The 281402-nt window shown below is 53.5% G+C and overlaps 3 protein-coding genes across 6 annotated transcripts in view; 1 reads left to right on the top strand and 2 right to left on the bottom strand.

Annotated features, from left to right (window-relative positions):
• Positions 1-10133, bottom strand: part of CXCR2 (C-X-C motif chemokine receptor 2) — a gene marked incomplete at its 5' end in the record, with an annotated part of 11099 nt that extends 966 nt beyond the window's left edge. Inside the window, 3 exons of the mRNA XM_082840713.1 lie at positions 1-208; positions 8221-8303; positions 10090-10133. The exon at positions 1-208 is cut by the window's left edge and continues 966 nt beyond it. Coding sequence (XP_082696839.1) covers positions 1-208; positions 8221-8303; positions 10090-10133 — 335 coding nt within the window. The remainder of the gene's footprint in view (positions 209-8220; positions 8304-10089) is intronic.
• A 3824-nt stretch (positions 10134-13957) lies between these two features.
• On the bottom strand, positions 13958-32240 carry RUFY4 (RUN and FYVE domain containing 4; the record flags this gene model as incomplete). Its single annotated transcript, XM_082841929.1, has 11 exons — positions 13958-14060; positions 14631-14741; positions 20287-20433; positions 26324-26430; positions 27155-27802; positions 28970-29039; positions 29513-29656; positions 30181-30287; positions 30629-30754; positions 31970-32076; positions 32195-32240. The coding sequence occupies 11 exons, from the start codon at positions 32238-32240 to the stop codon at positions 13958-13960; spliced, it is 1716 nt and encodes a 571-aa protein (XP_082698055.1).
• Positions 32241-89611: 57371 nt separating this feature from the next.
• TNS1 (tensin 1) lies at positions 89612-263653 on the top strand. Of its 4 annotated transcripts, none has more exons than XM_082840656.1 (31): positions 89612-89649; positions 148430-148471; positions 161137-161178; positions 161958-162008; positions 168003-168052; positions 170520-170691; positions 173028-173078; positions 174217-174339; positions 174715-174779; positions 176343-176426; positions 179402-179514; positions 179941-180001; positions 180229-180304; positions 180898-181027; positions 182318-182383; positions 183511-183627; positions 214525-216078; positions 227459-227655; positions 228580-228655; positions 232184-232276; positions 241467-241665; positions 245072-246138; positions 248821-248907; positions 249625-249756; positions 250165-250257; positions 251193-251270; positions 253096-253167; positions 253420-253588; positions 254558-254626; positions 255118-255150; positions 258788-263653. In XM_082840656.1, the coding sequence occupies exons 6-31, from the start codon at positions 170524-170526 to the stop codon at positions 258930-258932; spliced, it is 5118 nt and encodes a 1705-aa protein (XP_082696782.1). In that variant the 5' UTR covers positions 89612-89649; positions 148430-148471; positions 161137-161178; positions 161958-162008; positions 168003-168052; positions 170520-170523; the 3' UTR covers positions 258933-263653. The 4 variants fall into 4 exon arrangements, with proteins under 4 accessions (XP_082696782.1, XP_082696780.1, XP_082696779.1 ...); XM_082840654.1 differs by lacking the exon at positions 89612-89649 and adding an exon at positions 125299-125338; XM_082840653.1 differs by lacking the exons at positions 89612-89649; positions 148430-148471; positions 161137-161178; positions 232184-232276 and having other exon boundaries at positions 161963-162008.
• Positions 263654-281402: the final 17749 nt, after the last annotated feature.

Below are 281402 nucleotides of genomic sequence, written 5' to 3'. Positions count from 1 at the left end.
CAGACAGGCAAGGTCAGGGCAAAGAGCAGGTCAGCCATGGCCAGGTTCAGCAGGTAGACATCGGTGACGGAGCGGCCCACCCGGCTGTATAAGATGACCAGCATCACCAGGGAGTTTCCCAGGAGGCTCAGCAGGAAGACCAGGGCATAGATGACGACCACGGCATACTTGTTGATAACCAGAGATTCCGGCTGGCATGGGGCAGAGTCTGGTAGAATAGAGGGCAGGTCAGTGTTGTAACTGTAATTACCAAAATCTTCGTCACTGTAGTTTTCCCAGTTAAATCCTTCCATATTTGAAGTAAACTTAATTTCCGGCCTAGAGAAGAGAGACGAGGGTTACCGCACAATACATCTCCCCAGATTCTAGTCTGTCTGCTCACAACATTTAGATAGGATTCTTTGTGTTAGCTTGTATATTACATGGAAGTAACTTTCACTTCAAGGAATGGCCGGAGCACTAAGGTTTTGGAGACATATTTAGTAAAAAATGATACATTTCACAAAAAGTGTCTAGTTCCCTTCAACATCAGAGAGACGTTCCTATCGCTTTCCATAACACTGCTATCACCCAAACCATTGTTGAAACGTCCCCTTGGATAATCCCTACAGAACATGTCTCGGATCCTCGGTGGTGGGCATCTCTGACTATTGAGGCTGATTTTAATGTCAGAAACATGAGGTACCACCCAGTTCTCCATCTGGGGGACTAAGCAGGCAATCCAATTGTGTTAGATCCCTAGGAAAAGATCATCAAGGCTTGACTATAAACCTAAGAGATGAGTCCCTTTGTCCAACTTTCTGAAAGGTGTTTTAAAAGAAGTGTTCTGGAAAAACAGTCTGAGTGATAGCAGCGTGGAGTTTCAGGATGCTCGAGCTAAGAGAAAGTTGACTCCACTAGTACAGCCCAGCATTTTTCTGCTGAGATGCGTGGGGCCTGCTCTGGGCATACTGATGTAGTTTGAAAAAAATATATTAAAAATCATAAGCAGGTGGCTGACTGATTCTCCACATGGGTGGAAATGTAACAGATTATCTTGGGAGCTCTGAACAGGCATATTCTGCCATGTAGGGGTGAGCAGAGAAAGGCAGTACGTTCCCAGCCTAAGGAAGAGGGGCAGCAGGCAGCAGAGAAGGCAGGTGGAGACACACGATCCTTGTTTTGGTGGCTTTTGAGTCCTGCTGGGGACCCTTCCTGCCTTGCTAGTGAGTGCCTTCTTCCAGACCTGACTCTCCAGCACACCTAGCTAACCTCTGTGGGCTCTGCCCTTGTTATGGGGGTAGCAGAGAGCCTTCTTTTGGGGGAAGCTGCAGCCACCCTGAAAGATTAACCCAGTTTGCAAAGAGGAAGTAAAGTGACCAGCTACTGAATTAGCTTCCTTTTGAACCACAAAATACATCAGCATCATACCATTTCTTTATAACAAGATATGGCCATCCTGTTACCCTATGCCAGTCTGTAGCCCACCTCAACATGGAACCCAGTGTTAAAGTGAAGAACATAAAGTAAAAAGGCTCAGGACCTACCTCACACTCACTAGCATGATCATAATTTAAAAAGAAGGACTATGACGATGGTGATGAGGATGTGAAGAAGTTGAACCCCTCATACATTGCTGGTGGGAATGTAAAATGGTGCAGTTGCTTTGGAAAACGGTTTGGCAGTTGTTAAGAAAGCTAAATGTAGAGTTACCATACGACCCAGTGATTCCACTCCTAGTATACCCAAGAGAATAGAACACATACGTCTGCACAAAAACTTATACGTGAATATTCTTAGCAGCATGCAGCGAAAAAGTGGAAGTAATCCAAATGTCCATCAGCTGATACACAGACAAGCAAATTGTGGCATACACATACAAGGGAACATTATTCAATCATAAAAATTAATGAACGGCTTCCCTGGTGGCACAGTGGTTGAGAGTCCACCTGCTGATGTAGGGGACGCGGGTTCGTGCCCCAGTCCCGGAAGATCCCACATGCCATGAAGCGGCTGGGCCCGTGAGCCATGGCCACTGAGCCTGCACGTCCGGAGCCTGTGCTCCACAATGGGAGAGGCCACAGCAGTGAGAGGCCCGCGTACCGCCAAAAAAAAAAAAAAAAAAAAAAAAAAATTAATGAAGTACTGATACAGGCTACAACATGGATGAACCTTGAAAACATTATTCTAAGTGAAAAAAGCCAGACAAAAAAGGCTTCATACTGTATGATTCCATGTATGCGAAATGTCCAGAAGAGGCAAATTGTTAGAGACAAAAAGTAGATTAGTGGTTGCCAGGGGCTGGGGGCGGGGGAGTGTTACTGAGTACAGGGTTTCTTTTTGGGGTGATGAAAGTGCTCTGGAATTAGACAGTGGCAATGATTATGTAATTTTGTGAATATAGATCTTCCTCAACTTATGATGGGGTGATGTCCCAGTAAACCTATCATAAGTTGAAAATATCCTAAGTCGAAAATGCTTTTAATACACCTAACCTACTGAACATCATAGAGTAGCCTAGCTTACCTTGTATGTGCTCAGAACACTTACATTAGCCTACAGTTGTGCAAAATCATCTAATACAAAACCTATTTTACAATAAAGTGTGGAATACCTCAAGTAATTTATTGAATACTATACTGAAAGTGAAAAATAGAATGGTTGCTTGTATGGGTAAAGAATGGCTGTAAGTGTATCGGTTGTTTATCCTCATGATTGCATGGCCGCTGCCCAGCATCATGAGAAAGTATCCTATTGTACATTGCTAGCCTGGGAAAAGATCAAAATTCAAAATTCGAAGTACAGCTTCTAGCTAAGGCGTATCACTTTTGCACCATCATAAAGTTGAAAAATTTTAAGTTGAACCCTTGTAAATTGGGGACCATCTGTATACAAAACCTCACTGAATTGTATACTGTAAATTGGTGACTTTTTTTTCTAAAAAATTTTTTATTGAAGTATAGTTGATTTACAATGTTGTGTTAGTTTCAGGTGCACAGCAAAGTGACTCAGTTACACATACACATTACATTCTCCTTCAGATTCTTTTCCATTATAGGTTATCACAAGACACTGAATATAGTTCCCCATGCTATGCAATAGGTCCCTGTTGTTTATCCATTCTACACACAGTAGTGTGTATCCGTTAATCCCAAACTCCTAATCCATCCCTTTCCCCTCCATTTCCCCTTTGGTAACCATAAATTTGTTTTCAATGTCTGTGAGTCTCTTTCTGTTTTCTAAATAAGTTCATTTGTATCATTTTTTTAGATTCCACATATAAGTGATATCATGATATTTGTCTTTCTCTGTCTGACTTACTTCACTTAGTACGATAATTTCTAGGTCCATCCATGTTGCTGCAAATGACATTTTTTCATTCTTTTTTATGGATGAGTAGTATTCCTCTGTGTGTGTGTGTGTGTGTGTGTGTGTGTGTATGCACATAAGATGACTTTTATAGTATGTGAATTATATCTCAATTAAAAAAGATTAATCAAAGATATATAGGCTTGCAAAGGAAACACAAATATTAAAACAACAATATCATCATCATCATCAACAACAACAAAGGTCCTAGGAAGCTTTTCTCTTTAGCAGAAGAAACTGTTACTGTCAATCATACATAGCAAAAAAAGCTAAGTGAGGTTAGGGAAACTGGAGAAACAATGCCCCTTTTCCCTAGAGTGAGAGAATTCTTAGCCTTCACCTTCCTGAGAAGGTATTTCTCCCCTAAGTGATGGGAGCCAGATAAATTGCCTTCTCAGCACACGGGTACCACAGATAGAGCAGATTAGATCAGTCTGTGAACCTAAACGATGTGATGATAAGGATGGGGCCCAGTCTGGCCAGGAGGCAGGGACGGTAGTGAGAGAGGTGGATAGTACAGCTGGCTCAGCCAGTGGTGCTGACAAAACCTGCGTGAAATCACTGACTCTGCAGCCCCAAGGTCAAGAGCAAGTTTGCTCAGAAGCCCAGGGTAATGTCTAATGAAGTCACAAGGTGGGTCACTTCCGGGAGCAGATGATCAGAGATGTTCTTAAGGGAACCCATGACCTAAGAGAAGACCACCTTTGCGAGTGGTTACAGAGCATGATGGGTGCAGAGAGCTTGTGCCCTTAGAGAGGAGAACCCCACATTTACAAGCATTGGCCGCGAGAAGGCAGAGCTGCAGCAGCCGCAGAAGCTGCCTCTCAGAAGAAGCAGCAACAGCGAAGCATGTTTCACAGACAAGTCCTCATTCTGGATAATCCAGCGCTCGGCTGTGCCGGAGCTGGGCCGGAGGTGTGCGGGCGAACTCCCGCTCCCAGACGTGAAGGCTCAGCTTCAGGGTGCAGAGGGAGACCATGCAAGTTAGGACAGAAGGTAGAGAACTCAGAAACGGGAACCAGGCCAGGGCAATGACCTCCAGCCACTGGAGGGTGAGGGAGGGGAATGTTTCGTTGTTGTTTGTTTGGTTTTTAATTTACCAGTCTCTGGTGAGGATGTTTTGATGTTAAAGGGAGAAACTAAGGGAAGGGAGATACACATCTGAGACCCACTTTGTGCCTCACAGGTACATGGTCTCGTTCGGCAGTTATAAATAGACAGTCACAGCAAGGCTCAGAAACCAGCCTGTGGTCACAGAGTCTCTTAGTGCCGCAGCCCGGATTCCAACTAGGTGTGAATGGCTTCACACGCTATTTTCAGTCTACAGATATACTTCTCACAAAAAAAAAAGAAAAAAAAAAAATCACAGCTCATGTAACAAATATAGCTGTAAGCTAAGTTCTTGAGATATCATGAAGTTAACCTGGCTCTGGTTCGCTCCCATTGTTTGATGTTTTGTGCATTGCTTTCTTTGCTATTCCTTAGACCCAGAACGAGAGAAACAGCCCTTACAGGAATCAGAAACCAAATGCCCTTGAACTGACTGGCCCCTGCTGACCACCCAGTCATGTTCTCGGTAACCGAGCAGGAGATCCCCTCAGTGAATGAAACTCCCAGCCCCTTAATGACTCATGATAGTTCAAAAACTCATGGAAAGGATGATTCTAATTTACTTCATGAAAATGCTACATTGACAAAAGCCCAAACATTTAAGGCAATCTTTTTAACAACGGCAACACAATAATAACAACAACAAATTCAAGGTTATTTGTATACAATTCCAGGGTCCTTTCTCTCTAGAAATATAATCCACACATATTTACATTTAATATAGGGGAAGAGGGCCTCAGTAGTATCTGGATCTTCCTCTGACCCAATCCTAGCCAAGGCAGGGAGAGCCGGCTGGGTCCGCAAGAGAAGGCGGTGGGCAGCCAGTTGCCCTAGGTGCTTGTTGGACAGAGGTGTAGGGAAGAGGGGCAGAACCTCTCCCTTTGGGGATAGGGAGGCCTAGAGAAAGAATGGAGAGACTGAGGAGTGTGGGGATAAATGGAGGGGATAAATGGAGGCTGGGTGTCAAGGGGGGACAGAGAACAGAGACATTCTGGAAGGGTGTTCCAAGACTTACCAGGATTCTGGGCTTGTCACCTGTGGGACACCTCCAGGAATGCAGATGTGCCTGACACAAAGGGCGGCGGTGGTGAGAACACAGTGGAGGAAGTGAGTGGTGGATTAGATTGCTCAACTCTGGGGTGGAGCCCCTGAGGGTGTGGGATGCCTTTGATAGCTTGAATAATTAATTCCCAGGTCAACTCTTTGATAACTAGTAGTCATTTTATTAACTGGCAGAGTTCACACTGGGAAGGGGCCTGTGGGGTTTTCTAGCCAATCTTTCCATTTCACAGATGAGGAAACTGAGGCCCACCCAAAGGAAGTAGTTGGCCCAGGACGGCACGGATTTCTCTTATCTTTGCCCTGAGCTCAGCAGCCCCTGGCTCTTTCAGCCACCCTGTCTGACTCTCCCCACAATCCAGCTGTCTCGGGCACCCCACGCTTACAACCCAGCAGCACTACTGCTCTTAAACATCTTTCCCATCTCAAAGGGGAACAGCTCTTTAAGGCAACAGAAACGGAACTAGCTTCTGGTGCATCTGGTGGCTTTCTTCCCTGGACTTAATGCCTCTTGTCTCCACCCCATTCACCCTGGGCATCCTTAAAGCCTCACAGATTCCTTCTCCATGCCACACCCCTTTGAGAACTCCCATCCCCAAATGGGGGCCCGGTTCCACCTCACCTGGTCTTTCACCTCCCTCCCCAACCATCTGCTCTGACCGCATGCCTTTCTTAGGGCATTGCTATTTTTTCTTAGCTTGTCCACTTGGAATTGGATCTGCAGTAGCTACTACCTTTGGAACCAAGACCATCTAATTTGGAAAGAAAGCCATTTGGTAAAAGTTAAAATCCCACCCAAGTTCAAATACATTTTTGAAAACAGTGTTGAGTGACACCAAGAATATATTTTGTCACATTTGCTGTTGATAATAATTGAAAGGATAAATCCAGGCACAGCAGTGAACACTAATTCACTGCTCCCTCCTAAGCCCCCACCCCAGTGATTGATGCCTCAGTCCCCTCCACTACTCCTTACCCTGACCTGTTGCTCCATGCATCCCAGGGCCCACACAGTGCTCAAAGCCTGTGGCAAACTCATCTAAGCTGCCTACCCCTAGGAAAGAGCCTTTGAGTCTAGCTATTTAGCAAACGTTCTTTGTCACCTTTCTCTTTTCCATGGTGGAGAACACAGTGACTCCTTGCCAGGTGATGCTAAACCCAGGCAAAGGCCCAGGACACACAGAGAGAGGCCATGAGAACAGCAGTTAAGAACTCTGCTAGCCTAGCAACTCTGGGCAAGCGACTTTTCCTTTCTGAGTCTCAGTTTACTCATCTGTAAAATGAGGCCAATGATAGAATCTAACTAACTGGGTTGTGCTGAGGATGAAATGGGGGATTACCTGTAAAGACCTTAAGACACATATAAAGCACGATGTTAGCATTTATTGTTGTGATTATTATTACTGAAATAATTAACTAAGCATGGGTTCTCTCCCACTACATCCCCAAGCAAGAGAAAGCATCGGGTCTGCTTTCGGGGCTGACTTCCAGGTACATCTTAATTTGCTTTAACCTGACTAGCAATAGTCACATGAGCTCTAACGTTGAGTGCCTGCTAAGGCCTAGCTTCCAGGGAAAGTGCTTTTCAGAATCTGTATCATTTAATCCTCACAACAACCCCATGGAGTGTGCACTTCCTGAATGAGGAAACTAAGACTCCGGAGTTAGGCAACTTACCTAGAGTGACGCAGATGAACTGACTTTTAAGCAGTTTTTGAGACTTTTTTTTTTTTTTAATCTGACTTCAAATCTGCTATTGTGTCCACTGCTGTGTGGGGCTGAGCTCCACTAAGTACTTCTCTGTCCCAGACAACTGGGTGTGCAAAGGACAGCCCAGATTTGACATTTCCTAACCATCCTACTTCTTGATTTTCATTAGATTGATTTCATTTCCACTGAGCCCACAGCAGGCCTACCAATGGTGGGGTGAATACAGAACCGGCATCCAGTCCTGGTTCTGCTGTTAATGGTCAGGGTGAGCTTGGGCAGGTCATTTCTCTCTGTGCCTCAATGTGGTCCCCTGGAAAATGAGATTAGCCACATGTGGCTACTTAAATTTAATATGTTTGTAAATGCACTTCATATTTATATTTAAAGGGCATTATACTGTGCACTTAAAAAATTTATTTATTTTTGGCTGCGTTGGGTCTTCGTTGCTGCACGCAGGCTTTCTCTAGTTGTGGCTAGCGGGGGCTACTCTTCGTTGTTGTGTGCAGGCTTCTCAATGTGATGGCTTCTCTTGTTGCAGAGCTCAGGCTCTAGGCACGTGAGCTTCAGTAGTTGTGGCATGCAGGTTCAGTAGTTGTGGCACACGGGCTTAGTTGCTCTGCAGCATGTGGGATCTTCCTGGACCAGGGCTCGAACCCGTGTCCCCTGCATTGGCAGGCAGATTCTTAACCACTGCACCACCACGGAAGTCCCTTAAATTTAAATTGATTAAAATAAAATAAAAATTTAGTTTCTCATTTTAAGTGCTCAATAGCTACATGTGACTAGTGGCTACCATATTGGACAGTGCAGATACAGGACATTTCCATTACTGTAGAAAGTTCATTTGTACCGTGCTGTCTTGGTGCAGACTTATTTTGTTCCTGCAATTCACCACTTCAGTTCTCAGGGGACTCAAAGGAGGAGACTGAAGTTTCCAAATTCCTTCTATCAGAAATAGTCCCCAGCAGCCCGAAGACCGAACTGCTCACCTACCTGTTGTTGCTGCTACAGCTGCTGTGTTATTGGAGTGGCCACTGATGCCTCCTCTGTGACTCAGGGCTTGAGAGCTGTCACACCTGTTGGACAGGAAAAAAGCAAAGCAGCCTTTACATGGAAAGTTCTGACCCAGGGCTGCTGAGGGGGAAATCCAGGAGGCCCACCAGGGGAGGTGTTCCTGCAGAGGAGCAACGAGGTCTGTTCTGGGACTCTGACTGAAGGCCAAGCCTCCTCCTGGCAATTGTGTAATGAGAGCTGGGAATTTTCATGCCTTCTTGTCTAATGGCTTCTGCAAGAGTCTGCCAGTCTGAAGGTGGAGGTTTACCTAGTTGACCTCTGTCTCGTTTTCAACGTACACTTCCTTCTTTACAAGGGAGATGCAGGCAACCCCAGCCCCCAGCTGACACGTAAGCCTGAATTTGTGTGTACCCTTTCTTCCTTCCTTCTAGGAGCAGCGTGAGAAGTATCCTTCCTTCTCTTTCGGTCCTGCACCTGGCTGTGGGACCCCACTGCACCTCACGTCCTTGAAGGTCGTGCCTTGTGCACCCTCTGCTTCTCAACCACCTCTTTCCCTGAACTTGCCTATGTCTTTCTCTCCCTTCCTCTGTTCTAGAACTCCTTTAGCGACCACTCCCCCTGGGCCCTCCATTTCACAGGCAAGCTTCTTGAAAAAGCAGTGAGCAGTTGCCTTTTCCACTTTGCCAACTTCTTGTTCCCTGTTCAACCCACTGTAACCAGCTTCCTGCCCACTGTACTGAGGAAACAGCTTTTGCCAATGTTCCCAGTGACCTAGGGTTGCTAAATCCAGTAAACTCTTTTCTTAAATAAAGCTGTTTTAATATTATAAAAATAAACTGTGAATATTGTAAAGAAAGCAGGTGGTAAAAAGCATATAAATTAAAATGTGATTCTCTTCCATCCTTCTGTTCACCTGTATCTTGTGAATATTTTTCCAGACTTCCCCCATGCACATACAAACATGTTTTTTCCTTCTTTAATAAAATACTATTTAACTAGTTATATTGTTCTGCACTTTAACAATGTATCACGTACCTATTTCACATCAGTACATATAGATCCATCTTACTCTTTTCAGTGATGACATAATGGCCCATGGCAAGGACATACCTGACTTATTTGATAATTACCTTATAGATGAATATTTAGGTTCTCACTATGAACATTTTTGGATATTGGTCTTTGGAAACTTGTACGAGTGTTTCAGTAGCTTAAGTATAATTTTGCTGGGTCATAACTGTGCATGTTGATAAATACTACTCATTGCACTTCAAAAAGACTGTTGCAGTGTATTCTCCTATTACCAGTTTATGAAAGGGCCTGTTACCCTGTCTACTCATACTGTCTCATACTTGTCAATCATGGTAAAATACCTTCTCCCAGCCTGCAGTATGCTTTTTAACTGTATTTACGGTGCAATGGATACTGTTCAAGCCTTATCTTATTTGATCTCTGAACCATTTAACCCCACTGATCCCATTGTTTTCTTATTGCTCAGAGAACTTCTCTTGGTCTTATTTGTTACTTTTTTTCTCAATTCATTCCTCAAATAGGCATGTTCCTCAGAGTCTGCCTTGGTCCTCTTCTCTACCTGTTCTCCCTAGACTAGTCCTCCTGCCTCCTTGGCTTCAGCCCCAACCCAGTATGTGCCAGTGTCTCCTACACCTATAGTTCCCAGCTTCTCTTCTAAGCTTCTCTTTAAGCTCAAATTCTTACATTTAATCACTTCCTGAATCTCCCCTGAGGTCCCACAGATGCTGCAAACTCACCATGTAGAAAACCGGTCTCACGGAATTCCCTGACACGGGTGCCCCTCCTCCTTAACCCAGAAACAGGCGTGCCCCTCACGCTTGCCTTGCTCTTCCTCTCCACGAACGCCATCTCCTTAACATCTCTCTTGATTATCTCTTCCTTACCGTCTTCACTGATGGTGTTAGGTTCTGCTTTATTTTCTCTTGCCTAAACTACTGCGTTTGTCATGGGATGGCTGTGATTTCAGAGCTAGACTGTCTGTGTTAGGATCCCAGCAATGTCAGTGGTTGTAGACCTCAGGCAAGTTATTTCATCTCACGGGACTCAGTTTCATCATCTGTAAAATGGGGATAATGGGAGCACCCACTGCATAGAATTGTCATGTGGATTAAATGAGTCTATATCTATAAAGCAGTTAGCATGGTGCTTGGCACTGTTGGTGGCTGCTGCTACTTCTATTACCAACACTACCAGACCACTATTTTCCCAAATGCTCTCTGTGTCAAGTCTTTCCTCCCTCAATCCATCCCCCACTCTCTACCAGAACCATCTTCCTAAAATGGGAATTTGAGGGAATTACCTGGTAGTCCAGTGGTTAAGACTCGGCGCTTTCACTGTGGTGGGCCTGGGTTCCCTGATTGGGGAAATAAGATCCCACAAGCCGCATGGTGTGGCCAAAAAAAAAAAAAAAGTGAATTTGATCACCCTCTTTCCCTCTTGCAACCCTTCAAAGACTCCCGTTGCCCTCAGGCAGAGTCAAATTCCTGCTGTGGCACCTGGCGCCCCTGCATCTGACCCTGTGTGCTTCTCCAGCCTTATTTCAGGCCATGCCCTCTTGTATCCTTAACTCTGGCCACAGGGAACGACCTGCAGCTCCCCCTCAGAGCTGTTCTGGTTGCGCTTGGGCCTTGGCACTCATTTCCCTTTTCCTCATCCCCACCCTCTTGGGCCGGCCAGCTCTCTCTGCTGTCCAGTTCAGCCCAGGCGTCACCTCCATGCATTGCCGCCCCCCTCCGTGCTCCTCTGCGTCCCCCGGGCTTGCCTCTACAATGGCGCCAATTTCGGGGACTTACAATCATCAGTTTGGCTGCTTCCTCCTCCTTGATGTGAGGTTCTTGAAAGCAGGGATTTCATATATATAGATAGAGATAGAGATATAGATATGAAATTTTCGTCTCCCCAAACCAGACACACACAGTGTTTGGCAAACCCTAGGTGCTTGATATCATTTTGTTGAGCACTGAATGAACTGACAAAGTGAGGAAACCAATGTACGTTAGTTCATCCGAGTGACATCTAATTTAAAGAAATAATTATGTCGCCCATATTTCCCAGGGCACCCCCAGCTTGTGAGCACAAATGAAGGCACATCAACAGCCATAACCCAGATTGCACTGTTTCAGACCCCGTGTGTTCATGCAGGGCTTACCCCCCCTGTAGAATGCGCCCCAGGAATTTGGGAGAGTCTGTTGGAGGTGTCCCCCAGGTGCTCCTCTGGTACTTCTGGGCTAGACGTGTGCTCTGGACTCACCACTGGGGAACTGGTGCCCTTTCAGTGCCACGCTCTGGGATAGTCTATGGTGAGCCTTGTGGAACCTTCTGCCGGAGGGTCCCCAGAGTCTAATGAGCTTCCCAATATCTTTGTGGAGCTTCTGTGCTCTCCATTGGACCTGGTGGGGACTCCTTGGGGGGCAGTGTTGAGCTAGAGGCTGGTCTTCAGCATTGCCCTTCCATCCCTCCCAAACAGGGGGTGAAGGTCAAGCTCCCCCATTCCTGGCCCCTGATTTCCTCCTGAGTTCTTGTCCAGGAGCATCTTGCTACCTCGTAGAACATAGGCTTCAGCTAGGTCCCCTCTCCCCCATCAGTTCCTCAGGTAAGTCTGAACTCCATGCTGGAGTTCCTATTAGAATATGATGTATTCTGCAGTAATAAGAACCTGCCCTAATAAAAGTGTCTGAGCAAGTCGAACCTCCAGAAAGGGGCCGCTGTCCTTTAGGGCAGGGGTGATTCTATTGCCTTGATTGCTCCGGGAGCCCCAGCTCTGCCCCTTACTCCCGCCATCCCTGCCCCCCACCTCCTCACTGCCTTTGATAAGGAGAAGTTCTCACCAGCTCTCCAGGGCAGGAACTGCTGTTACAAAACTCTTCCTCTTGAGATGGTAATGGGATGCAACTTTGGGCGGCCTACCCCAAGGGGCGGTGCATGGGCTCTGGTCAGATTGACAGGGTTGCCCAACCGCTGCAGAGGCTTTGGCAGAGGCTTTGGCAGTCTGCGTGAGGCAGAGGGGACAGAGATAGCATGCATGCCTCTTGGGGACCACAAAGTCTGCCCTGGAGCCCAGCTAGGGCAGCTAATCACCTTGTCATACAGTGGGGCCCACACTTCTTCTGAAACAGCGTTGTCAATAGCACCACAACTGGGTGACCACTGAATGATCATAATTCGTGTAAGACTTCTTGGGCAGTCGGGGGATATGATCTTGTACCATGGAGCTAAACGAGTCCTCATCAACTGTCTTTAATATTAAAGTCTAGCTGAGTAAGCACTGCATAGAGAGTTACCTAGATCAGCCCCTTCTTCTGGGTGCTCACAACTTGGGACCCATCAAGTCAGCATAGTGGTTGGAAGGGAAGGGCAGACAGGCTCAAGCCTCCCCTCCTGCCCACCAAACCAGACACCCTGGGGAGTAACTGGGACTCCCACACTCCCTTGGTGGGAAGGTACAACGTACAATCTCTTTGGGAAATAACTCAGCCATTTCTTTTTTTCTTTTTTTTTTTTTTTGTGGTACGCGGGCCTCTCACTGTTGTGGCCTCTCCCGCTGCGGAGCACAGCCTCCGGAAGCGCAGGCTCAGAGGCCATGGCTCACGGGCCCAGCCGCTCCACGGCATGTGGGATCTTCCCAGACCAGGGCACGAACCCGTGTCCCCTGCATCGGCAGGCAGACTCCCAACCGCTGCGCCATCAGGGAAGCCCTCAGCCATTTCTTAAAAGTTAAACATACACCTACCATACCACCTCGCCATTTCATTTCCTAGGCATTTACTCAAGAGGAATAAAGGTATATGTCTATACAAAGATTTGTACACAGGTGAAGATGGGAAACTTATTTGTAATAGCCTGGAATTAGAAACAATCCAAGTATCAACAACAGGTGAATGTGTAAATAAATTGGGATATATCCATGCAGTGGAATACTACTCAACAGTAAAAAGGAACTTGATATATGCTACAACACGGATGATAAAATAATTATGCCAAGTGAAAGAGGGCAGATAATAAGGAGTATATACTGTATGATTCCATTTATACAAAATTCTAGAAAATGCAAACTAGTCTCTAATGACAGAAAGCAAGTAAGTGGTTACCCGGGGATGGGGAGAGGTGGGGGGAGGGAGAGATGACAAAGGGCACAAGGAAACGGGGCTGATGGGTGTGTCTATTATTTTGAATATGGTGATGGCTTCAGGGTGTATATTAAAGGCAAAACTCATCAGACTGTACTCATCAGGTTTATGTGAAGTGTATTATACATTAATAGTACCTAAAGAAAGCTGTTAAGAATGAAAGCAGACCTCCGAAGGAGACTGCAGACAGGAAGCTCCCGTGTATCATGAAGGATGGGCTGGCTGAGAAGGGAGTGCAGAGGAGAAACGTCAGGGCCACCGGGCCTTATTCTTGGACAAGGACTTTGAGCCTGCAGGGACTTTAGAGAGGGTGGTGCCCACTCCCTCACGTTATGGAAAAAGCCTGACAGCTTTGCCAAAGTCACCCAGTGGGAGATGCAGGGTTAGAACCTCTTTCCTGACTGCCAGACCGGCTCCTTCCATCCTCCACACCACGGTCTGTCCACTCAAGTGCTGTCCACGTTAGATGGCCAACTTCTAGAAAGCAGGACTGGTCAGACAAGAGGGCTGGGAAGGGCCGAGGGGACGGCCAATCAGATGGGGTGGGTGGGTCTCAGTCAGAGGACTTGGGCTTCTCTCCTCTGGGAGCAGGGTGGGCAGTGGCACTCCTTCTTCTTAAAATCCACAGAGCAGGCATGGCAAACCAGGCCTCCGCAGAGCCTGGGGAGCAGAAGCGGAAGAGTGGGTATGTGTGGGTGCGTATGGGGGAGGGGGTCATGGGGTTCGAGCATCTTTGTGTCCACCTGTGTGTTTCCCATCTCCCAGCAGAATAGCCCTGGGTCTGTTTCAGGAGGCCTTCCCTTTCCTAAAAGGGGTCCCAATGCCCCACCCCTCCAGGGTCCTCTAACTCCAAATGGCAGGTTCTCCTGACAGCCCACTTTCCTCTCTCTTGCTGTTTGTCCTGCCACTGTGTTTCCAGGGCAAGGTGAGGGAAGCAGATTCCTCTGTACAGGAAATCTCTTCCCAGATGAGATTAGTTGATCGATTAATCAGTCTATTTGTGGAAGGGTTACCCATCCCATTTTCCAGATGCCATTCCTTGTCTGCCCCCTTTCCACTGTTCTTGTTCATGTCTCTGCAGTGTCGGGTAAAATGAGTAGCCAGCTTTAAGTGGCCTTTCATAAATGCCTATTTCCTGTGTCCCTCCCTTCCCTGGAGTGGGCAGCGGGCTGTGGGCTGGTGGAAACTGGGTTGTCCCAGAGGAAGGATTCTGTACCCCCCCCCCATTACCTGCACAGGTACCGCCGAGACAGCCGACCAAAGATCTTGTTACAGACAACACAGCATCCAGGGGCCAAGGAAGAGAGATGCTGGACCTTCTGCCACAGGTTATCCTTCTCTCTGATGGGTGGGTGGAGGTGAACACACACACACACACACACACACAAGACAGAAATACGGAAATGCGCAGATGGAGAGATGGAGAGGGACAGAAAGAGATACACAGAAACAAAGAAGAGAGAGACAGAGAGGGAGTCACACAGAGATACACACATAAAGAGACCAAAAGAGATGAGAGACAGTGGAGCAGAAAGAGACACAGAAATGGAGAGGGAGACAAAGAGGGACGGAGAGACAGGCACTCAGAGAGAAAAAAAGGAAGTCAGGGAGTTGGAGGAGACAGAGACACACAGAGAAGCAGACAGGGAGATCAATGTAGAGGGAGAGAGAAAGACACAGGGGAAAAGATGCAGAGACAGACAGGGACAGAGACACAGACAGAGAGGGAGACAAATATGGAGAAAGATGGAGAGACCAAGAAAGAGACATAGTGATGGAGAAAGACATGTAACATATGTAGTTACATATGTTTATGCTCCTGCAAAACTATCCTGTTTTTTTAAAGAATGTTTAGGAATATGGGTTGTTCAACATTTTTATCAAAATGACATACACACGTACGATTTAAAAATCGAACAGTATGGAAGGACTTATATCAAAAGGCAATAGATATACCTCCTTCCCATACTCAGTAGCAAACCACTTCCTACATGCTTTAGCTTTTTCTCCTTGATATTATTTCCATATTTAAGTAATATGCTCATATTCCTCCTCCGTGATTTATCAAGAAAGAACATCTTCCATAGAGCTCCTTGATATCACAAGGAGCACACCCTTAATTAACTTCCTAAGAAGGGCAGTGTGCGAGGTGAATTTTATGTGAACTGTCTATCTGAAAAAATGTCTTTCCTCTGTCACCTCCCCACTTGCTTCCTAGTTTGGCTGGATATAGAATTCTAGGGCAAAAGCCGGCTTTTCTCAGAACTTGAAAGCATTACACCATCAAGTCTTAACATTTGAGGATATGGGTTATTTATTACCATCCTAACTCCTCCTCCTTCCTCCCAGTGCAGTTATATCCCCATTTTTGGTTCCTCTATTGGTTACTGTTGGAATTTTACAGAATATACTCACACATTTATTTCTCACTCATTCATTGACTATAGATAGCATCATACGACTGCCGTTCTGTACTACGATGGTGCCAGCATCCCTGCTCTTCAGCTTCCTCCTTCTCAACCTCCTAACTTATCTATTCCTGCAACATCCAATGTGGTACCCACTAGCCACATGTGGCTGTTTAGATGTATATTTAACTTTTTATTTTATTAATTTTTAAATTTAATGATTCTTTAAATTCTACAGTACTTTACAATTTTCAAAAGTTTCACACACATGATTTCATGTAATCCCATAATAACCCCCTTTAAAAAAAATCCCCTACCCCTATATTGTCCCTTCCCCCTTTCCTTTCCCCACTGGTAACCACTAGTTTGTTCTCTGTATCTGTTAGTCTGCTTCTTTTTGTTTAATTCACTAGTTTGTTGTATTTTTTAGATTCCACATATAAGTGATATCAGGTATATATTTAACTTAATTAAAGTTAAATAAAGTTAAAACTTCAGTTGCACCAGCCATTGAGGTACTCAATCGCTACGTGGGACTAGTAGCTACCATATTGGACAGGGCAAAATCAGGACATCTCCATCTTCACAGAAATTCCTGTTGGATTCTGTTCTATACTTAATATTGTTTAGGTTAATAACATTAAGGTTAATAACATTAATAACATAAGGTTAATAAGGTTAATAACATTAATAACATTTAGGTTTGTTCTATAATTATGATTGTTTTCTGTGCTTTGTCTTTAGGTTGATTCCAATACTGAAAAAACTCAATGAATAGTATTTACATTATCAGACAATATGTAAGCATATTGCATCAACTGAAGCTAAGATGTAACATTTCCCTTCTTGGAAATTTTCTGTTTTTCTAGGACTTTCTAATTGCCTTTCTTTGCTCTTTGCATGACTTGCCTTTAACATAGCCTAATCCCCCACGCCCCTAATTCTTCATCATATCAGATATTCTTCTAATGTTCTTCTCCCCTGAGACCTCCCTCCTGGGCCCTCAATACTTCTGCTATAACCCGAACTGACTGCTTCCTGGGCTTGCTGCCCCCTTGTCATCTTGGGAATTCCCTTTTCTTCTCTCATGAGCTAGAGCTACTATTCCCTGAATTCTGCCTCTTCTCCATTCTTGGATTATTTCCTTGTTTTCTTGGAGCACATCCTTAATTAACTTCCTAAGAAAGGCTGTGTGGGAGGTGAATTTTATGTGACCTGTCTATCTGAAAAAATGTCTTTCCTCTATCACCTCCCCACTTGCTTCCTAGTTTGGCTAGATATAGAATTCTAGGGCAAAAGCTAGTTTTTCTCAGAACTTGAAAGGATTACACCATTGAGTCTTAACATTTGTTGGGTTCTACTCCTTTTATAAGTGGACCTGTCTTTTAGGATATTCTCCTTATCTTTGTTTTACTGAAATTTCACAATGATGTATCTAGATGTAGTTTACCACCCACCCCTCTCCTTTATTGTGCTGGTCACTCAGTGAAATCTTTAAATCTGAAGATCTATGTCCATCAGAGTTGGGAAAGTGTCTCATATTTCTATCTGATAATCACCTCCTTTTTATTCTTTTCTTTTTTGGAATTCCTGTCAGTTGGAGAAGATATTAGAACTCTTAGATTGATTCTCTATGTCTCTATTTCTCTCACGTCTTCATTTATCTGTGCTTTTATTCTACTTTCTGAGAAACTGTGTCATCTTTATCTTCTAATCCTAATGAATTAAAAATAATTTCAGTGATCATATTTTTTTTTTTTTTTTTTTTTTTTAGTGATCATGTTTTTAATTGTCAAGAATGCTTCTCATCTTTTGATGGTCGCTTTTCACAGCATCATGGAAGATGGATCATTTTTGTTTGTTTGTTTATCTTTGTCACTCCCCTTTATTTTCTAGCCTCTCTTCAAATGTCTGGGGATCCTTGGTTGTAATTTCATGTTTAAGAAAGAGGCGATCGTGGGCTTCCCTGGTGGCGCAGTGGTTGAGAGTCCGTCTGCCGATGCAGGGGACACAGGTTCGTGCCCCGGTCCGGGAAGATCCCACATGCCACGGGCTGGGCCCGTGAGCCATGGCCGCTGAGCCTGCGCGTCCAGAGCCTGTGCTCCGCAACGGGAGAGGCCACAATGGCGAGAGGCTCGCGTACCGCGAAAGGAAAAAAAAAAAAAAAAAAAGAAAGAGGCAATAAAAGCTGCTAGAGCTCCAGGGAGTAGAAGGGGATGATTGGAGGGATTGGGTAGCGAGCTAGCTGCCACTCCAGACTCTCAAATGCCAGAACGCTCTGCTCTTTTATATGGGGCTTTCTTCAGAGAAAGACTTTTTAGTTATTTGCCTGGGTGATAGGCCCCTCACTGTTAGATGTTCTGCAGTGGAGGAGGCAGGCAGAAAGCACGGGTTGTACACTGCTCTTTCTAATGACTATCAGTTAATTTTCCTGATTTCTGCCCCTCATCTCACTTCTGCCATCTGTGTTCTTGGTGTCTCTGGGCCCTGAAGTTCTAACTTGGGCTAAATCCAGTATCCACTTTTCCATGTGTTTTCTGGCTTCTGGAAATTAGCTGAAATCTCTCATTTGTGGTTGGCTCCTTCACCTTTCTCTCTGTTTATGTTTTATTCTTTTACAGTCATTTTAGTGAGATCTCAGCATGGAGACTGGATGATGTGTGGTCAGTCTACCATCTTGACACAGAAGTCAACCTTCATGCTCCATCTTTTTTGTTTTGCTAAGGCCATATCTTCCACAACGCTTCTGGGAGGAACATTGTGTTATGTGGTTTGGGGCCTTGTGATGAATTTCTTTAGCACTAGGAAAAACATTTGTCTCTCCGGATGAACTGGTATTGCTCCTTTGAATGGACAGTGAAACTTTCTGTGTTTCCCTTTTCCATCCTGCTATCAAGATGTTCAGAGCTAAGTTCTAACCCTAAAACTTCAGGAGTATATATTTTTCATCTTTCATTAAATCTTCTGTTTTTCTTTAACTATATATGTGTGTGTGTGTGTGTGTGTGTGTCTGTATGTGTGTACGCATGGACATATACACAATATATATGTCTTATTGTTAGCTACCTTAAATTCTTTTGTGAGATATATAGCTAATTTTTTATTAGCTTCTTCCCGGTTGACAGCTCCTTAAATTTAAATTAAATTTAAATTAAATTCCTTAAATTCTTTCTTCTTTCCAGGCTGATCTCTCCCTTTTCTCATCTTTAATCACTTGGATTTTGTGCAAGAGGATTTAGTCCTAGATGATCCCTCAGTAACCTTCTGATTCTAATGGGACCTGAGTTCAATGGTCTCCTACTTCCTGAAGGAGGTGAAAGTTCAATGGTCTCCTACTTCCTGAAGGAGGTGAATTATCTCCTCACTAGACTGAAGGGTAGAAAGCAGGTTTTACACATTTTATCCATCCTGCAGTGAACTTAGTAGTTTAGGATTAATCCTGGTGAGCTCATCCTCTGGAACCCAGGACAGCTGACCCAAGATGGGCCACAGGCCCAGTAGTCTGAGGAAGTCCAGTAGGCAGGCAGGTGTAGGACATGCGATTATTTCTCGGTTAACCCATGGGCTCCTTTCCCTTCTCCTAACCTTGGTTGGTGTGTGTGTATGTGGGGGTTGGAGGGTAGCTTGCTTTAGAGGCAGAGGACTCTATGCAACTTATATGCTGTGTGTCCTTGGTGGCCAAGCCAGCCTCTCTGGCCCTCGGTTTTCTCACCTATAACATGGGAATAGGGACTTCCCTGGTGGTGCAGTGGTTAAGAATCCGCCTGCCAATGCAGGGAACACGGGTTCGAGCCCTGGTCCAGGAAGATCCCACACGCCGCAGAGCAACTAAGCCCGTGCGTCACAACTGTTGAAGCCCGCGTGCCACAACTACTGAAGCCCGAGCGCCTAGAGCTCATGCTCCGCAACAAGAGAAGCCACCTGAATGAGAAGCCTGTGCACCATGATGAAGGGTAGCCCCCGCTCGCCGCAAATAGAGGAAGCCCGCACTCAGCAACGAAGACCCAATGCAGCCAAAAATAAATAAATAAATAAAAGAAAAGAAACGACATGAAGGAAACTTAAATGCATATTCCTAAGTGAAAGAAGCCAATGTGATGCTGCGGAGCAACTAAGCCCGTGTGCCACAACCACTGAGCCTGCGCTCTGGAGCCCGCGAGCCACAACTATTGAGCCCACGTGCTGCAACTATTGAAGCCTGTGTGCCTAGGGCCCGTGCTCTACAACAAGAGAAACCACAGCAATGAGAAGCCCGCGCACTGCAACGAAGAGTAGCCCCTGCTCATCACAAATAAAGAAAGCCTGTGTGCAGCAACGAAGACCCAATGTAGCCAAAAATAAATAAATTTATATAAAAAAAAACAAAACAAAGAAGGGAATAACAGCAGGGGATGGCTGAAAGCAGAAAATGAGTTAGTACATACAAAAGGTCCAGAGCTGCTGTACCACGCCCCCCGTCCCCAGTGTCCCACCCTTACTGAATCAGCTCCAGCACCCGCCTCTTCATGGCCCGGACCAGGTCCCGCTGCCCGCCAAGCTCCTCCTCATACATGGCACCCTTCCTTTCAGCCTCCTGTTGCTTGTGCTCCAGCTCCGCCTGCAGCCGGGCCCTCTCTTCCTGACACCTGGGCGCAGAAGGAAGACTGAGTTGTGAAGGGAAAAGCGCAGCATGTGTGTCTGAGCTGGGCTGGGCCTCTGCCTGACAGGGAGCCCCACCAGGGAAGCTGGTGATGCCCCCTGCAGCTGAAGTGAGCACACACACACGCACACCACACACCATACATTCACAACACAGCACACACACACCACACCCAGCACACATTCACAACACATACAGGCACACACACCACACTAGACACCACGCACGCACACCACACATATGACACAGCACACACACTACACACACCACAACATATACCACATACCACACACACACCACACACACATCATAACACACATCACACACACATGTACAAAACACATACCCACCCACCCCCTCCACACGCACACCACAGTGAACCAGGCACTGTGTGGCCTGACACCTATAGATTGTCTCTTCATCAACCGTTCAGAGCAGTGAAAACAGGGCCTCGCCTTGCCTGTTCCGTTAGAGGGCACAAGCCAACATTTTCATTTGTTTTCCTTCTTTTTCTTTTTTTTTTTAAACATTTCCATTTTAAAATGTAATTTCTGGAAGGCATGTTCACAATCCTGGCAGCTCTCTGGGGGGAAGTGGGTGTCTGGGAACCCAGGCCAGACAGGCTGTGTCTGCCGAAAACATTTGTGGTGTTTGGGGAAAAGGAGTAAGTGGTGTACGATTTGAAGTGACTTTTTGGCTTTAAAATATTTTGAAAAATTTCATTACATTGTCTTTTCAATTTAAAAAAGTCATCTTAACCTATGGCTTTCTTAAATTTCCATTTCAGCTTGGGCTTGGAAACTCTTCAGCTCTATTCTTGCCTCTTGCTTTTGTCTTTAGTGGCTTCCTAGAAGGTTCCAAGAAATGTAATGGACTGGAAATAAAAAGGTCCCAACCCCAGGTCCCAGGCTCTTACTCCGTGGCTCAGATGGGCGGGTGTTGCAACGGCCGTGCCCATCCTGTGATCTCTGGATGCTCTCTCTTTCTTGCGCTTGCGCGCGCGCGGGTGTATGTGTGTGTGTGTGTGTTTGTGTGTGTGTACCCGTGCCCCTGGCTGAGTGTGTTTGAGGGGAAGAGGCTTGACAAGGAATTGAGTTATAATTTAAAAAATTCAGCCATGTAGTATGCTGCAGGGAGGAAAGCTGAGCGGGCCATGAAATCAAACCGACACAGCTAGCCACCAAAATTCCCAAAAGGCCAGTTCCCGCAGCCTTAGGGAGAAGTGACTTTTAACGGACATTCTAGTCTTCAGCCTCTTCATTTCTTAGTATTAGGATTTCATTTTCCTAAGCTAGTTTACTTGCCCAGTGATCCCAGGGTCTCTGGTGTGGCCAGGCCCTAATGTGACCACTGAGGTTAGTGTGTTTCTTTGTGATAGACCAGTAAGATAATTGTGTGACAGTGACAAAGGAGGGGCCAAGATGCAGAGTTGAGGGGATGCTCAGGAGGTCTTCTTAGACAAGGCGACATTTAAGCAGATCTGAAAGACGAGGAGGTAGTCGTGTAAAGCCAGCCAAGGGCACATGCGAAGTTCTGCAAGTTGGCAAGAACATGGCTTGTTTGAGGAAATGAAAGAAGGGCTAGTGACACTGTAGTTCCGTGAATGGCAGGGCTGGGGAGGCAGGAGGCAAGGTGGGAGGTAGGCAGGGTCCCTCAGGGGCCCCAGAAGGAGTGGAGTTTGATCACAGGGCAAAGGAAGCCATTGAAGCATTTTAAGTATTTAAAGTATTTATGGGGGTGACAGACACTCCTAGGGCAGGAGAGGACATGGAAGGAATTAAAGTCTACTGAGTACCTACTAGGTGCCCGGCACTGAGCTTAGTGCTTTATAGCCTTGTTTCATTGAATTTTCACAAATTTATGGGACAGGTGATATGATCATCATTTCACAGGAAAGAAAACAGAGCTTCAGAGAGGGAGGAACACTTGCCCAGGGTCACACAGCTTGATAAGTGAGGGGAGCAAAAATCTGAATGCAGGCCTGTCCAGCTCTAATCTCTTCTTGCCTCCCCACACCTGCATCCACGCAGGGCCCTGATCACCGGTGGTTTGTGGCACCAGGGCTGAGTGGGTAGCAGGTAGGAGAGAGGGGTGGATACTTATGGTCCTGTGGCATGCCTCCAAGGAGCTCAATGCTGCCACCCAAGGTGGGGGCAAGATTTGATGTTTGCCTAATTCCCCAACTGAGGACCTTCCACTTGTACCTGTCCTAATCTCTTTTGCTTTGAGGTCTAACCCAGAGGGCAGAGGAAACCCATTTGCTTGGAAAGATGGTCTCACAGATCATGTGAGCTGGAAGAGATCCAACCATCTCCTTTTGCAAATCAGGGACCTCAGGCCGAAGAGGGAAGGTCAGTGTCCTGGCGCCCCACAGCCAGACAGCTGGGGAGTGGGTATCAGAAGCCCAAGTGTATTTTTTTTTTTTTTTTTTTTTTTTTGGTATGCGGGCCTCTCACTGTCGTGGCCTCTCCCGTTGCAGAGCACAGGCTCCGGACGCGCAGGCTCAGCGGCCATGGCTCACGGGCCCAGCCGCTCCGTGGCATGTGGGATCCTCCCGGACCGGGGCACGAACCCGTGTCCCCTGCATCGGCAGGCGGACTCTCAACCACTGCGCCACCAGGGAAGCCCCCCAAGTGTATTTTTATAGCCCCCAGCTGGTCTGCTCTGGGGCCTGCTGTGTCTCACCTTTGTGTCTAGCCTGGGGCTCTGCACCCCTGCCCACCTTAAGTCTATTCTCCACACCACAGCCAGAGGAGTCCTTCAGAAACCCAAGTCAGACTACGAGAGCCCTCTGCTTCTCCAGCACGTGGGACCCTCTGCTCCAGCCACAGGCCTGCTTGTCCCCAAGCTCATGTCTCCTGGGCCTTTGCATCTGCCGGTCCCCGCTGCACTCCTCTCGAGATACCTGCATGGTTCAGCTCTTCCTGCGGTTGGGATTTCTGTTCAAATGTCACCTCCTCAGACAGGGCTTCCCTGACTCCAATTCTAGATGATTCTCCTGTCCCTCTCTCTCTCTCTAGTCCCCACAGGGCCCATGACCACCTGACAGCGTATTTCCATTTGTTGATCTATTGTCTGTCTCCCTACATCTCCCTAGGTGTGTGAGCGCAGACACTGCCTGTTCTGTTCCCTTCTGTCCCCCCACGTGGCCATAGCAGAGGCACAGTAAATACTGTTCATTAACCGCCTGGGCCCCCGTGTCCTTCTCTTCGCTGGTGGTGAGGTACCGTCACCAGCTCGAAGCCCACGGCCACTTTCCCAGGGGTGAGGGGTTTGTCTAAGTTCCCTGGATCCCAAGAGGCAGGGGACGCATTCTTGTCCAGGCCTCAGGGGCTTCTGTAACTTACTACCGCATTCCGATGACTCTCTGGTGGGTCCCCCGGCCCAGCCTCTCTCCCCAACTCCACACTCAGCCGCCCACCCAAGGATCCACTTAGAGTCTAACAGGGGTCTTGAACTTAGCAGGCTCCTAACCCAATGCCTGAGCCTTCCCTGCCGACCTGCTCTGCTACACGGTGACTCTAGTTCTCCAGCCGGTCAGGCCGAAGACTGGGAGTCATTCTTGACTTCCTTCTTTCTCTCACACCCCACACCCATCCCTCGGGAAGCCCGACCTCATGCTGGATCCAGGATCCAGCGGCTCCTTCACGCCTCCAGTGCATCCCAGCTCCCCTTCGTCATCAGTCTCCTCGCTTCCACCCCTGCTAGCCTACAGACCAGCTCCACGGAGCAGCAGGCCTGAGTCCTTGAAGCACATGTCAGCCCAGAATAGGCACATCCACACAGACAGAAGGCAGATTAGCAGTTGCCTAGGGCTGGAGGGCTGGGGAGAGATGGGCAGTGACTGCTAATGAGTACAGGGTTTCTCTCTGGGGTGATAAAAATATTCTAAAATTGATGGTGGTGATGGACGCACAACTTGGTGAATACACTAAAAACCACTGAATTGTTTTTTCAAAGCAGAGAAACATATTTTTAACACGCAGACAGTCACATCATGTCCCTCCTCTGCTCAGGACTCTCAGTGGTTCAAAGTGAAGTCAAAGCCAAGGTCCTTTTGATGACCTGCTAGGGTCTCCTGTTACCCACCTGACGTTTTCCTACAGCCCTCCCCTCCTTCACTCCATTGGGGCCACAGTGGCGTCCTTGATGCCATGCCCATTCCCACGGCAGAGCCTTTGCCCTTGCTGTTCCCTCTGCCTGGAACATTCCTTGACCACATAGCCAATGGCTCAGACCTCAGTTCCTTCAGGTCTTGACTCAAATGTCACCTTTCCAGGGAGGCCCCCTTGGCCATGCCACCTCATCTAAAATGTCACCCCTGACACTTCCCATTCCCCTTCCCTGCTTTATCTTTTTCTTCTTAGAACTTATCCCAACCTGCATGCTATGCATTTTACTTGCTTGTATTTGTCATCTGCCTCCCCCACTGGCATGTAAGCTCCAAAAGGGCAGGCATTTTATCTGTTTTGTCCATGAGAGTATTTTCAGCACATAGAACAGGTCTGGCTCCGAGTGTCTGTGGAATGACCGAATGATGGATGGGATGATGGGGGCAGGGCAGGAGTCTGTGAAACAAGGGCTCCCCCAGCCTCAGGGAGCAGCCTGGGGCTGGGCAGTCTCCCTGGAGCCTCCTGGCTTCTCCCTCCAGCCTGCTTTGATTCCTAGAGATGGCCTTGAGTGGGCAAGGCCCCCGCACTCACTTAGGGCCTGAATCATGGGATTCTTTGCTGACCAAACCACAGGACTCAGCTGAGAGTCTGGTGGGAGGAGTCCCGGGGGGCCTTTTGGGGTTGGTTCCTGGGCCCCCGGGCCTCTCGCAGCCTATTAAGCAGCCAGTAGACAGCTCTGTGATTCAGTCTGAATCACAGCTATGCAGGCTTCCCTGGGGGTCAGGGCAGGTGTCAGTCAAGTGGGAGAGACCAGGCAGGCGGGCAGACTGAGGCCCATGGAGACCAAGGGAGAGACACACAGAGAGACTGAGTCAGACCAAGGAAGATCTTTGCATGGTGTCATAATTTCTTTAAAACTAAATTACGGCAAAGAAACTGAGACACTGAGAGACTGAGGGGGAACGCAGAGACAAAACATGCACTTTGGACCCTTGAGGTGAAGGTGATGGTGGGAGGATGAAGATGCCAGATGCTGAGAGAGGCTGAGGGGAGAGACAGGAGACTGACACACCGGCACTGGGGATACTGGCTGACGGGGCAGCTTGTAGGCCCGCTGGTTCTGGAGACAGTTGTAGGGTCTGGATCTCAGCTCCTCCACTAACTAGCTGATGTGGGGTGAGTTAGGCGGGTCTTTGAGCCTTAGCCGCCTCATCTATAAAGTGGGGGTCCTTGGAGGACCGATCTCCTGAGATTGTTACCAGGAAGCACCTGGAACAGTGCCAGGGACATAGTAAGTGCTCAGTGATGATAGTTATGATTGCTGTAACCAAGAGGGTGAAAGAGCGACCGTACAATAGGGAACAGGAAAATAAGAGGCAAAGAGGGAGACTGAGAGAGATAGTGGGGCAGGAGTGTGGTGGGAGAGGGAGGCTGTGTGGACGGAAAAGAGAGAGGGGAGCCCAGAAGAGGCAGCAGAAGGGCGCAAAGGGGAGTGTGGGAGGGAAGGGAGGGATGGGACGCATAGACCTCTCCTGGGGCTACTGAGGGAGGCCAGCGACGGAGGGGGCTGGCAAAGGGGAGGGGAGGGGAGGGGGGCAGGAGCACCCTAAGGGTGGGAACAATTTCCTGTATGTACGGCATGCCAGAGCTGTGCCCGCACAGGGCCTGGTGCAACGCTTGCTGGCATGACGGTGAATGTGAGCCTCCTGCCCCCCTGGCCTCCTGGCTCCCATGCCCCGTGGCACTGGTGGTTGCCTAGGTTACCTGTTGAGCTGTTCCTGCAGTGCCTTCAGCTCCCCTTCCTGCTTCTTCAGCAGCTGTTCCTGGTGCTGGGCCTGCTCCTTGGTTTTCTGGAGCCCATGTCTGAGACTCTGAGCGCAGGGAGAGAGTAAAAGGAGGGGAAACGGAAGCTGAAGGAGGAGCGCAGAGACCCCAGCCCGGGGCCTGACCTGACAAACACCCCCGTGAGACCCCAGGCCATGTGAAACAGCCCTTGGGTGGAGAGCAGGACTGGGGACAGCGCTGGGAGCTGTGGTGCTTGGCTCTGCCCCTGGGTGAGCCTGGAGCCACCATTTCTTCCTTCGTTAAAGGATGGAAGTTACAGACCTCAAGGATCTGGAAGACTCAGGCGAGGGAGGATGCTGAAGGAATGCTTGAAAACAATTTGGGTGACCTTGAAGGGAAACATCTACAGGAGCAATTAGGTAGGGCCTGCAATAGCAGAGCCTAGATATTGGGAAGAAACCTGCCAATAATGAGGGCTATGGAAATTGAGAACAAGCAACTGCCCTGAAGAACTGTTCGGAAGGGATTACAAACTCAGATGCCTACAGGGGCTGGGCAGGATGAACAAAGTGGGCCTGGTGTGAGGCAATAGGGAGAGGTGGGTATTGTGGTAAACTGAAGAATGCGTGTTCTTCATGTGATGAACTGGAGAACTTCCAAAAGGCATCCTCAGATCATAATGATCCTGTGTGGCCCAATGCAAATTGGTCTGTGGGCTGGAATGGCCCTGGGCCATCCTTGAAGACACCCACCTGTGGGCTAGGTTAGAGATGGGGAGCAGAGACAGGTACAGAGCTCAACTGCTCTCACCTTGACCACATCCTGCAAGGCCATCTCTGCTTGTTCCTCTCTCCTGGTTGCACTGGTCACTCCTATTTGCTCTTGGGGCTTCTCCGTGGTGGAGCCTTCCTTTGTTTCCAGGCCCTGAAGGACCCAGAACTCCCTGGGGCTGCTGGGCACTTTCCCGCCCTGACGGCTCCCTGACACTGCATCCCTTATCATCTCTTTGGGGCTGGAGGCCAGCAGCCTATGGGTATGACTCCTCTCTGCTTCCCCTTCATAAGTCCCATCTATTGTTCTCTGGCCCTCTGCACTCAGCAAAACCCGCCTGCCCTCAGTATCTGTCCCTATCACCTCCTTCAGAGTCCCTTTGGCCCCCTTGCCCTGTCCCTGGATGCTAGGTGTTGAGTTCTCCAGGCACATCCCCGTCCTTGGAGCTCCTTTCTCCTGGTTTTGCTGAAGCTCCTCCCCCTCTAGTTCCCACATGCTCTGGGGAGGCCCAAGCCTCCTGGGATCTTCTTTCTTCTTTTCCAAAATGAGGGGTTGATGCTTGGGTTGCTGGGACCTGGGGAGTCCAGCCAACCTGTCTTCCCTGGGTGCATCTCGCAGGGAACTGGCTTGCCTGGTATGTGGCTCCTCTGGGTGGCCTCCTGTGGGGTCTCCATATGTGGGTGAGATCTGCAGAGAAGCCGCAAACCCGTCATCCCTCTCAGCACCAATTCACCAACCTGGTTCCTGGGAGAGGCCACAGCCCTAATCCAGTGGGTTTGCTAGATATATGGATTTCTGGTCCTCCCACTGGAAATACTGATTCAGCAGATCTGGGGGAGGGCCCAGGAATCTGAGTGTTGAAAAACACCCCAGGTGACCTGAGGCCCAGGCTTTGATCTGAGCAGAGTGCTTCTCAACGCCCTTTCCTTCCTCACCTCTTGCTGGAATCCTTCTCCCTCCTTTACCTCCATCTTCTGCATCGATCTGATTTCCCCTTAGTTCTTCCCACCACTCTCCTCTGATCTTCCCCCCTGAACTTGACTTCTCTGTGTCTCCATTTTCTGGTCTGTAAAATGGGAATAATAATACCTCCTTATAGGGTTGTGGTAAAAGCTTAAATAGACCGACAGCCCCTAAAAATCATCTCTGTCAAGAAGCCTCTTCTGTTCCCCCACGTTCCTGGGCGTGTCTGGTCACTACACTTAACTTGTGTTGCGGTGTGTTCCTTTAGGGTCTGTCTCCCCAGCAGACCTGGAACTCCTTTAGGTCAGAGACTGAGTCACAGTATCTGCACCTGGGGCCTGGAAGCTGGTGGGGGTGCAAAGCAAGCTTGTGGAAAGATGATAACCACAGGCTACCGCTTACTGGCCACGGAGCAGGAGCCTTGCTCTGTGCGGCACCTGGGCTGTCTCAGTGCGACCTCACGATCCCCCCGTGAGGCAGGACAAGTTATGCGCCCAAGGACCCTGGTTAGTAAGGCATGGAGCTGGGATATCAACCAGGTAATCTGGCTCTTCAATCGCTCCCTGAATTGAACTGGGATGTTTGCAAATTGTCCAGCAGAGGTTGTCTCCCTGGGCTGTTTCCTGGAAGCTTCTGGTCGCCCTCCCCAGCTTTCCCTCCTCCCAGGGGCCCCAGTGGCGCCTGCAGGTGCTGCCAGCGGTTCCCTTCTCTCCCTGACATCCTCACCACCTTACGAATATAAGCCTTGGCTTCTGTGGCTCCCTAGCCCCAGATCCACATGTTGGCCTCTCCCTCTCTGTCCAGCTGTGTCAGGGCTCAGTTATTTCTCAACCTGGGGGTCCCAACAGAGATAGAGAAGAGGCAACTAGGCTGAAGGTTGGGAAGAGGCACCTCCTTAGGGGAATCTTTGATCTTTCTGGGTCTTCTTCCCGGGGTCCAGTTGGAATTGGAGCAGCGGGACCTGAAAGTGAAAGAAGCGGGGGGACCCTGGACCTCTCTCCAGCAGTGGTCTTGGTCCTCAGATGCAGGATACCCCATCTTTCCAACCACCCATTCATCCCACCACCCATCCCACTTTCCTGCCCTTCCACCCTCATGCATGCATCCTTCTCTCCATCCACCCACGCATCCTACCCTCCATCCATTCTTCCATTCCGTTTCAACATCTCAACATCCATTCATCCTTCTAACCGTCGACCCCAACCACCCAACAACTCTTTAATGAGTGTGTTCTCTGTGCAGCACCATGGGACATCCTAAGATGGCACTGGGAAAACAGAAGGCTAGGGAGGTGGAGAATCGGGAGTCAGGGAGTAAGAAGAGAGGGAGGAAAAGATGGGGCTGGGGGTTGAGGGCTTGGGGTTAGTTTTGTGGGGTGGTAGTAATGGGAGCAGGCATTGAAAAGAAGCTTCCCTCCACGCTGCCCCCACTCACTCTGAGAACATGGGCCAGGCTCCATCCAAGTCTGGCCGTTGCAGGTCCAAGTCGAAGGTCACCTCGTTGAGAGCATAGAGGGAATCCAGGATGTCTTCCTGGAGTTCAGGGCACAGCAGAGGGCTCCGGGGGCCATACCACTCCCTGTGTTAACAGGGAGCAGCCCCCTTGGCCTTTGGCTCTGGTGCTATTGCCACCCCCAACCTCAGAGAATCTACCTCCACTCACACCACAGTGGGATGGTTCCCCAGACAGGGTGGTCCTTGGGGACCAGGAGGCCGAGCATCATGGTGCTACCAGGACTGGGGCTCTAACCTCCCCTCTGCCCTTTCTTCCTCGGCTTTCCCTTTATGACCCTTATTTTAGTCATCTTTATTTTGTGTGTGTGGTACGCAGGCCTCTCACTGCTGTGGCCTCTCCCGTTGCAGAGCACAGGCTCCGGACGCGCAGGCTCAGCGGCCATGGCTCACGGGCCCAGCCACTCTGCGGCATGTGGGATCCTCCCGGACCGGGGCACGAACCCGTGTCCCCTGCATCAGGACTCTCAACCACTGCGCCACCAGGGAAGCCCTATTTTAGTCATCTTTGATATCAAACAACCCTTCTAGGGGTAAAGAGGAATCTTCCCGAAGGAGGGCCACGGGCTCGGATGGTATCAGTGGCCCCACCTGGTTAGCTCTGGGTTCAGGAGGCAGAGCTGCAGGGACTCGGCCAGCTGTCCGTGGGCGAGACAGAAGCGGATGAAGGCTCGGCCTTTTCCCAGAGGGGTCTTCAACTGCACAGCACACGGGACAAGTGGGGGGATGGTGGTATTAGGACAGAGGGAACGCAGTCAGCACAGAGGGAGAAAAGCTAGAATGAGTGGTGCATGAGAAAGGGTGTCCTGGGACTTGAGGCTGTGGGAGGAAAGGGGGTGACCGGAGGGGTGTGAGGGCAGGGCTAACGACAGGTGAGGACCAGGTGAGGGGGGCTATGGTCAGTGGAGCTGGGATGAATGAGAAAGGAGCCTCGGGCAGGCCGGTGTCCCCTCCGGCCACCGAGCCATCCTCGTCATGGACCTGGGGGCAGGACCCCATCACATCGAGGCCAGCCCCCCTGCCACCTGGCCCTGGATACCTTGTCCTGTGAGTGGACAAAGTGGACTGGCTCCATGTCGCCCCGCTGCCGCCACAGGGCTGTGCAGAGGAAGTCCCAGTAATCCTTCCGAGGCCTCAGGAAGCTCTTCTGCTCTTTCTGGTCAAACTGGGAGCGAGATGAGGGAAAGGAAAGTGTGGAAATGTTTCCTCCCAGAACAGTCTGCGTTCCAGCACGCTGAGCAGTATAGCGGAAAGGGCTCGTGCAGACAGGCCCACTTCAGGTCCTGGTCTGCCCCTGCTGGCTGTGTAACCGGCAGCAAGCTGCTTGACCTCTTTGAGCTTTCAGTGTTCTCATTCATTCATTCATTCCAGAAATACTTATTGAGCACTTACTATGTGCTGGGCCCTGTTTTAAGCCCTGAGGATACAACAATGAACAAACGGAATAAGCAAAACATATAGTATGTTAGATTGCGCTGACTGATAAGGAAAAAAATAAAGTGGAGAAAGGGAGTGGAAAGTGCACGGTGTGTGCATGCACGTGTGAGATGTGTGTGCGGTGTGTGAGTGTGTGGTGTGTATGTGTGGTGTGTGTGTTAAAAAATGTAGATTAAGGTGTCTAGAGAAAGCCTCACTGAGGAGGCTCTGTTCAAGTCCAGATCTGAAGGAAACGAGAAAAGGTTCCATCCAAATTTCTGGGTGAAGAGCTTTCCAGGCAGAGGGAATAGCAAGTGCAAAGGCCCTGAGGTAGGTGCTTTTCTGCTTTAGGAAGATCAAGGAGGCCAGTGTGACTGGAGTGCGGCACATGAGGGTCAGACTGGCAGGAGACCACACAGGCACACAACATATACCACACACACACACACCTCACACACATGCACACTCACACCACACATGTACATGCACATTGTCAGAGAAGTAGGAAGAGTGTGTGTGTGTGGGGGGATGGGCTGGTCATCAAGCACCTCAGTGGGTTAGAAGGAAAATTAAACAAGATGGGCATGTAAAGGGCTTAGCTGGGCACATAATATGTGCTCAATAAAAGCTAGTGATAGTGATGACTGGGGCTCTAACCAGAAGCGAGGAAGGCCAGCCCGAGGACACCTGTGCCTCTGAAACTTTTGTCTTTAGACAGCCCCACCTGACCCAGCCCCCCCTAACCCTGCCCCAGCCTTGTCCCACCTCACTTCCCAGGCTACAGTGACAGCCTCCAAGGGTGAGGTTAGATGTCAGGAAGGGTTTGCCGATTGACAGAGATGAGGTAGTGCGTGGTAATGAAGAGAGGCAGTGGCTCTTCCCTCAGGATCTGGGAAAGCCCATTCGGTTATTGGTTACTGGGACCTGGAGAGATGGGAGAGTGGGGGGGAGGGGAGGGCCCTACCTGCAGCACTTGCTCCAGGCAGCCACAGAGTCTGTGCAGTTCAGCACTGGTGTCTGTCACCGGCTGCTGCCCACCCCCATAGCCCTGGAGGATGGCAGAGATGACAGCTGTGGGGAGGATGGTGGACATCAGACCTCAGACGGTGAGGGCTCTGAAGGAAAGGCTCTCAAGACCCCTCACCTCTCCCCCAATTCGGCCCCAGAAACTCTCTCAGCACACACTCACCCTTCAGGTCACTGGTCATCTTGAAGACAGCCCCTTCTTCTGCCATGAGTATTTGAAAATGACGTGATTCCTTGTGGGTCTAGAGGCCAAGAACGAGCTTCTGGCTTCAGCTGCCCAGCTCTCTCCTTCTACAAAGGAAGAATCACAGCCAAGAGAAACAATGTGACGTCTCTAGGGTCACACAGCGAGTTCACTGGTAGGAGAAGACCCAGCTCTTTCTTGTAAGGCAGGGCGGGAGGATGATGGTGTGGTCCCCACCTATGGAGCCGTTCCTGGGTGCCAGGCCCTGTGTCCTGTGCCTGACATCCTTGTATTATTCAGTCCCCATAATAACCCTGGGAGGTTATTGACTCCATTTTATACAAAGAGAGGGGGGCTTAGAGAGGGTAAGTGTTTTTTCCAATGTCACAAAGTTCTAAGTGGTGAAGCTAGAATTGGAACTCAGGTCCCTGTGCCTGCAGGGCTCATGCTCTCAACCCCGACGGGCTGTGAGCAGCCCTGCGAGTGCTCATGTGTGTAAGCCATGTGGACGCTGGGCTGAGGGGCTGTCACTCCCTCCCCCACAAGGGGACTTGCCAGAGCGGCCATCAGCCCTGGGACACACATTCATCCTTCCCTGGGCCCCAGCTGCATGGAAAATGCGTGTTTCCTGAGGAAAAGGAGGCAGAAGCAAGGCAAAGCCCCAGAGCCGGGCCTGAGCCAGGATGCTGGGGGTGTGTAGGGAACAGGGTTTTAATCCCACTGCTCTCCCCCCAGTGAATCTCAGCCTGTTCCCCCCACAGCGGGTCCCAGGGCTCAGAGAGGAATACTGTGGTCCCGGAGGGCCCGTGGGCTTGTTCTGAGAGCCGGAAGTAAAGACAGGCATGGAGTGGGAGACCCAGGTGTCCTGCCTCCTATGCTGTGGTGGCTGGAATTTGCGAGTGAGTGGGAGTGAAGGAGCGCTAGGACACAGAGGAGGGGAAGGGAGAAGGAAAGGAAGGTAAACGAGGGAGGGTGGGTGGGGAATGGCGTTCAGGGAGCACAGTGCTGGGAGTCAAGAGACCCGGTTCTCCATCCTGGCCCTGCTGCTGGCTCATTGTGAGACCTGGGGCACATCCTTCGCCTTTCTTGGGCCTGGATTTCCCCATCTGTAGACCAAGGGGTTGGACTGAGGGTCTCTGCCGCTCCTTTTAGCTCAGATGATCTATGAACTCCACAGACACCTAGATGGACCTCCTCTCCTTCTTCACCTCTACCCAGGATTCCTCTGCCCTTGCTCCTGGCCGCCCCCAGACCCAGGGGTCTCCTTGCTACTCACCTGGGAAGGCCTGGCTGGTTGGGGCATGGAAAGCAGAGCACTGCTCTGCACAGCCTTTTCCAGAGTTTGCTGCCTGGGAAGTGACTCACGCCCAGCCCAGCAGCCTGGAGGAGGGGGAAATCTTGCTCAGAGCAGGAGTGGAACACTGTGGGGCAGAAGTGGCAGAGGCAGGCTGGAGGGCACCGGGGCAGAATGGTGAGACGGGGGATGGTTCCTCTTAGGCAGACCTGGGGTGGGTTCGCTTGTTGGCCAAACACAGACTGGGACCCAGACTCACCGAGGAGGTGGTGGCAATTGTGGCTCTGCGAGTTCTCTCCCCTTCTCATCACGGTCACTTGCTCTTGTCTTTCTTCCTTATCGCCACCAGGTGGCACAAAGAGGCTATGAGGCTGCCCCACCTTTACTGTCACTTGGTTGGAGTGCGGTGCAGGTGTGGAGGGGAGGACAAGGGTCCCACCTCATGTCTCCCTCCTCCGCCCCATCTCTTCTGAGGGGTCCCGGTGAGTGCTGATCACCAGTGCCATCCCCCCAGTTCTGGGGCTCACCGCTGAAAGTGAAAGCACTGGTGAGATGCTCTGTGCAGGAAGGGGCCCGGTGGCTTGCCCAGGCGGACTGTGGCCCTCCCACCCTGGCTGTGCTTTGTCGCCTTGAGGCTGGGGTCTTTCCACTGTTGGTTCCCAGGGGCTAGTATTGGGGGCAGAGAACAGAGGAGCGGGCATCTGCGAGGACTACCCGTTTCACAACCCCCCAGGAACCGCATGTAAACACTGGAGCACGCGGTACCCAAGCCTGGCTCTGTCCTACCACGGGGACTGCCTGCCCGTCTGTCTCTCCTTCTCTGGGACTTGGTCTCCCGCGTGCAGAGGCTGCGTCCCCCCTCTCTGTGCCCCGTGTCCCCGTCTCTCCCTCATTATCTCTCCTTATCTGCTTCCTGCCTCTCCCGTCGCGTCCGCTGGCGCGCTCTCTCTCTCTCTGCCGGTCCGCCGCCTCGGTCGGTCCCGAGACCCCGCGCCGCCCCTCCCCGCGCCACCGCGCCCCTCCTCACTGGCTGCGTCCGGGCGTCCGCGCCCGTGTCACCGCCCCTTGGCGGGCTCCGTGCTCCCCCGCTTCCTGGAGCTGCGGGCCAAGGAGGCTCCGGGAGGGGACGGGCTGGGGGTGTCGCCGTCCCTCTCCCGACGTCGCAGGCTCCCTAGGCCGAGCGGACGCCAGGGCGAGGGGCTGGCTGGCGCCCCGGCCGGATGGGTTGCACCGTGAGCTTGGTGTGCTGCGAGGCGCTGGAGCCCGGGCCTCCCTGCAGCCCCCAGCCCCCGCGGAGCCCCCCGGCCCCCGCGCCGCCCAAGTGCCGGGAGCCCCGGGGCTCGGGCCACGCAGAGAGCAGGCGGCTACTGCTTCAGGTAGGGCGCCGCGCGGGGTGGGTGGCGGGCAGAGCCCGGCTCACCTGAGAGGGAAAGAGCCCCGCTGGGAAAGCACCGGACAGCGGTCGGGGGGCTCTGGAGCCAAGACCAGGTGAAGGGGCAGCGAGTTAGGCCGAGGTCTCACCTGGCTGTCTTGTGCCCTTGGGAGAAGGGTGATGTAGGACCTGACTCTTAAAAGCACAAATAGTTCAGGTGAGGTTTTAGGAGCCACCCAAGAGGGGCAGGGCTGGGCTTGCTGGGAAAGGCACTGAAAAGAGTGAATTTCCCCCGACCTGGTCCAGGAGTTGACTGTGTGTCCCACAGGTAGCTGGGGCTATTGCTTCTGACCAGGGCTCTGTAGCCAGGAGGGAGGGGACCTTCTGAGTCAAGGAGGGCCCCGTTAGAGCCAGGACTGACCTGAAGCTGGTGGGGGAGCTAGGCCCTCACCGCTGCATTCTCTGTTCTGGGTAAGTCTTGGAGCCTTGCGAGTGGAAAGCTGATGCAAAGGGGTGGGAATAAGCCGGTGCAAGGAGGCAGGTGTTTGTTCCGGATGAGGCACCTGTCTGTGAACCAGCACACCTGGTTTACGTGTGGGCATTGGATTTCTCCAAGGAGGAGGAGTGGAGGGGATATTTGGGGTTACCAGGGACTAGGCAACACTGCTCTAGGCTCCCTGCGTAATCCCAACCTACCTTTCTGTTTGGGGGCTGTGAAGGCTGCAGCCTCCTAAGATTTGTTTGCTGTGTGGGGTTTGGATTATGCTGGAGTCTTACCTCCCTCCCCCTGGGGCTCACAGGGTTTGGGCAACTCAAAATGTATGGTGTGGCCACAGCCCCTTGCCCTTATCCCTGCGGCAGCCAGTGAAACCAAGTATGTGTGTGCACGTGTGCGTGGGTGTGCACACGCGTGTGTGTGTGTGTGTGTGTGTGTGTGCGCGCGCACCAAAGTGACCCCCTCCACCCCACTTGACTGGGTGTCCCTCCAGGTCATAGATTTGGCATATTCGTGGTTGTACTCCACAGTGCCAGGAATAGGGCTACACTTATAAAGCGAACTCTGTCCTTCCCAAGCTCTAGCTCCGGTCCTCACCACGATGACTGGCCACGGTGAGGGACAGGCTTGGTGGGGTTGTTGACTGAGTCCTCACAGTGGCTGGTGGCCCAGAGATGATCCTGTTGGAGACTTGAGCTTAGCTTTGGGCCCTGGGGGAAGGGTGAGGCCCTGGGTGTGTCAGCTGGGCATCCCAGACTACCGCCTCTTGGTCCCGGCAAAGGGACAGAGAGTGAAGGTGACATGGCGGAACTCTCGGACTTTAGGGCCGTCCCCAGGGGTCATCAGGACTCCTCACCTGCCTCAGAGCCTCATGAACCCTCCTCTGACCTTGAAAGGTTTCAGGGGGAGGTGAGTTCACAGTCTCCCTCCCTTATCTGTTCCTATCTCAGACCCTTCCTGACTTTACTCTCTGTTGGGGGATCTCTGGACTCCCCATCTCCCTACCTTCTCCGCGCTGCATGTGGCCAGCAGTGGGGTGGGTGCCAGGGGGGCCAGCTGAGGGTGGGCAGGGACAGGGACAGGCAGGCAGGGCTGAGATGGAGGAAAGAGCCAGGGGCACTGGAGGTGGGAGATCAAGGAGCGGGGAGAAGGTGGAGGCGGGCCCGGTGCCTGCGTGGGCTTGTGACGGCCACAGGGACGGGCATGGGGACGAGTGTCTGTCTGCATTCGGATGAGCTGGTTTTCTGAGCAGCCTCTTGAGAGACCCTGGCGCTTACGCATGACTCAGCCCGCCTTTAGCTGCAGGATGAAACTCTGTCTCAGTCCCCGCTCGTGCCCACGTCTCCTCTGGCTACCGCTCCAGCAGGGGACGCTGTTGGTGGTGCTTCCTCCCGTCGCCAGGGCCCCGTTCACACCGCACCTCTCAGGAGACTTCAGGCACCCTGAAAAGGGCAGTCAGGCTGCCTATCACCTCACCACAGGTGGTGTTTTACCATGTTCTTGTGGTGGATAAACATCTCTCGGGCTCTCAGCCTCCCTCAGGAGTTAGGGCTTAGAAGCTACTCGAGCATCTGGGCTCCCAGCCAGGGCACACTCCTACTGACAGTCCTGCCCCTGAAACGCCACCATTCCTGCCACACACCCTTCCATCCCCCATTCCGTAGGCCAGACTTCTCTCCTTGGGCCACAGCCTGTGCTCACATCACCTGTCTCCACCCGCAGCCTCACCCCTCCTCTCTCCCCGCTGGCAAGCCCCCTTCCTACCAGGCCATCCTGTCCTCTTGCCCCTGCACGCTGTCCCCACTCATCCCCCTAAGCAGCCTGTCCTCTTCTCAGACCACAATGCCCTCCTCGCTCTGGTGGCCTCTCTGTCCCCCCAGACCTAATTGCCCGCACCTCTCTCCTCCCCTGGCTGGAATCTGTGGCCTGTTCCTCCTCTTGGCTTTGAGGAAGATTGCCCGCCTTGGCTCCCATGCCTCGGAGCCTCAGTTCCAGATTATTGGAGCCTGCAGATAGAGGCCTTGCACGCTTCAGGTGGCCTCTTCAGGGTCCCATGACTGCCCTACAGTCCGAGCCCTCCCTTGGTCCCACATAGCAGCCTGCCAGCCTCAGGAGAAGGGAAGGTGGGGCTTGGCATCCGTCCTGAGCATTCCCGCCAAGCCTTCTCTGACCTGGGCGCCAAGGGGCCTGGAGGGCATCTCCAGGTGCCAGCCTCGCCTCCTTGCTCTCTGCCGCATCCCAAGACAGGTGGGTGCTTGTCGGAAGGTGGTGGGTGCAGAGGTGAGGAGAGACTCCGGGCTCCCTCTGCCTCCTCTCTCTGAAAGCCAACTCCTGGGGTCAGTTCATCCGGCTTCTCAATAGCCCAGAGCCCTACTGAGTTTTAGGAGATCCCCAGGGGTAAAGGTCCTGCAGCCTCCCCTGCATTCCTGTCATGGGGTCCTACATCTATAATGGAAGTTCTGGGGTCTAATCTAACTCCCTGTACTCTGGGTTGAATTACTTCCTCTTTCTCTTTCTCTAGTTATATATAGTCATAGACCCCAGAGCTAAAGGATCTTGGTGAGTGGTTCTGAACCTTGAAAGGTCACAGATTCCTTTGAGAATCTGATGAAAGCTATGGATTCTCCTGCCAGGGAAATGTGCATGGGCTTGTGCACACACAGATACACACACAGACACACGTGCACACACAATATCATACACTCAGCCACTGCAGAAATGCACACACACAGTATCATAACCCCCCTCAAGCCCACCCAGCGTCCTGATCCTTAAAACCCTGCCTTTCACAAATGAGCACACTGAGGCCCAGGGAGGGGAAATGACTATGGCCCAGGGCCACGCGAGTGGGTAGCAGAGCCAGGACCATAACTCAAGTGTCCTGACCTTGCACAAGTGGGAGTTTTGCTCCCAGACTGCCTATAAGATAGGCAGGCCTGGCCATTCATTCATTCAACAAACTTTTTTTTTCTTTTAGTTTTAGGGTGTTCATTACCTCAGTGTGTAATAGAATTTACTTCACTGTAAGTTTATGTATTTCTTAAATTTATTTTTATTGAATAAATTGTGTAAGGTGAAGGTATACAACGTGTTGATTTGATGCATTTATATATTGTGATGTGATTCCCACTGTAGTGTTAGCTGACACCTCTATCATGTCACATAATTATCACTTGTTTTTTGTGTTGGGAACAATGAAGATCTAGTCTCTTAGTCCATGAGCATTTCTGAGCACCTGCTGTGAACCAGGCACGGAGCTGGGAGCTGAAGCCAGAGCAGGAAGGCAGGCAGCCCCTGTTCTTGGCTTCAGACTGGGTGTCAGTCCAGGGCGAGAGATAGAACCGAGTGCAAACAAGTAGTTGCACAAGCGCATTATTGGAAACAGTGCGATGGAGAAGCCAAGGATGTAATGGGTGCTACCAGAGGGATCGCAGTTAGATCGGGAAGGTGGAAGAAGTGGCATTTAAACAAGGAGCCAAAGTGCTGGTAGAAGTTAGTGAGGAGAAGTGTTCTAGGTGGTGGGAACGGCACACGCGAAGGTCCTGAGACGGAGAAGAGTTGGGACCTCCTAGGGAATTTTACAAAGGCTTTCTCTGGCCGGTACCCCATGAGCACTGCCGTCCACGTGGTGTGTGTGTGTGTGTGGATTGGAAGGGGTGAGAGGCAAAGCAGAGAGACCTGGGAAGGTGGTTGCAGTCATCTGGGGGAGAGATGATGATGGTTTGGGTTAGAGAGGTGATGGGTCATGGGGACGGCTTGCTGTGGAGTGAGGCCAGGACTGATTCTGCAGGAGAAGGGACAGGACATGGAGATGGCTTGGAGGTGGGGTGAGAGGGAGCGGGGGTGGGGGTGAGGTGAAGATGACTCCCTTCATCTTCCAAAGATGGTAGCTGGTAAGGCTTCATTGGGCATTCCTCCATTTTAGTTTAGTGAAGTGTTTCATAAATACAGAAAAGTGCCCAAACTTTCCACAAACTTAACACCCCCCCGTGTCCATGTGACCAGCATCAGTCAAGACACAGAGCATCGCCCACACCCAGAAGTCCCCCTTCCTGTCCCCTTCTGGGTACTACTTCTCCTCTGAGGGTTATTCATTATCCTGACTTCTACCAGCATAGATCTGCCTGCTGCAGAACTTATAAATGGAGCACATGTGTTCTTTTGTGCCTGACTTCTTCTGATCAACATTATGGTTGAGAATTTCATCCATATTCTTGCGTTTGGCTGTAGATCATTCCTTCTCACTGCTGCCTAGTGTTCCACTGTTTGAAGCTACCACTTCTGCTATTGACAGGCATTTGGGTCGTTTCCAGTTCAGGACTACTGCGCATAGCACTGCCATGAACATTTTCATGCATGTCTTTTGGCGATCCTGTGTTCTAATTTCTGTTAGGTAGACTTTTCCATCTATTTTGATGCGTGTCTCTAGAAGACTCCAGCATCCCAAGAATCCGAGGCATCATTCTACAAAGGGAGCACTTCAGCGTCTTGACAACGTGGATGGGAGACATCCTGGGGAAGGGGAGAAGATTCTCTAGCTCCCTAACATGTCCCTTTGTGGTGACTCTTCTCATCTTGCCACCCACCCCCTGGCCACATGGGGCTCAGGTGTGGGAGGGGAAGGAGGAAAAAGCCCTAGAGGTCTGCGCTGGATTAGGGGCGGGTGGGAGTCAGCTCACCACCTCTCTCAGCTTCACCCACTCTCTGGGGGCAGGCCCGGGTCCCTGGTGGGTCAGGAGTGCCCGAGGTTGAGGATGGGGCCACGCCCTCTAGTCCTTCTCTCTTTCCCGAGGGCAGGAAGCCAGCCATTGCCTCCTTGTTTGATGTACGAACTTGCCGAGAGCCCCTGGCACCAGGACGGAGTGCGGCGCCAAGGGCAGGCACGCCAAGGCGGCCCTGGAGGGGCAGCAGCCTGTGAGTGGGGAGCAGAGGCCGCCATGTGCAGAGAAGCCAAGTGGTGGGGAGTGAAGGAGACCCGGGTGGCGCTGAGGGTCCAGGTCTTCTTGCTGACTGTCCCAGATCTGATCCCTAAGTTGACCCCTTCCCCATCAAGAGACCCCAGCCCTGGTGCTTCAGGCCAGACCCTCTGTCTCCCAGCCTGAGTAGCCCTAGGGCCCAGGGCAGGAAGCTGGGTCTCCAAACCCATCCGAGGAGTAGGGGATGGAAGGGCCACAGCTTTAGTGTTCCTTCCTGGCCAAGAAGAGGAGAGTTGGGGTGCTTCTGGTAATGTGTGTTCACAAGCCTGTCTCCCCCTAAGTCTGTGAGCCAGTGTTTTCAGGCCAGAGTCAAGGTTTAGTGAATTTGGTATCTCAGGACGTGTAGCTCAGTAAGGGTTGCTCCGTGGATGAATGGGTGGATGGCGAGGGTGGGGCAGGTAAAGATGCCAGAGAACCCAGGTGGAGGCCAGGCACAGGGGACAGCGATGGGCAGGTGTGGCCTGCTGCTTTTCTGCCTGGGAAGCTGTGGTATCCCCTGGGTCTTAGGGCTCCTCTGGGCACCACCTGGGTGGGTGCAGGTGTGGGGATGGGAACTGAGATAAGACCACCTGGGTCAAGCTCAGGCATGATTAGAGGTAAAATAGGAATGTCTACAGTATTGGAAGAGGTCAACTGACAGCAGGCGTTTTGGAGATTTGAAGAGAGTAGGAAGGGAGATAAGACTCTGGTGGTGGACTGGGACCCGGCAGTGGGCGGCTGTCACAAGTAGGCCAGTTGGGGGGGTGGGGCTGTCTTCTGATCTCAGCTCAAGCTTTCGCCTCTGCCCAGCTCCTCTTGGCATTCCTGTCAGTACCCGCTTCTCAGGAACTTCTAGGGGTCCCCATCAAAGCCCATTCACCCCCTCTTCCTGCCACAGCTGAAACCGCAGTTGTCAAGAGTGGCCACATGGGTCCTTAGACCCCATCCTCAGAGGCTTCTGGCAAAGCTTTGGTCTGTGGGCCCTTGTGCCCATGTGTGCCATGTTGGTCCTGTAGCCAGTGGAAGCTTCCCAGTTCTCATTTGTCTGCTCACCTCTCAGCCCATCTGCCTTTCCACCCACCTGCTTCTCGCTCCCTCCACCATCTTCTCTTTTCCATCCACCCTTCATCCTTCTCTCCATCACCTTTCCTCTCTCCCACTCACCCACCCTCTGCCATGTCCTGGGTGCATACACTGGTCTTTCCCAGTGAGTCCTCACCCTGTGGTGGGAGGCCTCGTGGTGTGGGCGCAGGTGAGGGGCAGACATCCAAACACATCATCCTGAGACAACATGTAGGCAGGCCTGTGCAAGCTGTCACCTGGTTCTAGGGCGGGGAGTGGCTCTTCTGCCAGCGGCAGTCTGGAAAGCCCTCCCAGAGGACGTGACATTTTGACCTGGGTCCTACAAGGTGACACAGAAGGGAGCCAAGGCCATTTTTTGTCAGGCCCAGGGGGTGTGGAAGTGTGCATGCCCTCAGGGAGCTGGAGTAGAGGGTGGGAGAGGAGAGTGAGAAAAAAAAGAGTGGATCAGCATGGGAAAGGCCTTGAATGCCAAGCTAAAGAGTTTGGATTTTAGACTTTACGGGCCATGGAGAACCTCTGGAAGTCTCAGGTTTGGGGGGAATCTGCATTTTAAACTATCCCTGGCACAGGGTGGAGGATGGATGACGGGTGGGTGTGGGGTGATTAGAGCTAGCAGATGGGTCATTCTCACATGGCTGTGGCTGGACCAAATGGGGATGTGTGTGTGTGTGTGTGTGTGTGTGTGTGTGTGTGTGTGACGGGGTGCCCCCTGGAAGCTGCTTCCCTTTCCTCATCCCTGACTTCACCTCCACCCACCCCGTCATCCCCTAACCAACAGCCCCAAGAACTCGGGTCCGGCAGGCCAGGAGTTAAGCCGCGAGGTCACCCAGGGGAGGTCTGTCCCTGGCTCTCTGCCTTGTCTCTTGGCTCAGTTTCACCTGCTGCCCAGCCCAGACGTCACTCCCTCGGAGGCTGGGCAGGGGACAGGCCTGGCTTTGTTGGGACCCTGAGACCCGGGCTGGGCCTGCTGTGTCTGCCCTGCAGAGGCTGGAGGACGAGGAATGGGGGAGGCGGGAAGGGATGGCGATTCCTGGGACCTGGGGCTGTGAGGAGCCTGGCTGCAGAGTTCCTTGGCTGCCGCGGGCACACCTTGGTCACGTGCCAGTTGGGGGTGCTTGGCCAAGGGTGGCAAGAGGTGGGTGGGGTCGGAAAGTGCTCCAGGGCCGCCTTCTCCTTCCTCTTCTGCTTGTTTTGCTCCTATAGCTCAGCCCGCCCCTGCCCTGGGGAGGTGAGGCAGTCTTGCCTGTAGGATCAGCATTCTTTGAGGGCCAGAGCTGGCTCTCCTCCTGGTCTCCTCTGTCTCATTTCGGCCTTCTTTCTTTCCTTAAATCTCTCTCACGCTCTAACTCTGTTTCTTTCTATATCTGGCTTGCCCATTCCTTAGGAGTTTCAAATCCCTTTTCCAGCCTCTTTCTCCCCCCCTGAGGCAGGAGGGAGGGTTGGATGGATGGCCTCTCTCTTACACAGGAGGCAGTGTGGAGTAGTGGTTACATAAGTGGCCTTCTTGGTTAAACTGAATTCAGCTTTGGGCTTTGCCCCTTCAGGGCTGTGCATCGCTGAGCCTATTATGCAACCTCTCTGTGCCTTGGTTCCCTCTGCTGCCCTTAAAAACACTTAGAACATCATGGGGCCTATGGATAGCATTTTATAAAGAACAGCTCTTGGTGTTGGTGTCGTTATGGTTATTGAGTGATTGTCATTAGTCCAAGTCCTCTGAGAAACAAGATGGGATTAAATGTGTAAAGATTTTATTAAGGGAAATGCGTGAGTGGAAGGAAGGAGCTGGGGAAGGCTGGGAGAGCCTTCAGATGGCAATGTGAGTCTGACCCCGGGTGAAGGGGAGACAGAGGGAGCCAGAATGCGATGGAAGGGCCCTAGACCTCCGGGCCCTCTCAGGAGAGTTCAGCAAAGCAGACAGGCAATCCAGGAACCAAAGTTGGCAGACAGGTCTCCTCGCCCCCAGGAGCAGGTCTGCCTTAGAATCAGTGGTGGGGAGCAGCCCGAGGAGGCGCGGCCTCCGCAAGTGTGGATTTCAGTGCACAGCTGGGGCCCCGCTCCTGCCGCAGGAGGTCTGCACGGTGCATTCTAGTGGCCGCCACAGGCGAACTCAGAGGAGGACAGGGCCTTTGGTCCTGGGGTCTGAGGTGGGTTGGGAGGGGTGGAGGGGGGTGACCCAAGGATCTGGAAGGAGGCAGCAGCCGGGGCCCCAGGCTGTCATGCTCCCCCTGGGCAGCCTCCTCACTCGGGGCCTGGCTTCAGGCTGGGTCCTGGCTGTTGAGTTAATATCGTTTAGCTTAGTCGAGTTGACGGTGTGGTGGTCCCGCTTGGAGCAGAGGGCTGACTGCACCCGGCCTTTGACTCTGCTCTCTGTTCCCCTCCCCATCTTCCCTTCCTGCTTGAGGTACCTCAGTGCTGAGGGGGAAACTGAAGCACAGGCACGCTGGGCCAGTGAGCGTTCTGGGTAGGGGCATTCGGGAATCTTAACCCCTGGACAGAGCCGTCCACCTCAAAGTTCATCCTAGGAGAGGCCGGGCAGCTCGATACTACCCCTGATGCTAACCTTGGGTGTCCTCTGGGACTGGCCCGGCTGGCTGGAGTGCGGGGCAGGGGCTCAGAGAGCCGAGCCAAGCTGTGACACCATTAGGGGAATGAAGTTGGAGTGGAAGCAAGTGTTTCTGGGCACTGAGCTGAGGCTGTCTGCGGGCGGTCGGACCAGGCCCAGCCCGGTCAGACTGTCCGCCCCCCCGCTCAGCTCCCCACCTCTGCAGACTGCACTGAGATGCGTGAGCCACCCGGACGGCCTCTTGATCCCCAGCCACTCAATATGCTAAGCAGGGCTAATTTATTCCCTTGCTTCTTCATGGAATTGCAGCAAAGCCAGCAGGGGCTGAGTGTGTTGGAGGTAACCGGCTGGGGGGAGAGCAGTTCTCCATGGTTCTCCTGCAAGACCCCTGGGCTCCCTGTGTGACTCAGCACCGCCTCTCCCAAGGCTGGCCCTGTCGTGAAGGGAGCAGGAGCTTGGGGACAGGCAGCTGATGAGTCCTTGCTTACTGCTGCCTAGCTGGGGGCCCTGGGCAAACTAATAGTGTCTCTGAGCCTCAGCTTCCTCGCCTGTGAAATGGGCACAATAGAGCCCACCTTGCCAGGCTGTTGGAAAGAGTATATGCCAAGCTGTGGGACGCAGTGGGCAGGTGGCACTGTTCCAGCCCGTCCACACTCTGGTCTTGTTGGTACCTCTTTCCCTCTTTTTTCACCCTCTGCAGTCTGGACTCCTGAATCCTGAGGTCAGCTGGCGATGGGTGTGCTAGGAAGAGGCTGTTCTCAGAGCTCTGCTCTGGGGTTCAGGGATTGGGGGTGAGGGGTGGGACAGATACCAATAAAATGAGGGAGGGCTTGTAGCAGAAAAGTGTGGAACCGGGGGTGGGACTGATCTGGTTGCAAGTCTGGGCTCTGCCACTGACTAACTTTGTGAGCCTCAGTTTTCTCATCTGGGAAATGGGAATGATAACACCTGCTCGCGGGGTTAGGGAGAGGATTAAGTTGGCTGATGTAGGTAAAGTTCCCAGCACTTAGCAGGCCCTCAGTAAACGTCAGTTTCCTTCTCCTCCTGGAAGGGGCCTTCGTAGTCATTTGGTTGACCCCTTCACTAGCTGGCTTGGCCAAGGGCCTCACCTCTGAGCCTCTTTCAGAAAGAGGGAGAGGGACGGGGAGAGCCCTGGGCTTAGGGTGTCTGACTTGGCAGACAGGTCAGAGGTCATTTAGCAATAATGATAATAAATGTCCTTAAAACGAGCCTCACACGATGCTCACAACAACCCTGAAAAGTGATGTGAGCAGCCATTATCACCCTATTTCACAGATGGGGAGGTTGAGGCCCAGGGAGTGACTTGTGCATGGTCTCATTACTGTAAGTGCAGAGCTGGGATGCGAGCCAGGTCTTCGGGTTCCTGGCTCTCTGCACTTGGCCCGCCTCCTGCCTCTTACCCATTCTCTTTCTGCTGAGCAAGACAGTCTCCCTCAACTGTACCAGGGTTGGGGCTCCTCTTGTTCTCAGTGGTCTCTTGGGAGAAAGAAGTCATTGTCTTGTTTGACCAGGCGGTCCTCCTGCGACACCCCCTTCCTGGCCTGGCCTTCAGCCTTGAAGGCATCCACCTTCCCCCCTGCCAGACCCGAGGCAGTGTCGGGAACGGGTAGGGGTTCATCTACCTTCTTTGGGACTGGGGTGGGGTTAGTCCTGTTGCCCCGCTCATTCAGGCTGCCTCTCCCTCAGTTGCCTCTAGCAGCACCTGAGCAGCACCTGACTGCCCCCTCCAGGAAGCCACTTCTCGCTCTAGCTTTCTCCTTACCCACTGAGCACAGGAGCCCCGTGCCCCACCCCTGCTTCCCCTTCCCCCTAAGCTCTCCAGCAGCCTCTGTGGCTGTGAGAACAGCCCCCATCTTGCTTCCCAGACCCACTGACCAGGAATTTCCAGCTCTGGGGTCTCCCCTCTCCTCCTCCCCTCCTCCCCCTTTTATCTCCCCCTCTGGGAGCCAGAGGCCCTTTGTGAAGTTCTTTGTGTGGATTTGAACTCCCAAGGCTGGGCAGGGTGACAAAGGGACACCCCTCTCCCCTCTCCATTGTCCCATCTCTTCTCAGGAGGCCGTGTATGTATGTGTGTGTGTGTATGCGTGTACACGTGCGTGTGTCATGTCCCAGCTTGGCCTCTTTTATACGGGCGGTAGGCAGGGAGAATCTTGAAAGGATTCAGGGATGCAGAGGAGTCTTGGGGCCCCTACACCAAGGCTGAGAGGCCCTCGTGGGAGAAAGGAGACTGGGTGCCTTTGAGGAGGGGGGTATCGGGCTTGGGAGTGATTCTCTGGCCCTGGGAGTGGGTGCTGTCACCCCTCCCCGCCCCTGGCTCTCTCTCTGGGTCTGTCATTCTGTCTGTCTGTTTCTCTTTCCTTTCCCTCCCTTGCTCCTTCTCTCTCTGCACAGCTCGCTATCTCCATCACGTCCCTCATTCTCACCCTGGCATCTGCCTTCCTTGGCACTGCCCCCCTCACCAAGGAGAGACCAGACAGGTATTCCTCCCTGCCCCTCGATGCCAGTTCCAGGGAGGCCCTGTCGCCTGCTGCCTTCCCAGTATTCTAGCCTCTTCTTGACTTCTGTCCCCAACTCAGCCCTCCTGGCCCTGACTCCCTGCCCTGGACCCCCACTCTTCCTGCCCCCCTCGATCTACAGGGTGCTTCCTCCCAGGGGTGCTATTTCCACAGCCTTAGCTGTGGCTCCCCTTCACCCCGGCCAGCACGATGACCCCACAGTCTAGAATAACACTGAGTGGCTGGCTGCCCTCTGGGGCCTGGCTAAAAATAGACCCATGCGTGATGTGCTTTCAAGGCAGTCTGGGGCAGAGGCAGGGTCCAGCCCACAGGTCCTTCATGGTCTCCTTGGGGGACATATTCCACTGGGGCCCTGGGGCCTCCCCACCACCCTGCTGTGGCCAGAAGCTTGATTGGAGGGCCTCGGGCCCCAACGATACCTGGCAGGAACTTTCTGGTGCTGATGGGTGACACGTGGGCAGAAAGGGGTGAGCTGAGTGCCAAGATCAAACGAGGATTCCTAGCTGGTAAGTGTCGATGGTTAGGACTTGAATCCAAGCCCAGGCTGGCAGACTGGAGGCAGAGTCACTCCAGCCGTCGCTGGTTTTGTTGCATGCAGGTTGAGTGAAGATGAGTTCTCACTCCCAGCTTCGCACTTCTCTCCCTTTAGACTCTGAGCAATGGCTCAGGCTCTCCAAGCATCAGCTTTCCTACCTGAACGATGGGGCCACTGCTAGGCGCATAGCTGCTGGGCCAGTGGTTGACAGGACTCCCGGGGGACGTCCATAAGCTCACCAAGCTGGCAGCCTCCGTCGTTTTCCAGCCTCAGCTGTGGAACCTCTGTCTCCTCCTGGTCCTTTGGATCTCCCCCTGTGTCTGGGTCTCCATGTCCTCTCTGGTCTCCAGATGACTCCCATCATGGACTTGGGGTCTGCAGAGCTCCTTGGAGAGGAGAGTCTGACCTCTGCCACGGTGTGCAGAGTGGGTGAAGAGGCGAGTACAGGCTGGGTGCCCCGCGTGGGCCTCCATCTGGGTTCTGTGCTTTTAAATTCCCGGGAGCTTTCTTACTGCTGCTCTCTGAATATTCTTTTTATTTTATTACAGGCTGTTCTTGTTTCATGGATGCATTTTCTTCTCTGATCTCTCTGAGGATATTACTAACTTTTTCTCAAAGTCTTCTTCCCACTGAATTTCACTTACTTTCTTCAAGTTGCTGTTGGTCTCCATTGCTTCTCCGCTAAGCTTTCCTCAGATGCCTGGGAGCCTGGGTTTTCCACTTATGTTTTAAGCGGAACATTAAAGGGTGGATTCTTTGCGCTGGGGGTGGGGATGGACCAGCTGAGGGCTTCGCTGGCTCTCAGGTGTCCAGCTGGGCTGCTGTATCAGGGAAACTGCTGTCAATATCTTTGGGTCTCTCCTCTTGGGCTTGCCGGATCTCCAGAGAAGTTTTCACTTTTCTGCCTCGGGGCAGGTAGGGGCCCGACAGCCTCATATTCAGTAAACACTCACTTGACCCCCTCTTTTCTATTAGTACTCATGCCCTCAACCGCCTGGTGGCCCTGGGGCCAGAGCCCGCTGTCTTACCCTTTCCAGGGAATAAATCTCCTGTCTTCTGGTAGGGGTCAGGGAGAGGATCTGGAAATCTAACCACTTCTTCAGTGTCCTACCAATCCTGGTTCAGGTTCACATTCACTGCCGCCGCTCACCCCCCACCAAGGTATTCCAATGCCACGGATCCTGAGCCTTGGAGGGGTTCTGCGTTGGAGAATCTGGTGGCTTCCTGGCTTTCCCGCAGCCAGCTCAGGGTTTAGGTTTCTCAGGCTCACAGTTCCCACACATCCATCTGCTCTCCAACTCCCAGAATCTTGACATTGTTGTCAGGGGTGATAATCAAAATATTTAACAGGAGATCCTAGGGACTGTGCTGAGAGGCTGGAGAGGGTCCTGAGGCCCCTTATGAGACAAGAAGTAGCCTTTTTGGGTCCAGGCGAGGGGCTAGAGCATTGGGACGGCGGGTGTGCAGTAACTGCTTACCCACTGGACCAGAAGTATTTTAGTTCTTAACAACCGCAGTGGTTGTGCTGTGCCGAGCATCGCTCCTGTAGTCTCCTCTCCCTCTTTTTGGTTCTTTTTTTGACCCTCCAGGCTTTATGCTTTCCTTAAAACAACAACAACTTTCCTGTTGCTTTAGAGGAGTTTCAAGAGGGAACATGTAAAACGTGTGTGTTCAATCAGCCAACTTCCCCGGAAGTATCCACTTGGCTCCTTTGGGCTGGGGCCTCCTTTACCTGCCGTGGAGTGAGGCTGGCAGGAATGCTGTGACTGGTGAGGAGGGCTGCAAGATGCAGCCTTTTCTCGACCCAGATGCAGGGGATCCTCCACTCCCTTCCTCCTAAATCAGCTCTCTTAGCTATGGCCTTGAGGCCATTGATGGGATGTGAGGTGTGAAGCCACCAGCAGGTGTGAAAAGAGCAGCAGAAGGGCTGGAGGTCAGACATTAGGAAGCACTTCCCGGCAGCCAGAGCTGTGAAGCCAGAGAACAGGATGATCTGGGGAGGCTCTGAAGTCTCCCTTCTGGAAGAACTTTAAGCCAGGAGGGCCCTTGGTTGACCTGGGCTGGAGGGGATCTCCGGGAAGGCAGGGGGCTGACCGGTACGATCCCCGTGGGCCTTGCTGCCTGACCTGCCCCCATGACTGTTGATCTTTTGATTTCCCTTTGCTGCCGCCCTTCCTGTTTTCATCAGTAGAAAGCTTCTCTCCATGGGACGCACGGTCCCCCCTTCTGTGGGGTTCAGGGATAAGCCCCTTGTGGAAGAGGAAGTTTGGGGTGTGAGGGGCAGAGATATAAGGAGGTCTGGGGATCTAGAAAGAGACTTAAGGGTAGGGCGAGGCCCCAGGAGGGCCCCCTCCCTGGGGCCCAAGGCTGGAGGGGGAGGGGCCTCCTTCAAGGAGATGGGGGTCTCAAGGAGGAAGACTGGGGTGGTTCTTACCTCCAGGGCAGCCCTGCACTGACATCTCCTTATAGTCAAGCAGGGCATAGACAAAGAATTCCCTGTAAAGTAACCTCATTTGCATCCTCTTCTGCATCCAATTTGCAAGCTATTTGGGGTCCAAAATGGCCAGAAGTTTCCATTGGCACCTGTGTTTCTTTCTCCAGGGGTACTCAGCTCTACCCGCTTCCACTCCTTCCTGTCCTGGTCCCCCACTCCTCATCGACAGAGTCCCCGCCCTGGACCTTTGGCTCCAGGACCCTCACCTTGTCCTGTAGGGGCGTGTTGTACGTGTGTCCATGTATGCTGTACACAGTCCCTCTCTTTCCAGCCTCATGTTTGCTTCCTTCCTTTGGCCCCTTAAACAAAATACAGCCCATTTCTAACCAGGGCCCAGCCCTTTCTTACGAACTTTCAGCCACAATAATGGGGTTCCATCAGCCTTTCCCTAAGAGGGCTCCGCCCTGCCCTCCAAGCTGCTTCACCACTCCCACCACCTCTATCCCCATCCTCAGCCTCTGCACACTTTCCTCTGCCTCCCAGAGACAGAAACTTAACAAAGGGGACAATCTGGGGTTAGACAGAACCAGGTGTGAGTGGCCTAGGTGAGGCCTGGTTGAGGAAGATGTTTCTGGTGGATGAAGGGTAGATGTCTGCATGGGAAGTGTTCCCCTACCCCAGGGATCTAAGATGGCCACGGATGACGGGAATGGGTTTTGGTTTTGGCAAGAGAATCCATACAGAAGGTGCTGGACTGAGTAACGCTGGAGATTTGGGGACCGGGGTGGGGCAGGGCCGGCCTGTTTTCCTGCTAAAGTGAACAGGAACTTCTAATACTGAGGTATTATGCTAAGTCATAGGAAGTTGAAGACTCAGACGTGACTTGGGGTTTAGAAGAGGAGAGTGGGGGAATAGTAGGGTGAGAACAGAGGCCTCTCTGGCACTGTGGTGCCTTATTGGAAGTTCTGCCTGTTGTCTAACTTGAGTATTTCATGCTTAGTCCTGACAGTTTCCTCCTGATTATCCTCAGTGGGGGCGGGAAGCTCAGGAACTCACCGCTGTGCTTTCTTTTCTGTCTCCCCTGCTCGAGAGGCATCCTTCAGTTCCTCCCTCTTCCTGAGTTCCAGCCTCTTCTGGGCTTATGTGCCCCCATTCCACCTCTCTCCTGGCCTGCTTCCAACATCTTCCTAACAATGCTGTTCTGGCTTCATCCTGCTGGGACTCCTGGCTCCTCTTCCTCGGGCTTCCATTCCCCGGATGGCAGTGTGAACTGTGTGTTCCAGACAGGGTGCTCTTGCCCAGGGCTCTGGCGGAGAGCATCTGTCTGGAGGGGGTGGGGTGTGTAGTATGCAGCTAGGAGACCCAGGAAGGGTTTCGGGGTGGGTGAATTTGCTTTTACAGTCACCCCAGCGTGCCCCTCCCGGACCCGGGTTCTGAGATATTTGTCCAGTAGCTCCAAAGAATGCCTGGATGAGTTGGGTCCAGTGCCAGGCATTTTCACGTTTAATTTAATCCTCACAGCTACCCATGAGGTTAGGATCCTTGTCTCCATTTTATAGAAGAGGAAATAGGCTCAGAATAGAGAAATCATCTCTTCAAGGTCACATAGCTGGTAGGTGCCAGGGCCAGGATTCGGACCTTGGTCTCTGCTGGTTTTTACCTCAGTCTTTCTCTTTGGGAGGTGAGAGTGAGGACGATGGAGGTGACGCTTCCCATACGTGTCCCCTGGCACGCTCTCAACTGCACTGGGAAGAAAAGCAAATGCAACACTGCCTGTTCCCCAGATGAGGACACTGGGGCTCCCAGGGGGGCTGTGCCCCAAGCCTAGTCTGGGGTGCCTCCTCCTACCCTTGGGTCCGAGTCCTTACCCCTCACGGCTTCATGACTCTGTTCGTCCATCCACAGGGCTGCGATGGGGCGGGGGAGGCTGCATCCGTAAACTCATTCTCTCTGGTCTGACTGGGGCCAGGCCTGCCCCTGCTCTATCCAGAAGCTCCCGGACAGAGTGAGAATAGGACATGCCAGAAGCCAGGTTCAAGTGGATCACAGAGGGGGTCTGGGACCCTTTTAGGAGGGGGAAGAGGAAACTGCGTTGTACCATTCAGGTCACGGGAGCAAATGGAAATCTGCAGCCCCAGGAGAGCCTCCAGCCTTGACCTGAAGGGATGCAGGGATTCTACCCACATCTGAGGCAGGGTCCAGCCCGGGTGCACTGACGTGCTGGCTCTCCTGGCTTCTGTGGAGTGGTGAAGGATTCACATCTGGGGGTGCTCGAGGTCCTCCCAAGAGCTTGTTCGGGGCCTGCCCCCCTGGACCAGCTGTGGCCTTCTCCTAGTCAGGAAGCAAGTGCCCTGAGAGCCTTAGCCCAGATCTGGCTTCTGACTACAGGGGCTGCAGCTGGGCCCTTGAGGGTCTCAGCTCAGACTCTGCTCTGTGTCCTCCCCTTCAGTGGTCTGAGTCTGGGCTGGCGGGAGTCCCTGGAGCCCCAGGCCCTGCTTGCTTCCGGAACCTGTAGATGAGGCCGTGTCACCTTGTTTCGTGCCTCGGTTTTCCTGGCAGCCTGACTGGTGACACACCATGCTTCCTCTCCTCTTTCTTTATTCCTGTCCTCCCCCCACTCCCCTGATGCTGGCCCTCCCCTCGCACTGCTCTTTGTGAGATGGTCGGAGCTCTCCACCTTCCTCTTGTCTTCTTGTCTCCCGACTTCCTTCGCCCTCTGTTTGCTGGTCCCCTCTCCACTCACACCGGCTTTCTCTCACTTCTCTGGTCATTGGCAGTCCCAGCCCCACTGCCTTTTCCATCTTGGATGTCTCTCTTGAAAGCTCGGTTTCCCCACTCGTGTCCTCACGTCCATCGTGGGGTCCACCTGGGATCTGTCTCGGTGGCCTGGCTCCTCCTGGCCCTCCTTCCTTCTCACAGCTCCCTGGACGTCTGCAGGGCGCGGACTGAGGGCCCTGGGATGAGTGGGGACTGGACAGTTCTGGGGTCTCATTTCCTGGCCTCTCTCCCATTTCCTCACTTTGCAGAAACAGTGTAGGGGGTGGGCCCAGGAGAGGAGCCCAGTGTGATGTCGTGGCTGGAGAGGGGTGAGGGGCGCCAGGGAGCAGGATAGAGGAAGGTTGTCAGGTGAGAATAGGGGGGTAGGAGGGATCTGCTTATCTGTCTGTATCTACCTCCGTTTGCCTCTCTCTTTGATGCCTCTTGCTGTCCGCCAGTCACTGTCACTATCTTTGCCTTTTTGGGTCATCTTGGTTCTTCGGACTGGGGGCTTTAACCCAGCTCCTCTCCTCGGGTACCTTCCACACCCAGCTGCCCTCTCTGTCCAGTTCAGGGGCAGTCAGTGGGCTGCTTTCCCAGGACGGGGAGGGGGCTGTGTGGGACAGGGTGGGGGTGGGGTGGACGGTAATTGTATCAGCTGGTTCTGATGCAATTGGGCTTCCCAGACTGGACCTTCCCCTGCCCCTCCTTCCCCCCTCTCCTCCTGCCCTCTCCATTCATCTCACTCCCTCTCCTGGTTCCATCAGAATAAATTAGACAGTCCCTGCTTTAATCTCATTGCGGGAGCCTGGGCTCAGACCCAGCAGCCCAGCTCCTCGGTCTGCAGTCTCCATGCTAGGCCCTGCAATGAACACCCCAGGGGCAGAGGGATGACCAGGATGACTGCAGGCCTCTGTTCTCACTTCTCCACCCCTAGATGCTATGGCTTGCCCGGAAAGGCAGCCCAGGCCTCGGGCTCCCCAGTGGGTCAATACCCACCATCGCTCCAGGTCTGTCCCCACCCTTCCCCCACCCATTTATCATGTCAGCTGCTGGGTGGTGATGGAAGTCATTTGGAAAGGGGCCCAGAGGACCCAGGATTTTCAGCCTGTAGAATAGAGAGGGGTGGAGGTGGGGTGGGGATGGGGGCTTGAATAATGAGCTGCCAGTGTCTGAAGGCATTTATTGTGCAGAGAGAGTGACCAAGTCGTTCTTCCCCAGGCAAGGCAGCCTAAGAGGAAATGGTCTGGAATTTGAGAGCAGGGATGGGGGTTAGATATCAAGAGGAACTTCCTGCCTGTGACGGGTCAGAGACCTGAGTTAGTAGTGGTAAAGGGGAGAAAGAGAACTTATGGGCTCACCTCCTCGGAATATCTATAAGAGGGGAAACAGTTCCTCTCCTCTCCCTCCTCTCCCGCCTCGGCCGTGTTGTGCTGTGGAAGAGCAAAGAGCCAGGAATGGAGGGCTTTGATCCATTCTGGTTCTGCCACTTTTTGGCTGTGTGACTCCTGGCAAGTCAGCTTTTTGCCTCTCTGGGCCTCAGTGTCCTCCTGTGTCAATTGTGTGCTGTCAGGGTGGGGGGCAGGGGGAGGCACGGGGTCTCTTTCAAGTTTAACTGGAACCGGTACCGGACGTTTGGGAGCAGAATAAGGAGGTGGTCCCTCATCAGGGGTGGAGTAGGGATGCGTAGAGATCCCACTGTCCTGGTGCAGTAGCTGTAAGAATCTGGAAGATGACACTGCCCAGTGGCCGAAGTCCAGGGCTGCGGCAGGGACTCTGGATTTAGAAGCAGGAATGGCCTGCCTTTCTTCTTTCTTGTGTTCATGCAGTCAACCTACCAGTCCAAGTAACTCACGTTTATCGACTCTGCACCCAGCACCATACTGAGTGCTGAGTGCTGAGTGCTGGGAGCTGGGTGCTGGGTGCTGAGTGCTGAGTGCTGAGTGCTGGGTGCTGGGAGCTGGGTGCTGGGACTGCAACCATGAATGACTGCCAGGATCCTCTGGGAGCCGACAGTCTGGGGGGGAGGGGGTGAAACAGTGAGGAAGTGAGCAAATCTATCAATAAGTGCTATGTGCTCTGAAGACATGAACTTACTGGTGTCACACAGACTGGGAGCTGGCGCGTTGGAAGGACTTTAGTTAGTGGGGTAATCTGAGAAGGTGACATTGGAGCCCATATGAGATGGGACCCCCAGCTCTGGAGGGACCCCAGTTCTGTTGCTGTGTGCGAGTCCTCGACCTTGAATGTGGTTGGGTAGTTTAACCATGAGTGGGGCTGGTGAAATCCGTCCCTGGTGGCAGTGTTGAGGCTCTGGGGACGCCAGTCTTTGAGGTGAGACCCAAGCCGGAGCCCCCTGGGGGCCGCCGGAGGAATTGCTGTGGCTGGGAGGGTGGTGAAATCAACTCTAGCTGTGGGCAAGCACGTGGGCCTGCCGGAGCTGGCCCCATCTGACGGAGGAGGAAGGCTGGGGGCCTCCAGGGAGGCGGCTTGTGCATCTCTCTTGGTGTGAAAGCAAGACCCAGAGCCTCCGATCAGATGCCCAAGCCATTCTTCCTTCACAGGAGCCGCCTTTGTCTCGCCACAGACAAAACCAGCCGGGGGCACTGTGGCCCTGGGGACATGGGACAGAGGCGAATCTGTGCTTACCCTGTCCCCAGGGAGCTGGTGGCTGTGACCTGCTCTCTTGTTTCCCTGACACCTTCTCTGGATGCCTCTGGGAAGTTTCCCGTTCTTCTCCCACTTCTCAGGGGTGGTGGGGAGCAGGGGGGGATGGGGGGGGCGCGGAGCAGCCCCCTTTCTGTGAATGTGGCCTCCATCCTACCTGGCTCTAGAGTCTGGAATCTCCTCCCTGGCCTGGACTCAGAATCCGGGTCTCTGGGCTGTGTGAACAAGAGTGGGGTTTGGAGAAGAAATTCCTTCTCCTTCCAGCCGTGGCCAGGCCGACATCCAGCCCTGCTTAGCAGTCTGGACTCTAGCTGAGGAGGCAGAGGGAGGAAGGGCCGGGGTCCCAGGGGTGACAGGGAGACAGGCCTGGGGGTCTGTGGGAGCCTGGACCGGGCAGGGGAGACAAAGCGTCCCCAGAGGATTGGTTAACCCTCCGAGGACGGCGGCCAGCTTTTCACAAGCTCCACTGGGGAGGCCGAGGTGAGGAGCTGGGGGTCTGTTGTCAGGTACCCACATGGGGGCTGCAGAGAGGTTGGGGTCTGACGTGAGGCTCCTGTGACAGAGCAGACCCTGCCCAGACTCATCCCTATCCGTGGTCCCCTATGTGTGAACATCTGCGTCTGATCCACTCTGTGAAATCCTGCATCTCTGACCCTGACGCCTGGGGGCCTGGAAGGAGAGATGGGGGATGGGATGCATGCAAGAACCTACCAGATGCAGTTTCTGGTGCTTTGAGTGCTTTGAGGAAAAAGAAACTGAAATTGAAAGACGAACTTCTGAGATTGGACCCCCTCCCCACCTTCACAAAAGTTGAAAGAGGAAGCATGGGGATCCTTGCCAAAGCCTTCCAGGAGGTTCTGGGGACCTGCAGCTGCTCTCTTCAGGGTTCTGATCTCCTCTGGTGATGAAAACAGAACAGAGGACGTGTGACTTCCCATGAGGCACCAAACTCCCGAGATCACGTTTCCGCGTCCTGCCTTGGGGGCAGGATTTCGTTCAGGAGCCGCAACGCTGGGCACGAAGCTCTGTGGAGGTGTGGTGGGACCAAGGGCTGGGAGGAGGGAGCTGGGGAGAAGCCCAGGCAGTGCTGGGCCTGGCTTCCTGTCTCTGTCAGCTACGGGCTCTTCCCTTCCTCTCTGGAGGGTCACTGGCTTAAGGACACCTCCTGCTGGCCGGTAGATGAAATGAAGGCCCCTCGGCCCTTCTGAGCCCTTTTATCGGGATCTCCTTGTAGGGAAGGGCTGAACCTAGAAATCACTTCCTTCTCTTTCCTCCCATCTGCTCTTCCTTCCTTCTGTTTGATGAGTGCCTTTCATGTTCTTGGCGCTGAGAAGTCTTAAGAATCCTCTTAGAGAAATTCACCTTGTCCTTCTCTCTTACTCTAGGCAGGTCCACACTTCAGCCCACGGTAGGAACTTCCTTCTGTTTGAAAAATTCAACCAGTGATTCCTTTTGAGTAAACTTTGTTCCACGTGCTGTGGATTAAGCCCAGTTTCCTCACATCTCACAACGCAGCCATTTCCTCTGGCGCCAGGGTGGGGAGGCTGTGAAGATTGCAGGCCCCCCCAAAGAGGAGGAAGGGCCCCTCTGCAGGCCTGGCACGGACTTCAGCAGTGCCAGGCATTTCACTGGAGGTCATGGGCAAGAGCAAAGGCAGGGCCTGCTAGGGAGGGGCTCGCGTATTACCTCTCCGCCTACTTCCGTGACGCCCCCTCCCGCTTTCATCCGGGGCCTAAGTGGTGGTGTGTACCGGAAGACAACGAGGGACCCTTTTTTTGGGCGCTGTTGAGGGCTGAGGGGCCCAGTGTCTGTCTTTCCTTGTCTCTCTAGCCACGCACCAGCAGGGCCCCCTTCCCTCCTCCCTCACTGTGTTCCTGCCAACCTCCCCCAAAGCGCTGCACCTCACTGCCTTGTCTCATGGTGGGGAGATGAACTGGGGAGGGGGGAGGGCCTGAGAAGTCCCATCGGGTGGGGGGAGCTTGGAGGCAGGAGTAAGCTTGCTGAGAAACTCTGCATGTCGGGAAGGAGACCTTGCCTGGAGCCCCTGCAATGCTGGCTCTGTGTCCCCAACCTTCCCTGAGGAAGAAGGACAGCATTGTCTCCCTGAGGACAGAGAGACAGCATTGCCAGGAAAAACAGCCCCGGTACAGTGCCCAGGGAAGCCCAGGCCCGGGAGTGCAGGCAGCGGTGGGAGGCGGCGCGTGGGGGTTGGGAGCGCCCTGGCTGGGCTCCAGTGGTCTGTTGCTGTGGAGGAGGCCCTGGCAGGGTCCTGCTCGCAGCAGCCGCAGCTCTCCCGCCCTTTTTCTTTCTGGGCTTGGCTGGCTGGCTCCCCTCCCAGTTTCTCTGCAGGGACAGAACCAGGGGCAGAGCTCACAGCCGCCTCTTTCCACCTCCCCGAAGTCTGTCTGTGGGTCTCCCTCTGCCTTTGTCTCTCTGCGTCTTCTCTCCCTCTCTCCAGAGTCCAGCGCCTCCTCTCACCTATCTCTTCCTCCCCCTCCCTGGTTCCAGGGTCACAGTATGGTGACCCCCAAACAATTTTCCTGAGAGGCCCCCAACCCCTGTTCACATCCTCTGAGCACAGCAGAGGCAGAGAAGGGTCCCTGTTCTCCAGTGGCGGCCATGGGGCAGGACGTGATGGGATGTGGCACACCCTGAACCCGGAGTGGGAGGTTCAGCCATAGCTGTGGGGGGCGCAGCCAGCTCTCACCAGTCTGAGTTGGTTCAGCCTCTTAGGCAGGGGCCCTTCCAGCTTATGGGGGCGTTTGGATGCTCAGAGCTCCCTCCTGTAGTTGGCTGGAGAGAGAGCCAGGCAGAGGAGTCGAGGTGTGGCCAGGGTCAGAGGTTGGTGAGTTGGGACAGCCCGTCCAGGTTGTGTTCTGTGTCCTGACGTGCATGCCAGGCCCACGGATGTTTCAGCTTCAGTCATGGAAGCCGGAGGTCTCCGTTTAAGTTAATCACATTATGCTCTGGGGAGCAATGTGGAAATTAGAGTGAGGTCTGGAGGGAATCGGCACACACAGAGGCACACACACGCACACTCACACACTCACTGCAGCTTGGAGCACAATGCTGCCGCCACCGCCGCTGCGCCTTCCCCGCAGGTGGTCGCCTGGCGCCTGGCACCGCCTCTGCTCTGCCGCTCAGCCTCTCCTGCGAACCTCTCCCCGAGCCTCCTCCGAAGTTGCCGGGGTGCCTGCGCCCGCCCCCGCCCCCCCGCCACCCCCCCGCCCCCACAGCCCGTGTCACAACGAGGGGAGGAGAGAGGCAGCAGCTGGAGGAAGTCCCCGAGGGTGGAAGCGCCCTGTAGCGCCCGCGTCTCCCGCCGGGGCTTCCGGGGGAGATGGAGCCACGTCGGGGCCGCGCCTCGGGGGCCCCGTCGAGCGCCTCCCGCTAGAGGGGCCGGGACACTCGGACTGCTCCTGCGGGGCTGAGCATCGGGGAGACCACGGGGCGGGTCTCTCGCCTTCCGCCTCACCACCTCCCCGGAGCAGCCGGTCCTGCTTCCGACCCTTGCGCCCGGGGCGCGCACGTCGGGGTTAAACATGACTCAGATGAGCTGGTGCTTCTCCTGCGTGATTCGATGGAGCAAGTACCTCTTCTCCTGCTTCCTGCCCCTGCGCTTCTGCCTCCGCAGACAGGTAAACTCACCTGGCATCTGCCCCACCCCTCCCCGACAGGCACTCTCCTCCCTCGGTCACCTAGGCGCCAGGTTTATCACCCTCTCGCTGCCCTCAGGGACACCCATCTTGACCGCTGTCAGCGTGGCTTTCATGAGAGTTTAGGGACTCCTGGGGGAGCCCCCACTCATGCATGGATCCACAAGGGGGAGTGGCTGCCTCACCGCCAGGGCACAGCATCTTGGAAGTCTGAAGGATAACACTGGAGTCTGTGCGAGGGCGCTGGAGAGCTGGGCACAGAAGAACATTTCTGGGGGCTTTAAGCGTCCCTCTCAAGTTTCTGTGGGAAGGGAGGGCAAGTTCCTGGAAATGTCTCTTTTTTCCCCCGGGTGGGTTCAGAGGATTCAGAGTTAAGGCTGAGATGTAACAGAGTGAGATGGAAATGAAGCTGGTGGACGTCAGGAGGGATTTCCTATCTCTTCAGGGGGATGGGGGAGACCAGGGAACCGGACATGGAAAGGACGGGGGCTGGGGTAGTAGCTGGCTTAGTGAGGGAGGAGGGGTCTGGTGGGATCCCCAGTGCTGTGGATGGGCGTGTCATGGTTGAGCATCTTTCTCCCAGAGAAGATCCTTGACAGTGCCTTCAGGGTGTGCGAGCTTGTGTGTGTGGAGGGGGGAGGTTAGGGAGAGAGAGGAGGTGGGTCATAGCTGGCCAGCAGAGTAGGGAACTGGTAAAACTGCAGGTAACCTTAAATCCTCCCCTGGAGGCACAGAGAGAATTCCAAGAGCATGACCTCGAGCCCCCAGAAGACTCCAGTGAGGGGAAGGATTTCAGGGACTGGGGGGTCTGGCTTTCTGATCCATTCTCCATTCCGCAGGGAAACCAGAAGGGCCCCTGTCACATGGGGGAAGGGGGCTCGGTGGCACCCAGGCTGAGAGCCAGCTGTAGAGCTTGTTTGCCTGGCTTTGAATTCTGGCTCTGCCGTGTGCTAGCTGTGGACCTTGGGCAGGTCGCTTACTCTGCCGGTGCCTGTTTTCAAGCATGTAGAATGGGGATTATAAAGATACCTGTATCACTGGGTTACTGTGAGGATAAATGCAGTAGGACATTTGAAGTGGTTGCCAAGTGCTTTCTCTGTATTAGATACTCAATAAAAATTAGGAACCTTTTCTTTATTCTTGTTGTGACTTTCCATGGGGCTCTCCCTCCTTGTAGACCTTCAGGCAGGCCAGAGATGGGGTACGGGGGAATGGAGGGATTTCTCCCAGTATCCATTCTTCCATCACATGGATAGGAAGGATTTTTCCACTCCATAAGAAGCTTGACTGTTCAGCGCCTCCTCCCAGGTGCTGCCTCTGGGACTCAGTTTCCCTCACTGCCACTCCACAGTGGCAGTCACCCAAGGTGTGCTTTGAAATCTTCTAGCAAAATGCATTGTCTCCAGTGATTGGCTGAGAGACAGGTGCTGCGGCTGTGGACCGGAGGGCCAGAGCCCCATCGACGTTCTTGTGGGCTCTGAGTTCAGATGCTGCGGAGTCCGGGTTTTCAGATTTGGGAAAAGGCAGCCTGCAGCAGGAATGGCCAGCCGAGACCAGGTCAGTCGGACCCCAGTCCACTTGGCGATTCCCGCTCCTCATTTGCAGAGGTTGAGGATGACATAACTCCTCCTGGGCTAGGATTTGAGCTGGGGGCTGGGTGATCAGCTGCAGCTACCTCCCTCCAGCCTTTGAGGGCCTGAGTCAGGCAGGAAATTAGAGCTGGGGAAGGTATCAAGATCACCAAGTCGAGCTCTGGGAAGGATTTTATTAAACATTGTTGCGACTGGGCCCAGACACTGTCCCCAACCAGGGTGCTGATGGAGGGGAGGCAGGAGAAGGGAGTGTGAGTGATGTTCCCTCCTGGGTCAGCTGGAAACTGAGCCCATACAGGGCCTGGTTGGAAGCTCACTTTCTATCTTAGGGAGCATTCCGATTTCTGAAGTGCAAGGGGGAGACCTCCATCGTATACCGGAGGGGTAGTGGGCGTAGGGGCAAGGGTCTGGACCTCCCCTGGCCCATAGGGTACCTTGATGGGCATTAGGATGAACGTGCCTTGGGCCAGGCTTGGTGAGTAGAGCATGGATGAGTCTTCAGCCCCCACTCACCCCTTGGCTACACCCCTGTTCAATGACCATCCTGCCCAGTGGTACATGGAGGCTCTGCTAGGGCTCCAAGCCCCCCAGAACTCAAAGGCTGAGCGTGTATGGGGGTGGGAGCAGGGAGAGGCAGCATGGCTTATCTGAACAGAAGCCCTGTGGCCAGACCCTGTCCTCGCCCAGATCTCAGGCCCCAGGGCTTGCTAGGACTGTGGGTTTTCTCTTCTGGTTGGCTCTTCTAGAGCCACTAGGGAGCCGGTTGGTCTCATTCTGACCCAGGTGGCAGTGCTGTCCTCGGCTTCCCTCTATGTGTCTCCCTTCCCCCTGCCCCCTCTCCCCTGCCCCAAGCCAGACCTGGGCCTGAGCAGTTGACGTTCTTCTCGGAGCTGCAGCCCTTGAATGAGGAGTGGGGAGGACAGCTAACACATCACCTCAACATAGGACCATAGCCCTAGTCTCTGGGTGATGGTATTGCTAGAGGAGCAGCAGGAAAATGTTCGATCCCCACGGGATGTGGAATCAGACACCCCAGATTCCGCTCTCACGCATCCTACCTGTGTGATGCCGAGCAAGGTGCCGAACCTCTTTGCGCCTCAGTTTCCACATCTGTAAAATGAGAGCTGGTAGGAGGCTTAAGTACGATACCACAATTAAGTGTCTGGTTAGTTAGTATTGATCTTTCCGCGCGCAGGGGACAGAGGGACAGAGCCCGAAGGAGCCATGCCGTTGCCGAGGGCTTTGTTGTCAGGTCCTGTGCTGCTGGGATCTGCATTTGGACGCTGATGGGGAATCCCAGCACCAGCTCTGCACCTGCCTACTTGGTAGGAGGCCCCTGCGGCTGGCTGCGATGGAGGCTGTGGTGTGTGCAGCCCCCGTGTGAAGGCAGCGGGCTGCAAGGTTGGCAGGAGAAAGGTGAGAGCATGACTCTGGTCCTACAGTGACTGGACAGCTGGGTGCTTGCGTACAATCTGGGGCCCGGGAGCCACAGCTCTGTGACCTCAGGCTGGTCCCACCCCGTCCCTCCACTGCAGTGTTGCCATCTCTTAGATGAGGGGGCTGATTAGGTGAGAGGTGCCCCAAAGCCCCAACCCTCCTGGCAGACTTGTTTAATTGAATCCGGCAGAATGATTTAAAAAAAAGAAAAAGCCGACGTTTAAAATTTTGCATTTTTCATATTTTATATAAAAGATTTTATAAGATAATGTAGATTTGGGGCTTCTCTTGACAGGTCAAAATATTTGACAGTGTGGGCTTATGTTGCTGACACAGCAGCAGCTGTCCCCGAGGAGTGGGATCCCCTTTAGCTGGGCCTGCCCTCTCCAGGTCCCCAGAGACTCGTTGCCCGCTACCTTCATTTAACTTCTGTCAGGCCCCTGAAGGATCTGACTGTGACCCCTGGAAAGGCTCCAGGTCTTTCCAGCTCTGATGTTCTGTGACCTTCAGATTCTGTGACCAGTGGTGACAGAGGAAAGACTTGCTGCCATGTTAGGAGATGGGCTGACGGCAGGAAGAACTTGGTGATGGACAAGTGTGGAAGGATAGGAAGAATGGATTGGAGGGAGCGGGGGCCGGAAATCTGTGGCCTCACAGGAGGTGGAGCTGGAAGGGACCTTCGAGACCATCAGCTTGGTCATTTCGCAGGTGCGGAAACTGAGGCTGAAAGAGGGGAGTGCCAAGCACAGGCTTACGAGGCCTGTTAGCTGCGTTCCTGCCCTCACTCACTTGTCCCTCAGCTCGGCCCACCTCCGGGCCCAGCGCCAGCCCCAGAGCCTGCGGTCCTGGCTGTTTCTTCAACTGACTGCTGAGCCGGGGACTGGAGGGCAGTGGGCAGCGAGCAGGAAGGCTCTGCGTGCAGAGGGGAGAGTGGAGTTAAACGCCAGCTGCTGCAGAAATGGCCAGGGCAGTGGGTGGCGTGGCTCAGGCTGGGGGGCTGCTGCTGAGGCAGGTACCCGGTGTCTGCGACCCTGGTCCAGGCATGGGGATCCCAGGATGGGTGATACCGCTTCAGCCTCTGGAGAGTCTGCGTCCTGAGAGAGCTCAGAGGCCAGGGAGTGGCAGGAAGAGATGGTGTTGAAGAGAGGTGGGTATTACAGGCATTTGCAGAGGTGCGCAGGCGAGGTATGCCCAGTGCCCTTTCAGCGCCCTTTCTGGCCCACTCTGGCCCCAGAGGAAGGTTTGGGAAGGGGTAGTAGATGGTAAAAGTAGGAAAATATGTTAGGACCCATTGATTGGTAGAGTGATTCATTGCTTCTTCAACCATGTCTGGCACCTGCTGTATGCCAGGCTCTGGGGATACAAAACACAGGACATGTCCTTGCCCAAGGAACTCTCCCTGTCTGTGTGTTGCGGGGGGAGGGGACACAAGCTGTGAAGGATGAATAATGGGTAACAAGTCTGAAATAGGGTCATTACATAGAGTTGGAGACACTTCAGGTGGCAGAGTTGAACATTCAACAGGGAAGATGGTGGTTGGGTACCAGGAAGGACTTCCTGACAGTGAGAGGTTAAGATACAGGAGAGACACCCATGGTCTTGGAAAAGGGGAATTCTGGGCGCAGGGTTCCTCTGAGGGGACCCCCAGCACTAGGGTTCTCCACTCCTGTTTTCAGTCCCGGCTGAAGGGACTGGGGAGGGAGCTGGCCTGGGGGCTGCAGGGCCCCCTTGGGTTGCATGGGAAGCCAGACAAGTTGGTGTTGCTGTGACTTGGTCTTTGGTCTTGTTGTCTAGCATTTCTGGGAAGCAGCAAGGTGATTTCTCAGAACTCCCAAGATAGCTGCCAGCAGGCACATCTTCTAGTGACGCTGGCGGCAAAGGGTGGGAGCGGGCGGAGGAGGTGGGGGGGAGTGGGCCCCGGGACGGCAGGGCTGAGCTGGCTGAGCCCTTGAAGTTGCTGGGAGGCTGGCAGGGCTGGTGATGGTGGCTAGGGGTGGCCTCAGGGGCTCCCAGAGAGGCCCCCTGAAAACCACACTTCCTTGACTGCCCTGGGCTTCAACCAGTGGAGAGAGGGAAGGTTGGCAGGAGCGTCCATCTGTGGACATGCCCAGCGGTGGCAGCAGGGCCAGCTACATGTGGGACACTGGTCCATTTCAGTGTTGGCTAAACTGTCAGTTGAGCCCTGGCAGGCTTGAGAGGGGATATCCAGAGGCATTGTGGTTCTGGAAAGGGATGCAGGGTAGGGCCAGAATCTTTCATTGCCCCACAGCTCTGCAGAAGGACCTAGAGTGATGTGTGAAGGGCCCTGATTCCTCACCTTGTCGTTTTCATCAGAACAAAGACTCTTAACTCAAGTGACCGCTCCAGGGGGGACCAGAATTAGACAGCTTGCTTTAGTGTCCTCCCCTGACTTCTCAGAACCACCAAGTAATAGTGTCCCTTGTGCAGTGCACAACCTTTACATCCACATGTGGCAGCCTTTTCCCAGACAAAGTGTGAATGTTTCCCTCTCATTCTGGGGTTTCCTAGGTAGATGTCCTGACTGGACTATGGGCTGGGAGCCAGTACACCTGTCTGGGCAGGTCCTCTTGAGGGGAGAGGCTGGTTGTAGAGACTGTACCCTGGGGTGGCACCATGTGTGGGGCTGACAGAGTGGTGAGGGCAGGCTCTTGGGTGCGTGGGGGAGAGAGGCAGGGGATATATAACCCTTTTTCCATGTGGCCCAGGGCATCTACCCCATGCTGGTGTGTGTGCATAGGAGCTCAAGCAAGAGGACTTTCTTGCCAAGTTACTCAATCCAAGAAAATGGTCTCAGAGTGCCTCCTCTGGGTGGGGCCCTGTCCTTGGCACTCGGCACTCGTGTGTTTCTGTGAGCTGGACTGTGTGTCCTGGTGTGTGTGTCTACGGGGGTGTGTGTGTGTGGGGTGTGGGTGGGGCTGAGCCCTCTTTCCCTCCCCAGAAGGCTCCAAAAAATAGAAAATAGAGCGGGGTGATTCACCAGCCCCACCCACTCTTACTTGGTCCAGCTGCGGCCACAGCTCAAAGAGGAAAGTTTCTGGGAGGAAGGTAGAGGGGGGAGTAGAGACAATGGGGGCCGGGGGCCGATTTTGCTGGCTTCCCCTGCGGTGCGCCCTGGGAATACATTTGGATACCCCTCTTCTTCCCCCCACCCCAGACCCCAAACTTCTGGCCCTGGGCTAAGGTGAGGGGGAGGGAAGGGAAGGGCTGGCGGGGGCGGGTGGGGGGACAGTGTAGGGGGAGAAGTAGGCACGTGGAATGGTGGGAGGTGAAAACTGGGCCCAGGGAGGGGGAGCAGGGGCGGTGGAGGAGGAAGTGGGGAAATGCAAACCAAATGTTGGCCCGGGGCAGTCAAGAAAAACAGACTCTCGTGGGAGCCTGGAGGGGGCTCCTTTTAGGAAGGGCAGGAAGGGCTGGGACAGATGTTTGGAGAAAAGAAAGAAAGAAGGGGGAAAAAAAGTAAGAAAAAAGTTGGAATGCAATCCACAGCCCTGGGGGCAGGGCCGTTCTCCAGCGGCCTCAGGCCAGGCTTCTCTTGAGTAAAGCATGGAGTGGGCTCTGAGCTTGCCGAATGGGCACCAGGGTGCCCTGGGCACTGACCTAGCTAAGTGAGTGCTAGTGACTTTGTGTTCCGAGGGCAGGAGGGCATGCGTGTGTCCTTGGAGATGGGATGGGGCTGAGGAACCCCAGCTCAAGCGGACTGTGCTGTCCCATGTCTGTCCGTCCCTCCATCAGTGGTCTGGGGGTGGAGGTCTGCAGTGAGTAGAGGAGACTCCAGGCCTGGCAGTGTCAGATCCAACCAGAAGGCAGGAGCAGCTTGGTGGCTTACAGGGGTTGTGCGTCTGGGGTTGTGTGTCTGGGGTTGTGTGTCTGGGGTGGGGGGGTGGCTTCTGGGGGGAGGGGCTGCCTCCAGTAGCTGTCCCTTTGCTCTGCTTCCTTCCCACCCCCCCCACCCCCCCCACCCCCCGCGAAGCAGGGCTTCTGACCCCCAAAGCCACCAGTGGAGCTGGGAGGAGGGAGGAGACAGGAGGCTGGGACTAGGGGGTGGAGTGGGGGGAGGAGGAGAGGGAGGGAGGGTGAATTGGAGGCAGGCAGGGCGAGCGCTGCAGATGCTGGCGCTGCCGCGGACTCAGAGCTCCTTTCTGCCTGCTCCGAGGGGACTGCGAGCTCAGGGGGACCCTTTGCAGTCCCCGGGCGTGGCCCCAGGGACGGGGACCCTCGAAGATGACGTGGATCTGTCTGTCCTGCATGCTCTGGGTAGGTGTGGTAGCGTTAGCTAGGAGGTCGAACCGCCGCCCCCCCCTTCGACCTTAGCTTTACCCTGAGAGCCTGGGGTTGGGGGGGGAGTGTTGGTGGTGAAGGAGGGTGCCTTTCTGCCTCTGAGATACAGAAGGAAAGACTGACTTGAGTAGACCCTCAGCCTGAGTCCGTCCCCATCAACGGGGCCCAGGCCCCAGTTCTGCCGGTCAGTACATCCCCCCTCCCCAGTGTCCTCTCCCCCAGTTGAGTCCGGGAGCTGTAAGTAGAAGGAAGCCATCATAAAGTTTGTCTCTTTTTGGAGCCACTCCTGCCTCCATTCCCACCCCATAACGGGGTGAAAATTCTTCACCCCTCAAGTTGCTCAGCCTAAGAGTCTGCGGGGGGGGGGGCAGTGGGAGGGGCCTGAGGAACAGGGGGCGTTGACCTAGAAGATGAAAGCTGGAAAAGCCAGGCTGGGGAAAAGTTCTGCTCGGGTTCCATCACTTTTACCCCAATTTCAGCTTCTACCCGCTGCCACCCCCGCCCCACAGCCCTCCCATCCTTACCAAGACCTCCCCCGACCCCCTCCAGTCCCAGAGGAGGAAGCCACAGCCTCCTCTTTCCCCTTTCTTGGCCCCAGATTCAGGAAGGTGTGTGTCAGCGCAGGGTGCTTGAAGGGTGGGCAGGCAGGGTCTGGGGGCTACATGGTGAGGGTTAAAAGTTTTGAGGCCAGTCAGGGGCAGAGGCTCCTGGGAGAGAGGGGGCTGGGAGAGGGCTGACTGCTGCAGGAGGGGAGGGGGCAGGGATGGGAGACCCCTTCCTCAGAGGGGCTCTGCTCTCTGGGCTGGGTGAAGGCATGCACAGGGGTCAGGAGGGCAAGGAAGTCATCCCTGGCTGAGGTTAATGTTGGTCTCAAAGAGAGTGATGGCTGGTTTGGGGGAGGGAGCTTCAGGCCCAGGATCCAGATGTGGCCTTTCCTGCCCCTTCCCCTGTTCCAGCCAGTCCTCGGGAGGGCCCTCCTCGGCCCAGGCGAGCCCAGGCTGAGGACAGTGGTGGGAGATCAGACTTGGGCAGTCAGGTGTACTCTGGGCAGAGAGGGGAAGTGGGGAGGGGGCTGGCATGAGGGGGTTTGGGTGGCATGTGGTGCTTGGGTGTGGGCGTGGGTCTGAGTAAGAGACTGAAGGTGTCTGGAGCGTCCTGCACATCAGGGGTTCGCTGGGCTGCTGTCACATCTGTATAATGGGAGCCTTGGCCAAGGTCATTTCTCCAGCCCCTTTCAGCTCCCTGGACAGACTCTGGAAGGCCTGAGAACGGTGCTGAGGAGAGAGGCTGGCAGGGAGGGAGGCCTGCGGTGGGAAGGATGGCAGTTAGACTTCCAGGGGTGATGCGGGTGTGGATGGAGACAGGGCCACGTCAGCGGAGAGGCTCTGGGAGAAGCGCTGCACGGCTCTGAGCCTCAGTTTCCCTGTGGGTAAGACGATGGCGGGGAGGTGCAGAGAGGTGAGCATGAGTGCCTCGTCCGTGTCACTTCTCTCCCTGAGAGCTGGGGACCAAGGGCTGGTGTGGATGCAGCCACTTTTCTAAGGCCCTCCCCTCACCCCTTTTCCTGTCCTCTCTCCTGGTGCCTCCCCGCCCCTGTCCCTCCCCAGCTCTGTGAGACAGCCCAGCAGGCAGGCTTCTGTGGGAGTGGAAAGAGGCCGGTGGGAGTGGGCTGGGGAGAAGGGTGTTTTCTCTCCATCCTGCCCGGCCTGGATGCCCACTGCCAGGGTGGGCCCAAGTCTGGAGGGTGTGGACTGGCCCGAAGGCACAGCCCTGGCCCCATCAAGCTCCTTGTCCCCCTCCTCCAGTTGTCCCAGCAACCTTCCTCCTTTCCGGGTGGGCCTCTATGGGGCTGGGGTGTAAGTTTGTAGCAGGAAGGGGAGGGGTAGCTGGTGCCAGTTCCGGAGAGGGGGCATGGAGGTCCTGGAGACCTTGACAAGGGAGCTGCTTCCGCCTTGAGAGGCTCCTGCTGGTGGGAAGTGCGTGGACTTTGACACGAGGCAGGGCTAGGCTCAGATCCTAGTTCTGTCATTTGCCAGATGGACAGCCTTGGGTACGGCAGTTCCCTTCCTGAGCCTCAGTTTCCTGATTCCATAAAGTGGGGAGAATAATACACACCTTGTCTGGCTGGGGTGAGGACAGAGACAAAGTATGTCAAAAGACCAGGTACCCAGGCACTCGGTAGGTGCTCAGTAAATGCTGGTCCCTCCCCCACTCCACAGCCTCCTTCTTGGCTCACGGGATCCCCTGTATTGCAGATCTGATGTGTGGGAGGATCTCCCCAGGACTAGCTGCAGACACTTCATCCAAGAAGTAATCTATCTCTAATGCGCAGTTTTAACGAGCTCTAGGAATAAAAGTCACTTTATTAGCTGAGGAGCCGAGCTGTATATTATGCATAACTTGATTTGCTCATCAAATGCTCCCATTCGCTATTACATATTCAAGCGCGGTTTATTTAGAAAATAATGACATGCCCATTAATTGAGGCTTTCTGGTGTTACACCGATGGAGTTAGAGCTGCAGGCCCTTCCTTCTGGAGGGGCTCATTCTGTTTTCAGGAACTGGGAAGGGGCTTATTAGACGGGGCTGAAGGAGCCACAGGCATGCCTGGGGGCCAGGTACAGCCCTGGCCCTGCCCTGAGCAAGCCACGTGGCCTCGGGCTCGTCACGTGACCTTTCTGGACCTCACTGAAGCTGACCTCTGAGGCCAGCTGCAGACAATGAAGTGTTCTCTTTTCTGGAGCTGGTGTCCTTCCCAGCACTAAGCACACATTTTTGTCAGAGGGTCCGCGTGAGCCCCCGGTTTCCTGGTGTGCAGTTCTTGCCCTGTGTACCCCACTCTGACCCCTCCATCCTGAACTCACTCTCTTTGGAGTTTTGTTAGCCTGTAAGGGCTGTGCCCACCGGGGGCCTCCTGGCCACGCGTTTGGGAGCTAGGCTGGGCTGCGTGACACTGACAGGGTCCGAAAGAAAACACCCACTTTGCAAAATTTTTCAAAATGGCGTCTGAGGCACAAAGTCAGGGAGCAATACCATACTGTTCTTCTGCGGACGCTCAGTGGCAGTGTGGCAGGCTGGCCAGAGCACAGTGCCTGTGTTTCATCCTGGCCCTGTGACTCGGAAGCTCTGTGGCTTCCAATCTGTTTCTCGGTTGGTTTCTCCAGCTACCTATAGCATTGTTAAGTTTTAAAGGAGCCAATACATTTCGAATAGCGTTTCTGCCCCAGTAAGAGCTCAAGAAATGTTAGCTCTCTTTATATGACGGCACATTTCAAGGCCACACAGCAAGTTAGAGTCAGAACTAGGACCTGGCCCTTCTGCGTCCCCATCCAGGGCTTTCCATTCTGGGAATACTTCGGGGAAGGGCAGGAGGGGGTGTAAGGATGGTGTGAAGGCCCAGAACGTGCAGGTCTTCTCCTGCAGGCAGCGTGCACAGGGTCAGAGCGCGGATGCTGGGCGTGTGGTCTGGGCAGCCACGTAGCCTCTCTGTGCCTTACCTGTGTCCATTTCCTTGACTTATGCAATTTCATTTGAACCTCACTGTAATTCTGTGAGGTGGGAAGGGAAGGGATGGCTAATTCCAGTTTCTAGCCAAGGCGAGGGGGACCCACAGAGGGGAAGTGGCCCGTCCAAGGGGCCACATGGCCACTGGGTTCAGTGCTCTGAAAAGAGGAAAGGTATGGGCCGGGGGCTTTGCAGCTCTGGGTCGAGGGGTTGGTGGCCAGCAGCCTAAGGATAGGAAATGGTGTTAGGGAAGCACTGTGACAAAGAAACCATCCAGTCATTCGGCCAGGTCAACACCCACCCACCCATGTTCCCGTCCATCTATCTCACCAGTGGTTATAGAGTGCCGACTTTCTTCAAGAAGCTTGCAGATATTGGGCAAATGATTACAATAAGATGGGTGTTACCAAGAGGGAAACTGTGGGGACATGTAAGGGGGGACCTAGCCTAGATTGGGGGAGAAGGGACATATCAGGAAAGACCTCTTGGGAGGTGAACTTTAAACTAGATCCAAAGATGAAGCTGTGACCTCAGAAATCCAAGTGCGGGAAGTAAGAATAATTGACAAAGGATAAGGAGGGGTAAACCAGCCAGTAGATGGCCTTTGGACAGAGGGGTCCTGACGACGCAACTGCCGGGGCTCCTCCGGATCTCACAGACGGCAGCTGTGGACACACCCTTGGAAGTGGTGGCAGTGCCACGGTGAGGGACCCCGTCTCAGACAGACCTGGATTTGAATCTTCGTTCCATCCTGCCCTCCTTGTGTGTCGCAGAGCACGTTCCTCAGCCTCATCATAGGATGTGGTTGTGAGGATCCAGTGAGGGAATCTGTGCCAGCCCCTCGCCGTGATGCCACCCCTTCAGGCTATCCACATCCCTGTGCCCTCCCACTCCAGGAGATGATTTCATGTTAGAGCACGAAAAAGGGACCTGGGACCTGATGCCCAAAAACGTTGGGACGTGGTTTGTGAAGGAGCCCAGGCGCGCGCGCGCGAGAGAAGCAGGCTGATGGCGAGAGATGGTCCAGCTCAGGAAGCCGAGTCGTGGGCCGAGGGCCACCAGGTAGAATCCCGGACCCCCCAAGCCTCCGCGTGCTCCTCTGTCACGTGGGGAGCTCAGTTAAAGCCACTCTCTGCATCCTTCCTCCCATGGAGATCCAGGGCTACTCGGTGTCAGAGAGCTTTCTCCTCAGCCAGGTGATGCCAGCACCTCAACCCGTGTTCTGTCCCCTGAGGGCAGGACAGTGGGCGTGGGTGTAATTACACTGGAGTGAACCAAGGTCAGACTCCTTCTGACTTGTTTCGGGCTCACACTGTTCTGAACACAGGGGACATGGAGCAGAAGCACGTGCAGATGTGGGCACCTGGCGGACTAGTCCAGCGCACGTACAGGCGTGACAACGTGAATCAGAGCCCGATTCTGGGGAGCGCTTACTGTGTGTCAGGCGCTGTTCCAGCGTGTTTTCAGGCATTGTCGCAACCTATGGGCAGTTGCTATGATTAGCCCACTTAACAGATCAGTAAAGTGAGGCAGACAGGGGTTAAGCGACTTGCCCGGGGTTACCTAGCTAACAAGTGGGGCAGCAGGGACCAGTCAGATTGCACAGTGTTGAGACGGGGCACCAAGCACGTGCGACTGAGGAAAGGAAGTGGCGTTGGGCAGCCCTTCCCCTGCGTCGAATCATGAGGAAATGACCAGACAAATCCAGATACAGAGGGACATTCTGCAGAACCGCCTGGACTCTTCAAAAAAGTCAGTGTCATAAAAGGGAAATCATAAGGTGGAGTAATGTGTCCACAGGAAAGAAGAGGAAAGAAACCCAGCAACTAAATGTAATACAAGATCTTGCCTGGATCCTGAGTCCAAAATAAAAACAAACGCAGACCCAGCTGTAATGGGTGTTATTGTGGCAAAAGGGGAAATTAGAATATGTTACTGAAGATTAGATAATGCTATCGTATGGATGTCAGATTTCCCGAGGGCGGTGATTATGTTGGGCTGAGTTAGGGGACAGAGACAGAGCGTGGAAGCGGTGAATCAGGGCCAAGGGCATAGGCGTATTCATCTTTTCCGGAGCTTTTAAAATTTTCATGGTGAAAAAAGAAGACGGGGTGGGGAGATTGATTTTGAAAGAGGTGGGGGGTGGGTATGTGGGGTCATCTCCCTGCGGGGATGAGGTTTGAATGAGGCCTTCAAGGATGCCTAGAAGCTTGACAAGCTGAGAGGGAGGAAGGCATGCTGGGAAGAGAGAAGAGCAGAGCAGAGGCTCAGAGGTGGATGCAGGGTAGGGAGTTGGGGAGTGGGGCGAGGGGATTGAGATGGCCGGGTGGGTGGGGTATGGACCAAGGCTGCTTTCTTGCTGACTTGAGGGAGTGCAGGTCTTAACTTGGGTGCCTGGGAAGGCATGGAAGCATATTGGGGTGGGTGGGGGTGACCCCATAGAGCTGTGTTCCTTAGAGGCTGTGTGGGGAGGAAAGGTCCAGTGTCTTGGGGCAGGAGGCCGGAGGCTGTTGCAATAGCTCCAGACGAAAGAGACAGGGCCTCCGATAGGCAAAGGCAGTGGAATGAAAAGCACAGGAGGCCGCAAGAATATTTAGGGAGCAGCGTTTGCGGAGTCTGGCAACTGGTTGGATTGGAGGGTGGAGCCGGGAGGGGTTGAGAGTGACTCAGAGTTTTCCACCCGGGGCGACCAAGAACATGGTGAGGCCATTAGCTGGCTAGGGGATGACGGGGCTGGTGGTGGTAAGGAACTTCCATGTGTACATGAAAGTGAGGTGGGGTTGCAAGGAGCTTGCGTTTGAGGGGCTGGGGCGGCGGGGACTCCCAGACGCCAGCCTGCAGCTCCATTGGGCGTCCCACGGTCTTCCCCATAGAAATGACCACTGATGCCAACCAGGTCCTGGCATCCCAATGCAAGGTGATGAGACATGGAGGGGTGGATGGCCGGGAGGCAGGGAGAGGACCGAATGACCCTCCAAGTCTGTCCTAGGCCTGCTTTTCAGTGACTCTCTTTCCCAAGGCTCACTAGCTCGTAGACTTCTGCCCTCTGGCCTCGTCATCCAGGTCTCCTAGTGTGGGGCGCAGGGAACCTAGTGGGGCTGGGCTGGGGAGTTTTCTCTGGGAGGCGGCAGGAGCTCCTGAGCTGGAGGACCCTAGGGTTATCAGTCCCCCTTCATCACCACCCCCACCCCACTGTGCTTTGCCCCAGGGGGCAGGGAGGAGCCAACAAACAGCCCTTCCCACCCCAAGACCAAGGACTCCTGCCAAGGCTGCCCGAGCCAGACGCGCCACACCCCTCTGACAGGCAGCTTGGTGAACGGAGGGTGGGAGGGAGAGATCCCCCAGAGGGCCAGGAAAGCCCTCCGAGGCTGGGCGGGCTTGTCGCAGGGCTAGGGCTCTGGGTTTGGAGGGTAGGGAAGAATGACTTCGGCTGGGACCCCTTCCCTCTTCTGGGTTCTGGCTCTCGAGGGAGGTAGGCTTTGGAAGGACTAGGCAGTTCCTGCCATGGCCAGGCCTCTTCCGTCCTGAGTTTCCCCCAGGTCTGTTAGGAGCGAATCCAGCAAGGGAGGGGCCGGGTGTACTTTGTGAGGCTGTCTGCCACTTGTCAGGGAAAATGATGGTCATTGTCATAACAAGCCATTACCCTTGAGCTGGGTGCCTCATGGGCTCGTTCTCATCCTCTGCGTGTACCTGCAGAGTAACCGTGGGCGAGGGCAGGGTAGGTACTAGACCTTCGTTTATCTTCCTCCTCTGGATTTTGACGTATGATGGTTAGGAAGTTCTTTTCCCCCCTTGAGTGTAATCATAAGTGCTGGCCACTTCTGCCCACTGGGTTTTGTTTTGCCTTCAGTAACTTCACAGCAGCTTCTTACAATGACAGCTCCTTCAGATATTTGAAGATGTTCCATCCTAGACTTTCTCCTCCATCATCCCGGCAAAGCTTCAGACCTCTGTGGATGACTTTTCACAAGATTACCAGACATCCCAGTGTATAGCCAGGGATGCTATACATCCGGGGTCACTTTCCTGGGCGTGGCCGAACTGGTCTCCTCACTTCCACCGGGGCTGCCCAGCCTCTCACGGAGGGGTGATGTCTCATTAGACATCCCTCCCTCTGTAGCCAGCAGCACGTCTAGTCCCCAGATCCCACAGTCCCTTCCTCTCAAACTGGCCCATTATTTCCCCTACACTGTGTACACTCAGGCTGTCTTGTCGGAACCCCTTATTTTCATCTGGGGACTGTGAGGCCACCGGCCTAGAAAGCAGGTCTCTAGACTCCCATCTCAGTGCTCCCTCAGCCAGTCAGGACAGGGTAGGGGTGAGGGGTAGGAGTGTGCTGGGCCATCACCCAGAGGCAGCTGAAGGAGGCCTTGAGCGAGGCCAGGGAGTGTGTTTTCTGAACCTGGTTCCTGTTCCCCAAGCCCGGACGGGAGGAGAGTTTGTAAACTCAGACGTTATGGAGTTGGCCAGGCAGAGCAGGGAAGCCCAGGGCCCAGGGGGGAAGCCCGGTGTTTGCTTGTCAGCCTGGACGTCTCCTCTGTTTACTGGACAGCCTGGACCCTCTCTGGGGAGATTCCACTGCCATGACTATGCTTTAGGGAGGAGGCCTCTTTCCCTGGGCTTTGGAGGAAGGGCTGGATTTGGGGTGTAGGCAGAGAAAGCTGGGGGATAAGCTGGCACAGGGAGCTTTGCTGACTTAGTGGGGTAGGAGAGGCAGGCTTCAGGGGGCAGACTAGGCCTGAGATGATGGGGCTTTAGGGCTTCCTGCCTGCCCACCCTCCCAGACAGCCCTTAAATTGAACCCCGAGTCCCCTCCCTGCTTCTCCTCCTATCCTAGGCCTTGGCCGCTGCAGTTGACGCGGGACTGGGTCCCCTCCCTGGAATGTCTGTGACAGAGATCATTTGGAAGGTTGCCAGCCAGGGGCAGAGATGGGAAAACGGGGGAGGAGAGACCTCAGGATAGGAGGGGATTCATCTGCCCCTCCTTGTGGGATGGGGGACACTGGGTCAAGTCCAGAGCTGGACCCTCAGCCTACCGCCCCCCGCCCCCCTCCCCTTCCCCAGCTGAAGCTGGAAGCATGGCTCCCGGAATGAAGTGTCTGGAATATCAGAACCCAGGTCCTGCTGCCTTGTTCAGCCACCAGGGGGCATTGCTGGTCTCTTGTACCCACTCCTGACTCCACCACGCTCTCTGCTCTGGTCTCTGCTCTGGGCTTTATATCTGCTCCGCCCTGCCTCCTTACTGTCTTGACAAATAGTCTGTCTCCTTGAATTCTGAGACAATCTAAAACTTGAGAAAAGTGGCAAATACAGTGCAAAGAACTTTTTTTTTTCCCTGAGCTATTTGAGAGTAAGTTGCTGACACGTTGCCCTACCACCCCTGAATACTTCCCTGTTTTCCTACAGGGACTTTCCCTACCTAACCCAACACAACCATCCAAGCCAGGAAATTGACATTGATGCGTGACCTCCTCTTCCTCAGACACCCCCGAAGTTTGGCCAGTTGTCCTCATGGCGTCCTTTGGGGGCGTGGAAAGAACCCAGTTCAGAATCAGCCGTGGCATTTGGTTGTCATGTCTCCTTCATCTCCTTCTGTCTGGAAATCTCCTCAACCTTTCCTTGACTTCTGTGACCTTGTCACTTTGGACTATTATGAGCCACTTAATTTGTGGGCTGTCTCTCCACTGGGTTGGTCTGATGCTTCCTCATGACTAGATCCAGCTTGTGTCTCTTTGGCAGGAGTATCGCAGAGGTGACGTTCTGTTCTCATCCCCTCCGTGGCACACAGTCTCCACTCATGTTACTGGTGACGTTAGCTTTGATCACTTGATTAAAGTGGAGTGTGCCAGGGAAAATTACTTTTTTCCCCTTTGTAATTTATAAGCATGACGTGGGGAGGTGCTTTGAGACTCGTAACTCCTCATCAGACTTTGACTGTATTCACTTATTTCACATATCAGTATGGACTCATTTAAGCCATTACTATCATTATGTATTTTGATGCTCAGATCTTCCCAGATCTGAGGAGCCCCTTCAAGCTGGCTCCTGTGTCCTCTTGTCTGTCTGTCCCCCTTTGATTCTCTGGTTCCCTTTATAGTCTCTGTGTGTTTCTATCTAATCTCTCTCATTCTCTGTGTGTGCTTGTTTGTCTCTGTCTTTGTCTCTGCCTTTATCTTGGTCCTCTTTTTTTTCTTCTCTGTCTGACTGTTGCTGTTCCCTGTCTTTCTCTGTCTTCTCTCTCTGTCTCTCTTTGTCTTTCTCTCTCTTGTCTCTGTCTCTGACTCTTTCTGTCTCTCTCTCCCCCTCTACTTCTCTCTCTATCTGTTTGCCTCTTTTCCTACTGGCTTCCTCTCTTATTTTGTCCGTTTTTCTCTCCGTGCCTCTCATGGTTCTGTCCCTTTTGCCCAGAACTCACCACTACAGGATCTTCAGCTGGGAGTCCTGGACATGCTGGGTTTGTGGGATGCTGCCACCCGTCCTCTGAACACGCAGAGTGGGGAGGCTTGGACCAGGGTAGTAGGAGGGGGACTTGGAGGAGAACCTTCTCCCTGGTCTGTGATCGTGTCTGTGTGTGTCCATGCATGTGCAGAGGGCATTGGAAAGCTCTGTACCTTTGGGGGGTGGGGCGCGGGCTGCAGGCAGAGAAGCGTCAGTGTCTGTGCTCTGCTGCCCCCTGCTGCTGGATCCGGGAAATGAATCCAGTTATAGGTATCAGGGTGAGGTGCCTCGGAGAGGAATGGTGCCTGCAGGCAGGGCAGGACTTCCCGGGGAGTCCTCTGAATGGGGAGCCTTCCCAGCATGTGCCTGGGCTGGGGGCTGCGGGTGGGAAGAGGGTGGTCCTAAGCAGCGTGGATGCAGGACTTTGCGGCTTAGACTGTGTTCAGATGTGTGGTCACAAGCGGTGTGGGGCCCAACCTCAGGGTGTCTGGAGGGGGCAACTGAGACCCCTGTTAGTGGTGGGGTGGTGGCTAGCCAGACACGGAGAAGGCTTGGACTGCCAGCCCGCCTCTCATCCTATGTGTGTGGTGGTGTAGTTTTTCTTTTTTTTTTAACATCTTTATTGGAGTATAATTGCTTTACAATGTTGTGTTAGTTTCTGCTGTATAACAAAGTGAATCAGCTATACATATACTTATATCCCCATATCCCCTCCCTCTTGTGTCTCCCTCCCACCCTCCCTATCCCACCCCTCTAGGTGGTCACAAGGCACCGAGCTCATCTCCTTGTGCTATGCAGCTGCTTCCCACTAGCTATCTGTTTTACATTTGGGAGTTTATATATGTCCATGCCATTCTCTCACTTCGTCCCAGCTTACCCTTCCGCCTCCCCGTGTCCTCAAGTCCATTCTCTACGTCTGCGTCTTTATTCCTGTCCTGCCCCTGGGTTCTTCAGTACCATTTTTTTTTTTTGAGATTCCATATATATGTGTTAGCATACGGTATTTGTTTTTCTCTTTCTGACTTACATCACTCTGTATGACAGACTCTAGGTCCATCCACCTCACTACAAATAACTCAATTTCGTTTCTTTTTATGGCTGAGTAATATTCCATCGTATATGAACGCCACATCTTCTTTATCCATTCATCTGTTGATGGTTACTTAGGTTGCTTCCGTGCCCTGGCTATTGTAAATAGAGCTGCAATGAACATTGTGGTACATGACTCTTTTTGAATTATGGTTTTCTCAGGGTATATGCCAGTAGTGGGATTGCTGGGTCATATGGTAGTTCTATTTTAGTTTTTTTTTTTTTTTTTTTTTTTTTTTGTGGTACCCGGGCCTCTTACTGGTGTGGCCTCTCCCGTTGCAGAGCACAGGCTCCGGACGCGCAGGCTCAGCAGCCATGGCTCATGGGCCCAGCTGCTCCGCGGCATGTGGGATCTTCCCGGACCGGGGCACGAACCCGTGTCCCCTGCATCGGCAGTCGGACTCTCAACCACTGCGCCACCAGGGAAGCCCTGGTGGTGTAGTTTTAAAAAGGATATTTAACCTATTGATATTTTCATAATGTAAAGAATAGTAAATAAAAATAAAGATGGAAGAAGCCTTCTGGGCTGGAGCACGGGGTGGTAGTGAGGGTGAGAGAGAGAAAACTGCGGGGCATGGCACTCGGGGACATGGGTAAAAGGTCGAGGGCCATCAGCAGTAGGATGGATGAAGGAGTCAGTTGCATGCACACGGTGGAGTACTATGCAGCAGCAAAAAGGAGGGAGCTGCTGCTATGTGAGCACAGGGTTGAATCTCCCACATTCTTGCTGAGTCAGAGAAGCAGACACAGGAGTATATACTGTATAATTCCATTCATATGAGGCTTAAAAACCTGTCAAAATGGATCTTTGGTGATAGAAGTCACAGTAGTATTTACCTTGGGGTGATATTGACTGGGACGGCCACGAGGGAGCCTCCTGGGGTGTGGGTCCATGGGGCATACGTGTGTCAAACTGTATTGAGCGATACATTTAAAATGAGTGCACTTTGCTAATAAACTAAATCAGAAAAGTGATTAAGAATCCATGGAGGGGGCTGGGGTTTTCGACTGTTGTCTGACCCCACCTCTGACTGGGAGTCTGGGTCGTACTCACAGCTTTCTCTTTCCCTGGGCACCTCCTCCCATAAATGGGCTTGGGCCTTTCACAGCTGAAGGGGCTCTCACCTCTCCTTTCCCCCAGTGCTTGCCTGCTTCTCCCCTGGTCCCCTGGCTCTTTCCCGAGGAGCCCGGCCTGATCACTCTGCCTCTCCTCCCACAGCCAGAGGACCTGGAGGCCCCCAAGACTCACCACTTCAAGGTGAAGACCTTCAAGAAGGTGAAGCCCTGTGGGATCTGCCGACAGGTCATCACCCGGGAGGGTTGCACCTGCAAAGGTGAGCAGCTGGCTGGGCCACGGGGGATGGGGAGCACGTCTTCACGGGAGTGAGGTGCCCGAGGCCCGGGTCAGGCTGGGATGTCCTTGGGGTCCTGACTTGGCGCCTGGTTCTCATTTGGGAGGGGATGCTGAGCACACGGATAGCAAGCATGTGGGTATGTGTGGATGGCACATGGCAGGCGATGGGTGGCATGGAAATGGCATGTAGCTTATGTGTGGATGGCATACAGGTGGCATGTGAATGGCTTAGGGAAGACATATGGATATCATGTGGTGGCAGGTGGATGGTGAGTGGCTGGCGTGTGGAGGGCGTGTGAGGGGGTATGGTTGGCCTGCAGATGTCATGTGGTTGGCACGTGGATGGCGTGTGGTCGGCACGTGGAGGGCCTGTGGAAGGTGTGTGTGGGGGGTGTGCCTGGCACTAGGAGTACTGCAAAGATGCCAAGCCGCGGTCCTGCCCTTGTGGCAGCTTAGGGGTGAGTTTAAGAGGCCCCCAGTTAGCCTCGGAGGAGGGCCTGCTGAATGGCAGGCTTTTGTAATCCCTGTTCTCATGTGCTCCTGGAACGGCCTGGGCTTGGCTGTCACGGCTGCCGGAGGAGTTGGTGTTTTGCCCCAGGTCACACTGTGAAATCAGAAGGAGGCCTCTGCACCCAGTCTCAGCGACTGACACCGTCACCCACCCAGTTGCCCCACCAGATGCCTCCCTCTCTCTCACCCCCACCTCCCATCGATCACCAGCACTCCCCCCTCCATGCAGCTTGAGTCGCTGAGCCTCTCTGCAGCCAATTCACCCGTGCAGCTGACGGCTGCCCCTCGGCCTCTGGCACCCTGACCCGCCCTCTCAGCCCGCCTCCGCACCAGCTTCCCGAGGGCCTCGATGTCAGGTCCCTGGGTTTAGCCTTGGGAGCCCCCGCTCCCCGAAGACAGCGCACGCCCCTTCCTGCGGCTGCGCGGCCTGGTGTTGGAGGTTGGAGAGGGTGGATGGAAGTGTGTGTGTGTGCGTGTGCATGTGGGGGGCATTCCAGGCAAAGCCTTTCGGGCCAAGGGCAGAATTTTATGGTCCTTAATTGCAGGACTGGGACACACCCAGACTGAATTTAGGGGCCCCGACAGGAATTTATGCCATACCAAAATCAGCCACATGGTGGCACCCTCCTCCCAAGAGTCCTGGCTGGCGCGGGTGGTGGTTTCGGGTCGGAGCTGGGAGAAGCCGGGGAGGCGTTGCCTAGGCTGGGGTTTTGCCTTTTGCTTCCGTCACCACCTCCACCTCATCCCGTCCCTTGAACCTGCTCATGTTAGCCCCCCCGCCCCGTTCCTTCCTTCCTCGCCCAATGCACCTTCCCTTCCCCCCAGTGACTCTGACACAGCTCTGATAGGAGGCAGCACAGGGCTGGGGGTGTAAGGAAGTCCGGCACTCTCACTGCGTGACCTTGGGCACATCTCTGGCCGCATATTCTGTGATCGTCTGTGGTCCTAACTTCCCCAGATGACCTGGCTTGAGGGCCCGGGTTGAGGAGGGGATTTGACCCCATGTGCATGGAAGGCTCCCAAGGCAAGCAGAGATGACCCCGCTCTCACCTGGTTCAGAGCCTGGCCCTGCTGGTGTGAACCGGAGGAGGACAGGGTAGGAGGGTAGGTGGCCAGTGGGCTGCCAGGCTGGGGTGGCCGCTCTGGGTGAGTTAGTGGGAAGAAGAGAGAAAAAAGCCAGGGCTGCTCTCCAGAGGCACCACCAGGTGTCAGGACTGGGCCATGGAAGGACCAGGGACCCCCAGCCCCACAAGGGAAGACAGAAGACTCCCAGCTATACAGGCCACATGTGTATCCCCAGCAAGAGGGTTGGGGTCACTAGGCTTGGGGGCAGGGTTGGGGCCACTGGGCTTACTGGTGGGAGATGCAGGAGCGTGCCAACTCTCTGTGCTTTGAAACCAGGAGGTTGTGGTGGCATGAGATCCCCCTTATCCTTCCCTCTCTCCCTTCCTCCATCCATCCATCCATCCATCCATCCATCCATCCATCCAGGGCCACCAGATATAGTTGTACAGGTTGTTCTCTGGCTGAGGGGGCCATTCACCAAGGCCAATCCAAAGGGTTTGCTGTGCTCTCTGGTTCCTCTTCCAGTCTTCAAGTCTCCGGCTGCACCACGGTGACCCTCTGGATTCGTGGCTGGGGGTTCTGGGTCGAATGTCAAGGCCCTGCATTCACAGTCTCCATGGGGCTTGCAAAGCTGAGGGAATTTTGCCGCAGACAGGGGCAGTGAGGACACCTTCCCAGATCTAGAGAGACTGGGGCATTTTCCTGTCTCCCACTGGCTGCCCTGCCCCATAGCTCCCCATCCTACTGCATTTCACTGTTTAATGGACTATGGCTGAAGGGGGTGGGGTGGGAGACGGGGTCGGGAAGAGAGTCAAGGAACCTGGGGTCTAGTTCTGGTTCTGGGAGACTCAAAGGCGAACAAGGCAGACCAAGAACGAAGGTGTGTGGACATGTGGGTGTAAGCGTGACAGATATACAGGCAAAGAGGTGGTCGTGAGACTGCGGCTGGTCTTCTGCTGTGCTGGTCTGTTTCCTCCTGTGTATCGCGGGGTTAATAGTAAACCCTGTCCTCGTCTCTTGAGGGGTGCTTGTGAGGGGCACTGAGGTTCTGTGTGTGGCTGTAAAGTGAGCACTAGTGTCAGGACAAAGGCTCCCTGTGCGGAGACAGAGATGGATGAGACAACTGGAGGAGAAGAGGCCTGGGGCCTTTGTCAGTGGCCCAGCCTCGACTTCTGGGCCTGCCACTCACAGGCCAGGTGACCTCAGATAAATCCCTTCACCGCTTGAACCTCAGTTTCCTCATCTATAGATAAGGGTTTGGACCAAGAATATCTGCTGAGGGCTTCCCTGGTGGCGCAGTGGTTGAGAATCTGCCTGCCGATGCAAGGGACACGGGTTCAAGCCCTGGTCTGGGAAGGTCCCACATGCCGCGGAGCAACTGGGCCCGTGAGCCACAACTACTGAGCCTGCGCGTCTGGAGCCTGTGCTCCGCAACAGGAGAGGCCACGATAGTGAGAGGCCCGCGCACCGCAATGAAGAGTGGCCCCCGCTTGCCACGACTAGAGAAAGCCCTCGCACAGAAACGAAGGCCCAACACAGCCAAAAATAAATAAATAAACAGACCAATGAACCAACAGCAACAAAAAAGAATATCTACTGAGGCCCAGACCATGGGGGTCCTGGAGAATTCCCTTGTTGGAGTCTGGAGAGCCTGGAGAGCTCTCCCAGTGTAGGCTGCCACTCCACCCCCGTGTGCATGTGTGCACCCGTCTGACAGTCATGAACCTCTGGGCTGGATGCCATGCCAGGTACTGGTGCCAAGACCCAGCCCCTGACCTGGGAAGACAGACATGCTGTCAGTCAGAGAGCCCGGTGGCAAAGCTGACACAGAGGTGTGTGTGAAAAACTGTCTCTGACTCAGCAGCGATTTTCCTGTCAAGCTTCAGGAGGGAATCCATATGTAGGCTGGGTCTTGAGGGATGTGTAGGAGTTCCTCAGTTCAAACAGAGGGTTTCCCACAGGTCTCTGGGAGCAGTGCTCTAGGGAGTCTAGGGCCTTGCCCAAGGGCCCTAGCCTCCCACCAGGCTGAAACCCAAGGGAAGAGACCAGAATGCCAGCTCAAGGGCCCAAGGCCTGCCATCTGGATCTGGATTGGGGCCCAGACTTAGAGTACTCCCCTTCTTAATGTTTCTGGTCAGCTTGGAAGGTGGGGGCAGTTACCTGCAGTTTCCCCAGGGTGGAAACGTGCCTTAATGGGAGAAGTCTATCTAGAAGCCCTCACTGGTTGGATTTGGGGAAACCTTGTTTCAGGGAGCTTTCTCTTTACTGGGGATCCCAGCTTCTACCCTGTGTCTGAGTCACTCCCTTCTTGGAGTCACTGGAAGCAGCCTGGTAGGGTGGGAAGATGCTGTTTTCCAGTCCTGGCTTCCCCCTGCGTGGTTGTGTGACCTTGGGTGAGACAATTAACCTCTCTGGGCCTGGTTTTCCTGGTTCTCTAAATGAGGGGTTGGACTAGATCAGAGGTTCTTAACCATATTCCAAAGGAGCTGTAGGGTTCTTTAGGGGCCCGAGGGGGTAGGAAAAAGGGGGAAACCCAAGGGCAGGCTTAAGGACCTGGGGCCCTGGAACCCCTGCCCACTTTAATCAGAGCAGCTCTGGTTTTAGGAGTTAAATATATCAGGAAGCAGGATGGTGTGGGGGTCTTGCACTTGGCTCAGACATCCTAGATTCAAATCCCAGCTCTTACCAGTGAGAACTGAGGCAGACTGTTTCACCTTCCTCTGCCTTAGTTGCCTCGCCTTTAAAACGGGACACACGGCAAACCTCCCGCCTTGGGCTACCGCGGGGATTACCTGAGATAATATATATAAAGTGCTCAGAACAGATCCTGGCACATAACAAGCGCTCAGTAAGTGCCAACCAATATCACTGAGATTCCATGTAAGAGTCCAGCTGCATCAGGATTTTGGCTGCCAAAACAAGAGCTTGAAAACCACTGGATGGGATGACCTAGAGGGTTTCTCCGTGCTTCAACTTCAGAGCCGCACCATACCCACTCCCCCGCGACCACCCCCGGAGTCACCTTGCATTAGGGTTCTCCAGAGAAACAGGACAACAGGATAGATAGGTAAGTAGGTAGATAGATAGACAGATATTCATTATAAGGAATTGGCTCACATGATTGTAGAGACTTGGCAAGTCCAAAATCTGCAGGGCAGACGGTCAGGTTGGAGACCCAGGGAAGAGTTGCAGTTCAAGTCCAAAAGCTGGCAGACTGCCTTCTTGCCTGGGGAGATCAGTCTTTGTTGTTCAGGCCTTCAACTGATTGGACGAGGCCCACCCACATAGGGCAGGGAATGTGCTTTACTCAGAATCTACTGATTTAAATGTTCATCTCATCCAAAAAACATCCAAAAAACAAACCATTCACAGAAACATCTAGAAGAATGTTAAACAAATCTCTGGGTACCATGGACTAGCCAAGTTGGCACCTAATATAAACCATCATATGCCTCCAGGCCAGGCTACGGAAGTAAGCAAGGCAGGGAAGGGCGGCGAGGCCTGGTGGGCAGGTGGGCGGCTGAGCAGGTCTCTGCCAGCTGGGGAAGGAGCGGAGGCCGGCCACGCATGCAGGCAGTTATCGCCGGGGTCAGGTGCACACCGAGGCTATGCGCTCATTTTCCGACCCGAGGCCAGGAGGAAAAGGCCATTTAGATCCCAACAATGTGGCTTCCTGTGTTCCCGAGAGGCAGGAAGCCACCCCAGGAGAGAGTCCAGGCAGCCCAGCAAGGCAGGAGTTGACCAAGGGCTGGGGTTGGGGTGCAGTGCCCCACCCCTGCAGGTAACCTACAGACCCCTCCCCTCTAAGGTGCTTTCTCCTCCGTCTCAGGCCGCTGGCCTGGCCCTGCTGTGAGGGGGCAGTGTTGACACCCATGGGCCGAGGTGGGGCTCCTGGGCTCCATGGAGTTTTGGCTTGACAGGGTCCCTCCCCAGGGGGCTTCATCTTGCAGGGTCACTAGCCTTCCGTGGGAGCTAGGGAAGGCTGTGGTCTTCTCAGGTGGGGTGGATCATGAGGTGTGTGTCCAGGGAGGACTCAGGCATCTGAGGGATGCCAGGAGGGGGAGGCTGGAGTTTTCCTGCCCTCGTTCCCCCGCAACGAGAAATGGTACCCTGTGGAGTGGGCATCCCTGTCAACCGGGTGTTTCCTCAACAGCGTTTGGGATGTTTTCAGGGTTGGAACCTGGGTTCCCCCCTTGGTTGGTTGTGGGGAGGAAGTGGTGGGTGGTGACTATGATGGAGGGACTGGCTGGGGTTATACACACCCTCTCACAGCTGGAAGAGAGCTTGCAGACCATCTGTTCCAGGGGTCGGAAATGCAAGGGCCTTCAGAGAAAAGCAGGCAAGTGAGTGTGGACAGCAGGCCCTGGTGGGGGCCCCAGGGATCCGGAGAGAGCTGCTCTGCTGGAAGGCACTCCAACTAAGAGAAGAATTCTTGCCTTTGTGACTTAAACACTGAGCCGGTTAATGAAGACAAGCGTGCAGGCCCAATCTACCCTGGAGGCTGCCAGTTGACTGCCTTATTTTCTGAGCAGGAGTCTGAGACTCAGAGAGGGGAGTGACTTGCTTCAGGTCACACAGCTCTGATAGCAGTCAGGACTAGAACCCAGCTCTCCTGACTCGGGGCTCTTCCATATAATAACAGTCACGAAGGTGATGGAGATGCGGCTGATATAGCTAATCCTTATACAGAATATTCTCTGGGCTGGCCACGTATATTAACTCATTTAATTCTCACAACTCTGTGATGTAGATGCTATTATTACGCCCATTTTCGAGATGAAGGGATGAAGGCTCAGAGCGGTTAAGTAACTTGCCCCAGATCACAGAGCTGGTGTGTGACCTGCATCTGAGCTGAGAGCCAATGTACATGAAGCCAGGTAGGTAAGTGGGTAGGTGGAGAGCAGGACCCATGGACGAATGGATGAAGGATCAGTTAACTCCTTTAGTGCTCCCACTAGGCTTGATCATAGGTGGTGTTTGTCCTGAAGCACTTGGGAAGACTGACTATGGTCCCCACCTGCCTTCTCCCAGCAGGGGGTGGAGCTGAAGAGCGAGGCTCCCCGACCCTCACTTGTGTCTTTTCTGTTGCCCCAGAGTGTCAGTCCTGGTTCCAGGGGTTTAGGCTGGGGAGAATCCTTCCAGTTTGAAATTTACTATACATTTATTGAGCCCATCTATGCCAGACCCAGTGCTAGGGGATGGGGCAGGATACAAAGCTGCAAAGTTGACCAGGACCTCCCTTTCTGTCTTAAAGCAGTTGAATGTGGGGGAGAACCAATAATAAAAGAATACTTAGTCCTCCAAGGTGACAAGCACTTTCCAAGCGTTGTGGGCTGAGGATTCTTGGAGCACAGAGGAGAGAGGGACCATCTTTGAATTATCCAGGGAGGGACATTTTGAACTGGGCCTTGAGGGATGTATATGAGCTCACCATTCCAGACCTGAACCTTGTAGACTCGAAGTCTGTGTGGGGAGTTTGGTGGGGCAGGAACAGATCTCTTTAGTGGCAGTGGCTGGAGGTAGAGGCAAGACTAGGCCATGTAGGGCCTTATAAGTGTGTTGAGGAGCTAGACAGAGGGTCTAAGCAGGGGTACAATGTGATCAGTTTGTACTTGAGAATGGCCTGTGACTCTGTGGATTGAAAGGAGACAAGGCTGGTGGGGAGAGGAGGCCCAGGGAAGGATAACTGGTCTGAACTGGTGCAGTGGTGTGGGAGGAAGGTTGGGATTCAGCAGCCTCTTTGGATGACTAATTGCTTGGTAGGGTAAGGAACGGGAAGAAGGAGTTACAGAGAGGAATATGCAGGTACCCAGGGAGCAAGGAAGGACCCAGGGGAGGGCCTCTGGTCTTTGTTCGCAGCATCAGCCTTTGGCCTCTTGCTTTCTGAGGGATCCTGTGCTCTGGTTTCTGTATTAGTTAGCTGTAGCTGCATAACAAATTACTCTAAAACTTAGCAGTTTAAAACAAGTACAGAATTATTCTGTCACATAGTGTCTGTGGGTCAGGGATTCATGAGTGGGGATTCATCCACGTAACTGGGTGGTTCGGACTCTGGGTGTCTCGTGAAGTTGCAGTCAAGGTAGCTGGGGCTGTAGTCATCTGAAGGCCTGACAGGGGTGGAAGATACGCTTCCAAGGTGGTTCAGTTGTGCGCCAGTCAACTTTGTGCTGGCTGGTGGCAGGTGTTCATTACATGGCCCTCTGTACTGGGCTGCTTGAGTGTCCTCATGACATGGTAACTGGCTTCCCCTAGACCGAGTGATCCAGGAGACAAAGGCTGAAGCCACCAGTGCCTTTGATGACTTAGCTTCAGAAGTCATATACCATCTTTTCTATAATATCCAATTGGTATATAAACCAGTTCATTGTGGGAGGGGACTGCAGAAGGGTGAGCATACCAGGAGGCGAGACACACTGGGGGCCGCCTTGGAGGCTGGCTGCCGCAGTTTACCTTTCTGTGACACATTTGAACGTGCCAGTGGTCTGAGAAGTGAGAAGCCAGCTAAACGGCATATTTCAAATTACAGCAGGAGGGATGCAGGTTAGAGAGAAGGAAATACTGCCCTATGGGAGAATACCTGAGACAGGTGACTGAGATTGTAAAGGAGCCTTCCCTGGAGGGGACTCAGGGCAAGAGGGTTTCCCTGGGGTTGGGAGCAGGTGCTTCTGAAAGGGCAAAAATTCATTTGTGGGGGCTTGACAACGCCTGCGCTGCTTGGAACCTGCCACTTGAATTCAGTTTGCTGAGCTTTTGTCTTTTGAGCTGGGGGCTGGGGGCTGGGGGAGGTATATTCCTTTGCTCCCCACTCTAGAGCTTTCAAGGACAAGCTCTCCGCATTCCAGCACGTAGGGAGAACTCAGCACATTGTACTGCAATTGCCCAATGATTTCCCCATCTGCCCTCCATTCAAGGGCATTTATTGAGTGTCTGTCCACTGTGTGACAGGCAGGCCTGCCCTGCAGGCCATTCACTGCCAAGAGTGCCTGCCCGAGAGAGCACTGGAATCGGTCCACATTTTGCTCACCAAGCCATGCGTCCAGGTACAGGGCTGGGTCCTCCTGGAGAACGAGCATCTTCTTGCCATTCCCACAAAGACAGTATAGTCAGTGTCCAGTGGGCTGGTCTGCCCAGAGGTTGGGACTTCTTCTAATTTGCACAGAGGTGCTGTTTGGTGCTGTTCGCTTGGAACAGACACTGTTCTAGCTGCTGGGGATACAGTGTGAATGAGACAGGCATGTTCCCTGCTGTCATCCGTCTGGTGTGGGGAGATATACTATATGTAAGTGAGCAGGAATTACCCCAGATGAGTTCAGACTGTGAGCTGTGCTAAGAGGATTTTATCAGGGTGCTGCTGAGAAAGAATAATGGCGAGCCTACTGTAATTTGGGTGGTCAGGGAAAGCCTCTTTGAAGAGATGGCTCTCAGTGGATTCTAGAAGTAGAAGAAGGATGTGGCTTGGTGAACAATGGAGAGACGGAGTGAGGGAGAGCTTTCCAGGCAGCCAGAACAGCAAGTGCAAAGGCCCTGAGGTAGGAAAGTTCTGATGCACTCTGTGAACGTCAGGAGTATGAAGTCTGATGCCGAAGAAAGATGCAGTCCTGGCTCTCACTGTGCTCCCAGTGTCTAGAGTGGGGTTGGGAGGCCTGGAGTGAACACTTAGGGGTGCCTTATTGATTGACTATGAGACGCTGTGGGGAGGGTTATGGTTCAGGAAAAGACTGAGTGGGGGGGGATGATTAAATGGGGGTGCACATAAACTCCAGGGGAGATCTTCAGGTCAACTCAGCAAACATTTATTAAGCCTCTACTACGTACCAGGCACTGTATCTCTCGTGTGTGTGTGTGTGTGTGTGTGTGTGTGTGTGTGTGTGTGTGTGTGTTTGTGAGAGAGAGAGAGAGAGAGCGAGCCAGGAGGTCCCTTCCTTGAAGGAGCCCACAGTGTAGGAACCAAGATGGTGCAGGAAATGGCACTCTGTGGTGATGCCTTCAAGGAGGAGGGAAGAGTGAGAGAGGCCTCCAGAGGAGGGGCCCAGGCCTTATTCTTGAAGACCTGGCATTTGATTAGCAGAGGAAGAGGAAAAGTCCCTTGGTTTGGAGGCAGTGGCCCAGTGGGGCGCCTGCCTGACTGGAAGGGCCTTCAAAGCTCAGGCCACATGGCCAGAGGCTTTCTCAATTCCACATTCCTAGGCCAGAAAAGAAGGCATGGGGGTGGGGCTAGGCAGGCTGCCGGCGTCAGAGTGGAAACACCCTCTGCAGGGGCGTTGCCTGGGGTTGGGGGGGTGGGGCAGAGGGAGAAGCAGAAAGGCTTGATGGGTGGGTCTGACCTGACGTGGGTGGCTGGGGGCGGAGAAGTCCCCGGGCCGTGCGGCTGGTGGGGTCAGGAAAGCCTTGCGCATCAGGGGCTGAACCACAGGCTGCGCTGGGGCCAGAACTAGGTGCTGGAGAACAAGGGCTGGCCAAGGTCACATCCCACACTCCACCTGGTGTGCCTCCCAGCCTTCCCCCCGACCCCTACTCGCACTGACAAAGCAGAAGCCTTCGTGTGGGGTGCCTGGGAGCCTCTTTTGGCGACTCTGGGCCTTCAGCTGTGCCTCAGTCTCCCTTCTGCGTTCTGCTGGGGATCTGGTTGGCTCGTGGTTGGAAAGGGGTTGGCTAACTGTAGATCCAGGAGGCAGGGCAGCCGACTGTGGTCCGGGGCTGTGAGGACTCGCCGTCAGGGTGGCTCCCTGTTCCCTAACCAGCGCCCCTGACCCACCTGCCTCCGCAGCCCAAGTCAGCGCAGGAACTCAGCTCAGGAGACCCCTCACCCATCTTCGGGACCTGGTGAGAGGGGCTTACCAAATCCTGGGTGGAGGGCCCTGGGGTTAGGGTGGGCAGGCTGGGACATTCCAGGCTGAGGGAACCCCACAGGAAATTTGATTCCAGCTTCTGGTAGTGGGAGGGCAGAGCAAGTCGTGTGTGTGTGTGTGTGTGTGTGTGTGTGTGTGTGTGTGTGTGTGTGTGTTTCAACTCACGTGTGTTTCAACACATAAAGTTTGTGAATCTGTGCCCACACGTCTGTGTACAGGCTGTACTCCGAGGATCTCCCATGAAATTGTGTGTGCGACTCCCCCCCCCCCCGCCCCCAGTCAGAGGTTTCTCCTTGAGCTTGTGAGTGGGTGTGCAAGGCTGGCTATGTGTGCACGTATGGCTGAGTGTATGGGTGTAAGTGGTTATTGGTGTCTGTGTGTGTGTGTGTGTGTGTGTGTGTGTGTGTGTGCGCGCGCGCGCGCGCGCGGGCCTCTCCTGGACCATGAATTGGGTCTGTGTGTCTCTCCTGGGGGGAGTGAGTGTGATCGTGGTTCCCGGGTGCCAGCTGCCTGCAGGGCGTGTAAGGGGAGAAGGTCCCCTTATTCCTAGCTCGGCTGACAAGGACCCTGGGTCCGGGCCACCTCTGCCCTCTGCAAGGATCCAGCGGCGGAGTCGGTTCCCCTCCTCTCCCCTCGCTCCTCCCAACTTCCCGCGGCCGCCCGAGGGGCTCTGGCAACGTGGTCTAGGCGCCTCCTCGGCCCGCGGGTTCGCAGTCCCGGGCGTTCTCGCCCCTCAGGCCCCGGGGAGCTGCGGCAGCCCCCCGCCCCCTCCCCTCTCCGTCCCTCCTTCCCTCCGTCCCTCCTTCCCTCCCGAGCGCGGATTGCGGGCGGGGGTGGGAGGAGATTTCGCCGGAGTTTCCATTTCATACCTCGCGGCTAAACTTTCTTTCTGTGTCTCGCCCTCTTGCAGTCTGCAGCTTCTCCTGTCATCGGAAATGCCAGGCCAAGGTAAGGGGCTGCGGGCCGCTGGCCCCGCGGGGGGTTTGAGGACGGGACGGGCCAGGGGTCACGGGACTGGAGCGGGGGCGCCGGCGGGCCGGGGGCGGTGCCCTGATCGTCCCCTCCTTCTCTCTTTGTTTATGCAAAGCTTCTGGGCCCCGGAGCTGGCTCAGGTCAAGGTGAAGGCGAGGGCCGGGGGCGGGGGCGGCGAGGGGGATGGGGGCGCGATGCGCAGGCTCGGCGGCTATTGGGGGTGGCTGGCGGGGATCGAGCTCCTGGAGAAGGGCCTTTGAAGGTATTTCCACCTAGTTCTCAAGGGGAGTGAATGTATGAAGGCGGAGAGGGATGCATTTCAATTCCCCCTTGGGCCGCGCAGAGCTCTAGTTGGCCGGATTTGGCCAGCCTAGAAAAACGCGGGATAGTGCCACAGCCATAGGACCCCGAGGGCGGAGAAGGGGATAGGTAGGGGGAGTGGGGGTGAGGTGGAAAAAGGTCAGAGGTCAGCGTCGCGCTGGGTCTGGAACCTCCTTGAGCGACTGTCCACTCTCTTCATTGGCGGGATCCCACTTCGGTGCTCAGTTTCCCCATCAGTGTTTCCTGGCTTGTCTTAGTGGGAGAGGAAAACAGGAGGAAAGAAAGACCAGAGGAATTGCTGGGTCCTGGCTGGCCAGGTTGGCTGGTCCCTTGCTGCATCCTCTCATGCTTTTGCAGAAGAGTGGTCACCTGGTGGCAGCCTTGGAGTAATGGGGGTGGGGGTGGGGATGACACCAGGATGGATTTTGATGGATGACTTGGGAAGGAAATTGTTCCGTCAGATGCGCTCAGCTTTCTGGAGGTGGAAGTGCTCTGCCTCAACCTTTCATGTGCAGCCAGTCTACGCACTGTCCCCATTATTGTTAATATCCTCCCTGCCCTCTAACCCCTGCCTTTGCTGTTCACACTTAATCTTTCAGGAAGGAGTTCAGTGAATGGAAGGAAGGGGGAGGATGCTTCAAAAAGGAGCTTTGAGGAGTTGAGGCCCAGTGTCTGGTGCATCTCATGCTCTGCTTCTTATTAGCTGGGTGACCTTGGGCAAGTCATGTAACCTCTCTGAGCCTCTGTTTCATTCTCAAGGATATGGGAGTAAGAAAAGGTTATTATGAGGATGAGATGGGATAATGTGTGTGACGTGCCCAGCACAGTGCCTGACACACAATAGGTGCTCAAAAACATAACAGGTAATTGATTATTATCACTTGGTAGCTCTGAGGGCGGAGAGTTACATTGGAGAAAGGTGCTGATGGAGTAGGCCTCTCTGAGCGGGGATCCACTTCCTCCTGAGTGACCTTGCTCAAGCAGAGTACACAGCCTTGCTGTGGGGTAGGGGAGGGGTCTCTCCATCCGGAAACTCCAGGTTGGAGGGCTGTCCCGGCAGAAGTGCAAAAGGCCTGGCTTGTTTCTGCCACCTGGACAGTTTCTGCCCCTTCTGTTGTCTTCTGCTTTTCTGACAACCTCAGCCTTTTCTTCTCTGGGGGGGAAGTGAGTTTCTGCCTCTCCCTGCATCTCCCACCTTGTTCTCTTCATCCAGAGCAGAGTTTTTCCACCTTTAACCCCAGAACCTTCCGGTGTTCTTGCTCCTCCCCAATCAACCCCCCCTTCCTGCACCTGTTTCTCTTAATAACAATGGACATTTGTACAGTGCTGTAGGCCTTAGAAAACACTTCAATGCGTTATCTGATTTTATTCTTTTAATTCTACCAGAGCATAAAACAGGCCGAAAGATCTCGTTGTTTTACAGATAAACCGAGGCACCCAAAGGTTGATTGACTTCCCCAATATCTCACAGTATAATTCCTCACCCATTTCTGTCCCTGGGCCTTTGCGCTTCCTTCTAAAATGTCCCTCTTGCCTAGGGGCAGACATTCCTTGATGCTTACCTGCCTTTCCCCCTTTGCCTTCCATCTCCTGCGGTAGTGGATAGAGTCAGAGAGGATAGGTGATGAATGTCCAGTGAAGGCCTGAGTAGGGTGAAAGGGGGGCCAGAGAGGCTGAGAGGTGCGACAGAAGATGGCTCCTTGCTGTACAGCTGCCTCCTGTGTGGACGCAGAGAGATGACAAAGATGGCTTCTGGGAGGCGTACTCTGCTTGGCAGTTCTCACATACGCTGGGGGGTCAGAATACACCAGGCTGCAGCAGCCCTGCTCTGCCCAGCCAATGAGGCTAACCCGGAGGGGAGAGGGGGCCTGGCAGGGCAGTGGCCAGACAGATAAATGGGGCTTTTTATAGGATTTTCCTCTATAGGAAATGGTACCCACTGGGGGTGTGAGCTCCACCCACCTGGCAAGTCTCTCCCCTAAAACTACAGATCTTGCTAACGCCCTGCCTTTTCCTCCTGCCGGGAAAGGGTGATGTGAGCCCCAGACCACACAGCAGAGCTCTGTACCCTGGATTTTATAACCAGATCAACTTGGAGGTCATCTCATCCATCCCCCTGCCTCTAGAAGGGATTCATTAAACCAATGTTTTTTGAGCTCTTTCCATATGCCAGACACTGTTGTCGGTGAACAAGACAGAGAAGGCCTCTGACCTCATGGGACTGACATTCTCACAGGGGAGACAGACCATAACTAGGCAAACAAGTTATGAGGGCATCGAGCTAGAGCGGGGGCTAGAGAATGATTAGGCTGAGTGGCCCAGGACAACTCCTCCAAGGAAGTATTGTGTGCGAGGAGACTCCAGTGATGTTACACGATGATTTGAGAGATGGAAAGAGCCAGTGCACCCGAGGTGAGGTGAGCTTGTCACGCTTGGAAGAAGGCCGTGTGGCTGGAGAGGAGTGAGCACTGGCGGGTCCTAAGCGTGAGGCATGATCTGATCTCCACTTGGAGAAGGCCACTCTGACCTTGAGCAGGCAGAAGTGTAGGAGCAGCGAGGGGGGTCAGGAGGCGGCTGATGTCCAGGTGAGAGACGCTGGCGGCTTAGTCCATGGCGCTTGCCAGGAAGATGGTGAGAAGGGACCAGGCCTGGGATGCCTTCTGGGGTAGAGCCCAGAGCCTGGCTGTGGATGGGATGGGATGTTGGGTGTGAGAGTGAGAATGGGCTCAAGGATGACTCCCAGGTTTTTGGCCAGAGTCACCGGGTACACGTGGTTCTGTTTACTGAGGTAGATGAAGAGTGTGGGAAATTTCTAGGGAAGAGGGTGCCAGGACTTCTGCTTTGCTTGGTCTCTTATTTCACAGTTCTTTTCCCACATACTGGGGATTTCTTGCTGGTATTGATCCTCTCCTGTCCTCTCAAATTCAGCTCGCTCTGGCCACCCCTCTGGTAAGTGGCTGGTTCTAGATGCCTAAACATGCCTCCTTCCAGACTGTTGCTGCCTCATGAACCCATGGCTCTGAGAGGGGCTCTATGATTTATACGTTACAATACGATGTAACAAATTACCCCCAAATTTAGTAACTTAAAGCAGCAACACACAGTTTCTGTGCGTCAGAAATTTGGGAGTGGCTTAGCTGGCCGGTTCTGGGCTGGGGTCTCTCATGGGGTGGCAGTCAGGATGTCAGGTGGGGCTAATGTCATCTGAAGGCCTGACAGGCTGGGGGATCTCCTTCTAAGATGGTTCATTCACGTGGCTAACAAGTTGGGGCTGGCTTTTGGCGGGAGGTGTCAGTTCCTTGACACACAGCCATCTCCATAGGACTGCTTGAGTGTCCTCATAACATGGCGCCTGGCTGCCTCAAAGTGAGTGATTCAAGAAAGAGCGAGGCAGAAGCCCCATGGCTTTTATAGCCTGGCCTTGGAAGACAAACAGTATTTCTACAATATGCTGTTCGTCACACAAGTCAGCCCCACCGAGTGTGGGAGGGGCCTATAAAGACATGAATGCTTGGAGGCGAGAATCACTGGGACCATTTGGAGGCTGACGACCACAGAGTTCCAGGGAGAGAGCAAAACTGATCGGGCTCTCGGGAGGTCTCGAGAGCGGTGGGAAGGGCAGGGACATAGGGATCAGACATACCTGGGTTTGAACTCCACCCTGCTGCCTTCCAGCTGTGTGAGCTGGGTTATAGAGGATTAAATGCACATTGACACGTGGTAGGCGTCTTCTTTCTTGGAACCATAGGTGAAACTAGAAAGGAGCCCAGATATTCTGTGCCTCGTTCTTTGCCACTTGGACCTGCTTGAGAGAAAATGCTCAGTGCTGGTAGAGGAGGGCCCTTAGTGCTCAGCTCAGAGCAGATGTTAAATACATGTTCGTTGCACTTGGGACTGTTGAGAGGTACGTTGCGCCCTCAGCTTCTAGAACAGGGCCTGGCCTGTAGTAGAGGTTCCAGTGAAGAAGTAAAGGAGTGGAATAAAGGAATGTTGAGAAACAAGAAGTTCCTATATAGGGAGAGGCCGAGGGGGTGGATGAGAGCAGGAAAGAGGAGCAGAAAAACCATTTAAAAATTCTCCTTCGAAAAGTTCTCCGACCTCCTAACACAAAGATGCTCCATATAGGGAATTCCCTGGCAGTTCAGTGGTTAGGACTTGGCACTTTCACTGCCGTGGGCCCGGGTTCAATCCCTGGTCAAGGAACTAAGATCCCAAAAGCCGCATGGTGTGGCCAAAAAAAAAAAAAAAAAAAAAAAGATGCTCCCAAATAATAAATCTAGGCATTTACACTGTCTAGTTGGGGTGTAACTCACATACCGTCAAGTATACAAATTGATAAATTTGTACATATATATGAACCAGATCAAGATCTAGAACACTTCCGGCACCCCAGAAGCAGCCTTTATGCTCCCCTCCAACCAATATCCCCCAAAGGTAATTGCTAGTCTTACTTATACCATCAGAGAGTAGTTTTGCCTGTTTATGAACTTCATATAAATTGAATCATGCAGTATGTTTACTTTTGTGTCTGGCTTATTTCACTTAGCATTATCTCTGGGAGGCTCATCTGTGTTCTGGTGGGTTGCAGTGGTTCCTTCTTTTTTTATTGCTGTGTTGTATTCCAGTATGTGAATAAACCCCAATTTATTTATCTATTCCACTGCTGATTGCCATTTGGGTTATCTCCAGTTTGGGGCTACTATGAGCAGACTGGCTCTGAACATTTAATCACCTGTGTCTACACTGAACTTTGTAATACACAAAACATTTTCCCTGACCGTCTCAGTCCTGGGAGGTGGGCAGGGCTCCTGGGAGTCCCATTTTAGAGACCCAATGTTGAGGCCCAGGGACGGTAACCAACTTGGCTAAGGGCACCTTAGTGCCAGTGGCTTTCTGGCACTGCCCTGGGATAAATGGTGGAGAGCAGGTGAGAAGGGAGGTGAGTCTGAGAGCAAGCCGGAGAAACAGAGACAAATAGAGAGAAGGGGCTGGTACAGGCACTGGCAACTCAGCGTAGTTCACGGGAGCCCCACTCTCCAGCTGTCCCCCTAAATCTCTTGAAGGGAGCAAATTCTAAGCCTCCCTTAGTCCCCACCCTTAAGTCTCATAGGGGTCCTTATCTGTCCCCAGTTGTTTCTCCTGTTGAGGATTTAAAATGAATGGCCCAGGGTTTGTCTTCCACTTTTATTTGAGCATGTGCACAGTGTGTATATACACAGCAGATTTTCTCCTGTTTTGCTTTTCTCCTCACTTGCCTGCTATAGGGTTCTACAACCTCCAGATACATCTTATTCATTTGTGTATTTATTTATTATTTTAAAGGAGACTTTACATTTTAGGCTGGCTTTCGATTTACAGAAAATTTGCAAAGATAATACAGAGAGTTCCTGCGCAGCCCACACCCAGTTTCCCCTCATCCTGATACGTGTCTGAGAAACCCTTTTTTCACTCCTGACTTGCCCCCTTGTTTGAAATAGCAGTCCCAGCTGACAAGGGCGGCTCCTTCCAATAGACAGCGGCTAGCTGTCTATTCCATGTCAGATAAGAGTTAGATGAAAGGACCAGGTAGATGCAGGGCAGGCTGATTGCCCAGGCCCACACCTCAGCCTCCGGGCAGCCCCTTGTCACCTCGCTTCCTTTAGTTCTCCTGCCCTCTTCCCAGCCCTGGCGCCTCCCTGCCCTCAGCACCGGGAGGGGGGGAGGGGCGAGGGGGGTGAAGGGGGGAAGGCTGCAGCAATGAGTTGGTCTCCTCCCCTGTACCAGAGGGGTTTAAATCCCATCCTTTAAGCTTGAAAGGAAAGGAAATCCCATAATTAACCCCCATCTTTCAGTCACATTATACATCACTCTCCCGCTCTCTCATAAACACACCTGCAGCCTCCCTTCACAATTGTGTTGGAGGCCTGTTGTATTCTCCTGCTACCAGGATAGCAGGGTAGTGGGAGGAGGTTCATGGCTCCAAGACCCAGCCGTTGCTCTGAGCCCAGTGGAGTGCTTAAGTTCTTCGGCCTTGGAGACAGACTGTTGAGTTTAAATGCTGACTACAATAATAACTGGCTGTGTGACCCTGGGCAAGGTACTTAACCTCTCTGAGCCCCAGTTTCCTCATCTGTAACACAAGGATTATAGTAGTACCTATTTTGTAGGGCTCTATGATAACCCAGCTAAAATGCCAAGCTCAAAATTAAGTGGTCAAAATGTTGCTAATATTTATCATTTTGTATTCCTCCTACCTTCTTCTAACTCAGAAAAAGAGGGGAGATGGGAATTCCCTGGCGGTCCAGTGGTTAGGACTCCACGCTTCCACTGCAGGGGGCATGGGTTCAATCCCTGGCTGGGGAACTTAGATCCCGCATGCCATGCTGGGCCACACGGTGCCGCCAAAAAACCCCAAAACAAAACAAAACAAAAAATGGTGGGGAAAAATCTGAACTGAGAGACCAGCCAAGCTTGCTAAGGGCACTGGTGTCAAGCAAGATGATGCTTGAGTGTGTTTTGCTTCTCTTCTCCCTCTCCACTATCAAGGAAGAATGAGGAAACAGATGGAGGTGAATATAGTGTGTCTTTTGCTGTTTGCTTGCCTCAGGGCACCTGAGATCTGTAGCAGTGGTTCCAGACCTTGTCTGTGCATTAGAATCACTAGGGTGCTTTAAAGATAATGATGCCTGGGTCCCCCTCCCCAGGGATTCTGATTTAATTGGTTTGGGGCATGACCTGGGCATTGGGATTTTTGAAAGTGGCAACCATAGGTGGGAGTGTAAAATGGCACAACCATTCTGGAAGGCAGTTTGACCATTCCTTATAAAGTTAAACATACGCTTGCCTTATGACCCAGCAATTCTGCTCCAAGGTATCTACCCAAGAGAAATGGAAACATGTCCGCTGAAAGGCTTGCACATAAATTCATACCAGCTTTATTCACAATAGCTATGAATTCACAATTCACAAACTGGAAAAACCCAGATAGTCAACAGCAGGTGGATGGACAAACTGTGTCATAAAGGTCCAGTGGAATACTACGTGGTGATAAAAACGAATGAACTATTGTTACGCACAGCATCGTGGATGAATCTCAAAAACACTGTGCTTAGTGAAAGCAGCCAGACACAAAAGAGCACATACTAGATGGTTATATTTTTATGAAATTCTTGACAAGGCAAAACTCTCCTGACAGAAAGCGGATTAGTACTTTCCTGGAGCTGGGGGGTGGTGGGAAGATTGACTGCAGAAGAGTGTGAGGGAACTTTTTTTGGGTGATACAGATGTTCTTTATCTTGATTGTGGTGGTGGTTACCCAGAGTATGGGTTTGTCAAACTCACTGAACTATCTTCTTAAAAGGAAGGGATGCATTTATTGTATATGAATTATATGTCCATAAAGTTGATTTAAATAAAAGCTTCCCAGGTGAGTCCCCTTTGCAGCCAAATTTGAGAACCGCTGGTCTGCAGCTTCTGAAGACCCACCTCTGTCCTTGCTGTCTTGGTCAGCACCCAGCACAGTGCCAAGTGTGTAATAGTGCTTTCTGTGGTCAAGGGCCTCTCTTACTCTTTTTAAAAAAATAACAATTTTCTTGAGATGTAATTCACATACCATACAATTCACCCATTTAAAGCATACATTTCTTTTTAAAAAAAATTTACTTATTTTATTTATTTATTTTTGGTTGTGCCACGTCTTAGTTGCAGCTGGTGGGCTCCTTAGTTGCAGCTGGCAGGCTCCTTAGTTGTGGCATGGAAACTCTTAGTTCCTGCACGCACGTGGGGATCTAGTTCCCTGACCAGGGATTGAACCGGGTCCCCTGTATTGGGAGGCGAATTCTTAACCACTGCACCACCAAGGTAAAGCATACATTTCAGTGGTTTTTTTGTATATTCAATGTTGTGCAACCATCACCACAGTCAATGTTAGAGCATTTTATCACCTCAAAAAGAAACTCCATACACTAAAAAAAAATTATTTTATTGAAGTTTAGTTGATTTACAATGTTTTGTTTATTTCTGCTGTACAGCAAAGTGATTCAGTTATACATTTATATACATTCTTTTTCATATTCTTTTCCATTATGGCTTATCACAGGATATTGAGTATAGTTCCCTGTGCTATACAGTAGGACCTTGTTGTTTATCCATTCTATATATAACAATTTGCATCTGCTAACCCCAAACTCCCAGTCCATCCCTCCCCAGCCCTCTCTCCCCTTTGGCAACCACAACTGGGTTCTCTATGTCTGTGAGTCTTTCTGTTTCGTAGATAAGTTCATTTGTGTCATACTTTAGATTCCACATATAAGTGATATCATATGGTATTTGTCTTTCTCTTTCTCTTTCTGACTTACTTCACTTAGTATGATAATCTCTAGGTCCATCTGTGTTGCTGCAACTAGCATGATTTCATTCTTTTTTATGGTTGAGTAGTATACCACATCTTCTTTACCCATTCATCTGTCGATGGACATTTAGGTTGTTTCCATGTCTTGGCTATGGTGAATAGTGCTGCTATGGACATGGGGGTGCATGGATCTTTTTGAATTATAGTTTTGTCCGAATATATGCTGAGGAGTTGGGTTGCTGGATCAAATGGCAACTGTATTTTTAGTTTTTTGAGGAACCGCCATACTGTTTTCCATGGTGGCTGCACCAACTTACATTCCCACCAACAGTGTAGGAAGGTTCCCTTTTCTCCACACCCTCTCCAGCATTTAAGAAACCTCATACAGTTTAACTGCCCCTCCTCAATCCCTCTGCTTCCCGCACCCCGGCCCCAGCCCTAAGCAACCACGAATCTGCTTTCTGTCTCTATGTATTTCTCTATTCTGGAGACGTCACATAAATGGAACAATAGAATGTATGTTCTTCAGGGCTGGCCTCTTTCACTTAGCATAATGTTTTCAAGGTACATCCTTTGTATGGCCTAATAATATTCTATTGTATGGGTATACCACACTTTGTTTATCCATTTATCCGTTGATGGACATTTGGGTTGTTTCCACCTTTTGGTTATTGTGAATAATACTGCCATGAATATTCATGAACAAGTTTTCATGTGGACATATGTTTTCACTTCTCTTGTATCTATCTATCTATCTATCTATCTATCTATCTATCTATCTATCTATCTATCTATCTGTACCTATGTGTGGAATTATGGGGTCCCGTTGTAACTCTGTATTTAACTTTTTGAGGAACTGTCAGCCTGTTTTCCAAAGTAGCTTATATTAGTTTTCTAGGTCTGCTGCAGCAAAGTATCACAAACTGACTTAGCAGAAACTTATCGTCCCACAGTTCTGGAGGCTAAAAGTCCAAAATGAAGGTGTTGGCAGGACCACGTTCCTCTGAAAGCTGTAGGGGGAACCGCACCTTGCCTCTTCTAAGATTTGAGTGGTTTGCCGGCAATCTTTGCTGTTTCTTGGATTATAGATACTTCACTTTAATCTTTTATCTTCACATGGTATTTTCTGTGTGTGTCTTCTTATCATCTTTCCTCTGTATCTATCTGTCTCTGTGTCAAATTTTTATAAGGACACCAGTCATATTGGATTAAGGCCCACCATGATGATCACATTTTAACTTGATTACCTCCATAAAGACCCTTCTTCCAAATAAGGTCACATTCTGAGGTACTGGGACTTCAACATATCTTTTTTGGGGGAACACAATTCAACTTACAACATAGCTGTAACAACATGCATCATTTTATATTCTCACCAGCAATGTATGAAGATTCTGATTTCTGTACATCCTCATCAATACTTATTTGACTTTTTGATCATGGCCATCCTGGTAGATATGAAGTGATATCTCATGGTGGCTTTGATTTGATTTCCCTGGTGACTAATGATGTTGAGTATCTTTTCACGTGCTTATTAGTCATGTGTATATCTTTTTTGGAGGAATGTCTATTCAGATTCTTTGCCTATTTAAAAAATTAGGTTATTGGGCTTCCCTGGTGGCACAGTGGCTGAGAGTCCGCCTGCCGATGCAGGGGACACGGGTTCGTGCCCCGGTCCGGGAGGATCCCACGTGCCACGGAGCGGCTGGGCCCGTGAGCCATGGCTGCTGGGCCTGCGCGTCCGGAGCCTGTGCTCCGCAATGGGAGAGGCCACAGCAGTGAGAGGCCCGCGTACCGCAAAAAAAAAAAAAAAAAAAAAAATTAGGTTATTTGCCTTTTTATTGTTGGGTTATAATTGTTGGGTTTTATTGTTGGGTTATAAGTTCTTCATATGTTCAGGATACGAGTGCCTTATCAGATATGTGATTTGAGGCGTTTTTTCCCTGTCCTATGGGTTGTCTTTTTACTTTGCAGCACACAAGTTTTAAACTTTGATTCAGTCCAATTTATCTAATTTTTTTCTGTTATGGCATATGTGCTTTTGGTGTCATAGCGAAAGTCAAATCCAAAGTCATGTTTATCCCTATGTTTTCTTCTGAGTTTTATAGTTTTGGCTGTTACCATTAGATCTTTCATCCACTTTGAGTTAGTATCTATATATGGTATGAAGTAAGGGCCCAACTGCATTCTTTTTCATGTGCCTATCCAGTTGTCCCAGAAATTTGTTGAAAAGACTACTCTTTCCTCACTGAAAAATCTTGGCAACCTTGTCAAAGATCAGTTAACCATAGATGTGAAGGTTTATTCCTGGACTCTTAATTGTATTCCATTGAGAATGGAATAAGGGTATGTCTGTCCTTACACCAGTACCGCAGTGTTTTGATTACTACTGTTTTATAGTAAGTTTTGAAATTCGAAGTGTGAATCTTCCAACTTTATTCTTCTTTTTCGAGATTGGCCTATTTTGGACCCTTTGAGTTTCCATTTGAATTTTAGGATCAACCTATCACTTTCTACAAAGCAGCTAACTGAAATTCTAATAGGGATTAAATTGAATCTGTAGAACGGTTTGGGGAGTATTGCCATCTTAACAATGTTGAGTCTTCTGATCCATGAGCATGGCATATCTTTCCATTAATTTAGATCTTCTTTAAATTCTTTTCATACTGTTTTGTAGTTTTCAGAGTATAAGTTTTACACTTTTGGGAAGCTAAATTTATTCCTAAATATTTCATTCTTTTTGTTGCTATTTTAAATAGAATTGTTTTCTTAATTTCATTTTCAGATTGTTCATTGCCAGTGTATAGAAATACAATTGATTTTTTTAACATCTTTATTGGAGTATAATTGCTTTACCATGGTGTGTTAGTTTCTGCTGTATAACAAAGTGAATCAGCTATATGCATACGTATATCCCCATACAATTGATTTTTGTATATTGAAGGTTTATCCTGCAACCTTCATGAACTCATTTGTTAATTCCAATAGTTTAAAAATGAATTCTGTAGGATTTTCTGTATACAAGATCATCTCAACTGCGAATGGAGATAGTTTTACTTCTTCCTTTCCAAACTGAAAGCCTTTTATTTCATTTTTTTGCCGACTCATCCTGGCTAGAACCTCCTAGAACTAGAAATGACAAGAGCAGAAATCCTCACCTTGTCCTTGATCTTAGGGGAAAGCATGCAGTCTTTAACCATTACGCATGATGTTAGCTGTGGGTTTTTCATAGATGCCCTCTATTACATTAAGAACTTTTCCTTCTATTTCTAGTTTGTTGAGTGTTTTTTTTTTTTAAATAATATTTATTTATTTATTTAGGTTGCGCCGGGTCTTAGTTGCAGCACGCAGGATCTTTAGTTGCGGCATGAGGGCTTCTTAGTTGTAGCACGTGGGCTTCTTAGATGCAGCATGCAAGGCTCTTAGTTGTGGCATGCAGGCAGGATCTAGTTCTCCGACCAGGAATTGAACCCAGGCCCCCTGCGTTGGGAGCATGGAGTCTTACCCACTGGACCACCAGGGAAATCCCTGTTGAATGTTTTCTAAATCAGGGTTTTGTCACATCTTTTTCTGCATCTGTTGAAATGATCGTGGTGCTTTTGTTTTTTTATTCTGTTGGTATGGTATATTGCAGTAGTTGAGTTTCAGCTGTTGAAACAACCTTGCATACCCGGGCCATATCCATTTGGTCATGATGTATAATTCTTACTATTATATGTTGCTGGACTTGGTCTCTAGTATTTTGTTGCATCTCTGTTCATAGGAAATATTGGTCTTTAGTTTTCTTTTTCTTGTAGTGTCTTTGTCTGGTTTTGATATCGAGGTAACAGTGGCCTCATAGAATGAGTGTTTGCTCCTCTTCCACTTTGTAAGTGTTTGTGAAGAGTTGATATTGATTATTCTTTAAATGTTTGGTAGAATTCACATGTGATGTCATCTGGGCCTGGGCTTTTCTCTTTGTGTAGTGTTTTGATTGCTAATTCAGTTTCTTCACCTGTTATATGTTTATTCAGATTTTCTATTTCTTCTTGAGTCAGTTTTGGTACAATGTGTCTTTCTAGGAATTTGTCCAGCTCACCCTAGCTATCTAATTTATTGCCCTACAATTGTTCATAGTGTTCCTTCATAATTTTTATTTCTGTAAGGTCGGTAGTGATATCCCCTCTTTCATTTCTGATTCAAGTAATTTACGTGGTCTCTCTTTTTTTCCTGGTCAGTCTACTAAAGGCTTATCAACTTTGTTTACCTTTTCAAAGAACCTATTTTCTCTCTGACTCGCAGGGGTTTTCATTATAATCACTTTGTTTATAGCCCCTGTTTATTGAGGATCCTCTGCATGGTGGCTACTCGACACTCATCTCATTGAATCCTTGAAAAACCACCCATGAAGCGGATATAATGGGCCACACTCTCAAATGAGAAAACTGAGGTGTGAAGTGTTTGCACCAGTCATGAAACTAGCAGGCAGCTCAGATCTGAGTGTCTGGCTCCGAAGCCTGATGACTTTTCATTACTTCCTTTTCCACTTTCAGCCTCTACTCTCTGCTGCTGAGGCTCGTTTTCTGAATTCTAAGGGGAAGAGCCATGGGTCACCATTCCCTTGCATCACCTGTCAGTGGGCCTCAGCCTTGCCCGGCGACCCCAGTAAGCATATTCCTGCCACCCTCAACTTTGGTTCGGTGGGGCTTGGCTTGGGCCCAGGGATCTGCATTACTGTCTAACACCCCCAGTGATTCTGATGCTGGGGTCCCTTGATAGCACCTGGCTAACGTGTGTTTGCCCCTGGAGACCCCATTTCAACTCCACTGGGCACAGGGCCCTACGAAGCCACTGGTTCCTCCGGCTTCTGCTTCCCTGGCAGTGGGGGTCAAGGATGAGGTAGGTCTTGGGTGGGAAGCCATTTTATCTCCACTTTATAAAATATTTTGAGAAGTTGTAATAATCCTCCCTTCCCCTCAGTCTTCCTAGAGTCGTCTCTCAGAGTGCGGGGCCTTCAGGGGTTACTGAGTAGACTTGGAGTGTGTCATAAGCAGTCAGTGCACACGTGCGTGCACACCCACACCCACACCCACCTAAGGCTGGGAGAGAAAGTGACACTGAGCTGCGACTGGCTTCTCATTTTCCTGGAATGTGGCTCCCAAAAGGTCATACTTTTCAGCGTTTCTGACTCTGGGGCTGTGTAAACATCGCACGGGGGTTTGCTGCTTCTGAGAGACTGCAGGAGTTGGGAAGGGGAGGGTGGGAACCCAGAGCAGGGAGAGAAAGGCAAATGGGAGCTGGAGAATTAGAGCCAGAGAAGGAGACAGGAGGGGGAAATCCTGGGGTCCCGCTGAAACAGGACACATGGTGAAATGTGCAGGAGGGAACAAAGGCCAGCAGTTTCCTGCTAAGAAACAGCGAGCGTGAGGGATCTGGTGAGGGCCAGGGTCTGCGGTGCAGGGAGAGGGCAGATTAGAAGTTCTGTCAGTGGCATGGGAAGGGAGGGGACTCCTGAACCCCTGGCCCATGCCAGCCTCCCTGGCTGCTTCTGGCTTTTAGCTTGAGGGTCTGCAGTGTCCACTGGAACTGGCTGAGCAGGGAGAGCGAGGGAGAGATGGGCTTCCCCTCCTGGGGCGTCTGCCTTTGCTTGAGAGAAGCTGCTGGTCCTGAGGGAAGGCGCTGAGTTGCCTCCTGAAGACCCGGCCTTCTCTCCTGCTTGGCTCTCCCTGGGGGCCAAGACTCAGTCTTGACCTTCTGAGCCTTCCAAGCCACTGGCCCCAAACCAGTGTCGGAGCCTGGAGGTCCTGGTGGAGTTGGAGCCCCTCTGGCCTTGGGCTCAGGTGGATCTTGATTCTGCCGTTTACATGAGCTGCGTCATAGCGGCCAAATCATTCCACCTCTGAAACTGGTCTCCTCATCGGTATAAAAACGCTGCCACTGATATGTCTCAGCCACCTTGCAAGGTTGGTTTGAGGGTTAGAGAAAACGTAGGTAAAATCCTGTGGGCTCTTTCTCGGTAGATGATAACTCTTATTCTATTATTCTGAGACCCAAGGATAACAGACGGCTAAGTGTCCCAGACACCCACTAGCCAGCAGGCCTGGCCAACTCCAGAAGAATGACCATGGCCCACATTCCATTACCCTCCCCGCACATTGATTTCCTCACCTGTGCTCACCTCTTGGCCCCCTGCGGTCACCTGCTGGCCCCACGTCCTCCTTTCTGCTCTGCCCCGCCCAGGACCTACGAGGCCTCTGCTCCCTCTCTCTGAGGGTTTTGGCCCCTGGCTGATGAATGACTTGGCCAATTGTTACCCGCAGCCAGCAGGCAGCAGGCAGGTCGGGTGGGATGTTAGCGGGGGGCCATTAGGAGGAGATGGGATTGTGTGTCCTGGGGCACAGCGAAGTACAGAGCGAGTCACACATTAACCGCCTGGCCTGTTTCCACCGGCTGGGCCTGGGCACCCAAGCGAGGGTGTCCAGGTGTCTGGGTTCAAACCAGGTTCTGTTCAAGGAAGCAGGGAAGGAAGTTCACTTGTGGGTCATGTGTGATTGGAGGAGCAGCAGAAAAGCTCCAGTGCCCTTTCCTGCACTCCGAAAATCACACTGGCTTGAATTCCACCATTAGTCTCTGGCTTACAAAGATCCTCTATGCCTGCACGGACAGGATCATTTAATCTAATCCTCGCAACAGCACTAAAAGACAGGCATTAATATAATCCCTCAGGGCACAGAGGAGGAAACAGGCTGGGGTGGCTGAGCAGTGTGCTCGCACAGCCAGGAAGGTGGTAGAACGGGGACCCAGGAGTTGAGCCCAGACTCAGGGAGAGGCTCCAGGAGAGAGTCTGACCTGGAGGTGGTGTGGTGAGAATCCCGAGCCCGCTTCTGACTTTCCTTCTTCAATGCTCACTAACTTTGTAAGCTGTTTAGTCTGTTTGTGACTTGGGTTCCTGATCTCTAAAAGTCATAAAAATAGTCCCTGCCTCCTAAGGTTATTGTGAGAACTAAATGAGTGAATGCATGCTTAGAGTAATAGATAAATACCAGCAATTATTATCATGGCTCCCCTGTGAATGGGGTCCTAGGACAGAGGCTGCAGTCAGGTTGGGTGGAGGAAGTTCTGCTTTACTAAGCTTGCCTGGACCTCTAGGGAAGACAGTTGGAATGGTCCCCCCTGGATTGGGCTGTCTGGTGAGATGGTGAGCTCTCAGCAGCCATCTTGCATTGTGGGGAGGAGGTTGGACTGAGGGCAGTGAAGGTCTCTTTTGTGCTAAGACTTGGGAGCTTGGGAGTCAGAGCTGGATTGGTTTCCTGCCTTCCTTGCTTATAACTGAATGACCTTGGACCGTTTTCTTTTCTTTCTTTCTTTCTTTTTTTTACATTTTATTTATTTTTTGGCTGCACCATGTGTTAGTTGCGGCACGCGGGATCTTTGTTGAGCCATGTGGGATCTCTCACTGCAGTGCGCGGGCTTCTCTCTAGTGGCATGTGGGTTTTCTCTTCTCTGGTTGTGGCACGCCGGCTCCAGGGTGCGTGGGCTCTGTAGCTTGTGGCACGTGGCCTCTCTAGTTGAGGTGCAAGGGCTCAGTAGTTGTGGCCCGCAGGCTTGGTTGCCCCATGGCATGTGGGATCTTAGTTGCCTGACTAGGGATCGAACCTGCGTCCCCTGCATTGGCAGGCGGATTCTTTACCACTGGACCACCAGGGAAGTCCCCCTTGGACGGTTTCTGAAGTGCCCCGATTCTCAGTTTCTCATCTATAAACTGGGGTTATGAAGACCTTCCTGCAGGGTTGTGGTGAAGATTAAATTAGCTAGATGTGGAGAGTGCTTTTCAGCTGCTGGTGCACAGTAGCCAGAGGTTTGTGACAGCTGTGGTTGTGCTGGTGGCATCGTGGTTATTATCATTAGACGCCAAGTGTGGCTCTCTCCGGGTGATGATCCCAGAGCTGGAATACCCGTGTGTTCCACCTCGGCCAGGTCTGTTTGCTTTGCTCCCTGAGCAGTCTTCCTTCTTCCTCCTCTGCCCCCTTAGTTTGAGCATCTCTCATCTGATTCTCAGGAGTCTGGGGACCTTCTCAGGTTCAATCCGTCTTCCCTTCCAAGGACTTAATTTTTTAACAGTCCTCTGCTCTCATTCTGACCCCTAATCTGGGTCTTCTTCAGGACCCACTTAAATTTTTTTAAAATTTTGAGATGATTTTAAACTTCCAGAAGATTTGCAAAAATGGTACAAAGAGTACCACTATACCCTTTTCTCATTTTTTGTGAATGTTGACATCTTATGGAACTGTTGCATGATTATCGAAACTAGGAAATTAACATTGATCTGATGCTATTAACTAATCTACAGATCTTAGTAGCATTTGGCCAGTGTTTCCGTTACTACCTCTTTTCAGATCCAGGATCCAGTTTCAGACCCCACTTTGCATATATTTCTCACATCTCCTTAGACCCTTCCAAGCTGGGACAATTCCTCAGTCTTGTTTTGTTTCCTTTGACTTTGGCACTTCTGAAGAGTACTGCTTAGTTATTTTGCAGAATGTCCCTCAATTTTGGTTTACTTGATTTTCTATTTCCATCATTCCTTCTACATTTATTAATTGGAATTCTACTGTAAAGAACTGTACCTTATCCCCCATTTATTTATTCAATTATTTATTTATGTCTCTATGGAACCTGGGTATCCACTTTACTTTATAGGTTATAATCCAATGCTATCATTATTTTTCTTGGATCAAATTGACCCAGCTCTGGCCATTGGGAGTTCCTTTAAGTTGGTGGGACCCATAGTTTTTGACCTCTCTTATTTACTCCCTGTAGCAGTTAGGGTTCTCCAGAGAAATAGAATCAATGGGATGTTTATATGAAGAGAATTATTTTAGGGAATGGGCTCACACAGTTGTGAGAACTGGCAGATCTGAAATCTATAGAGCAGGCTGGCAGGCTGACACCTCAGGTAGGAGTTGGTGTTGCAGCCTTGAGGCAGAATTCCTTCTCCAAGAAACCGGTTTTTGCTCTTCAACTGATTGGATGAGGCCCATCCACATTATCGAGAGTAACCTTGATTTCAGGTCAGTTGACTGTAGCTATTAACCTATCTACAGAACACCTTCACACACGCCTGGATCGGTGTTCGATTAAATCACCAGGTGCTCTAATCTAGCCAGTGTGACGCACAAAACTATCACACCCACGCATTCTATAGGAAGCCCGAGAGTCATCTGGCTTTTCATATGTCAACATGGGTGGGTGGATGGGCAATGCAGGCCCCGCCTCAGGCTGGTCTGGGATGCAAGTTTGCAACCCTGGCCCAGGCCTCTTTGGTTTCCAGATTTGACCTTTGATTATTGCCCCCTGTGAGAGCTTGGGCAAATCCTTCCTTTCTTCTGTAACGCTCGAGAGTCATTGTTCTAGAGTGGGTGGGCCTAGAAGAAGGATTTTAAGTGCCCGCTTCTGAAGCCTGAGTGAGAACATACCCACCTGCTCCCGCCTCGCCCCCCTTCCCCCCTGCAAGGCTTGGCTTCTGGCACCTTCCAGGACTTGCCGCCAACCTTCTGGGGATACACGTGGGGTACCCCCTGCTCCATCCTGGGAGAGGCTGAGGTGCTGTTAACCGCAGCTGTTCCTCTCTCTGATCTGATCACTTTGGAAGAGGGTCATCAGAGAGTCTAAAGTGGGTCAACCACAGAGCCCAGGCAGGAACTGTGGCTACGCGCACATACGAGTGTGTGCGTGCGCACATGCGCGTGTGTGTCTAATATCCTGAAGTCGGATGGGGAGTACTTAGAGATACAGGGAGACCTTCTGGGACTTGAACCTGCAAGGGGCCCACAGGTGCTGAGCAAGGCTCTGTAACTGGACAGGGTTCCCTGAAGTTCTTAGACCGCTGGGGAGGCGGGGGTGAGAGGCCTGGCTTTTCCAGAACTGGGGAAGGAGATGTGGAAACTAGTGTAAAGGGACCTTCACGCAAGAGGAAAAACCTAACTATATCCCAAAGACCTGCGCTGCTGAGAGGGCCGGGGCGTTCCTCCTACCTCCCTGTTTCTTTCCATAAGGGGAAACTGAGGACTAGGGCAGTTTCAGCTTCAGTAGAGGAGTCGGTATCAGGCACAGTCACTGGGGGTAACCAGATTATTTCCTTGGTCTTCGTGGAGGACAACCTAAGAGGAAATAGGTTGACACTGTAGCTGGAAGGGATTAGTTCTAGGAGGTGCTGGTGGGAGCCCAGGAACAGGCCCTAGGGGACTGAGGCGACAGCTGGAGCCCCTTGATTGGAATCTCAAGAATAGAAATGGTTGTGTTTGGCAGGGGAGGGCTGGGCCTTCCAGCACTGGGATGTGTGTGTCTGTACGGGGCAGGATGGTGAGCCCAGGAGAATCCTGAAGTCTCAGCCTGCCTTCCACTGACCTGGGGAATATAGCACAGGCCAGCTGGTGCCCCTCAAGACCACATCTGTTCTCGCACCACCGCTGCACCGACTGCTGTGAGCCCAGCCTCTGGGGCAGTGACAAGAGCCAGCAGATGGGACTGGTGCCAGTGAGTATCCTTGGGCCTTGAGCTGGACCAGCCTGAGCCTCAGTTTCCTCCTCTGTAAGATGGGGATCATGAAAGTAACGTCTAGCTCATCGAGTTGCTGTGGAGAGCTTTGGGGATGGTGCACCTCGTGGGGTGAATGTCCTATTCCTGGTTGGGGCGATGAGTGGGGGGCACTTTTATGTGAAGCTGGCACTCCTCCTGCCCCACACTCACTGGGCCAGTTAGGAGGGGCTGCGGGGGTCTCCCAGGACCGCGGTGCAGGAGCGGTCCCTCCCCTACAGGGAGTCCTCCCACTGCTCTCTGCAGCTGCCTCTCCCCCTCCTCCCCCACCTCCCCTCACCCAGGAGGATGATAAATGCACTGCCAGCTCCGAATAGGGCCTGACCTCAGCGGCGAGGCATCTCCCCTCGCCCCCCACCCTCCCAGCCGCCAGCCCTGCATTCCTGGAGAGGATGAGGTTGAGCTGCGGTGCTCACCCCTCCTTTGTCCTGCCGGCTGCTGCCCACCGGCCACTTCCTTCCATCCAGTCTCAGGAGAGCTTGAATGCCAAAGGGCCCAACTGTGGGCCTTGGATAGGATAGTTAATAGCAATAATAATAATAAGAGCAGTTACCATTTATTAAGCAATTAGGTACCAGACTGCATGCTAAGCACATTGCATGGATCATGTCACTGAATTCTCAAGACAGCTCCGTGAGGAGGTTGCTATTATTATTCTTCCAGTTTTAGCACCGACAGGAGGAGAAGGTGGGGAGGACGGGGGACCTGTCAGAGGCTCAGAGAGGCCAAGCTGCGTGCCCCACCTCACACAGCTAGCGAATGGGTGGAGCCAGAACCCCCACTGTGCTGCAGATGGCCCAGTGGCCCCTGCCTCCCCGGCACCCCCCTTCCCCCGCTTTCCCCCCTCCCGCCGCAGCATTAGGCTCCAGTCAGCTCGTCTGGACCCTGGACACAGGATGTGGTCCTGAGAGGAGGTGCAAGCGCGGGAGACAAGACTTGCTTGGGGGACTGGAACTCCCTGGGGCACCCCAACTGCCAGGAAAGATGGATGGGGGTCTCCTGGGTGCTGAGAGCTTTGCAAAGGAAGGTTAGTGTCCCTCCTCATTCCTTCGCCAGTTCTTAGAAGCCTAACGTTAGAGACCTGGGCAAGCAGGCAGCCCTCTCCAGGGCACTACCGTAACTAACGCCTTTGTTTTCAGGCCTATTTCAGGCTCAGATGGACAATGAAAAGATTCTTTTATTAGTATTTCCCCCGTGAACCTCACAATTTGAGAAATTATACTCATTTCCCCAGTTCTCTTAATCAAACGCAGTTCGGCTACCAACTAGAAGTTCCAGGAGGCGTGGGATAACCGACCTCCCCTTACCGAGTTGGAATAATTCTGAAGCTCAGAAGTGTGATGTTTTGAAATGATGACCAAGGCTCACAGTCTTCCATTACTACCATCCAGTTCCCCTAGCGGTCTAACCTCCATTCAACTTGCTGCAGTCTTTCCCTTTCTGCTACTTCTGTGTAATTAGGTGTCCAGGCACCCCAAACCTGCTGTGCAGCCCAGGCCCTCCCCCACTTCCTCTCCTTCTTTTTCCTCCCGTGATCATACGGCTCTTGTCCTCCTTTCCACCTCTTTCATTGCTTTAGCTCTTGGCTGGGCCTCAGGCTCCTGCTGGGCCTGGTTACCTGCCTACCTTCAAGGTTCAGCTAGCAGCCTTGGGTGTCAGAGAGATGTGGGTTCAAATCCAGGCTTTGTTACCCCCTGAGGGCCTTGGGGCCTTGAGAAGGTCACCAATTCTCTCTGAGTCACAGTTCCCCCATCTGTAAATGGATAAGATACTGTCAACATCCTAGGACAGTCTGGGGGTTGGAGATTCTGGAAATACAGAGCCAGGTCTGATCTGCCCTTGGTAAACAGCAGCAGTCCACTGTCTGTCACCAGCTACGTCGGCGCCGTCCACCACCAGCAGCCTGATCCACCCTCTGTGGCTGACGTCTCCGGTGTAGCTGCGTCCCTGCAGACAAGGGTGCAGACGGGGGCTTGGGCAGATGGTGAAAGACTCCCACTGTGGGTCAGTTATCGGCTTCCCATGCAGCGGGGAGTGTGGGTGAGCTCGTTGGTTTCCCAACTGCCGTCAGGCTTGTCCTCCTTTCCCATTTTACCATATCAGTCATCACCATCCTGCACTGTTACTTCATTTTTTAAAAAAATGACTTGCTTTTTTACCCGTTTACTCATTCTAAGTGATAGAATGTATGGGCTTAATCTATGTTTTTAATTTCTTGCTAAATACAAGAAATTAAAGTAAAGTAGTTGAGCCATGTTTGCAAGGAAAATCACCTTGAATACCACACTTTAGGAACATGGATCAGATGAACTTATATATATAGTTTTTCCTTTGGTCAGTTCTTTATTACGGGAGATTTGAAACGTGTACAGAAGTATAGTATGATGAACTCCTTTGTATTCATACTCCTCCTTCAAAAATTGTCAGTTTCTTGCTGTTTTTGATTCATCTGTCCCCCTTCACTTTCTTTTCTTTTTCTTTCTTTCTTTTTTTTTTCTTGCTGGAAGTTTTTTTAAAGCAAATCCCAGACATTATATCATTTCACTGTAAGTACTTCAGTGCATATCATTAACAGATAAGGACTTTTAACTTTAACATTACCATAATACCATTATCGCAGTCAACATAATTAATAACATTTTCTTAAGAGCAGCTAATACCTAGTCTGTGTTCAATTTTCCCTGATTATCTCAAAAATGTCTTGTTTCGGTTGGTTGGTTTGAATCAGGCAGATGGACTTGGAAACTGTGCTCTAGTCTCTCTTTCTGTTTCAGTAATACTCATGTGTCTACATGTATCATTGCCTCTGTCTCTTCACCAATCAACTGATGATACATGCCCACTTTTTCGGATGGGTCCTTATTCCGTAGTTGCTATCTGTTTCCTCTTCCATCCATCCATCCTTTTCTCCAGCACAGATTTCCCTGCGGGCTCCCAAGTGGGGTCTCTGTCCAGCTGGTTGTGAAATCAGGAGCCCAATATCCTTCCCATTCCCAGCTTCCCTTCCCTGGCCTTGGCCTGGCTGGCCCGCTGCCTTGTGCCCAGGAAGGAGGGGGCTCTGGAGGGAGAGGAAGCCGGTGCCTCTAGGGTGAAGTTGGGCGGGGGAGGGGGGGAGCCCATGGGCCCACCTCCCTCGACGCCTCATCTGATGAATACCGTGTCCCTGCGACGTCCATGTAAGTCTGCTTGGCTTGCTCAGAGCTGGCGCCAGCGGGGAGCGCCGAAGCGGGTGGCCTTGGGGGTCACGTGGCTCTGGGAAGCCTTACCAGGCGGCTGGCCTGGGGCTGGCCAGGCCCTCGTGGGAACACACCCCTGCTTTCAGCCCTGTTCCCCACTGTGGCCCCACCCCTGGGGCCCCTGCCCTCTTGCTTTCATTGCCAGCCAAGGTCCTGCCCTCTCTGAGCCTGGTCCCAAGCTTGGGCTGCTGCTCTGTTCCTTTGATCCCATCTCCCTGGGGCTGGGAAAGTCACGCCCCAGAATCCCCGGGGCCTGCGTCCTTCCTCTCCTGCCTTTGCTTCCGAGGTCTCACGGCTCAGTCCTTTGCCTCCTGAGAAGTTGAGGGGATGGGGGGACTTGGGTCCTCTTCCCAGATTTCTCCTTGAGATCCTGGTGGGGAAGCCTCAGCCCTTCCCTGGGTCTTAGTGTTCTCATCTGAGAAGTGCTCAGAATAGCGCTTCACTTCAACGAGTGGCCAAGAGGGACATTTGAGGTTTAGGGGTGTGTGTGTGTGCACGCATGTGCTTGTGAGCGTCTGTGGACCCGTGTGCACCCAGGCTTTAGAACTGCAGCCCTCGAACATGTGTTGGGCTACAGGTGAGAAAGAGGGCTGCCTGGCATCACTGAGGCCCAACAGAACTTTCCAGCTCCTCACCCCCGTGTACGAGTGCATCTCATATTCTCCCTCTGCTGCCTCTTTCCTTCGGGTATCTCAGGTTCCACCTCCATGTCTTTGTATCTTTGTACTGTCTCTTTCCTGTGTGACTTTTCTCTTCGTGTCCATGTCACTCTCTCCCTCCTGCTGTGCCCCTCAGGACTCTGTAGGTACATGTCATCCTCATGGTCCTGCCTTGTTCCCCAAGTCCCAGCCCTTTGTCCTGACTCCCCAACCCTTTGTCCTGACCCACAGCTGTAAAAGCCAGAGACTTTTCCCTCTTGACTCCATGCGTGGGGGGCCCGTTTGTCTCCCAGGTTTCTTCCAAAGCACTCTGTGGCTTGGGGGTTTGGAGGGCTCATGTCCTCCTGCCCTCTGTCCCAGCAACACCCCTCCTTCCCCAAGGCAGCTACAGATGCCCCAGAGCACCCCTAGCGCCTGACATCTCTGTGGAGGTGTTGCCCTCATGTGTGTGTTACTGAGAATCCCCCATTCCCGAGCCTGTCCTGAATATGACGTTTTTCCCTGAGAAGAACGATCCCTGAGATGTCCCTGATCTACCCAGTGGCACTGAAATTATGTGACTTAAGAGTCATCCAGGACGCAGGGTTGTTTGAGGTCCTGGAAAGAGCCCTGGCTTAGGAGATGGAAGACCTGGGTTCAAATTCTAGGTCTCTTCCTTTCCAGCTGTGGCGTCTCAGGGCACCTGCAAAATAGCAACAGTATGGGTGATGTCATCGAGTTGTGGAGAGGGTGGGGTGAGATGAGGCGCCCAAACGCCCCTTAGCAGTGGTGGTGCTGGGGGTCTGCAGTATCTTCCCCGTTGCCCAGGCTCTGCCCGGCTGGAGTACGCTCAGTACCGGAGGTGGCGTGGGGTGCGTTTGTCCAGCTTGGAGGGGCTGGAACGCAGCAAGGACAACCTGTAGTTTAGTCCACTTCTCAGGATGAACACAGACCTCCTCTCTTGCCTGTGTGGGTGGGTGTCTCTGAGGGGTCCCTGGAGAGGGGAGAGTGCCAGGTCCCTGGCCAGGGCGTCTGTGCTGGTGGCGCCGGCTCCTGGGGCACCTCCAGGATGGTGCTGCGGGTGGGTGGAATCCACAGGGGTGAGACACCGAGGCCAAACGTGCCGAGGATGCTTGGGGCTGCTTATCTCTGGCCAGGAATGTGCTGTGGTATTATTAGCCGGCAGCCTTCTCGCCTTTGGAATAATCACCCCAGTGTCATGGCAGACACCTGTCCAGCTCTGCCTGCCCAGACAGCCCTCGGGTGTCTGCACCGAACCTCCCGTGGCTGGAGCTCATGTGTGTGCCTGTGTGTGTGTGTATGTGTGTGTGTGTATCCATGTGTGCGTGTGTGGGGCACGTGCCTGTGTGGGTGCAAGTGTGCCTGTGTATCTGTACTGTGTTTTCACGTGTGTGTGTGCAGATGTGTATGTGCACATGGGTTTAAGTGCACATGCTTGTGGGTAGTGTGTAGATACCTGTGCAGGCATGTGTGCATGAGTGTGTGTGTATGAGTACGTGTGAGTGTGCATGATTATGTGTGTCTGTGTGTGCCCCTACCTGGGGGAAGCAGGAAGCCCTGAGGAGGCCTGGGAACAGGAGGGAAGTAACGGACAGAGGGGAGGCTGATGACCCCACCCTGCCAGGGCGTGGTAAAAGGCTGGGAGGCTGGATGGGGGCGGGGGACAGCAGGCAGATGCGCAGGGCAGGCAGGAGGGGCTGCTGGGGCTCTTGGCACTTGGGGTCTGGGCCACTCCCCTTGACTGGACTCTTCAAGGCATGTTAAAGAGCCTGAGGCCGGCCAGCCTGAATCCATCATTCATTAGCCTTGTGACCTTGGGCAAGTGACTTAACCTCTCCAAGCCTCAGTTTCCTCATCTGTATGATGGTGATAATAATAGTAACCTGCCCAGTAGAGTTATAGGGAGAGTGAAGAAACAGTGCCTGACACACGCACAGAGCTTGATAAGTGCTAATATATCACCATCATCGTCATGACTATGGACCCCTCTGTCTGCCCTGCATCTGGCTTTGACAGTTCCTCTCTGGCCAAGACCTCCAGGCAGAATGGGCGACCCCCGGCTCATCTCCCTCATGGCAGGGCAATGAGATGGCGGCCTAGAGAGGGCACAGGAATGGTCCAGGGTCACCAGGAAGACGGGCAGAGCCATAAAGATGCAGCCCCTTGGCTCCTGGCAGCACCTTCTGCCCACAAAAGCTACCAAGGCTCTTTCTGCCTCGCTCGTATTTCTGGGTTGGCAGTGCCTTGCCAGGAAGGAGAGGTAAGGAGAGTCTGGCAAGCTTTCTCACCCAGGCCAGCTGCTGCGGACAGCCCAGGACGCATCTGTTCACCACACAGTTTCTTATGGAACTGAGGTTTCCATTCCCTGTCTTAACTACCCTCACATGAGTCTTTGCTTTTGAGCTCTCCAGATCCTGCTGCAAATCCTGACTCTCAGATGGAGAGGAGTGGGCCCCAGCGGGGCCAGGCCCCAGGATCCTCGCTCCCTGGCCCAGTCCTGCCCAGGAGAGCTGGCCATCTGGCTCTGGACTGTGGTGCTCGCACCTGGTTGGGCTACCCTGGTCGCACCTTCTACCCCCAATTCCGGCCAGATGGGAGTGGAATTCCTAGGAAGCGCTGGGCCCCCACCTGCCTTCCCTCTGCCCCTACTGGCACATCCGCATCCTGTCCCTCGCCCTGCTAGGCCTCCCTGGAACTCCCAGGTGCCAGGACGGCTGCCCCCTGGGGTAGCAGGCCCAGGGTGTTGCCAGGAGTGTGGAGGTGGGAGTGGGCACTGTGGTGCCTCGGCATGGGGGGCGGGGCTGGGCAGAGGCAGGTGGGATCTGCCCGGATCCCCGAGTGTGCACAGGCTGTGATTGCCCTGGACGCCGGCCAGAGAATTGTTTTTCACAACCACCACCCGCTACCGGAAGAAGAAAAAAAGGGAACGACAACAAAAACAACCACCAAATTTTTTTTTTTTTTTTTAATCTGCTGTTAATGGCCGATTGGCTGTACATTATTAAACAGGCAGCTGGAGATCTGCCAGGGAAGGGCGCTTGAGCCAAGACTCACAGCCTGAACACAACGTTCCTAGGAAAACAGTCACCTGTGGGGTCCCCGGGGAGGAGGACCCAGAGGGACTGGCCCTCGCCCGGCTCATCCTTCCCACCTCAGCCTCTGCTCTGGTCATCTTGTGGGGAGCAGGGCCGTGCTGCGCCGGGAGCCCAAGCGTCCTTCGTCCGGGCCCTGTGGCTCCCTCGTCGCCCCAGGGGCCCGAGCTGCTCTTTCCCTCCTCATGGTTAAGTGGACGGGCTCCTGCTTCCATCTCACGTGGCTGAGGCCAGCGCCGGCTCTCCTGGGGGCTGGGCTGGGAGCTGGGCATCTGGTCCTCTGTTCGATTCCATTGAGTTCCTCCTTGTGGTGGCATTGGGACTCCCTACTTGTCCTCCCTGGGCTTCAGTTCCCACATCACTCCAAGGAGAGGACTGGGCTGGTCAGCACTAAATTCTCACCAATATTTTGTGAGCCCTGACTGGGTGGCCTTGCGGAGAGGCTGGGGTGACTGTTACCCAGACTTTGGAGCACTTCTTGCTCCTCCCTGATGAGACCAGGAGCCATGTCTCATGCCAGAGGGGCTGGCCACTGGACCGGTTCACATCCTTTTGGAAGTCCCTCCAGCTGTCTTGACGCCAGCCAGGGTAAAGGTCAAAGGTGTGAAGGTGACATTAAGTGGGAGAAAAGTGGGGTCTGGAGTTAGGGCGACTGCCATCTTGGTGAAGCCAGAGCTGTACTAGGGTGCACAGATAGGAGCACAGTATGGGGTCCGGGTCACGCCAGGGTGGGCCCACTGCCTTCCACATGGTCAGGCTGCTGCTGGCATGTGTGTGTGGGGACATTAGTTTGGGAACTGATCCTAGGGAACCTTCTCTGAGCCTCTAGAGATAAGATGGCATAGCCGTTAGGAGTACAAACTGGGCTTCCCTCCCATCACCACTGTTTCTTTGCCGTCTTACTATTATTGACATTGGGCAGGTGACTTCACCTCTCGTGTCTTAGCCTCCTCGGCTGTACAAAGTCGGTTAGAATAACACCTACTCCCAGGGCTATGGTGTGGGGTGAATGAGCTTGTGCATAGACAGGGCCCAGCGTGTGTGAAGGGCACACTAGCTGTTGCGAGGGAAGTGGTACCTCCTGCTGGCGTTCTGCTCTTCCTCTTCTTGTCACTGTGTGTGGATGTGTCTGTGCTTCTGTTTGTTCGATGTCTCTCCTCTTCCAGACCTTGAGGGCAGGCTCTCCACCTGCAGCTTGACCCACTGCAGTGCTCACAAAACATTTGCTGACTGAATGAATAAATGAACAAATGAATGAAGGTTAACTGGAAAAGGATCAGAACCAGGGAAACACCTGAGCACCTAGAAAGTGGAAAGATCCAGAAACTGTGAGAGAGCTGGGAACGTTCAGCCTGGGAATTGACTGTTCTGGGAGGTTGTGAGTGACTCTGCGTGTGTGTGTGTGTGTGTGTGTGTGTGTGTGTGTTTGTGGTGTGTGTGTGTGTAAGATTTTTGAATAAAGCTTTGAAAAAGTTTGTTCTCTGAAGTGGAACCAGGAGCCTCGGGAAAGCAGGCTGCCTCTCAGTGGTGGGAGCTGCCTTGAATGTGGGAGGGACTCGGGGCCTGAGGTGTGCAGGCAGAGACTGGGGGCACGCCTGGCACAGGGGGAGCCCTGACTCTCAAGGCCCTGAGGTCCCTGCTGACTCGCTGCTGCTTCAGCTGGAAGAGTGGTTGCAGTCCGAGCCGATGTCTGTGAACTTCAGTTTTCTCATCTATAAAATGGGATTAATAATGGTCAATACCCATAGGGTTGTGAAGAGGATTAAAGTGAGTTAATACCCACGAAGCTCTAAGAACATGAAAAGCACTCGATAAATTTGAGCATTTATCAAACAGGACCAAAGAGCTATGGTGTGGCTTCGTCGATGCCTCATCGATGGCTGATGTGAAGGAGTAGGATGTGGGGGGAGCATAACCATATGGGGGCTGCTCAGGCCAGACTCTGCACTCAGCGCCCAGAGTGGTTAAGTGATTTGCCTGAGGTCGCACAGCCAGTCAGTGGGTGGCCAGCCTTCAGACTTGGTTTGTACAACTCCAAAGCCTGGACTCTCTCCCCTCCACTCCTCAGCCTGGGCAGGAGGGGGCCAGCTTTCTCTGATTCTCACCCCCTGGGAGGGACAGCACCTCATTGCAAGGTGGAGCAGAATGACTGTTATTCTCTATTATTGTCTATAAGAACCTAAGTCCTCAGGAAGGAAGTCTCCAGCTCTGTCCAACACTGAAAGTACTGCATAATTAAGAAAATATGGGGAGAGCGTGAGAGTAGGACAAGGGTTGAAATTTTCAGCAGCTCATTGCCATGGGGCCCAGGGCAAGGAGAGAGTCATAAGAGGAACACTGGAGGGATGAGGTTAGATGTTAGGAAGAAGGAATGGCGAGATGAGGGGCAACTTGAGGGGGTGCAGGGAAGGGAAGTAGAGGCACAGAAGGGTGAGGAGGTGGACCAAGGCCATGCTGGTGATAAGAGAGAGGAGGGAGAGGAACCCGAGGTTTGACAGGCCCTCGGCCACTGGGCAGCTCCAGACTTTGGGCAGGGGTGGCCGGCTAGGGCCAGTCCCCACAGGGCTACTGGGCAGTGTCAAGGAGGCAGTTTTAGGGAGTAGGAGGCCAGTTGATCAGCACATGAGCCAGCCTGGGACAGCAGGTGCAAACGGAAAGTTCAGCCACCAGCCCGCCTCCTTGCCTCTTCCAGCCTGGCAGCTGGCTTGTCCTAGAGGTCAGCTCTCATGCTGGGGCCAGCACGCTCTCTGCTGATCAGTCCCCACAGACCTGGCTTTGTCAGGGTGCTGTCCTGTCCTTAGCAGCTGCTCAGTCCCTGGCTGTTTCTGCCTCTTGGACATTCAGAGATGAATGGGAAATGGTCCCAGTCTCAAGGAATTCACAGATGCAGGGGCAGAAAGACAAGGGAGATGTACATGGGCAGTGGAATTTGCCCTGGCTCACCTTCCCAAGACAGTTTATCAAATATTTGATCATCTGAAATAAAAATTGGGCCCAATCTCTCTTGTGCTTTTATTCAACAAATATTTATTGAGTGTGTGCTGTTGTCCTCTGGATGCTCTTTGGTTTATAGCGTATAGAAGAGAACTTGACATTTCTGATGGTGTCTGAGCAGCGTGGAGTAGAGTGGAACTTTCACCTTCTTTCATCTGGCTTCTGTACCTCTATGCACACAACCAAAAGTGCACGTGCCTTTTGGGGTCAGCCATATCCTATTGCCCGCTGAACTGAATTTGTTTTCACTAAATCTTAGACTTTTCCTTACATGATTAATTAATTCAGTTTTTTAAAAAAATGAATCTTGAATCTTAGTTCAGGACTTTACTCCAAGAGAAATGCTTCCTTGCTAATTTTGGCCTTTTTATAAAGTCAGTTTTGCGCTTCAATTCAGTTCCATACCTTAGTTCTTCTTTCTGTTTTTTGTTTTCTACGTGTTCTTGGTGAGTCTCCATTCTGAGTCCTCACCTAGTTACTGATAAGTATGTCGGACAAGCCAGGGCAGAGGACAGTGCCCTTTGGCAAGTCAGGAAGTTGACATTGATCTATTAATCAACACCCCTTGGCTTGCTGGCTAGGAATCCACTCGACTTTCTATCTTTTCTCTAAGCATTTCATCATGGATCCTGCCAACACCTTCCTGAAACCCAGATAATCTAGGTTTGGGGATTCCCCAACAGTCCAGTCCAGGAACCGTATAATAATGGGGTTAGGGTGGTGGATGTGGCTGTGTGAGGGAGGGTTGCGGGCTCTCCCCGAAAGGATCCAGGCTGAGCCAGTGATCATCGCTGGGGGAGACCTAAGAGGAATCCTGTCCTGGAGGCACCTACATCTCAGGGTCCTTCCTGCTTTAAAATCGCACTTCTCGGGGGAGATAGGGATTTGTGTGCAGTCAACTGACACCAGCAGCGACTTTCTGCCAAGGATCAACATCTGCCTGGAAACGTGTTCCAGGAATCTTCCAAGGGACCTGAGAGGTTATCGGATGAGGAGATGAAAGCCAAGAGGGGCCGAGAGTGACCTTTGGTCCCCAAGACAAAGCAGGGCTGAGCAGGGCTGGAACCCGAGGCCCTGACTCCCAGTTGGAGGCTCTTGGGGCTGGGTCCCACTGCCTCTCCTGGCTGGAAACTGAGGCTGGCTCTGGGGAGGGAGGGGCTGTCATCATGTGTCTTGGGGACACACTGTTGGCAGACTGTTTTCCCCATGCTTCCCCTGCCCTCTGATCCTCTACCCTCAGACTGTGGTGCAAATCTGAGAGTAGTACCCCTGAATGTGGAAGGCCTCGTGCTTCTCCCTCCCGGGGGGAGTGTGTGGCAAAGGGCCTGAGGCATTGCTGCACTTTGAGAGGTGCTGGGAACGAATGCAAATGAGATGCAAATAGGGGACTGCGGCGGGGCCGGGGGCGAGGGGGTGGGGGTGGGGGTGGGGGTGGGCCTGACCCTGCCTCAGTCTGGCCTGAGTGTTAAGGATGACAAATAGTAAAGGAAACGACCATTGACCTGGGCTGTGAAGCCCAGCCTCAGGAAGGAAGGGAGGGAGAGGGTCTCTGTGGGGCAGCAGGGCGGGGTTTGGCTTCTGGAGTCAGCTCTGGAGGGTGCCCTAACCAGGGGGTCCCAGGGGTGGCCCAGAGATGACAGCACCCTGGAGGACAGCCCAAACTCATCCCCAGCTGCAGGGGGGTGGTGTGGTCAGAAGCGGGAGGGTGCAACCCGAATGCACAGACTTTGACCAATTGCCTAGGGCGACCCCCAGGGCCTGGCTCCCAGCCAGCGTGTGTCAGGTCCAGCAGGATTCTGAGGGCCAGGGTCTCTCCCCTTGGGGTCTGGGCATGTGGCCCTGTCTTCTCTGTAGTGGAGGGAGAGGAAGAGGGCGGGGCCAAGGGCCCTGGGGCGGGTGGTTCCGTGAGGCCACTCCCCTGCCTCCACCCTAGGAAGATTTCAGGAGTCAATCCCTCCCTGCTGGGTGTTTGTGGTCAACTCTTAGCCCAGCTCTGAGGAGCTTCCCCTCAGTACTGTAAGAGCCTGGGAATCTGGCCCAGCGAACGTGGGGGTCAAGGGGCGTGGTGCCCTCCAGGGGGAGTGCTGGGACCTGGAATGCCCAGTTGTGCCATATGGTGACAGAGCCTTGAGTTGGAAAACCTGGATCCAAATTCCTCCTCCTTCATCAGCTGCTCTGTGACGCTGGGTGATCGCTTAACTGCTCTGAACCCATCTCTAAGACTGGGATAAGAGTCATAGTCACTTGCCAGGTTTTAATGGGGGTCTGCATGGAAAAGCACATGGAAAAGGTTTGGTGCAGGGTGGGCGTTTAAATAGGGGTGAAAATGAAATGAAGGAGCCAATGAGTTCAGCTGTGGGTTGACACGCCTCTCCCTCACAGCCCGCTGTGGGGCTGAGAGGCCCGGGAAGCCGGCATTCAGTGCTCTTGGGCCTTGACCTTTCTTTCTTTTGACTTTCTCTTGGCCCTTTTTTCTCTGTCTCTCTGTGTCCTTCTGTCCCCCATTCTGTCGCGTCCCCTACTCTCCCCATGGCAATGCCTAACTCAGCACCTGGCCCTGACGAGAGCGGTTCATTTTCCCTCTCTTCTCTGTGGCCTCTCTGTGGCTCCATGGGTGGCCCGCCACCCCCAGCTCCCTCTCCTTCATCCCTCTGGGTCCCTGCTTCTGACCCACTCTTTGTCCCACTCTCTCCTCCTGGCTTTTCTGCCCTCCGCGTCTCTAGCGTCTATCTGCCATTTACAAGCATCCATTGAACGCCTATTAGATGCCAGGCACTGCCCGGCTCCTTTCTGTGTTCTGCGTCTCCTTGCCTCCCAGCTGCCGCTTCTCTCCCTCCCGCCCCGTGCGGCCTCCTGCCCTCCCTTCCCCCAGCTGCACTGGGCTCCAACACTGGTATTATTCAGTTTTATGAGAACCCCCCCAAGGCCTGCCCCTGAATGGACCAACCACAACTGGAACCAGATGTGCAGTGCTGTGCTTGGGGATGGGAGGGAGGAAGGGAGGGAGGGGGGAAAGGGGCATGGACTGGCTCAGGGAGAGGGGAAGGAGGGTTGGGGGATGGGAGATGGGAAACCCTGGGAATCCTGAGTCTTCATCAGCCTGGAGGAGGAGGAGCTGGGAGGGGACAGAAGGGCTGAGCAGGCTTCTACGGGAAGCAGTTCTGGCGCTGTGTGTGTGTGTGTGTGTGTGTGTGTGTGTGTGTGTGTGTGTGTGTGTGTGTGTGTGTGTGTGAGACCGGCTGTGGGACAGCTCTTGGAAATAAAGGGAACGGCTGCTCTTCTTTGAAAGCCTCTAGTTTCTTGACTTCCTCTCTGTGTGGTTTTTAGAGATTTGCTGAATTCATGGTTCTGTACCCAGGTGTTGGAGCAGGAAGGCTGGGACAGAGGGAATGATGGTGGAGTGGGGGATGAGAGCGGCTGGAGGACGGTGTTTCTCAGAGCCCCCTGCATCTGCTGCAGCCCTGGGGTGGGTGGGATGCTCCTGGGACATCTGTGTATCAGTCTGATGGTCCCCATGTCTTAGCATACTCAGGTTTTCTGTCTGTGATAATATAACTTTGAAGATAAAAGTCTGCATACAGTTATCTCGGTACAACCTTGTGCAGAATTAAGCATTTAAAAGAGCCCTTTCATTCGATTTTTAACTCATCATCCATCCATCTCTCCATTGTTCATTTATTCATTACACATTTATTGAGAATCTACTAGGTGTCAGCGTTGTGCTAGGCACTGGGCAAAGTTGGAAAGGAGAAAGAAAAAGACAACTAGATCTTTGCTCAACTATTGGAAGATACAGGAGTGCACCCGACAAGTGTATGTCACAGCGTTAGCATTTGAGCGAGAGCCCCGGGTATTCAGCAGAGGGGTCAGTACCTACCAAATAGCTGGAGAAGGATCCATAGAGAATGTGGCTTTTGAACTGAGCCCTGAATCATGTGATGGCAAGGCTCAACGGGCAGGGCTGCACCACAGAGGGTCTCGAATGTCATGCTGCAGAGCTGGGACTGGATACGGTAGGTTGTGGGGAGCTAGGGACTATCTGATGTCAAGCAGGATGATAGTAGGTGTGGGTTGGAAAGAGGCGACGGGGAGGATAGCACTTCTGCTCTTCTGTGACCTGGGAGAGGGTTCCACTTTTATTTTCTTATTTTAATTTTTAAATTAAAAAATTTTTTTGGCCGCACGGCATGGCATGTGGGATCTTAGCTCCCCGACCAGGGATTGAACCCACGCCCCCTGCACTGGAAGCACAGAGTCTTAACCACTGGACCGTCAGGGAAGCCCTGAGGGTTCCACTTTTATAGCAGACCCCCCTCTCTACCTCTAGAAGAGCCTAGATGGCTGACATGGACTACTGTCACTTCCCTCCCCTGACCAGGGCTGACCCAAGCCCCTGAGCAGCCCCTGGTCTGCAGGGGTGTGAGGGTTAGGCAGGATAAGGCTATTTGGAGACAACTTTGTCTCAGAGTTGGGGCAGTGAGGGCTGGGCAGGGGCCCCAGGAGGCCTGGGCCAGGTTTTCCTACACAATCTCAAAGGCACGTTCTGTGGAACCAGGTCTTTCCCATCTCTGGTCAGTTCCCACGTACTTACAGATTGAGGACACTGTCAAGGTTGGTAGGTTCTGAGATGCTGGAATTTGGGACTCTGGGAGGCCAGCCACAGCTGCTGCCCCATCACTGCCCACCGACTCTTCCCATCTGGGAGGGGATGAGGTCATCTTGCTCTGGAGGCAAGGGGTGGATGCAATGAGGCCTCCGTCTCTGCCCTCCCCACGTAAGGTCCTGAGGAGGTGCCTCTCTCCCCGTCTCCGTCCTCCTGGGCTTCACTGTCACGGATTGGGGGGGGGGTTGGGGAGCAGCCCTCTCACGTGCTGACCATCTCTGTGACGCTGGCCCCAGATGCCACCAAATCTTTCCTGAGGCCGTTTGTTCCTCCCGGGGCTCCCCTATCACTTTACTCTTTGGAAAATTGAAGCCTGGGTAAGTGTTTGGCTGGATTCATAAAATCAGTGAACATTAGAACCAGAAAAGATCTCTGAAGACCTTTGGATCCAAACTCATCGGCCAGCAGGGGAAACTGAGGAGGCTCAGAGATGCAGGCCACTGACCCAGGACCTCACAGGAGGGTGGCCCAGGTGGCCAAGAGAAGGACCTTTGAATCTCTGGAGGGCTGAGTGGTGGGGAGCTTGTCTCTGGAGCCAGCCCGTCGGATCCGAGCTCCTGCTCTACACCATCCTGTGTGGTCTTGGACAAGTCAGCTAACCGCTCCAGGGTCACTTTCTTCAGCTAAAATAACAAGGGAGATTCGAAGATTAAGTGAGAGAGAGGGAATATTCTTTAAGTGCCAGGCGTACAAATAGGTATGCAGCAAATGACTTTTTCCTTCCCCTCAGAATAACCCTATCTGCTTCTTTTATCATTTGTATGGTACCCCAGACTTCAAATCACATTTCCCCCAATATTTTTAATTGTAAAAATTTTTTTGCATATCGAAAAGTTGAAAGGATAATATGGTAATCTCCCTGATTCTGTAATAAACACGTTGCTACATTTGCTTTATCACATTTCTATCTCTCCCTCCATCAATCCGTCTTATTTTTATTTTTGGATGTATTTCAAAGAGAATTGAAGCATGCATTTCATTAATGAGAGTTCAGTTCAAATCATTTTTGAATATACAGTCACAAACGTCCTAACTCAGCCCAGAGAAAAAAGCCAAGATTGTTATCCCACATTTGACAGAAAAAAAACAACAACAAAAAAAACAGGTTCAGAAATGAGATTTTAGGTCTCCAGTCACAAAATGAGTTGGAAACAGCATAAGGCAGAGCGGTTTACAAAAGTTGGGAGTTGCTATTATTATTATTGTCTCACCAACCATCCTTCTCCACCCAGTAGCCCTTGGACCATTTCTCTGTAGCTGTGTCTCTTCCATGGGGTCCTGGACCTCTTGGCATCCTGCCCCCTCTGCCCCGAAAGCCCTCTGTCCCTCGCTTCAGGTCCCCTGGGAGGCTGCTGGGCTGGCAGCCATGGGGGGGCACCCTTCTAGGCATGCCTTGCCGCAGGCATACGGGCCCTGCCGCCCAGCTGGCCGAGCTGGGAGCTGGACGTGAATGCCCTGGCCGAGTGCTTCAGGGGTTAAAGGAGGCGGCGGCGGGCAGACTGCTGGCCGGCTCCGGGAAGGGGGAAGGAGGAGGCGGTGCGCTGACAGCCCGCCCGCCTCCACTGCCAGGGGAGGGAGCCTGGCGAGCTGCGCCCTTGCTCAGTTCCCAGTAGGGGCCCTGGGACCAGCTCTGCCCCCTGCGCCAGCTCCCTGCCTGGACACAAGGCTCACTCACGCCCTCCTCTCGGCAACCAGCTTCTTGCCAGCCACAGCTGCTGCCCCATCACTGCTCACCGCCGCCCCCCGTCCTGTGAGCCCAGACACCCATCCCACCCAGTGGCTCCTCTGCCGGAAAGGTGAGTGTGGGGTGTGCGTGTGTGCGCGCGCGTGCATGCGTGCGTGCGTGCGTGTGTGTGTGTGTGTGTGTGTGTGTGTGTGTGTGTGTGGCGGGCTGCCGGCACTGGTGCTGTCAGGACCACCAGTGGGGCATAAATTAGAGGAGGGGGGAGGTCAGTCTGCCTGCTCACGTGCCTCTGGGCTAGGTAGCCCCCCAGGCCAACGTGTCAGCCCCCTGCCGCCGTCAGTGTCTGGTTCTGGCAGGGATGTCTGGGGCGCGGTTGTCCCTGCTTGGAGGGAGACCAGTCACAAGGAGTTTTGTTTGCTGGGGAAGTTGCTGGTGTCAGTGGCTGCTTGAGACCGAGGCCAGCAGGGACGAGTGGGGAGGGACACACTGACCAAGGCAGTGGGGAGGTTGGGGCATTTCGTCTCCAGGGTCCCTTCCCTTGCCTGCCTGCTGTCGCAGGGCTGCCTGGGGGCGAGGACCACGACACGGGCGTGGGCAGTTTTTCCTCTCCATTTCTTGCCCTGCCATGGGCGGGAGCTGTTACTGGGCACCTTCTTCCTCCTTGGGGCTCTTCTTGCTTCCACGCCTCATCTCCCAGGGGCAGCCACGTCTGCGAATGAGGGTCTGGCAGGCTCAAGAAGGTTTCCCACTTCACCCTCCTCAGCGTGGGTCCGTGCTCCCTTGCCCATGGGCACAGCCTGGCATGAGTGCCCCCTGCCGCCCTCCCCCAGCCAGCAGCTCCGACTCCCTTCTCACCCCTCTGGGTAGAAATAGCTAATCCAGGTGGTTAATGAACAGACACACGCAGCTGCCTTTCACCCCCCGCTCCTTCCTCTCTCCCCACTGCTCTCTCCTGCCCTGACCCTCGGTCATGCCTGCCACCCCTTACCAAGCCCAAGCCCCCATACAGAGCTAACCTCAGTGTCTGTCCCCTACCCTCAGTTCAGGACCAGGGCCAGGACTGCCTCTCCAGATGTGTTTAGGTTGGGCACTGTCTTAGAAGAGGAAACTGGGAGGGTGGTGACCGAGGGGTGACCAAGAGAAGCCCGCTGTGCTCCCGAACTGGGCTCCCTGCAGGGGGGTGGGATGGGGTTAGGGGACAGGATGGGTGCTGGGTAGGGGAGGAACTGGCTTGGGGAGGGCAGAACAGGCGGTCGTGGAGTGAGGCTTAGAGGGGCAGCTGGAGGCGAGGGTTCTAGAGCCTTTGGGGACAGGGGCTTCTCTTCTGGGAGCCCCGGCGTTCCTGCCATGTGGTAGAGCCAGCCAGGGGTTTGGGAGGGTGCGGGGGGAGCACCCTTTTTCCCCGAGTCTCTGCTGGGCCCCTTCCTGCCGCTGCCTGGGTCGGGTGGGGGCCACTGTGGCTCAGACTCGGCCTTACGTTGCCCCCACCCCTGCCAGCTGGCGGCTACTCCAGTCTCCCCCACCCTCGCTCTCCCCCAGGACCTCAAGGCTTGCTAAGGCTAAGGCACCCTCTGCCCTGACCCCTCTGGCCTAGGAGAGTAGGAGGGAGGACCTGGACCTGGCTCTGGAGTGGGGAGCTGGCTGGGACAGCTCTCAACGGGATCAGTGCTGGGGTCGCAGTGTGGGCTTGGCCTTGACTCTGCTGCCCGCAGAGGGCGGGGAGTGGAGACAGTGGGCCAGGGCCTAGGAGGGTCTCTCAGCCAGTCTGATAGGACTGGGAGCCAGAACTTTGAGCTGAGAATTCTTGGGTGGCGGAGGAGGCAACCTGGGAACCTCTGCTTCCAAATCCTTGGCCTTGAACCCTTCTGGCTCTCCTTCCTGATCCCTCATCCCATGCTTCATCCTTCACTTCCCTCAAAGCCCCAGTTCAGAATCTCCCATGGGGGCTGCGGTGTCCAGAACTGTAAACACAGGGAGCTGGTGGCCAGGTTGGAGGGGGGCCGGGGTGGGGTGCAGAGGAGTTCAGAGAGGAGGTTACTCTCTGGTGACCATCTTCTCATTGCTGAGGGACTGTGGCTGAAGCTTTGGAGTTTGGGAACTCTCAGTGCCCTGTTCCTACTGAAGTAAGAGTAGGAAGCCAAGGGGCAGGATGGATTTTAGTTTGGTGAAGGAAGCTCAGCTCGGTGTAACGAAGGGCTTCCTAACAAGCCTGGCGGGTCAGCAGGAGAGAGGGCTGCCTTGTACGGTAGTGAGCTTCCCGTCTGGGGGCGGGGAGTTCAGACAGAACCGGACAGCAGCTTGGAAGGATTCCTGAGCTGGGATGTGGTTAGAAGGGATGACCTTGAAGGTCTCTTGGGATGCTGAGGTCCTGGGATTCTTAGAGTCGGGGAATTCTCTGACACCCGGATCAGGGAGCAGGAAGGCAGTGGCCTCTGGCCTGGGGTGTGGGCACAGGCAGGACCTCTCAGGGTCCTTTTGTGCCCTGCCAATGTTCGGGGAACAGAGAGCCTGACGCTCTGCCCTCACACCCATAGCTCACTGCCCCACCAGGTCTGCTTCCTGCCAGGATTTTGAGTTTCTTCCGATTCCTCTTGTCCCACTGCTTGCCTTGCCCAGCTGGTTAACCCCACAAGGGCTGGAGCAGACCTGTGGGCCCAGGGCACGGTGTAGGATGGAGGGGAGCCCTGCTCCCCTGCAGTTAGAGCCCACATCCCGCCTGAGGTGCTAACTGGGGGCAGTAGGCAAGGAGGGGGGTGTGCACTGAAGGTGGGCAGCTTGAGCCCCTGTCCAGTTTGCCCCCCAAAAGGGGCCTCCCCAGCCTGCCTGGAAATGGTAGGCAGTGGAGCCAAGATCTGAGATGGGAAAAACACAGGGGCTGCACTTCTCTGAGCCTTGGTTTCCGAATTTGTAAAATAATACAGGGTAGTCAGGGCAGCTAGAGGTAGTTTGTGTAACTAACTGCTGGGGGTGCCAGCCAAGGGCGTAGTTCTAGTGCCTCTCTGGAGTGTGGGAGGAGCCGGCCACCTGCTCCCCGCCACTGGCCTCTCCAGACCTGTTTTCCAAGGTTGGGGTGGGGGGCTTGAGGGCAGAGAGGAGAGGCAGGGTAGGGGTGGGGTTCAAGATTTCTGAGCATCAAACCCTGGGAGACTTGAGTTTCCCCTGATGGAGCGTCAAGGTGGGCTTCTGGGGTGGGCTCTGGACCCACACTGGATGTCCCAGCCTGCCTCTCTCTGCAGCCCCTCCTCTCTGGATGCCCTGGGAGCCCTTTTCTCCTTAGTGGAGAGAGCGAAGGAGTAGGGTCCTGGTCTCAGCTGAGGATGAAGTCCCTTCTGATGTCTAACTTCAGTACCTTGGGACCAGATGAAGCTGCTCAGTTAGGATGCTTCTTCCTCTGGTCTGACAGGGACCCAGTGGGAGGGGCAGGAAGGTGAGATGCTGAGTGTGCCCTTGACCCTGGAGAAGTCCGGGTCGGAGCTGGGGTGGCCGGCAAAGGGTTTCAGGTGCAGCTACTCCGGCTTCTTGGCTTATTTCTGGGGCCTTGAGTCTCTTTCACCCCAGAAAGGGAAACCGAGGCCCAGTTGAGGGATATGTATTGAAGGGGGGCAGAGGAAAGTTCTCCCAGTTACTCGACTCTGAAAAAAAGCGAATCAGAAATGGGTTGGTGCTGCGGGAGGGAGGGAGGGATCTGGGGAGGCTGGACGGATTTTGTCCCCAGCACCGCCCATGGCCCCCGTCTTGGCTTCCAAAACTATTAGGCGTGCAGAGCTGTGGGCACCAGCAAGCTGGAACGAGGGTGGTGGCGGGGGCAGGGCTGCCAGTCCTGTGGGCCACGCCACCCCCCCCTCGGGTGCCCCCTCTATTATGCATGGTCACATGCAGCCCTCCCCTCCTTCCTTCTCGCCAATCACCTGAAACGCTTTCCCATGGTGGGGGGCGGGGCCGCAGAAGGTGCAGCTGGGTCCCTGGCCTGCCTCTAGCCAGCTTGGTGACCTTGGTCATCTTCCTACTTGTCCACACCTCGGTTTCCTCAGGGAGGGTGGTCGGTGTCTGTGGGGTGGGGGGTGGTAGGTGGGCCCAAGGCCGTCCCTGGCGCTGCCAGTCCTAGTCCGTCCTCCAGGGTTCGTCTGGGCTCTCTAATCCCTGCCTTTTTAGGGCTGCAAGCCTGTAGCTCAGGCCTGGGTGTTCCAGGAAGCAGAGCGGGACTGGCCCAGAAGGGCTGTGTCCTGGGGAGCTGATGGGGCATGAGGGGCTACAGGAGGGCCCGAGTGGAATCCTGTCTTTCTGCCATTATGGGGCGAGGGTCCCAGGCCTAGGTCAGGGCCCCCAGGAGACTTCCTAGGCCTTCTCCAGCAGAGAATATGGGACCCCTCAGTTTTCCTAGCCCTTGCAAGCTTCCTATGTGCTCACCTGTCTTCGAGATGGATTACAAGCCCCTTGAGGGCATGCCTGTGCCACTTGCCTCCCTGGTGATCCTTGCTGTGCCTGGCACAGTGCTGCTTAGCGCGAATCAACTGACTAACGAGGGGCAGACGGGTGAGAGTTTCAGACAGTTTAAAAATTTTTAAAAAAATTTTATCCTTTAATGCAATTTTTAAAGGTTACGTTCCATGTACATTGGAACGTAATGTTGGCTAGATTCCCTGTGTTGTACAGTACATCCTTGTAGCCTAACAGTTTGTACAACCAAGAGTTTGTACCTTCCGCTCCCCTACCCTTCTATCCCCCCACCCCCGCCCTGCCACTGGTAACCACTAGTTTGTTCTCTCTCTCTGTGAGTCTGCTTTTTTTGTTATATTCACTAGTTTGTTGTATTTTTTTAGATTCCACATATAAGTGATATACAGTATTTGTCTTTCCCTGTCTGACTTATTTCACCTAGCATAATGCCCTTGACAGTTTTAATAATAATTTCTGCCTCATAGTGTGGTTGTGAGGATCAGATGAGTTAGTTCACTGAAAACACTTTGAACAGTGCCTGGCACATAGTAAGTGCTCAATAAATGTTAGCAATTATTATTATTGCTATTATTATAATTATTACTGGTGGTGGTGGTGGTGTCCTTCCAGGAGCCCAACTCTGGGTTGGCCCTTTTCTCTCTTGCTGTGGTTGTTCCACCCCTAAGATAGGGAGGCTTATGGGACCAGAGAGTGGAGGAGATGTTGGCATCATTTTCCCCCAAGGGGTCCTAGCATCAGAGCCCAGAGAAGAGACGTCCTCCCCCCCTCCAACTCTGTCTCTCTCTGTGACTAGGGGCTGGTGGGGAGATAAGGGGACCTCTCGAGGCCTTCTCTGCCCAGGGAAGGGAGCTGTGTTTATGGAGAACTCTGAGAAAGCTGCCATCACAGTAGACAAGATGCATTATTATAAACCAGCCCAGGCTCCCCTTCTTGGATCCCATCCATTCCTTGATGAGAGTCACTGAATCAGAGACTCCCAGGCCCAGCAAGGATGTGGCCTGGCCTCCAGGCAGGCCACTCTTGACCTCTGGGCAAGCTACTCTTGACCATGGACTATACCCATAGGGGTAGCAACTATATTTGAAAGTGAGATTCCCCAAATAATGCTGCAAGTTGCTGTGTCTTATACCCTCTAGGTCTCTCTGAAGTCTAACCTGCATCCCTCTTTTAAATTTCTTTTAATTTTTGGCTGCGTCGGGTCTTCATTGTTGTGTGCGGGCTTTCTCTAGTTGCGGCGAGCGGGGGCTACTCTTCGCTGCGGTGCTAGGGCTTCTCATTGTGGTGGTTTCTCTTGTTGAGGAGCACAGGCTCTAGGCGCGTGGGCTTCCGTAGCTGTAGTTCGTAGGCTCAGTAGTTGTGGCTCGTTGGCTGCAGAGTGCAGGCTCAGTAGTTGTGGCGCACGGGCTTCGTTGCTCCACGGCATGTGGGATCTTCCCCGACCAGGGCTCGAACCCGTGTGCCCTGCATTGGCAGGCGGATTCTTAACCACTGCGCCACCAGGGAAGTCCTAACCTGCATCCCTCTTGCTGCAACTTTAGTTTAGTCCCTTATTGGTAGGAGGTGGGGGAGAACCATGCCCAGCCTTTCCTGCATGCCTCAGAGCTGGGAGCTTTGACCCCATGGTGGCAGGGGCAGGCTCTTGGCCACACTCCCTCACCATCTGAGGCCTCTCTGGGGTCCTCTGCTTTCTGGTGCCCCTGATGTTCCTCGTTAGTAGGGGTCAGCCCTCAAGGCCTGCCAAGCTACACCCTCCACCTAGCCCTGGTTCCCACCCAGGAAGGCTGAGGTTGCTCCGGGTTGGGGGTGTGAGCTCCATTTCCGGACCCCTGGTCCGCCCAATTGCAACTGCAAAAGGCATTAAGCTTTTTTTTTTGGAGAAAGAATGGGCTTGGGCTGTTGGTGATGACAGCTGCAAAGGGTTCCTGAGCTCAGCCCGACCCTATCTCGCTTCCCTTCCTCAGCCCCTGCTCACCTCTGCCCCATTGCTAGGCCATTGCCCATCTAGAGGAGGGGCTTACCTTTGACCCTTGACCTTGACCAGACCTGAGTAGTCAACTGGTCTCCGACAACCCTTTATGCGGAGCAGCCTGTGGGTTCAGCATGGGGCTTGTTGCTAGGGGGGCGTTGCCCAGGGGCAGACAGAGGGCTTCAGGGGATGCATAAGGGAGGGTTTCTGCCCTGGGGTCCCTGTGGCCTAGGGCAGTGGGAGAGCAGGGCTCCTGCTCTGTCCCTGGACTCTGGACCAATCCCTTCCCTTGCTGGGCCTGATGTCCTCACCTGTAGGATGGAGGGCTGGAGAGACGCTGGGCTGGAAGAATCTGCGAGTCCATTTCCCTGCCGGAGCCTCCCCCCCGGTCCCAGGCTGTGAACTTCGCCTTGCATTGACCTTGCTTCCCTCCCCACCCCGCCCCCCCACCTCTGGCAATCACTGGCAGGAAGTCCTGCTGATTAGGGCCCTAATCACCAGCTGAGACTCCCAGAAACGACGAGCTGGTAGAGCAGAGAGGGGCCACCAGGCCAGGAAGGGGGAAGCACGGGGAGTTGCCCCCACCCAGGGTGACATGGGCTGGGGTGTTGGCTGTGACTAGGGGGCACTAGATGCCTGCTTGGGATTGGGGGTCAGCTCCTTGGGCTGGGGCGGGCGGTGCCCGGACACCCACTGTCAGGGCCGTGTGGCAGCGGCTGAGTGCAGCTGGGCACACTTAAAAGCCTTTTTGGGCATCTACCCTCTACCACGCAAGGTGCCAGGGGTATGTGTGGGGCTGGGAAGGCCAAGGAGACATGGTCTAGTAGGAAACAAAGGGGAGTAGACAGAGGGTTTCTGCAACATGCAGTGGGGGCATCAAGCAGGAAGGAGTGCACACGAGCTGGTGGAATGGAGAAGACTTTGGAGAAGAGGTGCCATTTGAGATGGGTTTTGAAGGTTGAGAAGGAGTTCGGCAGGAAGGAGCAGGGACAAAGGCTTCTTCAGGCACAGGGGAAGGCATGCACAAAGGCGCAGTGGCACGCATGTAACGATGGATAAAATAATGGCTCCAGGCCTGTGTCAGAGTCGGACAGGCTTAGGTGTCCCTCCCACCTCTGCTGCTTACTAGCTGTATGACCTTGGGCTGAGCCTCAGTGTCTGCATCTGTAAAATGGGGTTAATATGCAATCTTATAGAGTTATGGTGGGATGAAATGAGATTGTACTTGTCAAGTGCCTACTTGTGAAGCTCAGTGTCTGCCACAGGCCAAGCCCACAGAAAGTGGTTTGTATGGGAAAGGCTGGCTTTGTGGGAGCCTGGAGGTGTTGCTTGGGGTCCGGCTGCGGGGGATTTTCTGGGAGAGGGAAACAGCAGAGGGCCTTCACGTAGGAGAAACACAAAGAGGGTTTTATTTAGGAAGGTGATTTGGGTAGCTGTGAAGGCTGTCCTGAGCCAGGGAGACCGGAGACAGGCCACAAGTCCAATCTCCTGGAGTCCCTGGGCTGGGAAGCCCTCTCCTGAGTCACTTCGCGCCTCTGGGCTTCCTTACCACGTGCTATGCTCCTCTCCTGGATCAGGAGGCTGGAGATGCACTGAGATCTCCTTCCTGGAAGATCTTTCCGGACAGAAGAGAGCCCTCCTTGGCAAGCCTTCACACATGAAGGGATGGACGACTGCAGCAGGCGGGAATGGGGGTAGACCGCGGGCAGCTCCCATTTCTAAGGAATCAAGGGACTCCTTTGGGGGGCTGTCCTTCAGCACTTGCCCAGCACCCAGTAGGTGCTTACTATTTGTTGAATGAATGCGTGAACAAGGGTGGCCCCTGGTCAGTGCGGAGGCAGGGGGTGCCCAGCCTGACTGTAAGTGGTCTGGTTAGGGTCTGGACAGGGGCTGCCCTGTAGCCAAGAGGAATGTTGAGTGTTGCAGTGGCCAGGTGCTCAGCAACTGCATGGATGAGGGAGCGGAGATTTCAGGAGCTTTAACTGCCTGGAGTGAGGTCCTATCACAAGGGCAGTGTGGCACGGGGGGTCACGATCACAGACTCTGCAGCCACGCCGTCTGGGTTTGAATCCTGACCCCACCTCTCGCAGGCTGTGTGACTGCCGGCAACTTACCTAACCTGCCGGTGCTTGAGTTTATTCAGCTGTAAAATGTGGGAACCAGAAAGAACCGTGTCTTCTGGACCTACCGCATGACCTTTGGTTATTATTACTGCTATGGTTATTACCGTTGTGGATGCAGAGGGAGAGAGCCGGGCAGGGGCTTCTTGGCAGGGATGAGAGCGGCTGCGCAGAGCGGGCTGGGAGAGCGCTAGCGATAGGGGGAGGCTTTGAAGAGTCCTCGGGGCCTCATGAGCTGCCTCCTCGGACACCACACATGGTGCTGCCTCTGCTGTGGCCAGCTGAGCCGAGCTGAGCGTGGGAGCGGAGGCAGCAGCCAGGCCTGGATTCCAGGCTGGAGCCCTGGGAGACAGGGGCGAGCCAGGGCGAGGGGTGGGGGAGGAGAGGTGAGCAGAGAGGAGGCCAGGACTCTCCCTAGTCCCCAGCTGGGACCCCAGGAATTCCTTCCATCATCTCTTGCCAGAGGGCCTGGCCTTTTAGCTCCAGGGCCTTCAGAAGGCCTGTGGTCCATCTCCCTGCTTCCTGGGCAGACTGTTTCTGATGCCTCTTCACTGTTAGAAAGTGATTACTCTATACTAACCATCATCTGGCTGCAACTCCTTTCTTCCCCCTTCAGCTCGCCTTCAGCTCTGCCACCGCCCGTGTTGTGGAATGAGCAGCTGCTTTGCAGCACGGGAGAGTGAGGGTAGACTTCAGTGCTCTTCCCTGACTTGGGGCAGGGGGAGGGGATTAGCTGGAGGGACTGGTGGCAGGGGGGTCGGATGGCCTGTTTCTAGTCCCCCTTTGGCACTGAGTGACCTTGGGAAAAGCACTTCCCCTCTCTGGGCTTCAGTTTCCTCGTTTGTGAGATGAGAAGGTGGAGTTAGGAGAGTTCTTGCGTTCTAATCAGTGATGGAGTTCTGCAAGTCCATGGATCTTTCTGAACAGAGAGGCTCTTGCTCTTGGGGCTCTTGGAAGAGTTGTCCACCATGGACGTGGGGGCCCTGGAGCGTCTTTACGCATCTACTGGGAAGCCTGCTGAGACGCTGAGGAGGTCCCTTCCAGCCCTGGGACTGGAAGATTCTTTGCTCGGTGACCTCTCCTCCAGCTCCATTTCTTAGAACAGAGCGGAGGGCAACAGCTGTCAGAGTTGAATGGGCCAGAGTTTCTGGGTCTCTGTCCCAGTGACTCAGGTGGGGATGTGCTGGCGGGATTTGAGCTGGTGAAGTGAGGGAGGGAACTGGGCAGATCTGCCAGCTCCCCCTTGGCCACGCTTCGGGGACGGAGTGGGAGTAAGTGATGTGCTGAGCAGTGGACGTGCAGAGAGGAGTGAGTAACAGTTGTGAGTAATGGCTCAGTGTCTCTGCCGGGCAGGTGGCTCTTAGACTGTACAGAGCTGTCTGGGGCTCCGGAAATGCTCCCTGGAGGCCAAGCCACTGAGTCACGGCGGCAGCCTGAGCTTTGCTGCCACTGCCCTCCTTAGGAGTTGGGAGTCCAGCCCCAGCTCCTCCCCCCATCTATACCTCCACACCCCCTCAGCCCCATAGCTGCCCTGTTTCGTCCTCTAAGCACCCTAGTGACTTGGATTGCCTGAAGCAGTATAGATTTTGTATTCTGACTGTCATGGGTTTGAGTCCCAGCTCAACTGCTCATAACCGAGTGGTCTTGGGCAACTTACTTTTCTTGTTGAGTTTCAGTGGCCTCATCTGGAAAAAGGGAGTATTGCCTGTTGTGCATATTGTTGAACGGGTTAAATGTGGTACTATGTCTGAAGTACACAGTACACGGTAGGTATTCAAATAAAGTGGTTGTCCCACAAACCCTAAACTCTGTTTTGCTTCTCACCACCTCCACCTCTAAAATTCCTGCTTCTGTGCCTTTATCCCATAATTTTCAGGATGCTTATCCTCCAGTTAGATCTGCCCCATCGTTTGTGCACATGCCGTCCTGTTTCTGCCACCTCCTACCCAGCTTCCGTCTGTGTGCCTTACCCCCTCACCTGCTCTAGCAGAAGGATGGGCAAGGCTCAGGTGGCCCGGGCGAGTCCAAGGGGAATTTGTCACTTGTCCGGCTGCAGTGGGTGGTCAGGCTCCTGTGGGCACCTCACATCCCCCACCTCTGCTGGTTCATGCTCTCCCCTCTCCACTGTCTGCCCACATGGGTCATTTCCCCCTCTGGCATTCTGAAATCAGCTGAGCTCAGGGCCATGCAGACTGCCCCTGCTAGTAGGTGTGCTGGCCGTGCTGCTGTGTTCCCGTCTGTGCGGCTCTGCTTGGGGCGGGGTGGGGAGGGAGCGCCAGGGAGTGACTTTGCATCTGCACCTGGCAGTGGTCCTGTGGTGTGTGTGTGCGCGCACACGCTCTGCGTGTGCCTCGGGGCGTCTGAGCTGTGTTTGTGCCGTGTCTCTGGGTCACTGGGCCTGTATCTGATGTGAGCTCTCTCTCCTGTCCAGTTAAAATCTGCCTGTTTTCCCAGCCAGATAAAGCCAGGTCTTCCGTTGCCTCTCCCTCCACCCCCTCTTCCCTCCAGACCTGGTTTCGGATGTGTGCATCTTGGAGGGCCTCCCGGGGAACAAGGAAACGTTGCAGAGGGGTGGATATGCGTCAGATGGAGCTGAACAATGCCGGTGACAGCCAGGCCTCCGCTGGCCTTCAGTGCTGGCCTGGCTTCAAGTCTCTGCGGCTGGCTAATTGGGAGCGAGAGGGGGCTTCCTGCAACTCAGCTGCAGATGGATTTAAAGGAGCTCCATGGAGCTGGGCTTGCCCTGCCCTGCCCTGGGGACCTCCTGCTCCTGGGGCTCCTGGTGCAGTCCATCAGAACAGATGGGGTTCCAGAACACCAGCCCTTGACAGGCGCTAATCGTGCGGAACAGTCACACTAACTCCTCCTGTCGCTGCCATCTGTGGCCCAGGAGTTTTCTACATGAGTGAATTTTCAGATAATTGAAGCTTAGGCCACCTAAGAGTCGAAAGCTCCAAAGAAAAAAAGGTGAATTGCTTTGATGGGAATCTTTTGCGTTGTATTATACTGCTCCGAGCTCTGACTTAAGGCAGACAGGACCTTCCTCTCATTCTGTTATTGTTCCTCAGTTTTTTCCTCTGTAAAGTGGGCATATGAACAGAACCTACCTCACAGGGTTCCAGTGAGGATTGCATGAGTTGAGACACATCAAATGCACATAGTATGCCCCGTACAGTTTGCGACCCTGTAACTGAAGGCGCTGAGGCATGGAGAGGTGCAAGAACTGCATCCGGCTCAGATAGAAGGGAGCTGACGTTTCCCAAGCATGTGCTGTGTTCCAGACCTTTTTACTCATGTCATCTCAGTCAACTTTATTTTGTCCTCCCAACCACTCTGCAAAGTAGGTTCTCATTATCCCCAGTTTACAGATGAGGAAACTGAGACTCGGGGAGGTTCAATAAGGTCTCAATAGCCGGTCTATGGCAAATGGGTATTTGAGCCCAGGCCTAACCTAGTCCAGGGCTTTTCTAATCCTATCTATCTCTTGTCTTTTGGTTGGAAACTCATGATCCCTCAGTGTGTTCAGGAATTTGGAAATGAGGGTCCACAAGCAGAAGGTGTTATGATCTATCAGAATTGAACCCGCTCCCAGTTACCATGTTTGGGTTAGGTTCAGAGCGGTTTGGAGTCCGGTGATGAGACAAAATGACCTTTAGGGGTCTAGGGAACTCAAGAGCACATATGGACTTTGAGAATACAGAAGTTTTCTCCTGTTTGCTTTTCTTTTGGCAAGCCTTAAATCTTTAAAAAAAGGAGGTAGGTAGGCATCGGGAAGGCCTTCCTGATAGCATCGGCACAGGGCAGTGATGCAGGCAGCATAGGGAGCTGAAGAACCAAAAAAACTTTAGGGAATTTCTTCAAATCCAAGATGTCTTCTTCCCGCCCCCCCCCCCCCCATTTTAATATTTCTGAACTTGGAATGCATCTTACGGTTGAAGTGTACAATACATTTCGGGTAGCATTTCCTCCTCAAAAGTTCTTGTCCAGTTGATGGTGCCCCAGACAATCAATGGTATCTTTGAGATTAGGAAACAGAGCCGTGAACACCTGTGGTTTGCAAGGCCTCTCGCAGATGTGGAAGGGAGAGAGAGCTGCAGGCCATTGCCCTGCCCTGAGAGCTGACTGTGGCCGGGTTTAAGAAAGCAAGAGGAACCTCTGATGTCTGTGTGGGTTTGAGGGTGGCCCCTAGCCCTGGAATTCTCAGTCTGGGACCTCGCTCAGCCCGTCTTCTCCTCCACCCCCCTGCCCCAGCCTCCTCCACCAGGGCCCCTGGTGTGCTCCTTGGCAGTTCCAGAACCCTCTGGCTTCTTGGGTTTCCCCCTTGCTCTTAAATTTGTTTCCCATGCATCCTTCCTGCCTTACTGTTTTAGCACAGCTTAGGGTCAAAGGCTTTTTTCCCTTGAAAGTTTTCATCTAAGGTCAGAAACCCTCATGGGGAGTGAGAGGATGGGGCAGTCTCCCTCTGGGTGTAATTTCTGGAAAAACAGATGGACTTGAATCCCAGTGCAGTAATAGCCCTCTTCATACCTCCGTTATAGCAGTTACTGAGCTCTTTATAATTCTCTGTTTACATGCCTGTCTCCTCCACTGGGCCCCAGGTTCCCCTCCTGGACCAGGCCATTCTTACTCCTCTCTGTCTCCATAGCTGGGAAAGTGGCACCAAAGGGCCCTCAGTCACTGTTGTTGAAGGAATGCTTGGTCTTGCTTCTGTGCCCATCACCTCCCCTCTGTCCCCAGTTCCACTAGAACCTTGACTACAGACCGCAGCCCTTTCCTTCACCAGATTCTTCTAGGAGCTTCCTAGAAGCGATGTTTTCTCTGCTGGAGGCCGCGCCATCCAACCCACCTGCTTTGGAACGAATGGCCCTTCTCCAGGCAGGGAGGAAGGGCTGGGGTTTTCCCTGCTCTTTAGATCTTAGAAGGTAACCTTGAAGTCTGCATTTCCAGCTCCCTGTTCAGTGCCTCCACTTATGTAACAGAGGCCCTGCTTCCTCTGAGTCCTCCGGGCTGGGTCCCTCAGTGGTGGCTGACTTCTCCTCAGTCTTCTTATATCCCCTTGTACTGCTCTCGGTAACCTCGCTCCTCTGCTCCTGACCCCAGCTCAGAGCCTCTTTTCACTTTGGTCTCTTCTTCTGCCACCCCCCACCCCCACCCCTGGCCCAGACATCTCCCCGGCCCACCCACCTCAGAGGCTATGCCCCCCATGAATCTCTAGCTTTGACCCCCTGACTGGGCAAGGTGCTATGGTCCTGGGCAGAGCTGAGGCTTGGGGTGCCGCCAGGTTGGAACTCTGGTTCCATTACCTACTGGTTGTATGACCTCAGGCTAAGCACATTACCTCTCAGGCTAAGCACATTACCTCTCAGCACCTCGTTTCCCCATCTGTAAAATGGGCTGGTAACCCCTACCTCACAGTGTACCATATGGAAAAAAACCAAACAGACTTGACAGTGGCGTTCTCTGGCTGGAGCACGGGCTTCGAGGCAGAGAGGTGAGGAATGGGACTGGAGAGAGAGACACAGCCAGGTCTCGAAGAGCCGTGAGGACCATATTAGGGCATCTGGACTTTATCCCTTGGAGCCGGGAGCCATGGAAGGACTTCAGGCAGAGGAGTGGTATTAACGGCTATGCCTTGTAGAAATAGTTCTCTGGCTGCCGAGCGGAGAGTGGCTTAGAGGACTGGACTGAGGGCAGGGAGGCCTGTGCCAGGAGGCCGTTGTAAGAATCTCCACGATTAAAGAGACTAGGGGTGAGGGGGTGGCTTGGAGGGATATTTGGGTGGAGGAGTTGACCGGGCTTGGTTGGGGGGCGGTGTAGGAGGAGTGCAGCCAACCCTCAGGTTCGGGCTGAACAACCTTGGGTGGCCCGGAAGTTGGGTGGTTGTCAGTAGCCACGAGGGAGCCCAGGAGGAGGCAGAGTGGGGACAGGGCTGTGAGTGCAGGATGCTGACCAGTGTCAAGCCCTGGGCCCAGCTGTGCCTGTGGCCCCACATGCCCCACGCTTGTCATTGCCGACCCCTGGCTCCCCTCTTGTGCTCCCAGGGCCTGGCGCCTAGGAGGCACTTGGTACCTGTTTGCTGGACTCATCTTCTCTGATTTTCTGCTCATGAGAAGTCTGGCCTGGCGTGGAACCTCAGCCCTCCCAGGGTCACTGACTTTGGGTGTGGGCCAGTGTGGCCCCTGAGCTGGGCCCTTGGGGCCCCAGCTTGGGCTCCAGGGCGGGCAGATCTTCAGAAAAGATGTTCTGCCACCAGCTAGGCATCCGGCGATCTGGGTGCTATCTTATGCCATCCTTCGGGTAAGCTCTGAAGGGGACCGGCTGCAGAGGGCAGGGCCTGCTGCTAGGCCTGCCCCACCTGCTTTGCTGTTGCCAGAACCTTCTTGGGAAATATCTGCTCTGAAATATCACAGTCCAGTGGGCTCAAGAGGGTCAGGCACACCCGGCCTTCCCCTTGGTTGGCGTTGGGCTGTGCAGGTCAGGGCTGCTGTGTGTGGGTGTGGCTAGAAACTTCTCTCTCTGGAGAGCCTCATCTTGAGTGTGTTACAGGGCCTGGAGGCTGGCAGAAGCTGGGGCGGCCAGTGAGTGGGGCCTGAGGAAAGGCTCCCGAGATAAGACGGAGGGTTGGGCTACCGGAGAGCTGCTGGAGCTGTGAGGGCGGGTTGATTGGGTCAGTGGTCCAAGAGGAGCCTGGCAGAGGAGGATTTGGGGGAGGGGGTGGGACTGGGGCTCTGGGGGCAGTGACCAGCGTCGGCTGTCTGGGTCATCCCTGTGTCTTGTCTGCTTGGGTTCTGAGTCAGAGACTGCTGGCTTTGGGGAAAGGGCCAGGCCCCCTCCTTGCCCCTGGCTGGCTCCCTGGCCCCAGAGGGGACTCTGGGCTGGGGCATGGCTCCCCGCCCCTCAGCTCTAGGTGTCCCTGGGAACAGGCCCCTTCTTGCCTCCAGGAACTTGACGCAGTTCCTTTCCCGGTCCCGAGCAGAACTCTATATAAGGGAAGGAAACAGCCGAGCAGGTCGGGACCAAGCTCTGGTGAGGATGGGTGGCCTGGAGGGGAGGGCGCAGGCCTGGGGAGGAGATAGAGCCAGGGCAGTGGCCCCTTCCTCCCCGGGACCCCCCTGCCCAGGGCTTGAGGCTCAGTCTGGGAGGCCAGTGTCTTCAAGCCATGCTGTGGCTCTGCCCCTTTCACCCCGGGCCTTGTACTGGCCCAGTCCCCGCCCCCCAGCCCCATGGCCAGGGCATTTCGTAGCTGCCTGACCGTGAGCACCCTCGGGTCTTGGAGGGGTGCACTGCTCACCCCGGCTTCCAAGCCACGCCCTGGTCCACTAGGCTGGGCCTCCCAGCCTGCCCTTGCCTCGCTGGCAGGGGCCGACTGGGTCTTTCTTGATAGAGCCCACTGGACTCATAATGTGACCTCTGAGGTGCTGGGCTGTCCACAGACGGGGAGTCGTCTGGCTGTGTCCTCAGTCATGGGGCGTGCGGGCTGGATCCCCCTGGGATCATTGTCTCCATCACTCTTGACCCCTCTGGTGTCTCCTGAGTGGCCAGGGCTCAGAGGATGGCTGCCGTCCTGGTTACAGGTTCCTCAAGTGGGTCCCAGAGGGCGAGCAGCAGACAGAGCTGAGGGCAGGATCCCTGGCTCTGTGAAGGGCAGGAAGGGGAGTGGTGCCCTCCCATGTTTTGGGTGGGGGAGAGAAGTAGAGGTTGGAGGGAGCGTCGGTTCAAATGAGGTGGGGATGAAGACCTGCAGGTTTCAGGGTGCCTGATGGCCCCTTGTCTCTAGGCTTTGGGGCTCTTCCCCCCTTGCTCCTTCTCCCATTACTATTAGTGTTACTGCACATCTCCTGCTTGCCTTAAGCTCCCCGTCCTTCACCTCCCCCTGGTCCCTCTCCTACTCAGGCACCTTCGGTGGCTCCCCAGTGCTGGCAGCTAAAAGTCTTAACTCCTCTGCTGGGCATTCAGAGTTGCCCATCGTCCAGCCTGGAAAGAGACTTTTTGGCCAGTCTGCCTCCCTCATCTCCTAACACGTGTCCCTCGGTGCTGTCTCTTCCCTTCCCCCACTCTGTGTCCCAGCCAAAGGGGATTCTTTTGACATGGAAAACCTTCCCACCTCCATGCCTTGTTTGTGTGGTTATTTCCACCTGAAAAGCCCTTTTCCCATCTCCACCTTCAAAACCTTATCCATGGACCTAGTGAGCTCCAGGCTCTGAGCAGAGCCCCAGAGCTTCTCGATGCAAATGACCCATGTGCTTCCTGCCCTCATGGGGCTTGCGGGGGAGTCGGTGAGACACACAGTAGACAAACAGAAGCAAGGCGTCCTGGAGGACTGGCTCGGGTACGCCCTCCTCCGTGGAGCCTGCCTGGGCCCCCCGAGCTCTCTCTGTGCTCTCACAAGTGGGGGCCTCACCCGGCCGTGGGGACAGTGTGGCGTGCTGGGAAGAGCAGGTATTGGAGTCAGGCTGATTCGGCACTGTCACTTGATAGATCTGTCATCTTGGATCTCACAGGATTGTTGAAGGGCTGCCTGAGATCCTGTAAGATGAGGATGCTAATAACCTACCTCAAGGGGGTCGTGAAGGGATAATGTACACAAGGGCTTAGAACCGTGCCAGGCACCCAGTGAGTGTGCATAAAACTTTGGCAACTACCGTTTATACTTCTGCCAATACTACTACTTCTAGCTGTTCGGCTTTGGGCAAGTTGCTTAAATTCTCTGAGCCTATTTACCTCAAAAACTTGTCAACAAGATTAAATAAAATAACGTATATACAGCAGCCGGCTCAGTGGCCAAGAGTGGGTCCTCTGCAAACCCCAGTTTCCTTCCTTTCCACGTATCTTCCGGTGTCATTCGAGGTGGGTGCCTGGAGTTGTTGGGACAGGGACGTGTAGCAGGTGTCAGCAAGAACTTCTCTGGAAACAGCCCAAGTGTCCATCCACAGATGGATGGATAAACACAATGTGGTATATTCATACGATGGAATAGTATTTAGCCTCAAAATGCAATGCAACTCTGATACATGCTACAACATGAATGAGTCTTGAAAACATTATGCCAGGCGTGTTAGTTTGCTGGGTCTACCATAACAAAATACCACACACTCAGTGCTTTAAACAACAGAAATTAATTTTCTCACAATTCTGGAGGCTGGAGGTCCAAGATCAAGGTGCTGGCAGGTTTGGTTTCCTCTGAGGTCTCTCTCCTTGGCTTGTAGACGGCCACCTCCTCCTTGTGTCCTCACAGGGTCCTCCCTTTGTGCGTGTACCCCTAGTGACTCTCTGTGGGTCCTGATCTCTTTTTGTAAGGACACCAGTCATATTGGATTAGGGCCCACCTTAATGGCCTCATTTTAACTTAGTTACCTCTTTATAGGCCAAGAGTGGGTGCTCTGAAAACCCCAGTTTCCTTCCTTTCCATGTATCTTCTGGTGTCATTTGAGGTGGGTGCCTGCAGTTGTTGGGACAGGGACGTGTAGCAGGTGTCAGCAAGAACTTCTCTGGAAACAACCCAAGTGTTGTATTCAGTCGTATTCTGAGGTATTGGGGGTTAGGACGTCAACACAAGAATTTTGGAGTATACAATTCAGCTCATAACATTTAGCGAAAAAAGCCAGAGACAAAAAGGCAAATATTGTATGATTCCTTTTGTATGAGATACCAAGAATAGGCATATTCATAGAGACAGAAAGTAGATTAGAGGTTATTAGGGGAGATAGGGGAATTATTGTTTAATGGGTGTCAGGTTTCTGTTTGGGATAATTAAAATGTTCTGGAAATGGATAGTGGAGATGATTATACAGTATTGTTATACAGTGCCACTGAGTTACACTTAGAAATGGTTAAAATGGTAGATTTTATGTTATGTGCATTTTATTTTTATGTGCATTACAAAAAAGGGACTAGCAAGACATAGGGGGAAAAACCCTTTTCTGCTCAGGATTATATGAAATGCTCGATTCAGAGGCTCAAGTGGTTCTAGTTTAGGCTGAGACCAAGGCTGTCCTCCAGTCCTGGGGGCCAGGTGGATGTGGGTGTGGGAAGCCTCTCTGGAGGGCTGGGATTTCATGTAACCAATCCTGAGACTGGAGGATGGGAGTGTCACCCAGTTGGGGACCAGGCCCTGCCACTCGTCAGGTAGTGAGGTGATGGGGGCAGTGGGAGGCGGGTTGGGTTTTCACCTACAGCTCTCCCCTTGCCGGCTGACTGACCCTGGATAAGTGTTATGACCTCTTCGAGCCTCCATTTCTTCATCTGTAAAATGGGAGCAATATTACTGACTCTGCAGTGTTGGAGGGTCTCAGAGACATAGGCATATGGGAGGATTAGCTCCCCTGCTCAGAGCAGGTGCTTAACCAATGGCAGTGATTTTACCACTGGTGGTGACAGGTGCTTCCTTTCCTCAGAACTTGAGTTTCTTTCATCTTTCCACAAATCTTTTGTGAGTACCTACTGTGTGCTGGGACCAGCGTGATGAACAAGACGTGCTCCCTGCCCTCATGGCATTTGATTTCTAGAGGGGGAAACAGATTATAGACAAGAAAATAAACACATCTATCATTACAAATTGTAATTAGGTCTGTGAAGGAAGACATAGGAGTTCAGGAGAGAGAATATCTCTGTGTAATCTCTCTCTCTCTCTCTCTCTCTCTGTGTGTGTGTGTGTGTGTGTGTGTATGTGTGTGTGTGTGTGTGTAACTTAAGGGAGTCAGAGAGGGCCTCTCTCTGGGGTGGTGGCATTTAAGCTAAAGCCAGAAGGAGAGGAAGGACCCAGCTATGCAGAGAGCTGGGCTAAGAACATCCGGGCAGTGGGAACAGTATAAACAGAGCCCCTGGGGAAGAACAGAGCCAGGTGTGTCCCAAGGACTGAGAGGAACCTACCCCTTGCGTGTGGTTTTGGGTCCTGGACGAGGGGGATGGGCACAGAATGATGGTGGGGAGAAGGACAGGGACCAGGCTGTGCAGAGAGCTCTTTGCTTGGGTTGCCTGCTGACTGGTGCTTTAGACCCTCCTGTCCTGGGGGAGTCTCCAAGGCTGTGCCCTATTGTTGGCACTGTGCCTGGGGACCTTTGAAATTCAGAAAATATTAGTAGTAGGGGGCTGCTAAATGCCAGGCATTGGCCTCGATCGGGCCTGCTAACACTCACATCCCGGCATCCCCGGCTCTCTAATTGCGGAGCCGCACTGTTCTCCTGCAGTGGCCTTGGGCAAGTTGTTACCCTTTCTGTGCCTTCGTTTCTTCCTCTGTGAAATGGAGATAATAACCCAAATGTATAACCCATACATTTGAAAAATATATATTTATTTATTTGGCTGCACCGGGTCTTAGTTGCAGCACACGGGACCTTCGTTGCCGCACGCGGGATCTTTTAGTTGCGGCATGTGGGATCTAGTTCCCTGACCAGGGATCGAACCCGGGCCCCCTGCATTGGGAGTGTGGAGTCTTAACCACTGGACCACCAGGGAAGTCCCAACCCATACACTTTCTATTAGGATCAAATGAGTCCAGGGAAAGGGCTTAGGACAGTAACAGACACATCCCATCCCAGGATGCACATCCCATAAGCTTCCTGTTACCACTCTCGTTGTGTATGGCTCTGTGGAAATTCGTGTTTACAGGAGAGTTGACACAGCAGAGAGGGCAGGAGCATATCTCTGTCTGGAGCCAGACTGCTGGGTTTGCATCCTGCCTTCTCTGCTGGACAGTTGATTAACCTCTGTGCCTTGGTCTCCTCATCCATAAAACAGATGCTCAGGGTGGTTGTGAGAATGGAGTGAGTTAATTTACGCCAAGTACAAAGCACAGGGCCTGCCCTGTAGCAAGTGCGATGGAAGTATTTGATGTTGCTGCTACTTTTATTGCTGTTATAGTTTTCAGAATGGAAAGGCTGACCTGGGTACTGATGCATAGTGGAGGGACACCCGGGGAGGAGGCTTACCTGAGGCCGACTTCCTGGGCCTGAGCCCTGAAATCCTATGCTGCCAGCCCTGGGGAGGCAAATGGTTGGCATCCCAGCGTCTGCCCCCTCTGCAGAGGGAGGCTTCCTAGCTGGGGTCCCCAGGGCCAGTGGGAGCGGTCACTGCTGGCCACAGGGCACGGACCAGAGTGGCAGGGGGCCCTGGCTCTGCCTGGCACATTCCAGGCTCCTGAGAGGGTGGCCAGGGGCCAGGGTGCCGGAGGGAAGGAGAGAGCCTTTTAAGGAAACATTTCTCTGCTTAAAAAAAAAAAAAAGAGACAAGAAACACTGAAACACACAACAAAGTTAGTGGGCTGGCTGGCCAGCTGTCCTGGAATGCACAGCTGTGGGTGGTGGGTGGAGGAGGCCACTGGGGGGCAGCAGGCCACGAGGGGCACCCAGGCATCAGGCCCTCGGACTGGGGGTCCTCAGCTGCCCCTCAGATCTCAGTCCTTGGCGGGGACAGGGAAGGGACCTGGGCTCAGGTCCCATTTTTTCCACTCCTTGGGGTGGTGCTGGGGTAGCAGCTCTCCCTCTTGTCTCAGAGGACACCTGTCCATCCTGCCCTTGCCTCAAAATGTGTCCGTAACGCCCTCTCTCACTTCCCCAAGTCCCAGTCCCGAATGGAGACTAGACACCCACTCTCGTGGATTGCAGGTGGAGACGGTGGCGGTGGACGTGGCTGGCCCGTGGCTGGGAGGCCGTGGCTGGCCCGTGGCTGGGAGGTCGTGGCGGTCGCCGGCAGCATGCCCTCCTCTTGCAGCTGATCCCACGTTTAGGTTCCCAGCCTCATCCCAGCTCTCGCTCCAAGGAAAGGAGCAGGTCAGGGCGTGCCGCTCTGTGGATTGACCCGCTCCCACCTCGGCTTGAGGGCCCATGGGTGATAGGAGGAGTAGGGACAGGAGACACTGGGAGCCTGGCCCTATGAGGTTGAAACCTACAAGCCTCAGAGTGGGATTTGGGGCTGGGGGCAGGAGGAGACAGGCAGGAGGCCACTGCTGGTTGCGGGACTCCTGCCCTCAAGATGCCTAGGGGATAGCAGTGTCCCCGTGGCTGAGACCTTGTCGGGTGGGCAGGGTGCCCTGAAGGCTGCAGCCACCTCCAGACTTTCCTGCCCTTCTGGCCTGTTCTTCTGGCATCCTCCACCCCACCCTTGGCCACTGATCAGCTGTGTGACCTTGGACAAGTTGTTTAACTTCTCTGTGCCCCCTGCACCTCCAAACAGAGGTATAATAGTACCTACCTCATTGGGTTGTTGAAAGGACTGCATGAGTTAACGTGGGTAAGGCATCGATAATAATACCTGTGCACATTCAGTATGCATTATATAGGTTAGATATTGTTCCTTCCTTTTTTTTTTTTTTGGCTTCATATGTGATTCTCCCAAGTCCTAGAGTAATGCTGGGTACAGGGTGACAGCTACTGAGGTTCAGCTCGGGCTTCTTTGCTGGAGAATGAGGTGGGCAGGGAACCTGCGGTGTGGCCGGGTCAAGAACCCAGGGATGCTAGCTTGCAGCCTCTTCACCCCTTCCAGAGCCCGGGGCACACTGTCCCACAGGTATGGTTCCCTTCTAGGCGGGTATGTCAAGCCGGGTGATCTCTGGGGCTGGTCAGATGCTAGAACAGGGTCAGGTGAAGGAAGGGCCCAGCTGAGAGTGAGGCCTCTATGAACAGCCATGTTCATAGAGCCCGGGCTGTCGGCTGGGGCGGGGGCCCGGGTTGCCTACTGTTTGAGGAGGCAGCCCCCCACTCTTTGGCGATCCACGGCTTATGTCCAGACACCCTCATGCCCGGAGCGGGGGGTGGCGGGGGGGAGAGCTTCCCCCGCCGTCCCCTCTGTGGGCCCCCTGCCTGGTGTTTGGGTCAGGAATTGGAGCCAAGGTTGAGGTATGAGCTCCAAGAAAAACGTGTCCCAGCTAGAAGAAAGGAACACATTGAGTCTCTGATAAAGGCCCCTGCTAATTGTCAGGGTAGTGGTTTGGCTGCCCGGCCCCTGGGGAGGGAGTGTTATCTCAGGGTAGCGAGCAGACCAGCCCCCTCCCTGCCCTCTCCCTCTGTCTTGAGGCCACATGGCCACCCCCCTCCCCCATTAGAGAAGAAGCGGAGGACGATGACAGTCATAGCTCACCCGCCGAGGGTGCTTGCACTCTTCAAGGCCTTCCACATCTATTAGCGATGCGGCCGCCTTCGGAAGAGTCGACAGGCCCTTCCCCAGCCTGTTTCCCTGCACGGTCTGGGAAACTTTGCCAGTTGTCTGCAGCTGTGACCTTTGGGTGAGGTACCTTGGCATTTGGGAGAATGGAGGAGGTGACTCTTCCTTTTCTGGAGGTCTTAAACACGGTTTTTGAAAAAATTAAAACAAATCGTACCATAGTGTAGGAAATTTACAACATAGAGCAAAGAAAACAAAATTATTCTTATTACCTTAACCCTGGTGCTTTGACCTCCAGTTTTTCCGCGTATTTTTTTACGGAGTTTAAAAAATGGGACTTGCATTTCACTTTCGCCTTCTGCCGCTCCCCCACCCGCTGAGTGTTATTGCCTAAGCAGCTCCGTGTTGCTCCACGGTCCTCCCGCTGGAGAGTGTCGGTGTTCGTGAACTGAAGGAAGGGGTGTCCAGCACGGGGCGGCGGGGAGCGGAGTGATCTCAGGAGGCCCTGGTTTTCTGTGGGGATGAAGATGCTAACCTTGCCCTTTCTCTGTTCCTCCCACAGGTGGCTGCTCCCTGCGTTCCTCCATCCAGCCATGAACTGGTGGTGAGTGACAGTCCATTCCCTGTCCTGCCAGCCCCGCCTCCCCTCTTTCCTCAGCTCCCGCTGCAGCTTGCTTGAGACCCAAGCATGCTGGTAGCCCCCATGGGTGCTGGGCCATTAGGTAATGATGAGGAAGGGGCCATGTCCCGAGGCCGAAGCTGAACTGGGAGGAAGTGAGTCATGAGGTCCTTTCATGACTTCATGAGATGCGGGGCCTCCTATTTCAATCTTGAGACTTAAGTCCTTGGAAAAACCCATAAAAGGACATCTCGCCTGTTTTTAGGCCTGGCCAGGTGCCTGGTGTCCTGGGGCTTACAGAACCAGGGAATGGCATCTCCTTCCACCCTCCTGGTCCCTGGTCAGGTACCATTTGGCTGGAGGCAGGGGGAAGGATGGCATGACCCACAAGAGTCCAGACACCTGGGCAGTTGCTCACGTTCAGGTGGCCCGTTCCACCTCCAGTCTCCTTCGCTGACTCTGCTTTTCTGCCTTCTCTCCGCGTCCCCCGCTCTTCCCTCTCTCCCCCAATCAGGTTTCCGGAAAAGCATGGATGGGGCAGGACTTCTGTGAGTTGTGGGCTGTGGAGAAAGGCCTGCTCCAGACCGATCCCAGCTGGGCTGATTTGGAATTTGTCCCTCCCTGCCCTCTCCCTGCCTTCCTTCCCTTCAGAGGGCTCTCTTGCTCCCCAGCCCAGCGCAGGAGGCAGGCGGGGCCCTGGAGCCTGGAGAGGGAAGCGCCTGCCTGCATGCGGGTGCCTGTGTGTGCGTTTGCGCGTGGGGTGCGTCACAGAGGGCCCCTGTGGGCACCACCATCCGACTGGCTGGTGTGGAGGTGCCTGTGGTGACACTGATGTGGGTGGGAGTCCGGGGGAGGCGGCACGGGTGCCACAGGACCCAGGCAGTTGGAGGCATCTGCACACCCGTGCGGTATCCAGCTTGGATACTGGAATCTCGCTCAGGTCTCCTGGCCTTTTCTCCTCCAACACCCGTTTGCCGTATGACAATGGGCCAGTCCCTGCCCTCTTTCTGAACCTCAGTTTCCCTCTCCGTCAAAGAGAGGGGTTGCACTGGATGCTCCAAAGGCTTTCTCTGTGCTGACACATATCCCCGCCCACACCCCCCCCCCCGCCCCCCGCCACCGTTCAGGGTCATCGATGGAATGAAATAAAGTATGCAAAAAAAAAGTATGCAAAAGTGCTTGTGACTCTTAGCTGTCTTTGGACCCAGAACAGTGTCCCTGCTCTCTGCCCTCCCAGCCCAGGCTCTGCTTAGCTCTTTGCCTTCCTTGCATCGGCTCCTCTTTCCTAATCTCACTGGACTCAAACCCTTCTGGGCCTCAGCACTGCCCGGCTGTGCCGCTCCAGATGTGGAGTATTATTCGTGCAGAGCTCAGTTGAAGGTCATCTGACAACAGCAGGGGGTGGGAGTGGGGTGCTGTGGGGATGAGGCCAGAGTGCGGGCCTGGTTTGGAACTGCCAGGGAGAAATCCCTCTGGGACTGTGGAGGGACACCGTTGGGGGTGGGTGGGGAGGGGTGGGGTGGCGAGCCTACGTCTCATCATTTCAACCCAACTTCCACTTCACTGCTGAGAACAGAACGTCCTTGGCTGGTCTAGTATGTCTGGGGGTCTCTGGGGTTTAGGGCTCTCCAGGCATAAGCCAGACGCCTGACCCCGGGAGTCTTGTGAACTTTGTTTAGGCGAGGAAGGGTCAGGGGTTGGAACAGAAGGGAATACGTTGGCATTCTGGCTGGAGGGATTGCAGTCAGATACCAGAAGGGACTCCTGCCTGAGCCAGGCTGTGGAAGCTTCCCATCTCTGTGCCGTGCCCCATCTGGGCAGGGGGGCTCTGATCTTCGCGGAGGTTGAATCAGCCATCTGGTGGTGGAATGCTTGTGACACCAGAGGTTTCCCCACCTGAGTCAGGACCTGACCCCTCCCAGCAGTGGTCAAAGAGCGAGGGAGTTCCACTACCTCCCTCTGGATTCCGGCTCCCCAGGCCCCGAGTCTGTGGCTGTGGACACATTGCTTAACCTCTCTGGACCTCAGTTTTCCCTCTGCGGGTTGGGAGTTATAATAGTACCTACCTTATAAGGCTGTGAGGAAAATGAAAGGAGCAAATTAACGCACTGAATTAATCTGTATTCAGAATCCTCCAAGTGGCTGCCCACCACTTGGAGTAAAGGCCCAGGTTCTTCCATGGGTCTACACAACCCTGCACAATAGACAGATTTCCTCTCTGACCTCATCTTCAGAAACTCCCTTGTTCACTCGCTCTGCTGCAACTACCTGGCCTTCTTGCTGGTCCTTGAACATACCAGGAAGATGCTGCCTCAGGGCCTTTGCACTTGCAAAGCTTTTCCTGCAGATACTTGCCAGGCTCTTTCCCTCCTTGAGGTCTTTACCCAAGTGTCAGATTTCCCTTCCCCCAGCAACCCTCTCTCCCTTCCCTGCTTTCTTTGCCCCTCAGCATGTGTCACCATCTTACTTGCTTATCTTGTTTAAAAGACTCCCCCCATGTTTAGCATGTGAACTCTATGATGACAAGGGACTTCTGTCCTTTGTGTTCATTGCTGTATCCCCACTGTCTGGCACATAGTAGGTGCTCAATGCATGTTTATGGAGTGGCTGGAAGAAAGGCATTCAGCCAGATGCCCGGCACAGATTAGGTGCTCAATAAATAGGACAGCTGTCCTCTATCCCTTACTGGTGGGCCGTGGGGGCCTATTAGGGGGGCCAGCCTCCAGCTGGAAACTCTGCTGCTGTCCCCGGGGAGGGAAAGTGGCCCAGGGGAAGCTGGGAGAAAGTTTGGCTTCCCCCAGAGAGCACTCAGCACCTGTTTCCTCACGGCAGGCAGGCAGGCAGGCAGGCAGGCAGGCAGGCAGGCGAGTGCTTTGAGCAGGTTCACAAGGGGCAGGAAAGGGCGGGTTTTATTTTTCCTTCCTTTTCCCTTTGCTGCCTGCCTTCAGCCTCTGTAGGGCTGGTCTCTGGCCTCCCCGCCCCTTCCCTCTTGCTTCACACTGTGTGTCTGTGTGTTTGTCAAGTTTTCTCCATGCCCCCAGCTCTCCCTCTGGCCTTCTCACCCATCTTACTTCAGTCCTACCCCCCTGGGATTGGGACCACTCATCCCTGGGCCTAGGATTTCTGCCAGCCTCTGTGCCCTGCCAGCCAGGGCAGAGTGGCTTAATCTTCAACCCATGTTTTCGTCTTACTTAACAGATGTTGCCCAAGGCCTTGGGTAGAAGGCTCCTAGGGTCACCTCCCTGCTGTGGGGTCCACCGGCGGGGGCGAGATGGAGAGGAGTGAGGGTGTGTTTGCCGTGGACACTCCTGATCCTTGCAAAGTGCTGAAGCAGCTTTTCTCAACTTCTGAAAAATAAGAGTCAAACGGAATTTCCCAAGGGTGATGGCCAAGTGGAGGGGCCACCCCGGTGGGCCAGATAGGAGCCCTTCTGCACGCACGGCCTGGCACCCAGGAGACCTGGGGGTGGGGGGAGAGCCGTGTGGGCACTGCTTCTCGTCCGCAGGCCAGCCCCGTGGCAGATGCTTGAAATGTCCTGTGGAACGAAACCCATTGAGTCGCAGGTGCGGTGGAGAGTCTGCGGTGGGGGAGGTGGATGGGGGATGGGAACGCCAGGTTGGTTTCACCTATAATAGTAATCAGAGCAATAGCGAAAAGTTAACCCTTGTGTGGAACTTTCTTTGCAGACCTTTGCTGTGAAAGCTGTACAAAAATAAACTCATTTATCCTTCACAGTAATGCAGTGAGGGAGGTGCTGTGATTATCCCAATGTCTCAGATGAGGAACACAGATGAGGCCTAAGGCCACAGAGCTATGTGAAGGGGGCGCTGGGATTTCAGCATGGTCCACACTCGTAACCATAGTAATGACAAGCGTGACTGGCTTGCACAGCAGCTGCAGTTTTCAGAACCCTTACCCTGACACCGGGCCAACCCGAGCCCACAGTGACTTGTGTGGAGGTCTGGGCAGGTGTGAGCCCTTCCTGGGGAGAGGAGCAGAGTGGGGCTCAGAAAGGCCAGGGGACTGATTCACAGCCATGCGGCGGTGGCAAGGGCTGGGATCAAGGCTGGGGTTTTGGATTCCTGGGCCTGCTCTCTCCCTGATACCCTCAGTACTTGCCGCTGATGTAAATAACCGATATTGCCAAGTGGGCTCCTCCTGGATTTCTTCTTCTAAACAGTGCCAGCCATGAGCTAGCTTCTCCATTTGCCAGCGGGCCTGGGATTTAGGGGCAGGTCTATCCATCCATCTATCTGCCATCCATCCTACCAACAAACATCTCCTGAACGCCTGCCTTGTGCCAGGACTGTTCTCATGCTGGGGCTGCAAGGTTCCTTTCTGCTGAGTGCCAGGGCTTCTGGCAGGCAGGTGGAGATGCAGTAGGCACAGAGCCATAGGAGTGAGAGGACTGGAGGCCATCTAGTCAAATCCTGCTCTTTCCCAGCAGAGGAAACTGAGGCCCTGGGATTTTTTTTTGCTCTAATTCATTTCAAAAATTATGGTAAAATACACATAACATAAAAATTACCATCTTAACCATTTTTGAGTGCACAGTCAGTGGATTAAATACATCCATTTCATTGCACAACAACCACCACCATCCACCTCCAGAAGGCTTTTCATCTTGTAAAACAAAAAACTCTGCACCCATTAAATAATAACTCCCCAGTCCCTGCTAACCACCATTCTACTTTCTGTCTCTGTGAATCTGACTACTCAAGTACCTCATGTAAGTGGATTCATACAATATTTGTCCTTTTGTGACTGTCTTATTACACCTAGCATAAAGTCCTCAAGGTTCACCCACGTTGTAGCATGTGTCAGAATGTCCTTCCTTTTTAAGGCTGAATAATATTCCAGTGTGTGTATATACCACATTTTACGGATTCATTCATCTGTCAATGGACACCTGGGTTATTTCCGTGTTTTAGTTACTGTGAATGATGCTGCTGTGAACATGGGTGTGTAAATATCTCTTCGAGTCCCTGCTTTCAGTTACTTTGCGCATATACTCAAAAGTTGAACTGCTGGATTATATAGTAATTCTGTTTTTGATTTTTTTGGAGGAACATACTGTTTCCCACAGCGGCTGTACCATCTTATATTCTCACCAGTAGCGCACAGAGGTTCTAATTTCTCCACATCTTTGCGAAAACGCTCTTCTTTTCTCTTGTCTTGTCTTCTCTCCTCTCCTCTTCTTTTTCTTTCCTTTTTTCTTTTTTTCTTTTTTTTATAGTAGCCATCCTAATGGTTGTGAGGCGGTGGTCCTGAGATTTTCAAATGACTTTCTCAAGGTGCCCCTGGGGCGAGGAGGCATCACGCTGCCTCATGGAAGAAGAGAAGGGAGCAGAGAAGCACGTGGAGCCCCGCAGCCTGGCGCTGCCATCTGGCTCTCCATATGGGAGAGTGGCCAAAAGTTGCTTTAGTTCATTCAAACTCCCAGCCCTGATGCATTTCATCCGAGGGCACTGAGGTGGCCATGGGTGGCCATCTTTGGGAGATTCTGGAAAATGGAACAATGTCAGGAGAAATGAGCCCGAGAGAGTCTTGATTCCAAGAGCGATGAGGGAGGTTGGAAATCCAGTTTGTGCACCACCTAGACTGCTTAGCCTGGAGCGGGAGAACACGGGCCGGTGCAGAATGGGAGAGAGAGCGTCTTGAAGGACAAGCTGGCTTCCTGTCTGTTGCTCTCCAAAGTAGAACCTCGTAGGTGGAGGGTCTCATAAAGAGGGGGAGACTTGGATGTAAAGAAGAGCTTTCTAACACCTAAAAAGGCCCACTGGGGCTGTCTAAGGGAGTTGCTGTCACTGGAACACATACTCACTGACGCCTGTTAGGGTGCAGTTGGGAGTTTCCCTCCCTGGGGGAAGCTTAGGTAGAAGTCCTCAGGGTCCACTGAGGTCCCGCCCTTAAGCTGGGCTGAGAAGGGACATGGTCCCTGAAGGTCAAGGCACCTATGAATGTGCTTACCACCTCCCCTTTGACCCCCACTGGGAGAGGCCCCAGTTGGGTGAAGGGCCCTGCCCTCCAGGGACCCTGCTCAGTGTGGGAGAGAGAGAGAGAACTCTACGGTGGAAATGAATTAGTGCCCTCCTCGGGGGTTCTGACTGGAGGCGGCTTTGGGGCCCAGGGTGGGCTGCAGTCCGTCTGTGCTGCGCTGGTTGAGGAAGTCTACCTGCTGTTCCAAGTCCAGGTTAAGATTTGAGCAAATGGAAGAGAGGAGGGAAGGAGAGAGGGCCTTCCAGAAGGTGGCAGGGCTGGAACAGAGAAGGGGTAGGGCCTTGGTGCAAATGACCAAGCCTGATGGGGGCCACAGCAAATCCAGTGCCCTCGCTGGGGGTATGAGGGGCCAGGCAATCTTGTCTCACCTTGGTGGGCCTGGCTGGGGTGCCTGTGGGAAGGGCCTGAGTGTGGGAATGGAGGCGGGAGTAGTGTGGCATGGTGGTGGCGAGTGATGAGATGGGAGCAGAGTCTGCAGGTAGGGGAGGGGGGAAGGCAGTGGAGTCTACCTGAGGAAGAGGCGGCCAGATAAGGGAGGAATCCAGAAGCCAGGTTGGGGAACTTGAACTTGACGAGCCAAACACTAAGGGCCATTGTGGGTCCTTGAGTGGGGAAGTGGCCCAAAGCAGGCTTTGAGAGTGGGAGTCTGCTGCCAGCGGTGGGTGTGGTTCGGTGGAGAGGCGGCTGCCAGGAGGAGGGCTGGGTAGACCAGACGCGCGAGGCCGGTGCAGGTGCTCAGCATGGGGTGGAGGATTTGTGCAAGGGCGGTCAGAGGGGCGTGGAGGAAGGGCCTGGGGAGGCACAGACTCTGAGTGCCCCGGCAGAGAGGGAGGAGAACAGCATCCTCGGGGAGGGGAGCCTGGCAGGAGGGTGTGAGAAATATGCCAGCAGGACAGGGTGGGGTGGAGGAGGGAGTCCGCAGTTGCTTAGCCTCAGCAACCTGGAGTCGGGTGCTGGGTCCCTCAGGGTGAATTGTGGGGGGCCCTGAGGACAGGAGTAGGCCCCCAGTCCCCTCCCTGGGGGTGCAGGGAAAATCAGGCGTCATGTTCCATTTAATCACATCCAGCCTGTTCTTTTACTCTGGTGGCCTTGGCCTGCCTGGGAGAGGATGCGGCCCCTGGAGCGACTTCCCCCAAACACTCACGGGACCTGGGCTGCCGGAGCCCTCTCTCTCGAGCCCCTTGCGCTCCGTGTTGAAGCTCTCCCTTCCACGGATGCTGGGAAATAACATGGGGCAAGGGGCTGACCTGCGCCCACGTGGAGCTCGCCAACCTCCCCGGAAACTCCGTTTTTCCTCATTCAGAGTGCTTCCCTGCTGCCTCTGCTGTGTGTTTTTGTTGTTACCAAGGTGCTGGTCCCCCGACTGGCTGTGGGGTCTGCTATGTGCCCTCCCAGCCACGCCCCCTCTAAGTGCCCTGTTAATGGTGCTTCCCTGCCCTTCCCTTTGGCTTTCAGTTCCCTCTCTTCATCTGCTTCGGGTTCTATTTTGAGAACGAGTGAGCCTAGAATACCGTGCTCTGGGTGCTGGGGCTGAGGACATCCCAGCCCGCACCCCCCCCCCCCTCGCCTCCTTTGCCAGCTCCCTTCCCCTCTTGACAGGCCGGCAGCACCGGCCCTGACCTCACAGTCTGTCTGTCCAGTGGCAGTAGATGTGATGTCATGGGGTCTTTTTGTCCTGAAAAACTGCCCGGATTCCAGGCCTCCCAGGGGGCAAGAGTGGAGAGAGCTGGAGGGGTGGAAGGAGGGAGGGTGTGAGGAATTTCTGGACGGAATGTTCCTCTGGAGGCTGAGTCCGCATTCTGCGCCCCCCTCCCCCCAGTCCAGGGCTTGGGCACCTCCCCCCACCCGCTATGGCCCTCTGCCTTTTCCTTCCTCCAAAACAGCAGCCCACAGATACATTTTTTTCCCAGCTCACCCTCCCTGCAGGCCGCCGAAATGTCCTGCTGCGTGAACCTCCAGGCAGTCATCCCAGCCACCTTGGCCTCTGCAGACTGGCCCCCCCTCAGGCCCACACTGCTGGGGGTGGGTAAACGCATGGAGAGGGCACGCATGTCTTTTTTTGGAAAAAAAAAACCCAAAAACTTGAGGAAAGGATGTGCAGCTTCCGTTATCCACACTGTGGTTCACAGCCCCTCACATTCAGGAAGTTCTCTCTGATGTCTGGTCCCAGTCTCTCCTATTGCAGCCCGTTTCCTCCTCTTCCTCTGGAAGTGCATTGAAGAAACCTTTTCCTCCTGAGGACCTGAGACAATTAGTCTTTAAGCCGCAGAAAGCTTGTTCCCAACAGGAGGGCAGTTGATTAGGAGTAAGAGGAACTGAATGAAGATTATGGCCAGGGAGAAGAGACAGAGCATGAGGGGATGTAAAGAGCGGCATTCAGATAGCAGCTGTCCTTATCTACAGGCTGTGTGACGTTGGCCAGGTTATTTAATCTCTCGGGCCTTCAGTTTCCTCACCTGTAAAATGGGGTAATGCTTGCCTTGTGAGCATTGGTTATGAGGAATAATGATCATGAAAGCAAGGAGCCCAGTGTTAAGCCCAAGGCATCATTAGTAGCTGCTGAGTAATTGTTGTTACTGCAGTAATGTTAGGAAAATGCACCTCCAGACCAGGGCCAGGAAGAGGTAAGGCAAGTGAGGTACCTGGGGTGCAAAATTGGAGAAGGTATTGCTCTCAGGGTTGTGCATCCTGAGACTAAATGCCTCCTTACATTTTCTGCCCTGAGAGCCTCACTCCAGTCCTTCCCTTGCTCCAGACTCCCGGGTTTGAGGCCCCAGAGCAGAGTGGTCCACAGATAGCAAGACTTGGCCGTCAGGTGGCACTAGGTCTAAGCTCTGCCACCTGCTCCTGAGCTGGGTTCGAGTTGTCCTGCTTGGGAGCAAGAGGCGTTCTGGAAGACCCCTGGTGGAGCAGTGATTTGGCCACCCTCAGCTTTGGAAAGCCAGGGCTCGTTTTGGGATTGGGCTGGGGGAGGGGCCATCCCTGTCGGGGCTCCCTCTGCTTCATCCTTCTACAGCTGAGTCTGAGGAAGAAGGAAGAGCAGAGTCCACCAACCAAGAGGCAAGAGCTAACCCTGCCTGCAGGCTGGCTGGGGATCAGGGTGAGGGGCAGTGGGTGAGCTCAGTGATGGGCTTTATAAAACCTGGGTGCCCACCTGAGTCCTGCCGTGCATCTCACTGTGAGAGGCTGGGCGAGTCATACCCGCACCTCTCTGTACCTCAGTTTCCCCATCTGTGAAATGGGGAGGGAGGAGATGGTGTCTGAGGAGTGGTGTGCAAAGATGGTGTGTGTGTGTATGTTTCCGAGCTAACGGTAGGGTGACAGCCGAGGCTTAGTGGGTCTCTGCCAGCCACTGGAACTCTGGGGCTGTGGCCTCCGGACCACAGCCCTGATGGCCTGGGAGCTTTCCCTAGTATACCCAAGCTTCCCTGCAGGGCCTAGGGCAGGGGCAGCCTCAGGGGAGAACACCCACGCCCACCCCGCCCCGTGATGAGTTCCTTTGGCTTTTTCATTCCCAGCAGCCCCAGAGCTGGCAGCGCATGGAAAGCAGAGAAGCAGGACTTCAATCCCAGGAGGACTGGGGTGGAAGGGAGGGGTGGGGAGCGCAGCATGCCTGCTGGGCCGTGTTTGCAAACACTGCAGGAAAACACTGGGTGTTGAGGTTGGAAAGCGTTTTTGGAAATTTCTAGCTCCTCAGAAGGCCTCTCCACCGGTACGCTGAAGGCAGGCGTCTGCTGGCTGGCCCTGTGGCTGGCCTCCAGCTGGTGTGGGGAAGGGCTGCGAGCAGAGGGGCTGGTGCTCAGATGGTTGCTGGCAGGGAGAGAAGTTTCTCGTGCCCTGCTGAGGCCTGTGGTTTCTAAAGTTGACTGCCTGGTCTGCATTGTGTCAGGCCCAGGAGGGATGGGGCAGGAGGGTCAAGGTGGGGCAAGGTGGGGCAGGGTGGGCTGGGAGAGGGCCCGGCCTTGCACCTGTGCAGTTGGAGCTGATAAATAACAGTTCACATTTATTGAGAGCTTCCTAAGTGGCAGGCCCCGTTCTAAGTGCTTCATCTCATTTGCTTCTCACAAAAGAGGACCATGCCTTCCCGCTGAAGAGTAGCAAGGACAGGGTGACCTGCTTGAGGTCACAGAGTCAGTAGCAGAGAGAGTCAGGACGTGGCCCAGCCATCTGCTGCCAATGCTGTCAGACTAGACCAGCGGTTTTCAAAGTGTCATCCCCAGACCTGGAAACCTGTTAGGGATGCACATTCTTGAGTCCCTTTCTAGGCTACTGGATCCGACCCTCTGGGGAGGGCCCAGCCACCCGTGTGTCCGTCAGCAGCCCTCCAGGTGACTGGGAGGCACACTGAAGTTTGAGACCCCCGGCTCTCACTCTGCTCTGCCCCGTCGGGGTCTCTTGGGAGGCTCTTCAGGGCCTGTCATGGGCCTGGGGCAGGTACTCTTGTCTCTGGTTGCTCCATCCCACCCCATTTCTGAACCTTCTGACCCCCCAGTCAGGGAGGGGGATTATATAGACTGTGAAGAGGGAGGGCTTTGGAACTGGGAGGTCTGGGTTCAGAGGCAGTCCTGTTGTATGGACTCTGCACGCAGAAGGTCCCTGTGATCTGCCCTCCAAGCCTTCTCCTCCCCACAGAAAGCCAGAGCAGCTCAGAGCGGGGGCAGTTGGCCCGTTCTGCCCAGCCCATGGTCTCCGCATGAGCATTACAGAGCCCTGGACCAGAAGAGATGGGTGGAGGCTCAGAGGGCTGGGGCAGGCTGGCACTGCTGCAGAGGGCTCCCCTGGGTGGGGCCGGGTGGCGGTTGGAGGCTGAGCGGAGACCCTGGTCCTGATTGTTAGGCAGCTCCTAGAGCTCAGTCTGGGGAAGGGATCCCGGGGGATTTCCTGTGGGCTCATTTGCCTCCTGCCCGGTGGCCTGTGGCTCAGGAATGGGGTTCTGGGGGCTGGCTAGGTGAGGATTAGGGCTGGGCTGCGGGGGACAGAATGTGGCCTCTTGACTCTCCCTGCAGAGCCATCCTCAGACTCCCGGTGGGCCCACCTAGTGGGCTGGGAGGGGCTGGCTGATATGACGTTCCTGGCCTCTGTCTTCCCCAACCCTCCCAAGTTGCCTTGACCCTGAACTACACAGGGGGTTTCACCCACCTGGAAAGAAGTTTTGGCCTCAGTCTCTTGTCTCCCAGGCAGTAGGGGGAAAGTCTGGGCGTTTTTAGAAAGAGCGCTACTGCCTTCAGCTCAGCCCACTTCCTTCCTCCATCCCTATCTTGGCCCAGTTTTCCTCCCAGATGCCAGAACATTTCAGAGATCATTCTATCCACTCCCCTGTCTTCAGACATGAACAGCTCACCCTCAGGTCCTGGGATGGGGTTGGGGCAGGTGCTTCCTATTCAGAGACCTACTGTCTAAACCTGGTCCACATCATCTCAGCAAAGGCTTGTTTCCGTGACCTTGACGTTCATGTCCATGTCCATCTGTGTGATTCAAGGGCCCCTCTAACCACATCACTGAGTTGGAAATGGAGCCCTGGAGACCGTGGTCAGGAGGTGGCCCTGGAATGGGGAGTTTCTCTCTCATTATGGGGGAGTCCAAGGAGCCCACGTTTCAGGATGCCTTTAGTAGGAAGTTGGTCTGCGCAAGGGAAGGACGGCACCAGGGTGAGGGACAGGATCAGTCCCCGGGTGTTTATTGACGGCTCGCTACACGTACGGCACAGTCTCCGGCCCGAGGGCTATGGCAACTCAGTTGGTAAAAACGCTGCTCTGACTCTGTTTCGGAGGCAGGTGGGATAAGAATCACAAATAAAAATAAAACAAGAGTTGGGGAATTAGACATATTCCCACAATGAGATTATTCATACGCTGAGGACCAGATAAGTAGCTCAGACAGTAAGGCTTACTAGAGTTCTGAGGTGGGAGAGAGAGAGCCCTTTGCTGGGGTGTTCAGGGAGGGCTTCATGGAGGAGGAGAGCTAGTAAGAAAAGAGGAGAAGCTGCTCCGCAAACAAAAGCCCGGATGTGGGAATAGCAAGGGGTCTGGATGGAAGAGAGTTTTGGGGTAAGGAAATTGAGGTCTGCAAGGGGGCAGGGCCAAGGGTGGGGATGGCCCTTGAAAGCCCACCGAAGCATGAAGACTCTGGCAGGCCTGGTATCTGCGGCTGCCGTGGTTTCACACAGCATGAAGTGTAGAGACCCAAGATGGGGTTCCAACCCTTCTGTCCCCCTTAGTAGTCAGTGGCTTTGGTGACTCATCAAACTTCTCCTTATTTGTAAAGTGGGGCTCAAAGGCAGTAATAGTACTTACCTCACTGGGTTCTTGTGAATAAATGAAGCGGCTGGTGTAGGCACACATGCCTGGCAGGTAGCAGCAAGTCACTTACCCGCTCCTCGTTCCTTTTTGAGGGGTCGGTGACTGTCGGAGTCAGGGGCCTTAGTGAGTTTTGTCAAGCTGGATGGTTCTAGGACCAATAGGATTGTCTTTCACTTTCCAGACTCTGCCCCCCAAGCTTGGGGTCAGCACAATATGTCTGAGTCTTGGGTTGGCACCATCGGTGCTGTCTCAGGAGGCCTTCTGCCCATCACGGCCACCAGCCCCGGGGAGAGAGCCAACCTGGGGATGTTTGCCCTGAGGCCTCATGCTGTTTTCTCCCTCTGCCCACAGCCCGTCAACACTGAAACTGCTCCAAAGAATGTAGTGGACACGGTGAGTGACAGCAGGTAGGGCAGGGTGAGCGCCTGGGGAGGCCGGGAAAGCATAAGGAAGACTGGGGGGAAAGTGAACGGATGTGTTTGAGGACACCCTTCTGGAGTAGATTTGGGGAACTTGGGGGAAGGATGGAGACATGGGTGGCACTGGAAGCTGGATATCGGAGCATCCCCTTATGTGTTCAGAAATGGATTGCTGGGGAAGTAGGCAGACAGGGAGGGAGAGGCCAGTGGTTAAATGTGGGCTTCTTTATTAGATATGTAGAATGTGAGAGAGCCAGGCAGATCTTTCCAAACACGTCTTTCTGACTCAGCAGACAGACGATTTCCTCAAGGCTGCGTGGAGGAGGAAGGGAAGGAAGTGGGTAGGTCGTGTGGTGGGGAAACCGAGGCTGGCAGCTGAGAGGCGTCTCCTGGCAACGGCCGGCATGGAGCGGTGGGCTCAGAGATGGAGGACTTGGGTTCACCTCCCAACTCCTCCAAGGTTCTATTTGTGAGACTGTAGCAAGTCCTGAGCCTATCTGTGCCTCAGTTTTCTCATCTGCAGAAATGGGAATAATAATATCTCCCCCAGGAGAGACACAAATGAGAGGATATGGTTGGCTCTGAAGGGCCGTTAGTGGGCAAAGAAATGCTACCCAAACAACCAAGCCCCCTCCCAGACCCTTCTGCCAAGCCCTCACCCCCACCACTGCCACATCCAGCAGATGAAAGACCTGGTACCTTTCGATGTCTTTCCTCGACTGCCCTCTCTGACTGCCTTTTTTTTGTCTCCAGGGAGAAGGAGCCTTCCGGGGTGGAAACACACGGAAAAGCCTTGAGGAAGATGTAAGTGTTCGGAAGGGAAGGAGGAAGGTGCGGCGAGTCCCTGGGGTGCGGGGGATGGGGGAGGCGGACATGCCTAACACCTGTCTTGTTTGGTGGGCGTCCCTCGCAGCCTCTGTAGAATAGCTCATCTCAATTCCGGAGTGGGGAGAGGGGCTGGGAGGGTGAGCAGGCCCCATGACTTAGACACTGGGCCTTAGTCTTGGCTTCAGCCTCCAGCCCAACTGGATCTAGAGTTGGTTTGCCCGTCACTGAGGCAGACCTTAGTGCTGCAGGGTGGGGATGGAGGGGAGCAGAGGCTGCTGTGCGAGGCCTCGCTGGGTGGTGAGCAGTCACCAGGGCAACGGCCAGGGGGATGGGCAACACTGCAGCAAGAGGGACTAGGGGCAGAGATGAAGAGGGACTCCTGGGCTCTTGGAGGGTCATCAGCCCCTGGGGAATCGCAGGCTCTGCTTCTTCAGAGGGAGAAGCCTTTGAAAATGGGCTAATGCCATTGATTCAGGAGGGAGCAGGAACATGGGCTGGTTGGTCTCATGGGCTCCTCCTGCCCTGCTGGAGGGCGATAGGCAAATTCCTTAAGTGGAAGGACCCCAGGGAAGGGAAGAGGGGCTCTCCTGGGACCCTGCTTTGAGCCGAACTCGTGCCTGGGCTTGTCCTCACACCACCCCAGGGGCAGATGCCCGGCAACATCGGACCTTTCTCTTTTTTCCCTGCCCTTCTCTGACAATTTGCCCCTCTGCTGGCCTCTCCATCCTTGCCCGCCCTGATCTGCAGAGGAACAGGGAGTGGTTTTGGCGGTTGGCATGGGGGAGCTGTTGATGGCATGAGGCCCTATCATCTGACAGCTGCCTGACCCATGGCGGGGAGGGCCTCGGAGGGAGGTGCTGGGCTGCTGCAGGCAGCACACTTCTGCGGTGAGCCCACCACCTCCGTCACATTGCCCTGGACCAGCCCCGCAAGGCCAGCCCGGCAAGGTGGAGGTGTCCCCCGGGCCACACAGGGCCCCGCCAGGAAGAGCAGAAAACATGCCTCTCAAATTAATGGGCAAGGCTCTGTTCAAGGTACGCGCGGGTCCTATGGGCGTGGAGTACACATGCTGGGATGGACCCTTGTCCGAGTTTGTGATGTTTCTGGGGCTGGGGTACAGGGGAGAAAGTAATTTTCTTGTGTGCCTGCTACTAAAAGTTAACTAGCTTAATGCACACAGAGGGTATACTATGTGCTCAATAAATGTTTACCGGTCTTATTACTGTTATTCTGGCTAAGGGCCAGGAACTGGGCTGGGTATATATTTTGTGTGTGTGTGTGGTCGTGCTGTGCAGCATGTGGGATCTTAGTTCCTCCACTAGGGATCAAAGCCGTGCCCCCTGAAGTGGCAGCGTGGAGTCTTAACCACTGGACCACCAGGGAAGTCCCCATTGGCTGGGTATTTTTTGATCCCCGTGACATCCCGCTATGGCAGATGCTGTGGCCCCATTTTATAGGTGAGGAAACAGAGGCTTGGAGGGGCTCACTGACTCAATGAATGTCTTCTCCATCCCATCCTGGGACTGCTGCCTGGATCTGGTGTTTCCAGGGCTCCCAACCCTTGGCCAGGGGACAGGGCGACGGTGTGTGAACCAAGCCTTTTAGCCAATGGTCTGGACACTCTTATGAGCCGAGTCCTAGAGCAGTTGCTCCCCACAACTCCAGCCTGGGCCAGACAGATGCTACAAGGTAAGGCTGCAGCAAGAGAGAGTGAAGTTAGACATCATGGAGAACTTTTTGATGCAAGGGTATGTATGACCTTGGTCCTGGAGAAGAAAGAGGTTGCCGCTTAGTTGGAATGAGAGGTTTTTTAGGAGAAAGTTCTGTTGATCTGGGATGAAAGTGCGTGTGTCTGTGCGTGCCGGGGTGGGTAAGGGTGGCGTCTTACCTGGATATGGGAGAAGGGACAAGATGAGTTTGGGTCTAGTTAGTTTAGTTAAAGGAGTTCATGAAAGGCTAAGCAAGTGAGCAGATTGCAGAATGGCACGAGTACTGCAAAGGAAGAGAGAAAACCTAATTTTTGAGGATCCCAGACACCTGTCCCAGGTTGAGTGACTTCAGGGTCCCCTCCCCAGCCACCGGGCTCTCCTGCAGTCTGCCTCGGGTGAGGAGACCCATTTCCGAAGCGGCATGGTTGCTGCCCTGGGCCTGCTGCTGTGATAATGTGCCTGTTTGTTGAGCTGTTTTCCTGTCTCTGGCCCGCAGCCCAGGACTCACAGGGCAGGAATGGCTGTTTTCCTCCAACGGGGTTGGTGTGTTGCAGAGTTTGTGGATGATGTGCTGTGTCGCACTTTGTTTTGGAAAAATCCAGGCGGGTGGGCAGGAAGGAGAGAGGAAGGGGTGTGGCTGGAGGGGCTGGTGCAGAAGGGAGGGGGTTGGCCACAGCCCCCGGAGGAGTCATAGGGGTGGGGAAGGGCCCCTGACGTAGATTGGTCACCAATCTCTGCCTGCCTGACATGGCCCCTGGTGTTGCTTCCAGACCCTCCTCCCAACTGTGCCCCCTGGGGACGTGGGCTCCGGAAACAGCTTTTCTTTTGGTCCAGAGCTGTTGTGTTTGGTCTATGAACCTCAAAGGAAGGCAGGACTCTTCCCACACAGTCGTTGCTCCAAACCGACCCCACCCAGGTCCTCGGGTTCCCACTCTTGCTACATGGCGGGGAAGAAGGCAAAAAACGGAGCCGAGGGTCATAGATCTTGAGCTGCCGTGGAGCATCTATCTGAGTGGTGGGCTGCAGCTTCCGCCTGCAGTGAGGACCAAAGCCAACAGAGTTTGGCCGAATCTGTAGCAGGAAGGGTGAGGGTTAGATACCAGGAGGAACTGCCTGATAGTAAGAGAAGTAAGACACTGTTTGAGGAAGGCTGTGGAATTTCCTTTCACAGTGTCCTTTAAGCAAAGGAGAGACTGTGTTTTGGTGATGATGATAGGGGAGAGATCTTGGTGCCTAGGGAGTTGGATCAAAAGTCCTATTATTGATCTATGTCTTGGGTGGAGTAGGGAAGAAGTTCAGAGCCTGGGGGTAAAGGACTTTGACAGCCCCAGAGAGGAAAGGAATGGAATTACAGGCAGACAGAGAGCTTCTTTTTCTTTATAAAATAAAGCGTTTAGAGTACTCTTTGTAAAGCCCTCTGGTAGTTTTTCCTGGAGGCTCTAAATGGAGCAGGTGTATCACACAAGACTGTGCTGTACCCATTTTACAGATTGGTCAGTGAGACCAAGCGACTGCTTCTTACACTGGCTTCGTGGATGAGTATCTTCCTTCGTAGAATGTAAGCTCTCTGAGGTCAGGGAACTCACGCACAGCCGGTGGCCCTCAGTGAAGTTCACTGAATGAGAGAATGCACGTGACGTTGGGGAGCAGAGAGGACAGCCTCCCTCTTGAAAACGGCCTGTGTGATTAGGCAGCTGGCGAAGGTGCCCCGTCTCTAGCCCTGCATGTGGGAGGTCACTGTGTTTCCCGGAGCGTTAAGTTGTGTTGCTCACATGCTCCGCCCCCTCCCCCGACCCATTTCTGGTTCTCCGGTTCTCCTTGTGACTCTTTCCACCAACCCTCAGACGTGTTACCTGTGCACGTCTGCTTTCTGCCAGTGAGTGTCACATGCCCCCAAACTTTGCAGAAAACAGGAAGCACTGTCAGTTAGAGGGCAGCCCAGTGATTCATCAGGGGATGACTGTCCAGCTGTTCGTCCCTGTCCTCTGGGCTGGGGTCGCTGTCCAGGGCAGTTTCCTCCCCTGCCACCCCTTCCCCCACCCCCACCCCACAAGCCTGGCGGAGCAGAGCCGGCTTGGACTTTGTCTTATCACCTCTGGAGGCAGTATGGCCAGACTCTGCTGGGGCCAAGTTTTTATTTATCTTTCCTGGTTTTTTGGGGTGGGGAGGCTGAGGAATGTGGAGTGTTGTAACATTGGGGAGGGGGGGTGGAGAAGCGAGCGGGAGCTGGCTCTCCTGCCCTGTCCATGCCTCTCGCCCCTGTGCCCGTGGCAGCTCCCCTGGCTCCCCTCGGCTCCGCAGTCCCCCTGCCAAGCCCGTCTCAATATTCCATTGTCTCTCTGAGCTCCCTGGGCCTGGCCCCGTGTTCCTGGCCACACCTCCAGCCTTGGCTACGGTTGTGGCTTCCAGTTGTTAGAAGCAGCGGTGGCAGCCTCCTCCAAACATGGCTGTGGGTCAGCAGTGGATGGAACCCGAGGGGCTATTTATAGCAGGGTGGCCCTGGGGCCTGGAGCAGGGCCTAGGGCCTGGGGAGATTCAGCGGCTCCTCATGAGGGACCAGCGGAACGGAGACGGATGAAGTGTTGGGTTTCTGCGTTCCTCTGAGTGGGTAGTTTTGGAACAGCCTGGTTCGGGTCTTGAAAACCAAACACAACTCAACCCCTCCTTACTGCCCCCGCCTTCGCACCCCCCAGCTCCCCAAGCCTGACTCATGCAAACCCAAGTCCTCAGGGCCAGGAGAGCTGGGGAGACAGAGAAACTTTCCACCCTGACAGCCCCCCTTGGCTGTTTCCTCCTCCTGCTGCCTCCAAGGCTGAGCTGTTCAGAGCTGGGCGGCGGCCCAGGCAGAGGGGACTCTGGCCACAGCCTTCTTACGGGAGGCTGGGTGGAGGGTCCTCCTCTTAGCGGGGCTGCCCTGACTTTGGGCTCAGCTGGGAGCTGGGCCTCAGAGCCCACCCACCCCTGCCTCGTAGGCGCTGCGGGGCCTGGAGAGGGCTGAAGGGGGCTCCTCTTCTTGGGACCCCAGTGGTCCAGCCCGAAATCTGAGGGTGAATCTTGCTGGTCATCTGTTTCTCCTCTCCTTGGTGGATTGTGGTTCCGTCTCCTCCAAGAGGTAGATGCAACTTGGTGGTCAGGAAAGGCCGGTTTTGGGGAGGCTCAGGGATGTTTGGACGGTGCCAGTGGGCTCAGAGGGCTCTGGCTGGGCCCGGGAGTGTGCAGGTTGGACGTCCGGTTCTGCATTGAGCGAGACGGCTGAAAGGATGGTGGCAGCTGGTGACGCAGGGTTTTGCTTTACTGTAGGGGTGAATGTTTGGCTGTATCACTAACTACCCTTTTAATTGTACTCGATGTAATAATGGTAAGAGCGTGTAAGCGCCTTATGTGCATAATTCCCTTTAATCTTCAAGGAGCACCATAAGGAATTGTTCCATCTCACTGGTGACATTATAGGGGCTCAGAGCGTTAAGTACTGCAAGGCTGCCCAGCAGGATGCTGTGGGACTCTGATCCTGCACTTTCCTCACCGTGCTGTTGGGTTGCCCTGGGATGTTTTGGACACCGACTTGGGTCCATTTGCCTAATTTTGTACAAGTCGACAACCCTGGAGATGGGAATGGGTGAGGGGGTAACAGACAATGGACAGTGCGTCCTTAGGAGCACGATTTGCTGCCTAGCCCTGGGTGGTGCACACCGTGCCTGGCCGCTTCTTGTCTCAAAACTTGGTTGAATGAGCCGGTGTTGCTGCTTTAAAGGAGGGGAATGTGGGCAGCTGGTGGTCAGAGGAGAAATGTTCAGAGCTGGACAGAGCGGGGCCGGTGCTCTCATCTTTCCTTCTTTCATGGTTGCCACCTCTATTCTCCACTTGGGGTCACGATTCTGACGTCCAGCGAATCCAGGTGAACTGCGTTTCCATCGGTTTAATAACTTTTATTGAGTGTGTACTCAGCCACATGGCAACAGCCCAGGCGTGGTGCATTTCTCAGCATTTGGGATTTCTCCCTCGCCCAAGGAAAGAGAGCCCTTCCCCTTGGGGGCTCGCAGGCACACTGGCGCGCTCATGTGGGATTGGCATTGATCGCTTTCGGCTTTGAGTTGCTGTGTTGCTGGGCTTTAGGGTGCCTGGGCTGGAATGTTGGCAGAGGCAGGAGAAGGGAATCTGTGTTTCCCCGTGGCCCTGACAGCTCGCGTGGACAGCTCTCTGCTGTCCTCCTGCCATCCAGCCAGCCACCGCCCTAACGCTGCTTCTCTCCTCTCTTTCCCAGAGCTCCGCCAGAGTCACGCCAAGTGTCCAGCCCCATCCCCAGCCCATCAGGTATGCCTGGGCTATGGGGGACGCAGTGGGTGCAGACATTGAGGTCACTGTGGGTGTTCCCAGCAAGTCATGCCTCTGGGTCTCCGAGACCAAAGTCACAAAGCACATGATAGGGAGCACGGGCGGACGTGGAAGCCACAGAGAGAGGATGCAGGTAGATGCCAGTGGGAAACTCAAAAGTTTTAGTTTGAAGCCAGTCCTTGAGCTGGATTCTTCATTTACCTGCATGATCTCATCTAGTCCTTGCAACAACCCTGCAAGGTAAGTATTTTATTCCCATTTTGCAGATGAAGAAACTGAGTCTCAGGGAGGTGAGGCGATTCGTGAAAGGTCACACAACCACTAAGAGGCAGCACTGGGTTTGCATTCGGGACCGCCTGGCGCTGGTGCCTGTGCTAGATCCCGTTCTTCTCCAGAGGCAGAGGTTTCTGTTGTTGGAGGTCGTTTATAAAAGGAAGGTTCTCTATCTGGCTGAGCTGGTGGGGGCTGGGGGAAGGGGATGCACAGGGGACTTTGCTCATCCAGAGTCTCTCTCTTTTTTTTTTTTTTTTTTTTTTGCGGTACGCGGGCCTCTCTCACTGTTGTGGCCTCTCCCGCGCGGAGCACAGGCTCCGGACACGCAGGCTCAGCGGCCATGGCTCACGGGCCCAGGCACTCCGCGGCATTTTGGATCTTCCCGGACCGGGGCACGAGCCCGCGTCCCCTGCATCGGCAGGCGGACTCTCAACCACTGCGCCGCCAGGGAAGCCCCAGAGTCTCTTTTCCCTGGGTCCAGGTTCTCTGGTTTTTTGGCTTAGGCCCTTGCCTCTCTGACTCCCCCCTCGCCCCTGAGGCTCCTGAGATGAGTGAGAATCTGGCCCCAGGGATATGGAGCACCAGTCAGAGAGGGTCTGGTGTGGGTGGGTTGTAGTCCAGCTGCCAGCTGTCCACAGAGACTGGCGGGGTCCTTTAGAGTATCCCCTCCTCCCCTACAGATGAGGATCACCTTGGGGTGGGTGGGTGCAGAGTGCGATGCTGAGGTTGTCCAGGTGGTGGTGCTGTTCTGCCTTGAGTAGGAGCCCCACCCACAAAGGCTGCAGGACAAGGAAAGACCCGGACTCAGAGGCCAAATTCAAAGTGGGCTCCCAGAGCACTGGCCCCTCTGCTACTTGGTCCCTGTCATTGCCACCACAGAGAAGCTGTATGTCACCCTTGGCTCTCCTATTTCCAAGTCCCGTCTACACAGTTGGGCTCGGAGCTAACCGTGGTGGAGATCTGTATTCTGTCCGGTTTCTTGGTGTCCCGGGGCTGTACCCCCATGTCACCCCATCACTTTGAAACACCCCATGGTATTCCTCCCGCTGCCCCTCCAGTCCCAACTTTACCCCACAGAAGTGAAGGGTTATCAACATGAACTGTGAGTTGCCCACCTTGGGTAGAGAAGGGAAGCAGGACCCTAGGAGGCTGGGGTGATGGGGTAAGAAGGGGAGGGTGTGAGGTGACCCCAGAAACTACAGGTGGACCTCAGAATGGAATGCCAGTGTCCTGAGACCCATTTCCCCTTCCCATCAGCTCCCCAGTGGGCACCCTGGACCCTCCTTTGGAAGAGCAGTTGGGTGAGGTGTAAAGGTGTGAGACCCCACCTCCCCTCACCCGGTGCCCAGCCCAGGGGGCTCCCCACCTCTCTGAGGAGCTCAGGTGGCACTGGGATGTCTGGGGATCACCTGCCGCTGCAGCAGCCCCCTCTGCTTCCTGAGCCCTTAGAAATCAGGGAGGTCACTGGTAGGAAGCAGCCCTGCGGGGCAGTGGGAGCTGCCAGAGGTGGGGAGAGAGCCAGGGAAAAAGGGCAGGAGCTGTCCTGCCTCTGGGGAGGGCTGGAATGTGTGCTGTGGTCTGGCTTACCTGGAGCCCAGGTGAGCATGTCACCTGAGCTGCCCCTGCTCCTGAGGGGCCTCCCCGCCCACTCCACAGCTCAGAGCAAGGGGAGGGCAGCAGAAGGCTAGCTCCAGGACGTGAGAGGACCCAGTTCAGGCTCTCCTTCCTCTTCCGGAGCCGTCCGGGGATCCTTCGAGAAACTTCTGCCAGACCAGGCGGCCACAGTATATTAGGAGGCTGAGCTGGACTCCCGGGCCCTGGCTGGTTCCGGCCCTGGCTCTGACCTCTGACCGCTGGGATCACAGGTTGAAGGCCATGCCGACAGGATTGATGCGCACCTAGGATTGGTGTCATCACTCTGGCTCTGAAATGGCCTGAGATCCTTGCCAGCTCCTGCCCAGCTCTGTTATCCCCGGCGCTCCCAGACTGGGCTTGTGGGCTGCATTGGCCTTGCCAGGGGAAGGCTCTGGCTTTGGCTCTGGGTCAGGGGGCAGCGAAGCCCCCGGGTTAGATTTGGGGGCCACGTATAGTGTGTAGGGGGTTTAGATCCCTGGACCTTGTCCTGGGGGCCTGGATTCTGATCAGGACCCGCCTCTGCCTACTGTCTCCCCAGAAACATGAGTGTGAGCCGGGCCGCGGAGGACAGCTGTGAGCTGGACCTGGTGTATGTCACTGAGAGGATCATCGCCGTCTCCTTCCCCAGCACAGCCAATGAGGAGAACTTCCAGAGCAACCTCCGTGAGGTGGCCCAGATGCTCAAGTCCAAACATGGAGGCAACTACCTGGTGAGGATGGGGCCCCTTGCCCGCTGGCCCAGTGCCCCGTCCTTTCTGCTTGCCACCTCCTCCTGCTGGTGTCTTGTCCCACCTGCCCCTGAGCCAGCTCTTCCTCTTCTCTCCCTGCACCTGCCCTTGGCCCTAGGAGTGTCTCTGCAGCTGGGATGCAGCATCTGGGGCCGAGTCGTGTGTGTGTGTGTGTGTGTGTGTGTGTGTGTGTGTGTGTGTGCGCGCGCGTGTGCTTGCTCTTGTCCATGTATGTGTGTGTGGTTTGTTTGTATGTATGTGTGTGTGGTTTGTATGTTTGTGTGTACGTGTGGGTACGCGCATGTGCGTGTGGGTGTACGTACGTGTGTTGACCAGGAGGAGAGAATAACGGTGAAAGCTCATGTTATTGAGCCCTGGTGATAAGCCAGGCCCTGTTCTAACTCCTTTTCACATATTTAACACCACGACAGTCCTAGGAAGCAGGTTTTTCGAGAACACAGAGAGCTGGGGTATTTGTCTAAGGTCACAGAGTCAGGAAGTGGCAGAGGTGTCATACTGTCGGTGCCGCTGAGCAGTCTTAGGGCAGAGTTGTGGCAGAGTGTGTCTTGAGAGACCTGGTGTTGCTGACACCGGGATCATACCTGGCACAGGAGGATCTCCTAACCAGTGTGGAGGAAGTCCCCTCCACCCCGCACCATGGTCTCTAACGTCAGAAGGGCTGCCCTGGGGGATTGGATCTATCCTGGCCTCATAGGAGCGCTCAGGCCTGCTTTACAGGGAGGTACTTGTGGCCTGGACCCACAGATTGGACAGACCATCATGAGGGGCTGCCCTGGGAGGTCTGAGCACAGGTGGGGTGTAGGGGCTGTATTAGGTCCCTAGGGCTGCTGTAACAAATTACCACAAATTAGGTGGCTTAAAACAACAAAATTAAGTTTTTCACAGTCTGGAAGCTAGAAGTCCAAATCAAGGTGTCAGTGGGGCCATGCTCTCTCCGAATCCCGCAGGGGAGAGTCCTGCCTTGCCTCTTCCTGTCTGCTGGTGGCTCCCGGCAGTCTAGTGCCTCCTTGGCTTGTAGTAGCCTTGCTCTAGTCTCTACTTCTGTCATCCTGTGACCTTCCTTCTTTCCTGTGTCCGTGTGGCCTCTCCTCTTCTTATAAGGACACCAGTCATTGGATTTGGGGCCCACCCTGAATCCAGGATGATCTCATCTCCAGATCCTTGACTACTTACATCAGCAAAGGACCTATTTCCAAATAAAGTCACATTCTGAAGTTCCGCGTCGATGTGAATTTTTGTGGGATACCATTCAGCCCTCTACGGAGACCCATCCGTCAGCTGTGTTGGGCGTTGTTAAGAGTCTGGCATTAAACATTGGAATGTTCTGGGTTGGAATGCTGCTGTGCTCTCACCAACTATCTGATCTTGGCACTTAGCCTCATTAAGCCTTAGGATCCCCATCTGTAAAATGGGTCTACTTACCTCTATGGTTGTGGAGAGAATTAAGGCAGGTGGTAGATGTAAAGTCCTTAGTGCGGCCTGGGAGGCTGTGGACACTGTAACACTGAAGTGTTAGCCATTGTTAATGGCATAAAGTGTGTTCCTTTACGGCCTCAAGAGTGGACCAGAAGCTATCTAAGATCCTGCCCTATTTCAGGAGCCCAGGATTCCATGGGTTTTTGCTGCATCCTGCCCGTTCCAGACCCTGCAGTCCTCTTCTCTCCCCAGGCGACATCACAGGGGTCTTGAGTTTCCCAGACCATGAGGTGGATGTGGGGAGTTCTGCACACCTCTTTCAGTGGTGGAGAAGGGAATCCAGAGGTTGGGGGATTCCCGTGGGATGTGGTCAGGTGTTGGGGGGTGTCTTCTGGGAGAGGGGTGTCAGGGGTCTGAGAGGGCTGACCCAGCACAGTTTGCACCCTCCTATGGAGGGCGTCCGACCACGGAGCAGTTACATCTTCGTGCGGTGAGCTTCTGAAGTCGACATGTGAAGAGGAAACCAGAGATGGCCAAATGCTTATTGTTTGACACTACTGAATTTCCATTCAGTGTGGAGAGATGCCCACCTTGGGGGTGGCATGTGGGACCTGAGACAGGTTCTGTCCCCTTCTCATCTTCAGTTCAGGATGTCCGCTCATCCAGGGGAGTGGCTGGGCATGTACATACTTGTTTCTGTCTCCCTCTTTATCCTGAGGACCTGTAGTTGAGTCCCTGTCCATCCGTGTGTATCTGGTAGGACTCCATGTATGGTCATGTAGGTAGAGTTTCCAGCAGGGAAGAGAGAGAGAGAGAGAGAGAGAGAGAGAGAGAGAGAGAGGGCCAACCTTCTCACAATCTCTTCCTTTTCCTCCTTCTAGCTTTTCAACCTCTCTGAGCGGAGACCTGACATCACGAAGCTCCACGCCAAGGTGAGTCCATGGCTGTTTGGGGTGGGGAGGGATTCTCCCTGCCTGGAAGAGGGAACGGGGGGGCTCCCTTCCTCTGAGGTTCCCACATTAGAATCTTGGGGGAAAGTGCTATGACAGTTTGCAAAGCCTGTTCAGACTTACAGTGCCATCTTCTATTTGGAAAATAGAAAATAATATATTTATTGTTTCTGTAATACGAATTACAGAAAGCAAAGCTCAATGCGGTGATTTCCACCAAGGTCTGCCACCTGTGGTGCACACAGAGTGTCTGGGGTGGGGCTGGAGCTCTGAGATTTTGAGTCTTATTGAAAAGTATCCTGGATTTAAACCAGCTGGGAATCACCACCGTAGACCCTCCTACAGCCAACTTTCTTTCACTTGCTGTTCAGTGTGCTGTGTGTGGGCTTTGCGTGCCCATCTGCTCCGGCCCCTGGATTATGGTGCCTGTCGCTGTGTGACCTTGAGCGGGTGGCAGACTTCTCTGGGCCTCAGTTTCCACCTCTGAAAGTGGACGGGCTGGATTAGATGTGCTCTCTGGGCCCTTCCGAGCACAGATTTTCTTTTACTTTAAAGTTTTGTGAGTTAAGAAAGGTTTGAAGGAGCCTGATGACTGCTCTTCAGATCTGCTCTCTGTCTCGCTCAGGCCTCCTTCGGCTGGCCTGAAAACTTGATGGTTTGTGTGTCCAGGGCCTGGAAAAGAGCCGTGAACAGGCTTCACCTTTCCTTCTTCCTCCCTGAGCCAGATCTCAGGGTTATCTGTGGGAGGAGAGCTGGGGAACAATGCTGGAGGCTCCCAGCGCATTTTAAGGTCGCAGTCATATGGAAGGGACTTGGGGCCATCGGCTCTAAGCCTCTGCTTTATGCACCAATCAGAAACGGGGGCTGGCGAAGGGGCTGTGACTGGCCTGAGGCCCACAGGGAGCCAGTGTCAGAACCCAGGGTCTGTAGGCCTGGGTCAGTGTCCTTTGCCTCCACACCCTTGCCTTCCAGAGTGTTGATGTGCAGGGCAGGAACTGAGGCCCCACTGCTGGTGGCATCGCTGTGGGGCTGGCGCGTGGCGTGTGTGAGCACCTCCCTACCCCCCCGCCCGTTGACTCTCTGGACTTCTGCCGCTTCTCACTCATGTCTTGGGCCACAGGTACTGGAATTTGGCTGGCCCGACCTCCACACCCCAGCCCTGGAGAAGATCTGCAGTGTCTGCAAGGCCATAGACACTTGGCTCAACGCAGATCCCCACAATGTTGTCGTTTTACACAACAAGGTCAGAGCGGGGGCTGCAGGATGTCTCTGTGTGTGTGTGTGTGTGTGTGTGTGTGTGTGTGTGTGTGTGTGCGCGCGCGCGTGCATGTTCATGCCCATGCACGAATATATTCTTGGATGCGTGTATGCACCTGCCCGTGTCACTGGATTGTGTGAGCGTGCAAGTTTGTTTTTGTGTGTACTCTCCTTCTTGGGGATAATCGATTCTGTCTGGGGTGCACCCCCAGGAAGTGGAGGTACCAACCTCCCATCCGCTTCCTCCCTCCTCCGATTCTCCCTGAGAACCCGCCCCTCTCTGCAGCCCCTGCCTGCCTTGCTCGGGGGCAGGAGGGCCAGCCTTAGAAGTAAAGGCTTTTGTGTTTCGGGGCTTTTTCAGGGAAACCGAGGCAGGATAGGTGTTGTGATCGCGGCTTACATGCACTACAGCAACATTTCTGCCAGGTAAGAGGGCCCCGAGCCTCCCATTCTCTGAATATTGACAGCAGAGCCCCCTTCCCCCACCCACCCAAGACCTCTCCCTCCCTTGGGGTTGGAGGATAAGGGCAGAGGAGGTGAGAGGTGCTGAGGACAGGGGGAGGAGCCCCTGGAAAGGAGAATGTCCCTGCCCTCAGCTCTGGGACAGGGGCCCCTGGACAGAGCAGGAGAGAGGAGACACCATCCCTGTGTCTGGGGCCCTGGGGAGGGGCAGCTGTGGGAGGCAGGCCCATGGATGGACACCCCATCCAGTCAGCTTCTTGGGGCCACTTTTCTTTGCCCAACTGCCTTCTGTTTACCTGAGTGAGCAGAGAGGGAGTCACAAAGAAATACTGGATCACATCTGGGTCCAGCAGAGCCGTCTGGAAGGTTTCTCATCTATTCCCCTGCTTCTGGCCAGCAGGGGCATCTTCCCACTTAGGTGTTTTGCATCCAGAATAGGAAACAACCAATGGGTGATTCCCATTCTGATTTGGATTTTCAGAGAGGCAGAGGAATTCCTCCACTCATTTAGTCATTTGACGACAGTTATGGGACCTCCACTGTGCAGGCGGCTCTAGGTGCTGGAAGTAGAGCAGTGGGCAAAGCCAGGCCACTGCCCTCATGAATGTGAAATGAGTAAACAAACACATCAGTAAGAGCAGGTGATGAGTACTTTGAAGGACGGAGACTAGAGCAAGACGGTGGGGAAAGGAGGCCTCTTGAGGAGGTGATATTTGAGCAGAATTAAGTGGCGAGAGGGGGGAAGAACTGAGTCTTATACAGTCCGTAAGGGGGTGGGGTGGGTGGTGGCAGGAGACCTTCCAGGCAGAGAAGAGGGAAGGACAAAGACCAGCAGTGGGAATTCGAGGGGCTGGCGTGTTTGGAGAGCCGAGTGAGTGAGGGGATGAAGAGTGGGAAGTGAAGCTGGGAGGAGGCAGAGCCCGGGGGCCTTGTACCCTTGATAAGGACTTTGAGGTTGATTCTGAGAGGGATGGGACCTCGTTGGAGAGTCAAGAATGGAGAAGCTATGTGATCTGTCTCTTTAAAAAATGATCTCTTTGAGGATGGGTAGAATGCTCTATGAAGGGCTTGCAATAGGACGGTAGTTTTATGACTTTAAGAAACCTGACCCAGCTTAATCTTTGCATAATGGTCAACATTTCCTGTGCACCTACTGTGTGCCTACATGTGCCAAGCTCTTTATAGATGTCATCTCACTCAATTGCCACAACAGCCTTCAAGGAAGGCACGGTTATCACCTCATTTGACAGGAAAGAAAAATCAAGTCCAGGAAGGTTACGTAACCTGCCGCAAGTTGCAGGGCTACTAAGTCAGTGATGAACTTGAGATGGGCTCCCAGGCTGCCTGGCTCCAAGGCCCTTGTGCTGAGTAGTGCAGCACGCAGGATGGAGAGATGCTGGGGCAGTCCTTTCCTGAAGGCATCTCCGGACAGAGTGGCCGGAGGGCTCTGCGGGTCTGGGAAGCAGGGCTGGGTGGACAAGGGACTCGTGGAGGTTGACTCCTCTGACCACCTGTCTCTCCCCACAGTGCCGACCAGGCCCTGGACCGCTTTGCAATGAAGCGGTTCTATGAGGATAAGATTGTACCCATTGGCCAGCCATCCCAGAGGAGGTAGGTCTCCAGGGCTCTTGGCCCAGTGCATGTGTGTTCGAGTGCGTGTGCATGTGTGTGCGTGTGTGTGCTCGCTGTACGTGGGAACTAGCCTCGTGTACCTATGGTGGGGGTGTACCAAGCATGCATGTTCAGGTGCCAGCCTGCAGGGGTGGGAGCTCAGGGACATGGGTGAAGCCGTGAGCAGCTGTGTGTGCTCACAGTGGGGCATGGCAGTTGGCTCCTGAGGTTGGTGCCAGAGAGCAGCAGGGGCAGCAGTGGGGGAGGTACCAGAAGGCAGCTTGTATAAGAAGGCAGTGCCTTTCTTCCTGGCAGCAGGGCTGCTTCCGTGTTTTGATGGGTCTACAGGAGGCTGATGTCACTGCCACCTGCCCTGAGGAGGTCACAGATGTTTGTGATAAGGGTCACCTTCTGCTGTGAGAGCTTTAAAATTTTACAACAGTCTCTCACCCATGTGGTCCCCAACAGCCCAGGCAGGAATCAGGACAGGGATGGATTCCTTCATTCATTTGGCAAATTTTAGGTACTCTAGTATGTTCCAAGTGCTGGAGGTATCTAGTTGGACAGGACAGAGTCTTTTGCCCTTAGTGAGCTGACATTGTATTGGGAAAGATGGACATTACACAAGTAAATAAACCTTCAAGGTCATTTCAGACAGTGGTAAGTGCTTTGATGGGGAAAAAACCAAACCAGAACATGACGGGCTAGAGAATGACAGGGGTGAACGTGAGGGGCTGATTCCAGTGTGCTGACCTTTCTGAGAAGATGACATGTGAGGTGAGGTCTGAGAAGGGAGAAGGAAACATCTAAGTAAAGGTCTGGGTTAAAGGGTCCAGGTAGAGGGAACAGCAAGTATAAAGGCCAAAATGTCTCACTGACTTTTCTATCCCTTCGGAACACTGACTGGGCAAGCAGGACCCCCTAGCTACAGATCCTGGAGCTTTTCAGCCTCTCCATGCTGGGGGTCCCCAACTCACACCCCGTCACCCCTACCTTGCCTGGCTAGAATGTGCCGGCACCACCGGGGACTGTTTCCACCATTGTAGCAGGAAGCCCAAGCAGAAGTGAGTGAGTCCTCTGACAACCAGCGCCTTACAACTGGCACAGGACAGCTGGTAGCCAGCCTCTGGGTCAGAGATCAGAAACGGAATGTCTTTATGTGCAGAAAATTCTGACTAGGCTGCCAGACACAGCAGCTGTGGATCAGTGAGAGTCTTCCCAGGGAAGAAGTCTCAGGGAGGAAAGAAGTATTATTTAAGATCCTGACTTGCTACCTGTGGCTGGTGGCCTTGGTCACGAGTCCGGCCCTTGACCTGGAAAGATAAGAGGTTCAAATAGAGGAGCACGATGTTGCAATGGCACAATGTGGCTTGGAGAGAGAGGGCAGAGCTGTCACATTTCTGAAGCGGAAAGCCTGGAGAATGGGGATTAGTGTTACCTCTCAGGACCAGGATTGTTCAGGGATTCCACCGTGCTAAATGTGTGCTTACGTAGCATGCCATTGGGGTGTGTGTGTGTGTGTCCGTGTTTACATTATCTGTATCTGCCGTGCAGCTCGTATCTGCAACTGCATCTGCTCATGGGTGGGTAATTCTGTCTGTGCCCAAATGTGGAAGTGCAGCTGCTGGGAAAGTGGCATTCCTTGCCACTTTCCCGCCTTCTTGTCAGTGTCGCCTGCAGGGATTGGAGCAGCTGGATGAGAGGAGGGCAGGGAGAGAGGGAGGGAGGGGCTTTGCCTGCAGCTCCCCCATTCATTGTCACCCCACCCCGGGCTCATTGTCCCCAGCACACAGACACATCCTGTTGGCACGATCAGAAGATCTGATAGGAACCCGCCATTCCAGGTTTCCGGTTTGAGCAACGGGGCTGGGGGCTGGGCAGGGGCCTGAATAGGAGCTCGTGCTGCCCATCAGATTATCTTGCTGGGAGAGTCCAAGGTGGCCCCACCCCAGCCCAGGGACAGAGGCCCACAGGCCTGGAGGTGGGCCAAGGAGCCAAAAGACGGGACAGGACCATTGTCATGGTTGTGAGCGTTCTGGTCTCACCGGCCTCAAATCAGAATGCATTCTGATTGGTCCAGCTGACCCAGCTTGGTGTCCTCTGGCCAGTCAGAAAAGGAGGACACACCAACCAAAAGGATTGGCCTCTCCTAGTAGATGCACTGGAGTGAGACTGCTTCCCTTCTCCTCCCACCTGCTCTCCTCCCACCTTTGTGTGCTCTTGCAGTGTGCCTTTGGGAGGCTGATGACCCTTTCTGGACCTAATTTTCCCTCTCTTCTAGAAGGAGTGGGGATGGCTTATTCCTTCCGTTCTTCCAACGAGATCTTTGTTAAGGGAATTGGGGCATGTTGACCCTAGAGATAGGAATACTTAGTGGAAGTTAGATATCCGCTAATGTCAAATATGGTACAGAGGAATTTTGTACCCTTCAGCGTGATATAAAAAAACGAAGGACCAGAATTACTGAGCTCTTACTATTTGCTGGATTGTCACGTGGCTGGTGGGTCTTGTGGGAGCAGAACTGGGGCCTGTGGGTACAAATGCAAGGTTGGTTTGGGCTCGGTGTGAAGCTGTCAGAGCTGTCTGTTGGTTGATCACCCTGCCTTGTGCGGTAGTGAACAGCTAAACGATGCCTGTCAGGGATGTGTGGGAGGGCATTTGGTCCAGCAGGAGATTCCTGGGCCGGGAGTGAAGCAGGAAAGAGATGGCCACATTGACCACCAGGAGGCGCCAGAGAACCCCAAGTGGGAGGTTTGGCTGGATGCCACTCCAGATGTAGTAGTACCTGTTCGCGTTCCTGGGGCTGCCGGCAGCAAGGGTGGAGACCCCACCTGCCAGGAGGCCTGGGGGTTGGTGCGGGGGGGGGGGGATGTTGGCAGGGCAGCCTACGGCAATATGCCGGGGGAAAAGAGAACAGAATGGCTCTGCTCCAGCAGAGGCCTCCCTGGCTGAAGCTGCCCTTCTCCCTGCTCCAGGTACGTGCATTATTTCAGCGGCCTGCTCTCTGGCTCCATCAAAATGAACAACAAGCCCTTGTTTCTGCACCACGTGATCATGCACGGCATCCCCAACTTTGAGTCTAAAGGAGGTACTTGCCCGAGCCCTCTAGCTTCCATTCCCCTCCTGTCTTCCATCTCTTTGTCTTAGGAGGCAGCCTTGGGGGTTAAAAATACGGGCTAGCTGCAGTCTTAGGCTTGGAGTCTCAACTGTACCACTTCCTATTTCTCTGAGCCCCAGTTGATTCATTTGCAAAATGGGTTGGATACTGGCAGTGCCTGTGGGCAGGTGACGCTGGGCGGTGTAGTGTTTTTGTAAACTCAAAATGCCTTTGAAATGAAAAGTTAGCATTTCTTCCTCTTTCTTTTTCCATTTCTCCTTCCTTTTTTCCTCCTTCCCTTTCCCCCTTTCTTCCCTTTCCTCCTCCTGGCCGATCCTTCCTTCCTTCATCTCTCCTCTCCCCCTTCCTCCTCCCGCTGTTTCTGCTGTCTTGGCTAATAGCACCCCTCCCTTACAGGGTGTCGGCCATTTCTCCGGATCTACCAGGCCATGCAACCTGTTTACACTTCTGGTATCTAGTAGGTATTCCACAGGGATGCCGGAGGTCCAAGGCTGAGGACTGGGGGCTGGGGGCCGGGGTTGGGGGGCTGCCTAGGACCTTTTCTAGGAGGACTTCTAGGGTAGGGCTGAGGGATGGGTCAGCGAGCTTTCACAATAGCCCCCTGGCAGAGGGGCAGCTGGGAGAAAGTGCACTGCCCGGCCGCCTCAGCAGCCCTCTGTCCCTCTGCCTGCCTCGCTCCCATAGCAACGTCCAGGGAGACAGCCAGACCAGCATCTGCATCACCATCGAGCCTGGGCTGCTCTTGAAGGGAGACATCTTGGTAAGTTGCCCCTCTGTCTCAAGCCCCCGCACTGCCGTTGAATTTTTCTTCCTTTTCTCTTCCTCCTCCCCTTCTGCCTCTCTGGACAAGAGCGTCCCTCCTGGTGGGCCACCAGCCTTGGGGTCGTTGGCTCTCAGGGGCCCTGCAAGGCCTTCCAACCTTGACGGTCCTTGTCCATCCCCTGCCTCAGTGTTGGATGTGCCTTCCCCCGGGCTTGCCCCTTGTTCTGGAGTATCTCCAGGGACATACATCTCTGTGTGAGCTGTTACCTCCGGGCTTCCTGCTGGTGACAAGGACTCCCTCAATTCTAACTTCACTCCTTCCTCCTGTGATTGAAATCCACTCCTACGTTGCCCATTCTGACTGGTGTACAGGAACTTCTTGGGAGGATAGCTTTGTCCCCACAGGGCAAGGCTGGCTGTCAACTCTCTGCTGTTCTGGAAGTTTCCGCAGAGAGCTCTGAGATCCTGTTTGGGGTTGGTGACCTTTTCCTCACTGGGTTTGGGGCTTAGTCGTGGAGCTGATAAGGAGGCCCCTTGGGACTAACTTTCCACCTTCGGCCCCTGATGGGCTCTGCTGTCTTTCCCACCCAGCTGAAGTGTTACCACAAGAAGTTCCGGAGCCCAGCCCGAGACGTCATCTTCCGCGTGCAGTTCCATACCTGCGCCATCCATGACCTGGGGGTTGTCTTTGGGAAGGAGGACCTTGATGATGCCTTCAAAGGTGGGCTCGCTGAGTAGAGAGGCAGACCTAGCAAGGAATAATTAGGCCACAGGATAGGAGAGCAATAATGGAGGGGCTGTGGCAGCAGTGAAGGGTGACCGTTTTCCCACGGGAAGGGAGGTGTTCCGGGAGCTGTCTCCCTTTGCTTCTTTCCTCGATTTGTTTAAGGTTTTATCTGTATTACATTCAGGCCCAGGACGTGTCCACATCCGTCCACCCATCCACTCATCCATCCATCTGTCCATGTATAAATCCACCAGCATCACTGTGTGTCTGTATGTGCCAGGCATGCGCTAGACCCTGGTGATACAAAGAGAAAGACGTCAGGCCCTACCCTCAGGGAGCTCCCAGTCTTATGGGAGAAAGGCACAAACAGACATGATGCTATGAAGTGATGCTTGCAGTGATGGAGATATACATAGGCATGCTGGGTGCTCCAGGGAGCCGACACCACCCCTGCTGTAACTTCCCTTCCTGCAAGCAGTGGATGGTGATCTGTGTGCAGATTGGGCTCAGGCAGAGATCAGAGCGTGGGGCTGGGGCTCTGAGGAGGAGAGGCCTGATCCCCCAGTGTGGTCTGGCTCATGCAGGAGAAGGATGTTTCTATGATGAGCTTTCCCTGTACCGGAGCCAGGAGAGCAAAAGCAGAAGATGCTGTTATAATTGCAGAAGAGAATGTAAATGTCATCAGTCTTAACAAAGAAAGTAAGAGAATAGCTGACAAAATAAACGTAGAGTTGCGGAGAGGTGGGAGAAGGGAGGGGCCCAAACTTCCTCCTCCTACATGGAGGGAATCAGGGCACCATCGGAAATGGACAGATCAAGAAACAGAGGCTTAACCATCGTATTGAAAGTTTCAGAGGTAATCAGAAGGGTGAACTAATAATGATACCAGTAGTCATGGTAATAATAATAATAAACCAGGTTTAAGAAGGGAGGTGGGAATACTATAAGTGATCCAAATTGTTCATCTTCATAGTGGTGAACCAGTGAAGATTATTTGAAACTGATGTATCTAGAAATAGTGGCATAAAAACTGTGGCTATTATTTAGGGTCTTAGAGGTGACTGCTCGTAGAACAAGAAATAGAAATGCTAAGCAATGGTTACCTCAGACAGGTAAGACAGGGCTAGGGTGGGTAGGAGACTTAATGTCATTATGTATACTACTTATTATATTATCAACCATGTATACATGTATTACTTGAAACTCTTCTAGAAGAAAACTTTTTGTGGAGTCCTCTTTTGGGAATCAGTTGCCCATTTTTGTTTTTCCTTTTCCTTTTTTCAGATGATCGATTTCCAGAATATGGCAAAGTTGAATTTGTGTTTTCTTATGGACCAGAGAAAATTCAAGGTAAATGCCAAGTTAGAATCCATCGATTCATTCCCTTCCCTCCACTCTGCCCTGCCCGACCTCAACCATTTTCCCACTGATCTGCTCTACAAATATCAAGTTACCTGTGGTTGAGAGTCAGGCCAGCAGTAAAAGATCTGGGCGTCATAGTGGACCCCCAGCTAAACATGAACCAGTGACTTAATCTCTGGATAATAAAAATAAAAAAGTAGACAGAGAGGCGCTGGGTTGGATAAACTATTCTGGCCCCATTAGGTCATCATCCTATTATATTCAGAGACTGAAGCATGGTGGACAGAGGGAGTGGCCAAGGGGACTCTCAAAGGTGCTGGATGGACGATAAGTATTTATGAGAACGGAGGTGATTCAACCTGAAGATGAGAAGGCCAATTTAATAATAGCCTTTAAGCCGTTAGACTGGTTATATGTGGAGACCAGTTGTTCTTCATCTTATTTGGGAACAGAATAGGAAGAGGTGAAGTCAGGTTACAGCAGAGGGACTCTGGGCAGACTAAAGAAAGGACTGCTGGGTCAGGACGGTAACTCACCCAGAAGGCCTGACTTGCATCCTGGGCTTTCTCTGGATGTGTAGGAGAGATTCTGCCTCTCTCCTCAGATTTCTGCCTGCAGTGGCAAGCATCTTAAGTGGAAGGGCAGGGGGATGGCTGGGATGACCTGTGTCCTCTCAACGTCAAGGCTGTGATTTGCCTGCTGTCCGTGACCCCGTGCAGCCCATCACAGGCCTCTCCTGCACTTCCCCCTGACTCCAGGGCCAGACTCTCTGGACTCTTGGCACTGCCCCAGGGCTCCCTGGGACACAGAAGAGAAAGAGGCAGCCACCCAGCCAGGGGGTCCCCCAGCTTTCTTCTAAAGGGTCTTTGTTGCTCAGTGCTGCTGTCCTCATTTACCCTTATGACCTGGTGTGAACCTTTTCAAGAATGCAAGAAACCAGACTCCTGGGTTCTCCATCCAACTTAAGCGAGTGGTCCTGCCTCGCCATGGTCAAGAACATGAGAAGTCCCTTAGGGAGCATCCTTAGGGAACTTGTTGGTTTCCTCTGTTTTTCCAGCTGCTGATCGGTTTTTTCTTTCTCTTCGCGGTCGTCTCCGCCTTTCCCATTTTCTAAGGCATGGAACACCTGGAGAACGGGCCGAGCGTGTCTGTGGACTATAACACCTCCGACCCCCTCATCCGCTGGGATTCCTATGACAACTTCAATGGGCATCAAGATGATGGCATGGAGGGTAGGTGGGACCAGTGGCTTCCAGCCCCTCTGCGGCTGCACAGCCCCTGCTCACAGGGCCTCGGCTGTCTCGGTTTGCTATGACACCGTACTGGGTTCAAAGGGAGGGGAGGTGCAGAGGAGAGGTGCAAAGCACCTCTGAGAGGTCACAGTTCAGTGGGGGAAGATAAAACAAAACAGGAATGAGCTGAAGAGTGAAGTGAAACAGCCGTACAAGGGTGTATCCTTCGTGCCGAATGAGTCCCATAGGCAGTGAGTGCTCTGAGATTGGCAGGGGGTGGATTCTTGAGAGCTGGAGTGGTCTGGGAGGGCTCCTTGGAGGAAGTGGCCTTGCGTGGAGCTTGAGATACCCTCCTGTGCTTAAAACACAGCGTTTGTTAGATTTCTTTTAACCCCGTTGTTGGATTTCTCCAGGCTCCCTGCCCGAGTTCTCTGGGGTCAGAGCACTGGGAAGGTAGACACAGCATTTAGGATCCACAAGCTTTCATCAACAGCCAATGAAAATGTTTGTGAGCTGGAAGCAAACTGGTCGGCTCCAGAATTTGAAAAGAAAGCAGCAGAATTGAAATGAATATTTGTTTAATTTAGCAACGAAACCTAACATAATGTCAAATGGTCATCCACAACTCAGTTCAACTCCTGAGAGTTACGTATGCGTTCTGTTGATTTATGTGGTCCATTTGAGTATGTGTGATGGGATGCAGGGCGGGGCCTCTGAGAATGAGCATGTCTGGAGCTCAGGAACTCTTGAGACGCCCTGTCTGGAGTTTGGCCACAGGCTTGTTACCCTGATTTGGTCCCAGGATCACGGAATGTGGAAGCTAGGAGGACCTCAGGACCGTTGGCCCACCCCCCATCAGTTTTCAGCCGGGGTAACTGAGACCTGCGTCCGCACCCCGGCCCAGAAGGAAGCATCTCTTGATTTACTCCCATGGCCAGGATATGTCCTTTCGAGGACACCAGCACCCAGCCTCTGTGCTTCTCCTCCCAGCTGAAGCTTGTCCTGGGGTGGGCACCCTGGGCCATGTGGCAGAGCTGGATTAGGTAGACCAGGGACCCTCACCCTGGTCTCCACCTCCAAGGTTTTGGATTTGTTGACTCCATGCTGCAAGTCTTTTAGGCCTTTTCCTGCATAAAGATTCTCCCTCTGACCTTAGAGACACCAGAATGAGCGATGCAGTTCAGAGGGGGTGGGATGAGGGCGATGCTTAGGCTAGAATTTAGGGTTTGATGGGAGAAGTTCATGTGCAGTGTTGCAGTGGTGCAAGTTTGTCCTCTCCCTACCTAGTTCCCGCACTTCTCCCCCACCCCTCCGGGGGCCCAGACACTCCACCGGGGCCCTCCCTACTGTGCTGAGGCTGCCCCCCCCCCCCGGCCCCCGCCAAAGCGCTCCTCTTCCTGCTCCAGCCATGTCCCCTTGTGCCCTGGAGCTGGGGAGAAGGCAGAGGATGAAATGAATCAGTCCTGAGGTACCGGTGGCTGCCAGCCTAATTCTTCATCGTTCTGGGGATGTTTGCATTTTTAACAAGAACACTTGGCAATTGGAAGGAATTTTCAATGTCTCTCCATCTCTCCCTGGTGTGGATTCAACGCGATGATAAATGTAAAAACATTTAGTAAACTATAAAGTGCTAGGCAAACAAAAGGTAAAACAGCTAAGGGGAAAGGAGGGGCTGCGGGAAGGATGGGGCTTGGGACACAGTCAGCCGTGAGGGAAGGAAGCAGGTGGACTGATCAGGAGGCTGGGACCAGAGGCAGGGAAGGGGGAGGAAGGAAGGGGAGAGGGGGGCCCCGGGCTCCTCTCCCTCCCCCTTGCCCGCCCTCCTCTCTCCTCCGATCTGCTCTCCCAGGCAGAGGAATGGAACCAGTAGGATCTTTTGGCCAGTTAAAGGTCAGCTCGTCCCGTAGGGACAGAGGGGCTCCTGTCTGGAGGCTGAGACACTGGCCCTGCGCCCAAGGGTGGGAAGGGAAGGCAGCAGCTCACAGCCCTGCCGTCCTCTTCCCTTGCTGGCTGGCCCGGGCCCGGAGCTGGGCGGCTGGAGCGGTCACCCGGGCAGACCCAGCCTGTCCCGCTGTGTACTCCCCACTGTCACTGGGCTGCATCCCCCACAGGGACAGGAGAGTCAGTGGGGTGGCCCCGGGGCAGGAGCAGTGATGTTATCCTCACCCTGCTTCTCCTGGCTGGAGCACTTCTAAAAGGCTCTAGATTCTGGGGCCCAGAGGTAAATGCATTTTCTTCTGGCTAATTCTCTGGTTCATGAGAGGGAAGCCCAAGGCCTCTGTCTGTTCCCCTAGTTGCGTGCAAGTCACTGTGCTCCAGTTTCCACACGTGCTAGCTGGGATAAGGGCCCCTAACCTCCAAGACTCTGGGGTGCTCAGGAGATGGCCCACGCTGGAGCCTGGGCGGTGGTTTGGCCATTTGCTGGAGCTGCGCTCGGGCTGGGGGATGGCCTTGTGGGCTGCAATGTGGTGCCCGGGGAGGCCCTGGACCAGGAGAGGCAGGATGACCCTGAGGTGCTAGAGCGCTCGAGCACGTGTGCTTTAGAGCCCAACTGCCTGGTCCACACTGTGGAGTCTCCCGTCTGCAGCTGTGTGCCCTTGGTCAAATGATCACGCCTTCCTGTCGTTTTCATTTCTTTATCTGCAAACGGGATGGTGACGGTACTCACGTGATTGGGTTACCGTAGCAATTTTCATGAGAGGTAGTTTGTCCTGTGGTTAGGACTGTGGCCTCTGGAGCCAAACTATCTGGGTTCAAATCCGCCACCAAGATGCCATCCTCTTGGGGCCTCCATTGACTCTGTTGTAACATGGGGATTTGGTTGACAAATCATTTCGAGCACCTTTCGGGGAGCGGGAGCTGCAGAGGGGCTGCCTGCTGTGTTCCCTCGTGAGTCTCTGTCACGTTGGTAGTGACCACGATCTCAGGGGTCTGCTGACAGGGCTCGGGAGGAGGCCCCTTGGCCTTGGGAGCCAGCTCGGGCTTTGCCACGCGCCGGTTACGATGCCAAGAACTTGATAGCCTCCATCTCATCTAACACTTGCAGCCACATTGTGAGGTGGGCACTGTTATTATGCCTGGATGGGGGACTGGGGCACAGAGGGGTTAAGTGACCTGCCCAAGGTAGCCTCGCTAGTAGAGAGCGGATCTGATGTGGAACCCCGGTGCTAACTGCTATAGCGTCCTCAGCTGGCCGTCGTCCCCAAGGGTCTGTCCTGGGTGTCTGGTCCTGTGGCAGTACCTGGGTCCCGCTGAGCTTGGGTGAGGGTCTGCTCGCTCTGCCCCCCACTTCTCACCACTGGACAGTCCAGATCTCCCCTGCCCTGCCTCTCAGTATGGGCGGGGGGCTTATACGCGGTGAGGCACGGAGTGCAGTACCCTGTGGCAGGTACCCAGCAGGGCTGCGCTGCCGGGAACAGCTGAGGCACATCCCTGATGTCCCCCTGTCCCCCCCCCCCTCCCATACACAGGAGGGGCGGCTCACGCAGGACTGCCTCTGGTGAGGGGCTGGCCTCTCAAAATACGGACAGGGTGGTGTGTTGGAGGTGAGGTGAGGCCATTTCTGGAAGCTGCCCGCCTCTGCTATTTCAGGCCCACCAGGGGCGGGTTTAGGAGGAGTGGCCTAGTCCCTCTGGAGTCCACCGGGTGACTCAGAGTGGTGGGCGGGGGCACCGAGCCCAGCTCTGGGGGCAAAGGTCATCTCTGGCCCGGGCCCCACCTCGGCTCTCCCTGAAGTGAGAGGCGGTCGGTGCTGGGGTCAGAGCTCCGTTCCTCCGGGAAGCCCTCCAGGTGACCCCGACTTTACCCTCCATGTCAGGAATTGCTCTGTGTTTAACCCCTCCCTCACTGCCTGCATCCCTACCCTCTGAACCCTCGTGCAGGTTTCCAGTTGAAGGCGTGCAGACCCGTGGCACTCAGCATGCTGTTCCTTCCCTTCAGGGCGTCCCCTGTCAATCTCAGCAGCAAAATGAAGGAAGAAAACATGTGGGAACTTCTGATCTCTGCAGGCCGGCCCCCCCAGATCACAGAGCCCATCTCACACCCTCCTGCTGTAGAGAGGAAACTGAGGCTCGACAGGGGAAGGGACCTGTCAAAGAGGGGGACATCCCTACAAGTGGAACCCTCCTTTCATGATCTCAGCTCACCCTGTTGCAGCCCCATTACGTGATGACCATACCGCATGTAGGGAGGTCAGCGCTCTAGCCCGGGGTCAGGAGATCAGAGTAAGGCTGGCGTGTGAATTCAGGTGTCAGCTGCAAATCCCTCCCACCCCTGCCTCCTCACCTTAGATGACGGGATGCTCACTGCCCCACAGGGTGGCCCATTTCCCTGGAGGATGGGGCCAGGAAGTCGGGTCAGAAACAGAAGGAGAGTGTGCCTCTGTGTGGTGGGCCTAGGCTGCGGTGACCGTGCTGCTCAGGACCATTTGGGCTCCCCTACACTTAAGCCAGAAGGAGGGGGAGGTGATGAAAGGTGAAGAATCCAATGAAGAACCTTCTGAGCAGAGAAGTTTCCAGGCCTTGGGACAGGCGGCCGGGGAGCATAGGATGAGTGCCTGTCGTTTTGGGGACTCCTTACTTTGGGAACAGAACCCCGTCGTGAGCCTGATGACCAACAGACTGATGTCGTCGTCTGCTTGGGTGGCCATTGCAAAGTACCACAGACTGTTTGCCGTAAACAATAGACATTTATTTTCTCACAGCTCTGGAGGCCAGAAGTCTGAGATCAAGGTGTGGGCAGGGTTGTTTCTCCTGAGGCCTCGCTCCTTGGCTTGTTGACAGCCGTCTCCTCTTTGTGTCTTCACATGGTCTTCCCTCTGTGTGTGTCTGCGTCCTCACCTCCTCTTCCCTTAAGGACATCAGTCATATTGGATTAGGGCTGACCCTTATGACCTAATTTTAACTTAATCACCTCTTTAAAGGCCCTGTCTCCAAGTACAGTCACATTCTGAGGTACTGGGGGTTAGGACTTCAGCATATGAATTTTGGGAGTGGGGACACAATTCAGCCCATGACACCCAGGAAGGAGTTTCCTGGGTTGCCTGTAGCTGGATGCCTGGAGTCTTGGTCCTGAGTGAGGAGGAAGAGAAGGTCCAGGGTGGGTGGAGGGGAGAACAGTCTGGTCCCCCACCAGCCTCCCCCTCTCTGCCTCTCTCCAGTTTGGTCTGGAGCCTGCCAGCTCAGCGCTCTGGCTGGTACCACATTTCACAGCCTCCAGAAGCCCCATTAGCTCTCTGGCCTGAGTAATGAAGCCCCGTGCCCAGATCCCAGCTCCCTGTGGGTGGGAGCAGGGCTGTGTTTTTGCCTATGCTGCACGGAGCTGTCTCCAAATTCCTCCAGAGTGTTCCAGGGCAAGCCTTCCCGGAAGCAAGTGCGAGACCAAGGGGGTGTGGGCTGCCTTCCGATTCTGAGAAGCCCACAGGTTGACCAGGCCAGAATTATCTCATTGCCCACCCACTCCCCCCCGCCCACCTTTCCCCAACCTCCTTGGACACTGAGTTGATTAGAGTTTCTCAAGACTTAAAAGAGGACGGGGGAATAGGGGCTGAGGCTGGATAAAGCAGCAGATTGCTCGGAGCCAAAAGGAGTAATGAAGGGAGAAGTGACAAGTCTGCTGGCCTGGCTGAAGATGGCAGGGGGACTAATAACCACCCCTGCAGGATGCCCGGCAGCCCTTCTTTTGTTTCTGTGGGCAGCCCCGTCAGAGCCAGGGGCTGGTGGCAAGGAGGCTTGGTTTTGTGCCCCAGCCTCTCACCCTCAGGCTCTGTGAGGAGAGGAATCCCCTTCCTTGGGGGACAGATTCCAGCTCTGGAGGACACCCACCTCCTCTTCATGTTCTTTTGTCTGAGCTGGAGAAGAGCCTCCCTGATGGTAGCCAGGAGTCCCTAGCCTGTGGTAACTTCTCATGAGCTGGGCTTGTCCAAGGATTCTCTGATATTTTTTTTCTTTTGAGAGAAAGGAAAGAGGAAGGGAGAGAGACACACAAACAGGCAGAGAGTGAGGAGAGAGAAACAGGTGAGAGACATGGAGAGACAGACAGACTCAGACACACACTGGCCTGGGAGGCAGGAGATTTGGGTTTGGGTGTCCTTGGTAAATCCTTTTCTTTAGATCTTTTTTATTTCCTGTAAAATGAGGAAGTTGGAGTAGCAATTCTTTCCATTTCTTTGAGCTCATTACTCCTTTTTGTGACTTGTGAGGAGCTAAGATGGACTTAGCTTCCCTCTCTTGAGCTTGTAGTGGGAAGCAGCATTGCTCAGTGGCTGTATCAGTCAGGAGGGGCTTGGTTATGCTGCATAACAAACAGCCCCAAATTCTCAGTGACTTAACCAACAAAAATGTATTGCTTGCCCACGCTGCCTGTGCAGTGTGGATTGACAGGGGTCTTTGTTCATCTTACTTCCTCCAGGCTGATGGTGGCTTCATGGCATAGGTGCATCCACCACTGCTGCTGAAGTAGGCAGAGGACACTGTGACCTGCACGCTGCTTCTGTCTGGACATGACACACTCTCCTTCTGCTCACATTTCATTGGCCCAAACATGTCACACATCCATGCTTAGTTTCAAAGGGGGCAGGGGATTTGTGTGTGGAAGAAAGTAGAAATATCGTTGAACAGACTGATGTCTACTCTAGGGATTAAGACTGTGGAATTGAGAATCGGAAGATCAGTTCCAAGCTCTGTGGTTTATAATTGTGTTCCTAGGTCAGGTCACTCTGCCTCTCTGATGCCTCATCTGTAAAATCGGTACAATAACAGTACTTTCCTTCCAGGGCTGTTGTCAAGGCTCAATGAGGTAACGTATGTGCAGTGTGAAAAGTAAGTGCCTGGTGTGTACTATGCTGGCAATAATTTGTGTCTATTATTATTATTATTGAAGTGCTGGAGGAAAGAAGATAGAGGTGTGATTTTGAATGTATACAAGCCCTCTCTTCTTAAGAAAAAAACCACATTCCCCTGGTCCCTCTACTCTCTGGGAACTGTCTGTAGCTGGTTCTGTTCTGGGAGCCCCACTCTTGGAAGTCAAGAGACTTGCCTCTGACACTAACTTGCTGTGTGACTTTGGAAAAGTTACTTTCCCTCTCTGGCTCTCAGTTTTCCTTATCAGTGAATTGAGGGGGGTTGATATGCAAGGAGACTTCCAGCTCTACAACTCTAATGATGACAGTGATGATGACAAAGGTGATGACTAGATGATAGCTAGCCTTGTGTTCTTACCCTGTGTATGTTCTCTTGGTTACTCCTCCCCAAATGCCTATAGGTGGCTGCTGTTTTGTAACTATTAGGCTGACCAAGCAGAACTTGTTAGGATGTGGTTTTAAAGCTTCCCCTGCGCCCGAATGACATTAGGGTGAGTCCCGTGCCTTTTCTAGTCACGCTCAGGTAATGTTATACAAGAGCCTCTGGGCAGTAATAACGACGCCCAGAGTGAACTTGGTGAACTTGGTGCTTCACCCAGAATTAGTTCTTCCCCCTTGTCTGCCCCTACCTTGCTTCAGCCGTGGATGGGGAGGGGGTGGGGGTCGTTTCTGTAGGTTTTCTCTCTGTCTCCCTGACTGATGGGAAGAGAGGAAGGAGAGAAGGGATGGGAACATTTTGACTTGCCTGCACCCCTGTTAAGTGGAGACACAGGCACGGATGATATGACATCTGAGCTCTTTGACAGGAAGGTTCCGGGTGACTGTTTCCTCCTGCAGCACTTCCGTGGATGTTTTGGAGCCCCTCCCCCCTTGAACTCCCCAAGAGTCTCTTCTCACCGTTTCCTTCGGGTGGGTGACTGCAGATCTGTCAGAGGCTCACCCTTTCCTCGGCCCGAGCATCCCTCGCTCCCTCCGTCTCCTCCTGTGGAGGTGTTTCAGCCCTCCAGGTGGCCCTCTAGGACAGGATGTGAGGCAGCCCTGGGCTGGATCTCTCCCCTTGGCCCGCAGGAGCCCTAAGGCGCCCTTGGGCTCAGCAAAGCTTGGGACTGAGGTGGCCAGTGCAGCCGCTGTCTCTGTTCCCTGGCTGGCCTCTCACCGTGTGGGCTTCCAGGCCTGAGCTAGGCCCGTCTCTCACGTTTTCCAGCCCCAGCGGACTCGAGCTGAGCTGAGCAGACTCACCGAGGTGAGGGGAAAGCCCCTCCCTGGCAGGTGGTACTTGCAGCAAAACAACACTCTTCTCTCCAAGATTCCTCTTAGAATCACTCACTTTCTGATCCTTTCACTCCCTTGACATGGGTGTGTGTGGGGGGCAGTTTAGAGCCACAGAACAGTTTTCAGCCATCACTGTCTTAAAAATTTTTTTTGATAGCTAATATTATATATTCCCAATATAATATAATGAAGTGATATTACATTGATATAATTTACTATCATAACTTCACCTATTTAAAGAGTAGAATTCAGTAGGTTTTAGTATATTTAGGGTGGTACAACCCTCACCATAATCTAATTTTAGAACATTATCACCCCCCTCGAAGAAACTTCATACTCATTAGCAGTCACTCCCCACATCTTTACCCACCCCCAGCCCTAGTCTACTTTCTATCTCTATAGATTTGTCTGTTCTGCATATTTCATGTGAACAGAATTACACAGTATGTGGCCTTTCGTGGCCTTCTTTCACTCAGCGTGATGTTTTCAGGGTTCATCCAGTTTGCAGTGTGTATAGTTCATTTTGATTTGCTTTGTAATATTCTATTGTATGGCCATACCACATTTTGTTTATACACACATCAGTGGATGAATATTTGCACTGTTTCCACTTTTTGGCTATTATGAAGAATGCTGCTATGGGCATTCATGTATAAGTTTTTGCATGGACTTATGTTTTCATTTCTCTTGGGTAGATACCTATGAGTGGAATTGCTGGGTCATATAGTAACTCAATATTTAATCATTTGAGGAGCTGTCAGACTGTTTTCCAAAGTGACTGCACCATCTTACATTCCTACCAGCCAGTGTATGAGGATTACAGTATCTCCACATCCTCACCAACGCTTGTAATTTTCTATCTTTGGGATTCTAGCCATCCTGGTGGGTATAAAGTGGTATTTTATTATGGTTTTGATTTGCATTTCCCTAGTAATTAATGATGTTGAACATCTTTGTTAATTGGCTGTCTTCTTTAAAGGAACATTTATTCACAACCTTTGCACATACTTAAAGTTAGATTTTTGTCTTTTTGTTATTAAGTTATAAGAGTTTTTTATATATTCTGGAAATATGTCCCTTATTAGATATATGATTTGCAAATATTTTCTCCTATCCAGTGGGTTGACTTTTCACTGTCTTGATGTCAGTCATCCCTTTTTACAAGCCCTGCCTTACTTTTGGAACATGGCATTCATTTTCCTGGGGCCTCTGTCACAACTGAGACCCACATAGTTCCACATATACCTGGTTATGAGTGTTCCCATTTTACAGGAGAGAAAACTGCGGCAATCACAGAGAGCTTAGGGACCTTGTTCAGATAACACCCTTAGTAAATGGTGAAGGCAGGATTTGGACGGGAATGGGTGGGAGTCTGGAGTCGGTCAGGGATACTGCTTCCTATCGTTCTGTGACCTTGATCTGAAAGATGATACATCTATAGCCTGAAATGCTTTAGGCTGCCTCATCTGATCTCTTTCCAGCCCTGGAACTGGTGCCTCGACTGGTCTGGAACACCTGCCCCATTACACAGAGAGCGAGGCCAGGTTCCAGGTCCCTGGATGTCAGGGCAGCACCAAAGCTCACGAGTTCTGCCTCCGGGCTGCCTCAGCCACCTGCGTGGCCCCGTTTCCCTTCATCTCCCAGGACGAGGCAGGGTGGGGAAGGGTAGCAGAAGGCGGCCCCTTTGGAGGCGGTTACTGGGGACAACAGCCCTGTGCCCAGCCTGGAAGAACACCTGAGCACCACGGTGAATGTTTACCCTTGACGTACTTTCACAGAGTGTGACACTCTTGCCTTCTGAACTTTTGGGTAAGACGTGGAGGAACCAGGAAAAAATGGGAGAGCAAGATTGCAGGCGGTCCCAAATTATTCAGGAAAAGCGTCCAAGGATCCCGAGTGATACATCTGCCCCTTGAGCAGAGGGTTTTAGGGGGTGATTTTCTAAGCACAGGTGCTAACAGCCTGATTTTTTTTTTTTTGGTCATGCTGCACGGCTTGTGGGATCTCAGTTCCCTGACCAGGGATTGAACCCAGGCCACAGCAGTGAAAGCGCCAAATCCTAACCGCTAGACCACCGGGGAACTCCCCCCGAGAGGCTGATTTTTGTTGGGAAGTCCTACTGGCTGCTGGAGGGGGCGGCCCTTCTGCTCTGGTCAGGGTCGGTGGGGGGGGTAAGGGCAGGGAGGGAGAAATTCAAAGCTGTTACTGAAAGCTTCAGCTTCTGTCCCTGTTCTATCACATCCTATAGCCCAAAGAGCTGGAGCTTAGACTACAGCAGGAGAGGTTTGAACTAGCCACCTGGAAAAACTTCCCGACTGTGAAAGGGTAGATCAACTGTGGCAGGGAGGCTGGGCCCTTGTCCTCTTGGCCCGCTTGGGCAGAGATGTCGAGAAATAAGGGAAATGGGTCTCAGTGTGGGGTGGTCTACATAGAGACAGTGGCACAGGCAGGGTTGGGACGACTTCTTGAGGAGGATCTGGGTTTCTACTTTCCCAAGAGGGAGTCCTCTCCTGACCTGCTGGAACAATCAGAGTGCCGAGAATTTAAGTGTAGGGTCGGTCTGACCTTGTGGATAAAGACGACGACTCCACTGACCCAGCATCTGCCGGCCACCTGCTTAGCGCTGTTCCTGGTGGGGTGGGGTGGGGCTTGTGCTGATGCCCTTGGACCCTTAGCTGGCCCTGCTCTGTGAGGCAGCTGGCAGGCTTGAAGAGCAGTGTCTGCCCGTGGAACATTCAGTAAACCAATACCCTCCTGACTGAATGTGCCTTTGGTCCTCTGCAATCTCTGCCATCAGGTGGAGGTTGGAAGGCCGGAGCCACACTCGGAGCAGACGCAGAGCTCTTGGCCAGGGGCCTGAGCGGCACGTCTGCCCTCTTGCTGTGCTCAAATATCAAGCTCCAGGCCGGGGAAGAGGAGAACGTGCAGTCTTTCCCCCTCAACCACCCTCCCTGCTTCCGCTCCTGCCAGACGTGCAGACAAGTGCAAGTTAGCTGGGCTCGGCGAGACCCCAAGATACGGCCTCTAACCACGTCCAAGAAAAGAAATACAAGCTTCCATTGATCAAATATTTTTGGGGACCCAACTAAAGCTGCTTTTCACCCATCATTCCCTTGCTTCCTCCCCTCCTTCTTCCTTCCCTCCCTTCCTTTTCTCTCTCCTTTCTTTCCCAAATGCTTATAGATCACCTACTAGATGGTGGGCCCTAGGTTAGCCCTGGTGCTGTAGAAAGTCCTGCAGACAAGGGCAGGGAGGGGGTGCGTCCAGATCAGACAAGTGCACCATCCACCGCGACCCACAGCCAAATGGAGAAGAGTCTTGGCCAAGAGCCAGGCTTCTCAGGAGAGAAGAAGCTTCTGGGATGGTGGTGATCAGAGGTGGATGACTTTGCAGAGGGGCTGCATGTGTCCTGGGCCTGGGAGGGTAGATGGCAGTGAAAACAGAATTGCTTTTCAGATCTAGAAGTGGCATAACAACATTGCTCGACGTCTAGAAAGTAGAGGGAAAGAAGGCAATCAAATCGCTCTGGGCTCCTTCTCACCACTGCCCCCCGTCCCATGGTGGGCTGGGTAGGATGTCAGTGGAAAGCAGGAGTTGGTGAAGATGGGAATGTTGGGGAAGGCGGAGGGAGGGTGAGGGGAGCCCCAAGGGAACCATATTTACGGGGTCCAGGAGGGGAGGACAAACCGGGAGATTAAGAGGAAAGACAGCACACAAAATCCTGCAGTGGATGGGTCCCTGGAGCCCAGATCTGTTGCCCGGTGGATGTGACTGAGTGATGGGTGCTAAGAGAGAATGGAGCTGGTGAGAGTTGTCTTTCTGGATTCTTCTGGATTATTCCTTGTTGGACCTATTCAGGCCCTGGGTGCTCCTCCCTGCCTTTGGAGGCTGTGCCTGGCCCTCCTTCTCCTCGTCCAGGCCAGTTGGCCTGGAGCTGGCTCGTAGGTGCTAGCTGAGGCCGCTTTGCTTCTTGGCAAAGTTTAACTCCTTCACTAATGGTGCTGGCCTTCGGGCCCATCTCTCCACCAGCCTTTGAGAGGCAGCGCCCTCCCTGGAGCTTGTCTGTGTCTTGCCCATTCCTTCTGCCTACTAGCTGGTGTGCTTCTCTTCAGGCGACAGAGCCCGTCCCTTTTGGTCCACTCTCCCAGGCCCTGCTTTCTGTCCAGTGGAGACCATTTATGGGAAAAGATTTCAGTGGGTCTGGGATCTGGAGGATGATCTGTCCTCTCTTCTTTCATGGTTCCCCTCCCTCTACTTCCCCAGCTGCTCATGGGTGATTCACCTCCGTACCTCTCTTTCTTCTCTATGCTCCTCCCCCTGCCAAGAGACCTTCTGAAATCCTGACAAAGTCGCTGAGCTCACATACCTTCAGTAATAGGCAGCCTCCATTGCGGTTGAGAAGGACAGTATCTTAGAGTGGCCTGAGAAGAGACAAAAGCCACATCCTCGGGAGGCAGTGGAGGCACCATAGTGGTTGAAAGCCTGGGCTCGGGACTCAGGCTGCCTGGGGTCAAGCCCAGCTCTGCCTCCTGCCCCCTGTTGACCCCGGACAAACCATTTAGCCTTTCTGAGCCTTAGTGTTCTCCCCGGTAAAATGGGGACAAAGATATACCTCTCCTATAGGCTGAGAATGAAGTGAGATAACAGATGGGTGCCTAGCTCTGTGCCTATTCCATAGTAAGTCATCAGTTGATGTTAGTTGTTACTGATACCACCACCTGACCTTGGGTGGTACTTTATGCAGTGCTTCCCTGAGTGCCAGTTTTGACCATCCCCGTTGTTGAACTGGACTTTGAACCCTGGCCTCTGGCTGCAGGTCTGTATTCTTCCTACTGAACCTTTCCCCTGGCATCATGCAAATGCCAGGCTCCATTCCTGTGTGAGCCGCTCCCTCTGCTCAGGGGTTGGGCCGTTTGCAGAGGTCCCTCAGACAGTTGGGGGCAGAGCAGGCCTAGCTCCCAGGGTCTTTCCAGGGTCCTAATCTCCTCAGCACTGTTCATCAGTGATGGCCAGGCTGTGGGCCATGGTGATTGCTGGAGCGGCCATAAAGCTGCTTCTTTCTCCTCCACTTGAGAAAACATATCAGGATGCAAGAGAGTGAAAATGATGTGATTATAGGTGTAACCTTGAATCCACTGTATTGAAGAAGAAGAAAAAAAGAAAAAGCCAAATCATTTGTGTTCTTTGGTATGTGGACTGTCTGCATTAACATTCATTTATTCAGTCAACAAATATTTATTGTGTATCTACTGTGTGTCACTATTTAGTTGCTGAGGATACAGTAGTGAACAAAACAAAGATCCTTGCCCTTGTCATGATTGTATTCCAGTGGGAGAAGACAGACAATAAAACATTTTTTAAAAAGACATTATGAGTACATTTGACCCGCGAATAACACAGATCTGAACTGTGCAGGCCCACTTATACACAGTTTTTTTTCAATAAATACCTGTATTTTTATTTATGGATCTTTGTGGGGAAAAGTTTGTGTTCAGTTAGAGATCACAATATGTGGAATCAAAAGAACTAGGGTTTGAGTCCTGATTCTATCCAAACTATTTCAGCTTCCTGCCCTTGGGTGAGTCATTTATCAACTCTTTTGTTTTGGGGGCAGAGAAAGCAGTATGTGGATTCTTCAGTGTGAGGATGTGGGTGGTGAGTGGGTAGGGGCGGGTGGGTCAGTGCCCCTAACCCTGGCATTGTTCAAGGGTCAGCTGTAAGTGAGAGAGCATCTTAGAAGGTGATAAAACTCTGGGAAAAATATATTACAGAGTAAGGGTGATTGGGAGTTGTTGGTGATGGGCGTCGAGCGGTGAGTTGAAATTTTTTAAAAAGCTGGTCAGGACTTCTCTGGTGGCGTAGTGGTTAAGAATCCACCTGCCAATGCAGGGGACATGGGTTCAAGCCCTGGTCCGGGAAGATCCCACATGCCATGGAGCAACTAAACCTGTGTGCCACAACTACTGAGCCTGCGCTCTAGAGCCCACGTGCCACAACTGCTGAAGCCCGTGTGCCACAACTACTGAAGCCCATGCGCTTAGAGCCCATACTCTGCAACAAGAGAAGCCACCACAGTGAGAAGGCTGTGCACCACAATGAAGAGTAGCCCCCGCTTGCTGCAACTAGAGAAAGCCCGTGAGCAGCAATGAAGACCCAACAGCCGAAAAAAAAAAAAAAATGTTGGTCAGCCTAAGCTTCACTGAGGCGGGGGCATATGAACAAAGAATTGAAGGAAGTGAGGGAGTCAACCAAGCAAATCGCTGAGGAAGAGCATTCCAGGCAGGGGGAATAGCAAGTGCAAAGGTCCTGAGGCAGGAGCCCGCCTAGGATGTTTGAGAAGCAGCAAAGGGGCCAATGTGACTGCAGTGAAGGTTGTAATAGGAGATGAGGTTAGAGGTAATGGGGACCAGATCATTTAGGGTCCGGTAACCACCGTAAGGATCTGGCTTGTACCTGAGCAGTTTCATCTAATGACAAAGCATGGAGATCTTTTCATAATAACAAATAATAACAAAGAGCCTTCTCACTTTTTTCAAATAATTTTCAAATAATTTTTTCAAATAATAATTTTCAAACAAATAATAACAGAGCCTTCTCATTTTTTTTCACCTGCATGACATTCCACTGTACAAAGGTTCTGTGTTTTATTTAACTAGTATTTTATTTAACTGTATTTAAGTAACATGGACATTTAGGTTGTTTCTAATCTTTTGCTGTTTTCAAAAATTCTGCAATGAGTAACGTTTTTATTTGTGCGTAACACCATTTCATTTGTGCAAGTCTGTCTGTAGGACAAATTTCTAGAGGTGGAATTGCTGGATGGAAGAAATATGTATATATAATTTTTTTTTTTTTTTTTTTTTTGCGGTACGCGGGCCTCTCGCTGTTGTGGCCTCTCCCGTTGCGGAGCACAGGCTCCAGACTCACAGGCCCAGCGGCCATGGCTCACGGGCCCAGCCGCTCCACGGCATGTGGGATCTTCCCAGACCAGGGCACGAACCCGTGTCCCCTGCATCGGCAGGCGGACTTTCAACCACTGCGCCACCAGGGAAGCCCATATAATTTTGATAGCATCATACTGGCCTCCATAAGGGTTGTATTAATTGGCACTCCCAACCAGCAATTTGATTAGGCACTAGGAGGAAAATCTGTATCTCCCGTCTCTATACACCCTCCACGTGTGAGGTTCTGTTAGGTGCCCATTATTTCCTTTACTCCTCATGACCCTCCTGTGAGCTGAGTACTCTTGTTCCTATTTCACAGATGAGGAAACAGGCACAGAGAGGTTAAGTAACCTCCCGGTGTTTACACAGCCAGGAAGATGTAGAGCTGGGATTCTGATGCCCACCATTCCTCACCATGGCTTCACGAGGGCAGGAGTTTGAGGCACCCTGCCTCCTGTCCCTCTGCTCCCTCTGCCCCACGCAAGTGGGCATGTGGACCTAACACTGCTGTGCCTGCATTTCGGAGACCCTTGCAGGCCAGTGGAAGGGTGGGAAGAGGCCAACCCGAGGGACCTGGAATCACACTGGGTGAGCTGGCCAACCCTGGCCTCCCCTTCTGTCCCTCCCATTGTCAGCCCCGGGGTGAGACCTGGGAGGCTGCGATCTAGCTAATTCTGCTCCAGGTGGGGAGCTCCCCACCGCGCCTGCTGGGTCAGCTTGCTCCAGGGATTGGGTTTCAGCATTTCACTGATGAAAATAAATCAGCCTCTTTATTGCCCTGCATGGCCCTCGGAACCTCTGCAGCCTGGCGTGTATTTCCAGACTTTCTGTAAGTCACTGTTTCTGGTCTAGACCCCAGGGGCTCTGTGTCTGCTGCAGAAATAGCCTTGGACGAGTTTGGAGCCTGGAGCCACCCAGGCAAGACCAAGCAGGAGAGGAGCATCAGGTCCACAGAGAAAATGCCAGGTTGAGCATCTTCTCTGTGTGGATCCTTGAGCATCTAGAGTTGGCCAGGTGTTCAGAGACCATCTATCTGGTTGTACTCTCCCATTGCACAGAGGAGTAAACTGAGGCCTGTCCACAATCACTCCTTAGTACTCTGGCCCTTTGACCGCCCCCCCACACCCAGTCTACTGCTGTTGCTGCCAGACAACACTTTCTCTAGGTCTGTGTACTGTGCAGTGGCCAGTTAGGGATTGGAGAGCAGAGTTGGAGAGAGTAAGTTTTAGCTGCAGCAGGCGGGGTGGGGGTCTGACTTCCAGGAAAGCTGTCTTGCTTTTGAGGCACATGAGAAAGGGGAGCTGGTGGCAGGACTGGATTTTCTTGAGGGTGAGGAGAATCCTCCACCCCACACACCTGTCCAGATAGGGTGAGGGACCATGGTGCATGAACATGAAAGAACAGGCAGTGTCTAGAGGGTTCTGACAAAGCCCCAGCAGATTCTGCATGCAAAGGGGCCTTGGGAGCCTTGCCAAACTCCCCCTTCTCCTGCCCTTCTTTTTTTTCTGCTCAAGCATTATTTGCACCTGCGAGACTCTCCTGCAGGGACATGGGGCATCCTGCCTCAGATGGCAGGCCAGCTGGACTGCCCTCCCACCCTCCAGGGCCAGGGCCTGGTCCAGCCCCAGCCGGCTTATCCAGGCTGCCGGTGGGGCCCCCTGGTTCTGGAAAGCAGTGCAGAGCTGTCAGTGGTTGGGAGCCAGGAGCTGCTGGCGGCCTTCCTCATCCTTTCTCATCGCGGACCATGTCTTTACATCCTTGCAGCTAGTCAATGCCCCGGTGCTCATTGGAGACTTTTGCCTGGTGGTGCTTCGATTGCTTAAAACACTGTTAGCAGCAAAGTGTTCTTCAGTGTTTGTTCTCCTTCTCCAGGGGCAGTGAGATCAGATTTTGATATGAAAGCTCAAAGCTTCTCAGATCTTTCCTGCTTCCTTTCTGCCTCTCCGTCCCGCTTTTCTGCACACTGCTTAACAGCCTTCAAGGGCCAGGCAGGCCCTCTTCACAAGGTTAGAAAGAGGCCTGGGCGGGTTCCCTGTCTCCTGTCTCCTGTCCAGGCCTGTGCCCCATGGTGCTGTAGCCCCTGTGGATCAAGAGGGTCACTCCCAGCTTGTCCCCCTGCAGCAGGGCCTTCCGGCTTCTTGCCCATACCTGCTTGTGTGTGAGCTTGCACACGAGTGCTGGGAGACCCCCACGGAGATGCCTACCTGAGCCTCGTTACACTCATGCACACAGAGGGACCCGTTTGGGAAAGGAAGCAGAGACCACCCAGATCCCACCCCCATCCCCATCCCCACACCCACTCAAAACAGAACCACAGAGAGCCCTCTGCAAACACCCATCACTCGTGCACAGAACCCCGCAGACCCCTCGCCCCCCGCATACCCCACAGAGTGAAGGGAGCTGTCGTTATGAAGCATGGCCAGCCTGGTAACCAGTACTTAGGTGAGGTACTCCGTGGGCCTGTTAAGCACCACTGACATGGGATCGACCTTAAGTGCAAAGATGGGTTCATTGTGTGAGTGGTGAACCAGCTCTGAGGCAGTTCCCTACAAGTTTCCAGAAATGCTTTGAACCCTGGCAGCATCATTAGGATACAGGCAGACAAATTCCCAGGGACCACTTTGATGGGGACAGCACTCATTTGGATGGTGGGGTTTGGGCGGGTTGTTCTAAACCAACATTGTGATTTGATTGTTACCCTCCACTCCCTTCGTCCCACGGGGTCCTCCAAGCTCTCATCCTTTGCCCGTCCCTCTCCTTCTTCCTTCCTCCTTCCTCTCTGGGAAGTAGAAAGAACTTGAGCATCGGTGAGACTGGCAGTGTGATCTTGATCAAGCCCCCGCCGCTAAGCCTCGGTCTCTTTTTCAGGGATCTACCTTGAAGGGCAGTTGTGGAAGCAAAGGAGAGAACATCCATTAACGTGCAAGCACGTAGTTCAAATGCACCCTCCCCGTTCCGTGGTGCTGTCTCATTCTTCCTGGCTCCCCAAGCCCACGGCCCCTCTCCCCGCTCTCCCTCCGTCCTTCCCAAGTGAGGACTGCTACTGAAGTGGTGTCCAGGCCCTGGGGGGCAATCCGAGTGGGGAGAGGCAGGAGGGAGGTGAGTGGACCTACCCTGACCCTTGCCCAGCTCAGCCATCTGCCTGGGAGTTGGCGATTCCCTTCCTGGGTGATCCTCTGGTGCGGAGGCTCCTGCCCAGCTCTCAGGGAACAGGCTCCGGAGCCTGGCCCTGTCCACTGCCTTCCTGAGGTACCGTGTGGAGACCCTGGAAGGCTGGGGCCATGCGAGGGGGGCCCTGAGCTCTGGGTCAGCCTGCCTTCCCTCTGTGCTGGGCTGGGAGGTGGGGAGGAGGTCCTGCGGGGGTCTGTGACTTGTTTCTATGTCACATCCTGCGCCACACCCAGCCCAGGCAGTGGCCTTTCCCCAGGGTCCTCCCTCGCCCCCCCCAGACCTTTCACACCTTGAGCCTTGGGACGCCAGGCCTTTCTCCTCCTCCCTGTGTTCTGCTTGGAACCAGAAGTTTGAGAGTGCAAAGCTCATCTTGCTCTTTTCTCTCATTTTACCACTTTGGAAACTGAGGCCCAGGAAATGACTTGGCCAAGGTCACAAGGTGAGTTAGTGGCCCAGCTGGGATTGGGACCCAGGACTCCTGAGTCAGTCCCGAGCTCTGTCTCTCACACCCCAGACTCCTTCCGCCCTCAGTTTGTCTCGGGGTGTCTTGGCTGTGGCACCATTGACATTGGACATGGGACTGTCCTGTGTGTTAGAGGATGTTTAGAAGCATCTCTGCCCACTGGATGCCAATAGCATTTCTTCTACATGTGACAACCCCAGATATTTCCAGCCATTGCCTCACGTTCCCTGGAGAGTACATCGCCTCGGGGGAGGACCACCGGTCTAATTGTCTCCTCAGTCTCTTGTCTCTGGGACCTCACCTCTCACACTCGTAGGGTGTGAGGTAGCCCTTCAGTGAAGACACTCTGTTCCGCTTCCTGCTTCTGTTCTCGGACTGGGTTTCTTAGAAACCAAAACACTCGGTCATTTTGTTCCTTACGAGAGAGAGCAAAAAACCAGGTCTGGAAAGATGCCACTCCTCCTTCCTCTTGGTCCTTGGTGTTGAAGCCATCTCTGGAGGGGGGGAGAGGGGGTGACATTTTCAGGCATACTGTTGGCGGTAACTGATGCCGGGACAGACCCAGTGTTTGTTGATTGAACAACATCCCATCCTCAGAGTCTGGGATGTGAGACTCTTCTCTTTGCTGGACACTCGATGCCATGATATTTGAGCAGAGAAAGGACAGGCCAAATGATATGTCCTGAAGCTTAAGCACTGGGTGTGTTTCATCTGGGCCCAGTGAGCTAGGGTCACCGAGGTGCTGTTCAGGGTGGGCCGGGTAGGGAAGGAAGATTGGGAAGCAGATGTCGAGGTGATGGTGGTTGTATATACGTGACTGCCTCATTTAGAGCGCCTCTGTGTGCTTTTTACTGTGCTGAGTGCTTTACACGCATTGTATCAGTCTTTGCAGTACTCTCTGAGATACCCATTTTATAGATAAAGAAACTGAAACTCAGAAAAATTAAGTAATTGGCCCAGGGTTGCACTAAGCTAGTAAGTAGTAGTGTCTGCATTTAAACCAGTGTCGGCTTGACCCCTAAGCCCGTGTTCTTAGCCACTGTGTTCCTGGCAGTGCTGAAGTGAAACGAGTCAAAAGGGCTGGGTATACATTTAGGTTGCCTTATTAAAGGCATGGTTTCCAGAAACTGGAAGGTGATAGGCCTGTGGTGCTCCTCGTAGGTCAGAGGGCCCACACGGGTCATCCCTTGCTTCAGTGATAAGAACCACTGGTAACAAGTGCCCAGGTGGTGAGGAGAAGCAAAGAGAGGTACGGTGGGCTCAGGGACTTTGCGGGTGGGAGTGGGGGAGGTTTGTCTGTCAAAGGAGATGCTCCGGAGGACTTGCACATCCCATTCGGTGTCTGAAGCTCTCATGAGGTTGAGATTTGGCTTGTCTGAGCCACCCAGTCAGGCCCCACAAGGTTAGTGGAAAAGTCAGGGAGCTAAAGTCTATCTGTTAGAGCCATGTAATGATGAAATGGGCTTTTGGAGGAGAGAGTAAGGTCCCTATAAGTGAAAACAGTGAAGTACAGCTAGGACCATTTTTTGCCAAACCTGGCTGCCTAGGATTCTCCACTGGAGAGTGTTCTACAATTCAGATTCCCAGGTCCCACCCCTGGCAATTCGGCCTCTGGAGGTCTGGGGTGGGGCCAGGGGGTCAGGGTTTTGATAAAACTCCCCAGAGCCTTCTGGTGCAGCCGGTCCCTGGATGGTAGCAGAGAACCATGGGATCGGGTTGCTACTTACAGAGACTGTTGTGTGGTGGTGTTTCCAAAGTATGGTACATTGGCCAGACTGGTAATGATATATGAAATGATTTTAAGTCTATTTATTTTAAAGCATATTAGAAGAGAAAGTGCATAGCTTTCACACCAAATCTGTGATATCGTGGATATTGATGCTTTGAACTACTTGGAAGTTAAATTTCTTTTAAAAATTTTACAAAATCCTATCAAAATAATACTATTGATGGGATTCAGATGTGCAGATAAACATGAAGGTTGTATGCAAATAAAATCTAGGTTAACACTGTTGTAAGGGTAGGGACTATTGGGTGGACTGGTTGACCATACCCTTTCAAGAGCCTGGGGTTTGTCAGTTAGTCCCAGAAGGCTCTATGGAGGTAAGAGGATAATTACGGTAGTTTGTCCAAACTGTGGTCTTACAACAGTCCTGCGCCGGGTAAACTGGAAGTCCTTCTGCCCCCAGTTTGGAGCCTGAGGCATGCAACCCCTCTTCTCCCTTCCCCATTCTTGATGGTTTCTGGGAAGTCTTTGACGCTGGGCTGGGGTGTTCCCCATCTCATCAGTGAAAATGCCGTTAAGATAGGGCAAGGGCCAGAGTACAGAGCACCATTTTTGTTCTTATTTTTCTTCTTTACTCTCAGAAAGAAGCAGCTAGTGATGCTGGCAATGGGGAGGGGGCTAGGGATGAGGTGTCTGCTCCGAAGAGGGAGAAGTAGGTGGCCTGCACCCGGCATGCCTCTCCCTCCCGGGCCTGCGGTGCCCGACCTGTCTGTGAAAGGTCCGGGCGTCAGCGTGGGGTGGCTGCAGAAGCACTTTGGGGTGGCAAACTAACTGGGGCTCGGTCAAGGAGACACCGGGCTCGAAGCCACTGCTGGCCTGGCTGCAAATGCTAGGCCATCTCCTACTGCCTGTGGGAGTTGGGTTGGGCATTCAATTGAAACGCAAATAAGAGACGGAATTTGGTGTCCTGCTGTCAGTTAGGGACTACTGGTACTTTTCAGGGCACACCAGGCTGATGGTGGGGTCATTTGGGCAGCTCGTGTGGCTTCTAGCTGAGGGGGCTCTTTTGGATCGAGCTGCTTAGATGTGAGGGTAGACATCACCTACACTCCAAAAAGTTATCCTCTCCGCCATTCGTGATTGTCTTGGGTGGGAACAAACGGAATACCAGTAGCCAGTGACCTGGAGGCATCTCAGGTGGCCCGGCAGGTCAGTGTCCTGAGCCAGACACACACTCGCCTTCCCGAAGTCAGGCCTCAGGAACGGCCAAGGTTCCTGGGTCAGAATCCAGAGCTTTGCACTGCATATCTCACTTTGGGGCTCCCATCCCTCCCAGCATCCTGTGTGTGTGGTACCCCAGGGCCTCCATTTAGGTCCCAGGGTCACCTCTGGGAGATATGGGAGCTTGTGGGGGTTTTCCTCCTTTTATAAGCCAAGGAAGCGTCCTGGCTCCTAGACGCTGCCCTGCGGCAGGCGTGTGCTGGGTGGCGAGGAGGGAGAGAGAGAGGAAAAAAAGATTTCCACCTTATTGTTCAGCAGCTGGAAAATTGTTGTCATCTGTTCTGCCTTTCATTTGCTGAGAATGGGGAAAAAATGTGGAAAAATTTGGGGAAATAAATCTCAATACCCTCACAGGAGCTCTCACCCGTCCCTCTCCCTCTCCCTCACGTCCCAGCCGCTTTTCTCCCACTTCTTCTCTGGGTCCTGGAGCCACAGTGGGTTTGGGACTGGGGCCGGGCCGGGGCAGTTCTGAGGCTGTGCTGGGCTGTGCTGGGCCTGGACGGGGCTGGGGCCATCGCTGGGCTAGGATGGAGCTGGGGCCGGAGATGGGCTGGCCTGGCCACTTCTCACTCCATGTGGAGGGCTTGGGAAGCCACTGTGATGTCATTCAAGAGCTGCATAGCTACGGGATGATAAGTGAAGCCCTGGGGACCCAGCTGGCTGAAATTACAGACAGAGTTTTATCCCACTGGCTTCCTACAAGCCAGAGTGAGGCAGAGCAAGCCGAGCTGAGAGGGGGAGAGAGAGAGAGAGAGGGAGAGAGAGAGAGAGAGAGAGGGAGAGAGAGAGAGAGAGCGCGAGCGCGAGCTCGAGCGTGCGCGTGAGCGAGAGGCAGAGGGAGGGAGTGGTGTGTGTGTGTGTGTGTGTGTGTGTGTGTGTGTGTGTGTGTGTGTGCGTGCTCCAGAGCCACGGGCAGGGCAGGCAGGCGGCACTGGCTCCTCCCACCTCTGACAGTCCGAGGGAGCCCAAGTAGGACACAGACAGCGCTGGGAGCTGCAGCCATGGACGGATTATTTGAAACTTGAGGCACAAGGAGCAGAGATCAGTTCAGCGCGCTTCTTTTCCTTCCCCTCGCTCCCTCTCTGTCCAGAGGGTAAGTGTCTGCCGGGCGGCTGTTTCTCCCGTGCGGCTCTCCGCTGGATCCGGGGAGAGGGTGGAGGGTGGCTTCTGGGCCTGGGGGCTGGGGGCTGCCGTGGACCTGGACTGGGTAAGGGCGTGGGTCTGCGTGGGGCTGTGGCCTCTGGCGTTGCCTTTGGAGGCAGATGGGGCTGACCTGGCCACCTCCTTCCTGGACTCGCTGCCCTGGAATGTGTAAGAGCCGCCGCCGCAGGTCTGAGGGGTTGCTGCGTCGGAGGGGGGCAGTGGATCTGAGCGGCCTCACCCTTTGGGGTAGTGGTTCATGGCGGGAGCGAATGGGATGGGCAGAGGGCATGTGGCAGAGGCATGGACTCGCCCCTGAAACATTCCTGTTTATTCAGGACAGCACCCGCACCCCCAGTTCTGTGGTCTGAACTTTGTGGCACCCTCGGGGCTGACCATTCCCCCACTGGCCTCCTGTGGGCTCCCATTCATGGCTTTCTCCCAACTTTGGCAGGGCTCTTGGCGGCTCGACTGTGCCCCTGGCCAGGAATCTCTGAGTGTCCAGGCGGGTGCCCTGGCCTGGCAAAGAAGGACGGCGGTTGTTGTGGGCTCAGGAGCTATTTTTACCATCCGGAGTGTGCCTGTGATATCTGCTGCCCGGATAGGCCGAGGGAGGGGACTGGGAGTGCCAGGCTCTGGTTATAGCGCCTGGCGTGGGAGCTGAAGTCCAGGCTGGAGTCAGGAGGCTGGTCTGCAAGTTCACGTTCACCCCACTGGCGTGGGCTGGCCCGTGACCGGGCCGGTCACTCACCCTCCAGGCCCTGGTCCCTTGGGTCTGAAAGAAAGGTCACCGTGAGGTTTTCTGTGCCTACTCCCCTCTCTCTGGAGGAATGCAAGTAAGATGGTATCTGTGTAAAGTGTGTGGGTCCTTCCTGAGGAGGCCCTGGGGACACATCTCTCATCATCACTTGACCCAGCTCCGTATCTTATATCGTGAGGTTCCTGGTCTGCAGCCACAGCTGCAGAGTGCCCCCGCCCCCCAGGCTCCTCCAGCGTCTTCACCTTGAAGCACCATTAGGGGGAAGAGCGCTGTACTTGAAGCAGGGAGGCGAGTCTGTAGCCCTCGAGCTGGGTGACCTCGGGGGGTTCCCGGAGCCTACGGAGCCTCATTGTCCTGTAAGATGAGGGGTGGGCAGTGGATTAACTGAGCCCTCAAGGCACGTCAGCTCCCCAAACCCCATGGCTTTTAAAAAGCTCTCACGGCTCAGCTGGTCCCGGGAGCCACGGGCAGGAGCCGCTGGTGGGAGGCGGCTCTGGTTTCCATTTCTGTTTGGATGGTGACTTTCTCCATCCGTCTGGGCCCTGGGCTTAGTGCCTCCCTCCTTCTTTCTTGCCTCGGCAGATTGGGTCCACAGAGGCAGATTTTGGGGTGACCCTGGTGAGGTCCCTTGTGAGCCACCTGTGTAAAGATTGACAGCAGCCCTGGGAAGAATCTTGATCTCTTCTCTCCAGTATCTGAAAATGCAGTGGCTTCCCTCTGAGTGCTGCTAAACGGGAAGAAAGACAGGTGTCTGCCACACCCGGACTCATCCGTCCCTGCCCACAGGGCCCCGTGCTTGTCAGTATGGCACCAGTGGACACTTCCCACTGTGAACCTGAGTCCCTGAGGTTGCACCTGCCACCTGCCCGCTTTGCCTCTCAGAGGCTGTGTCTCCTCTCTGTGGTTCTCCTGCAGAGACTCGGTCTTCAACCCCTAATTCTGAAGCTCTTCAGAGCCCCTGAGGAAGCCCTTTCCTATTTAGAGAAGTTCTAGAACTCTCTGTGAGCTGTGTTTCGAACAAAGGGCTGCCTCAGGCCCTGGCTGGCTGCGAGGGTTGCGCAGGGAGGTCAGCATGTGTGGAGTCCGGGACTGTCACAGATGGGCCACAGGAGGTCCCTGCTGCCGTTGCCTGGGCGTCTCAGGAGGACCCCCAGGCCATGCTCGAGCCATGGGGCTGAGGTTCCCCACAGCGCTCTCCATCCTCCACCCCTCCTCACACACCTCCCCTGGGTGTCCATCACCCCTCTGAAATTATGTACAAAATTTGTATCTGGGCATTCTGGGGGGCATTCTTCAGATACCGCGGGGGGTCCTCGGCTAGGAAAGCGAATGTCCCCTGGACTGGGCTAGAGCGTGGCTGAGGCGTCCTGTGGGGGATGCCATAGGGTGGGCTCTGGCTCGGCCAATTTACAAGGGCTTACGCGGGGCCCAGCCTGTGCCACCAACACCCGTCTTTCATGATATTCTGGCTGCGGTGTGTCTCTTCCCTTTGGGAGAAGCTCGAGGTCCACCTGGAGTCCCTGATTTTCCACTTCTCTGGGTGGCAGTGGGAGAACAGTATCTCAGAGGCTGACAGGACTGTATAAAGCTTTATTTAATGTTCTGCAAGAAGCCTGATGGAACACCTCACGCGTGCCAGGCCCTGCACTCTGTAGGGCCATGCTGTGTAGCTGTGTGAGCTGCGCGTTGAACTCCAAGAGGCACTGTTGACCTAGACCGCATTGTGAATGGTGCTCTCTGCGAACCAGGGACTGGAGGAGACAGAGAAAGAGGTCAAGGCCTTCCTCAAGGAACTTAGTGGGGAAGACAAACGTGGTCGACAGTAGTGTCTGTCCAGTGGGTGACCAGTGTTACAGTCATGGGAACAGCGCAGTGGGAACAGGAAAAAGGTTTATCTGAGTCTGGCGGACTGTAGGAAAGGGGTAAGGCCAGGGGAGGCTTCCCAGAGAGGTTCGCAGTGAGCCTGAAGGAGGAGGAAGAGGTTTGCCAGGGAGGTTGGGAGTTGCGGGAGCAGGGTGGGGAAGGGCCTTTCAGGAGCGGGAACAGCGTGTGCGAGGCACAGGGTGCGAAAGAGCATATGAATAGTGTGAGTAGCGTGGGGCGTGTTTGGAGTATTGAGGACAGTGAAGGGGAGGCTTCAAAAGGCAGGTGGGGGCCAGATGATAAAAGGTCTGCATGGCCGGCAAGGGGAGAGGTTAGCGTGCCTGTGGATGTGCCAGGCCTAGCTCAAGGTGCTTAGCGCCTGAATCCTGTCACTCAGTAAACCTGCAAGTAAGCATCTGAATCTTCACCTGATGGGCTCGGAGGCCGGGCTCCGCGTGGTGAAGGAGGTTTAGTGGTTAACACAAGCTGAATTAGCCGTTAAGATGGGGGCCATCCTTCTGAGTGAGCTGGTGAGGGGGTGGGGCGGGAGGGGCCCTTCCGCTCTGCTTCCTCTCCAGAACTGCATCCCTCTGGCCTCCCTGGTACCCTTCCTCTGGCTTTCACACGTTGCTTCTCAGTAGCCGCCCCCACCCCCCCCAGCCTCAGCCCACCTCCCCACCCCGTGGCTGGGGAAGAGGTCGTGGCTAAAGGGATAACACACCCAGAACTTGCTCTCCTGGCTGCGTCCTGGCCAAGCTTCACTGTTTGTCAAAGCTCACCTACCTGCCCGACACACGTGGTTTTTGATGCCTCATTCCCACGTTTAAGGAGCCGAGAGTCCCTCCTGGCTTGCTGGGGCCCCCGTCTGCCTCTAAACCGCCTGTGTCCAGGATGGGCACTGTGCCTCTTCCTATTGGCACGGCATTGATTTTCCTCCACGTTGGTTGGTCATCACTGCTCCGGGTAATGTATTGTAATGAGCTGTTATTCTGCTGGACGCGGACCCAAAGGACTTTTTATCATGAAGGGCCCCATCTTGAAGACCTTAATAAATCATTCACTGTGCACAACAGGTCTGCTCTTGGACAGGGAGGGGTCTCTCGTCACTGAGTCACTTTCTTGCAGTCCACCAGGCTGGCACCCTTGACTTTCCCCGGTTGGCCTGTCTGTTCTGACACCTAAATAAGTGACATCTCCCCACTTGACATTAGTGAGAGAAGCGGAGGTCCTTAACCTCAGGGCTCAAAACGCTGACCACCTGGGTCAAGGTTTCTCAAGATGTTACCCAGAAGCCCCTGAGAGCTAGTTAAAATGCTGATTCTTGGCCCTACCCTAGATCTATGCGTGAAAATCTTTGGAGATGGGGCCCTGGAATCTACATTTTTTTTAACAATCCCCGGAGGAGATTCTTATGAACATCAAAATTAGACAGCAACTGCCCAGACCCTTTATCACTTTAGCATCCCATGTTTATTTCTTGTGTTCCTTTTGAAGTGTGTGGGATGGACACATCTTTCCTTTCCTGCGTACTGGCCTGTGCTGTGCTTCCAGCTACACCCGAACTTCCGCAGTTCACTGGAGGGAGCCTAGGGGGTAGGGAGTAGAGAGTAGGTCCACGTCCAAGTCAGCTGGGGCTTTTCCTCAGAGCTTTCCAGAAGCATGACACGCACATCTGGATTACGGCCGCCGTGGAATAAGGGCCCCTTGCTGCAATCCAGCTCAGCGTTGAGGGTGGAGTCCAGGGCTTGGAGCAGCTGCTGGGAAGAGCCAGGCATTATCAGACAAAGCAAGCAGGGCCTTGAAGAGACTTCTCCACTTCCCTAGAGAAATGGGCAGGATGTCCAGGCTGGCCCGGGTTGGGGGCCTGGGAGCTCAGCCCCCTGGGCTGCCTATACCTTGTGTTTCCCCTTCTCAGCACCTACAGCTCCACCCAGGCAGGTCCCTCCCTCTCTCCCCTGCTCCCTCCCACTGGGTGTCCAACTCCCTCTCATCTGAGATGTTTTTACCTGAACTGGCTGGGCCCATAGAGGCTGCTGGGACTTCAACATGGATCTGGTGGCCCCTTAAGAGCCTTGAAGCCATCTCCCCTCACCTCTCGAAGTCCCCTCTCCTCCTCCCCCACTCTGTTTCACTCCTCTTTGTTCTGCCCGCCTCTCTCTTTTGCCCTTCCTGCCTTAATAGATTGAAACCGACATGGTGTTGCGGCTTCTTGCGGTCCTGGTAAATAGCTCTTAATGTGGACGTGGTTGATGGGGAGAAGGGGATGACAAGCGTGTTGTATGGCGTGAGGGATGTGGGCTCTTTCCTTCACTCCTGATGGGAACAGCAGGTGTTCGTGCCCCTCAGGTGCACTGGGATTTCAGCAGAGCCCTCACGGGGGCTGACAGACCTAGGAGGGGCCTGGGTGTCCTCAGTTTCTCCTCTTGATTTGAAAAGGAAGATGACCCAGTGCAGGTGTAGCACAGCCTGGAGTGTGCTGCCAGCACTGGGCATCAGGAGCAGCCGGCCCCTTCTCTGAGATCAGGAACAGACATTTCCACTTGTACTTGGCAAATGGGATTCGATTAAACAGTTTACACTTCTTCCATTTTCTTACCAAGCCGTAGTTGCCTGGCAGTTTTCATCCTGATGTTGTTCCTGTGAACAGTAGCCCATGTCGGGGTAAATGACGTCGTGGCAGAATAAATTTAATATTGGCATTTTCAAAGTCAGTGAAGAGTAAGGCGTGGCCCAGAGGGCCAAGATATCAGGTAGTGGTAATCAGTGTGAATTCTCCCTCCCTGTCTTGGAAGATTTTTTTTGGGGTTTTTTTTTTTTTTGCGGTACGCGGGCCTCTCACTGCTGTGGCCTCTCCCGTTGTGGAGCACAGGCTCCAGACGCGCAGGCTCAGCGGCCATGGCTCACGGGCCCAGCCGCTCCGCGGCACGTGGGATCTTCCAGGACTGGGGCACGAACCCGTGTCCCCTGCATCGGCAGGCGGACTCTCAACCACTGCGCCACCAGGGAAGCCCGGAAGATGCTTTCTTGTCTCTCTTGCCAACAGCTTTTCTTTTGTCAACCCTAGTGAGATGCTGGGGTGGGTTTGCTTTCTCCTAGGAAGGAATGCTCTCAGGTCTGCTCTGCCTTTTGCACCCAGTGGTTCTCATTGCCTTCTGAGTATAAATGGGAGGGCGTTGGACACTCCACCCTTGGCTTTGCTCCTCCCCGCTGCTTCCCGGCCTATGTGCGCATGGACCTGGGAGATGAGGGGCTTCAGGGGATGGAGGAGATCCCAGGCCCAGGAGAAATACTCTGTCATCTCACTGTGTGGGCTGGAGAGTAGGGCCAGGGCCTAGGAATGGGCCAGCAGCTTTCTGGGTACAGTGAGAAGGAAAGACAGCTCTTCGGACTGCCACTAAATGGTGTGAGGGGCCCATCTTCACGGGAACCACCCTCCAAAATCTGAGTGGATGAGAGCCTTCTGTCTGCAATACTTTTCTCCTCTGGAAACAGCCAGCCAGAGTCTCTTTTGTGTGTGTAGAACATGGAGCCCGGTTCTTTGGAAGGACACAGCATGAGGGGCAGCTTCTCATCTACATTTCGGCCCCTTTAGGGATGATGATGCCATGTGAGTTGGGAGAGGCAGCATGTATCTAACTGCATCTTAGTAGCCTTTTGGGGTCCCGGAACAAGGGGCAGGTTTTCGGAGGATCAGACCTTTCTCAGCCAAAACCCTTTTCCAGTTCAGACCGGCGCCATCGCTGTGAGCCCTGGGCTGCGGCAACACTCTGGCCCAGTGTCACTTGGGGCCTGCTGCTGGCTGAGACCCCAAAGCCCCAGGGAAAACTGGGGGCAGAGAGATGGTTCTGGAGGGTTAAGTGAATGGGCAGAGCCTCCAGCCCCCAGGGGGTGCGTGTGGACGATGTGCCTCGTCGGGCATGTCGGTGCTAGTGCTGGGGTGACGTCACTTGGTTGGCCTGTGGTTTGTTGTGTGTGTGTGTTGATCAGGATGTTCCTGTTTTGCGGTTGTCTGATCACTTGTTTTTGGCCGTGGACTTCTGGATGAGTGTTTATTTTTAGAGGCTGCCACTTCTGGCCTGAGGGCTGATCCTTGGGCATGGTAGGAGCTTGTATTTTCTGAAATGTTTGTGGCTTTAAATTTCAGTATTTATTTTGGGGTATTGGTATTTTCTATGTGTTTATTCTGTGGGTGCGTGTGTGTGTGATATGACAGTGCAGAATAATAAAAAATTGTGTGGTCTGTGAAGTTCTGCTTTAGCTTTGATTTTAATTTAGGTTTTTAAAACATTTTAAATTAGTTCTGATTTAAAATCCCAGCTTTACCAAGTACTATGTGTCTGCAAATAAATGGTTTCACGTCTCAGTTTCTCTGTCTTTAAAATAGGCATAACAACCCTGACTCACAGGATTAGAAATAACGTATGTGTAAACGTAGCGAAGTGTTCCCTGAATGTTAGCTGTTAACATTAGTATTTGTGTATTTGTATCCACACCTGCTCTTTCTGACCGCGGGGCTGGGGCTGTCTGGTGTACTCCGTGAGTGCATGCACCTGGGTGTTTTTGATTTGGGTGATTTCTGGTGGGAGTGTGTGTCTCTGGATGTCTTTTGGTTTTCTGTGTGTGAGTGTGTGTGTGATTGTTGGTGTCTGGGCTGGAGTTTGGGAGGGGGCTTTTTTCTTGCCAGTTGGGGCCTGCCTTGGAGGGGGAGGAAGGGAGGGGTGTGTGTGTGTGTGTCAAGGCTGGAAGCTGGACTGCTGACTGTACAGGGTGTGAAATCACTGAGTTCCTCTGGGCAGGGAAGTTCTTCGTTCCTGAGTCAGCCCTTTGGCCTCTAGCCACCCAGCGCTCACTTTTTCCTTTCAGAGAAAGTATTGCTTACGGGGTCCCCAGAGCATCTCAGACAAAATGGCACAGGGGGCACCTCTCCTGCTGAAAACCTCTACTTTTGTGTCCTCAACCCCTAAGATGCTCCCTCCACCCTTGGCCCCTGAAGCTCCTTTCCAGAACCTCCACGGGCCCTGGCATTCAGAGGGAAACTCTGTCCTCTTTAACACCGGGCCTGCCGCCTTTGCTGGACCCCATCTCAGCCCAACACCCCAGGTCCTTGGGAAACGAGCGCAGTGCCACATCCAGGCTTTGGACCGGGGCATCTTGCCCCCAGGACCCCGGCCCAACCCTGGACTCCACTGCCTGGCCCTGACCCTGGGTGCAGGGCAGGGCTCTGCTCAGAAGCTCGGGGAAAGAGTCCTTTTGTCCTTTTGCCCTCTGCCACCTTGGCTCTATCTCGGGGTGCTGAGAGGATTCCCTTTGGGGATCCAGGGAAGGGAAGCTTTCAGCTGCTTTCCTCGGGAGAATAGCAGATGTCCCGCCTCCCACTGACATCTGCTGTCTGTCTCCCCTCTGGTCCCTCTCTTGTAGAGGTTGTGGGCCACACGCAGGGACCCCTGGACGGGAGCCTGTACGCCAAGGTGAAGAAGAAGGACTCCCTGCACGGCAGCACCGGGGCCGTCAACGCCACGCGGCCCACTCTGTCGGCTACCCCCAACCACGTGGAGCACACCCTCTCCGTGAGCAGCGACTCGGGCAACTCCACAGCCTCCACCAAGACAGACAAGACCGATGAGCCTGCCCCCGGCCCCTCCAGCGCCCCTGCTTCCCTGAGTCCCGAGGAGAAGCGTGAGCTGGACCGCCTGCTCAGTGGCTTTGGCTTGGAGCGAGAGAAGCAAGGCACCATGTACCACACGCAGCATCTCCGGTCCCGCCTGGCGGGGGGCCCTGCTGCGCCCTCCTCCGGCCGCCATGTCGTCCCGGCCCAGGTTCACGTCAATGGCAGGGCCTTGGCATCTGAGCGGGAGACAGACATCCTGGATGATGAGCTGCCCAACCAGGATGGGCACAGCGTGGGCAGCATGGGCACACTGTCCTCCCTGGATGGGGTCACTAACACCAGTGAGGGGGGCTACCCGGAGGCCCTGTCTCCACTGACCAACGGTCTGGACAAGCCCTACCCAGTGGAACCTATAGTCAATGGCGGGGGATACCCCTATGAGTCTGCCAGCCGGGCAGTGCCTGCCCAAGCTGGCCACCCTGCCCCCATGCGACCCTCCTACTCTGGACAGGAGAGTTTAGCTGGCTACCAGCGGGAGGGGCCCCACCCAGCCTGGCCACAGTCAATGACCACCTCCCACTATGGCCATGACCCCAGCGGTATGTTCCGCTCTCAGTCCTTTCCGGAAACCAAGCCCCAGCTGCCCCCAGCTCCAGCCCGGGGCGGGAGCAGCCGGGAGGCTGTGCAGAGGGGCCTGAATTCCTGGCAGCCTCAGCCACCTCCTCGCCAGCAGGAAAGAGCCCACTTGGAGAGCCTCGGGCTCAGCAGGCCCAGTCCCCAGCCATTGGCAGAGCCCCCCATGCCTGGCCTTCCCGAGTTCCCGCGGGCGGCCTCCCAGCAGGAGATCGAGCAGTCCATCGAAGCCCTCAATATGCTGATGCTGGACCTGGAGCCAGCCACGGCGGCCGCCCCACTGCACAAGTCCCAGAGTGTCCCCGGGGCCTGGCCCGGCGCTTCCCCGCTCTCCTCCCAGCCCCTCTCTGGCTCTTCCTCCCAGTCCCATCCACTGACCCAGTCCAGATCTGGCTACATCCCCAGTGGACATTCCTTGGGCACCCCTGAGCCTGCTCCCCGGGCCTCCCTGGAGTCTGTCCCTCCTGGCAGGCCTTACTCACCTTATGATTATCAGCCGTGTCTAACGGGGCCCAACCAGAGTTACCGTCCAAAGAGCCCAGCTGCCTCCTCCTCGTCTGCCTTCCTTCCAAACACCCAGAGCTCTCTGGGGCCTCAGCTGCCCCCAGTCTCTCTCCCTGGCCTCACCACTCAGCCTCAGCTTCCACCGAAGGAGGTGACTTCAGACCCATCCCGAACCCCAGAGGAGGAGCCATTGAACCTGGAGGGGCTTGTGGCCCACCGGGTAGCAGGTAAGAGCCTCAGGGGCCATGAGTTCTGGGTATCCCCTCCTTATTCCCTCCACACCTTCCCTCTCTGGTCGTGGCTGGTTTTGCTGGAGCGAGGTGCAGGCCCAGCCATCACGCTGGGTGCGTGTGCTGCTTTGGCCTGGGGAAGAGGCTGTCAGGAGCCCACATGACAGCCATCCCTTCCGGCATTCGTTGCCTGTTAGGCTCCAAGCCAGGCACTGAGGTTCAAAGATCAGGAATTTTTGGTCTAGTGAGGGAGCAGGTACACAGACAGATAATTCTAACAGAGAGCAATGTGTGCTACAACAGAAGTGGGGAACAAAGCCCCAGAGCCTGGGAAAGCAAGGTTTCCCACCTAGGGCAATCAGGGAAAGCTTCCTGGAGGTGGTGACTCCAGGGCTGGAGTACAAATTTGCTAGGCAGAGAGGAGATGCTCTCTGCAGCTGCCTGCAGTGGAGAAGGCCTGGAGAAGGTTGGAGGGAGGGCTCTGTGGACTCCAGTTCCCTTTTGAGCCCTCCCAGAGGCACAGCAATGCCTGAGAGGGTGTCCTGAAGCCCTTGAGCTCCATCTGAGTGTTCAACCCTGGTGTGTCCTTTCAGGATATTTCTCCGTTTCTGGGGAGGCCAAGGTCCATCTTCTTGTTCAGCTGTCCTGCTAGTCCTTGCTTTAGGACCAGCTCTGTATGGGAAGCGGGCACTGAGAAACAGAGCCCTATTTCCTATCAGAGAATGGACTTATTCTCCAGAGAGAGGAGACAGAGTGGGGCAATCAGATGAGCTTACTGGGGAGATAAAGGCAAGAAATGGCAGAGTGTCCAGGGCCATGTTGGGAGGGGCAGGAAGGGCTCCCTTCCTTCCCTCTGGCCTAAGCCTGTGACCATTCCATGGGGGCAGCCAAACTGAGCGGGAAATCCTATGAGTTGGTTTTATTGTGAAGGTGAAGCCCAGACCAGGTGGACCAGAGCCTGGGGCGAGGGGACCTTGTGCCAAGCCCCTCAGCTGACAGGGTGGTGGGTAGTCAGGGAGCAGAAGGGGAGCCTGGGCAGCTGACTCTGCCTTCTGTCCCTTTTCCTAAATTTAGGGGAAGCTGAGTCACCATGCCAGCTACAGGGAGGAAGGGAGATGCCGTCCCTGAGGATGGATGGTGGGTTTAGGGAAGTAGCTGGGGCCAGGCCAGTTGGCTGTTGGGTTTGAGTCCAGGACCTGGTGTGGCGGCATGGACTCCCTGCTCCTGTATTTCAGAGCAGAGCACAGCCCCCAGTTCAACTGTTGGTAACTTGAAATTGGCCATAATGGCAGTATTCACACTATGGAAATTGGCAATCAAGGACTTCCCCTGCCCTGGTAGCATCACATCATTGTCTTTACCCAAGAGTCAAAATGTAAGATGAGTAGCTCTATAACCCGAGGGGTGAAATGCTCCATGGGGGTCCCCGTGGGGCTGGTGTCTTCTACTTTTGTCTACATCTGGGCCCATGAGATAAGGAGTACCTGGCTTGTCAGCAGAAACCATTTTCCTCCTGGTTTTGTTGAAGGGAGAGGAATAGGCCCTCTCAATATTTTACAGAGTTGGGGTGGTGAGGAATAGTGACGCTCTAGTCTAATAATGGGCAGGATCCAAGGGGCTTTTCTCTGGGGCAGCAGGATGAGTTTCCTCCTTTTCACAGAACCCTCTGTATAGCTCTCCCAGAGCTTGCTCAGAAGGAAGCCATACTTTAATGGCCCTAGAAGGATGTCCATCTTGTAGTGGCTTTCACCTCATCCTTTTCTCTCCTACCAGTTTCTGAGGTCTTGCCTCTCAACCTCCATATCCTGTAGCTGCTCAGGTTTTGGCTGCCAAGAAGTCCTATGGAGGGAGGGATATTGTTGGCACAGTACCTGTGTCCTCCAACCCTGCTGTCATCTCCTCCACCAACTGTGAGTGACTCAGTCAGGAGAAGGGATAAGAGCTGTAGAGGGGACAGTTATATTTGGTCTCCAGGGCTACAAAGGACCTCTTGGGTCCATGCCCTGTCACGAACAGTATTTCTTATGTCAGCAGGTCCTGCTTGCACAACTTCTTCAGTAGCCCTATCCGCAGTGCTTGTGTAGATAGAGATGCACCGGCAGGATTAATTTGTAGAACAGTCTAGGAGCCAAGGGATAGACTTTCAGCACTGCCTTTTTCTTCTCATTTTACATTCTTCTGCAAGAAGCTGGAATGTAAGCTTCAACATGAGTAACCTCAGATCCGAGGGAGAACCTCTATATGGTCATCAGTATGATCTGGTTTCTCCTGGCCTTTCTCCCTCAAGTCTGCTCTTTTTCCTTGGCTGTCAACTGAGGCTGTTATACCTCAGTTCTAGGTCCTTGGTTCATCCCACTTTGATCCAACTACTCCTTACGTCTTATTTCAGCTTAGCGCTCAGAGTATATAGGGTTAGTTTTCTTAACTTGACAAAGGGTAGGTACTGTAGCACATGTCACACTTTCTTGTGAAACATTAGAATTAGAAGCATTCCCATTACACCAGGGACAAAATAAAGATGCCTGTTATCACCACTATCATTTAACATTGTACTGGATATCCCAGCCAGTGCAATAAGACAAGAAAAGGAAATAAGAGTCATAGTTGTTGAGTCCAATCAAGTTATCTTATGATCCTGATTCTGTGACTGTACTGATCTCAGGTGTCTCTAGAGGTAGAGATTTCAATGCATATTGGAAATCAGAAGTTGATCTTATCCTTAAGGAGTCTAGAGTTTAGAAAGGGGAAAAAGAACTGGAACTTTAAAATGAAGTTATTTGTAATAAGAGAGGTATGAAGAAGGTTCTGTGGGAATGAAGAAAAAGGGAAGCTCAGTATCAGCTGGAGAGATTGGCGAGGCTCTTTGTTGAGTGTGGCTTTTACAGAGCCTTGGAAGATGGGTAGGACTTTGAAAATGGGTGAGGTCGTTGGAGAGAGAGGGCTCATAATGAAGATAGGAAAACTTAAGGCATGTTTGAAGAATAGAGTGGATTGAGAGCATATAGGCTGTGTGAGAGAGAGTCAAGAAAGGTAGCCTGGGTTCTGCGTCTGTTTGGTTGTAATACCAGACTAAGGAGCCTGAATCTTACCTAGTGGCAGTGTAGGAAGCCATTACTGTGTTTAGGAGAGGATGCCATGATCAGGGCTGTAGTTTAGGAAGATGTATCTGGTGGGTCTGGGCAGAAAGGATACAAAAAGGGAGAGACTTTGAGCTGGGAGATGCTAGGAGCTTATTAGCTAACCTAGGTGATGGGGGCTGAGTTAGGGTGCTGACCATGGAAATGAAAAAGAAGAGATGGGTGCCAAGGATGCTGTGGTGGGATGAGAACTGATGCATTTACAAGTTGATTGGATGTGGTAGGTGAAGAAGAGGAAGACATCAAAGATAATTCTGAGGCTCCATGAATAGAAACAGAATGATGGTTCCATTAATAAGCCAGAAGTTAGCAGGAGGAGCAGGTCTGATGTAAGATGAAGACCTCAGTGTTAGATATGTTGAATTTGAGGGACAGTGGAGCCTCCAGGTAGAGATGTATGGAAGGCAATCAGACATCCGGAATTGGAGCTCAAAAGAGTGGAAAGAGCTATAGATTTGGGAGTCATTCTCACAAAGGTAAAGGTTAAAGCTTTGGGCATGGATGAGATCTCGATATGTCAGAGGGCATGGAGAGAAAAGAACTTAGAATGAAATGGCCACGAGGGAATGGAGGTCATACGGGGGACCAAGAACAAATGTTCAGGACAGAGAGAGGACACTAGGACAGCCGGTCATCACAGAAGTCAGAATAGTAAAGGGTTTCCAGGAGGAGGGGTGGGAGGTTAGCAATATCACTGTGGAGAGAGCATGACGAGAAGGACTCAGGAAACTTCACTGGGCTTTTGCCAATTAGGCGGCCCCAGTGATTTTCAAAGGCATATTTTCAATAGAGTGGTGGTGACAGAAACCAGACAGGGATTGAGGAGTGAGAGATGAGAGGGTGCAGACAGCATATCAACCACTCTTTTGAGTGGCTTTGTGATAAGAGGGAAGAGGGTGGTAGCTAAAGAGGGTAGCAAGATACTGAGAACTTCTTTCTGTGAATATAGGAGCCATGAGAATGTTTTTAGAGGGGGAGGAGAGAGAGGTTGAATATGGAGGGAAGAGGGAGAAGAAAAAGATAGAAGAGAAAGAAATTGATAGACTAGGTCTCTAAGGAGGTAAGGGGAGTTAGGCTTAGGAACCCAGGTGGATAATTTAGGCTCAACCAGGAGGTGAGGTACCTCTTCATGAAATAAGAATAGAGGATGGATACAGAAATAGGGAGATATTGGTGTCAAGCCTTGGGAGCTTGAATTGAGAACCCAATTTTTATATTTCATCATGGAAATAGGAGTTGAGATCAAGGCCCATTCCATCATTCATTCAATGTGTGCTCTTAATCCATGCTACATGCTAGCCTAGGTTCTGGAAAAATGGTGGTAAACAAAAGAGATAAAGATCCTTTTTTTAAGAGGTGGAAATGGACAATAAACAAATATACATATAATATGTCAGATGGGTGATAAGTACCATAGAGATAAAATAAAGCAGTGAAATGCCAATGAGGGGTGAAGGGTTGGGGGGGGTGGTAGGATGTTCAGGGAAAAGACTTCCCTGGGCAGGGAGGGAATGTGCCAGATGGAATAGCAAGTGCAAAGGTCCTGAGGCGGGAGTGTGCCTGATATGGGGAAAGTAGGGGGCCCGAAATCAGAGAGGGAATGAGCATGGGGACCAGCTTTCTGTGGGCCTTGTAGGTGATCAAAGACCTCTGGCTTGTACTCTGCATGGTGTGAGAAGCCTTAGGAAGGATTCAGGCAGAGGAGTGACTTCACCTGACTTGCTCTAAACACATCAGTGTGGCCAGGATGGAAGGAGGGAGACCAGTTAGGAGGCTGGTGGTTTTGATCAGGATGGTATCTGGAGATGGCGAGACACACTCAGATTGTAGACGTATTTTGGAGGTGTTGCCATCGAGATTTACAGAGAGACTAGACATGGGATGTGAGAGAAGGAAAAGTCAAGGTTTCTGGCCTGAGCACCTAAAGGATGGAGTTGCTCTTTATTGAGATGGAGAAGAATGTGGGAAGAGCAGGCTTAGAGGGGATATCAGAAGTGTGAGTTTGGCCACATTAGATTTGAGGTGCTCATGAAATGTCCAAGACAGTTGGATGTATGAGTCGGGAGTTTATGAGGGAGAGATTGGAGCTTAGAAATGTGGGAGTTGTCAGTATATGATGTCATGTGAAGTAAGGCACTGCATGATATCGCCTAGGGGGGTGAGCACAGATAGAGAAGGGTTGAGTTCTGGAGCCTTGAACATTTAGCAATTTGAGGCAGGAGGAGGAACCGGCAAAGAAACTGGTATGGAGCAGTGTTTGAAGTGGAGGAAACTCAAAGGGTGTGGTTCTCTGGAAGCCAGGAAAGGGTGATATTGGTCACTGCATGGCCCCTGTGTCGTGAGATCGATTGGAGTCAGCTGGGGGGAATAAAAGGACCTCACAGGTCCTTACAGGTCCTTACGGTGCATCCTCATCTTAAGGACTTTTCGGTGGTACCCAGCAGTTTGGGGCAGGAGTAGAAAATCCTAAGTGGCTCCCGTGGAAGAGGGTTACTAAGAGGGGTGTGATGGAAGAATGAAGGGCCGAGGGATGCCCCGATGCTCAGGAAGATGACCCTCGGGCTCAGACTGGCAGGGTCACTGCCGAACCCAGGAAGAAGCAGGTGACCGTGAGAGGAGAAAGGTCCTGGGATGAGGTCGTGTTGACCGTGAGGGTGGGTGAGGTATGGGGCCACAGGACTGAAATCTCCTGGTCCCAGGCTGGCACCTTCCTGCTCCATGCTGGGGTTGGAAAAGAGAGAGGTGGGTGGCGTCCCGCTGGACAGCAGAAAGTCCACCTGCCCTTTGGAGAAGCGAGACCCTAGATCCACCCTCTCATCTTGTCTGACACCCTGCCCGCCCCCCTCCAGCCCGTGGCCAGAACCCAGACTCAGAACACTGACTAACCTTGATTTTCTCTTTGTTTTTGTTTTGTTTCGTCTTGTTAAATGCCTTGTCCCTGGCGTTCTTCGTGTGTCCCGTGTCCATCTGTCCCCTGTGCCGTGGGCGTGGTGCCTTCCTTGCCTGGTGTCCTCCCCCCCGCCCCCCCCCCCCGCTTGCCTCCCTGCTGCCGGCTCCCCGGGGTGGGGTGGGGAGCAGCGTACAATGCCAGGCTGCAGGGCACTGGGCAGAGTGTCGGCTCCGGGCACCCTCCTCTCCACCGGCTCCGATCTTCCTCTCTCTCTGGTTGGTTCCTCTCCCCGCTTCCCCCTTTATGACTCACCTGAGCTCTCCGTTTCTTTCTTTTCCCTTCTTCCTTCATGAGCTGCTCCTCCACATTTTTGCCCACTTTCTTCTACCTCCTCGTTTCCCATTTCCTCCTCACTTTCCTTCCTCTCCCTCTTCTGTTCTCTCCGTCTCTTTCTTCTCCTTGTCCCCCACTTCTTCTCTCACTGCCCCCTTCTTCCTCCTGCCTCCCTCCTCTCTGCATGAGTGGGTGCTCCCACTTCTGCATGGACACGGCCTGATGCTTCCAGCCTTGGCCTTCCCTGCTGGGAACAGGGTCCGGGGTGACTAGGTGAACTTTCAGCCCCCCCATGGGCACACAGGCCTTTGCAACAAGGGTGCTCAGTGAGGGTTTGGGACAGTCCGGCTCCCCAGCTACCTTGGCCAGATCACCTGGGCTGCCCGGCCAGAGCCTCAGCAGGAGCCAGGCCGAGCTCTGCGTGGACCAGAGGGCACAAGACGCAGAGTGGTGCCCTGCCACCTGCTGCGCTGTCCATTCTGGAGTACGGCACTCCCTGGGGACAGGGCACCCCCTCTGACCTCATCCTGAATCTCTGATCCTAGGACCCATGGCCAAGAGTCAGAAGCCCTGGGTGTGGTCCTGGCTTTTCCTGTGACCTCCTCTGTGACACTCCCGGGCAAGTCTCTGAATTGCTCAGAGCTCTGTCTCCCAGTGTGACACGTGGAGGATCGTAGCCTTGCCACGTGCCTTTTGCATGGTGGCTTGATGTGCCCCAACATGGTGGACCCCCCATCAAAGTCACGTTGCTCTGTTAGAGGGCGATGTCGTCCACTGGCGTCTCCCACCAGCTCTTGGACACACAACCCCTAGACTTCTAGCTCTGGGGAGGGAACCACCTCATCCTTTCTCTGCTCCTCAGAGCCCAGAGGCCCAGGGCAGGGAGAAGACGATGTGCTCAGGCTTACCCCAGGCCGTGGCCTTGAGCAGAGTTCCGGGAAAAGCCTTGGGGGTGGGGTGGGGTGGGAACTGTTGACTCCCAGTGGCAATATCTGGTGCTCTCACGGCCCCTCCTTCTCCCAGTCCATGGATAATGGGGAGATGGTTCTAGCAGAATGCCTCCTGTCCCCCTCCTCTCCTGTCCCTCCACCTTTTCTCGGCCCAGTGGTGGGGAGTGTGGTGTTCGGTGGGGCCTGGGGGTTTGGGCAGTTCTGGGTGGTCCTGAGGGGAGCTGGCATGGCTTGCCCTGGGGCTGCTAGTGTGGTTGCCGTGTGGCTTTCTGGTGCCCTGGCCCAGCAGGTGGCCTCCCGGATCCCCTCCCTTCTGGAGCCCCAGGCAAGCAGTCGGACACCCAGCCCCGCCACCTGGAGCTGAGGAATCCAGTTTTTTGGAAATTGGAAGGCTGGAAAGAAGAGCTGGGTCTGTCGGGGTGGAAGCGGCCAGTCCTGGGGCGGGTAGGGGAGGCATGTGATGAAGCCTGACACCAGGGCATATGGAACTCGGGGGTGGTGGGCAGCCATGCTCCATCTATTAACCAGGTGTATTGATGTGTGTTAGGGCTACAGCCCCTGGAATTGCCCGTGTGTGTGTGTGTGTGTGTGTGTGTGTGTGTGTGTGTGTGTGTGTGATGAAGGGGATTCACGGCCTCAGTTCCAGCCCACTTTAGGGGAGCCTAGGAGCCAGCTGTTCCCCCGAGCACAACACCATCCTGGGGAGCAGAGTGAGGACCCCGGGAGATGGGGCTGCTCCGGCCCCTCGCTCTTCAGGTCTGATGGTCAATGTGGAGGCCCCGGGCTGAGGTGGCCACTGTCCTCCAGGAGGAGGGGAAGGTCCGATGCCCACAGTGCGTGACATCCCTTGGAGGATGACAAAGGGCTTCTGGATGTAGCGCGTTATTATCCCAAAGGCCGCTTTCTGGCCGCTCCTCGTGCTGCCGGGGCTGGAGGGCTGGACTCACCGGCTTTCCTGGGAGGACCTTCCAGAGTCCCTTGCCTGCCTCTCTTTCCCCCTTTCTTCGTGAGCTTCCTCTGGCTCCCGTTCTCCTGCTGGGGAAGGGCTGAGTGTGGAGGTTCTGAGGGTGACTGTGACCCACCCCTGTTCCTGCCAGGCTAAGGCTGCGTGCGCCCACACGTGTCTGTACGTGTGTGTGTACGCGTGTGCCTGTGTGTGTGCAGGGAGCGGGGCACGTAGACGGAGGCCCTGAGAGCGGGGCCGGGGCCAGGAGACCAAGAAAGTCCTGGGGTCGGGGTGGGGAGGGGAGGAGGCCGGTGGGGAGTGCGGGTCTATTTTTATTATCCGTCAGCTTCTGGGACATGAGGGAGTGGTGTTCTCTCTCTGACACTGGCTGTCAGCTTGTGTCCAGACGTCCCAGCTTGGCTGAGGAACAATGGTGCTCTCTTCTCTCCCCTCTGCCATGGCCCGTCTCCCCTCCCGTAGAGAGAGACAAGAGAGAGGGAACATGGCTCTCCAGGCGCTCCGGGGCAGATCTGGGACTGCCAAGGCGGACAACAGTGGGACACTGTGTTCAAACAATGTGAGAGGCCCAGGCTGGCCACTGGGGCCGTGGGTGCTCTGCGGGAGAGGGGCTGTCCCCGTGGGAGTGGTATGCCGGGTCTTCCCCCTTCTGCAGCGGGAGGCTCTGCCCTGCAGGACCCTAGCTCTTTGGACGGCAACCTGTCCATCCCCCCTGCCTCTGGACAGAGCCGGTCCCACTCCAGTGGTGGTGGAGAGGCGGCTTGGAGAGGTGTGATTACCCTCAAGTGTCTGACTGCCTTGGGCCAGGTCTCGCATCCTCCAAAGCCCAGAAGCCCCTCCAACGGTCCCGCCTCTTCTCTGGGCCGCTGCAACCCTCTGCATCCCCGGAATGTGGGGGATGTTCTGGGTGCGTCGGGGAGAATGCTCTGTGTCCCTCTGGGAGACTTAGGGCCTCGAATTGAAACAGACCCAGTTTTCAAGGGCAGATATCGGATCCCCAAACAGGGAAACTGGCCACCCCTTGCAGAGGCACGGGGACCTGCCAGAAAGAGGCTGCGGGTCTGGGCCAGCCGGAACTGAGAGCAGCCCTAATGCGTTTCTTTTAACCTTGGGGCTGAAGTTGGTTCCAAACCCCAAGGGCCTTTCCCAAATGGGCCTCCTTTGTCACGATTATTATTAGAAAATCAATGGCTACGTCTCTTTCTCTCTAATGTTTTTGCCAGGAGTGGAAGCAGCAGCGACTTTGGACCAAGCTGCCCCAGAGGCCTGAGGGGGAAGGGGGCTCGACGGTGGGGGGAGCACGGCCAGGGACAGGGCCGGTCAGGGTGCACTGCTTCTCTGAGGGCTGGCAGCCTGGGATTGTTGTAGGGTCCCGGCTGCTGCCCCACCCTTTAGAGCCAGGCCCTGTCTTTCATCCGTGTTGATGATCATAGCAGCCCCTGGTTAGGTAGGACTCTGCGACCCCCATTTTTCTATTCTGAAAATAAAGGTCCTTCGAGGCAAGGGGTTTATTTGCCTTAAGTAAAGCAGTTGTGAGTCTGGTTTACCGTCTTCAGCCAGGGCTCTATTTTCCTCGGTTGAGATGGTAGGCAGGTTGCCTCTGATTAACGAAGAGCCCGAAGTGGAGCCTCAGAACATCCCCACCCCCCCGAAAAATAAAGAGCACCGCCCCACCCAGCTACCTTCTGCACTTACATGTGCTCTCCAGATGGGGCTCCTAATCAGGAGATGATATGAGTGCATGACTTGGAGTGAGGGTGTGAGTGTTCGAGAGTATGTGTCCATCCCTAGACTTGGCAGCCGGCAGCCTGCTGTTCATGACAAGGAGGGAGGCTTCCCAGCCTGTGCTCGTCATGACAGCCCTAGTGGCTGCTCCAGGCTGGAGCTGAAGGGCCCCCAGGGCCATGCAGACCCCACTGCGGAGGGTACATGGTGATTCCGTCTGAATGAGGGTGACTTCTGCTTGGCTGAGCTGGCGTGTCCCTGCGGCCAGCTGTGTGTGCATGTGCGTGTGTGTGTGTGTGTGTGTGTGTTGTGTGCATGTGTGCCACGAGGCGGTTGGTCTGCCCACAAGTGCTGGCCTGAGGCTGCTGTGGCCAGGGTCTCACAAGACCTTTGATAAGTCCCAGCACCTCTTCTCACCTGCCCCCTCGGGTGGTGGTGAAAGGAGGGCTGGGAATTTCCTCCTGCAGGGTAATGAGGGCAAGGGGCCCGCCCTCAGGCTGGGTCTTGGCCTCTGGGCCCCGGGGAATAAGTTCTCTAGGATTCTGGAGCCAGCTCAGTGAGGCAATGGGTTTCGTGCGGCAGCCCAGCTGTGGGAAGAGGGAGTGGGAAGGGAGGAGGGTGAGATTAACAACATCCCCAGGCCTGCGGAATGGAAGGGAAGTGCACAGAAGCAGATGGGGCGCATGGCGTCGGGCTCTTTGCCTGCTGCTCTGCTGGGAGAGGCAGGCTGGAACCTGGGCCATCTCTGGGGCAGGAGAAGGGTGAACAGATAAGGGGCCAGCATAGAGGAAGCGGGAAGGAGCTTTCAGAGGTGCACTGGATGAGGGTTGGGCCCTCCCAGAGAAGGCCAGCAGTGTTCCGGGGGCCGGCTGGGGCTGGGGACACTGTGACAAGACTTAGTCATTCCTTGATTTCTTCTCGCGAGCGCCATTTGCAAGATGATGCATCATTCATTCTTTCCAAAAGTCTTCCCCACGGGCCTGGTGTTGCTTGTTGGTTGATGCAGTCGCCTTGGAGACTGATTCTCCTCCCTCCACCTTCCCTCTTTTGCCTGGAAGCTCTGGCCCTCTGCCTCCGGGGCTTGGAAGAAGTTGACATCTGTTTCTTGTATCAGTCCTTTGTGCTCTGGGCCCCAACCCTGTGCAGAGTGGAGATTCTTGGTGAAGGCCAGCCAATCTAAGCCGATCCCCCACCCTGCAGAGAAACCGGGGTGTGGGCAGAGGGAGGCTGGTGGGAGGATGTGCTGAGGGGAGACAAGCCCAGCTCCAGCTGGGCCCCCTGGGCTAAGATGCACTGCCTTCTCTGGGGGAATTAGGCCTGATGGATCCTTTCCCCCACATTATGCTCAGTGTTTTCTATGCTCTGCCATTCCTCCCAGGGGTGCAAGCTCGGGAGAAGCAGCCTGCAGAGCCCCCAGCACCTCTCCGGAGGCGGGCAGCCAGCGATGGGCAGTACGAGAACCAGTCGCCAGAACCTGCATCGCCCCGTAGTCCTGGGGTTCGCTCCCCTGTCCAGTGCGTCTCCCCAGAGCTGGCTCTCACCATCGCTCTCAATCCTGGAGGGCGGCCCAAAGAGGTGAGTCCTGGGACCGTATCCTGGGGCCACAGAGCGTAGCGGAGCCCACCTGAACTATTGAGGAACTTGATGGTTAACTGGGCAGCAATGACCTGTCAGTAAACTCAGTAATCTTTCCTCCCTGCATCCTCAGCCTAGGTCTCCTCTCAGGCTTGTGGAATCTGGAGCCCATTTCCTTCCCTAAATAGCTTTTATGCCCCTACTTCTTCCATGAACACTGAGACTGAGGTTCCCTTCTTGATTCCTAAAGGGCCCCCCCTAGAAGGGTGGTAAGGATCCTGGGTATGATGTAGGTGACCACAGTCTCTAAACTCCAAGCCAGATCCTGGAGACTGACTTTGTTTTTGAGCCCTTTCTAGACGTGTGGTTTTCTCGGGAGATCAAATTTCAATGTCAAATTGTTTGTATTTCTGAGACGTTCAGTTGTTTGAGGAAGTAGGTCTTAAACTTTAGCGAGCATAACAATCACCAGGGAATCTACTAAAAATGTAGGTCCCCCAAGTCCCCCTCCAGAGATTCTAGCCTATTAGACCTGGGATGGGACCCAAGAATCTGCATTTTAAACACGCACCCTGGAAGATTCTGATGCGAGTGGCCCATATTTGATACAATCCAGGTTAACAAGTCATTCTGGATATAAATGGCGTTTGGACATCTTTTCTCTCTCGCCTTCAGTAACCTGCCCCCAACGTCTTCTCTTTGGCCCTGTTGTGAAATATTCCCAAGGCAGGTGCTGCTGGACCATGGCCTTGCATAGCCACTTTTCTATCCTCTTGGCTGCGAGGAGTTGTTGGGCTCACGGATGGCGAGGATCTCCCTTTGACCTCTGTGTTTACCAGGGGAGGGCGGTGGTCAGGCTGGTTAACTGGGAGCCCCTCCTCCTCAGGGTCACAGCCACCGTTTTCCTCCCTTGTTCTTCCGCAGCCCCATCTGCACAGCTACAAGGAGGCCTTTGAGGAGATGGAGAGAACCTCCCCGACCAGCCCACCGTCCAGTGGGGGTAAGAACTTCACACTCAGCCTGCCTTCCCTGGGTCCCCTCTGGCCTGTGTGAGCACCCAGGTTTGGGGGTGCTGGCAAAGTTGGGAGGGGCCAGAACCTGCCGCTTCCCATCCCTATGGCTCATTTTACTCCAGCTTCCCTCCCCCGCTTCTATTCTTTTCTGCCGTCCACGCTCACACGTCTAAGGATGCAGCAGCCGCAGTCCTGGGATCCGGACTGACCTACTGTGGGGCCCGTGGGCTCCCACCTTACGGAGTTTGCTGGTTGCTGAGAGTCTTCGCATCCTATGTGCAAAACATCCCCCATCCTAAAGGGACTCTTTGTGCCCTGCTGGTGTGTCTCTGAGACACCCCTTGACCTTCTTGCTTCTGATCCCCATTTTTGTCTGCATCCAGGCACCTCTTCCACTTCAGGCAACCTATTTAGGTTCCACCGAGGAAAGAAAGGTTCAGAAGCCTCAGGCTGACCATATCCCCATCTCATTCATCCCTTGGCTTCCAGACAGGAGCCTTTAGTCTGATGCTCTCACAGGAGAGGCAGATCCCTGAAGGGCAGAGACATTTTTACCCAAAGAGAAGACCTGGGTGAGCCCAGGAGAGGGGCAGTGTTCCTTTTTGTGGTAGAAGAGACATGAGGAGGAGCTGGAGGAGGCCTGGGAAAGCAGTGATGGAAAACAGTACCAGGCTGTGAAGGACTCAGGGTCCCCGTGAGAGGCCTGGGTCGGCAGAGGTAGAGAGGCTGGCGGTGCTCCAGGATCAGATTGGGTGGGCCCTGCCCAGGCTATTCACTTGTCCCACTGAGAGGGGAGGAGGGTGAGGACGGGGGAGTTGGAGCTGGCCATGCGTTCTCCTGGTGGTCGGCTGTCCCTCAGAGGGGAGGAACGTGACACTGGTACCTGGCCCCTGCGCCAACAGAACTCGTGTTGGCTACCATCTTGGACACGCAGGAGGCTGAAGCTATGAGTGGATGCCATGGCTGTCCCTAGAGCAGTGCTGTCCAGTGGAAAAATAACATGAGCCATGATTGCACTGGAGAATTTACTAATAGCTCTATTGAAGAACATACAGGAAACTGGAGAAATTAATTGTGATGATTTTTAAATTTAACTCAAAATATCCAAAGTATTATAATTTCAATAGGTAAATCGAAATAAAAATATGAATGAGATATCTTACAATCTTTTAAAATAAAATCTAAAAAGAGGCTGGTGAAATTAATTTTAATAGATTTTATTTAACCCCAAGGATCTAAAATATCATTTCAACATGTAATCAGTATAAAGAGATATTTCACATTCTTGTTTCATACAAGTTTGAAATCACTGTGTGTTTTGCACTTACAACTTTGTTTAGACTGGCCACACCGCCTGTGCTCCATAGTCCCAAGTGGCTCATGGCTACCATATTTGGACAGTGCAAGCCCAGGGCAATCTGCTCGAGATAGCTCTGTGCCTTTTATGACTCGTGGAATGTCTCTCCCTGGTCTTAACCCCCCATCTTCACACCTGCTCCAATTCCCTGTGGGTCCAAATAGCCAGGATCCTGGCCAGCACCCTGTTTGGGATGAAGCCATCCGGGCTGGGCTAGAGTTGCGTTCTGCCACATGTTGCTGTTCGCATTCTTCTTTCCCTCCCCTTCTCCCCTTGGCCAACCCCGAGAGAGCCCCGGGCAGGGAGGATAAGTTAGAGGTTTCCTCCATGCCCAGAGGCGGAGAAATGCGAGGAATTCTTCTCTCAGGAAGCCAAGCCTTGCCTGGCTTCAGGGCCACCCACTTGTCTGCCTCAGAAGGGCCAGATGCCTGGGGACTGAGGACAGGAGTGATTAGGGACTTGGAGGTGCTGAGGGGAGCCTAGAGAAACCTCCCACCGCCTCTGTCCCCTTGTCCCCTTCACCTCCTTTCACTGGTCCACCTGTGCCTCTGCTGCACCCGCTGGGCAAACACATGCAAACTTGTGGGCCGGAGAGACTTCGTGGTCATTCCACGGACAGTGGTCTCTGAGGCTGGGCTCGTTCTTCCATAATTAATCACATTCACAGTTGCAAGATACCTCTGCGTGTGTGTGTGTGTGTGTGTGTGTGTGTGTGTGTGTGTGTGTGTGTGTAATGAGAGACAGAGGGATACACAGGGGCATGCAGGCCTAGACCTGCGCCATGGCTAGGTGTTTGTGTCTGTACACATTTGTCCCCTCTGCTGTATTTGTCTGTTGGGCATCTCAGGGTTAGGGTGGAGCAAAGGGGTGGGCCACCCATCTGGACTCCTGCGATGCCTCTCTATTCCCACAGACCCCTATGTACACACCGGCATGTGCACACGTAAGTTATTTAAATTGCTTTCATTGGGAGATTATATTTTGGGGGCTTAGTTTCCTACAGGTCTCACTGTCTTTGGGGAGAGGGAGGAGGCGCCAGGGAGGGTCCTGGAGCTGCTGTGTGCGACCTGGGCACCCAAGGGGCACAGCTGGTCTGTTGAGGCCATCGGTGTGGGGCAGGCAGTCTTGGGGTCTGGCACACCTGTGCGGCTGCATGTCCTCAGCAGCTATGGCCTCTGCAGGGTCCCGAGAGCTGCGGCCGGAGACACAGAGCTCATTTCTTTACTTCTCCTCAGAGGTGTGTTAGGAGACGTGGCAGCTGCCGCTGAGAAATCTCGTGACTGGGCACAGCAACCGCCCTGCAGCTCAGCTCGGAGTCCGGCCACGTCCTTGGCTAATGGGAGAAAGCCTGACCGCCCTTTCTGACCTTGTGTGTCATGTGACACTTCCAACCCAGACGGGCGGCTTGGGAGGGAGCTGGGGCTCCTGCGGGGTGGTGGTGCTCTCGGCCAAGGACTGTAGAGATGGGGCTTCTCCCTCTTCCAAACACTGAGGTTTGGCGGTCAAGAGAGCCCCCTGCTGAGAAATTCTCTCTTCGTGGGGCTTGCAAGAGACCTGTTTGGCTGGGGGCCAAAGACCTGTGGCCGAGGGCGAGCCTGGGGACTCAGGGTTGGTTCTGCTGGTGGTCCCTTCTCCTGCTTCTGTTCTTTACATGTTGTGCTGTCTTGACACTCCATTTTCTTTAAGTCCATCTGCCTGTGTGCCTGTGTGTGTGTGCGTGTGTGTGTGCGTGTGCGTGTGTGTGTATGTTTGTGCATGCCTGTTTGTTTGGGGGCGGGTAGGGAAAGTGAGAGAAGGGGGTTAGAGAGAGAATAACAGGGAAAGGCAGAGGGCACCCGAGAAACCAACGTGTATGTTATAAACCACGGCCATGCGGAGGGACCGTAGCAAAGGAACTCAGGGCCTAGGGATAGAAATTACTTTCTGGAGGTTGAGGGGCAGGGCTATTTGCTGACTTCCTTTAGCCTTTACACTGTGGAGAAACACAGAGACAGGAGAGGCAGTGGAGCCGCAGCAGCGTTCCCGGGGCTGGGGCTGGTTCGTCCGCTCAGCCTTCGGCTGCCCACCCTCCCCGACATGCCCAGGCTCAGGAGGGGTCCTCTCCCCAGCCCATCACCTGCGCTCACTCCTGGGGTCTCGCCTCTTCTTCTCGGCGCAGTGCGCTCCCCTCCAGGTCTGGCCAAGACACCTCTGTCTGCTCTGGGCCTGAAGCCCCATAACCCAGCCAGCATCCTGCTGCACCCCACCGGCGGTGAGTGGTTCCAGTGGGAAGGGAGGTGGTCGGGGAGGCTGGAGGGAGGAGTGGGGGGTTGGAGGACCCCTGTGGTCTTGGGCAGGGCCCAGAGGTGGTGGGTTCTCAGGACCCTTCTGGAAACAAGGTGGCAGCCTAGCTCTGTGTCTATGATGAGATCAGGCCTCGGTGGGGCTCTCTGTGTGGGGTGTGAGGGGGACGGATACCTCTGTAGCCTTCCTGCCATTGCCTGGTGGGGTCAGTGCCGCTCCCAGCATCCTCTGACATGGGGGTTTGGAGGCCTGCCCTGTTTCCCTGGAGTTGGTTAGGTCTCTGCCGGAAGCCTGGCTTCCACCCCCCAGTGTCCAGGCGCTTGTGTACACGCACACACCCCCGGCTCACACCTCGTCACACTTCCCGGCTCCTCTCCTCCCTGTGGGGAAGGGGCAAGTGGGGGCCCTGGGCCCTCAGTGGCCGTTTCCGACAGGCTGAGCCCAGAAACTTGCTCCCTAGACTCTGGTTTGGGGGCTGGGCTGGGACTCTGGGGACAGCTTTGCTTCTTTTCCTTAATCACCAAAAGACTGATCCAGCCAGGTAGGCGGGCAGTGGCGTGCAGGTGTGACCCACGCAGACACAGCAGGGCACAGCCTCCCTCTCAGGATGTGTCTGCATGGCCAGGGACACCAGGTCACTGGGAGGGGGGCTGCCTGTCACCAGGCCAGCACACTCCTGCTTGAGGCGCGGGAGCTGTGACAAGGACACCGGGCCTGCTGTTCCCAAGAGCGAAGGCCTCTCTCAGCGGTGCGCCCTGAGTGCCTCGCCACCCTGGAGCCCCGGGGCCCCGTCTGGGTGGACCGCACCCCTCACCCTGTGGCCCTTCTGGAGAGTCCGTCTCTGCCCCCGTCTCACCCCTGCTTTCCCACCTCCCTTTTCTCAGCAAAGTCTCTCTCTCAAGAAATAAGCCGTTAATCCATCTTTCTCTCTCCTTTTTGCTCTTCCTCTCCATCACCTGCCTCTCCTTCCTCCTCACCTCTCTTCCCATCTTCCCTCAGACGAGGATGAGGGGAAGGTGGTGAGAGAGCTTTCTGAAGGTAAGTGTGGCATCGCCGTGCTGCTGCTTCGCGCTCTCCGGGTCTGGGAATGGCTTTTCACTCCGTTTGCTCTGCCTGACGTGGGGGGCCAGCTCTCTTCTCGGATCAGGTCTCATGTGATTGAGCACAGAGCCCCCTGGTCCCCACCCCTGTGCTGAGCTGTCGCTCCGGACGCTGACTGAGGCGCTCACGGCCGCAGAGCGCGGGTCCAGGCACGGGCAGTGTCCAGGCGCTACTGCGGTGCCACCTTGCCGACAAAACAGCCCTCCCCCGGCGGTGCTTCCGCCCGCCTGCCCGGGGTGCAGCAAGGCCCTTCAGAGGGCGGGTTTTTCTTATCCCGTTTCCCGGGTGAGCCCCACATTTATAGCTCAGAGCACGGTTTCTCAGCCTCGGCACTACCGACGCTTAGGGCCGGACAGTTCTTCGTTGTGAGGCTGCCATGTGCATTGTAGGATGTTTACAGCATCCCTGGCCTCTACCTGCTGCACGCCAGTAGCAGGCACCCAGTTGCGACCGTCAAAATGGCTCAAACATGGCAGATAAACACTCCCAGTTCAGAGCTACTGTCTTGGAGCCACGAGTTGCCTTCTTGAAGCCCTTGCCTGGTTTCATATCAACACAGACGGTAGGACGTCTGTCTTTCTGGGATCTTGGATGACTTTGGGGATTTTGGAAAAGCTATGGACTCACCCCTATACAGATGCCTCCGGATATCCGTGCACATAATTGTGACAGGTTCAAGGAGTTAGCACATCTGTGTCCTGGCTTAACCCCTGATTTAGATGAACTCGCATCGCACGCAGAGAAGCAGAGAGGGGATGTAAGCGGGTTGAAGGCCTTTAATTTATTAGGAACATAGCTCAAATGATGCCTCAGAGCAGGTGGAATGAGGGGAATGCTGGCCTGGGTGGCCTGGGCATCCATGTCCCCGTCTCTACCGGGCTTGCTTGGACAAGGTGGGCTCCACTGAGCACCTTGCAGCTTGGATGTGTTAGATGTTCTGACTTCTCACCTTGGCCCTGGAGCTGTGTGGCCTGGTTTCTTTAAACACTCTGTCCGGTTTCTTTCTTTCTTCCTTTTATTTTGACTGCGCCACGGCTTGTGGGATCTTAGTTCTCCAACCAGAGACTGAACCTGGGCCCTCAGCAGTGAGAGCACAGAGTCCTAACCACTGGATCGCCAGGGATTTCCTCCATCTGGTTTCTTAAGCCCACTTCCCACTTCCCTTTGAACTCCTTACCTTGATTTTCTATCCCCCAATTGGGCATGGGCTGTGCCCCTCTGAATCTGCCATCACCCAGAAAAGATGGCTGGAGTTTCCCATAAAGCTTTGCTCACTCCTAGCCAGCCAGAGTTCTGGCAACAATGCCAGGCTGCCTGGGGGGTGTAGAACAAGGCAGCCCCCCCAACAACAGATCCCAGAATGGGGAGAGCCACAGCGGGGCCTCACCCCCAGTCAACCTCATACCCGGGGAGAGGACCTCCCCCAGGCTGGTGGCTGACTGCTGGTTCCCAGCAGGAGTATAGAATCAGCTGGGGCCTGGAGCCAGTGTTGGTGTGCTGTGTTCCAGGTGCACACCCACACAGGAGCTCTTGGGTCCCTTCGTGGTTGCTGATCTCCACAGACTGGTGGGACCCACACGCTTTCCAGTGGGAAGGTCTGAGGGTGACAGGCCCTGGCTGTGTGTTCCCCACTTTGAGGTGACACTTCAACAGATCGGAAGTGACACCTGACCCTTGCACCTTATGAGAGAATCTAGGCCTACAGGGCCCCGAGCCCTCTGACCCTCCCACCTGTCCTGCAGCCACAGAGTTTGCAGGGGAAGGTTCTTAGGGCTCGACTCTACCACACCCATCATTTTCACAGATGTGGAGCTGAGGTCTGTGTTGTGGGGTGAGGGTGGGGCATCTTCCCAAGCTCACAGTTAAGAGGAAGCAGGGCCGAGACTGGACTTACTGGTCTCCTGTCTCCTAATCAAGGGGCTGTTTCAAAGCCCTCCTCCTGCCTCCAGGCGCCATGCCCTGGGATTCTAGCATGGGGATCGGAATTGTTGTCCATCCCCCCTCCCTGGGGAGGGAGGTGGGTGGAGGCAGGGGACATTCTGTTTTTCCTGACTCACGCATCACCTCCCGGGTCAGACTTTGCTGACCCTCTGAAGCACTGCTTGATTTCCCTGCTGATACTCTGATGGGAAATTCAGAAAAAGATGCTTGTGAGGAAAAATAATCAGAGACAGACAGACTTATTCAGCTGGGGGAAAAAAAAGACTTTAGGGGAGTCTGTTCCGTTCAGTGTGCCGTGCTAAATGCTTTACATTCATTCATTCTGTCATTCGTTGATTCAACAAATATTTTGTGTGCCTCCTATGTGCCAGGCACTCTGGAGATATAATGATAAGCATACTCTGATTCCTAATCTCGTGGAGGAAATTCATGAACCGGCGCGCCAGAATTAAATTATCACCGAGAATTAAGTATTGAGATAAGTGCTCCGGAGCGAAGGGATACAGTTTTATGAGACCCTGGCTCATAAAAGAAGTAAGATGGGAGGGTGAGTAACATTAACTCAGTGACACTGGGATGGGAGAAGAGCATTCCATGTAGAGGTAGAGGGCATGTGCAAAGGCCCTGGGGTAGGAGGAACAGCATGGTCCACGGAGCAAGGGCGGGGAGTGTGGTACAGAGTGAGGGTCAGCAGGCAGGGGCGGGACTGTGTGGGTCATTGTCACATCATCTTGTTTAATAATCACAGAAGCACTGTGAGGAAGGTGGCAGGAACCCCAGTTTGCTGATGAGGAGATGACATGTATGGATGTTAAATGACTTGTCCAGGCCCCGACAGTCAATTGGGGGCATGGCTGAGAGCCTACGCTGGATCAGCCCGTGGAGGCTGCCCCTTTCCATGTGATAGTACGGGGCACAACCTCTAAACATAAACAGTGTCTTTACTGGGTACCCTTCTCCATGAAGGAAGGAGAAGAAGAAGGCCTGTAACAGTAAAGGCATGATATCCTCAAGATATCAAGGATATCTTCCCAGTGGGGAAACAGGGAAAGAAATTGCTGAACCTTCTTTCCTGGAGGAACGGGAACAGGGAACATTCAGCTTAGGTTCTTTCTGTTCAGATGATTAGACGGGATGGATGTGGCACAAAGGAAGACAGTGGACTAGAAATGGCCCCTCTGGGGATCCTTCCTGCTCTGAGATCCTCGGTGATGGGTGGACTGTGGCATCTGGGTACTTTTGGGCAGTGCTGTGCAACACAGATTTACTGAGCACCTACTCTGTGCCAGGTCCTGTGCTAGGTACTGAGGGCTTAAAGATGAGTGAGCTAGCCTGGTAAAGACAGATATCTCTGCATAAGGTAGAAGTGCTGAGCTGGGGGAGGAACGGGGTGTGATGGGAGCTCAGAGGAGGGCTGTGTGGCCCCATCTCAGAGTTTGGAATTCTAACTTTTGAGTTCCTGGATTGGGCCTCGGGGGGTTTACTTCCTCCCTACCCCGCATCTGCATGTCTTCATTTCACTTGGAGCGGGCAGACCCTTTCTCTCCAGGCAAAGAACCTTTTCTGGGAGGCAGGAAATGCACTTCGGGGTGTGGGTGAAGAGCTGACAGTGCCCCCAGCCTGGTGGGGCTAAGTCACTCAGCCTCATGTCCAGCTGCTCTCAGCCTCCAACAGCCACTTGGAATGGGTTTGGGCTCCTGGAATGTTCTACACGAAGCACCCTCCCTGGCCCCTCCTCTCCTGCCCTTCCCAGTTCCCGTTGCCTCTGGGTGCAGCTGCTTGGGATCGGCAGAGAGGAGGAAAGCAGCAGGAGAGAGGGTAGAGGGAGGCAGGCACAGGCACAGCTCGGGTACAGGTGGGCAACGGTGGGGCTGCTTATAAACCGGCGTTGCAACTAGTGGAAAGAATTAGAAGGGACTTTCCTTCTCTTGTCACTCGATCCTAGCTGGGCAGGTGAGTATTCTCATTCCCATTTTACACATGAGGAAACTGAGTCCCAGAAACGTTCAGCAGCCTGCTCCAGGTCACCCCTCCAGTAAGTGAAAGTAGGGGGAGCCCACAGGTTGTATGTTGTACTGAGGTAGGGAGGAGGGAGGGAGGATGGGGACAGACAGGAAAAGGGAGGTATTTTCAATATGGAAATCTGAGTCTGAAAACTTGGGAAAATGGATGTTTTGGCCCAAAAGGTTGGTTTTGAACAGTTCTGGAGATGGACTTGGAAAATCAGATATCTTCCCAAAGATCCCTCCTGCTCTGGGTTCATGAGGAAGAGAGATTGAGTGAATCTCTACCCCTGATTTGGGCCTGGAAGGTCAGCCAACCAAGGAAGAGGATGGAGGTAGAGAGTAAGGTGAGGGCAGAGCCAGGCGGGCTGGGCCTGAAATCCACAGGCCTCGAGCCTCAGAGCAAAGCCCCAGGCTCGTTGGCCACCTCAACTCATAGGGCTGTTTCCAGCCTTCGTGGTGGGAATGGCTTCTGGTGCTTCTTCCTGGGTAAGCGGTCCTGTCCTCCAGGTTCAGAGGCTGAGTCCTCTGAGAGCTCCTCTGTAGCTTAGGATCTGGTGGGAGTGGGGACGGGGCTCACGAGCCTCATGCCTTAGGGATGTGGCCATCCTATAGGATCTCAGTTTTCTAATATCTCCAAACTTTCTAACGTACAGTCCCATTGATGTTCTGTGCAAGCTACACTCAGGCTCCTGTCACTATGTCTGGGCCAGAAGGAGTTAGTGGGGACGCAGCCTTGAGTGATGGCAAACAGAGCAGATGGGAGTCAGCATCTGTGGTCCCAGGCTTGGCACGGTCCTGACTCTGGCACCAGGTGGTGTGGGCGGCCTTACCTCAGTTCTACTGCTGGTAGAAGCGGTGTGCGTACTTTTTCACAGGATGGGGTGCTTATGTGAGTCGGGAATATAATATGAGTTGCTTACCCGCTTCAGGTCTTGGCAGGAAACAGCTGGCTCATTCCAATGGGGCAACCGAGGAGACAATGGACTATTTAGAAGGTCTGGGCAAACCGACGAGGGATGGTGAAGCACCCCGCCACCGGGTGGCCCTCCTAGCAGGAAGTGGGAGCCATCCGCCCGCCAGGCCTGGAGGACAGGAGGGAGCCAGAGGAGAGGGCCCCCGACTGGAGCTGGGATCTTGGGTGGAAGATGCAGCCCTGGCACTTTGACCTTCTCTCCTCACCACCCCCCCACCCCCTCCTAGTCTCTCCTACTAGCCAGCGGCCGAAGGTCAAAGCCATGTGGAGCCCTGAGGCCGGGGGTCTGGGGGATGCGGTCGGTAAAAGCTGGCCTGCAGGGACACAGAGCAGGTTGGGGAGTGGATCAGAAGGACATGGCAGGTGGAAGAGATCACCAACTTCAGGGCTCACCACGTGCATTTTAGCTTGACCTTTTGGGGTCAGCAAGAATTCAAGAGAAGGAGAAAAACGAATGTGTGCCTTTTAGGTCTTAGTTATTGTGCACCTCTGTGTGGGTGGGGCGGAGGGTAAAGGTCACACATCTACTAGTTTGTGGGACAGAAACTTATTGAGGACTTACTGTGTGCCAGGCACTGCAAATACAGATCAGCAAGGAGCCCGGGGCTGCCAGGGAGCAGATGGATCCCCTTGCCATCTCTGGGTGGGAGAGAAGGGTGCTAAGCGCTGCGGGCACCAGCGTGAAGCCGAGAGCCTGGAGGTGTCCAGGAGGAGTTTTCAGAGAGTGACCCCGGGGTGAGGGATGGGCAGGGAAGGTGGGCTCTGGCCTTGGGTCACAACTGCCATTTCTGTGGGCGTGAGGGGTCTTGTCTGAGGTCTCTTCTGTCAGAGTTACCCCAGAGCATGAAGCCAGCCCCCCAAGGCTAAAGACACTGAAATTCTCGGCTCCCTGATTTTCACCTGGCGGTATGTGCAGGGCCCAAGAGCAGGACCTGGGCCAGACTGCCTGTGTTCCTAGGCCAATTCTGCCACAGTCTACGTGTGGCCCAGGCAAGACACTTACATTCTCCAAATTCTACTCTCCTCATACAGTTGTTTGCTATTTTTACTATTATTAATAGCCCTGTGGAGCTGGGTCTTCTCTGGCTGATGGGCTGGAGTTCTGGGTAGCAGCCAACTCTGGGTGTCCCAGGAGGCTGTGGCCCCTCTAGGCCACCCAGAGACAGCATTGAGAGTCAGGAGATGGTAGCCGTGGCCGCTGATTGGCTGTGTGTTCTGGGGCAAATCGCTCCACCTCTCTGGGCTGAGCAGACAGGTTACATCAGGAGCCAGCGGTCTGCGGCCAAATCCGGCCCATCATCTATTTTTGTAAAGAAAGTTTTATTGTAACACAGCCATGCCCATCGCTTAATGTATGGTCTGTGGCTGCTCGCGCGATAACAACAGCAGAACCGAGCAGCTGTGAGAGAGACCGTCTGGCCCTCTAAGCCTGAAATATTTACTGTCAGGCGCTTTTCAGAAAAAGTGTGCTGCCCGTCTCTTTGCTACAGCAGGGCCTCAGGCTTGGACGGCATGGCATCATTGCCTTTGGAGGGGCTGTGGCCTGGGGTTGTGTGGGGTGGGGGGGTGGCCCGGGCTGGATGCGGGGGTTTTTGAGGGCGCCTTGCTGGCCTCAGCCCACGTGGACTCTATCTCTGGGTGCCGAGGTGGCTGGTCCTGTGTCACCCTGGGCTGGGTCCCTGGAATGGGCTGCGCCATGCCTGTCGCTTTGCAGACCTCTTGGCCCAGCCTCATTCACTGCTGCTGTTGGTTGGAGGGAACTCCGTGTGGAAACTAAAAGATACACTGGCAGCCTCTGGCTGGAGTTGTATGCAGACCGCAGGGCTCCTCCGTAAAGGGTCCTGTTCTAAAGGACCATCCTCTCCCTGGTCCCCAGGCCTCTGGGCCTGGATGCAGGCTATCAGGCCTGGAAGTCACCTCAGACACCAGGGCCTGTAGCGGCCCCGTAACGCCTTGGTGATTGGGCTCCTTCCAAAGTAAAGCTTTCTTTGGGCTGAGGGGAGGGGGCGATTCTCTGACTCAGTGGTCAGCACAGTCCGGCTGCAGAGGCTCCAGGGGCCTGCCCCCTGCCCCCGCCCCCAGGGCTGCACAGACTCTGCAGTTCTTCCATTTCTGAGGCTGGTTTCAGCAGATGCCCTAATTGTGGGCAGAGGGTAGGTGTGTGCTCAGATCATGTTCCCCCTGGGACGTCCTCAGGGACGGTGCCAGGTTTGGAGGTGGTAGGAATGTCATCTATCCCTGATCCTGTCCCTGGAGAAGCCCAGAGTGCCCTGCTTCTTCTTTCCTGTTTGATAACAAGTTAGTCTGGGGGCTGGCTTCAGAGGCCGGGATCGGGGGCTGGGAGGGGCGCACAGCACTGGGTGGGGTGGTGGCCCGGGAGACCCGAGTCCTGGTTGTACCTCCAGCCGCTTCACTCTCCAGGCGTCAGCGTCTGCATCTGCAAAATGACTTTTCTGGCACTTGTTCCTCCCCCCTCCCCCGCCTAGCCTTCCTCTCAGGCCATTCTGAACACCAAGTGGGATAATGATGTCAGTCTCGGGAGGAATGCTAAGTGTGTCAGGCAAGGTGGGTGGGTGTGTCTTGGCATGCAGGGGCTGGGCGTGACTCACCCGCACAGGCCTGTTGCTAGGCCAGCAAGCCTGTTTCTGGATTCTGGGTGTGGGGAGGAGCCAGCATGAGCCCTGGCGCTGTCCCGAGATGCACGGCTGGGCTGGAGCTTGGGGTCCACGAAGAGCTCAGACTCCAGCGGTGCCTGGGGAGCCTAGAAGGGCCTGGGGGCCTGGGTAGCAGGTCATAGAAAAGAAGCAGCTAGAGGGGATACCAGTGAAGGATGGGCATCCTGGCTCTAGGAGGGAGGATTCTGTGATGGCTGTGTTTTGGGGTCCATTTCTGGGAAGATTCTCAGAACGAGGCCCCAGTTAAAGGTTCCTTGAGGACTCTCACAGCTTCTCCAAGATGCTGGGAAGAGGGTGGGCCTGGGCAGGCAGAAGCCCTGGAGAATTGCCCTTTGCCTGCTTGGCTGTCCTTTTGGGTTGTCCCCATAGGCCCTGGGGAAGGGGGCTCCCTGGAGGTTGGGTGGGGTCCGCACTGCACCCCTGTGGATCCAGACTCAGTCCCTGTCCCCTTGCACCTTCCAGAGCCCCGGAGCTATGTGGAGTCGGTGGTGCGGACGGCAGTGGCTGGTCCCCGGACTCAGGATCCTGAGCCCAAGAGCTTTAGCGCCCCGGTTGCCCAGGCCTATGGCCGCGAGACACCCCTGAGGAACGGGACCCTGGGAGGCTCCTTTGTCTCCCCCAGCCCCCTTTCCACCAGCAGCCCCATCCTCAGCGCTGACAGGTAAGTGGGGAGGAAGATCCAGGCCTGGGACAGCACAGATGAGGCCTCTTGGATCTGTCTAGGGCGTGGACAGGCAGAAATCACATCCAGGTTGCTGCTCCTGGGAAACTAGCTCATCGGGGTGCATGGTGAGAGCGTCCCCTGAGTGCCAACTCCCCAGGGAGAGTATGAAGATGAACAGACATAGTCCTTACCACAGGTTTATTTATTTATTTTTTAAAGTTTTTTAAAAATAAATTTATTTATTTCATTTATTTATTTTTGGCTGTGTTGGGGTCTTCGTTGCTGCGTGCAGGCTTTCTCTAGTTGTGGTGAGCAGGGGCTACTCTTCGTTGCGGTGCGTGGGCTTCTCATTTTGGTGGCTTCTCTTGTGGCTGAGCACGGGCCCTAGGCACATGGGCTTCGGTAGTTGTGGCTCACGGGCTCTAGAACGCAGGCTCAGTAGTTGTGGCGCAAGGGCTTAGTTGCTCCGCGACATGTGGGGTCTTCCCGGACCAGGGCTCGAACCCGTGTCCCCTGCATTGGCAAGCGGACTCTTAACCACTGCGCCACCAGGGAAGCACTTTTTTTTTAATTTAAAAAAAATTTTTATTTTTATTTTTTGGCCACACCACGTGGCATGCAGGATCTTACTTCCCAACCAGGGATGGACCCTGTGCCCCATGCAGTGGAAATGTGGAGTCTTAACCACTGGACTGCCAGGGAAGTCCCCTTCCCCCAGGTTTAAAATTGAACACGAGTAATTACTATGTGGTGAGTGCTTCCTACGTGCCAGGCATTTTGCTAAGTGCTTTCTGTTTAAACCTCACAGCCATCCTATGAGGTAGGTACTATTATTATTCACACTTCTCAGAAGAGGAAACTGAGGCAGAGAGACATAAAGTAGCTTATTCAAGGTCCTACAGCTACATAATAGCAAAAATAGGATTCAAACCGAAGGTGTCTGGCTCTGGAACCCACATCTCTATCCTTCCCCACAGACCTGCGTTATGGTGCCTGACGGTCACTGGGTGAGAGTCAGATGTGCCCAGAGCAGATGTTTAAGCCACGAGCTCAGAGCGAGAGGCCGCTATTTCTGCCTTGGGATGCAGAGAGGGTCTCTGGGGGCTGAAAGTATTTGTGCTGAGGCCAGAAGGATGAGCAGGGGTTGAAAGGTGAAGGGGGAGGGAGTGGCCCTTCCAGAAGGACAGCATGGCAAGGACAGAGCCGGGGGCGGGGGTGGGGGGGGTGTGTGGAGGTGTTGGGCATGCCGGCCTCGGGCACGCAGCTGCTGGTGAGGGATTGCTGTAGGGTGAGAGGAGGGATGTCTTGGCGGATGGCTGGCTGGCGTTCTGAGGCGGGTCAGACAGAAAGGGTAGCCTGAAATTTCCCAGAGAGTGAGGCTCCTGTGTTTGGGGTGCAGTGAGAAGCTGCTTGACTGGGGGTGGTGGTGAGACTTTATGATGGGGAGACAGGGAAGACAACATAGGAGAGGGACCCTGAGAGGAGCCTAGGCAGGGCAAAGGGTGCCAGGCGGGGAGGGGGCCCCAGAGAGCCTGCCTGGAGGCCGGAACTCGCCTCCAGGAGGGGAGCCTGCCCCTACCATCCCTTCCCATGTCCACTGCCCTTCCCAGCCCGGGACCCCACGGGGCCCGGTCACTGTCCAGCCACCTCTTCACAATTCTGCATGTGGAGGGGTGTGCCAAGCTTGCAGTGTACCTGCACTGGTCCAGCGTAATGCACCCCTCCTGGGTCGGGGCGGGGGGCATGGGTGAGCAGAGGCACTTTTCTTCTGGAGGCTAAGAATTTGAAACCTCAAGCCAAGCACACACACCCCAGTCCACCTTACCCCTCCCCAGCCTCCTGATGCCTCCATTTTTGGAAAGGTCTGCCTCTGGGCAGAAGCTGCATTCTTCTTTTAGAGGAAAGGAGATTTTCCTCACCTCTCCAGCCACGCTTGCTGATATTCAGGGAGTGCTGACATTAGGAAGTTTTCACCCTTTCTCACTCCTCAAATTCCTCCTGCAGTAGGCCTCAGGAAGCCAGCTTCTCCTCCAGAACTCCATTTCCATGTCCCCAGCCCCCACTGTGCAGCCTGACCTATCCCCCCATTCCTCAGAATCCAGGTTATTCTGTACCGAAGTGGTGTTCCACTTTGGCCCCTTCTGGGATGCGAGGTAGACTTTGTCCTGGCCTGGCCCCTGCCCTTCTCCCTGCCCTTGGCTCGTGCCTAGCCCTCCCACCTCACATCACCCAGGGGACCTGAGCTTATCCAACCTGGCCCAGGGTGTGGCCGGCCAGCCTCCAGACTCCTTCCAGTCTGCGGCTCCAGGCTTTGCAGCATCGTCTTATGTAAGGACCTTCCCCACCCCCCTGCCCCAGGGGCTGCTGGTGCAGAATTTGCCTGCTACCTCCCTGCAGCTGCTGCTTATGCGTGGTCTCTGTCAACCTTTGTCTCTCCTGCCATATCATCGAGGAATAGAAGTTTGGGTCTGGAAGGAATCAGAGTCATCTAACCTATTTCCCTCATTTTACACGTGGGAAAACTTTTAACAAGCAGAATCCAGGTTTCCCAACTCCCAGGCCATGGACTTGTATCAATACTTAACTTCAGAGGAGAACCTTTGACTGTGGCCATTCCCCCAGGTACAACGCCCTCTGAACTGAATTTTATCAGTCTTAGAATTGAGAGCGACCTCTGAGCTCATCTCATGTAACCTCCCAATGGAGGAAATTTCCTCCACAGCATTTGGGTCAAGAGGTTGGTCAGTCTCTGCTTAAATGCTCCTAATGATGGGAGCCTCATTACCATGTAAAGCGGCCTGCTCCATTGGTGGCCAGATCCAGTGGCTAGAATGCAGATCTTATAATGAGCTGAAATCTCCTGTGAGATTTCTTCATCTTTGCTGTTTTGGAGCTACCCAGGAATGGATGCCCAGTTACACTCTCAGTGTTTAAAGATGCTGATAGCACACCTGGGGAAACTGAGTCAAGGTAGGATACTTCCAGTAGGAACAGGATCCAAGTGGTCTAACCCCCTCTCCAGTGTTCAGTTTCTGTGATGCTGGAGGGAGCAACAGAACAGCCACCTTCAGTTTCGATAGGAGAGATCTCGCTCTGACCTGTGGTTGAGCAGTCAGGGTGGTGCTTGAGGATACATGGGCTTTGGAGTTAGACACAGCTGAGTTGAAATCCTGGTCTATTATGAGCTGTGTGGGTGTGAGCCTATTGCTTAACCTCTCTGAGCCTCAGTTTTCTCTTCTGATGTCCATAGGGTGACATATCAAAGCCCTAACTTTCCTGTGCATGTGAGGGGAGCTTTTATTGTCATTATTAGTGGTTGGAGGAAGGGCTGAGGGTTCACTGAAAGCCTGTCCTTCACTAAATGCCATTTGGTGACATCTTGACCTGCCCCGTCTCTCTCTAGCACTTCAGTGGGGAGTTTCCCATCAGGGGAGAGCAGCGACCAGGGCCCGCGGACACCCACCCAGCCTCTGCTGGATTCTGGCTTCCGCTCCGGCAGCCTGGGCCAGCCCAGCCCTTCGGCTCAGAGAAGCTACCAGAGCTCTTCTCCTCTCCCGACTGCGGGCAGCATCTACAGCAGCCCCGACTACTCACTTCAGCCGTTCAGCTCCCTGGAAAGCCAGGCCCGGTCTCAGTTCGGTGTGGCGGGTGTCCACATGGTACCTGGGAGCCCTCAGGCACGGCACAGGACAGTGGGCACCAACACTCCCTCTAGTCCTGGCTTTGTCCGCCGGGCCGTGAATCCCGCCATGGCTGCCCCCAGCAGCCCCAGTTTGACCCACCGCCAGGTGATGGGTCCACCCGGAACTGGTTTCCATGGTAACACGGTCTCCAGCCCCCAGAGCAGTGCAGCAACCACTCCGGGAAGCCCCAGCCTGGGTCGGCACCCTGGGGCCCACCAGGTTTCAAGCCTCCATGGCAATGTGGCCACCACTCCAGGGAGCCCCAGCCTGGGCCGGCACCCTGGGGCCCACCAAGGCAACCTGGCCTCCAGTCTCCATGGCAACGCAGTAGCCAGCCCCGGAAGCCCCAGCCTGGGCCGTCACTTGGGAGGGTCTGGATCTGTGGTTTCCGGCAGCCCCAGCTTGGACCAGCAGGTGGCCTATGGTGGCTACTCCACCCCTGAGGACCGGAGACCAACGTTGTCCCGACAGAGCAGCGCCTCGGGCTACCAGGCCCCTTCCACGCCCTCCTTTCCTGTGTCCCCTGCCTACTACCCCGGCCTGAGCAACCCCGCCGCCTCCCCCTCGCCAGATTCAGCAGCCTTCCGGCAAGGGAGCCCGACACCGGCCTTGCCAGAGAAGAGGAGGATGTCCATGGGAGACCGAGCGGGCAGCCTCCCCAACTATGCCACCGTCAACGGGAAGGTGTCCTCCTCGCCTGTCGCCAGCGGCATGTCCAGTCCCAGCGGGGGCAGCGCCGTCTCCTTCTCCCACACTCTGCCCGACTTCTCCAAGTACTCCATGCCAGGTGCGCCCTCCTTCCATGTCATCTCTCCCGCTGACACATGAAGCCCAGCAGTTAGGGTACCTGTGCTAGTCTCTGTTCTGACATCTCCCTGGCAGACACAACCTCGGGTGGGTCACCAACTTCTGGGCCTCAGACGCCTTACCTGTGTAATGGGAGTTGGAGCTGTGGTCGTGGCAGCCTTCCCTGTGTAATGGGAGTTGGAGCTGTGGTCGCGGCAGCAGTGGGGGCAGGGATGAGGAGGTAGATGCGATGATGGCACTGCTGTTACAATGATCTTCACCATCATCGTAGCCACCACCACTTGTTGAGCACATGCTCTGTGCCAGGCTCTGAGCCAGGGACTATCTCATCAGTCCTCATGGCCACCTGGCAAAGTGGGTATGATTTTGCCCATTTTGCACATTTCACACATGGCCACCTGGCAAAGTGGGTATGATTTTGCTCAATTTGCACATTACTTTTCCAGCCCACAGCACGGTTCCCACCTTTTGATCCCCACTTTGCGCACATCACTAATAATAGATCTGGCAGCCGGAGCGATATGGCACAAGGCCGAGGGTTAAGCATTTTTACTGGAGTCTAGTTTCTACCAGCCCGGCTTCGCTGAAGCCCACGCAGTCTTGCACACTGAATTCTTCTCTCATCGTCAGAACTGGGCATCTTTTGCCTCCACTTAGACGGCTCATTTTCTAAACAAAAAGGTCAGGGTGTCAGCTGATCTGCAGCTTCTCAGCCAGATCTCCAACCTGACTATGTACAGAGCAGCCCTGGAGCCCTGGGACATTCAAGGAAGATTTAGAATGCTGCAGGCAGCCTGGGATGGGCCCCAGCTGCCCAGATTCTCAGTATCACTCCCAGGTCCTGCCCTGAGCCTGCCAAACGACACTGCACACCCCTGCTTCCTGCTGCTCGCCAGAGACATCTGGTTCCCAGCCCCAGTTCTTGGAGGATGCAGAACTTCTAGTAGTTGGGACATTTCCTGTTTCCCACCATCTTCCTTGCTTAAAATAGCCATGGGAGTCAACACGGGAAGGCACATGGGGCTGTAGCCACCTCTGACAGCTCGTTAGACAGGCCCCAGCAGCCCCAGGGCCTGGGGCTTTGGAGCCGAGAGAGGCAGCTTGCACAGTTGTACAGCCCAGCTGCCTAGCCCAGAGGCCCTGCTAAGTGCACAGCTGCCAGGAAAAGGAGCTGACCTACCCCATCTCTGTCCTCCAGAAACAGATCCCAGAAGCCTAGCAGAGTGTAAATGACAAGTTGAAATTGACTAAGCACCCGACACACAGCCTAACACACATCTCTGGTCTGTGCCCTGAACTTCACAGCACCGTGAGCACAGGCTCCTCTGTTCCAGCCTCTCACTGACGAAAGCAGTGGAAACGTGCAGATTTGGAATATTCTCTTTCACCCTTCTCCCCCATCCTCCCTTTGTTTTCTTTGGTGTCAAAAGATGAAGGAAGAGGTTGGAGAGTGAGACCCACATGTCCTAATACCCAGCCAGGAAGATATGGTGTAGCTGGCACCAAACTGGTTGCTGCATCTTCTTACCTGGGAAGGTCTTACAAAAGCCTTTCTGTGGACCATCTGTGTGACTTGGGCAAGCTGCTCTCCCTCTCTGAACCTCACATTCCTCACTTGTAATAGGTTGGATAAGGTGCTCTCTGAGCTCCTCCAGAACCTAACATTCTATGAAAGCATCCCTAGTCTGCAGAGGGTCTGGGGTGGGGATGTCTGCCAGAGAAGTGGGGTCTGTGACACTCAGATGGCCTCTTAATTCTAGGCCAACCCTTCTCCTATTTGTCCCAGGCAGGGCAGGAGCAATCTTTTTGCTCTACCTGAGGCAGAACCCGGGCTTTCCATATGGGAAGTGAGGCGGAGCTTGGGGAAAGTGGACAGAAATGTATTTTTCTGCTCTCATCCTCAAGGTTGTTATGATAGAGTTGGGAAATTGAGCCCATGGAGAAAGGGACTAGCAGGTGGGAGGGAAACTTCGGGAAGGGTTTAGTCTGAATCTTCTAGAGAAAGGGGGAGATGGGATGGAGTAGGGCTCTCGCTGGCTTGGTGAGAATGCTGTTCAGTCTCTTCAACAGGGGGGCAGCTCCGTGAGCCACGGTGGTTGTTGGAAGACAGGGAGAGGATGTGAAAGCAGGTCAAGGCCCCCCCCCAGCAATGCTCTGACGATGTCTGAGCAGACCAGCTCTCTGTGTTAGTTTCCTAGGTCCGCCATAACAAAGGACCACACACTTGTGGCTTAAGACAACAGAAATTTATTCTCTCACAGTAGCTGAGGCTGGAAATCCCAAATCAAGGTATTGGCAGGATTGGTTCCTTCTGGGGACTCTGAGGGAGACTGTGTTCTAATCTCAGCTTCTCATGGTGGCTGGCAGTCTTGGGGTCCCTTGGCTTGAAGGTGCATCTCCCTAATCTCTGCCTCCATCTTCACATGACACTCTCCCCTTGTGTCTCCCTGTCCCTTTCCTTCTTTTTATAAGGACACCAGTCATATTGGATTGGGGTCCACTCTAATCCAGCACGACTGCATCTTATCTTGTTTACATCTGCAAAGACCCTATTTCCAAATAAGGTCCCATTCACAGGTACTGGGGGTTGATTCCAACATACCTTTTTGGGGGACAGAGATGGAGACTCATAACACCTTCTTTCCCTCTCCTTCTCCTTTAGACAACAGCCCTGAGACGCGGGCGAAAGTGAAATTTGTCCAGGACACTTCCAAGTATTGGTACAAGCCCGAGATCTCCAGAGAGCAGGGTAAGTGCTGGGTGGTGCTGAAGGTCCTGGGGTCCATCTGAGGTCACAGCTGGCGGCTGCCCACCTTGTCTTCCCTGGGCAAGGGACATGAGCAGACTCATTCCTCTTTGCAGTAGGTGGTAGTCACAGAGAGGAGCTGGGACCAAGGTTGGACACTAAGAGGCACCTCCCCACAGTGAAGCGTTGGGCAGCAGAAGCAGTGGTTGTAGCTGTTTCCCTAAAAGCAGCAAAGTCTTAGTTTTCCAGGACAAAATGAAAGGCTGGCCGAGACACTGTGAAACCTTAGCTCTCCATCTGCATGATGTGGGAGATTTTTGCCCATTTTACAGAAAAATACATAGTTGGGATTGTGGGGATGGAGATGAGAGGCCTCAGCCCCTAAGGGAAGTCTGTGTGGATGCAGGGCAGTGTGACTTCCAGCCAGGGGTCAGAGCCGGACAGTTTTCTTGGAACGACCCCATCTATTCGTTTACTCACTGTATGGGCTGCTTTTGTGCTGCGATGGCAGCGATGAGTAGTGCCTGCAAAGCCTGAAATATTTACTGTCTGGCTATTTATAGAAAAACTTTGCTGACTCTAGTGTAGGAGGACCCTTAGGAGTGTTTACATTTTAACTTTAAGGACTCTCATCTCACCTGAGAAAGAAAGAGGTTCAAGACCTGATGAGACTTAAGCCAGTGCATCAATTTCTCATTTCCCCTTCTCCTCCCGATTCAGCCATAGCCCTCCTTAAGGACCAGGAGCCAGGGGCTTTCATCATCCGAGACAGCCACTCCTTCCGAGGAGCCTATGGGCTGGCCATGAAGGTGTCTTCGCCCCCTCCGACCATCATGCAGCAGAATAAAAAAGGTAACACCAGCTTGTCCACTGGGGCCTCAGGACTAGGTGGTCCCTACAGTCTCTTTAGGTCCTGAGCTGCCAGAGGACGAGGGGTGGGTATGTGGGGTGGGCAAGTCTCTTAATTCTCATGGGAGCTGGTCCCTTCTAATCAGACGCTTCAGAAGAGCAGGTCTTGGGCTTGGTGATGATTGAGGTCAGAGAACAGGGAAGCAAGATGACTGGGACCCTGTGATTGAGTTTCCTTGAGGGGTGGGCTAGCAGTGGTGGTCTCTCCATCCCAGGGCTCTGGCCGTGTTATCGCTGTGACCCTTTCTCCATCACAGCCCAGCACACTGGAGAAGTTGGAAGTAGTGCTGGGAGGTGGCGGAAGGACACCGTGGGCAGTGACGCATCCACGTTTCTTTCTCTTCGTCCCAGGGGACATGACCCATGAGCTCGTGAGGCATTTCCTGATAGAGACGAGCCCCAGAGGAGTCAAGCTCAAGGGCTGCCCCAACGAGCCAAACTTCGGTGAGCTGTCCCCGCCTCCGTCCCCACGGTCTCAGGCCTGTCCCAGGCTCCCCGCTGCAGCGTCTGCCCGTCACCCTTGTCATAGACGCAGCAGAGAAATGCACGGCGACTCCCTTCCTCTGTGCTGTGGCGCCTTCACTCTGCCAGACTTCTTTCTGTGTTTGTCCTACCCTGCGGAGACTTGCTATCATTACCACTGGAATAACAACTGTAACAACAGTTGCCTTTATCCACTACCTACTATGTGAAAGCCACCTTAGGTACCTTATATCACTTCTGGTCTCCCGACCATCCTCCGTGGTAGGTGTCATCATCCCGTTTTACACACGAGGGAACTGAGATTTATCCAGGGACACACAGCTAATAAGTTACTGAGTGGGGATTTGATCCCATCATCCTCTGACACTTCTGCTGCACTCTCCTGAGTGGAGCCCTGGCAGCTGGAGGGACTTAGGAGAGATGCTGAGAGTAACTTTCGATAAAGAAAAGTTGTGGGGGGCTTCCCTGGTGGCGCAGTGGTTGAGAGTCCGCCTGCCGATGCAGGGGATGCAAGTTTGTGCCCCAGTCCGGGAAGATCCCATGTGCCGCGGAGCGGCTGGGCCCATGAGCCATGGCCGCTGAGCCTGCGCGTCCAGAGCCTGTGCTCCGCAACGGGAGAGGCCACAGCAGTGAGAGGCCCGCATACCGCAAAAAAAAAAAAAAAAAAGGAAAAGTTGTGGGGCAACCATCTGACGGCTAGAGTGAGCCTTTAGAGTCTTCTCCCTTGGATCTTGCTGTCAAAGAGGGAGTGAATTTTCAGTTTTGTGGACAGGATGAGGGAGAGGTAAGAACGAAGTTAAAGATTATGGACAGTGGGATGGGGTGGGTGTGCTTCCTCAGTGCCCCCGACGTGCTCCCAGTAACGCTACCTCTGCTGGCTGTCTCCCTCCCTGCAGGATCTCTGTCTGCCCTGGTCTACCAGCACTCCATCATCCCGCTGGCTCTGCCCTGTAAGCTGGTCATTCCAAACCGAGGTAGGAACCTGAGACTCCTCGCCCTCCAAGCGCACCCTTGTGCTGGCCTCCTTCACGTCTCTGCCCAGCCAGCTGCTCCAGAACATGCGCCAGGCTTGGAGGAAACGGGTCATGTTGCCAATCTTGGGAAACTCAAAACCACTCTCCTCTTTATTTTTTCTAATAAAAAAGAAGGGAAAGTTCATTAAAAATCTTAATTCCAGAAACACACATAATTGACTTGCCAGATTGTTCCAGAGAAAATTCTCTGGAGGCTTTAAGAATTCATACTTGAATCCTGAGAATTACGACTCATCCCAGGGGAGGAAATAGAAGCAGGAGACAGCCATGGGGAGGACCGTGTCCGGAGGGTGAGGTGGGCATCAGTGGGCAGGGCCGAGGGAGGGGGGAGGGAAAGGCAGAGGTAGGTCATGGGGCATCCAGGTGTGGGAGGGCGGTCTGAATGGAGAGGAGAGAGCCCACTCGAGGGACCTCTTAGGGATCCACATGGCGTGGGAAGGAGACAGGAAGCCCAAGATGTCCCTGGAGTTTCTAGTCTGCGTGGCTGAGAGGGTGTTCCCTCGCTGAGGGGACATCGAGCTAATGGGAGGGGCAAGCCCTCTTTTGATTGTGGGAAGTACAAATAGAATTCAAGCGCTTTAGGACGTATAGGGCGAGAATTTGAGTGAGACACTGCGGCTGGCAAAAGAGATTTTAGCTCCTCTTAGAGAGGTGTCCCAGCCTCGGAGGAAGGCGGATGGACACCCCAAATCTTTCAACAGCACAGGCTTCCATTATGTAGCCCCAGATACACGGGGCTCCCGTGAGGGGAGGGGAATATGCCTGGCCCTGAACTTGAGGTCTAGGAACTGGTAACTGGGGTGCCTTCTCCCCATGCTCTCTGTCCACTAATAGGATATTCGGAATTGTGTCCGGGACTTGCTTTCAGTCCCTCTTGGAGGTCCTGGGGTTATGTCCATAATTAAAACCTCCAATATTATTTGGCAATATCTATGTATCCAATTCGATTCATTGAATTATTAATGAAAATTGACCACTATTATCAACTTAAAAGTTCAAATACTATTTAAATAGCCCTATTAACCACATGATTTAGACACTAATTAAATTATATTTCTAAGGAATTTAGCAAAGTAATTTAATAATTATAACACTGCTCTTTATTTACATTGTATAAACCGGTGGTTCTCACAGCACGGTCCCCAGACCAGCAGCATCGGCACCCCTGGGAACTTGTTCAAAATGTAGATATTCTCAAGTCCCCCCCTAATCAGAAGCTTTAGGGTGGTGCCCAGAAATCTGTGTTTTAACAAACCTGCACACCAACGTCTGAGAAATGCTGGTATAAACAATACTCAGTTCTTATTAATATTGAAATTGTAGTTGTGCTGCATTGTGGTTTAATGAATTGGGCACTTACTGATCTACACATGAGATACGTCCATGCAAAACAACCATACCAGTTGCCACTTGAAGGCTTGCTTTATGTCAACGACTAGACTAACACTGTACACGGAACATCTCAAAAACCCAGGGAAGTGGGCGCTCTCATCATCACCTCTGTTTTATACATACTTGGCAAGTGACTGGGTGAGCATCTGAACCCTGCTCTGTTGGACTCCACAGCTCCCAACCAGTGTGCTGAATACTTAGAGCAATCACTGGACGTTCAAACTGGACACACGTGCTGACTGCCAGGGCTTATTATGAGAAGCGGTATCCGTTGCACAAAGTATTTGCAGAGCTAGCCTGAGGCCCAGCCAACCTTGTGCTTCTTTCCAGCTCTGCAGTTTTAATTACCAGCTGAATTAAATTTTTGTCTCAGACCCCACAGATGAATCAAAAGATAGCTCGGGCCCTGCCAACTCAACCACTGACCTGCTGAAGCAAGGGGCAGGTGAGTGGCCACCCCAGACGGGATCCCTGCCCAGGCCTTTCCTCCCCCGGGCCCTGTACCCTCCTGCAGGTGCAGGCTGGATATCTCTCCCAGACCCAGATGTCTCTGGGCAGACCACATTTCTGTGTGCAGATGCCTCGGCCCAAGGCTGGCCTGAAATTCATCTGCTCTCTTCTTCCCGAAGAGAGGACCTGGGGATGGTTCCCACCCACTTCGGCCCCCATGACACCTCCTTGGGTGGGTTTCTTCCAGCCTGCAATGTGCTCTTCATAAACTCTGTGGACATGGAGTCACTCACTGGGCCACAGGCCATCTCCAAAGCCACTTCTGAGACACTGGCTACTGACCCCACGCCGGCTGCCACCATCGTCCACTTCAAAGTTTCTGCCCAGGGAATCACACTGACTGACAACCAGAGAAAGTAAGATTCTTTTTTTTTTTTTTTCAAAGATGGTGTTTTTTTGTTTGTTTGTTTTTGTTTTTTATTAATTAATTAATTAATTTTTGGCTGCTTTGGGTCTTTGTTGCTGAGCGCGGGCTTTTCTTTTTAGTTGCGGTGAGCGGGGGCTACTCTTTGTTGAGGTGCGTGGGCTTCTCTTGTTGCCGAGCACAGGTTCTAGGCGCGCAGGCTTCAGTAGTTGTGGCTCGCGGGCTCAGTAGTTGTGGCTCGCGGGCTCTAGAGCGCAGGCTCAGTAGTTGTGGTGCACGGGCTTGTTGCTCTGTGGCATGTGGAATCTTCCCGGACCAGGGATTGAACCCATGTCCCCTGCATTGGCAGGCGGATTCTTAACCACTGCGCCACCAGGGAAGCCCAGTAAGATTCTTCTAATTGCTTCTGTGTTGGGCTCCCCCCAGCCCTGTGACCCATCCATCCATCCACTTTCTCACGCACTCACCAATTGATGCATCCATTCCTGCATCTATTCATCCCCCATTTATCTTCGCCCACCCATTTATCCCTGCACTAATTTGTCTCCCTCTATCCATCATCCATCCATCCATCCATCCTTCCTTCCTTCCACAAATATGCCTGCACTTGTTATACAGCTGTAAATGCAACTGATAAAAGTCCCTGCTTTCTAGAGCAGAGGCCCTTCCTCTCACGCTCTCTCCCCAGCCCCTTTTCTTCCTCCTCCAGAGTTCCCCCGTTTCTCATTCCTCAATGCCAGTTTCTTCCTTCTTTTCCTAGCCTCTAGCATTTGAGACATGTTTCTATGAGACATCTCTCTGTCCCTATGCATGGCTTTATGTCCCCAAAGGGAGCAGCCCAGGCCATCATGCTCAGAAGGGAAAGGCTGTGTCGACCTGTGACAGCCACAGGTGGTGGCCTGACCTGAAGGAGGAGTCACTTCAGCACTCATTCTCTGTTTATCTGATGTGTGTGCCACAGGCTCTTCTTCAGACGCCACTACCCCCTCAACACCATCACCTTCTGTGACCTGGATCCACAGGAGAGGAAGTAAGTCTCTTGTGGACACTTGCCTTCCCAGCCATCTTTCGAACACTGAAGTCTGTGTGTATGCATGTACGTGTGTGTGTATGCACTCCTGTGTGTGTGTATGCACTCCTGTGTGTGTGTGTGTATGCACTCCTGTGTGTGTGTGTGCATTCTTGGCTCAATTTGAAGATCTGCCCATGCCTGTGGGACCGTGAGTAGCTGTGTTGGCATCTTTTTGAGTTTTTCCTGCCACCAGTTTGAAGCCCCTCCCAGGTGCCCAAACACCTGCTTCTACCCCTCTGACCCTGAAGCTGCTTCTCTCCACGTTGGGGAAAGCTCCTTGGGAGGCAGGCCGCAGTGCTCTCTCCGCTCTGAACGCCCAGATGTGTGGTCTTTGGAGGCTCCGGCCCCCCTGGCACAGGGGCTCTGCCTTCCCAGGGGTCCAGGCACACCCGGGGCTGGGCTCTGAGGGAGAAGTGGTGGTTTACGCTGTGCCGTCATTCTCTCCACAGGTGGATGAAGACGGAGGGAGGTTCCCCTGCTAAGTAAGTATGCTTCTCCCCACCCGGCTGGCTGGTCTTCGTGCTCCTTGCTGGGGCAGAGGTGGGTGCGGGAGTGGGTTTAGGATCCAGGAACAGGACGTAGGCAAAGGGCAGCTCTGGAGAAAAGCTTGCCCAGGCAGCCAGGTCTTTGGCCTTCTCCCGCCTCGAGGCCAAAGGCCCAGCCTCCAGTCTTGTCCCCTTCCCTCTCTCAGGACCAGACCAGCAGGGGTCTGAGGAAGGGATCTGAAAGCTGAGAGTGTTATTGGCGGTGACGGCAGTGGGGCAGGGATTGTTTAAATGATCTTTTCTGCCACAATCCTGGCATCCTTGATTCCCATTCCTGCTCTCTTGGCGGACTTCTGTGCATGACGTGGCTGGGCTAGACCTCCACGTCAGACCGCGGGAGTCCGGTAGGTCTGAATTCCTTCCGAAATTCCACTGATGGCCCTGGGGTCCTTTGGTCAATTTTCCATCTATTTGGCATTTCGTAAGTGCTTCCAGGGAACTAACTCAGCCCTGGGAAAATTCAGACCAACCAGAGGGCTGATTCTGCCCTCGGGTGCCTGATGGTAGCACCGTAGATAAGAGAAGTGTATAAGCAGAGAAGTGTGTAAGCAGAGAAGTGTGTAAGCAGGGAAGTGTGTAAGCAGGGAAGTGTGTAAGCAGAGAAGTGTGTAAGCAGAGAAGTGTATAAGCAGAGAAGTGTGTAAGCAGAGAAGTGTATAAGCAGGCTAAGGTGCTGCAGTGGTTTTCAAGCTGTGTTCCAAGGAACGCTAGGTTCCTCAGGTTGTAACTGAGCCGCTATGAGGGGAGGTACGATTTCCAGTTATTTATCAGGATGAATCGGAGTTTTCTCAGTAAAACCAAAACAAAGTATAGGAATAACCTGGGTACTGAAGCTGACATAAGACTGTCACTATGGTCTATAATTCCACCTTTTACTTCGTTGGGCTCACCCAAACAGCCCCATTTTTTTCTCACTGATTGACTTTATCATAGGTAAACGTTACGCTGTTGAATTGATCCATTTATTGCCATAAGTACTGCTGTCACCTTTACATATCCAGACCTCATATAAGATTGGCTTTAGAAAAAGAAAACTTTCACTATTAAAAAGAAATCAAAACCACTGCTGATTTGGGAAGGTTTGGGGAAAGAACCCTTGTTTAAAAATAGGCTTGGGGCTTCCCTGGTTGAGAGTCCGCCTGCCGATGCAGGGGACACGGGTTCGTGCCCCGGTCCGGGAAGATCCCACATGCCGCGGAGCGGCTGGGCCCGTGAGCCATGGCCGCTGAGCCTGCGCGTCCGGAGCCTGTGCTCCGCAACGGGAGAGGCCACAACAGTGAGACGCCCGAGTACTGCAAAAAAAAAAAAGATAGGTCTTATACGACAGGTAGAAATGGGTGTGGGAGCAGGAGAGAGCTGATTTCATGGGGATGGGGCTGGAGAGGCCACCAGATTGCAAGCTCCCTGAAGGCACGACTGTATCTGCTGTGTGGGAGGGGCTGATAGATATTTAGTAAGGAAATGAAAGGATGGAGGCAGGGAGGAGGAGAGCGAGGAGGAGGCCCAGTGAGGCCACTGTGGTCCAGATGTGTGGAACTAACCAGGGTCAGCACGATGAAAGCTCCTTCTGGGGGTGTCCGTGTAACCGCAAGTGGGGTCTGGCTGCTCCCCTTTCAAAAGCCAATACAGAGGCCAGGTTGGTGGAAAGGCAAGTTTGCTTCATTTTGGATGCCGGCAATCACAGGGGAGGGTGGATGCGGCCCCCACCCCACCCCCACTGACAACCAGGGGGCAAGAGCTTTTATAGACAGGGGGAGGGGGCTACATGCCCCCTTAACTAGCCATGATGTAGTTCATTTCTTCCACCTGGTGGGAGTTTCAGTATCTACAAGACAGCTCACAGGATATGTCTCAGGATATTATCTATAGGCCTTGAGAAGGAACTAAAGGTCCTTAACTATGCTTAGTGACTAAACTACTATTATTTAGTCTTGTCGGACTGGTTTCCTTTGTTTCTGCATTTTCTCTGATTAAACTTATTCTCTGGCTAAAGTTTTTCCACAGACGAAAGGCAGGCAGAAGACATGGGGGGCAAGGACCATAGGGTCCTGCTCTGTTTCATCCAGAGGGGCCATGTGGGATGGAGGAGACCTCTTCTGGCTCAAGGTCACATAAAGAGTTAGCAGCTCAGCTGAAGAGAGGCCCCCGTGTGCAGTCCTCTCAAAGCTTATCTCAGCCTCCCCTGGGGCTCATGGGGTCACTGGGCTCTCCAAGTCCCTGCCGCCAGCCAGGAGGCCAGAGCTCTGCGTTTGAAAGGTCTTGTCTTACTCACCACCCGGCCCTCCGAGGGGGAGATGCATCCGGGACAGAAGCGGGCTGGTCCCAGGCCTGGAAATTCATCCTTGAGGAGTAGCTTTTGTGCTGAGCTTCCTTCTGACTCGCCCTTGTGGGGGCCCAGGAGAGCTCAGGGCTGGACGAGGGTGAGGCAGGCGAGATGCCTCAGGCCCCCAGTTTAAGGAGGTGCTCGCTCTGGGGTGCTTGTAAGCGCTCCTCTCTGCCCTTGGGGGCCGAGGTTTCTTGCCGCATCCATTCCCCCAAGCAGAGGAAGGACTTGGGCTACTGTTGAGTTGGCCCTGAGGCCCACAGAGCTGAAATTAACATGAAGGGAGGGCAGGCGGGCAGTGTTCGGGCCTGAGAGGTGGGCCGGTTCTCCATCCTGGCCTGGAGAGGGGGCTCCGGGGGGGTGATCCACGGGCTCAGGCTTCCCCACCACTTGGGTAGACTGTTACCCTAGGCCTCTGACCTGATTCTCCCCAGCCCCTGAAACACATTTGCGTACAGCAAAACTGTGGGGAGCCCTGTGTGTGTGTGTGTGTGGGAGGGGTAAGCCAGTCCCAACTCTGCTAATTTTAGCTGCTGTGGTCCGTCCAGTCCTGGGAGAGGGGTTTCCATCGGAATCTCCAGCTGTCCCGATTTTCCCATCCAGCAATGTGCTGGCTGGGAGGGGACCTGAGCTCACATTCTGTTCTTCCGCGCTCGTATTTTTAACTCTGTTTTGCACAGAGAGAATGCTCAGTCACTCCAGTCCTGGTATGAGGAGTGGGGTTTGGGGGGGAACAGGTGTGGGGTCCCCCTCCCCCTCCCATTCTCTGGAGAAGTGTGTGTGCGTGTGTGTGGGGGACGGTGGCCCCTCGTCCTTTGGTCTCTGACCTTCTGTGGTGTCCGAGGCAGGCGGGCCCTTTGACAGGCAGACGGCACTTTGCTTATGTGTTGTGTGTAAGAACATTCGGCTAGGGGTGTGGCAGGGATGGGCTGAGAGAAGCTGGTCTAGGAATGTCCCATTTTATTTTTGGTCTCATCCCCCCCCCTTACTGTCGGGTCTTGTCACTCACCTCCAGCACCTCTTCCCCCTGCTCCCCGCCCACAAAGGGGAATTTCTGCTGACCCTGAACAAGTGACGTGCTGTCTCCAGGCGTTGGTTTTCTTGCTGGTGAAGGAGAGAAAGGATTCTCTCGCATGCTCCACCCTCAGTGCCCAGTGCTCAGGGAGGTGGGGAAAGATGGGGAAGGGAGCAAAGATGAGCTTGCTTTCCTGGGCGCCTCCCCCCACCTGTCACCCATCTCCCCCCCTGCAGGCTCTTCGGCTTTGTGGCCCGGAAACAGGGCAGCACCACGGACAACGCCTGCCACCTCTTTGCTGAGCTTGACCCCAACCAGCCGGCCTCCGCCATCGTCAACTTTGTCTCCAAGGTCATGCTGAGTGCCGGCCAGAAGAGATGAACTCCCCCCTCCCCTTGCCCGGGGCCGGGGCAGTGGGGATGGGTATGTGGGGAAGGGACCTGTGCATCCTGACCATCCTTGAATCCAGAAGGAGGACTTTGGGCCAATTTTGGAGAAGGAGAGAAGAAAGTGTCATGTGGGGAGAGGGAAGTGAATTGAGCGGGGAGGGGGAGAGAGAGAGAAAGAAGGAAAAAGATGGAGGAGAATAACTCGGATTCCCCCAGGAAGATGGATACTGCAAAACCCCCAGAGCCTCCAAAACTAACCAGGTCCACCTAACTCCCCCCCACCCTCTGAGAGGATGGAACTCCTCAAGAGAGGCAGAATGAACCTCTCTGGAGATCCACATTTTGGGGGGAAATGGAAAAGCTCTTTCTTCCTAACCCAACTGCTTTGCAAGGAGAAGAAATCCTGTCAAGAGAATCTTTTTCTGTCCACCTCTAGGGTAGATCACCAAACCAAAAAGAGCCACCGTGAGACATCCAGTGGCAGAACTTTTGCTTTTGAAAGTGTCTCGGACCTGAGGCCCCTAAGGTCTCTTTGCTCTGCCTCTGATGTACAGTTTGTGGGTGTCTTTGTGGGGTGTATATATGGCCACACCCACATCCTCACACACTGATTTCTGTTTGCCTCTCAGCTTGAAGTAGAAACAGGTATACTTGTCCGTGTCCCCTGTGTTTGCACACACAAGTGCATACTGTCCAAAGAAAGTTAGAGTCGGGGGTGACAGGGCAGCAGGGCGTGGGCATGAGCCCCCTTCCCCAGGAACACCCAGGATTGTGGGTAATGGACGCTCTCTTGGTCCCTGCACCTGCTCTAACAGCCTTGGGTGCCGCCAACCCCTTCTCCTCGACGGAGACCCCCACGGAGTGGGTCTGGCCACGCTGCAAAGTTACCCCTGATCTGCCTCCACCAGGAAGCTGGAGCATTGGTTTGAGGAGATGGGGACTTGTGTGTCCGGAGCTCTGGGGAAGAGATCCCTCAGGAAGGGAGGCTGCTGAGCTCTAGGCACCTTCCCCGAGGCGTGTGGCCCAGCCTCGGGGTGGGCAGGTGGCTCCCGCCAGCTCCAGCCCTCAGCCCCTTCTTGGGTTTCGTGCCCCAGACCAGCCTTTCTCAGACTTGCTTATGTGCATGTTGCCTTTTTGGGTGCTGCTGATTGAGCCTTCCCGCTCTGCCCTACCCTGTTCTGTCCTGCAGGGTCCCCATGTGGGGGCTCATCCTGGGAACCTGCTTCTATAAGCTCTGCTCCGCAAGGCCCAGGAGAGACCCCTGCAGTTCCTGTGCTCCCTCTGCAAGGGATCGGGGGTCTGACTTTTGCTGGACCGCCCAGGGGAGCTGGTCAGTTCTGGGGGAGGCTGCCTGCACACCACATGGCCTGCCTGCGATACCAAAGCCTTGCCCTTCCCCCTTCTGCCTTGGTTTCCCCCCAGAGCCCAGCTGCCGTGGAGCAGAGGGCAAAAGGCGCACATTTAGGCCGAAGGGCTGAGAGTCCAGCTGGGCGACTGGGCGCTCCCTGACCACCACCCAAGTGCTCTAAGCCAGACGGGAAATCCACCAGGACTCCATCCCTGAGTAGCTTCTTAAGCCTCTGGGCTCCCTAGAGAGAGGCATTGTACTGATATATAAATATATATAATATATATGTGAGACATACTGACAGAATCTGTAAGCTAATGAAATATAAGAAAAGGTTAAAAAAAAAAGAATAGGTAAATTGACAAGAAGTATTTATTATTTCCCCATCTAGCTTTATTGCCTCCCTGGCATAATCCAGTCCCCATCCCTCTCTGTACCTATAAGTGAAGCCTGAAAGGTAGGGGCCTTTATCTTTGGAGCAATCAGGGGTCTCCTTGCCCTGGCCTTGGCCTTCCCTAGACTCTGACTAGGGCTCAGCGGGGAGGGGGTGCACGTGCTCCATCCCCTTCACCCCCCTTATTTTTGGCAAGCTGGGCCTGGCTGTCAGCTCCCAGAGATGAGGGCTCAGCAGCCCGCCTCCCTGCAGGCCCGAGCGGGTGTGTGAGCCTGCAGGGGACACGGGTGTGTGTGGTGGGTGTGGGTGACGTGTGCGTCTTGTATTTTTTTTCTCTTCCAAGAAGCTGTATCTGTGTGGATGTTCTGTTTCAGGGAGTTGGAAAGGAGAGCATCTGAAGATGGTGGGGAGTAGCCCCCTGCTTCCCAAAGATTGAAACCTTGTTCTTGGTGACCAAGACTCCCCCAAAGGGCTCTTCCTTCTGAGGCTTTCAAGCCAGACACCACGGTTTCCCCTCTCTCATTCCCTACCTAACCCCAACTCTCTTCCCAGACAGAAGAGGATATTCCCGCCCACTTCCTTTGTAAATATCTTGATCTCCCACTGGACAGCCCAGGAACTCTCTCCTCCTGGTCTGCATGGCCGGGAGGAACATCAGACCCTTCATGTGAGTCTGGGGTCAGCCTTCACACGTGCTTTCCCACCGCCCACCAGCAGCCCACCCCACTCAGGCCTGAGCCATGTGTGACTCTGGGAAGGACTCGAGATGCTGGGGAGCTGATTGACTCCCCCGACCCGACATCCTTCTGGAAAGAGTCAGTTTCCGAGAGTGTGGCCTGTCCAGAAGAACGATGGGGAAGGGTACCCCGATCTCCACCGTGGTCTCACCTTTGGGTCAGACACTGCTTGGGATAACCCTCCCGTGTCTCACAGGTTAGGCCCGTGCACCTTGCACACGTGCGCGCACACACACACACACAACCACAGCACTGCAGTATGTTCTTGCCAAAGATTTCCTTTAAAAGAAAGCACTTTTGATAATTGTTGTTATTATTGTGTGAATGTTTATCCTTGTTTCTCCCCATCCCTCTCCCCAACCTTTTTTGCTGTTGTTTATTGTTGAATCTGTTTGTCAGCCAGGAGAGTGCCGTCTGGTCTTGAAAGTGGGCTGGGGAGTGGGGGATGGGAAAGGGTCTGGGAGGAGTTGGCAAGAGAGAGCCAGAGGCTGGAGAGGCCTGTTCAGCTCGTGATGCAGGGATGCAGACCCCAGGCAAGCTCAGGCCCCAGCCCCAGGCCCAGCCTGTGTCTTGCTGTGCATCCAGGCCTCTGAGGCAGCCGAGGCCTTACCGGAGCTGCCCTGTACGGTGTCTGGAGGAAACAGGGGGCAGGGAAGTGACAGCCCTCCAATTCAGCAGGGAGAGAGGCCCAGCAAGGTCCCCGTGGCCCTTCCCAGATGGAGCGAGAGGGGAGGACTGAGCATGGGAATAGTGGAGAGGTGAGCCCAGAGGGGAAATGGGGAGGAAGGGAACAGTTGGATGGAGTTCCAGGGCTGAGCGGATGCCTCTGCCCTGCGATCGTGGTGTTCTGGCTCCCTCCTCCAGCCAGGTGTTCCAGGGACAGAGATGTTGTGTCCTAGGTTTGGGAAAGGCCCTTTGACCCAGGTCCTCATCGGAGCCTCTTCCGCAGCAGCTCCAAATGCTTGCGGACTGCCAGGATGCGTTCTTCCCTGGCAGAGGGATCCCTGGGTGTGTCAGAGACAGGCAGCATAGGGGTGGGGGGACCTGGTGGCTCTGTGATCGTAAGAGGGAGCCCAAGGGGCGCGTGTGATTCTCTGTAAAGGGGCTCCCGAGGGAGATGAGTCGAACATCCTCTGCCCACTCGGATGGGCCGAGCAGAGGTTGGGCAGGCCCCTGGTGCCACCCTGGGGTCTGTGGACGAGTCTGTGTGTGGAACAGTGTCCGTGGCCCCCCTCCCTGGGATGTTCGTTCATCACCCCCGCCTCCTGGGTCTTCTCCCCCGCTTTGGTCTTTCCCAGCTTCAGGATCTGGATCTGGGGGGGGATCAAGGAGGCCGATGCCCTTTCCGAGGGCTGCCTCCTGCCCCTACATCTCCCCGCCCTTGGGATCCTTGGAGAGGCTGGGGGCAGAGTCCCGGGGCTACTTTTCACCCGGGTCGAGGTCCCGGAATCCCGAGACGGGAGTGCCCTGGCCAGTGGTAACACAGAACGTGTGCGCGCGCGTGTGCAAGTGTGGGTGTATGTGTGTGCGTTTTTTGCTTGTCTCTTTAGGGAACTTAGGAGTCGGGTCGGAGGTGGTTGGCAATGGGATGTCAAGTTCACTATCACCCAGCGGCGGAAGGAATCAGGAGGCAGGGCTCGTAGGGCCCCTGATTGGGGGAATCTCAGTGTCGGTGACGGTGGGATCAACCACACGGGGTGGCGCTCCTCTGTCCTCAGATGTTGAAGTGTTGGAGGACCTCTGTTTATTTCCCACGCTTGGACTTTTCCCAGCTGCGAGGTAATTGTAGAGGGATAGCCCACTTTTGTTTCTAATCAGTGTTCCACAGCTTGAGACTCTCCTGCGTGTCCACATGTGGCTCATGTGTGTGACAGGGCACATCTGTGCATGCATGCTGTGTTTCCCCACCTTTCCCCTCTCTGACATGTCATTCAAAACAAATGTAAGAAACTCCTTACTCCATCCCCTCCTGCCTCCCAGACCCTATGCAGGAAAAACCGAGTAACCCAGCATCCTCCAGATGCCCTGGCTGTGTATTTATATAGATGGAAATATACTTTCTATTTTGTATCATCGTGCCTATAATCTCTGTCACCTTGTATAAACCCTGATGTATGCTACTTACCCTGGATATGAATGTATTGTACACTGATGCTGTCCCACTCCTGTACAGCTGCTTTGTTTCTTTGCAATCCATGGTATGGCTTTATAAATGATAAAGTGAAAGAAAAATCTGTGCTGTTAACTAGCTGTGTTGTTTGGAAAGGGGATCTGTCAGGTCTCCAGTGGGTAAAAAGGGGCCTCACCCAGGCTCCGGATATGTGGTGGGCTTCAGGGATGCCGGTGGCGGACGACTCACCCCAAATCCTCCCAGGGCTTCCCTACCATCCAGGTCTTGGGTCTGCTTACAATGAGTTTTTCATCTGGACTGTTTTAGCTAGAAGACAAACTCACATCAAAATGGTTTAAGGAGGGCCTTCCCTGGTGGCGCAGTGGTTGAGAGTCCGCCTGCTGATGCAGGGGACACGGGTTCGTGCCCCGGTCCGGGAGGATCCCACATGCCGCGGAGCGGCTGGGCCCGTGAGCCATGGCCGCTGAGCCTGCGCGTCCGGAGCCTGTGCTCCGCCACGGGAGAGGCCACAACAGTGAGAGGCCCGCGTACCGCAAAAATAAATAAATAAATAAAATGGTTTAAGGGAAAAAAAAAAGGAATTTGGTGGCAACATAACCGAGAAGTCCAAGCACAGCTGGTTCCGGGAGCTCAAATGGCAGAATCAGGAATTTGTCTCCATTACTTGGTTCTGAGTTGGCTTCATTCTCAGGCAAGCTCTATCCCAGGGGTGGTACCACCGGATGCTCCAGGATATGGCCACTCGAGGCTCCAGGCTTTCATCCTACCAGTAAAAAGAGAGCTCTTTTCTCCCAGTGCTTTCAACAAAAACCTGGGACAAATGCTCATTGGCTCTGATAGACCCTGCTGGGGTCATATGACTAATTCTGAACCAACCGCTCCATCTGGATCTGGGTCACATGACTGCCTCTGGAGCCTTCTGAACCACGGGGACTGAGAACGGGGCAGTGGCTGATCCCTGAAAGGGTGAGATTTATCAGAGGAAGGGGGAATGGAGGCTGCCAGGCAAAACCAGTGGCTGCCCATCAGATGGCAGGTGTGTATCTCACTGGGACACCAGGCCCAGTGGTCCTAGGTAAACTCTTGTCAGTTCAGAAAGTCTGAGGTGAAGCATGCCTAGCACAGTACAGTGTTCCTTGGGAGATCGCAAATACTCATATGACAGCTGCAGTTCCTCATCGAGCTGATCTGAGCTCGGATGAGCTGATTTGGGAGAGTGTGTGTCGAGACCTGCACGTGGCCAGCACAGTGAGTGCCGTGACACGTGGCAGTCTTCTCAGACTGTGTGGTCTCAGGAGTCCTTTACAGTCTTAAAAATATTGAGGACCCCAAAGAGCTTTTGTTCACCTGGATTATCTCTTTCCATATTTACCATATTATAAATTAAAGCTGAGAACATTTCAAAAGTGTTCACTAATTCACTTCCGCAACAATGTTAAACTCGCTACGTTAACATAAATAGCTTTTTAATGAAAACTTATATTTTCTAAAACAAAAAGGATTGGATGAGAAGGGTAACACTGTTTTGCAGTTTTGAAAAGCCCCTTCCACGCCTGGCTCCACAGAGGCCAGCTGGATTCTCCTGTCTGCCCCTGCATTCCCTTTGTTGTGATATCACACATATGTACCTCTGGAAAACTCCACCACACACTTGTGGGAAAATGAGAGTGAGAAAGACAAATAACAGCTTAGTATTATTAAGAAATGAGTCTCGATAGTAGTCACTTTACACAGCCTCTGAAAGGGCCTCAGGGGTCTCTGAGGGACAAAGACACGTGGAGCACGGACACCCTGCCTGTGATGGTGGATTAACATGTACTGCACCGTGTGCTAGGCTTCGTCCTGCCTAATCTTCCCAATGAACCCCTGAGGCAGGTGTTGTTATACCCAAGTGACAAACAAGGAAACTGAGGTCGTGAGAGGCCACATTGATGCTTCTAACTGGCAGAGGTGATGCTTCTCACTACTAGTGACAGCTGGCATTTAGCGCACCTGCTAAGTGCCAGGGATGGCACTGAGCACGTATGTGTATTTTCTCATGCGCACACACCCAGTGAGATAAGGGCTGTGTCCCTGTCTTCATTTTATAGAGAAAGAAACAGATTCAAAGGGGTTCAGAGAATGCCCGAAATCACAAAGTTACCAAGGGGCAGAGCCAGGCTATGAACCCAGGCGAGCTGACTTCCCAGCTCATGCCTCTTCCTCTGCTCTCAGGGTTTGCACCAGGAGGGAAAGACAGACTGACGAGTGACGGGCAGGCAGGAGAGCAAACTGACGGCATTGGTCAGACAGGGATTCTAGGCCTGGGCAGTGGTGCTGGCTTGCCGGGCAGTGGCCCAGGGCTCCTGCTGCGCGATGGGGGAGGGCACAACCAGCTGTGGAGCGATGGGGCTACCTGAGGCTGGGCCTGGCACGGGGGATGAGAGAGCTAGGTCTGTGTGCTGGGCTGATCTAGCCTGGCTTTGAGGGAACTGAACAGCGAGGCAGGGTGGGGGCCAGCTGTGCTCCCAGTGCCCAGAGGAAGAGGAAATGGGCTGGAGCTGCAGAGGGAGGGGTAGGGAGGTGAGCGCTCATGACCCATCTCAGCACACTGAAGACCCAAAGGACCTTTTCATTTCTTGTAAAGTGTGTGGTCCAGGCACTGTCAGCATCGCCTTGGTGGAGAGCTTATTAGAAAGGCAGGATCTCTGGTCCCACCTCAGACCTGCAGATCAGAATCTGCATGTTAACAAGACCCCCAGGAAACCTGCACGGGCACTGAAGTCCGAGCAGCCCGGGCGGGTCTCACACAACTGGGACTTGACCCCAGGACTTGCCTCAGCACCTCCTGGAAGGTCAGGACTGAAGTGCTCTTGTCCGGGTCTACACTGGGGGAGAGTGGTGGGGCCCGCCCTGCTGCTGGGGTTCTGGAGTCTCTGCGGAGACTGGGGCCAGGTAGGGGTGAGCCCTGGCCCTGGCGAGCAGGAACTCCTGTTGCAGCAGATGGACATGCAGGGTGTGAGCAGAGTCACACGCGGGAAGAGGCAGGAACCTCAGCTGAGGAGAGGGCAGGAGGGGCATAGGGGTGGGGCTGGGGGCCGTAGGTGAGGCATCTCACACTCAGTCTCAGACTTGGCTGCAAAGTACCGAAGCCCGGGTCCCACCCAGAGGTTCCGAGTGAATGGGTCTGAGGACCAGCTGGGGCGCTGGGGTTTTTCGTCTCTCCCCAGGGATTGTACAGGCAGCCAGGGCACAGAAGCACTCCTTAAATGGACTCTTCCGTGGCAGGTGTGTGTGTACCGGAGACGGACAGGGAGGAGAGCAGAGTGTGGAGAAGTCCCCCCGGATTGGCTTGGGCTTCCCCACAGCCAGCCCTTCCCCACGTCCCTCCTTCTTGGGGCGGGAGAATGCTGTCCAAATGTCCGTCCCCTGCACCCAGGCCGGGCTCTACCCAGCCGCCCTAAGGGCCAGTCTTTGTAGGGGGCATGCCCTCTAGGGCCTATAGACAGACAATGGTGCGAAGGGAAGGGCCTGGAGAATCTAACTCCAGGGGCTCTGGAATGCCTCCTTATCGGTGTTAGGTCAAAGTCTGCCTCCTTCTATGAAAGAACTGGATTTTCCTCATTAGTTGGTGAAAATGACTATTAGTCTTAGCAGTTTCCAAGCAGTTCAAAATAGGGAAAGGATACGGCCGCTTACACAAACACTGACAGGTAAGTGTAGGAACACACACACACACACACACACACACACACACACACACACACACACAGGAGACCTGGCCCCTTGGGCCGTGCTGAGTCTCCACTCCTTCCTCCTTCCTGCCAACATTCTGTTCAGGCCCAGGGGTGGGGTACCAGGCCAGCAGGGGGACAGGGCTGACCCACAGTGTGCCGACCCCTGACTGAGCTAATTAGCAGAGCTGCATGATCAGAGGGGGGAGAGAGCACCCCCATGAGTTCTGGGGGTCAGACCCACTGGGAGGCCTGGTGCACACGGCACATGGCACGTGCGCAAGCTGCAGTCGGTGCAGAAGGGCCCGGGAGACCTCGGCTTGGAGAATAGATGGTGCTGGGAGGATGGGATGTGGGCTGTCCAATGTGCGATGGCCTCTCTTGGACGAGAGAGTCAGCCCTCTCTGGGTGTCACACTGTCATAGGTGAGGGCCACAGGGAAGTCAGAGGAGAGAGGGCTGCTGGTAATGAAAGGGATGCTTTGGGAAGGGTGAGTTCCCCGTCCCTGCAGGTGTTGGAGCCAGGACTGCAGAAGGCCCCTCCCAGCCTCCATCCTGGGTGCGGCTGCATGCGCGGCCTAGGAGAGCCCCTCTTCCGGCCAGAGCCGGGAGTGCAGACATGGCTGGGCCCATCCTCCAGGTGCCCTCCCTCAGGCCTGCTGGCCTCAGAGGCAGGCTTGGCTGGGTGTGGTTCTGGCTTTGCTGGGATCTCAGGAAAGTTGTTTCCCTCTCTGGGCCGAGTTTTCGCATCTGTAAAATGGGCTAACACCCACCCTGGAGGGCCGGTGTGAGGATTGAGACCACATGGCACGGAGCATGGCCCTTCGTCTACTACTGGGCTGTCGGCCCTGGAGGAGTATGTATTTCCCCCTTTTCTTGTGCCTCTTGCCGCCTCCACTCCATTTTCTCAGGCCTCTGGGGAGACTTGGCAGCAGAGAGGACTTGTAGCTGAAAGCCTCCCGAACGATATTGATCTCGCCGGCTCCTGACTCCAGACCACGGTGCTTGGGGATGGTGGTACAGCCGCCTCCACGGCTCCAGCTTTTATGGGGTTTAAAGATCATCTCTGGTCATCGAGACAGGATGTCCAGGTTCTGGGTCCCTCCTCTCAGTCTCTGCTCCATTCCCTGACTGGTCCTGGGAAACCTCACATTCCAGGGTGAGGTCCTGGGAAAGTAGGGGGTGCCCTACTTTCAGGTCACCAGCCCCCTGCCCACCTCCAGCACCACATCCTGCCTGAGCAGAATCTGACCTGACAGCACCACGGCCCTCCCTCAGGGGACTCGGACTGGTTTGGGATATCAGGAGTGGGGGCACGTGGGGCAGGGGTCCTTGAGGAGGGCAGGAGATCACCAGGAGAAATGAGGAAAACATCACACCAATGGAGACCTCAGGGCGACCTTGAGTAAGTCAATCACTCCATCAATTAATTAATTCTCCAGGTATTTATTGAGCATCTACTATGTGAGGTACTGAGCAATCTGGGTGTTTGTTCATCTTGCAGCATCCCAGTCTAAGGGCAGTGGGGAAGGGGGGTGGGCAGGGAAAACCTATGAAGAAATGTCAAATTTATCATCACAATGTGATAAATGCCCTGGGCAAAAGGTACACCATGCAGCAAGAATTTGTAAATGGACCTGGATGGTCTGGGGAGAGCAAAGAAAATGTCCCTTAGGAAGTGACACTTTCTGAATGTTAAGGTCCAAAGGGTGAACAGAAGAGGATCTGGGCAAAGTGGGGGAGCAAGGTGTTTCAGGCCGAGGGAATAGCACATGCCAAGGTCCAGGGGCAGGAGAGGTGTTTGGGTCTGAGCCCTTCTACCTCCCCTGGGTAGCACTTGTTTTCTTTGGGGGGGCGGGTGGGTAGCACTTTTGACAGTGTCACTTGACACTCCTTTGGAGGCCAGGTAGAAAAGTGATTACGTGCGCAGGCTGTGGTGTCAGACTGCCTGGGTTCAAATTCTAGCTCCATCCCTACTAGCTGTGTGACCATGGCCATGTTCCTTGCCCTTGTTGTTTCCACACCTGTAAATGTGAGATGGTAATAGAGGTACCTGGCTCAGGGGGCTGTGGTAAGAAATGGGAGTCTGCACTTGTACAAGCAGCTTGGGACAGCGCCCGGCCACCAGCAGATGCTCATACATGTTAGCCGGGTTTGCCACTTATGTATTTAATATTCCCCCCCCCAACTATAAAGTCCCTAAGAGCAAGGACCCAGGTCTGTATCTGAAGCCCCAGCACAGTGTCCTGCATGTTGGAGGCCCTCTATCGATGTTGGTGGAAGGAATGAGGTAACGGCAAGGTCAGTGTAGCCCCTGGAGCTGGGGGTTGGGGGGTGGGAAGGGTGAGTTAGGCGGGGCTTATTCGGTCATGTGAAGCATCTGGTGTTTGCTGTAAAAGCAGGGGAGGTTTTTGAAGGTTCTGCATCAAGGGGGTGGTGGGATCAGGCCGGCATTTTGCAAAGATGACTGGGCTGTTTCAACATCTATTGAACCCCAACTATATGCTAGATACTGTATTAGGTGTTGTATTAAATGTTATCTCATTTATTTGTTGATAAAATGACCCTGGGAAATAGGTGTACAGCTAAGGAAATTAAAGCTTAGAAAGATTAAGCAGTTTGCCCAAGATGTCATAGCTGGAAAATTCTACATAAATGGACTTAAGATCTCTTTAGCTCTGTATTATTTAGCATATTGGTTCAGCTTCTATAACAGAGATTTCAAATGACCAAGCACTTAAATGTGATAGAAGTTGGGACGAAGTGAGAGAGTGGCATGGACATATATACACTACCCAATGTAAACTAGATAGCTAGTGGGAAGCAGCCGCATAGCACAGGGAGATCAGCTCGGTGCTTTGTGACCACCTAGAGGGGTGGGATAGGGAGGGTGGGAGGGAGATGCAAGAGGGAGGAGATATGGGGACATATGTATATGTATAACTGATTCACTTTGTTATAAAGCAGAAACTAACACACCATTGTAAAGCAGTTATTCTCCAATAAAGATGTTGAAAAAAAAAAAAAGTTTGGATGGGAAAGTAGAGACCGGGAAAGAAGGCAATTTGCCCTGGAAATCTAAAGTCCCCTGGGGGTGGCCTTTCAGGAGAAGCTGCCTGATACCTAAGCAGCAGTATCAGCAGGTGTCAGTTGGGGAAAGAGAAGCCTGCTCTCAATGACACGCCTTCAGTGACTAAAGCCTGCGAACTCTATCCCACGTGGAGATAAGAGAGGTGAGAACCAGGTGAGCTGCAGTGTTAGCCTTTGCGTGGGCTCCGGGTGGCATTACAGCCATCTCACTCACTTCCTCTGCTCGACTTCCTGCTCCAGGAGCTTGCCCACCCAGCCTCTAATAACCCCAAGTCCTGGACTGCTGTTGAGGGGACTGGCTGGGCCAGGTAAACAGGCAGGGAGGGAACAGACGCAAACACCAGAGGAGGGTGCTGGGCGCTCCTCTGGACTCGACACAGGGGGCAGCCCCGCGGAGGCTCTTCCCATCTGTCTAGCGCCTTCATTTTTCCCTTCCTATCTGCACTTTCCTTCTTCCTTCCCTGTTTTCTGTCCCCGCCTGTCCTGTCTCCCAGCGGCCCCTCCCAGTCGAGCCACCAGTAGACAGGGCTTTGGCTGTAGCTGCTGCAGGTGGTTCCTCTTGGGGGATGGAGACCAGGGGGAACCTCCCTTCCCAGGGGCCTCGGGGGACATGAGGGGCCTAGGCTTGGGCTGGGGAGAGCTGAGGGAGGACTTTGGAAAGTCCAGCCAGGGTTAGGATTCTCCAATCTGCGTGTTTTCTCCTCCAGCCTTATGCCCACACTGGGGATGGCTTCTCAGAGCAGTAGTGGGCCTAAGGCTCCCTCCAGTGGCCAACAGGGGCACTGCAGGCACTCGAGGCACCTTCTGGAAGAGGTCATAGTGCGCAGCTGGCTGAGCCAACTTCCAAGGCCTAAGGGATGCGGTGGGTTGAGAGCTGGAAGCTGAGAGTAATCGGGCACTTAGAAGCAGGCTGTTTATTGAAAGCTCCAGGGGAGTGGCGGGAACGGAGAGCTGGTGGCCTCTGTTCCCAGCATCAGTTACCCCTCCCGGCAGATTGGAGCTGGTCCCGAGCTTCTCCATGGTTTACCTGGGGGCAGGGCTGGAGACCACGCAGGTGGTCAGAGGTGGCCGGAGCCAGTGAGGCCCTGGTCCCAGGGGGTGGCCAGTGGAAGGGGCACTGGATTAGCAGCCAGGAGATTTGGGTAGACTAGGGGCTGGCCAGAGAACTCCCCTCTCAAAGCCTCAGTGCCCTCTTCTTGAACTGGGCCTCTGGGACAAGTGATGTCTCTAGGTGTCTCCTCACAGCCCTGCATGGCCCATCCCCGTGTTCTTACTCCCTGGGTCTGCAAGGCCCATCTGTCCACCCCCCCGCAACCGGCCCGAAGTGCACCCTCTCCGTCAAGCTGGCAAGCAGACGAGTGTCTCTCCCAGGCCAACGATGCAGCTTCCTGTCCCCTTTGCCCTTTAGAATGATCTGACACTGGATATTTTCTTCTGCTCACCCTCGTGTCCCCTCCTTCTGCGCGAGCGCACTTCTGGAGAGCCCAGCGCTTACGAAGACAGAAAACAGCTGCTTCCCGTCCTCAGGGTTCTGGGTCTGAGAATCAGGCATGAGGCATCTGCATCCCCTGGACTTGGTTAGTTTCCTTCCTTCTTCTTCACAGTCAATGACCTCCATGAAGAGAGTGAGAATAAGCATCTATATTTCTCTCCAGCACTCTCAGGCCTCCGATCTCACCACAGTGCCCCAGGTCTTTAGGACAGAGAAGCTGAATCTGATGGAAAAGAAAAATAAATGGATGAGTGAATAAACCTGTTTTCCCCAAAAAGGAGGGATGGTGGGTGCCTTTGCCCATGCAGGACCAAAGCTCTGATAAACCAGCTGAGAAGCAAAGATGAGAAAACTTCTCCTTTCACTGGCGTGTGAAGCATGGAGGAAGAACGCATGGTTGGGGAGGAGCAGCCCTCAGGTCCTTGCAACTGGAGCCCGAGTTGCAGCTTATGATCCCCAGGCCAGTTTGCCCTCTCTCTGCCTCAGTTTCCTTGCCTATAAAATGGGACAGTAATTGACAAAATGATGTGCACATTCATGATTATATATGTAGGGTGTCTAGCCCTGTGCTCATGTGGAATACTGGGAGTGAAGTAACGTTTATTGACTGCCTACAATATGGCAGGTCCTATGGGAGATGCACAGATCTCAGTTCACAGATGAGCAAACTAAGACTCAGAGAAGATGACAATTGAATTCATGAGAACCTACGTCTATCAGCTTCTAAAGACTGTGGGTCTATCCAGAAAGGTGTAGATGTGGAGGGGGCAGGAGCCCACCGAAGGTAGGGTCCTGAGAAGGCGGAAGCCCTTGTGAGATCAGAGAAGAGCCAGAGGGAGGGAGGGAAGGAGGGAGGGAGGGAGGGAGGGAGAAGGGAGACAGCAAGTATAGAGCTTACAGAGGAGACTCAGGACTCATGTGACCTGGTGACCATCTCATCTCACTGTGCCCTTTGCAAGCAAGACAGCTGAGCCCAGAGAGGGGAAGCGACTTTCCACAGGTCACTTGATATCTTAGAGCCTGGCTGGTCCAAAGAGCCAGTGATAGAGATCCTAGAACAGTCAGCAAGAGGCTGGTAAGGCCAGACAGTTTCTAGGATGCATTTGGAAAGAATCCAGGCCTGGCCGTGGATGGCACGGGGAAGCAGGCCCACAGAGGGAGTGGGGACACCCTCAAAGCGGGGGTGGGGTGGTGGGAAGCCTCCTGTCCAGCCGGAGCCAGGAGAGCCCCGAGACAGCACTGAGGGGGAGGGGTCACCTCCCCCGACTCTGGAGAAGCTGGGGATGCTCCTGGACTCAGTAGGAGAGAACCAACCTCATGGGAATGCAGGGAAGGGGAAGCCACAGAGAGGCAGCTCAAGCCCAGGGACGTCACAGTTTAGTGTCTGAATCAGCCCAACGTCCAGCTGTGGCCACTGAGGCCAGTCGCCTGGTTCAGAATTCTCTCCCTTTTTAGAAGAGGAAAGTGGGCATTCGGCCTCCCTGCTGCCTCTGCCCTGGTCCTGGGGAAGAGGTTGGTTTTAAGAATGGGGGCTGTAGAGCAGGGGTTCCCAATCCCCGGGCCGCGGACCGCGGCCTGTTAGGAACCGGGCCGCGCAGCAGGAGGTGAGCGGCAGGCGAGCGAGTGAAGCTTCCTCTGCCGCTGCCCATCGCTCCCATTACCGCCTGAGCCATCCCCACCCCCGCCACCCCCGGTCCATGGAAAAATTGTCTTCCACGAAACGAAACCGGTCCCTGGTGCCAAAAAGTTTGGGGACGGCGGCTGCACAGGAATTTGAAAGGGGATGTCGCCCCCTGGTGGCCCGTGGCAGTGGTACTGCGAGCCGAGGCTGGAAGGCCAGAGGAGGTGCCCCGGGCAGCCAGAGCTGACTTGATGAAATACTTTTGAGCTCCTCCTAGTGCCAGGCCCCGTTTGTGAGTGAGGCCCAGGAGCAGGGCGCATGGGGGATAGAGTGGTGGCTTTCAATACACTACCAAACGTAAAATACGTAGCTAGTGGGAAGCAGCCGCATAGCACAGGGAGATCAGCTCAGTGCTTTGTGACCACCTAGAGGGGTGGGATAGGGAGGGTGGGAGGGAGGAAGACGCAAGAGGGAAGAGATATGGGAACATGTGTATATGTATAACTGACTCACTTTGTTATAAAGCAGAAACTAACACACCACTGTAAAGCAATTATACCCCAATAAAGATGTTAAAAAAAAGAATCAATGTAGTGAGTGTGGTTTTCTCTGGAGATGCTTTGGGGCTATAGCAGGCACAGTACAGTAGTGGCGGCGGTGGGTACAGAGGCACAGAAGGATGCGTACTGAGCTCCTAGCATGAACCGGGCCCTGTGCTAGCCACTGAGGATGCAGAGATGAGCAGGGCCTGCTCCTCGCCCTCCATGGTCCACGCAGGACTCAGATGAGAGACCAGGCGACGAGGACACAGCCATCCCAGGATGGAGACACACAGTGGCAGGGGCGCAGCCATTTCTCCTGTGGAGGAGTTTCTGGCCTCTCTCCTCACCCCTCAGTCTTTTTCACGTCAGGGCAAGTGGCTCGTCGGGTTGGGAGTTTGTGAGGAGGAATCGAGCAAGCTGTCCAGCTCCTTCTGCTTGCCTTCTCTCCCTCTGAGCCAGCATGCTCTCAGGGCATTTGCGCCCCAGCCTCCTCGCTCACTGGCGAGGGCCCTGTCCTGTGCAGGGGCCTGTGGCTCTTTAGCACTGCTCATGTCCAGGACAGGAGGCTCTAGTTTTTGTTGTTGTTGTTTTGTTTTTGCGGTACGTGGGCCTCTCACTGTTGTGGCCTCCGGACACTCAGGCTCAGCGGCCATGGCTCACGGGCCCTGCCGCTCCGTGGCATGTGGGATCCTCCCGGACCGGGGCACGAACCCGTGTCCCCTGCATCGGCAGGCGGACTCCCAACCACTGCGCCACCAGGGAAGCCCCCGAGGCTCTAGTTTTGAGTGATATATGAACAGTTCTTGTGGCCATGGATCTAAAGTCACGTTCTTCAGTCAGCTCTGTCACTAACATTTTGATTTTCATCTTCAGGACTTTTGGCCAATCTCTCAGTAGCTTCTGAATTCAGGTGTGGGGAGAGGATGTTATTTGTTGATTCTCTAAAGCAGTGATTCTCAACCAGGTGTGGTTTCGCCTGCCCAGGTGACACTTATCATAACTGCAGGGTGGGGGAGTGGTGCTCTTGGCACGTAGTAGAGGCTGGGGATGCTAAAAAAAAATGTCCTAAGATACCCAAGACTGCCCCTCACAACAAGAATTATCCAACCCAAACTGTCAAGAGTTCTGAGGTTGATAAACCTTCACCTGAAGCATAGAGAAATTAAAACAGAAACGTCTAATTCAGCCTTGTGGAGGAAGGTGTGTGACGTAGGAGTTTAAAGAAGGCTTCTGGAAGGAGGTAATATCTGGTTTGGGTTTTGATGTATAAGTTGGAGATTTCCATGCAGACAAAGAGTATAGAGGGGGGACAGATGGAAATATCCAGACAGCAGGAAGAGCGTGCACAGGCATGAGGGTGAAAGGCCATGGTGCCTGTGGTTGAGCATGTTTGGGGCAGGGGTTGTGAACAGGGAGTGTAGGCTGTGGAGGTGGGCAGGGCCAAGCAAACTTTGCTACAGAGTACGTTTTTGTAAAGTAGAGACAAGCATAAAATACATTCAGAAAAGAGCACAAATGCAAGTGTATGTAATGTAGAGCTCAATGAATCATTAAGTATATGGTGTTGTTTCCAGTTCTGGGCTACTACGAATAAAGCTCTATATACATCTTTGTACATGTCTCTTGATGTTCACTCTTATGAATTTCTTTCTGGGTGTAAATCTAGGAATGGAATGGCAGGGTCAAGGGGTATTCATATGTTCAACTTCAGTCGATATTGTCAAGCGATTTTCCAAAGCTCTTGTAGGAATCTACACTCCTGCCAATAGTGAAAGAGAATTCCCATTGTTCTCCATCTCCATCAACACCTAACATCAGCAGTTTCTTAAATTTTAGCACTTCTGGGGTATGTGTAATGGCAGGCATTTGGTGTATTTTTTAAAAATAAGGTTTATTGATTATATAATTTGTATAACAGTAAAATTCACCATTTTAGGTCTACAGGTCTATGAATTTTCACTAACCTATATGTTTTTGTAATGAAAATATATAATATTTCCTCACCCCCAAAGTTCCCTTGCTCCTCTTTGTAGTCGATCCTCTCCTGTCATCCCCAGTCCCTAGAAACCAACTGATCTGTTTTCTGTCTTTATAGTTGCGCCTTTTCTGGAACGCTGTGTATATGGAGTCATAGATTATGACTACTTTCTTATAGCAATATGTTTTTGACATTCATCTGATGTATTGCATGGATGAGCAGATGGCTAATTTCAAAAGCAAGATGGAAAATATGGGAAAATCAAATGGAAATGCTAGAAATAGAAAATATGGTAACAGAAATGAAGAATGTCTTTCATAGTTAATTATCAGAAAAATGCAAATCAAAACTACAATGAGGTATCACCTCACACCAGTCAGAATGGCCATCATTAAAAGTCCACAAACAATAAATGCTGGAGAGGGTGTTGAGAAAAGGGAACCCTCCTACACTGTTGGTGGAAATGTAAATTGGTGCAGCCGCTATGCAAAACATTCTGGAAGTTCCTTAAAAAGCTAAAAATAGAGTTACATACGATCCAGCAATCCCACTCCTGGGTGCATATCCAGACAAAACTGTAACTAGAAAAGATTCATGCACCCCAGTGTTCATAGCAGCACTATTTACAATAGCCAAGACATGGAAGCAACCTAAATGTCCATCGAAAAATGAATGGGTAAAGAAGATGTGGTATATGGATACAATGGAATACTAGTCAGCCATAAACTAGAATGAGATAATGCCATTTGCAGCAACATGGATGGACCTAGAGATTATCATACTAAGTAAAGTTAAGTCAGACAGAGAAAGACAAATATATGTTATCGCTTCTATGTGGAATCTAAAATATGATACAAATGAACTTATTTACAAAACAGAAACAGATTCACAGACATAGAAAACAAATTTATAGTTACCAAAGGGGAAAGGGATGGGAGGGATAAATTAGGAGTTTGGGATTAACAGATATACACTATTCTATATAAAATAGATAAACAACAAGGTCCTACTGTAGAGCACAGGGAACTATATTCAATATTTTGTAATAACCTATAATGGAAATAAATATGAAAAAGAATATGTATATTTCACTTTGCTGTACACAAGAAACTAACACAGCGTTGTAAATCAGCTATACTTCAAATAAAAAAATGTAAAAAAAAAAAGAAATGAAGAATGCCTTTGATGGGTTCATCTCTCATCTCTTTCTTTCCTTCTGTGTCATAATTTTCAGCATAAATAGTGGGAAGAGACACAAACAAGAAAAAAATGTGATGATAGGTTCCTTGGTTGTTTGTGTTTCTTAGAACACCCTTGTCTTTTACTGAGCTCAAAGCAAGATCTGGTTCACATGGAAGGTGTGGCCTCTCATGGCTGTCAGTGTCCTGCTTACCCAGTCATAGATATAACATGCTTAACTCGTACTCACTTTTGGTCTTGCTGGATTCCCACGCACAGTGCATCCACTGGATTCTATGCTTGTGGGACATTGCCAACAGCTGTATGTGTGTGGGCAGCAAGGAATAGGGGACAAGCTTGTTGCTGAGTCTTCTATGCTAATGGGCATGCTCCATGGGCCCATTTGACTTGACTTACAAAACACAAGTTCAAAGATACACTCATTGAGAATGGCATGATGTTGACAGCAGAACATTAAAACAAGAATGGGGCCCTCCTGAGGGCAGGGCCCTCACAGCTGTATGGACCCTGGAGCCCTGCCCCATCCTTCCTTATCCCAGCCCTTCATCCAGATGGAACTTTAACTTGTTTCTTCTTTTTTTTTTAAAACTTATGTATAGTTAATTTACAATATTGTGTTAGTTTCAGGTCTATAGCATAGTGATTCAGTTATTTTTTTCAGATCATATTTCGTTATAGGTTATTACAAGATATTGAATGTAATTCCCTGTGCTATATAGTAAATCCTTGTTGCTTATTTATTTTATGTATAGTCATTTGTATCTGTTAATCCCATACTCCTAATTTGTCCCTCCCTCCCTCTCCCCTTTGGTAACCATAACTTTGTTTTCTATATCTTTTTTTTTTTTTGTGGTAAGCGGCCCTCTCACTGTTGTGGCCTCTCCCATTGCGGAGCACAGGCTCCGGACGCGCAGGCTCAGTGGCCATGGCTCACGGGCCCAGCCACTCCGCGGCATGTGGGATCTTCCCGGACCTGGGCACGAACCCATGTCCCCAGCATCGGCAGGCGGACTCTCAACCACTGCGCCACCACGGAAGCCCTGTTTTCTATATCTTTTAACTTCCTGTTTTTAAGTTTTGTTTGTTTGTGATTTCCTCTCCCATGCTATAATCCTGTTTCTTGATTATCAGTTTAAGAGATTATCCAGTCTTTTTCTGCTATGAAAGATGACTGCTAACTCATATAATTCCAGTTCCTACCAAATCGTTACTTTTAGTTCCTCTTTTGTTTATTTTGAAAACTTATATAAATAAAATGCTTCCTTATTTCTTGGTACATAAGTTATAAAAATGTATCTTGATTCCCCAGTTTTGTAAATTGAGGATATTCGGGACCATTTCCTTCACCTATTTTCACTGTTTGCATGTGTGCTTTTACTTACCATATCTGTTAGAGTGATACTAGATGCAAACACGAACGAAACAAATATGTCTCAAGGCCAATAAAGGTTTATTTACTGTTCATGTAATGACACTGGAAGATGAATAGGTTGGCAGGTCATTTGTTGATTTAGTCTGATGGAAACCTTATGAATTAAACGACAAATCAATGTGGTTTCCATGGTAATAATCAGCTTTTAAGCCAGCTGGAAAGAATAAAGAATGTGGGCAAGAGTACATGGGGGATGTTTATGGACCAGGCACAGAAGTGGCATGTGTTATTTCGTTCACATTCCATTGGCTAGAACTCTGTCATATGGGCACACTTTACTGCAAGGGACTTTGGGAAATGTATTCTACTTAGGTGCCCAGGAAGAAGAGGAAATCAGAATGATTCATTTTGATTAATAACTAGTGGTCTTTGTCGCTTGTATATTGTCAAGTTCTGAGTCTGCATTTTCTCTTTCAGCAATTTATTTCTGTGTTAAATCTAAAAGCTGAATATCAACATCTCGCTTTTACACGAACACAGCTGTGTGGTCAGGATTATGGTGCAGGACAAAATCCATTCTAGATAGTCTGACGGGGAAGAAATTTATTAAATGGATTTCAACATTGTCAGGAGGGCTGAAAAAAACAGATGCTAGCTTAAGATTTCAGGAACTGCTTCAGAAATAGTCTCCAAGAGATCTGTGACTCTTGCGGAGTCAGGGAGCTGCCATCTCCAGAGCCACGCTGGTTGGGTCTGTGAACAGGATGCTGCCTTAATGAAGGAGCTACCACTGCGGCCTCTAGAACCACACACAGCTGCTCTGACTTGACCAGTAGAATGACCTCAGCACTCTTGAGCTTGTGGCTGGACATTCAGACTTCTGTTAATGCTGCCACGGAAACACCAGTACCTCCATGGCTGTGTGTACCGGCAGGAAACAGCACAAGCAGAAAAACCCCACCTCTGCTTTCAAACAGCTTGAGTGCCTCTGACTGACAGAGTGTAAATCACATCTAAAACTCTAGCTGCAAGGGAGCCTGGGAAACATAACGCTCAGTTGTCCAGCCTCTGCCGCACAGAAACACACACCAGGGAGGGGGGGAATGGAGACTGAGCACCAACCCACCCCATCCGTCAAATTCCATCCCTTTACTAATTATCATCTTTTACCCATACTTAAATTTACAAACAACTTCTATAGGAACAACGTTCCCCCTCTGAGTATAATACAATCATTTCTTATGAACCAAAACGCATTCATGGTCTCCCACAAGGCTGATGGGACACCCAAAGTTGCATTAGTTATTTCATGCACCACTTGGTGATGAGCTTTCTCCCTCTTGTTTAATTACAATGACATCTGGAGATTTTGTAGCCCATGGACTAAATGATGAAATTAACCCCCCAAACACATTCTATAAAAAATGGTAGGGAAAAGAAAGAGGGAAAAATAGGAAATTATGATTGCTATTTTTAAGTAACAAAGAAAGCAAGAGAACTTGGGTGGCTTTTATAGCCCTCCTATCTGCAACTGGTCATGAGATTGTAGTGTCATTTGGGTATTGCCCTGGTGGAGTGACCCCAAACTATTCCTGAGGGCTCTGAGTCGTTGATGGTCTTCTTCCTATTGGGTTGCTAGAATGTTCCAGTTATTTGCCACTGAACATGGCCATATTTGGAGAGGCTCCAGAGGATCGCTTGGATTCTTGACATATTTTCCCTGCTGCCACACAGGGAACTTTATTCCTGTGATGCAACCTTATTCCCCCTTTGCCTTATTCTTATGCCTTTGCCTGTTGATTTAATGGCATAAAAAAGACCCAGATGGCTAGGAAACAGGTTCCTATTCCTCTGTTTAGTGGATCCATTTATGGTTTCCTAGGGGACGATTTTTTCCTTTGGGTACTTAGATGTCTACATCAGCTTAGCCCAAGGAATGGGAAAAATTGTCTGTAAGGGCCCTTTAGGGTTAATAGAGAGGGGTACCTCCCCTATTTCTATTCCTTAGTTCCTCCATATGTGTATTTCTGGCTATAAGCACAACAGTCTCCTATCTTAACCCCAGTTCTGAGCACATACTGCGACCTGCAAATGACATCCCACACTCATAAGGTGTTGACTCCAAGCTAAAGTTGTAATGAAATCTTCAACACGTTAGTCGGCTGTTCTATTACTCCAGCTTCTGTGGGTGATGAGATCCATGATAAGTCTAGTGTATCCTTTGGAAATAAGCCTTTTATCCATTGATCTAAAATGACTTTCCTGGACAGAAACAATGTTGAGAGGAAGAAACAATGGTGTTGCTGGCAGAGGAACAACAGGCAGAGAAGACAAATCCATATTCCAGGAAGTCTCTACTCCAGTAAGGACAAATCACTTCCCCTTCCATGATGGAAAGTGTCTAATAGGGTGGCGAACTATTGCACTGGGTGCTCAGTATGCCTCTCTGCTATTGCATACTCAGAATAATCTCAGGGAAGGGAAATCTGGGCCCTTGCATGAAGTCCACCCCTGCTATCATGGCCATTTTGTTCATGAACCCATTGAATAAACACTGGGCTGTCTGGGTAGAGAGGCTAGCTGATATCTGTTGAATAGGTCATCTTGTCCACCCAATCATCAGAAGCCTTGTCTGCAGAGAATGCATTTGGTAAGTTTGGTAGGCAGAACGACGCCCTGAAGATGTCCGTATCCTAATCTTTAGAATCATAAATGTGCTACCCTACATGGCAAAAGAGACTTTGCTGACGTGATTAAGTTAAAGGCCAGAGCTAGATTATCCTGGATTATCTGGGTGGGTCTAACAAGAAGGGGCGGGAGGTTGAGAGTCAGAGAAGGAGATGTG

This window comes from Leucopleurus acutus, assembly GCF_964270905.1.
Source record: "Leucopleurus acutus genome assembly, chromosome: 6".
In the NCBI taxonomy this organism is placed as follows: domain Eukaryota; kingdom Metazoa; phylum Chordata; class Mammalia; order Artiodactyla; family Delphinidae; genus Leucopleurus; species Leucopleurus acutus.
This window is presented reverse-complemented; position numbering and strand designations above follow the sequence as displayed.

Bases quoted from the DNA above. Each gene is read 5' to 3' on its own strand.
- TNS1 (XM_082840656.1), top strand. From the start codon at position 170,524: ATGAGTGTGAGCCGGGCCGCGGAGGACAGCTGTGAGCTGGACCTGGTG. The intron at 253,589-254,557 runs GTAAGATTCTTT...TGTGTGCCACAG, and splicing joins CTGACTGACAACCAGAGAAA to GCTCTTCTTCAGACGCCACT. The intron at 254,627-255,117 runs GTAAGTCTCTTG...TTCTCTCCACAG, and splicing joins CTGGATCCACAGGAGAGGAA to GTGGATGAAGACGGAGGGAG.